Source organism: Urocitellus parryii, chromosome 3 (genome assembly GCF_045843805.1).
Source record: "Urocitellus parryii isolate mUroPar1 chromosome 3, mUroPar1.hap1, whole genome shotgun sequence".
Lineage (NCBI taxonomy): Eukaryota > Metazoa > Chordata > Mammalia > Rodentia > Sciuridae > Urocitellus > Urocitellus parryii.
In genome coordinates, this window is record NC_135533.1 from 144,700,167 (window position 1) to 144,903,728 (window position 203,562).

Consider the following 203,562-nt stretch of genomic DNA (forward strand, 5'->3'; position numbering starts at 1 on the left):
CAGCTCACAGGTGCTCTTATGAATAAGCCAATATTAATCAGGCACATGGCCTTCCCAGAAACCTCAGTGTTAGTTCCATTTTACATGTGAGAAACTGAGGCTCCAATATTCCTAGTACTTTACCCAGGAAAGCACAGAAGTGAGAGTTCAACCTGAATCTGTCTTCTTCCAAAGTCTTGTCTTTGAATCATTCCTTTGTACATAGAGACTGGATAGATGGGCTATGATCGCTTCAATTTGTAGGGCAATGTAGCTGTTATTACTACTCTGTGACCCCTTTAACCAGACACACCCCATGCCTACACCAGCTAAATGTGGAGACCAACCTGCGATCAGTGAGAAACCCAAACTCACTGCTTCTAAGCCTGCCTTTCTGAAATTATCATAAAAGATGAATGATTATCCCAATTCTTCATCCTTGTGATCTACAGCCTGTTCAACAAGACAAATCCACTCATCGCCCACTTGGATGTTGTATAAATGTTAAATTTCTCCAAAGGTTTCCCAATGCTCACTCTCAATTTCTGTGGTTATCTCTTCATGGCAAATAACAGAGTTCATGAAACAGCACAGCCTCTATCAATGTCATTGTTCACTCCTGGGTGGAGGTGGTATCTGTCTCCCACCCCGCCACACCCCTTCCCCATAGCCCTCGGCTCCTATCCAAGGACCCGCGTGGCTCTGGGAAATATAGCAGCATCCCTGGCTGCAGGCACAATTCATGTGGCCTGGGCGAAGCCAATCAGGGGATCCCATCCCTCTGACCTCAGCGATTGGTTCCACAACTAACATGTGACCTAAAATAGTCCAATTGGAGTGAATCTCAAGACATTTCCATAGCAATCAGGGAAAAGGATGCTCTGACCCTGAACTTGTGGTACAGGAGGGTGAGATCTGGTTCAGCTAATTCTGCGGCCATGAGGAAAGTTCCCCCAGAGGACAAGGACGCAGAGTTTGGTAGATGGGAACAAAGTGTTGAGAAATGAAGTCATAGCCCAGATCATGTCCTGAACTTCTGAACCCAACATGTCATAGCCTGCATGATCTCTGAACTCCATAGTATATCCCCCCGCTCCTTAAGCCAGTTTTGAGTTGGATTTTCTGTCAATAGCAACCCAAAGGGCCCCTTTTCTTCTTTGTCTGTATTTCTACAACAAGTACCTATGAAGTGCCTACCTGATGTCAAGTGCCGTGTTAGGTCTTGGGAGAGTGATTCTTGCAGAAGAAATTGTGAAATGAGTTCCATGAGGCTGAGAGCCTAATAGAGCCAGGCGCCCTCATCCATGTCATCCGGCTCACTTTCAAGCAGCTCCATGTCATTTCAAGATAATATTTAAAATACAGATGTTTTGAAATTTATTTCAAAACTGTTAACTCTGCCAGCAAAAATTTTTTTAAAAATACAGTGACTTTAAGGTTAGCTCTAGGGGGAGGGCCATGCTCCGTGTTTCCCACTATCTGCAGATTTCATAATCTTTGCCAATTTTTCATACTCTCTCTTCATTTTTATTTAATATGATTAAATTGGTTTACTTACTGAGTTTAAATTGTTTCGAGAGGAAACTTCTACAATGTCGCTAAAAATGGAAAACCAGCACTACTTTACATCATAGAATAAACACAATGAAATTATAAGATGTACTAAAATCTGGATATTGGGATTTGACCAAGACCATCATCAACCCTGGGGACTCTTCTCTTTCTTTCATGAAAGGGGGATTAGCCAAGCGCTGAAAAAGGTGTTAAAGACATGTTAGCACCAAAACTCAGACTTTCTCCTTGTATTTAGAAAGATTAAAAGAAAATTGAAAAAAGGAGCCAATTTCATTGTTATTTAATGCTGTCTTTGTGTCATTCTCTCCTCACTCTTGGAGAAATATTATTTGGGCCAAATTTCCTTTCAAAGTGAAGCGAATCCAAGCTTGAGAAGCAGGGGAGTGTCCTTGGGTTCTTGATTTCCAGCCTGCTCAGCTTCCCAATAGCCAATAACATTAGATTATTTTCATTGGATTTATTTTATGATTACTTTTTAATGAAGGCAAGTGACTCTGGTTTTTTATTTTTGAAATAATACAAAGTTTCCTTTTTAAAAAAGCTCTGTTTGACCTCCTCACTGTTGAGAGTAGCTTGAAACAAAGACCTGAAGACGCTGTGTGGTCATGTTGACAGCACCTCCCCCACCTCTGCCTCTTCCTCCACCACCTTCACCTTCACCTCCACTTCTACCACCCCCACCTCCACCACCTCCACTTCCCACACTTTCACCACCTTCACCACCAACACCACCTCCAATACCTCCACCACCTTTACCTCCATCACCTCCACCTTCCACACCTTCACTACCACCACCACCTGCAGCACCTTTTCCTTCACCACCTCCACCTCCCACACTTTTACCACCTTCACCTCCACCTCCACCACCTCTCCCATCAACACCACCTTCACCACCTTCACCACCTCCACCTCTACCACCTTCACCTTCACCTCAACCTCCACCACCTCCACCACCTCCATCTCCACCACCTCATCTCCACCACCTCATCTCTACCACCTCCACCTCCCACACTTTCACCACCTTCACCCCCAACACCACCTCCAACACCTCCACCACCTCCACCTCCCACACCTTCACTACCACCACCACCTGCTCCACCTTTTCTTTCACCACCACCTCCACCACCAACACCACCTCCAACACCTCCACCTCCCACACTTTTATCACCTTCACCATCAACACCACCTCCACCACCTTCACCTCCACCTCCACCTCCACCACTTTCACCACCTCCACCTCACCACCCCCACCTCTACCACCTTCACCTCCCACACTTTCACCACCTTCACCACCAACACCACCTCCAACACTTCCACCATCAATACCACCTCCACCACCTCCAACGTCTCTATCACCTCCACCACCTTCACCTCCCATCACCTTCATCTCCACCACCTCCAACTCCATCGCCTCTACCATCTTCACCTTCACCTCCACCTCCACCAACTCCACCTCCCACACTTTACCACTCCACCACCAACACCACCTCTACCACCTCCACCACCTTCACCTCCACCTCCACTGTCTCCACCACCAACACTACCTCTGCCACTCCACCACCTCTATCACCTCCACCACCACCTGCACCACCTTCACCACCTCCACCACCTTCACCACCTCCACCTCTACCGCCTTCACCTCTACTACTTCCACCTCCACCACCTTCATCTCCACCACCTCCACCACTTCCCACACCTCTACCACCTCCACGACCTCCACCCCCTCCACCTCCATCTCCAACTCCACCTTTACCTTTACCTCCACTTCCAATTCTACCTCCACTACCAACATCACCTCCACCCTCTCCACCACCTCTACCGCCTCCACCTCCACCTTCACCTCCACCTCCACCTCCAACACCTCCAACATCTCTACCACCTCCACCTATACCTACACCACCTCCACCTCTTCCACCACCTCTACCGCCTCCACCTCCACCTTCACCTCCACCTCCACCTCCAACACCTCCAACATCTCTACCACCTCCACCTATACCTACACCACCTCCACCTCTTCCACCACCACTACTATCTCTACCTCCTCCACCAGCTCCATCATCTCCACATTCACTTCCACCACCACCCGAGGCAGACCGAGGGGATTTATTTCTACCATCCCCTGCGGCCTCATGATGGAATTCTCTTCTATGCCCCATGATTTGGGTCCTCCTCTCCCCACGCCTAGAAGGATAAAATAGAAGACAGGATGCCAGAACTCCTCTGGAGCAGGATCTCTCCACCTTGGCACCATGTGGGACTGGACCATCCTTCATATGGTGTAGGGGAACCCTTTGCTTTGCAGAGTATTGAGCAGCATGCCTAGCTTTCACCCTCTAGGCACTATTAACACCACTCCAGTTGTACCAACCAGACGAGACTCCAGAATCTGTCAAATGTCCCCTGGGCACATAGGCTACCCCAGGTCAAGAGTCACAGTGTTGTTCATGATGAAAATGTCCCTATTCCAACCCTATTTAAAAACAGAGCATTCCTTTGCCATGAAAGCTGGAGTAATTAGAGGTCATATTTTTAAAGACCAGGATATTTTCTAAGAAAAATAGAAGTCATATCAGCTCCCCACCAGCCATAGAGTTCGCTCCCTCTACACAGTTCCTCCGTGCTCTCTCGGGCAAAGGAAGCTCAAGTGCTGGCACCTTCCATAGGCCCTACCCCTTGCCCACCCCGGGTCCTTTCTCAACACCACAGAGCACAGCTGATAGACGGAGCCTGCCCACGTGCATATTCCATTTTCCCAGAATCCCTTGCATCTTAACTTCAGAATTTTAAAAGTAGAGGCATTCCCATGTTTTAATTTGCCTTTTGGGGTCTGTGCATGGCAGTGGTGTTAACAACTAAGGGCTGTACCTGAGAAAGTTGAAATGGCTATCCATCCTTCTTAAAGAAATTGTTGATTTCAAAACTTCAGGTAACAAGAGAGAACATGAACAAATGCAGGGGGCTGTTGAGCTCTTGAGTTCTACCCGTCCGCTCCTTCATTCATGCCAGACCTTCTGGCTGGAAGAAGTAGGTCTGTGGACCCCACTCAGCGAATGGGGAATTACAATGAAATGCTCTTGTCCTGGTTGGGTTCCTCCAAAAACAAACTCTGAGACAAGGACTTGGATGCCAAGAGTTTATCTGAGATGATACCAAGAAGCTTGGTGGAGGCGTGGGGGACTGGGAAGGGGAAGAAGCACTAGCAATGCCAGGTACTGGCTGGGACCTGCTGTGGGGGATGGGGAATGGTCCTGTGGCAACTTCCAGGGGACAGGGCAGCATGTGCTCCCCAACTGTCCCTCTGAGAAGCAAGGAAAATGGGGAATTTTTCCACCTATTTCTATTCTTCGTTGGTTGAGGGACACTCCTGAGCTGTCACTTTTTGCATAAGCAGAGGGGTTACAACCACACTGCCATAGCCAGAAGAGAGATACCCTAAGGTTGAGAAGCACAGGAAGTTGTCACAGCGTACAGGAAGTTATCACAGTGTACAGGAAGCTGTCAGAGTGCCCAGGAAGTTGTCATAGTATACAGGAAGTTATCACAGTGTACAGGAAGCTGTCAGAGTGCCCAGGAAGTTGTCATAGTATACAGGAAGTTGTCAGAGTGTACAGGAAGCTGTCAGAGTGCACAGGAAGCTGTCATAGTGTACAGGAAGTTGTCATAGTATACAAGAAGTCATCAGGGATACAGGAAGTCCACAGAGCATATGAGAACTCTCTGCAGATAATTTAAGGGACAAGCCCAGGGGATGCAAGTCATGCACCAAGAGCACCTCCCAACGACACCTGCCTGAAGTAGGCACAGGAGCCTCCAAAGCCTGGAGATCAAGGAAGGCACCCACCACCCTAGCCCAGCCCGCACATCTCTGGAATTATCTTAACAGCTTCTTAATGGTTTTCCTGTCCCAATTTGTCCCCTCTCCAACTGGAAACCAGTGATCCTCCTAAAACACATAACTGATTATTTTATCCTTCCCCCTGAAAACTCCTCTGGCAAACCCCAATCTCTCCATGATCCTGTCCGTCTCGTCTCTGTGGACTCATTTCTCACACCTCCATGTCTTCTCCACTGAACTCCGACAAGTCCCCCAAACTCATTCCCAGAACAGTCCAAGGACAGGTCTGGAGAACACGGTCCAGCACCCTCCCTGCCCTCCGCGATGGCACTGAGCTCATGATGTGGCCTGTCAGGGTGGAGGGGTCCAGGGAGACCAAGATGGAAGCCAGAGAGTCCAACCCTGTGGGTGCCCAGGGCCCCGGGGAAGGAGCACGGGGCCTGGTCCACGGAGGGACATTCTGCCTTTCAGGATTCCCCCTCCTCACCTGGAGTTGCCAGGTCAGGGACGGACACCAGGCTCTAAAGGTCAGGAGGGGAGTCTCTCCTGAGGGTGTGACAGGCAGCCAGGGACCCTGGGGAGGAGGGACCGCAGGGGACACAACCAAGAAGGGACATCGGAGATGCATGGTTTCACCTGCGTCTCAGCCACCTGCCCAGCCCAGGTGACAGCCTCTCCAGCTGGGGTCTGGGGCTGGTCCAGGGGCTCTTCAGAGCTCAGCAAATGCGAAGACCTTCCGCTGACCAGCCCAGAGAGCCCCTGGGAAGCTCCAGGAGGCGGGGAGCCGAGGGGAGCGGAGGCATGAGGTGGCTGCCACTGATTATGCAGGATGCATTTTGTGTTTACGTGAAAAGATCTTGAGTAATCAGCGGTGATGAGCCAGAGGAGGGGAGAGGTGCCCGAGTCTGAGGATGTTATGATCCATTAAATGCCATCCCCCCCCAACGTCTGCGCAGGGGAATTTTAAGGTGGAACTGACTTTAATTTGGCAAAGAGAGTCTCAAGTGTTTTGTCCTTGATGCTCCAAAACGCATGCGTACCTGCCCGCCTGGCTTGTGTCACTAAGGGTAGATATTCCCGCTCGTTGTCACCCCCCATACTTTTATAGTGAGTTCTTTTAAAACTCTGCAAGTGATGAGCACTGGGTGCTTTATTTGGGGGGATTGAACTCAGGGGCACCCAGCCACTGAGCCACATCCCCAGCCTTATTTTGTATTTATTTAGAGACAGGGTCTCACTGAGTTGCTTAGGGCCTTGCTAAGTTGCTGAGGCTGGCCTTGAACTTGCAATTCTCCTGCCTCAGCCTCCCTGAGCTGCTGGATTGACAGGCGTGCACCACCGCACCCGGGGAAGAGGGCCGTTATTGACTCCACTTTCCAGGGAACTGAGTCTTAAAGAGGTGAAGCTAGTTGTCTAAGGTCATCCAGCAAGAAGTAGGGCTGGAGTCTGTCCCAGGGCTGTGCGTGGTGGGTCCTATGTCCTCTCCCCTCCACAGCCCATGTTCAACAATATTGAGAGGTTTGGAACCTTTAAGAGGTGACTAGGCAGCTAAGAGGAATGAGTGCAGTTCTTGTGGGACTGGATTGGTTACTGCAAGAGCTGTTTGCCACAAGGGGAGGCCACCCCCCTTGTGGTGACTCACGCACATCACCTGCGCACATTTCCGCTTCTCCACCATGTTAGGACACAGCATGAGACTCTTACCAGAGGCAGCTGCCTGATCTTGAACTTCCAGGATCCAGAACTGTCAGTTGAATAGAGTTTTTTTCCTTTATAAAGTACCTGCTCTCAAGCATTTTGTTATAGTATCGGGAGCTAAGCTAAGACAGCTGGTATGATTTTTATATATTCTTTTCCAAAGTCAGAAACAAGGCTGGGGAACTCAAACTTGCCACAGTCTCTGGAAATGGAAGCCGAGCTCAGAGCAAAGACTCAAAGGACCCAAGCTGGATGCTCCTTCCAAGTTCACTGTGAGCTGAGATTGGGCCAGAGGATAAACACAGCCTTCCAATCTCCTGCCACCTCTGCCTGTCAGTGGGATTGGCTAGGTCCTTGTTGCTAGTGGGAGAAGCTGGTATTCTGGGCAATAGCACAAAGTGGAGAGTATGTGCATTTTGGAGCCCAATAAGCTTTACTTGCAAGCTGTGTGTTATTCAACCTCTCTGAGCTCCAATTTTTACTTGTGTGAACGGAAGGTACTATTTACTCTGAATAATTAGTACAAGCTTCAATGTAGCACAAAGTGGGTGTTCATCAAAGATAAGCACCACAATGTTCCTTCTCCTCCCTAGGCTGAGGGCTAAAGTTCTTTTCTTCCTCATGGGGCACTATGTTCAGAATGGGTCCAGGGTTTAGAGCTTAGCATAGTCACACACATGATCCATTGTAAAAGCACAATGAATGGTAACACCTATAATAAGAGTTCTTCTAATTATTGCTGTTTAAAAATCTATCCTTGCTGGGCATGGTGGTGCACGCCTGTAATCCTGTAGCCGGGAGGCTAAGGCAGGAGGATTGCAAGTTTGAGGCCAGCCTCAGCAATTTAGCAAGGCCCTAGGCAACTTAGGGAGACCCTGTCTCAAAAATAAAAAGGGCTGGGGATGTAGCTCAGTGGTAAAGCCCCCCCTGGGTTCAATCCCCAGTAGCACCCCACCCTGCAAAAAAAAAAAATCTAACCCTGTCACCCAAATATAACCCTTGTTAACATTTTCCAATCTATCCTTGCAGATATGCAGAGTAGGAGAGCGATCATATTGCCCATGTTATTTTCCTTGCTTCTTCCACTTAACTTATATTGTGCACATTTTCCACGTCCATAAAAATCCATCTAAATCATTACTTTAAAAACCATAGAGTATTCTGGTGCATCCACACACCCAGACCCTTGCTGTTGGTTCAAATTGTTCCTGCCCTTTTCGAGAAGCCTGCGATAAACAGCAGAGCAGCTCAGCTTGTACCCAGCTTTCCTCATATTTCATCGAAGACACCGCTTTAATGCACAGAAAACAGGCATGTCATCATTCATGGATCTACTCATTTATTTAACCAATGTCCTCCTGCTGGATATTTTGATTACCTATCATTTCTAGCTCCTCTGAATAACAATATGAATGTCTGGATACCGCCTCTTCGCATCTTATCTGATTATTTCCCTGAGATAAATTCTTAAAAGGGGGAATGAATAGGATCAGAGGGAATTTATACTTTGGAGCCTTATAATGCACTTATCAAAATTGCCCCCCAGGAAGAACCTTACTCAATCACTGACAGTCATTCAACAAACATTTCCTTGGTTTGGAGGGTCTCCTCATCTCCTCTCTCCTTCTGAACAGCGGCAACGCAGTGAAGTCACTGGGATCCAGCTAGGTGTGTGTTGGAAGCCTGGCTCTGTCCCTCTCTTTCCTGTATCACCGTGGGTAGCGTCCCCACGTCCCTGAGGCTCTGCGGCTATCACCTCACCCACCTCCAGATTCATTGTGATGGTCCTAGATTGGAAAGACGATTGAGGGCTGAAAACATAGAAGGGACTTACTGCCGACACAAAGGGGGCTTCTCCTCTGCGTGGCTGGTGTGCGATTTGTGCGTGGGACTCCACGTTTGCTGTGACCTTTCCTTTCTCTTAGAATATTTGGAATCATCGCTGAGGTTCGGTAGGGAGGACGGAGAAGGAATAAGTCTCAGGATTCCTTGAACATTGAGATCACTACTGGGCCCTAGTGTCCGTCTCAAAGCCTGAAGTCTATTGTCGCTCCTGAGCAGATCATTCATCGCATCCCTTACCAGGCGTCTCCTCCACATCAGACACTGTGCTGAGTCCTGGGTGGCTTTGAGAAAGTGAGTTCACCTCTCTGAGCCTTTGTGCTGGAGATTGGGAATCATAAATGTGACCAATGAAACGAAAAGGAAAAGATCTTAAGAGAAAGACCTGGGTGAGTGGTTGAGAGGCGCTGGCAGACTTGAACCTGAGTAAGGCCCACGGCCACTCAGAGGATCCAGCAGCACTGCTTTGTTCAAACATGTAGTTGTGTGTGGTAGATGGGGATACCCATGAGGGGCACTCCAGATCTTTTAAAAGGAAGCACATCAGCCCTCCCAGAGTAAAACTTTAAAGCATATAAATAAGGTGGGGTCAGTAATTCATATCACACAGGCCTGTGCCTTCCTTCCTCTGCCCATGGCAGACATGACTAATCAAACACATTGATCTTTGGAGAACTCCTCAGTCAGGAATTCCAGCCAATGACACCCAACAGAAGGGGGTTCACGAAGGCCATGAAAACTAGCCAATCCCAGATGTAACGGATCAGAGCACAATTACCTTTAACCACTTTCTTTGGGCGTATTTCCTTCCTGCAGCCCTGAGCACACAATCCCCACTTCAAGACAATACTGTAGAAAGGCCATTTCCAGGCCCTCCCTCTCCTCCGCCAGGGAGTGTATCCAGTTTAAAGAGACACTGGCCTTCCTACCAGATGTTGGGCCTTAAGAGAAGTTGCTTAGCCTCTGTGTCTCAGTTTTCTCAACTTTAAAATGGGGCAATCAGCTGGGTGTGGTGGCCCACACCTGTCCTCCCAGCAGCTCAGGAGGCTGAGGCAGGAGGATCTCGAGTTCAAAGCCAGCCTCAGCAAAAGCGAGGCCCTCAGCAACTCGGTGAGACCCTGTCTCTAAATAAAATACCAAATAGGGCTGGGGATGGGGCTCAGGGGTCGAGTGCCCCTGAGTTCAATCCCAGGTACCCCCAAAAATGTTTTTATTGAATAAATAAAATGGGGCAAACATCAGCACCTCCTCATTTGGCGCATGAGAGTATTGGATGAGATAGGGGACGAGGTGACGTCCCAGCCAACGGGATCAGCTCCCTAAACTTTATTTATTAGCGATGATCATGAAGCCCGAACCATCAATAGGCCTCCTCCAGCATGATCTCAAGTGTGTCTTTTAAACAATCCTGTGAGGCAGGTTCCGTGCTGTTAACTTTTTAAAAAACTAATCGTTGATCGATTTGCACGAGCATCTGGCGTTTGTTGATCGAAAGCGTGTCGCGAGGAGTTGGTTGAGTTCCTGCGCCCACACCTTCTCCCCAGGCAGAACCCTCCAGGCGCCAGGAGGAAGGCTGTGCGTCAAATGTGACAACTGGATCTGACGGGACTTCAAGCAAGTGATGCAGAACTCACACAGCGGAGGCAAGATTCGAACCCGTGCTGTTGGGCTTCCGAGTGCCACCAGACTTCCTCTGGCCTTTCTGTTCCCCCCGATGCCCCTGCCACACACGGTCCATTAGAAAACAAAGATGTAAACCCCAGTAAACAAGCAAACAAACCAAAATGACATTTTGCTGCCAGTCTGTGCCAGGTCATGCCTTCAGCTTTCCTCCCCTGCTTTATTCCGTTGTTGATGTCCTTGGGATTTTCTCTTCCTGGTACTGGGGATTGAACTCGGGGTACCTGCGTGCTAGGTATACACTCTGCCACGGAGTTAGGGCCCCGGCTGCAGCTGAGTGTTGGTGTCCCCATTTTTCAGGAATCTCAGAGACTCTCTGAGAATTAAATAAAATAATGGCATTTGAGCAGCCCAGACTTAAAGTCCCCCCTACCTCTCACCAGGCGAGGGGACCTAAGTCAGTTAGGGCAACTTCATTGGAGATGAGAATGATGAGCTCCACCTCACCCCACCATCCCTCCTTCCTTCATTAAACATGTATTGGGCACCTAAAGCCAAGAACGGTGGTATGCACTTGGTATATACTAGATACCGAAATGGGCATCATCTCTGATCTCTAGAGAGCTTCTAGGCTGTTATACCAGCAGCTTGGGAGGCTGAGGCAGGAGGATCCCGAGTTCAAAGCCAGCCTCAGCAAAAGCGAGGCCCTAAGCAACTCAGTGAGACCTGTCTCTAAATAAAATACAAAATAGGGCTGGGGATGGGGCTCAGTGGTCGAGTGCCCCTGGGTTCAGTCCCTGTTACCCCCAGGAATTAAATGAGATTCTTTCTCTAGCACTCTTAGCACAGAGTCTGGCAAATAAAACATGCTCACTAAAAATTAGCATCGCCATTACCATTAATATGGCCCAGCCACGGTTTGAACCAAAGTTCTTTTCCATCCAAAATTCCTCTCCACAGAGATCAGGTTTTGTAAAGGGCTTGCATGAGATGGGATAAGGGGAGGGCTGGAGCTCTCTAGAAGACTCCAGATGCTTGATTTTTAATAAATACAGTAGCAGCCCACCTCGTTCCTTATACTCCCACAGCATTTTTAGATCTTCTCCTTCTCCTTCTCATCCCAGAACCAGCCTGATGTGCACGTCTTTGGATTTCCATAAACACAAGCCTCTCTGTGGGAATAAATTTAATCCTCCCTCGAATGTGGACCCCTCTGTGTTTGATTTGCCTGGAAAGGTGTGGAAACTACCCAGACACGGTGCTAATGGGATGTGACAGGGACTCTCCGCTCCTCCAGGCCTGGAAGGAAGAATGTTGATGATGAGGAGCTTTAATGAGCTTCCACCCACATTTCAATTATCCTAACAAGCTGCCGGAGGAAGTCCCGCTTGCCGCACTGCATTCTGGAAAGTTTTGACAAGCCCGGAGGAAACTAGCCAGCCTGAAACTGAGTGTGCCTGAGGAAGGAAGCAGTTGGCTTTGTCAGCCGCTGTTGGAGAGGGTCCCTCATTCCCTGTCCCAGAACATTTGTATTGGTCATCTATGACCACGATGATGCTGCTGCGTAACAAAACCTCCACGTGGACGTGTACACTACGCCTTTGAACTAGAAGTAGTTCCCCCCCACAAGAGCTTGCCTTCCTTCTCTCTGAAGTTTGTCATATTACATTGCATTCGTTATCTATTACTGAATAATTAATTTCCCTCCCCAAATGTAGTAATTTAAAACAATGGCATTTATTACTTCATGGTCTCTGTGGGTCAGGAATGAGGTGTGACTAACTAGGTCCTCTGGTGCAGGGTCCCTCACCAGGTTGCAGTCAAGGCATTGGTGGGGTTGTGATCTCAGCTGAAGGTGGGACTGGGGCAGGATCCTCTTCCAAGCCCACTCAAGTGGTTGTTGGAAAGTTCATTCCCTTGAGGGCTGCTGGCCCGAGGTCCTTGCTGTGTGGGCCTCTCCATTGAGTAGCTCACAGCATGAACTCCAGTTTCTTTGGAATGAGGAAAAGAGCCAGGGATAATGCCAGATAGAAGCTAGACTTTTAGAATCTAATCCTGGATGAGACAAACCATCCCATTTACTGTATCTTATTCATTAGAATCCAATCACGGTCCCGGGGAGGATTTCATAGGTGGTGGATTACAGGAGGAAGAGATCCTTAGACGATCATCATAGAATTTTGCCTCCCAGCATAAGAAAATATACTGATTTTATTAGAACAACCAGTGTCGTTAGCAAAAAACAACAACAAAAAAAACTTATAATAACTAGGTAGCTCTACAACGCCTATGGTGTAACAATCCCTACTCGTCTTACAAGGTGCACACCCTGTCAATCATATGCAGATGCTTAGGGAAGACACTTAACCTCTTTTTCAAGCATTTTCTTATGGAAGCTTTTGAAGACTTGCAGAAGTAGGGAAATAATTACCTAGACTAATAAGGGAAACACAGCCATTCCCGGTTCGTGTACACCCAGCCCTTTCTCCTAGCCATGAAGTTTTGTAAGGCATACGCAAGCTCAGCCCATCATTTCATCTTGGGTGATTTAGCATGAATCGCTACATATCATCTTTACCATTACACAATTCACAAAATCACTCCTTTAGCATTTGGACTTCTCCAATTATTTCAAAAATGTCTGTCTCTCTCTCTGTCTCTTTTTGTTTTGTTTTGTTTTGTTTGTTTGTTTTACACTTGGCTGGTTGAAAAGAAGCTCTAAGTCCAGACTGTTAACCATGACTTAAGAGCAAGATTGTAAGGATGGAGACGGAGCCACTCTGCGAGCACAGATGACTGCAGATGATTTTATTACCTAGGAGTGACTCGCGAGGTGAGGGACAGTGCTCAAGATTTCACCCAGGGGCGGGGAAGCGACGTGGAGAGGAGAAGGAGGCTGCTTCCTGCTTGTTCGCCACAGTGGCCGCCACACAGGGGTCATCTCTAATCCTCCCCACGGCCCTTTGGGGTTTGCCTTCCAATCCTCATTTTCACAGATGAGAAAATTTAGATACGGGAGAAGGAACTCGCCTGAGGTCACACAGCTATTTTTTGGATAGAGCTCATGACCCAGCTGGGTCTTTGCAACCTCCCCAGGGGCTCGGGAAGCCGCTGTAAGGGACACTGCCCTGGTTTCCAGGACATTAAGACTGTGTGGCTGCCTGTTGGCTTGGCGTTGGCAAGGAATGAACCAAGTGCGCGGCTGCTCTCTCTGTTTCCTTGTAGTTGGTACAGAAATGGGTATACAGCAGGTGCCTCATAAATGTAGCCCATAGAAAGCCTGTGTGGCCTGCTTCATCCCTGAGGCCACCACAGCACAGAATCCTGTCCTAGGAAACGACAATTCTGACAGCCAGTCTGAATCCTCCCTGGATCTTAAGTGGCTCCCAAAGGCTGCTACGGTGAAGGCTTGGTCCCCAGTTGGTGGCGCTGTTGGGTGGTGGGGAAAGTCACAGAATGGAGTCTGGTGGGAGGAATTTATGTCTTGCCCTTGAGGGTGAGATTGGGCCCCTTCCTCTCTCTCTCTCTCTGACTCTACGCAGCCGTGAGATGAGCGGATTTCCTCCTCTGTGGGCTCCCACCATGGTGCTCTGCCTCCCTTCAGGCCCAAAGGCCACAGGGTCAAGCAATTGTAGACTGAAACCTCAGTCTACAATTGACTTGAGCCCAAGCCAACCTTTCTTCCTTTTAAGTTGTTCATCTCCAGGCATTTTGTCATAGCAACTAAAAGCAGAAAAACACGCCCAGCCACCACCACCACTTTCATCTCCTTGACAATGGTGGCAACGGCGGAGGCGGCAGCAAACATCGAGGTGGGACAGATTCATGCCCACGCTGTAGGAACTTGCCTGACAATGTCCGATTTTCCTGGGATCTAGGTGCGGAGAAGAATCCGATAAGGGAGTTCCTGGCACTATTTTCTTGGATGGGGCCCTGATGGCCAAGTCAACTGCATTCTTTCATGTCATTAAGCCTCTTCAAGACCCATGACTTCTCTCTGAAACTATCCCTGCCTCCCACCCTCTCTCTCTGCCTGACAAGCTCCTGATCCGTCAGGGCTCCACATAAATCTCATCAGCTGGCTGAGGCTTTCTCTGTCTTTCTGCATGAAGTTCTATCTCCCTCCCACATGTACCTGTCACCTGTCCAATGAATCTTTCCCTTAGAACAATATGATGAATAAGGCAAAGACTGCATCTGCTAATACCAGGAACATAATAGGTGCTCAATAAATGATAATTCATTGAATTTTTTTTTTTAAAAAGCCATGTTAAAATTATACCTATTGATGTCTCAAAATCAATCACGGAGCACAGAAGTATTTGTTTCATGAAATATAGCAAAACTTGACATTTACTCCCTTCTTCCTGTTGTGTACCCCCACCACCCGCTCTGCTAAAATGCCCCGTCTTTATTTTGTAAGCTTCCTAAAATATCCAAATGCAGCCAGGGCCACGGCCCTGAATTCTCTGTTCTGACAAAGGTCTCTCTTCTATTCATCCCTTGGGCCCCTCTGTCTCTTGAATTTGCACTCCCCTAGATTCCAGAAAACAATGAAAGTCTGGAGACGGAGCTAAGCATCTTAGCCGTCAAAGATGGAGCAGGATTCTAAACTCCTAAAGGCATGCACTTGGGCCTGTTGGGTTCAGTGATTATTCTCATTGCTCCGGAGAGTACCTAGCGCACAGTCAGTACTCAGGCAAGATTCATAGTTGGAGTCTTGTCATTTTCTTTTTAAATTTCTATTTGTATGGATGCAGAAGAAAAATAAATAGCCAAAGGTGCTTCTGGAGATAAAGAGACCTCCTTATTTGGAGGTCTCTGATGGGACATTTGCGTGCAGAGACCAGTGGCCACACCGAATAGAACGGAGCCCCGGGTCATTCTCAGACTAGAAGAGCCACATGCTGCTGAATCAGCGAGAAACAGCACTGGGGACCCGGGCTAGGTGCAGTTCGGCAGTGGGGCCGCAACAGGGCTGACAATTTTCTTCTGTGTTTCGGCGTCCACCGAGAACGCCTCCCAGACATCGGCCACCATAGTGCCACCGAGCAGGCCCGGCAATTCATCTGCCTTCCCCAGGGAGTGGATTGCCATCCAATCCCGCACCTCTCCTGGTTGCTCTGTGGGCCCTCGTTAGAGGAAGTTAGGTGATGGAGGAGCCTGGGAACAATGAAATTCCTCTCAGTCAATTCCCAGCAGCGTGTCCAGGCTCTCTTGATGGGTACTCTGGCCGGGTGCACACAAGCTCCCGGATGTGCTTCCAAATTTTGACCCGGGGTTACAAATTCATCTCCCTCTAGCTGAGGATATGGATGGATAGGGAATCGAGGAAAGAAAACTTACAAAGGAGAACCATGATACTGACCAATCCTTAACTGGATGGAATCCAGATCCGGAATCCTAGAGTTCCGACAAATCTAGAAGAATGGAACTGGTCAAAGCCAATGGCCAGGAAGATATGATAGATCCAGCATGGAATCCAGGGAGATAACTGAGGCTAGGAGCTGGCAGTGAAGAAGAGCCCTCAGCAGATGCTTCAGAACCAAGGTCATGAGCATCGAGAGCCTGGTGCAGTAAGTGTCCTTTGGGGTGACAAGTGGCCACTTGGAGGATCATGCCTTATTGGCTGGAGACAATGATGGACAGCAGTGGGGCGAAGAGTGGTATGCAAGAGAGAGCAGTGTCAGGGAGTGACAGTCCCATCATGATTGACGGTCCAAGCCCTTCATCCGTAGGATCTTTCTTCTGCTTCCTCCTAGAGAGCGCAGGACACCTGTCCACAAGGAGATGGGGGTTGTACCCAGGACTCGAGGTGACTGAGTCCGTCTGGCTTTGTCTTCATCTGGGTTCTGCGAATAAGGGACCTGCAGACACGGATCTGAAGGGCAAGCAGTCAGTCTGGGGTGTCATGGGAGATAAGCGGGCCAATAAAGCAAGAAAGAGAAAGAAACCAAAAACCAAACTGCTCATCAAGCCAGTTACTGCAGTTATTTCCACTAGAAATATCCCCATGGAAATCCCGGGAAACCACGCAGAACCCACGCCTCTGCCTGACCCCAATTCAGGAGTGGGGATCCGGACATTTTATGTGCCTGTTCCCATAAGTCCTTGGCCGAGGGCTGTTCGGGCAGGTGCTGACCACTTGGTATTTCTGGTCAGCCTGGGGAAGATTGGCCTTCCTCATCTCCAAAGAAACCCCAGGCACAGGGACATCCATCCTGGCAACAGAGATCAGCCTTTTGGCACGGATGGGTGAGCCCTGAGGGAAGCCGACCCCTTTTACTGTCAGAGTTAACCATGAGACATGATGTCCCAGTTTGGGCCAAGAACAAAACAACGGAGTGCCAGGATCTTCCAACGTTTTAAAGTGGAATACAAGACTGGTTTCCTCTTGGCCTTGACCTCAGCCTGCGCCTTTCATCGAATTCCAGGGCAGTAGAGGGTTCAAGTTGAAGGGTGGACCAAGCAGAGAAATGGAAGGAGGACTTCTTCTGATAGTCGTGGGAGCCTTGCGACACCCTCATTTCCTCCCCCAGCCCCTTGGGGGAGAAAGGGGGTGTGTTCTCCTCCCTGAAGTCCAGGGAGGTGCTCAAAGATCTCCGTTTGTGTCCCCTAAAGAGAGGAGAACCCTATGGGCTAGGGTCTGACTCGTGGGCCAGCAGAGACCACGTTCCAAAGTCCACACACACTCTTCCAGAGGGAGTGGCCGTCTGCAGAGCCCCGCCCACAGCAGTTCCAGGGAAACGAGGACTCTGACGCCCCCGTCACTTCCCACCAGGCCCAGGGGTAGGGCGCCTGGCTGGCGGGGCAGCAGCATCACCCCTTACGTTTGGGGGAAATGATGCAAGGAGCTGACAGACCGTGCCCATTTCCCACTGCGGCTTCTGCCTGCGACCACTCTGAGCAGCAGAAGTCTGACCGCTGTCCTGGGCATATTGATCACTGAGCTAAGGTGGATTGCAAGATCACAGGTGCCCAAGACATTTTTTTCTACCTACAGACAAGAAGAGGATGGAAAGATTCTGTCCGACAATCATTCGGCATCCCGTGATGGCACAGTCGGGGAGCGGGGACAGAAGTCGCTTCATGGAAGGTATCGCCCAAGTCCTGCCCTTTCCAGATACAGGTTATTCAGAGACCGCGTCCAAAACTGGCATTGCATCTGGAAAGAGTCTAAAAGGCATTCCGTAAATGGTAGCTGCTCTGCAGGCGAGAGATGAAGCCAGAATTTCAGAGCCAAATCCCACTTGATGAATGTCCCTGGGCTGGACAGCACCTGGCCAGGGGGAGGAAGTGAATGGACTGAGAAGAGGGCCTGGCCCCAAGCAAAGCGAGAGGGTCCCCTCTGCCCCCCCCCCCGCCCCACTGCCATGGACCACGAACCCCAGGAAGTGTCCATTCGCTGCGCACACAGGGCGGGCTCTTGCTCGTTCCCTCCCGGCAGCCACAGGAGAGGGAGCCTTGCTCAGTATTCTTCCTGAAGCCAAATCTCAGGGTGGATTGGGGAGGACCGTGGGGTCAGGAGCCAGAGCTGTGGGCTCCTTGCATCAAAATGCAAAGAGAACTGTTCTCCCAGAGCTCAGAGCCCAGCCATGGTGCGGACACAGAGGGACTCCCACACCTTTAGGGTTTATAGAGATCTGATCAAGGGCCTCAGGCAGGTGCTAAACATCAGAACTACAGTAAGGGAATCTCTCGGTAACCTTTGCCTGCTCTACCTTCTTTCCTTACTGAAGAGCAATAGGCATGGGCTATTTTACTTATGCATGATCCACGGTTCTATGGAGAATGCTTTAACGGAGTTTGCTCCTTTTTCTGCAAGACACAGAGCTCCCCGAGGGAAGGAAACTGTGCCTCAACTTCTCTTTGAGTCCCTAGGACCTAACCCAGGGCCTGGATGCTATGATAGAAGAATTAGGGTTTGAATCTTTGATGTGTGACCTCTGGCCGGTCATTTGACCTCTCTGAGGTTTGGTTTCATCATCTGAAACATGGTGCTCATATCTACATCCACACTGGGAGAAGAACTATGTTTAATGTGCTTATTACAGTACCTGGCCACAGGAAAGAAAGTAATAATTGTCACCATCATCAACATCGCCATCGTCATCATCCGAGTTGGCATTTCCCATTGGTCTCCTCTCCTCACGGTTATGTTGAGACAGTTCGGGTTCTACAACTGAATTGACTACAAAAATGGCTTAACCCTTTATCCACCAAAGACACCTCCCTGTTTTGGGTGCAAATCCTGAGTCCCACCGTCTATAGACATTGTCAGAGCTGTACATACTTTTTCATTATTAGACAAGAAGATCCCCTTCTTGTTCCTCTGCCACCTCCTCCTGCTCTGGGTCTGTCCTAGTGGGTCCTGAAGGAAAGTAATCTTGCATGGCAGGTGAAATTGACACCTGAAATCAAATTTAGTTCCCGATTCCCAACGGGGCAAGCCTGGCCAGAGAAAAAAAGCCAGTTTCTTCCAAATCAGTTCTGTCCTCAGCAAGTCCTCCAAGCCTCAGAGGCTCCATCTGCACAATGGGTCACTAGAAGATGAATGAGTGACGGGAGGGCTCGGACCACCCATGTTCTCACTTGTACCAACCTCTGCTCTGCAGGGAGGGGCCCTGGGCCATGGGGGCTGCTGGCCAACAGTGTGCAGAGGCTGAATTTGACCCGATGGGCTTCAGTAGAGCAAAGCTGACTGACTGGAGACCCCTTCTGCAAATTCTGATCCAATACTCCATCTGGTGCGGCTGCAGGTTCAGTTGGGTTTTACCGTCTAACCGTTCCAGAGCTCAGTCAACTGCGGCTGGGGAGTAGGGGGAAGTGGAGGCTTTAGGGGGATGCAGGGACCTGCCACGGGATTCCTGAGGAGAGCGGTTAGGGATGAGGCTGGCAGGAGGCAGGAAGGACAGCAAAGGGGAAGAGACAGCTGCAGGAAGAGGTGGCTGAGGATTGTCACCAGGCCTCAGGGAGCAGGGGAAGGATTCAGAACCCAGAAAGGAATCGGACTCAGACAAGCGACCCGACTTGGAAAACTGGCATGGTCCCTACAGAAGGAAAAAGGAGAAGTGAGGAGGAATAACAGTGGCAGCCACTGTCACTCAGTGCTGTGCCAGGGGGCGTCATAGAGCATCCTCGCCACAGCCCAGAGGGTCGGTGTTGGGACCATCCTCCTTAGACAGAGCCGGGGATGGAGACCAGGGGGGTGACTTCACAGCACCCCCCACCGGCTCTCTCTCTGCGGGCTTTGAAGTCTCCATGCCTGTGCAGGAAACTTCCTGGGTGTTCCTAAGGGGGCTAGAGTCAGGTCAGGAGGCAGAGGAGAGGCACAGAATCTGAGGTGAAGGGGAAGAGGCAAACGGAGCCCCCCCCCCCAGCCAGAACCAGGAATGTCTGGGGGCCAGAAAAATGCTGAGCAGAGAACCCAGACACACCTGGAACTGGCCCCAAGGAAAACTCCCCTCCCCCCAGTCCACCTCCTGGCCAGTCCCTGTTGTCATAGCAACAGGAGGTGAAGGAGCAAGCTGGGGTTTTTCCAGAGTCCTTGGAAGAAGGGTACCAGCCACCGCGCCCCAAGGCCATCAGAAACAATCACAGAGGGTGTCCCTGGGGACAGGAAGGCATAGCCCGCCCTGAACTGAAGGTTCTCCTAAAACAATCCCAGGATCAACAACCAGCAGCGTTCATCCAGTGGTTTATTTAATAGGACGCTCAAGCGGAGTCACCCATTTCATTTTCACCCTATGAATTACGTAAGAAGACCATCCCCACTTAACCAGTACCAGATCTGAGGCTCCGAGGGGCGATGACACTTCCTAAGGACACAGAGCTTCCAAATGGCAGAGCCAAACCTGGAATCCAGGTTTGCTGGACTCCAAGGGCTGCACGCGATGCACCGTCCCCTCCCCCTCCAGCCCTGCTGCAAGAGCTCATCTCCCTCCTCTAGGGACAGGGTCCGCTGAGCAGCAGGGAGAGGAGCCTGGTGTCCCTACACTCACAAGCTGCGACCTTGGGTGGGTGCCCTCACCTACCAGAGCTGCAGTCCCCTCCCCTGTAGAATGGTGACAGGTCATAGAATTCTTGGGAGGATCCTGGATGCAGGAAGTGTGCCCATGGGGCCTTCTGCTCCCCTCTGAGGGGCCTTGTGGTCCTTTATTCTCCAGCTTCATTTCTCCTACAGGGCTGGTCACAGGACAGCCATTCAGTAAGGCTCCCTCTGAAAACACACGTGCGTGCCTGCACGGAAATACAGGGACACACAGGAAGCTCCTGCTTATCTCTGAGTTGTGGCCCTTTATCTCTCTCTTTGCTTATCTGCATTTGGGGACTTTCCTGTTAGGAGCATGCATTATGGGTGGCCCTAGGGAAAACACACCCTAATGACACTGCAGGTCACCTCTGGGAAAGGGGGGGGGGCAGAAGGATAGATAATTCTGGCAGGGGTGTGGGGGGAGTGTCTTAAAAATCTTCATATGATATACATCCTGACTTCTGTGTTTATTTTGCAATTTTTTATCTAGAGAAAAATCAGCCATGCGACTTGTTATGGCGGAAATACCTCCAGCAAGCCCAGAGCTTGCCTTCCAATCCTGGCGGAGCCGCTGAGTTACTTTTCTGAGCCTTGGTTTCTTCATCTGTAAAATGCAGATGCAAATGCTACCTTGGAGCACTTGTTTTAAGGATCAGAAACACGTGCAAAAGAAATCTCAGTATTTAATAAGTGATCAATAGTTTAAAGCAGTTATCAATAACTTATTTGGGGATATTTTTTCTGTAGGTTAATTTTGCATCAGCCAGTGCTTCCCGAAGAACAAGGATGAAAAATGAACCTTTGCCAAACACCTGATCAAAACTCTACATCTCGCCACAGTGAAAAAAAGACATCTGAAAATGTCAGATGTATTTAGTCCGGGTGTCGTGGTGGCACACACCTGTCATCCTAGCAGCTCAGGAGGCTGAGGCAGGAGGATCCCCGAGTTCAAAGCCAGCCTCAGCAATGATGAGTCACTAAGCAACTCAGGGAGACCCTGTCTCTAAATTCAAAATACAAAATAGGGCTGGGGAGGGGGCTCAGTGGTCAAGTGTCCCTGAGTTCAAGCCCCAGTACTAAGGGGAAAAAAAAGTAAGATATATTTAAAATAAAATATCTATTGATATCCTCTCACGCCAGACTTGATGCCTTTGAGTCCCTTAGACTCTACTTCTCACGACAGACGGACTAATTAGCCCATTTTCCATTGCTTGACAAAAAGGTCAGAAAAGAACCACTTAGAGGAAGAAATGTTTACTTTGCTTCCCAGTTTCAGAGGCTCAGTCCATGGTTGGCTGACTCCATAGCCCTGGGCCTGTGATGGGGAAGAGCATCATGGAGGAAGAAGGAAGCTGCTCAGGGAGCAGAGAGCTCTGCTCACCAGGGACAAAGTATAGGGCCCAAAGGCACAGCCCCCAGTGACCTGTTTCCTCCAGCCACACCCTACCTACTTACAGTTACCACCCAATCCACTAAAGTGGATTAATCCACTAAAGTGGATTAATCCACTAAGGTGGATTAACCAACTGATTGTTTGACAGCTCTCATCATCGAATCATTTTACCTCTGGATATTCATTGTGTTGTCTCACACCTGAGCTTCTGGGGGAGAGAACACATCTAAACCATGACACTGAACTCGGAGTTCTCCAAGAAGTCAAGAAAAATCTGGACGTTTATTTTCTTCTTGTACTAGCTGACCACAAAGCCCACCTCTGAAAGTAAAATACACGAAGACCCCTCCCCATCCCCCGAATCATGAGAAAGTGAGCTTTATTCCAGCTGCGTTTGTCGGCAGAGCCCGAGCTAATCTTCCCTCGGGTCTTCGGGAATTTGCTGGACTGTTGACCCGGCTGCCCTACACATGCTCACAAAATCCGTCTGCCAAAGCTCATGAGCCATTTAGGTTTCTGTGGTGCTCACCTGGGTCCTTTATTTTCTGGTGTCAATTTAAAGCATTTTCTCACCTCTGTAGGAATGCTTCCACGAGTTACAGCTTTAAAAAATAATAATTAAAAAAAAAAACAGTGAATCGCAATGGATTTTGTCACAAATTGCCTCAAATTAAAATGTTTGGTCTCATCTCTCATTTCATTTCCAAATGATGACTAGCAACTGCCAGTAGGATCTGTTAGAAAGGAGGCTGAGACTATTTTCAGGCAAAACAACAAAGTATCAAAAAATACCCTAACCAGCAGCTTGGGAGGCTGAGGCAGGAGGATGGCGAGTTCAAAGCCAGCCTCAGCAAAAGTGAGGCCCTAAGCACCTCAGTGAGACCCTGTCTCTAAATAAAATACAAAATAGGGCTGGGGATGGGGCTCAGTGGCCGAGTGCCCCTGGGTTAAATTGCTGGTAACCCTCCCAATCATAGCCTTGAAGAATTAAGGTTTTCTGCTAATGGATTGCTAATATTTGCTGGGGCATGAAATCAAAGGCTGTTGGCAATCTGACATCCCAAAATCTTACTAAGTACTTTTTTTCCTGCACGCCAAAGAAGCAAATTGGTATAAATGCCGCGTGGTGACATGTGACAGTGATGACAGCAATTGTGTATGGAGTATCACCACAAGCTGAGGTTTACAGACATCATATGCCTTATAGCAAGTCCCCAGTTACCAGGACAGTTTGGGCTGTGAGTATCCGAGAGCCAATTTACATAGCTTAAGCAAAAGGGGACTGTCTGGGCTTGTGTGATTGACAGGAGGATTGAGTTCACAGGAAGAGGAACCAGCACCGGTGACTGGCTCCGGCGACATCCTCTCTGTACTTGTCTGGGTCTGTGTTTGCCTGTTGACTACTTCCCTCCCACAACACAGAGGCCTTTCCCATTCCACCATGTTACTTTCCCCCAGCGTGTGTGCATCAGTGGCAGGGAAAACTCTGATTGGATGGTTTAGGTCACATGCCCATTCCTTGGACCAATCACAGTTTGTTGCAGATGGTTTGGCCAGAATCAGGTTACACTGTCATCCTTTGGGCCGAGGAATCTGTGTCTGCTGATAGAAGAAGGGTATTTAAAAAAAAAAAAAAGCTTAATAGGCAGAAGAAAACAGGGCCTAGCTCATGCTGCCCAAGGGCTTCAAGCTGAAAGATTGTGCTCTGCTCAGGAAGCCAGAGCCCCAGCTTTTTCTAATTCATCAACAGCCTTATGTGGGCCCTGAGCAAAAGCAAGAGCTACCTCAGGCCACAGCAAACCCTGGGAGATAGATAATGATCACTTCATCTTTAAGAGGAGAAAACCGAGCCCATAGATGTAGTCACTTACCCAAAGTTGGAATCAGCAAAGCCAGGATTCAAACCCAGGACTGACTAGCTCCCAGATCCTTGCTTTCCTCCTAATAACCCACTCAACCTTCTGGGAGAAGAGTGGGGCTCATCAGGGTCCTAACAGCACGAAGAAGCCAGACAACAGGACTGTTTGTGCTTCTTCCCACTGAAAACCCGGCGAATCCCACGGGAACAGACAATCCACTCCGGAAAGCTAAACCAAGCCCGAGACAAGACACTCCACAAAAACCCGTGTTTGCAAACAGCTTGAAAGTCATGGTGTTTCACTTAAAAAGGTAATTTCTTGCTTGGAACAGTGAGAAATTAGATGCAATCTGTTTTGATTTCTTCCCAATTTAGGACACGCTTTGGTGACCAATTTGAAGATGTGCCAGCATCCCTCTGTCTTGGGGACATGTTCGCTTGGTTTATGTCTCTGTTCATAAAGGACGTCTAAATCAGCTCACAGGCAAAGCAGCCCAGGATACATACAGCCAATGTGGGGACAGGCTGGAGCTGCCGCTTCCTGGCCATTATTATTCATAAGGATATAATGATATTAATAATCACCACTCACTGTCCTGGTGCTAAAGACATCGCGCCACACAGCCTGTTGGAAAGTCGGGGTGGATGGGCATCTCCCCTTGTAAGCATCTGGACATTTTTCCTGTCCAGGGACAATTCCCCCATTAAGAGGTTCTTGGTGGCAGCTGTCCTTGAAAGACCCTAGCCCAGTTAGCCCAGTTACCTAAGGCCAAGATATGAAATCAAGATACCGGGCTTGTCACAAACAGGCTCAGGCGCTGGATGTGCTTTCCATATAACCGGTTGAGAAAGGACAGAGCACCCACATCCTGAGGCATGAATGAATAAACAGGAACAGATAAGCAGGAACAGAAAGAATAGAATGCAGACCTGTGGTTTTTGGAATGCAGACCTGTACCCCCTAGGTGGCCTATATGCTAGATTTAAACAAACCAATAAGAAACCTGTTGCTTCCCGCGCGCGCGAAACCTGCCCCAAACCCTATAAAAATCTCTGTATCCCCAAGCCCGGTGTGCCAGTTCACCAAAGCTCCGGCTGAGGTTCTGCTGGACACCCGCAGGCGCCTGTGTCCCAATAAACCTAAACCTCTTGCTTTTGCAGCCAGTGTTTCGTGTGATTCTCCTTGGACAGGGAAACGGGGTTTTTTTTTCAAAATAACGGGGTGTCTTTCATCCTGACCTAGGAACAGCTCTGGAGGGGAGGTTGACCCGGATGTGAATGTCAGTTTCCCCATGTACCCAACAGTGACCCTCTGCAAGTTACTGAACCTCTGTCTGGGTGTCCACTCCCTCACCTGGACACTGCAGGAGGCCATTGTGACTGCCACGTGGAATTCTGGTGCACATTAAAGAAATCATGTGTGGATCGCACACGGAAACTACTGGATGCGTGCTAGCAGTTACATTTGCTGCTGTTCTGATTTGAGTTGGTTACCGCCTTTCTAGAGCATCACGCTATATGACCATCCAGTAGGATTCTGATTGCTTTGTCACCTCCCCATCCCCCAGAGCCGTGGTTGAGGGGAAATGGAAGAAGAGGGATCCTTCTGCCAGGGCATCCTTGCCACGGGGTGACTTCAAAAGCCAGGCATTTACTGGGTCTTTCTCTGTGTCTCAGGCAGCCCCCAAGTCCCCAGCACCACGCAGCGAGGGCTCAACCTGTGCTCATTGATCACGCTAATGACGATGGATTTCCTTTCTTTGCCACTTGATCACCAGCTGCCCAGGGTTTTATCACCATTTGCCAGGGCAGAGCCCGGCCACCCCCACCCCTGCCCCACAGCCTTTTCTTCTCACTCTGTGTCACCCAGAACACAGCCAATTAAAGAACACATTCATTGCTCTCCCCTCCGCCCCTTTAATTACAAAACAGCTCCGAGAGTTGAATAACAGAGAACAAAAGGCAGATTTATTTACCCCAGGACATAAACAAGATTATCAGAAATAAGCATTCAGAAGTCCTTAGCTCCTGGGAGAATTTTAATGCGCTGACCCCCCCGCTTCTGAGAAATCTTAGGTCTTTTCACATAATTATAAAATCCCCGGGAGCTTTGCCTGCCTGCGTTGTTGGCTGGCACACGTTAGCCCGCCTGGCCTTTGCTCTCATTGGCCCGTGATAAGCATCTCCATCCACCGGGGGCTTTCAACCAGGCTCTTTAGAGATGAAACAGGAAATCTCAACGAGAAATTCTCTTTTCCTGATGAAGTTTTCCTACCCTGTGCTTCCTGGAACTCGGAGGTGTGAAAACAGGAAGCATGACTGTGCTGAGCAGAACGTTTGGTCACCAAGCTCTTGACCCCACACCAAGCTGACATCATGCCAAAAAGGGAATCTATGGTAACTCGAAAGTCCACCGTTAATCCTAACTCCAAACAGCACCCGATTCAGGGCTCCAGTGAACCATGTCCCTGGGCTTAGCCTCCCCTGGACCTCTCTGGCTCAGCTTTCTCAGGGTTGGCTTCTCTCTGCTGGGAAAGATGGTCCCCAGGCCGCCTCAGCTCCCAGAACGGAATCTCATGGGATCAGCTTTGGTCATGTGCCCGTACCTCAGCCAATCACTGTGGAGAAGGAGATACACCCACTGGCTGCTGACCCAGGTCTAGCGACCAACACCTTGAGCTTGAGCTTCCACCCCTCAGCACGAGGAGAAAATAGGTATCTCTTACGTAAGGTATCCAGTCGCGGCACTTGGTCACAGCAGCCCAAGTGAATGAGTTCTGCATCCTGTGAGGACGACGTGTGGCCAAGAGTTCAGACCCCCTGAGAACCTTAAAGGGGCTCCCTCAAGTCTGACCCCCTGCCTTAAGAAAGCCACAGCTCTACCTGATTCTGAGGGCTTAGGCCACCAGGGTCACTACTGGTTTTAGGCTCCTGCATCCGCATGGCCACCCTCTGCCTTCCCAGCATGAAATCAGGTATGAAACTCAGCCCTTTCCACAACTGTCCCTTGTAAAAAGAATCTGCTTACCCAAGAAGTGCCTGTGTGGTTGGCTGAAGTCTGGGAGTGGGGAGAGGGGAGGATCCAACTGCAGGGGTTCATACAAAGCTTCAAAATCCAACAATAAGAATACATGTTTATTTCACTTAAAAAATATTTATTGAATTCTATCTTGTTCCAGGCATGAGAAGGCAAGTTTGGTCTCCTCTTACCCTCTCCGTTGCCTTTCCACCTTCTACCATGTGGGAATGCAGAAGATGCCACCACCATGATCCTGGACTTCCCAGGACTGTGAGCCAATAATCTTCTGTTCATTATAAAGTATCCAGGGTCAAGTATTTTGTTATAGCAACACAAAAAAGAGTGAGACAGATTAAGACAAGAACTATATCATCAGTTTTTCTGGGGTCTGGACTTCTCAGCCCCATAATGATGTAAGCCCATTTCTTTTCATTTATTGCATTACAACCCTGACTGATACAGAAGGCCATAGGGTACCATAACCTCCCTGATAATGGGGCTGAATTTTTCCCTGAATAAACTGGAAATTTCCTCTGGTCATGTCAGCACAAAAGGCTCAGCCCGTTCTTTGCTGCCACCTTGGGTGGCAAGGAGAGGCTCTGTCCTGAGCTGAGGGGAGGGGCTCTGGGCAGGGCAGCAGCAGCTGCAGGCAGAAGGCGAGGAGCTGAAGCAGAGAGCACAGCACCCCCCGGGGAACACGGGAGTGTGCGGTCCAGAGAACCGCAGCTGGCTGAAGTGACAAGGAAGATGGATGTGTGGAACACGCCACGTCCCCTCCTGAGGGAAACCCAGTGCTACAAAGGAAAAGGAAAACAGCGGGGAGGGGGAGAAGACAGGAAATGGGGGAGGGAGAGAAGTTTCTAGAAACTGAGTGAGGTTGACCCCGCTAATTTAGTCAAAGATTCGTCTAGACATCGCTGTGAGGTGCATCTTTAGATGAGATTAGTAATAAAATCTGTACACTTTAAGGAAAGCAGATAACCCTGCAAAATGTGGGTGGGCCTTAACCCATCAGTGGAAGGCCTGAAGAGAGATAAGTCCCGGTCTCCCCCAAAGAAGAGAGAGTTCCACCTGCCGTCGGCCTTCGGACTTGGATGGCAATGTCAACGCTTCTCCAGGCCTGGGATCCGCAGCCCACCCACACTCCCTGCAGAGTTGGGCTTGCCAGGCTCCATTATTACATGAGCCAATTCCTTAAAATAAATCTCCGTGTATATAGGCAGCACCCAGTATCCACAGAGGATCCGTTCCAAGACCCCTGCAGATACCAAAAGCCACACATGCTCAAGTCCCTTATATAAGATGGCATCGTATTTGCATAGAATTTCTTCCCATTCTCCCATCCACTTGAAATCAACTCTCGATGACTTCAAATGCTTGTTCAGTGGAGACGCTAGGTAAATAGTTGTTACACACTGTATTGTTCAGGGAATAAAGATTGGGGGGGGGGAGTCTGTACATGTTCAGTACAGATGCAATTTTTAAAAAATGTCTTCTATCCGTGGTGGGTAGAAATTATGGATGTCGAACTTACAGATATGGAGAGAGAGAGGAGAGGTTGTCCAGGGAAACAGAGCCTTCACAGACAGATGATAGATGGTTGACAGGTAGATGGATGACAGCCTACATAATAGAAAGGTAGCTGCAAATGTCCTGTAAGGAAAAGAATGACAATAATTACATTATTATTATCATTATTATTATTATTATTATTTATGTGGTTTCTCTGGGGATCACTGACTGATACACCACCTAAACTTAGTGGCTTAAAACAACGTCTTTTTATCAGATTTATGAATCCTGCAGCTCAGGGCTCAGACAAGGCATGGCAGGGACCACTCACCTTTGCTCTGTGGTACCCGGAATTTCAACTGGGAAGCCTAAAGCAGCCCAGGCTAAAAGGCTAGGGCTGGAGGCAGAAAATCCAGGTGGCTTTCCACTCACCTGTCGGAACCCGGGAGGGATAACTGGAGGACTGGGCTTTGCCCACTCGAAACTCCAGCACGAGGCCCACTGGCCTGGCCTTTCACGGTCCAGCCTTAGAAGCCAGATACTGTCATTTGCACCCCATTCTGGTGGGCCTGGATTCAAGGGAGGGGGCCGAGCCCGCTCCGTGGGAGGCGCCTTGTCAACCGGCTCAGGGACGGTGACACAGAGGGAAACCCGTTTCATTTTAACCCAGACTTTCTCAGGACGCCACTTAAGTACTATTATAGGTTGAAGCGTGTCCCCCCCACTTTGAATTCATGAAGTTTGGACCCCCACCACCTCTCTAGGTGGCTTTGCTTGGAATTAGGGAGGAGGCAGGTGGAAATGGCTGTATTAAGGTGAGGGAGGTCCCATGGGACCAGGTTGGGCCTTTCACCCAACGTGACTGCGTCCTCATAAAATGGGGGGATCCAGACACAGGGGAGACCACCATGGGAAGGCAAAGGAGGAAGCAGGGTTATTCTGTCCAATCAAGGAACTCCAGAGATGACCAGAAAACCACCAGGAGCCAGGCGAGAGGCCCAGAGCGGACTCTCCCCACCCCCACCCCATGGACGCCTTGACTCTGGCCTCCCCGACCATGTACTGAGTTACAGCAGCTCTGGCAAATCAATCAACTCCATTCGTTCCCTCCTTCAACCAAATTCAAGGTTCTGTCTTCTGACTCTCTGCAGAGCCCCCAGGCAGCCCAAGGAGGGGGCAAGGGCTCAAATTCACTCCAGGATCTAGAGAGAAGCAAGGGAGAGGGGAGCCACCTGAGTGATACCGAAGAAACTTTGCTAAAGTAAGCAAAGAGATGGTGTTCAATCCTGGCTCTAGTAAAAATTGGCTGTGTGACTTCGGGTAGGCCTCTGAACCTCTCTGGACTATAGTTTCCCCCTTTTGTGCAATCCAGATATCCTCAGGGACCTTCTTTCCTTTCAAGATGGAGACAAATTGATAGGACACCCTTTGTACAAATTGTAGACAATCCGGTGTTGGAAGATTTCTGCGAAGTTCAGGAGGGAGGTGTTATTTTGTTCTTAGTTCTGTTTAGGGATCATCTTGATGTCCCGCCCTGGATTCTAGTTTGCAAAGGGGCAGGTACAGGAGGAATTCAGCCTCTGTCTTAAGTCCCCACCACTCATATAAGGTATTTGTATGAATGGTCATGTCGTGGTCATGTTACCGCTGTTGACCGGTGACGAGTTCTTGCTCCCCGATGTTGAAGAATAACACCAAAGAAGCACGCCGAGGCAAGGTCAGAGTAGAAATTAGAAATTTATTAAAGGACAGAAGAAAAGACTTCTCCCGGAGGAAGAAGGGGACCCAAAAGGTGGAATCCAGTTAGCGGGCAATGTGTTCCCCTTTTTATAGGTTTGGTGAGGGAATGTAGGTGGGTTAGGGTTTGGGACAAAGGAGTAATCTGGTCAAGTTTGCTGTTCATTAACATTTCTTTGGGATGAGCTATCTCCAAATCTGTTGGGGGCTGTATCCTGGGCTTCATTAACATTTCTTTGGGATGGGCTGTCTTCGAATCCGTTGGGGGATGTTCATTAACATTTCTTCCAGGCCTAGGGCCTTTTCGGAACTTTATTAACACTCCATGAGTTGTCCTGTTTTCCCTGAGTCATTCCCAGCATGGCCTCCATTTTAGATTTCACTCGATATTAGACCCGATTTACCTAACTGCACTGACTACCTAACTTTAAATCTGGCTTCAGTCACAGACTGTGTTTGCTTACCCCCATCAATCTTCTTAGGTGAACCCAGTTTGGGGGGAACCATCCCTTCCTTTCCAGCTTCAATCAAAGTGGAGGTGGATGTGACCTGGTCTCTGGTGAACACGTGACCCAGTCCCAGCCAATCTCCGCCCCCCTGGCCACAATGATTGGATTGAGGATGGTCAATCCAATGAGACTGAGCGCGCATGCGTACTGGGTCTTTACAGGTTGGTGGTGGTATGGGGGTGGGGGGACTCTCCGGAATCCACACCTAAGAGCAAAGCTAATTTGGAGAAAAGAGCTGTGAGACACCAAGTGTCAAGGACTTTCATTATTGAAGGCCCTGGATCCAGCCAGGCCTGGTGTAGGCAGATTCATGAGTTCATGAACACTCCCAGCTCCTTTTTCCTTAATCCAATTTGAGGGGCGCTGCTCGCACTTGAAAGGGACCCATTTTAATCCTCGCTGAGCAGGTAGAGGAATGTGTAGCACAACTGTGCAAAAGACAGGCCTTCAACAGCAGGGGTTCTTGTTTGGAAAAGCCCTTGTTCTTTTTTTTTTTTTTTTTTTTTTAAAGAGAGAGTGAGAGAGGAGAGAGAGAGAGAGAGAATTTTTAATATTTATTTTTTAGTTCTCGGTGGACACAACATCTCTGTTGGTATGTGGTGCTGAGGATCGAACCAGGGCCGCACGCATGCCAGGTGAGCGAGCTACCGCTTGAGCCACATCCCCAGCCCCCTTGTTCTTCTGCTTCTGGCAAGTTCCGCCTGCCCCTCCTGCCATTTGTCTCTAGGGCCTGAATTCCAGGTTCCTGTTGACTCCTGCAGGGACAGGTTTGGCAACTCCCTCCCAAAAGGCCTTTAGGAAGGTATTTCCCTAAACAAAGACAATTCCCTCCCTCGGGGGAATTCTGTTAGCAGCTATTGAGAGAAGACATTTTCACTCCTCTGCATGTGTGATGAAGAGGCAGGACCAGACCCCCTCCTCCACTGCACCCAACAGCAGTTGGCCATACAACAAAGCCACGGAAACTGGGGCTTAGGAGCGTGTTTTTCAAAATGCAAAGTCAAAACCCATTAGTGGGCCTTAAAATCAATTTACTGGGTCATAACTGGCATCTTTTTTTTTAAATGAAAGAAAATAAAATACAAAATAATAGACTATATCATACATAATGGAGGTGAGTATTGGTTCATGAAACTTTTATTTAACTTATAAATATATATGTGCTGTATCTCCACTGTGCTGGATCACAGTTGAAAATGTGTTTCTCAGTGTGTGTTACGCTATAAAAACTTTGAAATCCAGTGGTGCAAATCAGCACTCACTAAAGGGAAAAATATTAGAAAGTTAAAAATTAATATATTTAACTTGTGTTTAAAAGAACAGAAAGGATCCGATCAGTATAAGTATAGATATAGGTGTAGACATATCTGAAAAATGTGGAATTATATATATCCCAAAAGAAACTGAATTATTATGCCTGGGCAGGGAAAATTATGGTATTTTTCATTTTCATGTGTATACTTTTTGTATTATCTAATTTTCAAAAAAGACATGTTTAACTTCTACAGGCAAAATCTTTTTAAACCATTTTTTTATTTTGAAAGGTAAGTATACTTCTGGAAACCTTCTAAGAAAAATACCTAAGAAGTATGCCCAAATATTAATAGTACCAATTGTATTAGTTTCTTTCCATTGCTGTGACAAAATACCGGAGGCTGAACACTTTATTTTAAAAAGAGGTTTATGTAGCTGGCCACATCGGAGGCGGAAAGTTCAAACAGCAGGGTACCATCTCTGGTGAGGGCCTGACCCACTTTGCCAACCTCACATCCTGCGTGGGGACACAGTCAGATTAAGTCAAGGGCCCAACCTGTTCCCATGGGACCTCCCTGACCTTAATACAACCATTTCCATTTGCCTCCACCGTTTTCCAACAGCAATGACTGGAACTTGTGCAACACACAGGGACAAGAGATTCTGGGTTCAGGCTTATTCTTTGACAGCAATGCACCCTTAGGGAAACTAACCAGGATCCTCCAAGAGCTGTCTTCATCTTCTCTGAGGGCAGGGACCTAACCACCTCAGCCTTGCACCTGAGAGACCAGAGCTCCAAGGCAGGAACACGGGGTTACCAACCACCTCCAAACCACAGCGTGGGTTTGTAAATAGTCTTTGATGCTCTCTCTGTTGTTGCTTGCTGACTCTCTGTTATTTTACAAGTTTCCCCATAACCAATGTAAAGGCAAGAGGCAAAACTGGGATTTAATTCCCTGATTCTTCAGTGGGAGCAAGAAATTTGCAAACAAAACTTGAAAAATCCAGAAAATAGAGTCCTGGGGAAGAAGGGCTGGGCGGAGCAGGGTGGGCAGGGGATGGGGGTCAGGCCAGTCTTTTGCATCGGGTCTTTCCGCCTGGGCGAGCTCCGACTTTGAGCTCCTGTCTGATGAAGGTATAGGTTTGAATGCAGCCATTGTATATTCCAAGTGTCACAGTCTTCAACATCTGTTTGAAAGAGCATAATTTATTGAGGAAGACGTGTCAACCCAAGCTCAGAGAAAGAGACAGTTTCTACCGAGTGCCAGAAGGCAGGTGATGGCTAGACAGGAAACGGGTGTGCCTCGGAGGGTGACCTTGATCAGGTGTCAGAGGACAAAGCCAGAGGCAGGAGGCAGCGAGAGTCCCTCCAAGGATGGTAAAAAGGAAATTTAAAAATCAGGCCGCCCCATCCAGTCCAGACAACAAGGAGACAGCAGAAATGTTGCCCTGCAGACCCCCGATGAGTTCCAAGTTCAAAACTGGAAGTTATAAAAAGAAATTAGAAGGGGGAAATAGGGACGGAGTGGAGAGAGAGAGGGGTGAAGGGCAACGAGTAGGCAACTGAATTCTTACCTGTTGCTTTTTCAGAAAAACAGGGACAAAATGTAGCTCGAGTTCATTGGGGGCAGAGCCACAAATATGAAGTCCCAGCCTCCCCACCTGGCCTCCGCACCTAGAATGCGCAGCCATCTGCGGAAGAACACGGTTGTGGCCAAGCTCTGCGCCTGGAGCAGAAGGCCACTTGATCTTCCTTGTCCTATTCAGATAAGAAAAGATCGTCATTTCTTTGCTCCCAGGTGCAAAACAAGGGAGGAAATTGGTGCTTATTTTACTTCTGTTTTGGGGGAGATATCGGGGATTGAGCTCAGGGGCACCCAACCACTGAGCCCCATCCCCAGCCCTATTTTGTATTTTATTGTGAGACAGGATCTCAGGGAGTTGCTTAGGGCCTCACCGTTGCTGAGGCTGGCTTTGAACTTGCCATCCTCCTGTCTCAGCCTCCCGAGCTGCTGGGGTTTACAGGCGTGCACCACGGCACCCCGCCTCTGACTTATTTTGATTTGTGAGTTTTTAAAATAATGTATACACGTGATGAGGAAAACATTCCAACAGTCCAAAGGCAACCAGTGTGAGGTAGGTTCCGTTCTCTGCTGGCTGGATTTCCATCACCCAGGAAGCAGCCTCCATCCCCATAGCACCCACCAGCCTCCAGTGTCCTCTGGGTTCTAAGTGGGTGGAGCCAGGGGAGGCACAGGCAGGTCATTGGAGGAGAAGAACAGGGCGTTATTCCCCGCCCCCATCTTCCTAAGGAGCTGCCTGGGACTGCCTGGACCTGGAGCCCTGCTTCTCCCCAGGAGGCCCCCCAACGGCCTCTTTCTCCTTCACAGGACCAGCCTCTGCTCTGTCCTGCAGTCCCATAGGATTAGGAACGGTCACAGCCTTGCTGAATCCACCCCTGGCTTACTCCACCTTCTCCCATCCCACTGCTCCATACCATTTACAAGGAAACCCTTCCTCCTCTCACTGTCTGGCTTTGAACCCGCCACCTCCCATCCCTATCCCTCCCCAGTGTGTTTCCTAACTGCAGGGAGACCACGGGCAGTTTCCTGTGTATCTTTCTAATCGCGAGTCCAAAGCCAGCCTCAGCAATTTAGCAAGGCCCTCAAGCAACTCAGTGAGACCCTGTCTCTAAGTAAAAAATTAAAAGGGGCTGGGGATGTGGCTCAGTGGTTAAGCACCCCTGGGTTCCATCCCCAGCACCAAAACCAGAAAGTGACATCTCTGTCCCGTCATACCAGTACCTATCGCCTGACCTCAATCTTACTTTGACAAGGGAGTAGTATTCTGTATCAGAATATAACAACTTATTTAACCAATTTCCTATTAATAGATATTAAGTTGCAAAGATAACCTACTTACTTATAACCTACCATGTGCCTGTCACCTTTTCACATGCCGTGTGTCATCTCATCCTCACACCCACCCTGTGGGATAGGTATTCACCTTGCATCTGTTTCTGAGAAGAGGAAAAGAGGTTTGGAGAAATGATGAGAGAGCTCAGGGATCTGTATGGAGCAAATGTGGGCACTGGATTTGAACCCAGCTCTGACTCCAAATCTCTTGGAATACTGGATCTTGGTACGAATCTGAAGATCTGGCCTCAATGACAAATGTTGACATCTGTTTTATTTTAATACCTTCAATACATCTTTAAAATGAACTTATTTATTGAAATGGAGCGCAAGAGGATACAAATCCTAAAGAACCACATCAAAGGCTCAGGACGGCGAAGGCACCCCAAGAGTCCCCCCTGTGATCTGGAGATTGACGTTATCAGTGCCACAAACCCTCGGGGGCTCCTCCCGGCTACCATTCCCCCCCCCCCACTTTCCCAAAGATAATCTCTTTTCTTGTTCTTCTTGAGCAAATGTGATGTTTTGGTGTCTATTGTGTGTATGCCTGTGTGAGCCCCTGCACCTCAGCCAAGGAAGAACACTAATCCCTGAGAGACAGGAAAGAACCCGGCAAGATGAGCCCCAGTTCAGGGGATGGAGAGGGTTTCCCAAATGGAGCACAGGAAAAGGGAAGGGCCATCTCTAGGCTGAGAAGAGGAAGATGAATGAGGCAAGGCGTTTAGAATATCAGAAAGCAGCCTAGAAAGATCGAGCCGGAGTGCAGAAGAGCTCAAGGGATTTTCTGAAGGTTCCATCTGGGTGCTGACCAGTGCACGGGTGTGAGGCAAGCAGCCGGGGCTGGGATGAAACCCTCTGAAAGAATTAGAGGGAGCACGTGCCTGTCATCCCAGCCACTCGGGAGGCTGAGGCAGGAGGAACACAAGTTTGAGGTCAATTTGGTCAACTGAGTGAGGCCCTGTCTCAAAAAATAATAATAATAAAAAGAGCTGGGGGTGTAAGCTCAGTGGTAGACCACTTGCCTAGCATCTGTGAGGCCCTATGTTCAATCCCAAGAATTGAAAAATAATCATAATAAAGAAATAGAGGGAACTATATTCACATCTCCCACTGGGGCAGTTTATTGCAACTTGACAGACTAGAACAGCTCAAAATTTACATGACATCCAGTCTGAGTACTCAGAAACGTTTATCTCAGCAGTCGGGCAAGATTAGCGCCAAATTAAGTCTGCCTAACCAGGCTTAAAAGCAAGACTTGCAGGGATAAAACTTAACTCTGTCTCAGAACAAAATTCATGAGCATTTCCAGTAGAAAACAAAAATAGCCCGCACCAACAAGGTAAAGGTCACAGTGTCTGATATTCAATCAAAAAAAAAAAATTAGGAGAATATGACCCCTTGGAAAATCAATCCACTGAAACTGACGCAGAGAGGAGAATTCGTAATAGACAGGGACCTTAAGATGGTTACAGAGTAGCTGTATGAAAGATTGATCATGTTACATAGAGATGCAGAAGTTTTTCAGAGATTCAAATTGCACCTCTTAAGATGAAAAATACACTGGATAGATTAATAAACATCAAAAAGAGAAAGATGAGTGAGCTTAATAACATAGAAATACATATTTTCTTGAATATATTTGTCACCACTATTTTTTTTAGTCTGTATCTTGGGTTTGCTTCTATTATCTCTTGTTTCTCTTGGTTTTTTGTTATCTGGACCTATTTCCTTGGGTCCTGGAATTTTGGATGGATTGTCAAATGCTGTGTGTGAAATATGTGTGATATATGGGACACAGATCCTATATATATATATATATATATATATATATATATATATATATATATATATATATATATATATATTTCAAAGTCCTGATTAGTATTATCACCTTTCAAATAAATACTTTGGATTTCTGACATCAACTACAGAAAGGAAGACTGCCTTAATCCAATCAGAGATTGAGCTGAATTAAAACTGGATTTTAGTCTTTGCCACAGTTGATCTGTTCTCCGTTTGGATAATTCTTAGAGTATAGCCCTGTTAGTGGATTCTAACTGGAAGGAAAAAAAAAATCAAGGGAGGAAGTGAGGGAGAGATGAAAGAGAGACTAGGCCCTTTCAGGGGACAAAGGACTTGGGAACTAATAATGATAGTTAGGGTTTATTTTGTGCCTACTTCATATTAGGTTCTGTACCTATCATATGTACTAACATGTTTATATCATAGATGGAGACAGATGTACGGGCAGACAGACAGATGGATAATCATGTCATTTAGCCTCACAGTGACCCTATAAATTGGATAGATATTTGATATTCATTTTTCATAACAAAGAAATTGAAGTTTATTTAAGAAAATTGCTCAAGGTCACATTGTTAATATTTGTGATTACAAACCAGGATTTGAACTCAGCTCTGTTTGGCTGAAATCTTTCCCCCTACTCAACTACCTGTCAGCTGGAAGCACTCCCCACCAGCCGAATACCGCTCTTGGGATTCTGCAGTCCAGGTGGCTGGCTCTTATGTGACAGTATATTTGTAAGAGCCAAACAGGATGTGGGGAGACTGGAAAAGGAAACGACTCTTTGGGTAGAAAAGAGTTAAACTCGCCAACTCTCTCCAATGCAGATTACAAAGTCTCAACACAAATTGTTTTAAGGAAGACAGTAAAACAACCACAGTCTCAACAGTTCCAAAATGGCACCCAGGGACTCATGGAAATGGAAGTTTTGGGATCATGCTCGCCTGGAGACAGGCACAACAGCAGATTTCATCAGCACTCAATCTCTCCTCACTCTGCTTCTCTCTGAGTGGGTCTGACTTTCTTCTCCTACAGAAAGACTTCTCCCTGTGGCACAAAAGAATGCCCTCGAACAGAGCAGAGTTCATATCCTTCTAGCTCCATGGCCTACATGGAAATTGCCTTTCCTTGAATGTTCAACAAAAACAGAACAAAACAGAAACAAAGCGAACAAACAAAATTCCAAGTAACAATTCTGATTGACCCAGTTTGGATGGCATCTATATTAGTCAGTGTTTCATTACTATAATGAAATGCCTGAGGCAGGGTATCCTTTGAAGGAAAAGAGGTTTATGTAGCTCACAGTTCTGGAGGTCCAAGGGCATGGCAAGGGCATCAGCTTGGCTTGGGTGGGGACCTCAAGGTTGATGGTACATAAATATGGGACCAAGAGATCAGAGCACAAGACAGGAAGCCAGAGAGTGATCAAGGTCAGGCTCACTTTTATAGAAATGTGAGAATTAACACAGATTCCATTAAAAACTACCATAATCTCTTCTGAGGGCAGTGCCCAGTGGCTGAAGGACCTCCACTAGGCTGGACCTCTTTAAGGTTCCTCTTCCTCAAGGTCCCCACACCGAGGACCATGAATGCTTCCAACACAGGAATTGGGCAGGGGAACCACACCCTAACCTATCGATGTCCTTCCCTCTGACCTAATCACTGTTATCAGAAGGAAATGGGGTTTTCAACTACCCAGGCTTGGGTGATAAGCTCACTCCTGTGACCCTCACAAGAATTCCATGAGTGAATTAAGGTGGGAACAGTTCCCCAGTGGAAGTGTGGCTGCTCCATAGGAAACAACAGATGTCCCCAGGCAAGGTCTTAGCTGTATGTCCTGGCACCAGGCCTCCACCATGAGCCCTGGTCACTAGCAGAAGTTGATCTCCAGACTCTACGGCAGCATTGTCCCTTCAAGATGCACCCAGCAGTAAAGTCAGGATGAGAATAAACTATCTTCTGTCTAACAACAAGGAACTGGTTAAACAAACTGTATAGAACCATACACTGGAACTCCCTTCTAGCAAACACTCGTTTTGAAACCACATTTTAAAATGCATTTATGATGGGCATATTGGCGCAGAACCTGTAATCCCAGCAGCTCGGGAGGCTGAGACAGGAGGATCATGAGTTCAAGGCCAGCTTCTGCAATTTAGGGAGGCTCTAAGCATCTCAGTGAGACCTTGTCTCTAAATAAAATGTAAAAAAGGGGGCTGGGGATATGGCTCAGTGTTTAAGCACCCCTGGGTTCAATCCCAGGTACCTAAATAAACAAATAAATACAGGCATCTATAAAAAAAACGGAAGATGTTTATACTTATTATGGGGGAAAAATAACCTACAAACAGGACAGGTGCCAGGGATCCCTACCCAACCCGTGTGTTACAGGAGAGCTTCACTTTTATTTAACTGAAAATTTGACGATGGCTAATTTTTAATTTTAGGCCACTGGCTCTGTAGAAATGTAGTCTTCCTAGGTTGTCCCAAACCTCCGGTAAAATCCTCCTCTGCACGGCCTCCGAGAAGTAGCATTTCGAGGGCGTTAATAACTTGGAATGGAGAGAAAAATGAAGCCACCGACAAGATTGGAGGAACATTGGTTCCTGGGGCAGCTGTCACCAATTACTACGAACTGCACCGATTCGAACAACAGGTTCTTACTGTCTCCGTTCTGGAACTGGAAGTCCAAAACCAAGGCTGAGCCCAAGCTCTCGGTGAAGGCTCCTGGGGAGGAGGCTCCTGCCTCCCCTCTTCCCAACTCCCCGGGTTCCCTGACTTGTAGGCCTGTGGGTCTGACCTCTCCCGCCATGCGCGTGTCTGTGTCTCCATCTCCCTCTCCTTGAAAGGACACAAGTCACTTCATCAGCGTCCACCGCCTTTGAACATAAAGCTCACCTGGCCATCTGCAAGGATCCCACTTCCAAACTAGAGGACATGCACAACTGCTGTCATTGAGAACTTGAGCATGACTTTCTCGAGACGATAACTCTACTGACCACCGCAGGAAGCAGGCCAGAGCATGTAAGCTCTAGGAAATGGAAGGGGGGTCCTTCCCAGCTGAAATGGGGGCCTGAGATGTCTTATTTGGAGGCTCAAGGTCAGGCTTCCTCCAGAAGGCTGGGGCGGTCCATCTCCTTGCAGGAGCTTGGGAATCTTCAGTTGTCTTACTGTCTGGACAGTGTGCGGAGGTAACTCCACGCTGTTCTGCTGAACTCAGCACGAACACGCGCGCGCGCACACACCCTGTGCAGTGAGAGAGCATTACAATAGTGTGACAGGGTGCTGAAATACATCCCTGAATTTGGGATTTAAAAAGAAATGCTTCCCAGACAATCTCCACCGCGAACCAATTGCTAACATCTAGAGCTTGCTTCCATTTCTTCCCTCGTAATATGGGATTCAGAGTTCCCCAGCTCCAGTCTGGCCCACCTCCTAGGGCACAGCAACGTGGCAGGGAAACACGGAGACACTGCCCTTGGAGGGGGCTTGGACCCCCATTCTAGTAGGTGAAATTCTCCAAGAGTATTCCCAGGGGGCTTGATTTTCTCCCCTGCTCCTGGACCAGTTGCAACAAAGTAGAAAAGAAAGAGGAAGAGACAAGATAACATTCTATGCTCTTCTTTTCTTTTGCAAAGATCCAAATTCTCTTTCCCCCTTGGATTGCATTTTGGAGAAGAGAGCAGAAGTGGTATATAGGGGCCCAGAGAACCCCTGGGGGTCAAGGTAGCATGCAGTAGTGAGCCTTCTTCATCCTAATGAAGTCCTAAAATCCACGGAGGTGGTGCAAATACATATTATCCAGTGGCATTTAGTCCTGGAAGCAATTCATCAATAGATTGCCAGCTACCAGGTGTCAAGGGACACCCCCCCACACACACATCCCTAGTTTTAGTCTTGCCCTGGGCCCCATCATTTGTAACTCAACTGCTGACATTTCCATAAAAATATCCAGAAGGGGTTCTCGGGCAGGCTAGATGCAATGCAGAAAAGCATATTAAAGATATTCAAAACCTGATGACTTTTTCCAATAGATTTTTAATGCCAAACATATGTATTACTGACGGAAACTCAAGTGTTTACCAGGTTTTGAGATTTCACTTCAGCTACCCAGCTGGCGTCTGACACATTCCCAAATCTTTCTTCCACTTGATCCGTCTATTTTTAATCCCTTCGGATGCTTCTCTTTCTGGCAAATTGGGAGGAGAGGGTGCCTGTTGCTCCACACCCCTCAGTTCACATTTTGCATAAATCAACCAGGAATTAAGAATTAAAGGATCACTTCCTATCTCAGTTGTCAAATATTTCACTGTTGGGGAATGTATTTGCATATCTGAAAACACGTTGGCCTCTCAGTGTTTGAGGGATGTGGAGAGTAAGAAGGGAAAAATTTAAAACATCCAGGAAAGCAAAACTGGGACTCGGTAGCCAAAGAGCCCTCAGGAATCTCACGGAAGAGTCTGGGAGAAACCCAGGTTCCAGGGAGACCCAGGCACACCTGTTAAATCCACAGGAACCATGACTCAAGGCAGCTCTGTGCTTGTGGGCTGAGCTAGGACCCACCACCCTCCAATTCGTATCTTGAGGTCTTAGCCCCTTCTACCTCAGAAGGTGACCCTACTTGAATCTGGGGTCTTTATGGAGGTGATTAAGTTAAAACAAGGTCACTAGGGTGGACCCTAATCTCTCTGACTTCTGTCTTTTTAAGAAACTTGGATGAAAACACACAGAGGGTAAACCTCAAAGGACACAGGGAGAAGGTGGCCATCTGCAACTTAAAGAGAGACACCTCAGGACAAACCAAGGCCGGGGAGTGCCTTGATCTCAGACTTCTAGTCCCCAAATGATGAGAAAGTAAATCTCTGTTGTTTAAGCCGCCTGGTCTCTAGTAGTTTGCAGAATCATCCTCCCTGACTAATACACTCAATTTCAGCAGCAGATGACATAAAATTCCTTCCATAGTATTCTATCATTATAAAGCTGATTTTGGGGGTGTTACTGTGACAAAAAGTGACAATTGTGCAAAAGCCAATGTGCTGGGCTGGGGCTCTGTGACAGAGCACTTGCCCAGCTCGTGTGAGGCGCAGGTTCAATCCTTAGCACTGCGTCAAAATAAACAAAGTTAAAAAAAAAATTTAAAGTCAATGTGCCATCGAGAGTGAAGGTGACAGTGTCCAAAAACTTGATTCCAAAGTTTGGGAAGTTGTGCAGTGTACACCAGGAACACCTGTCCCATTGGAAAGCAACTGTGGCTATTTAAGAATCAAATGCAAATACTGTTTTCTTTCCAGGAACGTGTTGTATTTTATCAAATGGCGACGACATCTTTAAGATCTAAATACGTACTCAGTTGCATGGGCCAAACTACTGAATAAGTGGGCTTCTCAAGATATTTCCTTTGGCTTAGAGATGCCATTAAAAGTTTATTGAGAAGCAAAAGGCACCATGAGCTAAGAAAGTTTAGGAACATCTGCTGCAGCCAGTGAGAGATTTCAAGGCAAAATGGTAGCAAAGAGTGCTTCTTGGGAACTGGGAAATGAGTGTTGAGGGGGAAGGGACCGGGTCCCAACCCCACCTGCTACCAATATGTTGTCAATGCCCACGGAAACTCAGCTGTAGGACCTACTTCACGTTGGCATGGGATCCAGTCATCACACAGACCCCAGCACCCAGAGGCAGCTGGTGCCATAGATTCTGGACCAGTCTGTGGAAGGCAGAGCGGAACCCCAGCAAGGATGCTTTGCAATTCACAGTGTCTGAACCCCATCAATGTCATTGTGTCCCCAACACACAGAAACAGCAGGGGTCTCTCCACCCTTCATGTCCAATAACCCCCTGAGGGACTCTGACCTTCCAATTTCTGCACCTCTGAGCTCTGCGAGGTGAGAGTCCAGTTCCCCCAAATGGTCTCATTTTTGCCAGGGGACAAAGCATGGCTCTTTCTGACTACAGCTATCGTTGCTACAGGGCACTTGGATGCTGTGTGTCTGGGGACTAGCAGGAGAGAAAAGGAGTGACCACTTGGTCAGGAAGATTTGACCCTGATTGACAGTTATGCAGTTGGTGGGGGGGGACAGGAAGGAATCCATGATGAACGTGTGTGATCCAGCTGTGTCCCCAGAACTCTCCCGCCCAACGTGAAGCAGAGAATGTCGCATGTGGCAACCTGAGACCAAAAGGAGAGTGGATTTACGGAAGGGCTCAGAATCCTCGGGAATGCAGACTGGATCGCACCACTCGCCAAGCCTCCAGGGCCTGCGGAGGCTGCCACGTCCCTCCAGGAGGGTCTGCAGGGAGCACGGCTGATGGGCAGGCGCTGCGTCTTTGAATCCATACTCTAGGCTTAGATTCCACGGGTCACGCATCCCACACCCAGACGCTCCCAGCCAACGAGTGGGCACCGTGGGGGCCTAGAGCCAGGCCGTTCCTGCCCCACGGGGGATTCGTCTAGCAGCCTACTTTGAATCAGGGCCTCCCCATCAGCCTGGCTGAGACTTTCTCAGAGCTGGATCATCATGTGTGATTCCTCCCTTCCAATCCCCCTTCCGTCCTCCCATCACCAGACTCTCCACGCCTATTCCTGCCCCTCCTCTTTGTATTATGCCCCCTAATACTCTTGCCTATTGTATTAGCCCATTTCCGTTGCTATAACAGAATACCTGAGGCTGAGGGACTTAGAAAGAAATGAAGTTTACTCGGCTCACAGACTCAGAATCTGGACGTCCAAACAGCATGGTGTGGGTTCTGCTGAGGGAACCCCCTGGCTGCATCACATTATGGCGAAGGCATCATGCAGGAGAGCATGGGTGAGGGAGAAATCGGATGTGAGATCTCTCACAAGAACCAACCAACGACCCACAAGAACTACATTAAATCCTTCTGAGGGCAGCACCTCAGTGACCTAATGACCTTCCACTAGACCCCGCCTCTTAAAGGGACAGCCACCCATTTACATTGCCACACTGAGGATCAAACTCTCAACACATGTGACTCTGGGGACGCACTCAAATCATATCCAAACGATAGCGCACATCTGGGGTCTTCTACTGAAGGAGCTCAATCAATCAAAATGTCCCTGTTAAGGTGTGTATGTGTGTGTGTGTGTGTGTTCATCCAGCAACTAGACTGGGAGGTGCCATGAGTCCCCAGGGTTGGGGGGCTATTCCTCATTAACAAGTTTTTCCCCCAAAGTACTAGGCTGATCTAGAAAATATTTAGTTCTTATGATCATAGCCTAGCAATAGCTATCATTTACCACGTCTTTATGATGTGTCAGGTACTGTGCGAAATGCTGTGTGTAGGTCACACCATTTTTACATATGTCATATTTTTTTTTTTTTATCTCCTTTCTGTAATGAGAAAACACAAGCTTTCAGAGGAGACATCATTTGGGCAAAGTCACGCAGCTGGTCATGGGCCATGTTGAGATTTAAACACCAGCTGAACTAGGACTCTATATTGTCTCCCAAGTTCTGTTTGGAAAGGATCTTAATTGTCATGTAGTCACCACCAAGTGATCACTGGGGCCTCTTCCACCCATCGAGAAGCCAGAGAGCCCTTGGTTGAATGCCACCGGTGCTGGGGAGCTCATTCCCTCCCTAGGGAACACACCCCTTAGTAGACAGAAGAAGGAAATAGCACCCACTGAGCCCTTTCTGCCAAACAAGCTCTGTACACTTGTCATTCTACTTGTTACTCCCAGGGGCAGGCATAAGATGGACCGGCCTGGCCATCCCTGTACATGGACTTCCTATCCGTAATAAAATGGAGGCTTGGAGAAGTGACTTGACCCAGTTCTTCTAACCAGTAAATGACAGGGTCAGAATTTGAGAAGCCTTCCTTCTTCCAGTTCTCACCTGGCTTTGGCAGGTGAGTAATAACAAAGGACATAGGAGCTGACCTTCCCTGAGCGCCTCCTCTGTGCCAGCCACGGTACTTTGCACAGAAGGTCCCATCTAGATTTCAACCTGGTCCTTCGAGGCTAGTGACCATGGAGGCTGCTCGGTGGCTACGTCAGGCTGACTCCAGAGCTCACGACTTTTAAAATGATGCTCTGCTGTACAGGTCTTCCTTCACATTGAGCCAAAGCCCTCTTCCCACGCCTTGGGCTCAGATGGAACTTGTTGAGTCCCTCTTTGCCAAGGCAGCCTGGGCTCAGAGCTGAACATTTCCCACTCTGTTTTCTCGCCCCCAGCCCCATCCTCTAAACACAGTTCTGTTCATCTGCATTGTTCTGAAAGCGCTTGCTGGTTGCTTAATGCTGTTCCCATAGAGGAAACAGAACCCGAACTTCCCATGAAAGAGGAGGTCAGATGCAGTCTCCCGACAATGGGGAGGAAATAATGACTTCCAGCCATCCACACCCGGAGCTGCAGAGTCGGGCATTTTGCATTCCGTGTGGAGTGTCATCTTTTGGGGAAGATAAGCCCATGATGATATCATAATCCTCAGCAGCTCAAGGTTTAGGCAGAAACCAGGAACTCAACTGATTCAGGGTAAAGTAATGCCAAGGATAAGGCATGCAAATAACAAATGTGCAATAATTTTTTTTTTACAGCCTGAGAACCTACCTCACAGGGTTATTGGGAGATTAATTGAATTAATGTATGTAAAGTGCTTAGTCCAGTACCTAGCACAGAGTAAGCAATTCATAAATATTGTTAGTATTAATATCTGCTATGAAATGAGCCCAGCACAGTCAGAATGCCTAATTCTTCCTAGAGGAAGGATGTCAGGAAATAATAGCAGCACCCTCAACCAAGACTTCTCATATGCTAAGCTTTTATATATATATTATCTACTTTAATCCTTAACAACCTATAGTAAATCTGTTATCCCTATTTCAAAGATATGGAAGCCAAGCTCTCTCTGTATATCGGGACCTTGCCCCAGGTCATGCAGATAAGTTGTTAAGAATTGGGGTTTTAGAATCAAACAGTTTTGATCTTGAATCCCAGCTCGGATCCATGCTGTGTGACCTTCAGCGTGTCACTTAATGTCTCTGTGCCTCAGTTTCTTAGTCTGTAAAACAGGGTAATATAACAGCTTCCTAGGTGGAATGCTGTGAGAAATTCTGTTGACATTGCAATATAAAACACTTAGAACAGGGTCTAGCACGTTCAGAGACAATTATTTCATAATACACACGTGTGTTTATATGTACGTGTGTGTGCGTGAATGTATACCTGTATAAGGGCTTTGAAGGATGAACACAAGCTTCTCAGGCAGGAAAAATGGGAGAATTAGGCATCCTGGGTTAAGAATTACCAAAGGCACCCGTTGTGCAACACACACACACACACACACACACACACACACACACACACGCGCGCGCGCGCGCGCGCGCGCACACACACACACACCAGCAAGGCACAAGGAACCACTCTGGGGTTAGTAGCAGGATGAAGCAAAGGTCAAAGGGAGGAGTCGTGTAGTATGGTGGAGGAAAAGAATCGGGATCCTTAGATCTAAGAGGGGAAAAGTAGACCTTAGAGAACGTGGCTCTCCAGCCAGCCACCTGCTCTGAGCCGGTGTGCAGCTGCCAGGAGTCGGCGACCCCGCCCCCTCCAGCCCCAGCCAATGAGGCGGCCCCGCCTGGCGTCCCGTTGCCCGGCAACCGAGGGGCCGCACCTGACTGTTGGTGGCTGCGCCTCGTACCCTGCCTGACCGCGGCTGGGCTGAGCCCCGCGCTGGGGCCACCTGGGTTCTCGGACTGTGGCGGCAGGATGGGGATTTTGTTGATAGAGTTTTATTTTCTTCACTTTATATTCTATTTTGCTTATCGGAGGGAAAGTGATACGCTTCTAAAGATGGGAGGAAGTTCATAAAAGTTGGTAACTTTCTGAAAAGTAAAGAATTCCACCTTAGCCTGATTTCGTCGCCTCGGGACTTCCTTATCCTGTTTGTGGGACACTCGGGTGACTTGTTTTCCCATTCCTCCTCGCACAGAAACCCTTCTGGGGGGGTTCTGTGTAGCTGGAACTTGGGAGTCAGGGAGGAATTTCTGGAACTCCTCGAAAAGTAGAAGATTCTGGAAAAGCCTGAGAGATTTCCAAGATGACCAAGGTGCCAGCCATCAAAAAGATTCAGAGTTCCCCCAGCTCGGGGGCCGTGTGGACCTGTTATGACTCAGACCCTCTGACGCAGGTAGGTCTCCCCGTTCTGTCCAAACCAAACATGTCTTTTAAAACAAAGAGAAGTAGGTGTTCGCCACAGACCCAGGAGGGAGGGGAGAAGGGAGAAGAGTCTTGGTGTGATTCAATTGTCCAGACACATCCCTGTCGCTATTCAATGGTTGGTTTCTCCCAGACGATGAAAACACGAGTCAGAACAGTTCACTGGGACATCCTATTAGCCAGTAATTCCAAAATGATGGAGTAAATTGGCAGTGACACCGTAGAACATCAGAAAAAAATTAAGATGAATGGTAGGCTTGCCGTCGCAGAACTGATTCCCAGAGATCCGCTGGGCTCGGGAGATGTGCTCATCCTCTCTCAGGGTTGAGGCTGCAGGGCGTCAAACTTGGGGGTTTGGAGGCTGGGCTTACTACTTGTTCTCTGGGTGACATTGGACAAGTTGCTGAACGTCCCTGAGCCTTTCTTTGCTCCTGTCTACAAAGAGGAAATAGCTGAAGAACTAAACACAATCAGATATGGAAATTGACTAGCGTGATGCTTATGCTTGCTCCTGTGTACATGGGGTTGTCAATTTGAGTGATAAAGAAAATTTGGCAAGGGTTTCTGTTTTGAAGTGATCGTAACTGGGTAGGCCAAATTTATAAGTTTGGAACCCTCAAGCCCCTACGTAGTCATGAATCAGCCACGTTAGGGAGAGGGGCGATGCTGGTCCACTCTGGTCTATCCACAGCGGCATGCACACTGTGGCTCAGAATCGTGGCCCAGGAAGGTCGGCCCGCAGGGAGTCACATAGGGGAGCTCACCAGTGCTTTGCACGTGGCCCCAAGTGTCCTCTAGCTGTTCTTCTTGGAAGATGGACACACCATTGTGCACTCCTCTTGCTCAGCCGTCTTGGTGAGATCCATCTGCAGGAGGCAGCTTTGCGAATCTCCTTTCATCTCTAAATGCTGCACAGAAGTGTGTTTGATCCAAAACGGCCCCCTTGGGGACTGAACTTCCCAGGACAGCCATCAGGGCAAGAGAGTGAAGAGCCAGTTGGGGGTTTCAGTAGCAGCCAGGAGATCAGAGCAGGGTCAGCTGACAGGAACAGGCTGGGTTTGCCCTGGATCTGCAACTTAGCATCCCCATGGCCTTGGACAAGTGACAGAACTTCTCTGCAAAATGGGGATACTGCAGTCCCTCTGCATGAGATTGCTGTAAGCATCCAGTGACTCAATGTAGGCCATCAGCCCTTAGGACAATTCCTGACCCAATAAGTGCTGCTAAGATTTTAATTGTACGGATACCCCGTTCATTCAGCAAAGATGCATTGAACCCCTGTTATGTGCTACAAACTCTCTTCCAAGAATCTCACTGCTGAGAGGGCATATGTTTGGGGTGGGGAGTGGAAGAGGGAAGAGGCAGGTGATTATAATGCAAGGTGAATAGTGATGAGGTAGGGAAATAGCCTAGGGTCTCATGGGAGCAAAGAAAAGGATAGCTAGCTCAAGACTCGTGAGGATTATGGAGGAAGATACTGAGGTCAGAATGGCACACAGACCCTCTGTCTTAGATCAGAAGGCCCTGATTAACCTAAGATGGGTTAACTAGAAAGGGACAAATCACAAGAAACCCTGTAGACAGCGGGTGGGTTGGTCATCTGGGGCAAGTAAAGCCAATGATAATGACAGTTGTGCCCTGGAGGATGATGGTTGGTAGGGAGCGGCCGTGGCTGACCTTGGCTTAGGTGCATGAGGTACATTCTGGAAGGCTTCCAGGAGAGATCTTTCTTGCTCCAGAGTTCCGCCCCCTCTCTATTTCACCATCCATTGGGCACCACAGGGGATATGGGGAGAAGCTGCAGGGCGTGATCCAGGAGTTTCCAGGTTTGTTTGGAGCAGAGGAAAAGTACCTAAAGAGTAAAAAAAAATGCCAGGCAGCCAGGTAGGTGTCCGCAGGGAGCACTCTAGGAGAGATCTGGCATCACAGAGGAGGAAGGTGTGGCTGCCCCACCCCCGCTGCATGGCCCTAGGGTCCAGGGCATTAGCTCCTATTGGGGGGGCAAGTCGTGGGGAAACCCTGAAGCCCTCTGAGTCTAGACCTTTCTCCTCCTCCTAACTAATGGGGGGCAGCCCTTAGAGGTCTTCTTGTGGTCCTGTGTTGGTGCTGTTGGGTTTTCTCCTCCCGGGCAGAAGACACATGAATATGCAAATCCTCCACTCGAAGGTCTTCGGTGGAAGAAACCTTCCAGCCTGCCCCGTGTTGTGCTCCCTAATCTGTTTAAGGAATCCCTTTGGGCTTTGTTTCCCACAGAAGCAAAAGACAAGTCTAATGGGATTAGCCACAGACCGGGTGGAGGGAGGAGCAGGCTGCTGTGTGTGTGTGTGTGTGTGTGTGTGTGTGTGTGTGTGTGTGGGGATGACTGTGAACCCACAATTTTCATCTTGGATAAAGCTAGGAAGGGGGTGGGGGAATGAAGAACACCTCTCCCACGTTCTAGAATGGGAATGCTATTGGCCAAAATCTAAAAAGGCATGGGATCCCTGAGGCAGGCTTGGTCTCGGAAACCGTGTCATTAAAATCCAGAGAGAAGGAAGCACTCCCTAATTTGGGCAGATCCTGCTCATCATATTCTAGCTGGGTAACTCAAAGTAGGGATTCTTCAGCAAACCATGTGGATCTGAACCCCAACTCTGCCGCTTACTGGGTCGCATGACCTCTGGCGGGTCAGCTTCGATTTCCTCCTCTGCAGGGCGGTGTACCATTTTAAGATGCATCTTGGTTATGTTCTATTGAGAGGATAAGATGTGTCCGGGTTTCAGAGATGTTAAAACATGGGTGGGGAGGCATGTGCATGTTAGAAGAGGTGAATTATAGCTTAGCCACCGTGACACGGTCCGTCCTTTAATCCTGTTAACAAGCTCCATGATGAAGCTGGTGTGGTCTTGCACCCGGGGAGACAGACGCTGGCAGAGCGCCAGGGTCTAGTTCTCTGCTGAGGAGTGAGTGGGCAGGGCTGGGGAGCAGGGGACAAAGCAGACAGAACCCCAGGTATGCAGAAGACACAGACCTGTGCGTCTTTTCTCCGCTCCCCCCAAATGACGAGGGAGCGTCTGCGCCAGGAGAATCTTGCTCTGCACCCAGCTGAGCCAACCCGAACCCCAAAAGGAGAATCCACACCTTTCAGAAAGACTTTCCCCAGCAAGTGGATGCCCAGCGCAAAACGAAAACGTGCAATGATTTTCTTCCCTGTCCAGGTGGAAGGAATTGCAGCCTAAAGAGAAGAAGGCTGGTCCCTGGGGAATGAGCCAGGGGTCTTTGTCAGAAGTGAGCCCCGAGCTGAGCTGCCTGACCTCTTTGCACTCTAACCATGGAGACCTCGCCGCCTGCCCTGCACTGAATCACTCACTGATTACCCTAAGAAAATAAAACCTCCAACAGCCACTTGAGATCGAATTCTGAAGAATCCCAAACTGGCTGGACCTGTTCTGAAGATGCACCTTACACCCCAACAATAGCAGTGGCTCCTTTTCTTTCTCCGGGGGCTCATCTGGCTGCATTGTTTTGCCAGCGGCAAAACTCAAAGGTCTATTTATTTCCTTTCCCTCTGTGGCCTAATGCTTGCCCTAGCGAATCTTGCTGTGTCTAATTGCAGGCCCATGTGACAGGCGGCTTCCGTCTGTGATAAATCAGGGTGCAGGCAAGAAGCCGTTCATCACCTCCCAGCACAGGAAGAGCGACAGACACTCTGTGTGCTGGCCCAGGCCCTTCTGCAAACAGGCAGCTGCTCAGGGAGGGAGGAGAGGGCAGAAACAGATCACGGACCCTGGCGGATGCGACTTAGAAACGCTGCCTTTGAAGTCACACAAATATGTGAGATGGTGCATGTGCAATACTGAGCCCAATCCCCAATATATGGTCGGTCCCCAGTAAGTAGTGATTGTGGTCATTATTACACTTGTGCTGTACCCCCTTGGAGCACGGCCACCACCATTCTGAAGACCCAGTCAACCAGCACAGGCTGAGTCCTCACATGACAGCGAGGCCATGTCCCAACTTGAGGGCAGAAAGGAAGAAGCAGGGGCCAGGAACCTAAATTGGGTTCCCTGCAGCAGAACGAGGTACCTTGCAGGAGAGAATGCCTGACCCATTTAGAAACCCCTGTTATGGAAAAGGGGACAGCCATGTTCACTAGTGCACTCAGGAGGTTAAGGTTATCTGGGAGGCTGAGGCCGGAGAATCGCACGTTCAAGGGCAGGCTGGCTGGGCAACTCAGCAAAACTTTGTCTTAAAAAAAAGTAATAATAAAAATAGAGCACCCAAACCTCAAAAACATAAATAAATAAAAATAAATAGGTGCATACCTAATCATATAAATAAATCAATAGAAAACTGGGTGCCCCTGAGCATGGTTTGGGTCCCTCAGATTTAAGTGCCAGCACATCCCCGTTATTCAAATTTGAATTCCATAGAAAACCAAAAGACAGGAAGCGTAAACGGAAATACAACGCAGCCATTAGAAAAATTTCTAGTTGCAGATAAGAGAAAAAACTGGAGAACACTGACATTAATGTGAATTCATCTTTCTCCTATAAGAGATCTGGAGGTAGAGGGTGCCGGTGTTGTTTCAAGAGCTCACTAATGTCAGGGCTGGAGGGTCTCTTCCTTCATGGTTACAAAGTGGCTTCCCCAGCATCACGTCCACCTTCTATAGAAAAGGAGAAAATTGGAGAGTAAGAGCTGCGTCTGTGTCTTTTACGAAGCAAGTAAAGCCTTTCCTCTTGTGTCTCATTTGCCAAAACAGTGTCGCAAGCCTTTTCTAGCTGCAAGAATGACTGAGAAAGGGTGCATCTCACATAGGGTAGAAATCCGGGGCGAGGGAGAGGTGGTAGCATTGGAGATGAATATTTGATGAACAAATGATTTCACAAAAATTCAAACCCTGGGGGTCCCAAACCACACACACTGATGAAGATGAACCCCAAGAAGAAAGACATCCCTATTTCCTACCCTGTGCAACGACTGATTGGGAATGTCAGGGACATTTGTCCACAGTGGTCCCATATAAAACCCACCAGAAGGTCGGGGGGATTCATTCAGCTAATGTTTACCGAGGTCCAAGCCTTCTTGTAGGTGTGGGGGGTACAGAAGGGCATGAAGGCACACTCAGGGGTCACCATTCTGGACCCTGGAAAACACAGAGGGCTGGAGGGATCCAGGTGGACCAGCCTTTGCACAACCAGAGAGGGAGACCCGCACCTCCTCCCAAGATGCTGCCTTCAGCTGCAAAACTCAAAGTCTGCAAGAATCCATGGGGGTGCAATGGCGAGCCGCACTCCCATGAAATCTGACAGAAGCCAATTAAACCTTTCTCGGGCTGAACACACCAATGTATTTTTCTCGGAGATCGTTCTGACAGCTAAATCCAGAAATCATGATCTCCAGTAATGGGACCCTTCTATCACGAGTTGGTGGCATCTTCGCTTCTACGTTCCTGTTCTCAAACTCTGCGGAGGACATTTCTTGCAGGGCTCAATCTTGATAGAAGGTTGTTTCTGCCCACCTTGGAATTTTATGCCATTGGTAGCTTTGACTCCAACACCAGCGTGTCTGGTGATCTCTCTGCAAGCCTGGAGGTGCCTCCGGGTTTCTGGATTTTGCTAAGAGGGAAGGCCACGTGGCGGGGATGGTCTCTGGGACAGGAGCAGGGCGGTCAGAGTTCCATAGTGCACTGCAGCTCAGCGGCAGGGAGACGGAGAATCCTCCCCATTGTAGACTGGTACGTGGTCAGGGGCATCTCCTGAAGTGTGTATATTGTCCCCCTCCACGTGACAGATGTTACGAAGGCACCAACAGAACCAACTCTGGCATCTTCTCCCAAGGAACCCACAGTTGTGATGGAGAGAATATTAATAAGGAGCTATGAAATGAGGAGGGCAAACGAAATGCACCAAAAAGAAAGAGCAGCCGGGCACAGTGGCCCACGCCTGTAGTCCCAGCGGGAGGCGGAGGCAGGAGGATCGCGGGTTCAAAGGCAGCCTCTGCGATTTAGTGAGGCCCTGAGCAACTCAGTGAGACCCTGTCTCTAAATAAAACACAAAATGGGGCTGAGGATGGGGCTCGGGGGTTGAGTGCCCCTGAGTTCAATCCTTGATACGCCCCCCTTAGATAAGGCAAAGAATGGGCAGTCATCCCTCAATGTCCCTAAGGGATCGATTCCACGACCCCCTATGGACACCACGCTCTGCTGATGTTCAGGTCCCACCTCAGAGTGGCACAGGATTCACACAGAACCTATGCACTTGAGGTGCTCTCTAGATGGTCTATATTCATCAACGCGACCTCAGAGCTCTGCGCACCGTTGTTAACCATCTTATTCAGGGGCTGATGACAAGAAAGAATTCTCTACATGTTCAGAACACGCTGAGCCCGTGGACGCAGAACCCACAGATCCAGAGAGCCAACTACTTTCAGGAGCTCAGAGGTGGGAACAAGTTCAGTCTCGGCAGGAGGCGTCCAGGGAAGCCGTGGGATCTGAATCTTGAAGGCTGGCTGGATACAGACGGGGTGGGAGGAGAGGCTGAGCCAAAGCTGGAACCCACCCTGGAGGTGGGGAGGGAGATGGAGAGGGAGCTATTCCCTTTCTCCTCCAAGGAACAAGTTCTTCCCGGGTACCTGGGAGGTGACAGGTGCATGCCCCCAACAGAGCCCAGCAGGTCAATCTTGTCATTCTTTCTCTCTATATATATATAAATAGATCTAGGCACACATTCAAAGTGGCCCACGTTTCCCTCCCAGAGAGCTGGCAGAGTAGGGCCGACTTTGCGCCTTTGCTTCCCGTCAAAGGGTCCAATAATTGCAAACGTCGAATGGGACTCTTCTTTCCAGAGGTGGGGTTTCAGCAAGGCACTAGGGACCCCATGGGCAGTTCTCTGCATGGATGGGAGGTAGGCGGCCTCCCGGGATGCGGTCCCTCCTGTGTGACAACCAAAGATGTCTCAAAAATTGCCCTCGGCAGGTCAAATTACCCCTGGCTGAGAGCCACCGGTGCAGGAGCCCTGAGGTCCTGAGTACCTGTCCCCATCTAAACAGGTGACGCTCTCCTGCACCCAGTGTGGGCCTCTGCTCTCCCCTCTCTGTCGCCCCTGGGGTCCAATCAGGTACCTGGGGGAGGTGTCCTGCCTCCCTCGTGAGGTGACCACCGCCTGGTCCCCAACACCATCGTCTCTTCTCTGGATGGTCCCGTCAGCCCTCCCAGCGCCCTCTACCGTCCCTCTGACTGTCTTCCTACCTTGTCCTTCCCTGGGTAGAAGCACTCCAGTGCCCTCCCCACCAGTGTCCCCAACATGAGAATCAGTGGGACTCACAAGGTTCTGCTCAGTCTGCCCCCAGCCAGGTCCTCCAGCCCCAGCCCTCCTCAGGGGCCCAACTGGGTTTTCCATAGACATTGAGCTTCATCTTCCTCGTCCTCCTGGGACTGGTACTCCCCCCCCACCCCAGTGTTAACTGTGGCTTCCTTAGCGAAGCCTTCCCTGAACACAGCCTCCCGAGCCACCTCACGTGCTTCCTGGAGCCTTGAAATTCGCCCTCACAATCGTCTTCCTTTGCAAACTGGAAGCTCCTTAAAAGGCAAGAAACATGTCAGCTTTTTTTTAGTGTTGCACAGTAGGGGTACAGTTAAGACTTGGGTGACTGGTTCCATCTCTAGGGTTGACTCGTCTCATAGGCAGTTCATTAGCATCAAAGCTTGGGACCTGAAAAGGAGCCTATGGTCCAGGTGGGACCTAGGAAGGGACTAGGTTAGAGCTCCCTCTCCATATCTCCTCAGAAATAGCCCAATCCTGATTGGTTTTCCATGGTAAGAGGTTCCTTGAGCTCCCAATGGTGACGGAGCAGGTATCGCCCTGGGTTAGGAGGCCTGGTTCCCAGATCTCCTACTACTTGACTGTTTACCTTTGGACAACCCACTTAACCTCTCTGATCTCTTCGTCTTCATCTGCAGAAGCAGGAAAGGCTCTCTGCACATTCCTGGGCTCTCTGGTTACCCCGTGACTCTCGAGAGCAAAGTCACAGCTGCCACTTTTCTGAGCATCTGTGCTCAGCATGTAGAACAGGTGCCATCTTAACCCTTGTCTGAAGAGATGACCACGGTGAGCTTGGGAGAGGTGGTCAAACCTCCCGGGGACAAGATCAGTGGTGTCGGCATTTGAATCTAGGACCCAACCTCTACGGGGAGCCTGAGTGAAGAAGACAAGCCTTGCAGGTCATGGTGACAAGGGACAGTAAGACCAGGATTTGTCCAAATGGGGCTTCTGGGGAGCAGTTTTTGAAGAACCTGTCACAAAAAATTCTGGCAGAAAAAGGGAAGTGCCGATGTTGGCTGTAGGCAATGCAAACAAGAAACGTGAGGGTGCCCGTGACCACAGACAAGGACATTTGCATTCACTTGAGCTCTTGCTAAAATATGCTATCGAGTTTCTGGCAGAGAAATACGGCGAGGAATGGGAGAGAGAGAACAGGGGTGGGGGGAGTCCTGTGTGCGGCTCAGACTCGTCGTTCTAAGTGATGCTCATTTCCGTGAAGATTTATAAACCGCTGCTAATTAGAGCCACCTTTCTAAGAAAAAGCATATTTGGATCCCGGGTCAATATGCTGCCAAGACCAAGCAAGATAACAGAGAGGATGTGAGGCCCGGCGCAGGAGGGATGAGGTTCTGGGCGAGCGAGGCCGAGATGTTGATCATCAAAGCAGCTTAATTGGCTTGAACAATTTGGGTAAATATCAAGTTAATAGATTCACCCTGAATCTAAGCTCTGACCCACTGATTTTTTTTTCTACCCCCCCCCCCCGAAAAAAAGGTAGTCTCTCCGGGCGCTTAGAAGCTGTGAATTAAATAACTCTCCCTCTCTCTCTCCCCCGTCTCCGCCGCCTATCATGACACCTGACGATATCTGCTAGTTGCTCCTCTGCTTCTTTTAGCTTAATTATTGCAACAATTTCATCTGTTTCAAAGGAGGAAAAAAGAAGCCAAGCGAGCCCTCCCACAAGGTCCCCAAGGGAAAGCAGCCTCCCAGCTCCCGTCCAGCCCCACAGCCTCCTGGTTCCTCGAGTGTCCGTTTCTCTGTCTGCCCTGCATGGTGACGGGCATCTGTCATTGTCATTGGGTCAATAGGTCACTAAACAAGATTTGGGGACTCGAGGGTCCAGGTGATGTCTGCAACCCAACGCCGGGGGTGGCGAGGACGTCCCCATCTGTGGATGACAGGACACGCAGACGTGGTTAGGGGTCTGGGGGTTTTCGGCACAAGGCCATTTCCTGAAGGCTCGGCTTTCCCAAGGAGGAGGAGGGCTTGGTCCCCAGAGCACGGGCATCCGGCCGATGGAGGGGGGTTTGGATAAAGGCTCTGGCTTCCTGCTCCAGCAGAGGCAGGACTTGGGCCAACCAGGAGACCAGGATCCGTCTCTTGGGTGGAGGTAGCAAAACAACGTAAACCAATAGATGGCCCCCCGCCCCAGGTCCAAGAAATTCCAAAAGTGGGGACCACTTACCTAGAACCGGAGAGTCCCAGAGAACCCCCCAAGGGCCCCTTTTATTGATCTCGCTGAGAGTTTGGAAGCTGTGCATTAAATAACTCCCTGTCCCAGCTCCAATCTCCTGGGTCTCTCCCTCTGCCCCCCCACCCCCGTCCGCAGCCCCTGTCCTGCCACCTCCCCACAGTGAGGTCACCAGAACCTTGGCCGCCCCTGGAGTCTGAGCAGTCGCGTCCGAGTCCGGCTCCGCCATTTCCCAGCTGTACGAGCTCGGGAGACTCACCTCTCTCCCTCCAGGACTCAGTTTCTTCATCTGCAAAATGGGGGTAACCAAGACCCCGACTTTTAGTGGCCTTGCAACCTGGGTAAGCAGGGTATCCCGGTCGAGACGGCTGGCCCGGCGTGACCTCGGTACTTCGATGTGGTCTGAGCACTTAGATTTTTTTTTTTTTCCTGTTGGTTGATTAAAAAAGCAAAACAGATGCTGACTTGGGTCCCGGCGCACATTCGTGGCTCATTTACAACAAGGCAGATAAGGAAGTTCCTGCTGTGGAGAAGCTGTCCTGAGTCTCTCTCGCTGTCTCCTCCCACAGTAACAGCCCCCGTCCTGCACCTGCTGGTACAACTGTGTCACCACCAGCAGCCATGAGCCCACTGGATTAATGATCGTGGATTCCTTCATGCCCAGCCACCTGCAGCGGCTGGAGGATCACGGGCCAGTCAAGGCTGCTGGAAGAAACGCAGCAAATATCTGTGGACTAAACCCGTCCTGCGTCCTTGTCAAGGCCCAGGCCTGTGACCCCCTGGGATCCACCAGCTCTGAACCACACGTATCCTATGGGAACAGCATCGCTCTGGATGGTTTTCGTAAAAGTTCCCCTGGTTCTTTTCTTCTAGGTTTTCTGGATGATTCCAGAATATTCTAGAAGTCCGTTCCCTTCTGAGACATCTCCTCCCAGACAACCTGAAGGTGAAATCCCTTCGAGTATCTGTGCTCACGAGCATCGGGTCGAGTTTCCCGTGGAGACTGTGCCCCTTAATTTATTATTGGAACAAGGGGACGCCGTTTGCTTCTTTCTCATTTCATTCATATTTATATCCATTTACCCATTAAGTTAGTTCATGCGAAATTTCATGTCTAGAATCTGTTACCTGCTCAAGCCATCTTTCTTTCTAGAAACTCTAAGAACTCCTGTCAGTCTTTCACCCGACTTCAGATCTTCCCCTCTAAAGTCTAGGACAGGACGTCCCCAGGAATCTTCTCAGTACAATTCCAACCCCCAGACACAGATCCCGTCAGTCCCTGAGCTCACAGTTCCCCTCCTTCCTGGCTCCTGGTCTGTTTTTCACTTTATTCCTGGGCCTACCCAGAGACTAAACCCCCGAGAAATTCCCATGAGATCCCCCCCAGAGGCTTCCCATCACCAAGGCCGGCAGAACTGCCCTTTCGTCCCCACAATGTCTTTCTTGCCTTGGGACCCTTTTTGAAATCTCTTTCATTTTCCTGAGTACCCTGAAGTCTTTTTCCACCAGTAGATTGTTTTTCTCCCTAATGACTTTATGCTCCCCCAAATGCTTTTAAAAAGTAATTTTATTATAATATGCACAGAGAACAGTGCACGGGTAGAATCATACAGGTTTATCAATTTTTGCACAGCCAGAAAAGACCCATGAAGCCTTTTCCACAAAACCAAGAGACAGGGCATCTCCTGAACCCCCAAACTCTCTCAGTCTCCCTGAGAGGTGACCCTATTACGTCACTGTAAATCATTTGGAATTTCCTCTTGTGAGTGCCTGTTTGAGTCTTCCTTTTTTAAAAAGTGTTTCGTCCTGTGTTATTGATTTGTGGGAGTTCTTTACATAGGGCAAGCACTTGTGCTTTGTCACGTGTGGGCACCTATCTTCCCCTGGGCCTTTCTGTTCTTTTTAAGGGTGCCTTTTGGGAGCAGAAAGTCTTAAATTTAAGAAAATCAAATGTATCGATGGTTTCTATCGTCGTTGGTGCTTTTTTTGGCATTTACTCCAGGATCGACAGACATAGTGATACCAATATTGCTGTAAACAGTTTTCTATCAATGTGCCCCCGAGTTTCCTCCCCTGATCCCTTCATCCTTTCCTGCGGGTCCCTGGTTCCATCTGGAACCAGCTTCAGAGTCCCCAGGTTTGCTGCAGCGTGCCTCGCAGTGCCGTGCCGTCGCTGGCGAGAAGTGCACCAGCGTGTGTGTCTGACCCTGTCCTTATTGGTTGCAAGCTTTGAAGGATATTCTTGTTGGACACAGAGCCATGGATGGGCAGGTCGGGGGTTTGCTGTTTGTTGGGCGCTCTCGGGCTTCCTTCCTCATCCCTGGCTTCTGTAATTTCTAAGCCCTCTGCATTTCCCCTCCAGAGCGTCTTCTTTTGCTCCCACGGCTCTCTAGTGTCTTTGAAAATAGGATGTTTGTGGTTTTACCCTTTTTAAAAAATTTTTCCTCTTTGTGATGATAACAATAGGCTTCTCTCTCTGCCAGATCCTACTCAGAAACTGGACCCACACCCTCCTTGTCAGGGACTCCAGGCTGGGACACGACACTTGGCTTCCCTTCTTCCTTCTCTGATTGGTTTTACCTTTTTGTTTTACTCATTTATTCTTTTGTGTGTCGGGGGTTGCCAGGCATTGAACTCAGGGGCACTCGACCCCTGAGCCCCCTCCCCAGCCCTATTTTGTATTTTATTTAGAGACAGGGTCTCCCTGAGTGGCTTAGGGCCTCGCTGTTGCTGAGGCTGGCTTTGAAGTCGCCATCCTCCTGCCTCAGCCTCCTGAGCCGAGTCTTTGTCATTCTTAACCAATTTTTGAGTCTGGTCATGTAATAAACGTGAATGCGCACACTAAGTCTACAGCTTAGAGGTTTGACCAGCATCCGTACCCACGAGCCACCAGCCCAGATGAAAGGCACAGGTGGGAGCAGGAGGCTCCCATGGTACCTGTCGTTTGAAGCACAAGGGGCACGGGCTGTCATGGGCTGTCACGGGCTCCAACAGCAGGAGGACCTAGGTTGGTCAGGGATTCTGAAAAAGCTCCCCAGAGAAGCTCTCCAGAGGAGGTGGAGGACGAAGGCCGGCTCAGGGTGTGGAGAAAACTCAGTGGACACGGGAGGCAGACGGAAATGAACCCATCGCTGAGCCTCCACCCTGGGGGGCGGGGGCAGGTCCTGGGATCCACGTTTCATTTAATCCCAGAACAACTGTGAGAAGTGCTTGAAGCAGAGGGCGAGTCTCTTGGACATGGATGACCGTCCCTGGTGACACCATCCGTGGTCACAGCAGGAGTCCAACCTGGCTCTGTCTGGCCCCCAAGGTCATGTTCAGCCCGGACCTGAGGCCCACCCTGACTAGCCCCACTGGAGGGAGATGGAAGGAACCGGGCAGACTGCAGAAAGGTCAACTCGTCCCTGGCACGTAGCAGACACCAGAAAAAGAAAGAAAGAAAGCATTTCTTGAAAAAGTAAACAAGCAAGAAAAGGAAGCACTGGACCGCGGCAGCCGCATTTCCTGGTTCACGCTGACTTCATCTCTTGAAAATAAGAACAAAGAGATGCATCACCCTCCTCCTCACAGGGTCCCCGTGCCGTGCCGTTCGAGTGGGGGTCTTCTTGTGCATTTGTTTTCTTGTTCTGCTGTGGTCAGAGGCAAGGGCCAAGAGAAAGTGGGATCAGAGAAAAGCCAAGGGGGTTTACAGAGCAAAGCGCAGAGGGATCCACCGTTAACCAGAGAGAGAGAGAGAGAGACAGAGAGATAGACAGAGAGACAGACAGACAGACAGAGAGCCGCCAGGGGTCTCGTGCGCAGCCCATCTGTGGGTCATTTGTCCTCTTGTACGTAGGGGTGTTGACCGGGAGAGGGGAGCGGAACCCCAGTGGAGGCTGGCCTCCATGGGAGGCACCTAACAGCCAGCAGAGACGGATCAGAGGCCGTGTCTCCCCAGGAAACTCAAAGTCCAGGCCACGGTCTCCTCGACGATGGAGATGCCATGTTGAAAAGACCCCGGGTTCCCGCCCGGAGTCCTGGGGTCTGCCTGAGGAGGGGCAGAAAGGGCTTCCTACGAAGCTGCTTTACGGAAACTCACGCACTTCATCCCCAACCCGCAGAGGGGCCGTGGTCTAGTCCTCACCTTAAAGAGGAGGAACCTGAGGACCGAGAAGCCCAGGGACTTGAGGGAGGGTGAGGGACCCGGAGGCCCCATTTCCTTCTGCCAGAGCCAGGACTGCGCTGCGTCTTGGACCCACACTTCCCAGGGGACGGGGACAGGGGAGCCTCAATATCAGGGATGGGGTGACCGACTCCCAGACTGAGGGTGGGGTGTCGGAGAAGCACCCCTTCCCTCTCAGAGAAAACTGCCCTGGGGCGACTCCAGGGAGGACCTGAGAGCCTCAGATCCCTGCGTCCCCCACCCCAGCTAATGGACGAGGAAACTGAGGGCCAGCTCAAGGGCAGTGGAACAAACACAGCCCCGACCGGTGGGATCAGGCCAGCCACCCCAGGTGGCACCTCCGCGACCACAATGCCAGTGACAGAAAAGGCTTCGTGGCCCTCGCTGGGGTCCAGCCTCGTTCCTGGCGCTTCCAAAGGGACTGGCGCCTCTGGCCTCCGAACGGCCCTAAGGGGACGCCCTGACGTCCCTCCCTATTTCCCAGATGAGGAATTGGAAGGCGGAGGTCCTTCTTGTCCCTTCAGTCCCTCAGGGTTCCCGTCCTGCACGGTGATCCCGCATCCTGTAGCCCTGGGCCCCCCAAACTCGGCATCGGAGGGACCCCCACCTGCTCCTTGGACAAGGTGAGATGAGGAGTCAGTCAACCTTGGTGCTCGTGTTCCTGAGCCACGCCGGCTGAGCCGGGTCTCAGTCTGGGCTCTGAAACTGACCACGGCGAAGGCCGCCCATCTCTGGGAACATCAGAGGCTCCAGATGGGCCTGATTTATATCTCCATAAAACTGTCCCCAAATTATTATTATTTTTTTTTTTAAATTGAGCTCTGGAGCAAGAATCCCTGGGTTCGAGCCCCAGACCTGTCACTTTGTAGCCTCACGCCCTATAAAGTCTAGAGACCCCGGGGCTGGCTGGGCGGGACAGTAAATGATAATGACATGCTTCCATCAGTATGGCCAAGACATGGGGACAGCCGCTGACCCTTTGCAAGATTCCGTGGAGGTCCAGAGTGCCGCTGGAGAGGGACAGGGATGCCCAGCAGGGACACTGGACTTGGACTTACCTCTCAGTCAAGAATGACACCTTTGGACTTCTGAGTTCAGCCTGTGGCCACCAGATGCCCCTCCTGCAGTGGCAGTAGGGACAGCAGACCCTCCCACCCTTCCCTGACCTGTTTTTCAGGAGACATAATCAACACGAGTTCACCAACGTGGCCTGCGTGGGTTTCCATGGAGACCCCTGCTGTAGATGAGCACTTAGTGGGTGGAGCGGCTCTTCGTGGGTCCAGGCCCTCGGCCACTTACTGGCCCTTTTATTTCTCATACCCCCAATTTAATGGGCACTCTGATGTCCCCTCCTCTGCAGTGATCTGACCATTCTGCAGGTTTCCCCCCTTTCTTCCCCCTTGCCTTTGAGTTTTCCCAGTTAATATCCCAAGAGAAGGGGAGAGATGGGGGAGACCTCCTGTTCTCTGGGTGCAGAGGAAGAGCCGTGGAGAGACGCTGACCATGCTGACCACGTGGCGAGGGCAGAGCTGGGGATTCCAAAGATTTAAAAAAAATAAAATAAAAAACAGGCAAGTTTGTTCTTGAAGCTGAAAACCACAGAAGCACACACCCTTCTATGGGGCCTTGCTCGCCTCCACTGGGGGGCGGGGTGGGCGCTCAACCCAGGCTGAGAAGTCTCCATATTTGGAGAGAGAGAAACTTGCAGTGGAGATTTGAAAATGCAAAGCACAGAGGCTCATCTCCAGGCAGGTTTCTCTTTCAAGCCAGAAAAGGGTAAAAATTGTAAGCGGAGGGCTGATATATGGCCGTCCCAGGGGGACGAGAAGCTCTCTAGTGTTGTGGGGTTGAAAGACACTTGGGCCTCATTGCATTCCTTAAATCCGTGTGGCAGGAGGGATTCGGAGGGCTGCGGGAGTTTAAAGTCAGAGTCCTCGAAAGCTGACATAAACTCCCTAGGAATCAGCCTTGCCAGAGAAAGAGTGATGCGCCGTGCTTCAGAGTATGGACTTACTCACTGGCTGTGCAACCACCGGCAAGTTACTCCACCTCTCTGAGCCCTCAGGATCCCTACGTGTAAATCAAGAACAATAATGGTAGCTACCTGGTGGAGTTGCCATGAGGATAAATGGGTTGGCGGGTGGAGGCAGCATCTGGCATGTGGTAACTATCCCCGGGTGATAATTGCGATTGTCCCCTGCCTTTGTCTCTGAGCACAAGGCCTGAGATGGACTAAGTGCCCAGTTATTGGTTGTCAAAAGGATGGGCGTGGCGACGTGGGGGTTCAGAGGCCTTTCAAGGGCATCAGGACATGTGTCAGTCACCCAGATTTTTTGTGTGTCTGATCCCTTTTCCTGAAAGCAGGGATTTCAAATTTAAATGTCTTCAAGGCCCAGGGAGGAGACAAATGAGGAAAGTCAGCCAGGGAGTGGGGACACCAGGCTCCACCTCCAGGTGCCCTCAGAAACAGGGGTCCCTCAACCTGTCCCAGCCCACCTGACACCAGCCCCACCTGAGATTCAGTCCTCCACACCCCCCTACCCCACCCCCCAGCACGCAGACCATTCCAAACAACACAATCAATTCTTAAAGTTCAGTGTCTCTCCAACCCACGGAATCCATAATGAATTAAGGAAAGTGCACCAGACATCATCACGCACTGCTGTTAAGTTCTGTGCAAAAAGAAATGCCAAATGTCAGGCAGCCGGCCGGCGCCCCGGTGCGCTGTGGCCTCTGGGAGCTCGGCTTAACTTGTCATGGTAATGAATGGCCCTGCGCGCTCAGGCTTGGGACTGGATCCCGAGAATGATCAGGTCGGGCTGGGAAAAGAAGCACCTCGCAAGGTGACACCATGTACCCCGTTTACAAGGCAGCGATCCCAGGCACACAGTGGACAGGGCGAGAGGGTCCCTTCCCACACAGCTCCTGCAAACTGCATGGGGGGGCGGGGAGCCGGGAAATCTATTCGCAGAGGTCACGCGGGTGGAGCGAGTCAGCTGTCCCAGCCCATCTCTCTGGCATCCTGCCATGAGCCCAGGCCTTGCAGGAGATGCATCTGCTCAGTAAAAACAACCTCTCCCTATCAGGCAGTTTGGTGTAAAATGTGGGACCCTTTTTGTTCATCAACAAGGGCCCTGGAACCTTTATGTCTCTGCCGTGGGACACCTGGTCTCTCCTTAGCGGATTCCATGCTTCAAGCATCTCACGTTTTCTTCACTGAGCAGCCATTGCTGGGGGACCCATTCCTCCTATAGGAGAAGGAGATCACAAAGCTGTGGTTACATCAGCGAAATAGATCCATGAGACTGTTGTGGGGCAGGTGGCTCAGAAAACACACCAAGTCCCAGGTTTGTCCAAATTGCAGAGTCTTTATTTAGCCGGCCAACCCGGGAAGCTCCCTGCAGGACCCATAACTGTCTCTGCAAGGAACAGCCCCGAGCCTGAGCATTTTAGGATGTTTAAAGGCAAAAACCACATCCAGGTTGGTGTAGCTGCAAGCAAGGCAAAAACCACATCCAGGTTGGTGTAGCTGCAAGCAAGCAGGCACAGGAGCTGGATGGGCAGCCAGCAAGAGACAGTGCCAGGGGTACGTTGGTGTTTCCCACAGGACTTCCCAGGTTGGGCCAGCAGCAAGCAAGAAGGGAAGTGGGTCAAAATGACCCTTAGTTCAGTACAAGTTAGAGAATGGCTACTAACGTCTGGACCATCCACCTCTGACAAGGTCCATTGCCCAAGAAAAATGGAAACCAGAGAGAACCACTGTCTAAGCACTGCTATTTTGTGTGGCCAAGTATGTTATGAGAGGTAACTGTTAATGGGTCCAGAGGCGGGGCTTTCCCACGGGAGAAGCATGTCTTACATGATATGGAGTCTCAGGGTAAAATGGAGTCTGTTTGGTCATTGCCCATAGAGCCTGGCCCATAACAGGGACGATTAGAAAGCACGGGACCCCAGAGTAATGCCCGTGTCCCCTCTGGGGGAAAGGGAAGGCAGAGCAGAAATCTAGAGAATTCCAGGGATTTGTCTAAGGAGCCTAAATCTCAAATTTAGTTCCCAGCCTATTTCCAGAGCTTAGATGGAGAAGTGGCTCAATGAATAGTGGTGGGATAGATGGATGGATGCATGGATGGATGGATGGATGGATGGCCCATTGCCTTTCATTTGTCAGGAAAAACAACCACCTTTATAGTCGGAGCAGGATCCGAATCCCAGATCTACCACTGACAGGCTGTAAAATCTTGGACCAGACGCTTTGCTCTCCCAAGCCTGAGGACTTCCCACCATCCTTGGGGCCTGGCCTCGGAGACGCTCCTCAACCATTGTTTAGAGTTTCTAAAATAAATCCAGCATCCGTGCAGTTCTCTGCGCAGCTTGGCTTTCTAGCCCCAGAGCTGTTATTTCTTCAGGATTTGGTGTCTCTCCAAACCTCCAGAAAGACACTGCCTTGGAATTCCTCTGCACAACGCGGCCAGGAATCCCCCGCCCTGTCTCTGGAAAAATAGCAAGAGTTGCAGCCTCCATCCTTTATTAAAAGGGCTTCTGCTGAGTCCCCGTGATGACCCCAGCCAGGACCCTCCCAACCTGGTGAGCCTCAGGTGGAAGGTGGCATCAGGACACAGGGGTCAGTCAGCCAGGGGGCAGCGGAGCCTGAGTCTCTTAAGAGTTTGGGGGTTGGATTAGGCCGACCTGGGCTCCCCCCAGCTAGTGGGAGGAATGGACTCCTCCACTTGAGAGCTTTGCCACTTCACCTCTCTTGTTCTCCTGGGTAAAGTGGGGCCATCGTGTCAACCTCAAAGGTGACAAGGCTGTGAGGTTTGGAGCTGGTGCTTAGGACTGAGAGAGCTAGGAGCCACCCTCTCATAGCCATGGGTCCAGGGTCCTGGAGAAGCAAAGATCAAGACTGAGACCCTCATAGGACAATTTCTTAGAGATTTGATCGACATCTGGAGAGTCAGGCAGAACCTTGGTCTGAACCTTCTAGAAAGCACTCCTGTCTTCAGACGTCCACCAAGGAATTTTCACTCTGAGATGCAAACGGGTGGAGGGGCCCTGCTTTCATCAGCTTGGCCTTGTGGTGACCAAAAGACCTGGTAAGAGCAACTTAGAGGAGGGAACGTTTACTGTGGCCCATGGTTTCAGAAGTTCAGTCCGTGGTGGGCCGACGCGAGGGTTCCACCCACCTGGGACAAGACAGAAACCCCACATGGTGAAGGCGTTCTTGCACCCACTGTCTGACAGGGTCACAGCGTGGGGGACCCTGCAGTAGGGCCACACCATCTGGAAACCGGAGCCATGGGGAATGTTAAGAGTTCTGCTGATGATGCTCATGATGTGGATAACAGGGCACATGTCAATCAATAATAGAAGTAGGTAAGGCCTGAGACGGCAGGGAAATTCCCAGAATGAGACTAAGGATACAATGAGGACGTGCCCCGAGCTGTGTCTCAACATATCTCAGGATACAAACCATAGTGTTATTCCTCAAGCCTGAGCAATGAGAAATGTTTCTCCACGGTTAACAATGTGCACTAAGCCTCCCCTTAACCCCGCCGTTCCAAGGCCACGACCTTAGAACATACACTCCCCCACCAACAGACCCTCCTTTGCCTTACACAGGAATTCATGATGAAATCGGCAAATACACAGTGACTATTAATGGCAAACGGGTGGAGGTGCAGAGCCCGCCCTTTAGTTAAAGAATACAAAGACGCAAGACTTGGTGTACTTGGACCAAGGATCAGGGAAACTCTTTAAGAAAGCAGTTAAAGAGGTCATATGGAAAAAAAAAGGAAATGACCTTGGAAATTAAAAGTAGAATTAAGTTAACATAGATATATTTTAGAGGCGCTTCAGAGTAGAAGGCTTTTTAAGGAATAGACTTTCACTATTTTAAGTGCGTTTTACTGGGATTTTTAGTTTAGAAGAAAGAAAGCTTACCAATAATCATAGGTATGCTTTAAAGTTAAAGGTTAATGAAATAATTACAGGTACGCCTGAAAGTTAAAAGTGAATAATAGGTCTGGAGACAGGGAGTCGAGCTGCGTCGCCTAGCACCTGGTGATTGAGGTGAAAATGTAAAAGCTTAATCACGATTGGCCAAGATCATAGGAAAATGTTTGGAACAATGTACTCAGTATCTTAGGGAATCCATACATGTCAGAAAAGATCGTCACTCTTGAAAATCATGTTAATCAAAGAAGTTTCGGGTTTTGAGGCTATGCATTAACTACCTGAAGAAACACCTGTAGAAAAGGTGTATCTATAAATAAAGGCCCCTCCAGGGGCAGCAGATCTTCTCTGGAGGCTGCATAGAACTTGCAACCTGTATGTCCTGTCTCTTCTTTCGCTGACGCCACTCCTCCTTCAGGACCCCTGGGGTTGGACCCTGGCACCCAAAGACACAGGTGTTGCTCCAGCCACCTACCTGCTCCAGCCACATGCTACCTGCCAACAGTCCCACATCAATTGATCCACCAATGGGGTTACAGCATCTCATAACCCAATCTTTTCACTTCTTGCTTCAGCCGTAAACAGGATCCTCCTTAGTGGTGCCCCCCCAGGATGACTTCAAAGGGACGGCCACTGTTAATTGCTCACTGTGTGTTGATTTCACTGGTGCATTAGGAGACCTCTGATGAGCACTTTCATGTTGTGGACTTTGTTGCTCAAGAAGAAACTAAAATAGACACTAGAGGGTTTTATTGTTGTTGTTTAATGTTAATGTAAAGAAAAATATTAATAGTAAAAGATGTGCCCGAGGGTCACAATAGATGGTGACTAGGGAGGGATTGAATTGTGGGAAAATTGGAATCGGGAAGGAAATGTCATAGACTTAAGTGGCAGAGTGGGTTGTGAACTCTTTACACAGTGTTGAAAGGCAGGCAAGGTGGCTGACCTTGACCTACCCCTGAAGCCACTTTAACTCCCTGGTACTATATGCGGAACTTGGGGTACTCCTCCAATTAAATGCCTAGGACCTAGTGTTTGCTCAATAAACAATTGCTACTCCTATTATGAAGTTCAAGAGGAGGCAATTGTAGTTGACTGAGCTGCAGGAAAGCTGGGTTCCAATCCTGCTGAATCCCACCTGCAGCTGTGTTACTCTGAGCAAATTCCTTAACCTCTCTGAGCCTCCGTTTCCTCATCTGCAGTTGGGGATTTTCTTATCGCAGTTAAAGGACCGTCAGGAGAAGCCCAGTCACTTACTTACTCATGCCTATTTGTGTGGAATCCTGAGCCTGGCGTTATAGTGAGCAGTTTCAGGCAAAGAAGAACAGAATGGTGCGCTGGAAACCACGCTGATGGGGGTTCCCACTCCAGCTCTCCCACCAACAAATCTGCAAATGTTGACAAGGGGTTTCCCCACTGCGTTCCCATAGTCCTCTCTCAAAGCCCCAGTGTGGGGTGGCCCCTTTCCCACCACCGTGGCGGAGAGGGACACGTGGGTGATTGGCCACCTCTGTACCTTTCATCCGTCATCCTGACAGCCTGGGTGTGCCTGGAAAATGAACTCAGGATTCCCAAGGAACTTCCGCCCGTTCTCTTTCTCCCTCTCTCCTTTGAGGCAATCAAGATTTCTCCGAAGGAAACACGAAAGGAACCCCATCCTTCTTCCTGCCAAAGATGGGTGGTTTTGCACAGGAAGGGCCGGGAGGGGTGTGCACAGCAAGGGCCCATCAATGCGGAGGTCAGACACACTAACTTCACTAACTTCGGGGTTCCAAGAGCTCTGGATTCTAATCCTGGCTCTGCCGCTTTCTGGCCGTGACACTTTCATCCGGCCACTTTAAAAAATCCCAACGTCTCCCCTTCCTCGTTTGGACGATAACACAGATGCTACTGGGTCATCCTGAGGATTAAATTTGCTAAATGTTAAATCTACCGTGTTCACCGACTCCTTGGGGCGGCCACAGAGAAACAAGGTGCGATGCTATCAGCACCCCCATTTTGCAGATGAGAAAACTGAGGCCCAGGGCAGTTAACCAGCTTGGCCAATTCGGAGGTGGAAACGTTATGAAAATACGGAGTGTGAATACAGAGATCTTTGCAGTCTGGGCAGGAAGGGGATTGGTGGGGTCTAGGGACAACGTCTCTTAAGAACGTGCCCAGTGAGGTGCTGATACATGTTTAAGAACCAGTTTTCTGGGGTTTGTCAATTGCTGTAGCAGGGATAGAAATTCCTGCTGCTGATTTTAGGCTCCCAGTGGCTGAACAAAAAGTCAAGAAGGAAATACATGCCTGGCTCGAGTCCCTAGGTGGTGGCTTTTTTACAGCCCCCTGTGTTTGATTTGGTCACCCAACATAATGGGGTGTGGGTCCATGAGTGGTGGGGGGACAGTGTCCTTCCTTGACGCCAAGGGCTGCCTTCCCAGGACAAAGACAGACCGTCCCTAGGACAGCCAGGAATGGAGGTGCCGAGGGGAGCGGCTCAGATGGCATAGAAATTTCATGGGCTTCTGGTGCAGGCAGGATGCACATTGGGGGCTCCACCCATAGGGCCCTGGAGCCAGCTTTCAAAATGAACGAGGCCCCCAGCTCCTTCCCCCACGATCTCCCCTTCTCATCTGAGCTCTAGGTGCGAAGTCTGACAGATGTAAAGCCACCTAATTAACTAGCCTATCGCCTCTTTAAAATACTTCCTCTCCTTCAGGGAAAAGAGCAGAGAGGTAATCAGCAGGAAAGGTCACGTTAAACCAAGAAATGTGACTGTGGGAAGTGGGGCCCCACGCCTCCCCCCGTCTGGATTCTCTCTGTTTCATTAACAACCAAGAAAACATGGCCACCTTCAGGGCCCCCCACTTCTGACACCACAGTGAAGCCAGCAAGAGATCTGTCAGGGATCACCCTGCGCCAGCTAGAGAGGCCCAGCAGGGGGCGCCGCCAGCCCTCCACGAGGACCTTTCTAGGAGGAAGGAGGACGGCGAGGACCCTCCAGCTCAGCTCCGGGGAGCTCCAGCGTCAAGACCGCCCTCTTAGGAATCCCAGGTCGGGCAGAAATGCCCTGGGACAGCACAGTGCTTAGCCATTGGCTGGGCTGTCCAGGGAGCCAGTGTCCCACACCCCAGTGCCGCAGGGGGCCGTCACCTGACCGCAATCTTTTGCAGGAATGAGAGCAGGTCCCCAGCACCCATCCGACTGCAGAGCCTGTGCTCTCCTGATGGGTGGCAGAGTAGAAGCTGTTGGCCCCTCCGTCACTCGTAGCTTGGCATAAGCACACAGAAGGGACTTCTGCCTGCTGGTTCGTTGGGTCTGCTCTGGATCCTCCCCTAGATCCCTGTCCCTCACCAGTTTGCCCTGGGTATCTCCCCCCCCCCCCACAGTGGGGCCACCTCCCAGGAATCATCTCGATTTTGGGGAGTGGGGTCACTTCCCCACTGCAGAATTTCCCATTGCCTTGACTGACTGGCCCCTCAAAAATCTGGGAAACTCAAACAACCACTTCTGTTTCCTTTTGCCCAAATAATAACATAAACAGGTCTGTCTTGTAAACAGTTACAAGGTGACAGCATTAAGAACTGAAAGCATCTTTGACCCTCACCCCAAACCCATGCTCACCCTGGAAGAAGGTGCCGTTAACTGTTTAGCAAGACTCCTTCATCTCCCTACCTTTCTGCGAAACAAATAAATGGGAAAGCTCGCAACCCAACCCAGGATCGTTTGGTTCCAAAGTCTCTCCATCTTATCTCTACACATTTTCTCCTACGCTACAAGTAACTACTCCGTGAATACAGCCTCTTACAGACTTTGCCAAAGAGCATAAAAGAAGTGCTTGAGACCTGCCAGCACTGTGCAAGGTCCCTCCATGAATCTTACAACAACCCTTTCAACCGCTATCAGACCATTTCCCAGACGCAGGCTCGGGAATGAGCCACCGAGATGGAGCTGGAATCCAGACCTGTTCATGCTGTTAATGGACATGGCGCCCGCCTCCCAGGACATAGCTGGCATTGGCTCTCCCTCCAACAAGCGGCAAGTGCGCTGCTGAGATTGATTTCCTTTGCCAAACTCCCCAAGGCATGAGCCTAGATAACACTCCAGGCAAAGCCCTCTGCACAGGCCAGAGGTTGGCACAGGTTGGTCAGGACAGCCAGCAGTGGCCGGCTGGACACACTCGGGACACCAGACCCGCTATGGAGTCCTCCCTGGGTGCACAGCGGGCAGACCACAAATTGAAGATGGAGGTGACAGTCGATGCTCGGCCCAGAGCCAGCGCATTCTGGTAGGTGTGAGACCAGGAGCAAGATCATTCAAGGACCAGCTTTACCCAGCCATCTCCACCTGTTCTAGAAACCCCCAGCTCAGCCTGGCTCCGTAGGACCAGACAGGGGCCGATTCCAGCATTGAAAACAGGAGGGAAAAAATATACGCATGCACACGTGCACACACACATGCACACACATGCACCAAGAGGTTGTGTCAAACTTTTACTGAGAAGCTAAAAATATCTGTTGTTGCGGATGGATGGCCACAGATCATGAAACGTGTATGCCGACATGATGGCCCTGTGTAAAATCGCCCCAAGCGAGTGTCCTCTAAGCCACTCACAATTAAACCTAAGTGACGATATATAGAGCACCATTTTTCAGGTGGATGGAGGACACTTAATGCTTTGTGGCCTGGGCACCCAGGAGGTGGCAGGAGAGGCGGGATGGACGGCAGATCAGCCAGGGTTGGCATCTGGAGCCATTGGCAGCCCTACTGCCATCGGCCAGTGTTGTCTGGGGACCCACAGGGCCCCTAATACTGCTCTGATCTTTGCTGGGTTCCGTGAGCAAAGGGGGAGCGCATCCCGGTACGCAGAGATAAGTGAGCGCCTTGCTACCTCCTCATCAGGAGTCTGTGAATCTAACCGCGTCATGCTTGCACACAGTGGGGACCTCCGTGAAAGCCTATTCAGCCACGGTGCTTCCTTGAAAGTCCTGAGATCTGATGAGGGTGTCATTGTCATGGAATGCCCAGTGACTCACCAGCCTGGAGATGCCAACCGTAATCGACTTGTGGGTGATGCTCAACCTTGAAAGTTGGTGACGACTTTGAACTGACCCAGGAAAGCGACTAGAGCAGGTAGCCCTTGCTCCTTGATCTGAAAGGGAAGCAGGCAGGTGCCCAGACACCCTGCAAGTATACAAAGCCAAGCTCCAGCTGAGAATGTGCTACTGCAGGCGACACGCAGCTGAGAATCCAAAGCCCAGCTCCAGGGGTCCCTGTGGTGTTTGTAAGATGTATCCCTGTCTCTACCTCTGAAATAGGCATAAATAGAATGATCTGGAGTGGGACTGCAAACCTTCACACACACAGTCTCTAGGAGATAGCTAAGAGTTACAGGAGGCTCTCTGCTGATTTTCCAGTATCACCTCTTAATCCTTGCACGCCAGTTTGATTTGATATCCTTAACAGGACAACCACAGTTGAATGGGACCAGGCCCAGGCAGGGGATGACTCCCACTGCCTCCCAAGAGCCTGCCTGATTCATCTCTTCCCGACTCTGCATTCTGTGACATCCAGTTGGCACAGTGAAATCAACTGTGGCGGGAATATTTACACCAGGGGAATTGGCAATCACTGTAAATCAGGGTCTGTCTCCTCCTCTGGAAAGCAGGTTGTTAAATATTTATCACCGTTTACTGGCTGAAAAACTCATATCAAGGAAGTATAATAAATCGGGCATTGTGGCACACGCCTGTCATCCCAGCAGCTCAGGAGGAGAAGGCAGGAGGATCTCAAGTTCAAAGCCAGCCTCAGCAACTTAACAAGGCCCTGAGCAACTCTGTGAAACCTTGTCTTTACATAAAAATATTTTAAAAGGGCCGGAGTTGTTGCTCAATGGTTAAGTGACCCTGGGTTCAATCCCTGGTGAAGAAAGAGAGAGAGAGAGAGAGAGAGAGAGAGAGAGAGAGAGAGAAGAAGAAGAAGAAGAAGAAGAAGAAGAGGAGGAGGAGGAGGAGGAGGAGGAGGAGGAGGAGGAGGAGGAGGAGGAGGAGGAGGAGGAGGAGGAGGAGAAGAGGAGAGGAGAGGGAAAGAGAAAGAGAAAGAAAGAAAGAGAGAAAGAAAGAAAGAAAGAAAGAAAGAAAGAAAGAAAGAAAGAAAGAAAGAAAGAAAGAAAGAAGGAAAATGTGTGGTTGTAAAATCTCCACATGGAAGGGATTTTAGACTTCTCTTACCCAGTCTAACTTGGTGCTGGAATTCTCCCAGGGGACACGGGGTCTGGCACCAAGGAGCAGTGGTGTGGTCTTCTTGCGGTTTCCATCCCTTCTAGAGACGAGAAGAGGAGATGTCACTCATTCCAGGTCACCTGGCCGGTGAGCCGCAGAGCCTGAATACCAAATTGAAGCAGTGAGCACCCTCGGAGTCGGGGCTCTCCACCCATGATGGGGGTTTCTCATCTCAAACCTTCAGAACTTCAACGGGAAGTTGAAGCAGGCGACAGGGGAAGGGACCCCACTAAGCAGAGACGCTTTGAGGAAGAGCCTTGCTTTCTGAAGTCAGATTATGCAGAGTAGGTTGGCTCTGTGTGGCCAGGACCCTTTTGGGTGATCTTTTCATCTTTATCATTAGTAAGACAGAGAAATAGAGGGAGACAGACAGACAGACAGAGAGCATGACCCTCATCCAGGCAAATTCACCCCTCTCTCCTCCCTCAGCAAACACAGAGCCCACTTCCAGGTCCTCCAGCTTCAGTTCTCCTCTTGTCAATATTCAGTGATTAGGAGGCTGTTTAAGCCTGTGGACGAGTTTGACGGCCGTCTGTAGCGTTTCGTCACAGGGCAGAGATATATCTTCCAGCCCCTTTCCAACATTTTACCCTTGTGGCAGACATTGCCAGATGACCCACCAGTTCCAGGGAGTGGGTGGGGACCCTTTCTGCCCTCTGTGGACATCCCATCGAGTCTTGCCAGTATGAAGAGGGAGATCGTGGAGAAGAGAGTGCGGAGAACTCAGGAGCATTTAACAGGTGCAGGAGTGGAGGGAAAAATGTTCCCAGCATGGGGAACAGCACGTGTGAAGGTCCTGAGAAATGAGGTGGCGAGGGAAGCTCAAGCTGGTCCCTACAAGGCTGGGCAGGGAGTGAGCAGACAGCGTGACACAGAGCCAAGAGAAATGAGGTCTGAGGTGTAAATTCTGGCTGAATCACCAAGTCTTTGAGACCCATTTTGAATTCTGACCTTGGTCTTCACTGCAAGGAGAAGACAGCAGTGATGGGGTCACATTCGTGCTTCTCCAGAAATATCAGGCCACTGAGCTGTGACTGTCCCCCACCACAGCAGCTAAAGTTGCAGTGGGGCTGAGACGCTGTCATAGATAACCGCTAAGTAACACTTCCTAGATACTTACCACTTACCAGACACAGGAAGGCGCTGAGGCTTAAAGAAATTAAATATCTTATCAAAGGCCACAGATCTGGAATTGGTTGGAGGAGTCGAGATTTAAATCCAGATCTGCTTTTGCCACTTGAGCATCTCTTTCTGGAAGTTTCTGGAAGTTTCTGGAAGTTGCCGGAAGATCTACATACCACATAATCCCACCCTCCAGGTCATAGATGACTGGCCCAGATTTCCTCATCTGGGAATGTGGATTTGGGTCCCTGAGCAATGGACCCAGGCAGCTGTAATGTATGGAGGGAAAGGTCCAATCATCTCTGGGGGGACCGCCATTTTGGCACGGCCATGATGGTTGTGTAAGGGAATAGAAGGATCCAGGAGAGAGAGCGGAAGGAAGAATTAAGAAGCAGGTATGCAGAAAACAGCAGATCTGGGCAGCCAGGCCCTTTGGGAGAGCCCCAGAGACCAAGCCAGGAGCTGAGCCTTCCTGTCATTGGATTCCAGGAGATTCCATGCATCTCTTCGGTGCATTGGAGAAATGCGTTTCCCTTCCTGCCAAACACAGGTCACTGAGCGGAATTTTTTGTCCCTCTGTCGACTGCCATGTAAGACAGCTCGAGGAGAAATTAATCCTCGGAGTCAGTGTCAGCCCTGCTGACAGCAGATCAAGGCTGAAAGACAAATTGCTCATTACAGTTCAGGGAGCCGGAGCAGGGAGAAGAGAGCTGCGTCATCCCAGTGAGCTCCAAGTGGCTCCCACTAGGGACTAACTTTGCAAGGGACCCGTCCTGGCTCCTGCCTTCCTGCAAGGTTTCAGAGGGGACTGCCCGGCTGACTCTAGGAGAGCAGTCCGTCTGAACCTCCCTCAGGGCCCCTTATGGACCATATTTGTCACCTTGTCACCGGCATGCCCAAGCCTAATGCTCTGGAAAAGCTGTCTGTGTACATCACCTGTCACCTGCCTGTTCTGGGTCACTGTAGTAACCCTCAGTGACCACAGGACTGACAGCACAGCAAAGGTCCTTGAACAATGAGAAATCACACAATCCCCACTCTGGCCCCCTGCCTTGCATCTCTGTCACTCGCCTCTGATTTTTTTTTTTTTTTTTTTTGCTTTGTGACATTTGGACTGCTCGGTCTGGGGTGAGCTGCACCCCATCTCCTCACCTGAACATGGAAGAGGGGCTGATAGCCGGCCCACCAAGCCCTGGCTTCATCCTCTTAAAGGAAGGGTGGCTTTCACTAATTTGCATACACGTGCTGATTGGCTCAGCGAGGTCCTTATCCGTCTGAGCTACTGGATCTTATGTGCCTATTGTCCATCCCCCCAAGTAGAATGTGAGGTCCGCAAGGGCAGAGAAAATGCTGGAATTATTCCACTTGCCTCCCCAGGTCCCTCACCGCTCTTATTCTCTCTGTCTCATGCCCCAGGAGATGACAAATGGGTGGCTGTCCTGTTTATGATTGGAAGGGCCACCAGGAGATCAAAGGACATTGGCTTGGTGGGTGTGATTCTCTGCCAGGGGCTGTCACATAGCTTCTGTCTACAGCTCCCCTCTTGGTCACTGCTCCCTTGCTTTGTCCCCTTTAAGCTCCAGAGCGCAATGTCTGCCTGCTTTGCTCTTCTTGGGGTGGCGTAGTATCCCTTGGTCCACCTTACACCCTGCCCACACCTTTGTAAATAGTCCTGGGGTCCACCTCTCCTCAGATCCCCAATCTGAGTGCTCCTGACTCGTCACTATATCCCCTGCGCCCAGAAGGATGTCCAGAACAGAGTGACCACCTGCCCAATGAACGGAGAAAGGAATGAATGAGTGAATGAATGAATGAATGAATAAGTGTCGACTTAGGGGAACAGGCCTGGATGGTCCAGGGCCTTGCCAAAGATGCCCCGGGTTCCTCCTGGCCCAGCCCTGAGCTCGGCTGGAGGAGCCTGAGCAGGAGACCTGTCCCTCCCACCTCGTCTCTCCGTGCTCAGCAGCCTTCAAACCTCCCTGTTCTCAACCACTTATTTCAGACGACAATTAGACCCTGTCTGAAAAATTTTGCTTCTGTCCCTCGCGGGAGAGGAGAAAATGAAGCGGTGCCCTCAGAAGAGCATCCCTTTTTATTTCCTGGGAGTGGGGATTTTTTTTTTTTTTTTTTTTTCTGGCCGTTCTCCTTTTCTTTACACCCATCCTCCAGACCCAGCCTCCCGAACGCGTGCGGTGCTGACCCGCCGCCCAGGACCACTTCCACTTAGACACAGCAGGAGGCGCTCACCGGCACCCCGAGCTGTTCCTTGTGGGGAGCCACCGCGCAGCCCCACCCAAGGGCTTCTTCAGGGGCAGCAGCTTGAGGGCCATTGGACATAATGACCAGGTGGCTGCGTTCCAGTCCTGGAGATGGCACAGCATTTTCCCTCCAGGGCTTTGCAAGAAATGACACTGTCAGAGCAAACAATGATTTAATGGCCACGAGACAGGAGACCTGAGTCTCATGGTACCCAGCGCAGGAAAACGTAGGAGACAACCGGAAGGCAATTATGACCCAGTCCGTGCCTACCGAGCTGTCATTACCAGCCGAGCATCTGTTCCAAGAAGCTGCTCTCCTTTGGAAGGTCAGGTTCATACGGTGCCAAGCCTTTGGGAGAGAAAGGCTGAGGCTGGGAGACTCAGGGTGGATGGATGTTTCTATGGAGAATTCTCCAGAATCATGGGCAGTGGGCCCCACCCACCCGCCTCCCTTCCCTTTCCCCTTCCCCTTTCCTTCCTTCTCTCTCCCTCTCATCAATTCAATTCTCTCTCTCTTTCTCTCTCTCTCTCTCTCTGTAATGACACAGTTCTCCCACTTTCCAAACCCAGTTCCAACAAAAGCTTTTGTTTATGCAGACCAGGGAAAGTGGCCCAGCCTACTTGACAAGTGGCTTTTGATTAGAAACACTGAACTCTACTCAAGTAATTGTGCTACACACAAGAAAAACATTTGAGGGCCCGAGGAGAAGCTCCTCTTTGTTCCCAGGAGACGTGAAATCGTGATTTAAGGGAAGGAGAGAGAGAGAGAGAGAAAAAATAGACCTCTGTCTTGCAAGGTTTGAACAAAACTTACATCTGTGCCTTCCAGTTTTGCTAGATTTTTCTATAATGAGCAGGTGGGATATTTTCTGAACATTTGTATGACAAAAATCATAAATTCACCCATTTTTATCGTTAAAAGTACAAGCTCTGTGCATTAAAAAAAAAAAAAAAAAAGAAAAAGAAATGCCTGTCTTAACTGGCTCTGCCTGTCCGTCTCCCGTGGCCAGAGGTCAATACTTTTCATGTGTATGATGTAGCCCCTCCCAAACCGGTTTTCATACAGATGATGCTTGTATATGAATCTTTACACACTTTATTTTTATAACAATTCTCTTTTTCATAAAAGGGTTCCTACTGCATGCATTTATCTCACAGGTTTTTAAAACTTAAGACCTTTGTCTTAGAAATTTTTTTTGCATCGGAATCAGTACATAAAGATTTACCCAATTGTCATGAGTGGCCTGGAGTTCAGTGGTTTTACTGAATTTTTACCACAATTTCTTCACTAAATCCCCCCAATGTCCATGAAAGTTCCTCTTAAGGCCTCACAACTACATGCAAGAGTGAAATATCTGTGTGTGTCGCCTATTTGGACACATGACCTCATACTTCTATAAGGAAGAGATAATTCATTATATCCATTAAGATACTTCAGGTTGCAAATCGAGGAAGACCCGAGGGGCTAGACCATAGGGCTTTGTTCTCCCATTTTCCTGAGAGGTCTGGAGGTGGGGGTTTTCCAAAGATGATTCATTTGATGGCTTGATGCCATCAAGGATGGACCTGGGCCCTTTCTTTCCATCTCTCTGGTCTGCCCTTCTCAGTGAGGTGGGAATGCGTCCCCAGCGGACCCACCAGAGCTGGAGATGTTCTAGGTGATGTGTGCAGACACAGCCCTTCAGCTTTCCCTGGGTCCCGTTGGCCAGCATTGGGCCAGCATTGGGCTACACTGCCACTGGCAAAGGTGACAGAATGGGCATCTGATTGGCATGGACAAATCCCGATTCCCCCTTTGGGTCTTGGAAGAAGGAAGGGAGGGGAAATGGATTTTATTAATCAAAGTACCCACCAGATAATCTGCACCAATTTCAGCCTACAAATGGTAGCCAAGTACCAACTACGGTACCTCTTCCTCCTCCCTGAATCAGATATTTAAAACCTTAAGCACGTGATAGGCAAAGAAGGCATTTCCTTTTTTTTTTTTTTTGCACTGACCTTATTACAACTGAGACTGAGGATCATCTATGTATTTATTGCCAATCTGCATTTTCTCTCCTGGGAATTAGATATTTGTTGTCCTTTGTTTTATTTTCCACTGAATAGTTTGCTGAGTTCTTATTGATTTGTAAAAGTTGTATATCTGTATCCTGGAAACACATATAATCGAGACATTTTAAAAAGGTTCTTAAGAATAGAGAACACTCAAATTACCCGTCTTTGTTTTTACGGAGATTCTCAAGTGCTTCTAGGGCATAGGAGAACATCTATTTCTTGGAGAAGGTTATGGCGACCTGCTGTCTAAACTATGTGCTTCAGAGCACAAATTCCTTCCCAGGTGTTAAAATGCAGTTGGGGGACACCACAGAAAACCTCCTCTTTCAGAATGCCCACAGTGCACAGAGAGCAGAGGGACCAGCCCTGTTTCATCAGGACCACTTCCCCTCTGTGTGCCCTCAGGCCTACATGACACCTCTCTGAGCCTTGCCTCACTCACTATTAAACAGTCCTTTCTGGGCTTTTAAGGGGGCATAGCAGCTGCAGCCCCTTGGCTCTTCCCATGCCCATGCACACCTGTGGCTTCCCACAGTAACCCCTGTTGGCTCTCTGCCTGTAATCTGGGGCATTCCAGAAGGATCTAGAAGGTAGTATTCTTAGGGGCGGCCTTTCACGGTAGCATATGGGTTACCTCACTTTTGCAACAACTCTCGAGACATATTCTATACCAGGAGTTGACAAAACACAACCCACCAGCCAAATTTGGCCCCCCACTTGTTTTTATAAATAAAGTTTTATTGGAACACAGCCACATTCGTTTGTTTATGTATTGTCGATGGCTGCTTCCAGGGGCAGATTAGGCTGACCCAGACTGTCTGGCCTGCAAAGCCTGAAGGAGCTACCAGGTGGCCCCGTTGTATCAAGTCTGCTGAGCCCCTGCTCAACATGGTCCTCCAGTGGCCCCAGAAAGGCTGAGCCCAAGTCACCTAGAGAGGGTACACACTTGCTCTTTCACATTCTCTTCTCCTGTCTGGATCCCCTCCCCTCGTCCCCTAGAGCCACCCCCCACCATATGCTACCTGTGCCCATAAAGCCCTAATGTCCTGGGCAGGTTTGGGGAAGAAGATATGGCAGGAGCAGGGCTGAGGGCCAAGGCATCTCCAAGGCTAGCCCTCCACCTCCCACCCCTTCCACAAGTCACAGCCACCAACGCACAAGTGCGAGCACATGCAGACCCAGCGAGCTCAGCCTTCCTCTTGGGCGGTGGCTTTGCCCACGTTGTCATGACTGGTTGGGGACTTGCAAACTTCATTTGAACATGCAGGTGGAAGATGAAGGTGCCTTTCTCTCCTCTGCACCTAGAACACCCCGACTCCCGACTGCTGCATCCAGAGGGATCGTGTCATCTTCCTGTGACTTTGCCTATTTTATTTTTTTTAAATATTTTTAATATTTATTTTTTAGTTCTCGGCGGACACAACATCTTTGTTGGTATGTGGTGCTGAGGATCGAACCCGGGCCGCACGCATGCCAGGCGAGCGCGCTACCGCTTGAGCCACATCCCCAGCCCCAAATTTGACTTTTTAAAAAAATAAAATGTGAAGGGAAGGCAGGGCTCTAGGTTGCTGAGCTCACTCAAATTCCAGAAGCATCAGAAAATGAGCTGTCACTCAAATGTCTCTGGAGTGACTCTGAGCTAAGCCTCGTGGGACCAGGATCCCTGTCATCACTGTCTACACCTGTTGTGACTCACATTTCCAGTATGCATGCATAAATGTATATACACAAGTAGATACGTGTGTGTGTGTGTGTGTGTGCGCGTGTGCACGCGCCTTACCTTCTCTTAAATGCCTTCTGCATCTGGGTGCTTTCAGGATTTCCAGAAGATACTCGGAGCTGTGAATCCTGAGGACTTTGGCCCTAGCCACCAGGCCACAGCCCAATGCCTCAGGCCTAGATTCAGTGTTTGAGTTTGGTCTCCAGCTTCCGACTGGTCTGAACTGGAATGCGGCCTCCCACACTTCACAGCTGTGTGACTTGGCAAGTCCCAGGCCACAGTTTCGACCACAGTGTGACGAGTGGCACACTGAAGAGTGTGCTTAAAGTGCCTGCTGCAGGGTGGGGCACACAGCAAGCGTCACTAGTCAAAAGCCACTGTCACTGGTGTGGTTATTATTGTCATTGTTGGTCTCCTCCATAGGGAAAGCGAAGAGAATGTTGAGGTGGAGGTGGAAAGGGCTTTTCTTTGTTAGAATAAGCGAAGGTCCAGTGCCTTTTACTTCCTTCTGAGCCATCAGGAAATTCGAGGCCTGGGTTTCCGCCTTCTAGAGCCTTCTGCCCTGGGCCCTGTGACCTACCCGTGGGCTGCCTGGTACAAGGGAGACTCGAGACTCCTGTCACCGCACCACACAACTGTGTGCAAAGTATTGCAAAGGACAGAGGCCACATCTCAGGAGAGGGTCCTGTGAAATCTGTGATGGCAAGACCAGCCAGCCCCGGTCCTCTGGGTTGTAGGAAACACAATCCTTTCCAGAGACCCAAAGAGAGACCTGATCCTAGAGACAAGGAGGTGCCATGGAGCTCAGTGGTAGATGCAATGTGGCTTCCCAAAGGAGTGGTCCCAGGACCTAGGACATCATTGGTCTCCACCCATCTCTTCATCTCTCCAAACATCCACCCCCCACCGACAAGCAGATGTGGAAGAAGGGGCCACTCACAGAGACCCCACTTCTCCTAGGACCACCTTCTGATGAACTGTCTCCAACTGTCTCCAACTACTCTCTTCACCTTGGTTTCGAACCGAGGTGGACATTTAACCCCAGCTGAGCCAATCTGATTCTCCCCTGAGACTTTGGAATCGAGGCTGATTTTTCTCACCTGTAGAATGACACCAGGTGTGTAGCTCAGCAGTAGAACACACCTTAGCACGCCTGAGGCCCGGGCCTCCATCCCCGGTGCTACCAAAAAAAAAAAAAAAAAAAATGGTGATGATAATAACAGTAACATTTACCCTGCAAGACATGGTAGGGATTGAATGAGAGACTCTATGCCAAGTTCTTCCCCAATGCAAGGTATATAATGAGCACTCGGTAAAATATAACCGTTATTGTCATCGTTATTCCTAACACCAAGCCCCTTAGCACCTACCTCAGAGGAGTGCTCAGTCAATACTGATGGGACGGATGGATGAATGGATGTCGGGAGGTGGGGGGGAATGGCCGTGCTGTTGGATGCTCAGGTTCAATAGCCCATGGACCCAATGTGTGTGCACAATTTCTCTCTGGAAGGCACTCCACCTTGCCCCCTAAACAAAAGCAATAGCACACCCCCAACCCAGGATCTCATGCTTTTGAGGTTCCATATAAAGAGTTTTTGAGGGTTGCCAGGTGCTCGAGCAACATTTTACAGGTCATTAAATCTCTAGTTAGACAAACTCAATCATGTGTACTCGTTAAAATGAGATTTGGCCCATTTCGAAGATGAGGCTCGTAGCGTCGAAAATACAGTTCAAGTTCAAGTTTGCCTTTGGAAGGGAGGAGGTGGGGGAGGGAAATGATCTCACAACAGCACCGAAGAGTCTCGCCGCTCATTTCTCATTTTATATTTCCTGCAGTCATTCTCTCTTCTGAATTGTCTCAATTTGGGGGGGGTGTTCACCTACACCACACACAGGCTCAAAAAGGCACATCCTGGAGATTTGTACCTGCACCGAGTGGGGGAGCATGTTTCTATATTTTTAAAACTGTCGCTGCAATCAGTGGCTCCTGAAACGTACGTCGCACAAACGCAGACATGATTAATCATCTCACCTTGGGAGAGGAGGTCACGGGGAAAGTTTTGCAAATGGAGTTTTCTCCCAGGGCTGTTAGGAACGAGCCTTCAAAGTGGACAGGTTTCAAGAGGAGAGAAATATCACCAGTCCGCAGCTTCCTGATTTTTGTGTGATATTTTCAGCCAAGGGACCCAGCAAGAAAATACGGATTCATTTAATGGGACTCCCCTCAGAGGTAAAGACAGGATGACAGAAGGTCAGATGGCCTTTTCTGGCCCCAAAGCTACACCGAAGCCACCAGGCATTAATGAGCACCTTCAGGAAGTGAGCGCTCACACACACACCTTCCCTGGTCTTGTGAAACGGTATTTAACGGCTTCCAGCATCTTCAACATTTTCGAGCCCCAAGATCCTGGAACAATGGTCCCCTATTTATAGGTTCCCCCAGAAAATATGCATTGAACTAATAATATTCCTGCTAGATAAAAAGTGACAGATTACATTCTCAGCTTGCTACCCTGCCAGGAAATCCAGGAACACCACATCTCATCATTACCACCGCGCTGCAAGGCAGAGGTTGCCATGAGCACCTTCACCCTCGAAGAGATGAAAATACTGAGGCTCAGAGAGGATCAAGGACATGTCCAAGGTCACTCCGCCAGGAAGTAAAAGATTGCAGATTTGAAACCTATGTCTGTCTGGCCCTAAAAATCCACATTCTTACCTCTCGTCTCCCCTCCCAGTTCCCTCCAGATCTTTCTGCTGGCCATGAAGCAGAGGTAATTTCATGGCACGAGGGATCTAGTTGCTTACCACCTGTGTGCCATAGGGTAAGCCATGCAGGGACCGATGGTACTTTGTAGTTCCTGCAAAGTACTGAAAAGACCTGTAACTGCTCCCAGGTGTCCCCAAGTGCACAGCAGCTCTCTCTGATTGCATCCTGAATGGGCAGGCTTCTGGACACTGAAGGAGCAGCCATTCTCACAGGTGACCAAGGCATTACATGCATGACCTCTTGGAGAGCTGCTCTCTCCAAAACCAGGGAAATTGAGTACCTTGGTCATTCAATGTCCTCATCATTCAATGTCCTGCTGTTGCCCTTCGTCAGTGGTACGTTCCACCGAGTCATTTAGTCCACCAACACTTACTGAGCCCTTGCAGAAATAAGACCACCCCTGATCTCAAGATCTCACACCTAAATAGGAACAGATGCTTAAAACAAATAACTTCAGGCATGGGTTCAGGGCTCCAAGAAGAGAGGCTTGACCAATATGTTGTGGGAAACAAGAGAGGCATGACTAAGCTCTGGGGGTGGGGGGAGAATTGGAAAGTTTTTATAATAGTGATGATATTTAAGTTGGGTTTTGAAGACTGAGTAGGAGTTTTCCAAGATAAAGAAAGGAAGGAAGGATGAATATCACCTGCAGGAGACAGAATGTGCTTCCAGGAGCCCCATGTGTTTCAGAATTATTCAGAGTGAATGCAGAACAGAGTGTGTGAGTTGTCTGCTCAACACCAGCAGATGGAAAGTCAGGAAAGACTCTGTAGAACCACCTGAGGAATTGAGAATTTGTTTTGAGGTCAATGGGGAGCCATTGAAGGGCTTTGAGTGAGAGCATGGGGAGCCATTGAAGGGCTTTGAGTGAGAGCATGGGGAGCCATTGAAGGGCTTTGAGTGAGAGCATGGTCGTCAGGTTCACTCCATAGAAAGATGGTGTATTTGGTTTCATGCTTCCATAACCAATTATCACGAGCTGGATGGTTTGACACCAGGGAATTTTATTCTGTCACTGTTCAGGAGGTGAGAAGTCCTGAGCCAGGGTGTTGGCAGGGTCTGTTCTTTTGAAGGCTCTGACGGAGAGTCTCCCAGCTCCTGGAGACACGTCACCATTCTCCATTGTCACCCAGGACTCTCCTTACTATGTACCGTTTTTTCCTTAATCACTGGATTTAGGTCCTACCCTGATCCACTATGAACTGAACTGATAACATCCACGAAGACCCTCTTTCCACATAAGGTCCCATGCTGAGATCCCAAGTGGATATGAACTGGGGTGACGTGGGCTTGGTGTGACCCACTGCACTAAGAAGAGGCCCAAGTGTCACTGGGAACCCAGGAGACCAGCCCCGTGGAGAGGGAATGGGTGGAGGATGTGGCATTGGGGAAGGATTGCAGCCTCATACCAAGGACCTCCTGGTGGCCTTTTTTCCCCAGAAGAATGAGATCATGACACAAGGAATCCATCATTTGAAGGGACCTTAAAGACCCAATTGCATAGCCAGACTCAGTAGTGCAGGCCTGTAATCCCAGTGACTCAGGAGGCTGAGGCAGGAGGATCTCAAATTCGAGGCCAGCCTCAGCGACTTAGCAAGACCTTGTCTCTAAAGAAAAAGGGCCGAGGATGTTGCTCAGTGGGGAGAAAAACCAATCACTCCCTTTCTCCCCATTTACTGATGAAAGCGATCGCAGACATTGTTAAACAGTGGAAGTCGTTTTTCGTAACCACACTGTCTTGATGATCCCGTCAGAGCTTGAAGATTGTTTTAATGCATGTGGACCCCCTTCGAGTCAGGTTTAGCGTAGGCAGAGACTTTAAGAGCTGAGGATTTTATTGGCAGAGCTCATAACTGTCTTAATAGCCAACATTTATTAAGCACACTCTAAATGGCGGGTACCATGTGAGCTGCCTTGAATTCATTATCTCTAATTCTCACATCTCTAAAAAGAAAGGCACTGCTACCAACATCTCCATTTTATGGGTGAGGACATTGATACTTCATGAGGTTAAAACTTGCCCTGGGTCTCACAGTGATGGAGGTAAACTGGAATCCAGGGCCCTGGGATGCCCAAGGAGGTTTCTCAAACCAACCAACCAAAAACATTCTACAAGCCAGTCACGGTGGCCCACGCCTGTCATCCCAGCAGCTCGGGAGGCTGAGGCAGGAGGATTGCAAGTTCCAAGCCAGCCTCCGCAACCTAGCCTAAGCAACTCGGCAAGACCCTGTCTCAAAACAAAAAGCAAAAAAGGGTTGGGGATGTGGCTCAGTGGTTAAGCATCCCTGGGATCAATCCCAAGTACTAGAAAGAAGAGGAAAAAAAAATACATAGGTACGAATGTTTGACCAATTCAAGTGGCCCCCCCGTGAATCTTATTCCCGAAGAAGGAGTCTCTTGCGGCCCTGGCTTGGGTGAAAGAACCAGCTCTCGAAGGCAGATGACAAATTGGGGTCATCCCCCCTGAGGGTGGGGTGCCGAGAAGGAGATGGGCACAGGACCCAGATGGGCGCCCTCCTGTCCAACAAGGGACCTGGGACACAACCTCATTAACCCCCTCCTCCTGCCAACGTCTCCCTGTCCCTCCCATCTGCTCAAAAGAAACCTTGTTCTCTCCGGGGATTAAGGGACCTTTTCAATTCCAGCTCATTCAGAATGAAGTTCCTTGGGACAAGTGGCCAACTTCTTTTTTTCTTTGCGCCCGACACGCCAAGCCAGCTGTTCAACCAGAAAGCTCTGCAACCCAGCCTGTCCTGGCAGACCTCATCTGGTGTCTGCTGGAGGGCACCCCGCTCTTCTTAAGCACTTACATCCCCCCCTTTTAATGATAATTACACTTCAAAGGGAATCTGGTGCTTGTAGGAACCAAGATCAAAGTCTGGAGAGGGGGGTCATGCTCCCTAACTCCCCCCCCCCCATGGGGCTCTGAAGACGAGGGGCAGGTTGGGGTGACGTCATCGGCCTGAATAACCTGGGTCCTCCCTCCCCCCACCCTGTGATCCTCTGCTTTTTTTTTTTTTTGGTACAGGGGATTGAACCCAGGGATGCTTAACCACTGAGCCACAGCTCCAGCCCTTTTTGCTTGGTGCCTCTCAGTTGCTGAGGCTGGCTTTGAACTCGCGATCCTCCTGCCTCAGCCTCCCGAGTTGCTGGGGTGACAGGCCAATGCCACTGTACCCAGCTCTGCCTCTGCATTTGATGGCTGCCGTGGGGCACCCAGCTCCGCCAGCTGGTCTTTGTAATACGTTCCTGTGGTCGGCAGTCTGAGGATGGAGCAGCCTGGGCCCACCCTAAAATACATCTTGACACCCTAAAACCTAGTGTGTCCCTGGATTTAGGTCACTTTCCCGGCATCCTCTTGCCATCAGTATCCCCCACTCAGTGTGCTCCATTTTTTCATCAAAAAACACTACTGGGCGGAGGGTCCCTCAAGTCACTGCAGCCTGTGCATAAATTAATCTACAAGTTGCTTTTCATTGGTCAAAGCCACAGGAGGGTATTTGGCATCCAGGTGGGAGTGTGTGTGTGGGGGGTGGATGTGTAATCAATGGAGAAGAGTAAATATTTAGGCATAACTAGAAAAGGAAAGAAAACGAGAAACCTAAGGTCACCTAGATAGTAGCCCAGGTTGTATAATGTCAAATGTCTTTTCAGTTGACCATACTGCCTGAATGGCTTTTTCCCCCAGTACCCACTGTGACTCTCCAGCTACTTTGGGCTATATATTTAGGGAAGACCCCATCTCATCTCCTACCTCCAAGAGATTAAGGATGCCATCCATTTATCCACTGTTTACCCACCTGTGTGTCTATCTATCCATCCACCTACCATCCACCCATCAATCCATCCTCCCACCCACCTATCTACCATCTATCCACCCACCCATCTACCCATCCATCCATCCACCAACCTATCTATCCATCCATTTGCCCATCCACCAATCTATCCATCTATCTATCCATCTACCATCCATCCATCCATCCTCCCATCCATCCATCCATCCTCCCATCCATTCATCCACCCACCCATCCACCTATCCATTCACCCACCCACCCATTCATCCATCCACCTACCCATCCATCCATCCACCCACCCATCCATCTATCCACCCATCCATCCACCCACCTATCCACCCATCCATCCACCCACCTATCCACCCATCCATCTACCCACGCATCCACCCACCTTCCCATCCATCCACCCATTCAACCACCCATCCACCCAACCATCCATCCATCCATCCCATCCACTCACCCATCCATCCATCTATCCACCCACCCATCCACCCACCTTCCCATCCATCCACCCATCCATCCACCCAAGCATCCAAGCATCCATCCATCCATCCTTCTCTTTATCGAGGATGTATCCAGTGCTTGCTGTCTGTCAAACCCTCGGCTCCAGGCTGGGGATGCACTGGAGGAAAAGATGCAATATTACGCCCGCAGGAGCTCAGATCTAGAGGAAGGGAGGACCCCACAATCTTGGCATCTCCACCCACATTCACAGTGTGTAGGCATCGAGGTCATTCTACTAACACCCTGAAGTCCAGTTCTGGTGGGTTTCTAAGGTGTTGATGGATGACACCAAAGGCCCAGCCTCCTTTTATTTGATTCAGATGGATTTATATACCTTTGGAAGGTTGAGGTTCCGTTTTTAACATCAGCAAAGCAATTCAAGATCCTCAGTAATGGGGATTATAAAAATATTCAGCTATCACGATTCTCTGTTTATGGAGCATCAAAGTGCACAGCACATTATAAAACTTCTAATTAATCCTCGTAATGCTCTGGTGTCATGAGCAAAGGACGGCTAATAACCCTGTTTTACCGATGGGACCAATGGACCAACGGCCACTGTAATTCAGCTACTGGCCTGCGGTCATATGGCAGATCACCTGCATTTTATACCTTCATTAACAGCGCGGCTTATTAATTACAACAATTACGTTAACAAGTAGCATTTATCGGGAGCCCCCATAAACCCAGCTCTGTCCTGAGAAGCTTACACATTAGCCGATTGAACCTCTGTCACAACCACATGAAGAAGATCCTGTGATCATCTCTCCATCGCACACTGGAAACCAAAACTCAGAGCAGCATCGTATCTGCCAGAGACCTGGCCGGTGACCTCGAATCTATGTGACTCCAAATCTTGTCCCCTCCTTTTGCCTTCTTGTGCCTGTCCAGGGGTACATTGGGAAGCACAGCTCCACATGTTCTTGTCCCATCTCCCTGCTTAGCTGGGGGTCCTTAGCAATGCTCTCCAGCTTCTCTGAGTCTTGGGTTACCCATCAGTTGGCAAAGCAGGGAGAGGGAAGACTTTGGAGCCAAAGTATAGTTTGGATTTAAACCTCCTGTGAATTGAATGTGTCCCCCAGATTTCACACATTGGAACCAATCTCCCCCAAAGTCTTACATTAATGGAGGCAGGAGGTAATGAGGTTTAGAAGAGATCATGGGGTGGGGCTGGGGGTGTAGCTCAGTGGTTGAGCGCTTGCCTAGCCGGCGAGTGGCCCTGGGTACATTAACCTCTCTGGGTCTCTCTTCTTTAATCTGTAAGATGGAGATTACAACAATTCTATTCCACAAAACAAGTTGCAAAGAGAGTTAATACATGGTAAATAATGATGGGGGTGTTGGGAAACCTCTCAACTCTGATGGTCTCAGAGTTTTTTGTTTGTTTTGAATTTTGGTGGCACCCAGAATTGAAACCAGAGGGTGTTTACCACCGATCTACATCCCCAGCCACTTTTACTTTTATTATAAGATGGGGTCTCCCTAATAGCTCAGGCTGGCCTTGAACTCTCGATCCTCCTGCCGAAGCCTCCCAAGTTGCTGGGATCACAGGAGTGCCCCACCGCGCCCAGCTCAGATAATTCCCAAATGAAAGGTGCATGGTGTGTTTTGGTTTCACCCCAGGGAAATAGTATGACTCTCCTGGGGAGTCGTTTGGGGCCATCCAGACAAAATATCTGCGATGTGCTAACGAAATCATGGTCAAGATCCCTTCAGCTGCAAAATGATAGAAAAAAACAATTCAAAGTGCTTTAAGAACAAGAGAAAAGTGAATTGTCTAAGGTTAACAAAGAGTCCATAGGTAAACCAAGACTGGGGAATAATTATGTCCAAGTGTTCAAACATCTTTTTTTTTGGCCAGGGGGGGGGAGTATTTCTCTTCTTTATATCCTTTCATCTGTGTTCTTTATTCTAAAAAAAAAAAAAATTACCAAAACGGCGGCCAAGAGGTCCAGGTGGACGTGCTTCCATGGAGCAACCCCAGCAGAAGGAGCGCCGCTCTCTCTCTGCAGCTCCAGCAGATGTCCTGGGACTGAATGCCTTTGTCCTTCCTTCTATTTTTTCTTTTAATGTTTGTATTACTGCCCTATAATTATCCATAATAGTGGGATTCATTATGACATATTCATATATACATACATAACCTAATTTACTCCAATTCATTCCCAGGGTTCCCCTTTCCCTCCTCCCCTCCCTCCCCCCGATTCCCCTTCCTCTCGTCTTCTGGTCTTTTATTTATTTACATGCATATCTTCTTCATTGCTGCATTATAATTATACATAAATGCGGGCTTCATTGCAGTGCCTTCACACATGTATATAGCACCATGTGGTCAACTCGATTCCCGAGTGCGTCCCCTTCCCCTGCCCGTTTCTCCATCCCCAGCCCCACCATCCTCCTCCTGGGGACCTCAGTTGCAAGTCCTCACTGTGGCCGGAGAGGTGGCACATTCCCACTGGCCATACCTGAGTCGTGTGTCCACCCGCTCCTGGACTGGGGTAGCGAGAGGAGACCCTGCCCACCACCCTGTCCCAGGCAGTTGGCTGCCAGGCCCATGGTAGGGGGAGACCACTGCAACCCCCCTGCCAATCCTCAGATCCCGTGGGCTTGAATCCAACAGCATAATCGTTTTGGTTTGTGTCACTTAGCTACAAATTGGTGTCCCATCCCCAATCAGGCCATCAACACCACCTTTGCACGACATCCTGACTCTGTTCTCATCTTCAGAATTTGGCCCTCCTGCTTCTCCATCATCACCACCCCCGCACCCCCCAGCTGCCACGGCATTGCATGCTGCATTCCCACAGCCTCTTGGAGTGCCAAGTTCTCGCTCAGCTCCAGGTCCTCGCGCATTCCCTCCACTTGGCACACCACGGCCTCCCTCTTCTTGTATGTATTTATCTAGTTTCTCAGTTGACAGAGGGAAAAGTGTCTATAGGGGTGGCGTCTAGGGTGACATTTGGACATAGGCACCCATGGGGTGATGATTGGAGAGAGCTGATTGGCATCTCCATCGTCGCCTCACCTGCTCCTGGTGGCTGGTCCATCAGCTTAGGCTGGGAAGTCCCTTCCTTTATCCCTGCAGCCCCTCCTCCCCTGCTGGGTCAGAAGTCCCCGGAGGAGCCTGCTTCCTCCTCAGCCCTCATGACTCTGCCTCATCTTCTGCCTTCCCCCAGGAGATGCCAAGAGGGGAAGCTCTGGGGAGGGTGTGTATTTCCTAGCTCTGGGCAGGGACCCAAGGAGAGGGCTCAGGAAGTCTTTTCTGAGAGAAAGACTATCAATGTCGTTGGCAGCAAGGACGATTTGTTGAAGTTCAAGGTTAGGAAAGCAAGGAACCCGGCACAAGTGTGAGAGGAAAGCCAGAAGACCCCAGCCCACTATCAGTACCCCCAAGAGTGATGGAGATGAGTAAGTCTGCAAGAGGCGAGGCAGAATGGGCCACCATGCTTAAATCTCAGCTCCAGATAAGACCCCCCAACCCAGCCCCCAAACCATGGAAAGATCTAGAAGGTACATCCAGCAGGGCTCCTTTGTGTCAAAGACCCTCACTGCCTCCTCCCCCAAAGCAGGCACATCCAAGATGGTTTTAAAGAAATCTCTGCAGTTCCTCCTAAAAGCTTGTGCTCCACAAACAAGAATGCTCCCCCCCCCGCGCCCCGCCCCCATGGCTCTGGATTCACCTTGGTCTAATTTGCATGGTGAACCTGCTTCCTCCGATTTGCCCCAGGAAGGCATGAAAATGAGCATTTGATACCATCAAAGGCGTCTGCTTTGAAGGGCTCGCCTTGGCTCGGGCTTTCACATCTGAAAATAATAAGCAAGTTGTTGCTGCAAACTGCAGTCCTCTTCCAGCCTGGGCTCCCCGCCCCCCCAGGAACTGTGTTTGCTAACTCGAGAGAAGGCAGGCGCTTTGCTTTTCAAACAAGCCTGCACCCCAATTAGTTTCTCAGCAACTTGATACTCATTGGTGGCGACTGTGGTTTCTCGCCTTGTTATTGATTTGGTCAGAAGTAATTAAGGAGATAATTCTTACTCAATTACATTTCCCTGAATTTCCTGAGGTTGCTAACTCTGCTCCCCGGCTGTATTTTCTTTTCCAAATTAATTTTGTCTTGACTCTGAAATGAGGATGGATATTACGGGGCTTGTTGTGCTTGTTGATGTTTTTTTTTTTTTTTTGTCATTGGAGCAAAGTGGGGCTCTGTATTTGCATTCCAACGAGGGCTCTCAAACGCTTCTAATTTTTAGAAAATCAATGTAAAATATACTGAGGTTTCATTTAAATCAACAACAACAACAAAATAGCAGGAAAATCTCCTACTAAGAAATAAGGGGCCCTGGTCCTCACCCTCAGTGCTGTCACCCAGAACGGCCAATTCTGACAGCTATTTCTTCCAATGATCCATGATTGGACTTTTACCTGTATTTCTCTTATGCATTTAAGACATTAATGACTTTCAGCTACAAAAGATGTGGCTCTGTCTCCTTTAATTCCTACCCCACCTCCCACTTCTAATTCCTCTGCTTTCCATACTCTATAACTTATTTTTCCTTGATACATAAAATTGTTACTGTAGCACTGTTTGTTACTAGTCGCTTAGAAAAGCATGCTACACTTGCGTTTCTGGCCCTCTTACTCTGAGGAAGTACATCTACAGCCCTCTTGGCATTTTTAACTTACTTTTTTGGGGGGCAGGGGTACTGGGGATTGAACTCAGGGGCACTTGACCCCTGAGCCCCATCCCCAGCCCTATTTTGTATTTTATTTACAGACAGAGTCTCACTGAGTTGCTTAGGGCCTCGCTGTTGCTGAGGCTGGCTTCGAACTGGAGATCCTCCTGCCTCAGCCTCCCGAGCCCCTGGGATCACAGGCGTGGGCCATCACTTTTACTATTGCTCTTACATGGTCCAGATTGACAGCAGTTTCACTCTGCTCCACGTTCCTAATCTGATTTTCCAGGCTTCCTTTGTCTTTGATTTGGGTCTAAAAGTTGAAAATCAACCAACAGTATGGTTTTGTTTGCCTCCATTCATCCGCTCGAAGGGTACATGACTGCCAAGAAACCACTCTTTGCTTGGCACTGTGCCTCCGACCAAAGACGCAATGTGACAGGGTCACCCTCTGCTGCACACTGCAAGGCTAGAATCCAGAGAGGGGAGAAGGAAACACACTTTACAACCTGAAAAGAACAGCCACTTAAATCAGTGGTTTTGAATATGATGTTTATAATATGATTATAAAACAGAATAAAGAGGTAAGCCAAACGTAACCCTCACCCCCCCCCCCCCCACACACAAGGTTTAAATGGAAGCTGCTTAGTTTTCTTTTTGCTTCGTGAATACAAACAGAATCTTGACACCCAAACCTAGGCCCATTTGACATCCTCTGGAACCTCAGGCCGTAGCCAGAGCACCCAGAGGGTGCAGCATATCCGGGCTGGGGGACGGCGACAGGCATCACAGTCCCAATCTGAGTTTGTGCTTCTAAAGCTCCTTCATCAAGAGCAAGTCTTTGTGACATTCAGTGTCCTGAGCACACTGGCTAGAAATTTCCCTTGGAGAACAGCTGGGGATGAGCATCTGCTCACCATGAGAGGTGCCAGATCCGTCACTACGATGCCAGTCGGGCCAGCTCAGAGCATCAAAGACACCTCAGGAGCCACAGAGGGGGACATTCAGACTGCCCCGGGTCATGAATATCCCACCCAAGAAGTAGAACTCGACAACCTTGAAGCCTCATGGCCAAGTTCACTAAGAAGATCAAAATGATCAGATGCAATATCTATTCAAATATGCACACTCGCCTACAGACCAATTTAAAAAGCCCTGGATTATTCTTCCACTTACCTTGCAAACCATCCAGTATTTTCACCACCACCGGGTCCATTTGCCTGGTTGGAGCTTTTCCCATTCACTCAGCCCCTCTGTGCCCTGGTGGTTTTTCCTTAGACCTGTCAAATGGCCAGTTAAGGACATGAATTTCTTGTGGCTCTTCTCCAACATAACACTTTGCAGAAGTCAGAGCTGGGATTTGAACCCAGGTCTGCTTCCCTAAGTGCGTACTTTGCAATACTGCCATCTGCTGTCCCCCCACGGTAGCTCGGGTATGGAATGACCTTGTCGGCAACCAAGTTCACATCCAGGCCAATGGACACCCTCAAAAGCACCCACAATTTTTCCTCCGCCATGGTTGAGACGGTTATGGTCAAAGAAGTTCTATGAAACCTGTGATGAGACCCTAAAGAGAAATTAAGTGGGTTTCTGTAACCCGGATCACCAGCTGTTTCCTGGAGAGAGTTCATTCCCCACGGACTGCATTTGAGTTCTGTTTTGGTGTGTTAACAGATTACTCCAGAGTGTCGCAGCTTAAGACAACAAACATTTATCATCTCCCAGTTTCTCTGCTTGGCTGGGGGGGGCCTCTGGCTCAGAGTATCACAACCGAGGGACAACCAAGATATGGTCACTGGGACTCTTGCTATCTCAAGGCTCAGCTGGGGGAAGGGGTCACTTCCAAGGTCACTCACATGGCTATCAATGGGGCAGGTAGCAGGTGCTCCTGAGCTATAGTAAAGACATTAGTTCCTTGCTGCATGAGCCTCTCCCAAAGGGTGGTTCATAACCTGGAAGCCAGCTTTCCCCAGAGTAAGAGCAGGTGCCCAAGCCAGAGGCCATGGTCATCCCGTCACCTAATCTCAGAAGTGACACTGTATTGTGTTAGCATATTCTATTCATGAGAAGTGAGTTACTGGGTCCTACCCACCTTCCAGGGGAGGGGATCCCACAAGGGCATGAGGGTGAGGATCACTGGGGACCTACCTGGCTTCTAATCATCCACAAGCTGAGTACCTGCCGCCCCGGGGGGTCTCCAGGAGACAAAAAAGCCCAACACACCTTCCACAACTGTGTGGCTTGGTCCTGGCACAATTCGGACCAGATACAGCTTTGTGGAGGGAAAAGAAAGACGTTGTGAGGAGTTTAGGAGACTTGTTGGCATCTACCCACTAGGCACAGCCACTACCAGGTTGTGACAACAAACAGGATCACCTTGGGAAGTTGCCTTGGATTGTCTACTAAGGTCCTCTCGGTCACGTGGTAGAGGAGGGGTGCATTTTGTTTGTCAAGGGCATTTTGTTTGTCCTTGAAAATAATCTACGGCTAAAAATTCACCCACAAAGAAGCCTATTTCATGCTTCCAAACCTGGGCTCAGAAGACTTCTCGCGAAAGCCAGACGGTGAACATGTTAGTCTTCGCAGGACTTTGTATCTCTGTTCCAGTTAAGCCATCTCTGTCCCTGTGGTACAAAAGCAGCCATAGACAGTGTTCACCGGGATGGGCAGTGTTGGTGTGCCAATAAAACTTTATTTACAAAAACAAGCAGGCTTTTCTGTATCTTCTTCTGGATACTCTGTTGCTCCATGGACCTTGGTTCCCTGAATTGGTCCTTGGCCTAATCTTAGTTTTTTTTTTTTTTCTCATTCCCTCCCTCTCTCTCTCTTCTTCAGAGTTAATTCAGCATTTTATACATTAATCTCCAATGGCACCCTCTTCTCAAAGTCCTGATCCATGACTAACAGCCACCCACTCTTGTTCCCAGCTCCAAGGACCCCAGAGCTTGATGCCGTCTTGCCCCTTGTCCCTCGTCCCCCTTGACATTCTGACAGTCCTCAAGATATATTAGTTACAGGGAGGGGAATTAGCATAGGAGCCATACTGTCATTTGTGTATTCATGTGAAAACAGAAGGTCTGTGGTTGGAAAGGTGCACACATACATGTGTACATGCGTGTGTACGCGTGTGTGCATGTGTGTGCATGTGTGTGCACATGTGCATGTGTGTGTGCACATGCACGTGGGCGTATTTAAAACCTCTCTGGAAGAATACACAAGAACCTGGTAATGCTCGACCTCTCCAGGCAGGAAAAATGAATGATTTGAAGACAAGGTAGATGTAACACTTTTTAGCTACATGCCCTTGGGTCTGTTTTAAAACTATTTGAAAATATTGCTTATTCAAGGGGGGGGGGCGCAAAAAACAAATTAATAGGAAAAAAAATAAAATGAAACTCAGTGCTCCATCTTCAAGTCTCAGCTGGGCCACTCGCCCTAGACTGATTTTGCTAAAGTGGCCTCTCACGGCTTCTCAGCAGCACTAGAGTTTCAGGCATGCTCTGTCCTGCTCGGGGACATCAGAAGAACCCACCCCACCCCTCCCCCACCCCACCCTACTTACTCCCCGTCCCAGCCATTCAGAGCTCCTGTGGGTCCCTCTGTCTGGAACACCTGTAGGGAGGAGAAAGCCATGCCCCTCAGGAGGATCTCGGCTCACAAGCCCCTAACAAAAGACACGTAAACACGGGGAAAGGGTAACAGGTTTATGTCAGCCAAGTTTTATGTAGCTCTGTTCGATGCCTAGACCCCACCCCAGATGATATCCCCCACCCTGGACCTCGAGCTCCTCAGGAAAAGGACTGCGTTCTGTCCAGCGTTGTACCTGCAGCCAGCTTTAACTCCTATGAGGTATTTCAAACCTCTGAGCTGCTCTTGGCACCCACAGAGCCCCCCAGTGTGGTCCATGGAAGGTGGCCTTGAAGGGCATGCTGGGGACATCGGGGAACTGTTTGTTGTCAGAGTATCCGAGAACTCACAGCCAAGCAGCCCTGGCATCACACTAAGGCTCATGCCAAAGGTCCAAGCCCCAGGCAGCTCTTCTGCATCTGGGCTCTTTTCTCTTTCCCCAGTTTTCAGCTCAGCTCTGCTCCGCCTTCTCCTGTGAAAATGAAGTTAAATGTCATTATCCAGCTTCGAGCCGTGGCACACCGGTAATCCTGCGGCTCAGGAGGCTGAGGCAGGAGGATCGCGAGTTCAAAGCCAGCCTCAGCAATTGAGTGAGGCGCTCAGCAATTCAATGAGACCCTGTCTGTAAATAAAATACAAAAAAAAAAAAAAAAAAGAGCAGGGGAGGTGGCTCGGTAGTTGAGCACCCTTGAATTCAATCCCCTGTACCAAAAAAATGGGGGAGCCTCCAACAGGAGGCTGAGTTCACTCCACTGTTGCAGAGATGCCCACGTCACCCACTTCCAGGGAGAGAGAGAAGACGGACGGAAGCCCAGGGGGACTTAGCCCCAACACACACACTTCTCCAAAGGACATTGATGGCTTGAAAGAAGATGCTCTTGGGTCACTCCTCGTTTCTCTTGTCTAGAATGAATTGACAAAAAATGTTTCATTTCCAAGAAGCCAAGTCAACCATGGTGTGTAAGAAGACATGGAGATCCCTAGGCAACCAGACTGGCTGAACTTCTGATTCTGCCTCTCTCTAGCTCTGTGACCCCAGGCAAGCTGTTAACTTCTCCGGGACTCGGGGCTCTGAATCATAAAACAGCAAAAAGAATTATTACGCCTCTCACCTATTCTCACCTCAGTGGGAAAAGCAGGAAAAGGGCCCCAGAGAGGAACCACGGATGGTGTGTGGTCATTGATGCTGCTGTTCCCTCCTTGGTCCGGGGTAGGCATTGCCAGTCAATCACAGAAATTTCTTGTGATGGGATTGGATCACAGGGAGCTCCAGATGGATTTAATTGCTGAACAGAACTCTGGTTGGCAGGACTCACAATACAGAACAGAGCGGTTGTCACATCCGGGGTCCTCCAAGCTTCTCCAGGACTTTTTGAAAGTCAGCCCCTAGCCCATCACACATTCCCATTGGCGACTGGTGCTTGGCAGCTGGACCCCTGGCCCCTCATATCTAGTCTTTCAAAGAGCTTATGAGATTAATGTATTTGATTAATTTTTTTGAACTAGGTGGATAACACATTCGCTGCTGGCAATGCCAGCTCCGTCCCAAGGCTGATGGGGGCTCATTGATGCTGGCAGCCAATTTCCATTTCAATCAAGTGGGAGAGGAGGAAGGCAGAGAAAAGATGGAAAGAGACATTGATTGAAAGCCGTGGCATCTAGCGCCACCTACTGTTCTATCACTGTATTGCTACCATGGCTGACCATCTGGGAGTCCTTGATAGCCTTAATCTGCCCTTAATGAGTTTATTTGGAAACATTTTCATCATCTCATTCTAGTTAGAGTTTTCATTTGTGGTTTATGGTTCAATATGTAAAATCTGCAGATATTCATGATCTGTAGATCCTTGGCATGCTCGGTTCACCCATCAAACTGCACCAAGCATTGGCTCCAAGCTCCTGGGTGGAAGACCAGGCAGATGCTTAGTGAGGCTGAAAGGCAGTGACTTTCCTGGGTCCTCACGGGCGGTGGGACATGGAGCTGGGACTCTGACTCCACATCCTGTTCTCCCCCTGCCTCTGTCGCTTGTCTATCTCTGCTTGCCCTGGGCCACCTGGGGACGGGGCTCACACATATCAAAGCCTTCAGAGCACAGTTCCTGCTCCCATTTAGGTGACGTGAACTAAATGCATGGTGTGGGTTCTACTGAAGGGTGCGTGGAAGAGATGGAGCCGACAGTCATGTGGCACCCCGTGCAGGGAAAACCAATAAATCACCCTTTAAGCCGAATGTGGTGGTGCATGCCCATCATCCCTGCGGCTCGGGAGGCTGAGGCAGGAGGATCGCCAGTTCAAAGCCAGCCTCAGCAACTAAGTGAGGCCCTAAGCAATTCAGTGAGCCCCTGTCTCTTTAAATAAAATACAACATAGGGCTGGGGATGGGACTCAGTGGTCAAGTGCCCCTAAGTTCAATCCCTGGTACCCGCCCCCCGCCTCCCAAATCATCCTATAAAAGCCTGTGACTTTTTTTTTTCTGTATGTCAACCCCTCCTCTTCACCCCTGCTCCAAGACCTGCTTCTGTCCCCCAGAATCTATCCCTGGAGTCTTCCTTCTCTCAGCTTTTCCAGGTTCTTTCTCGCCTTCATCTTCCTTCTCTGCCAAACAACCGCCCTTCTTACAAAAAGGGGAATTTAAGAAACAAATCATGGAAAACTGTCTCCCTCCAGCATGAAGGACTGCAAGGCCTTGCATTTTCAAAGCTGCTTAATGGCTGAGGACCCCACTGGAAACGCAGGGAGACCGGGTTCCCCCTGGCTCTAACAGCTCACCAGCTGGGTGACTGACAGACAGCCGGCTGCGTCGCTTTGAACGACTTCCTCTGCTTCCACTTCCCCTTCTGTAAAGTGGTTTTTAATAACTGTCTTATTAGGTCACTGGGAAAAGGCAGTTTTCCTGATGGCACAAAATGCTGAGCCTTGCTCTGACACGTGGCAGTTCCTCCATCATTTGTTAATGTAGGTGATGTGAACACTTCCCCTTCTCAAGAACCACCCCACCCCCCAAAATGATCTTAGGCTAAAGTGTGTGAATGCTGTATCTCTCCAGCACTGTGCTTTGTCCAACCTGCACATCCTTATATGATGGCCAGCCAGGCTCAGAGGGTCAAGGAATGCAAACCAGCAAAGAGCTAAAGGATGAATCGAAGCTAACAAGTTGAAGGGAAAGGAGTTACACAAGAGCATGTGGGAAAGAAAGGACAGCAGGCGCAAAGGCCCTGTGGTTGGAAGGAGCATGGCACATACAAGACTGTAGCAGTCAGGACCTGGGAGTAGAGCACTGAAGGCAGGAGGCAGGTCACAGAGCTGTGTAGTTCCTAGGATTTGGGACTTTTAAAACAATAAGGACCATTTTTTTAAAGTGTGCTGGGCAAGGGAATGGGACCAGGTGTGCATTTGGGAAGGATTACCTGTGTGGACAATGGCCCAAGGGAACAAGAGCTGGGGGGGGGGGGGGACAGCCATTGGCAGATTGTGTCTGCTCTCCAGGTGGGGTCCATGGCAGCAATGTGGCAATGTCACTGGAGGGATGGTGGGGACGTAGGGGATAAAGTCGACAGGACAGGGGTCAGGAAAGCTTTTAAGTTTTATTTTACTTTTGATTGACACATAACCACCCGGCAGACCTCTTCCGCGAAGGACCAGGGGTGAGCGCTCTGCAGGCTGCGGGGCCTCTAGCGTAGTCATAGCAGGAGGCTGGGCAGGGACACAGCCCAGGCAGGGCCGTGGCTGCGCTCCAGGGAAACATCAGGTGACAGAAGCCATCGAGGCCACCGAGGGCCGACCCCTGGATGAGATGAGCACTGGGCAGGGGCACAGGGGGATCAGGTTGCTGAGCTTCGCTTCCCGTCCCTGTGACCGCAACAGGGACTCCACCTCTGGGCCCCTGGGTTTCCCTCCTGGCCAAAGAGGCCTAAGGTGCCTCCGAGGATCAGCTCCGGGATTAAGTGCAGGGATGTGACCAGGACACCTGCCTGGGGACACACAGAGCTTCGTCCACACACACACACCAGGGATAAATAACTACCCACCCGGGCCTGGCTTCAGGGCCACGTGGTACCTGTGTGGCCCGTGATGGGGGTGCAGGGCACAGCCAGGGGATCCAGACCCCGCCATCATAGAGGCACCTGGTCCCTGTGTCATTGCTAACTGACCTGCAGGGTTAAGCCTGGAGATGGCGATCCGCCCCCCTCCCCCACCCACTCAACAACAGAGCATGCTCAGAGCCAGGCCCCGCACCAGGAGCTGGACCTCAGAAGCTTTCTGTCCAGGGACCCTGGCTCCTTGTTGTCCACCCCCTTCGGCCCCCCACAGGGCCCCTGCTGCTAGTCCCCCCTAAATTCTCAGCTGAGGACTGGCTCATCTCCCTGGCCACAGCCCCCTGCCCACCCCTCCCTGTCTTTCCCAATCCTCCCCCCAACGTCCTTTTTCCTGGGTCCGTAAGATGGGTGGCGGGAGGGAGGGTGAATCAGATATGGATACATCCCGCCTGGGGTGAATAGATCCTTTAAAAGAGCTCCACAGAACAGTTGATGTTTCGTTTGAAGGTTTGATGTGGATGAAGTCACTAGTCCCGGGTATCCCTGCGGAGCTAGGTACCCACCTTAAATCCTTAGGACCAAGGAATAAAATAAGGTACCAACTCGCCTCCTTAAAACCATAGGAGCTTAAATACCAGTGTGCACACCAAGGAGGCGTGTGTGTGTGTGTGTGTGTGTGTGTGTGTGTGTGTGTGTGTGTGTGTGTTCTGGCCGGGAAGCCCCTGGTCCACTCTCCACAGGCTCCACAGTGAGCCTGGAGGTGGCTAAGGTGTCCCTGTCCCTCCCCTCTGTCTCCAGGCTCCCTGCTCTGACCTCTGCTAGCTGCATCAGCCTGGGCACATATGACAGGAATTTCGTTTCCTTCTTCATCTGATGCTCAGAATTTGATTGTATTTTAGGGAATCGCAAAGATGAGTCCTGAACACACATTCATAAAACACGAAGAACAGATATTTAGAAGACCCGGCTTTCCGGCTGTGACCTTCAATAAAGCATTCTGATTTCCTGCCGTATAAAATTCCTGATGAGGAAATCTCACAAAATTCTGTAGATGAACTTGGTAGCATCTGTCAATCAACAGCCAGCAACTGCCGTCCCTTAGTTAGTGAGAGCCCACGATGCAAAACAGGGCAGAAGACCAGGAGCAGGGGCGCACGCCTGTCATCCCAGCGACTCGAGAGGCTGAGGCAGGAGGATCACAAACTCAAGGCCAGCCTCAGCAATTTAGGAAGGAACTAAGCCATTAGCAAGACTCTGTCTCCAAATAAAAAATAAATAAATAAAAAGGGCTGGGGGTATGGCCGTGGTTAAGCATGCCCAGGGGTTGAATCCCCAGTCCAAAAAAAAAACAAGAACAGGGCAGAGGTGGGGGAGCAGAACAGGGCAGCTGTGAAGAGCACACGCTGTGATGCACTTGCACTTGATCCAGCGTAGACTTGGCCCCTCCATAGCACGTCACTGTCACTTTCCTGAGCCTCCTCTTGCTCCCCCTGTGAAACGGGAGCCCTGGTGTAACGAGGACTGAAGGAATCGGGGACTTCATGGAAGAGTGCACTTGGGACAGGACGTGGCCCAGAGGTGAACAATGTCATGGCTTCAGCATTGGCTCTGTTTCCTAGATGGCCTTTGTGCACCCAGGCTGGGCGTCGTGACAGGGCGTCAGAGGCTATGTGCCCAGAGGGTGATGGACGGGGTTACGCCTGAGCTTTATCTTCTCCTGATTGGTTTTTTGTTTTGTTTTGTTTTGTTTTGCATAATTTTCCGGTTTTCCACAACATGGATCTGTGGCGTCTTTTTGTGGGTGTTGCTGGGCGCGGGGACACGTTAGTCGATGTCGTTCAGAGGTGTAAGGACCCAGGGAGTGGGGAGGACCCAGGGCAGGTAGGTTTTGGTGGAAGAGGAGGTGGCCTACAGAGACCTGGGACACAGAGTCCTTTCTAGAGAAAGAAACAGGGAGGGGTCAGAGGGTCAGGGTACCAAAAACCTGGCGGCTACAGCTTGGATCTGGAATGTCTCCCAAAGTCTTGGTCCCCGGGTTCTTGGTGCTGTTGGGAGTTGGTGGACGCTTTCAGAGCCGGATCTAGGGGCAGGTCTCCAGGTCACCGGGGGAGCACCCTCAAAGGGGATTCCGAGAACCTGCCCTCTTCCTCCAACCCTCTTCCACTTTTCTGCCAACAAGTTGAGCGCCTGCCACCACCTCCACCATGAAGTGTCACCTCACCACAGGTCCAGACCCAATGGGCCGGTGGGTCATCGACTGAAGTGTCTTGAGTCTAAGCTAAGACAAACCTTTTATCTTTATAATTTGATTATCTCAGGTATAATATGTTCTAGTAATGAAAAGTCAACTCACACCAGGGTTTTTGATCATGATTTTGAGAGACAGAGTAATCACAACTCTGAATGTGCACATCAACGGTGGAACCTCAGGCTCTGGATCAAAAGATCAGGAGCAGCCAGTTACCATCGGTGAAGGGGGACTTCACCAAATGAAAGGAAGAACCAGTTTGATAGCCCCAAAGTGGCCTGGGGCTGAGGCCCCCCTATCTGTTGGCTTGTAGGTTCTGGTTTCCATTCCCTGCACCCACAGAGGACTGGGGTCCTTGCAAACTGCCCGTTCCCCGGGTGACCTTGTCGGAGGGTTCAAGTAAGTTCAGGCGCTAGGAGGGACCAGCGGGAAATTGGGAGTGGGAGGAAAACGAAGCTGGTACATCTCTAGCGCTCTCCTGTTCAGCTGCAGAGCAGCGGGAAATCCAGCTGAATTCCCTGTCCCCCTGTGAGTCCCTCCAGCCCTGAAGGTGGTCCTGGCTGCCTTCCCAGCTCATCCCCCACTGGCTGCCCAGATCGTCCAGCGCCTTGGTAACTGCTCCCCGGTATTACATCCCCTCTATTAGGCTGCCCGGCCTGAGCGTCCACTCCCTGCCCAGACCCTGCCCCATCCCATGTGTTAAAAACCCACTAACTGAGGTCTCAATTCCGGGTTCTTAGACTCCATTTAAATCCGCATTAAACACTTCTATTTTGCCTGCGTTGAGAGAATGAGTCAAAATTGCTGTACAAACACACACCAAAAAAAACCACAACACTATTATCTTATTAGAATTAATATATGTAAATTGTAGAAAGATTAAGAAAAGAATAACCAAAAATAATTATTTGATGACTTATAACTCCGATGTCCCATGATGGTGACATCCCTGTTAATGAGGCCTGGTGTTCCCTTCCAGCTCATTCCATGGCTGCCTGCACGCTGTGCCCCCACTCACCACGGTGGAGCACCCTTTGTGGGAGACGACAGACGCTTCCAGGCGTTCCCAGAGGTCTTAGGAATATAGATCTCAGGGCTCTCCACGATCTAATTCCTCGACACTGGAGAGCATATGTATTTTCACTCGAGGTTTTATGCCTTTACTGTCTTTCCACATCAATAAATAAACAGGGACAGCCATGCTAAGCGGTGACAGCCCAGCTCAGATGCTCCTGGGGCCGCGGTGGGGACGGGCCATGATTCATCCCCCGCCCCCCGCCCCCAGCGCCCTGGCTGGGCGATCTGGTGTCTTCTCACCGTGACTTACACTGCTGTGGTGGGCAGCCTCCGGAGGATCTCCTCATCCTGGCGACGTGATTTCCTTGGATAGAAGCAGAATTATTGGGGCACGGGGGCATGTCCGGTCATGCATGGCTTAATGGTGGGGCCACGTTTGCAGAAATGCAGGGGGAGGGGGTGATTGGGGTGTTGTGCAAACACCAGAGGGTGCCCTGACCCTGATGGAGATGGTCGAGTGTGCCACACACCCAGGCTCTGTGCGTGTACGTGTGTGTGTGTGTGACAGAGAGAGATAGCCTGTTGTTCTTAGGGCTGTGGACAAAACCATCAACCAAACACAAGAGAAAATGACGCAAAGAAGAGGCGGTGGCCAGCGCAGCCCAGCACACTGCCTTACAGTGAACGTTCGTCTGTGTGATTAGTCCACAGTCTCTTTTAACTTTAGTCCTGCAGGGAAGAAGGGTGACAAGGGAAGGCTACCTCAGTTCCAGATATTTTGGTCTCGCTATGGCCGATGCCATGGCTTTCACGGTGGAATGTTCTAGAACGAGGATCATCTGATTCTGATCTCTCCTCAGGGGTGGAGGGAGGTGAAGAAGGACTCCTTAATATGGTTCCTGGTCTCCACCTGTCTTGGCACTCCCAAGGAGGGAGGGACACATTTCAGATAGAAATCTTGCAGTTTTAGGTAACAGATGACCCAATTCACACCCATGTAAATAATAATAAAAGAAGCATTCAGGAAAAGTCAAGGTTCTAGTGAAGCTTTATTATTTGAACAAGCCAATGGGAATGACGCTCTTCTGTGCCTTTCACCTCATCTTGTTAGCTTGTGGTTGGCTCTCCTCATGGGCACAAAAGAGCTGCCAGCAACTCCCAAGGCATGTCTGCTTTCCTATTCATAGTCAAGTGGGGAAAGAGAACATCTCTGCCTGTGGTTCCTGGAAGACCTAGAAATTTTGGTTCCAGAGAGTCCCTGGGAGATCTCTGCTGGCATCTCTTTTGCTCAAACTGGGTCACATGACCAGTCCTGAACCAGACACTGCTGCTATCTGACTTCAGTCATTCAGGGCCAACCCTGCTGCTGGTGCCATCAGTGACTCCCTAAGATGCAAGGGCTGAGTCAAAGGGGGCAAAAAGCTTGGGCAGGAAATGGGTATCAAGATGGAGCAGAAGGGATTCTGGGTGTCTGAGGACAGCAAATGTCCTTCATGTGAGAGTGTGAGAAAGTTCTGCAGATACTCTACCCACCTGTCCCTCAGGATGAACATTGTCAACTTTCAGTCCAAGGGGTTGGAACCTTCTGGAGTGTTAGGATGGACATTACCTGCAATCCGTTGCTAAAAACAGCTAAAGAGCTGAATTTTGTAAATGATTTCATGGTTTCATTATTTAATTGAGCTTATCTGAGGCTATCCCACATACATTGGGGCTTCCAAATACAGATGCTCCTCAACTTACCACGGGGTCACATCCCAATAAACTCATCATACGTTGACCTGTCATCAATCAAAAGCACATTTAAGGCACCTCACCTGCCAAACATGCCTCCCTTAAGCACACTCAGGACGCTTACGTTGGCCTATGGTTGGGTGAAATCATTTAGCACAAAGACTACCTTACAGTACAATGTTGACCAAGTCATATTATATATGGGCTGTTGTACTGAAAGATTAAAAAAGAAAGAAAGAAACAAGAATAATTATCTGGATTACACTTTGGCACCGTGCTTAAGTTGAGAAATCTTAAGTCCAACCATCATTAAGTCGGGAAGCATATGTACTTTTCTGAAGTAGACAAGTAGTAGCTGCAGTTGCAGATACTCTGGGGAAATTCCATAGATTCTGCACCCTTTGTCTGAGCCGCCTTGGGTGGGCTGTGTCCTTTCACGTCTTTGGTATATGTATATCCACATAGATCACTTTTTCAAAAAACGAAAAACAGATCCATGCTACACCTGTTACTTGGTAGCAGGTCTTCTCACTCCAAGAACCCGAACATCACTTGATGGTTGTGTTACCGTTACATTTAATTGCTGCATGTATTCTGTTGTTCAGATGCACCATAGCTATCTGACCTGTCTTCTGTCTACTTCTGCAGTATAAGTGGTTTCCAAGAGTTTGCTATTACAAGCAGCATGATGATGATGAACAACTTTGTTGATGAACCTTGGTGCCCATTCAGGAATATCCTCTTAGGACATTTGACAGGGAACGTTAGATCTAAGGGCATGCTCACTTCTGAATAATTTGGTATGCACAGGTGAATGGTCCTCCCAAAAAGTTATCCCAACTTATTCTCCCCACTGGATTTATTTGAGTCCCTATTTTCCCATAATTTCTTAGTATTTATTTTTATTTAAAACAATGTGTAGGAATTAATTTCAAGGCAGGATAAACCAGATAATATTCTGGTTCATGTTTCTCTAAACTGGTATCTGAGAAGAGTGATCATTTTATTAAAATATAGTTAATTTTAATTTCTTTTTGTTGACCTGGTATCAACTTAGGATTGATAAAGTTTTGTATTGTGAGGTTTCCTCCATGTTTAGTTATGACCAATGAATAGAGAAAAGGGAAAGAAAAGTCCATGAACAATGTGTGGATAATTCACTCCTAAAATCCTGCTATGGGGGAAAGAGAGGGGGGAGGGTACATTGTCATCTTTTCAACGACCAGATTCATCTCTTTAAATTAGCTGCCAGTCGACACCAACAATTATTTTCAATGTTCAATTCTTTGCTTTTCCCTAAGTGTAAGGCTGGTAAGTCAGTTCCATTTAGTATCAAATACTTGCTATGAGTCCAGAATTTTGCATTTTATTGAATCCTTACTACAAGGTAGAAATTATTCCTCCCATTCTACTGAAGAAAACGAGGTCCCCAGAGGTTGAGTAATCTGTCCCAACTTCACATAACTGGTCAGTGGGCAAAATCAAAATCAGAGCTTAGGTCCACTGTGTCCAAAGTCTTTTCTATGTCCACTATGCCTCAAGGAGCTTCTTGGCATAGAGACAGACTTTGTGCTGCCCAGCACCCATCCAGTCTGGCCAGGCATTGCTGTGATTTGGATCTGGAACATTCCCCAAAGGCTGATGAAGACTTGTGTGCTAAAGGCTTGGTCCTCAGGTGACAGTATTGGGGAGAGTGGAGCCTTTAGGAGGTGGAGCCTGGTGAGAGGTCTTTAGGTCATTGGGGGCGTGGCTTCAATGGGAATTGTGGGCGCCCTGCTCTTTCCTTTCTCTGTTTTTTGCTTCCTGCAATGAGGTGAGCAGATTTGCTCTACCGCATGCACCCTTTATGAGGAGCTTTCTCACTGCAGGCCCAAAGCAGAGGGGTCAACCCATCTGGGACCTGAACCTCCAAGACCATGAGCCAAAGTAAACCTTTTCTCTTTCTAGTTTGATCATCTCAGAGTGTTTGTTATAGTAATGGAGAGCTGACAAACACAGACAGCTCAGGGGAACAGCTGTGCCTCTGTCCCCGGCTGCATTTGGATCAGTTGTATCAACACCCCCTTTTCTCTCACTTCTTATTGTCCCATCAGGTTCCGGGCAAATCAATGAAGAACATCAAGTACATGAACAAGGAAATAATAAACATCAAAAAGGACCTCATGCGAAGCCGGTGAGTGAGTCTGTAGGGAAAGACCCACAGACCGCCTGTCAGGATGAGCCTGCTGTGGGGGAGGGGAAACCTGAGTTCTGAGGTGACACTAAGTTCCCTGCTTCTGCTGGCAGGTGGGGTGCGTGCAGGCTGCAGGCCTCGCCAATTCCCTTTCAGGTTCTTGTCTCACGGATTTGAAGATTAAAATTCACAGACAAGAACGAAAGGGAAGAGTGAACCCAGTAGGATTTGTTTAAACGAGAAGAGAGAAACGTCTTGCAAGGTGGGAGGGGACCTCATAGTGTTACAGGGGGAGGGGGTCTTCCAAGAAACTGAGGCAGGATGAAGACACCCACATTCAGACACGTCGCTCAGTGACAGGCACGAGTTTATTGAAGGGACAGCAAAAGGGAAAGGGGACACTCTCAAGGGAGAGAGTGGGTCCTCTCAGACAGCAGAGGGCCAATGTGCCCCTCCTACACCCTAGTTTTATTTGGGGATAAGTTTCCAGAGAGTCTCGCCCAGGTCCACCTCTTGACTTTTGACTGACAGCAGGATGACATCAGACTTTCAAATCCCCACTGCCATGACAACTCTAGGTCCCCTTGGCCCTCGGTGACCAGTTCCCGTCGGATCCCTCACCATACCTTCTTGCAGAGTTTATGGGTGGGAGGAATCATCCTTACCTTCCTGAGTTCCAGGATCCAGTCTTGAAAAGGGTCACCAAGGTCTCCCGCTTCAGGGTAACTTGGGTTTTCACATCGATGTCATTTGGGGCCCTGGTGTCTCTTGCAGATAACAGGTAGCTTGACGAAGAGTGGGACGTATCCCGTTCATGGAAGCCAGGCAGGGCTGCAGGAAAATTGCTTTCTTGGAAATGCAGGGGTCAGCATGGGGGGTCGGCACCGTGGGCCTATTTCATAGAATCATTCCCTAAACCTCGTGGTCTGTTCCCACCACTCATGTCTGCCTGACCGCTGTCAGAGGGAGGTGCCAGTGAGTCCTTGCTGAGTCCCCTCATTCCTCCATGGTCAGCCGAAGATTGACAGGAGGGTCAGCAGTCAGCAGCAGAGGACAGGAGCCCTGACCCACTGTGCCCTTCAGGGAGCATCTGCACTAGATGTGCCTCCACAGCCTCCCTTGGTCAGTCTCCTGCCCAGAGCCCCCTCTGCTCTCCATCCGGATGGGAATCCAGCTCAAGAGAGTCCTCACGCGCTCCAGAAATCTTCCCTTGGTGCAACAGGTAATAGCAGAGAGTCAGATGGACTCGGCATCCATCGCCGACCCTGCCACCTGCCAGTGGGTGACACTGGAGGAGTTATCTCGCCTGCCCGTTTCCCTGTCTGCAAAATGAAAATAAAACAGGTCGTTGCGAGGCTCGAGTGGGACCCTTCCTGTGTCTCTGAGCTCCCTTCTCCAGCTCGCTCCTCACTCCTTCCCTCCCTGGCTGTGTCAGCAAAAGAGATCCAGGAAAATAGGTCATTCATCTCCAAGTGGTGAGATGGGGGTGTTTTTCTTTCTGAACCCTTAACTCTTTCCCGAGAGCCGGAACATTCCAAAGTGGGATCACCAAATGGGGCTTTTGGCAGAGCCATTCCAGGCAGAGTAGGAGCTGGAGACTTGGCACTCAGCACCGTGAGGTGCGCTAGGACTGGTGACGTAGGCCATGGGGAAGGTCAGCGCCTCCTAGTTATCTCCCACTCGAGCTGGACCAGATCGAGGAGCACAGGGAGCCCTTCCCTCTGTCACCTCCATCATCTCCGAGTTCCCCCTCCCCACAGCCATCTCCACCTTCCTCTGACGGAACTGATTCAGCCCAAGAAGGGACATGGGGTGGGGGGCAGGGAGAAGGAACAGGGTGAAAGGGATCAGGGGAACGGGTTACGGAGAGAATCCCAGAAAGTGATGTTCCCTCTGACTGCAAGAAGGGAGGCTCTGTCAGCTCTTCAAATGTCCCTGGACAGTCACCGTCCAGTGGAAACAGAGTGTGAGCCGTGTATGTCATTTTGAGTTTTTGACCCGTCACACTAAAAAGGGTTAAAAAAAAAAAACAGGTGGAAGCAATTCTAATACTAAATTTTATTTAACCTGAAATGTCCAAAATATTATGATTCAACATGTGATCAATATAAAATGGTATTGAATGAGATGTTTTTCATTCTGTTTCTGGTACATGATAAAAAGGGATGAAATGTTTGAAAAATAATAAATGATAGAAAGCCCATGGTGTAGCAGGGTGCTGTGGTATACACCTGTAACCCCAGCGGCTCGGGAGTCTGAGGTGGGAGGATCATGAGTTCAAAGCCAGCCTCAGCAACTCAGCAAAGCCCCTAAGCCACTCAGAGAGACCCTGTCTCTAAATAAAATATTATAAAGAGCTGGGGATGGGCATGCTCAGCGGTTAAGCGTCCCCGGGTTCAATCTCCAGTACCAAAAAAATAAAAATAAATAAAAAGGAAAGAACAAAGAAAAGAAAATCCGTGGTGTACTTCATACTTGGGAGCACATATTAATTTGGACCAGCCACAATTCAAGTGTCTAATAGTTGTTGTGGACTCAATTGTACCCGCTTGCCCTGGAAAAAAATTCATATATTGAAGTCCTTGCCCCCAAAGTGACTCTAGCTGGAGCTAGGGCCATGGGAGAGGTGTTTAAGGTAAAATGAGGTCGTAGGGGTGGGGCCCTAATCCAGTCTGACTAGTGTCTTGGGAGACATCAGAGATGTGTGCAGGGAGAAGGTCATGTTGGAGGACACAGCCAAGAAGAGAGCCCTCGGGAGAGACCAACCCTCAATCTTGAACTTCCAACCTCCAGGACTGTGAGAAAGGCTCTGTGGCCTTCTGTTAGAGCAGCCCCAGAGGTCTAACAATAGGACAGTCAGCTCTGAGACCACCCTGCAGACCACACCCCCCGTACGATTACCACTTTGGTTCTCACCAGCCAAATGTCATCAGCCCAGAGACCCATCGACGAAGGCGAATCAGAATCTCCAGAGCCCAACAAGGGAGGGTCATCGGCCCACTCCAGCCACCACTGCTAATGACATCCCTGCTGATAGCCCCTGGATCTCCAAGTCCTGCCTGCGGCTCAGGAAGCGGAGGCAGGAGGATCACAAGTTCAAAGCCAGCCTCCCTGGTGGGAAAAGGCTGGGGATGTGGCTCCTGGATTCGATCCCTGGTCCCAGCAAAATAAATGATATCAATATGTAATTAAATAAATCATACAAGAAAATACAGATAACAGACCCTAGAACCATCCCCTCCCGGCTATTCTGTAGGCTTTACTGTGGTCTAGGTTCTTGAGGCTTCTTTCTGATGGTGGCAGAAGGTGTGCAGTGGACACCCTACAAGAGGAGCACCCCAGCAGGTCTCCTCCCAGCTCTGGGCTCACCGATGCCACGTTGGAGCTTGAAATCAATCCCCACAGGAATATTTATGCAATGGAAATCAGCAAGCACTGCAAATCTAGACTCAACAACCGGTCCCCAGGAGCTGGTTGTTGCCCATCCACCAGCACACCACTGAGTTTCCCGCTAACCCCGGAGACCTGAGCGGCTTGATGCAAAGGTTGTGCAGACCTCGGCATTTCCGCCACCTTTCAGTTGGGGAGCGGAGTCTTTGACTCCTGCCAGACACATTTATCATGGCTCTGGACAAGCTAGAATTTAACATCCTCATCAGACAGGCTTAGCCCGTCCAATGGCTGGACTCAAAGGATAAACCAGGAAAGGGCCAGAAAGAAAAACCTACCACCAAGAAACCAAGAAATGACAATGAATCATTCCACCTGGCCATGCTCCTGGATCCCACCCACATTTTTTTTCCAAGACTAAATATATTTCTTTAACTGAAAGAGAACTCCTAATATGAGACCAACTATTATAAAAAAATAAAATTAATATCTTTTGCTGGTGCAAGGCATTTTAGACACAAAACTACACAAAGTATGCTTTTTAAAAAAGTGCATACAGATCTTAAATGATATTAAACCAGAAAGACCCAAATTTAATGAGGCAGTGGTTCTTTAAAATTATTTGTTATTGGTTCTTTTTAGTTATACATGACAGTAAAGTCCATTGGGATCTAATCACACAAGCATGGAATAGATCTTGTTCTAATGAGGACCCCAGTCTTGTGGATGTGCACATAGTGAGGTTCACTGTCCACCTGCATTTAAGGGGGCAGCAATTCCCCTTCAGAAGGAAAGGTCCTGCTTTCCGGGGACAGTCTCCTCACGGAGAGGTGGACTCCCTCCCCACCCCGCCTGTGGGCCCATCTCCCGGGGTTCAATGAGGCGAATTTTTAGGAAAGAAGATGCTGCCTTTTTCACTCCCTGTTCTTTAAAATCTGTGCTACCTCCTAATAAAGTCCAGCCCACCTGGAGCCAAACACCCTGACCGTCTTTGGATTTTTACTTAATACTCCAGCCCCCTTAGAATTCAATTGCACCATCCCGGGCTTCACGGCCAATTGAACATGGTGCTAAAAAGAACGGAACACTAGCTGCTTCCCTCCTTGCCTGTCCCTGCACCTCCCAGATGTGGGGTGGCACTAAGCTGCACGTTCTGCACGCCCCCAAACAAGCAAAATGTGGGACCCGAGCCGTGATTTACCCATAGCAAAGTTTAGTTAGCCACAGGCATGCGAATTTTCCACCCCCTGACCTCCCCAGCGCAGACCCCGGCAGGGTGCAGGATAGGCAAGTGTTTTGGAGACCTGAGACTTGGCTTCCTAGCTGCATCTGGTAGACAGCCCAAGGAAAGTGATTAGGTGGGATTTTTTGGGAAAAGGAAGAAGCTATTCATTTTTTAATTCCAGTTAGGCGTTTCTTGGCTGTGGCTTGGATGCATGACCTCCTAGTTCCCCCAGGTGGCGCTATTGGGCGGTGGTGGAAACTTCAGCGGGTGGAGGGGCGAGGATTGGGAGGTATTTAGGTTATTGGGGGTGTGCCCTCAAAGGGACTGTGGGACCCTAGTCTCTTCCTCTTGCTGTTTTTTTTTTTTTTTTTTTTTTGCTTCCTGGTTCATAAGCTGAGCAGCTTTGCTCTACCAGATACTCATATACCCCAGCCATGATGTGCTGCTTCACCAGAGTCCTGAAGAAAGTTCTAGAACCTCCGACACCAAGAGCCAAACTAAATCTTAATCTTTACAAGTCAGTGCCTTGGGTCCTTCATGATCGTGAGAGAATGACGACTGAGACATTCTTGGTGTCTCCTTCGCCCTCTGTGCTCATTCACCTTTTTTAACAAATATTTTATCTACTGTGAAGTACCATCAGGTGCCCAGCAGACATTGCTGTAAGTACTGGAAACTCAGCAATGAATGAGACAGACGAGATTCCTGTCCTGAGCAAGTAAGAGATGATGATGATGATGATGAGGAGGAGGAGGAGGAGGAGGAGGTTTATAATGGGGTGAAGACACAGAACCAGTTAGCAGGTAAAACCCTCCCCAGGATCTGGGGTCTGGAAGGATTAAAACAGGTGATCTATCAGTCATGGTGACAGGGTGGTGACAGGTGACAGCTGCTACTTCAGCCAGAGTGGGCCAGAGAAGAAAGGATTATAAAGAAGACCCTGGGCCTGAGCCCTGAATAGTGAGAGAGGATCATTCACCCAAAGGTGTAGTGGGCAGAGAACAGCGGGAGAAAGGGGGTACCAACGTGGGAACAAGCTGGATCGTGTAAGTAACAGAAGCCAGGCCCATCAGGCTGGCGCAGGGTGAGGTGGGAGAGAGGCCTGAGACAAGGTGGGAGCACTGGGCAAGGCTGGGCCAGGCACAGCCCTGCAAGCTGACACGACACGTCTGGTTTTTAGTCCAGGAGCAACGAGCAACAAGGTTCTCATCTCTAAGAGGAAGACATGGACTGAGTATTAAAGAACACTCTATCCACTGCCCAGAGACCAGCTGAAAGTCTGTGGGGAGAGGGGACACGGGCTCAGATCAGGGACATGGCAGCGGATTGGGGACAAGAGGACAGAGGCCAGGATTTCTCTGGAGGTAGAGCTACCAGACTGGCTATTGGATTGGACGTGGGAACTGAGGAAAAGGCAGAGCCCAGGGGCTACAATGACGAGTTCTCACCCATGGACTGGGTCACGTCCACTCTCGCTCCTGGTCCTGAGCAAGTGTGTATTCATGGGATTAATTATTTTCTTCTCCATACCGAGAATTTAGTTAAAAATAAGGATGAAGGCTTGTCTGTTAACAGGAAAGTGAGCAAGGGGGCTGCTTGATACACACACACACGAGCAGGATAAATCAAAAGATGAGGCGCTGAGATACCTGGTCCATTGCTTCAAGTCCTGCAGGTGAGGCTGCTGACCTCTGCCTTTTCCACTGCCCTTCAAGCAGGAGTGTCCATTCTGACGTATGAGTGACTGGCCTGTGGTCAGAAGGAGGAGCTATGAATGTCGCCCAACAGCAGAACCAACCTGTCCCGTGAGTCCCCAGGGTCCCGCTCGGTGCACCGTCCAGACTAAAGATGGAAGCATGGATTCCACTTTGCAGTGGGAAGAGCTTCCAAGTCACATTGCAAAAGGTTGGAGACTTGGGGCCATTTTTCAATCGACCACAGTCGTGTCGCTAAGTTTGAGCTGGCTCTGAGACCTGACCCAGTATCAGATGGTAATCTGTATACGTCAGAGTCTCTCTCTTAGGAATTGGGTGAGTCGGCCTTGTGTTGCTGTGACCAAAACACCTGACGAGAACAACTTCGAGGAGGAAAATTTTATTTGGGGATCACGTTTTCAGAGGTTCAGCCCACGGTCGGCCAACTCCATTGCTTTGAGCCTGAAGTGAAGCAGAAAATCCTGGTGGAAGGACCTGGTGCAGGAAAGCTGCTTAACTCATGAGAGCCAGGAACAGAGAGAGAGAGAGGAGAGGGGGCCAGGGACAGGACAGTCTCCAAAGGCAAGCCCCCAGTGACCCACCTTCCCAGCCACACCCCCATCTGCCTACAACTACCACCCAGTGGTAACTGTATTCAAATCATTCAAGTCTATTCAAAGCATTCACTCCTCAAATGGATTAATCCACTTATGAGGTTAGTGTGCTCACAATCCAATCTTTTCCCTCCTGGACACTGCTACATTGACTAACACATGGGATCTCGGGGGGGCGGGGGACATTTTTAGATACAAAGCACAAACCACTGTCGTGAGGTAGCAGCCAGACTAGAACCTGCAAAGCTAAGAGGCCAGAGCGATCATGGTGAGCTGAGTGGAAGCCAGCAGCACAGGAGAGCAATGACCGTGGGTACACAGACACCACGCATGGAAGAGGGATGAGAAGACACCAAAACAGATCCAGCCCAAGAGAAGAAAGTCCTCGAGTAATGCCAACACCCAACCAAAAGACTGTCAAATTCCTGCCCCTGAGGATCTTCCAGAGGAAATCTCCAGTCCCTCTGTCTGTGAAGTGTCTGATCTTGGAATTCCACGAGCTCTGTCACATCCTGGGTCACCCCCACGTGTCCTCTTTCACAAATCCCTCTTGGGTAGGTAGCTTGCTAACCAAGGAGCCTGGTTAAAATGACTTCCGGGCTCATAAAGGACAGAGAAATCAAGGAGAATTATAACACTTGTACACCTCACCCCAAATCTTGAACTATTTTATGGGCTAATGGTGTTTACAAATGTTAAGGGTGTTTCCTTTGAAATATGGTTTGTGTCTGGGATGGTAGATGGAGTGAGCTTCTCCCGACTATTTTTGAAACAAGGGGAGATGAAACTCATCACTGTATTGAGACAATCGGATTCAGGATAACAGATACGTGGCTCACGTACCTTCCCTCCTCTCTCCTCTGCTCCTGGCAGACATGACTAATGGATCACAGCATTCTTTCCCTTCACACCCAGATTTGGTCTCCACATCTTCTCAGGCCAGCACTCCAAGCCAGCTACCACCAGGAATCAGAATTGTGACATAGGATTGAACTTGTTTGTCATCTCTAGATGAGAAGACTCCAGAGGAAACTTTGACATCTACAACAGCATCCTATTAACTCAAATTGAGGGTTAAAGTCTACGAGACCAGCAGAAGGAAGGGATAACCCCCAAATCTCTTTATGGATGAGGCTGAATTATAGTCCACGAATTTAAATAGTTGGGGGAAAAAAATCATCGTTGACCTCAGACATTCACGGATTGCTCTCTATGGAGAACATCTTCTGCAACTCATCGTTCAACACCCCCAGACTCACCATATCCACAGCCTGTAGCCTGGAACTTCATCTAGAAAGTCACTCCTGATTCTTCCCATTGCTGCTTCTGCCAGACTTGAGCCCTTGTCTTTAAGCCCCAGAATTTTTGAAGATGAGGGATTTGTGTGCTGGTCGATACTTTGGATGCAGGCATAGCCAAGGCTTCTGAATTGCACTTTCTGAATCATTCAAAGAAGGACCCAAGTCACATCTCCCCACGCCCTGCAGCCAGCAAATGGCCATTAATGAGTCCCCTGTATGTTCCAACAGGACCACCATTCGGCCCCATGTCGTCAGCCCAGAACTAATAAACAGAACCACACACCTGGGGGTAGGACACAGTTGCCCCTGCCCGATGAAAACTTGGCTCAGTTAATTACATTTCTTATCATCCTGGATGTGACCCACAGGCTCTTTCCATTTCTTCCCTTTTCTGGTTTCTTTGTGTATCTTTGATTCCTCTAGTTAACCACAGTTTGAGGAAAGTTTTCTTCTCTCCTTTTCTAATGCCACTCTCCACTGAGAGTAAATATCTATTTGATTCCTGTCCTTGTGGCTAGGGCTGACTCAGAGGGCCCCACATTAAAAAACCATAACAATAACTTGACCAGAAAACCTTCTTTTCAAATGGAAGGTCCAAATATCTTGAGCCCTTGAACTTTTGGTGGCATACGTGTTCATACAGAACTTTGTTTTCCGAAATGCCTTCCCAGATGGCAAGCGGCGTGCTCAGATTTATGCCCAGGCTTGGAGGGTTCACGCGCAAGGTAGTGGGAAACCTGTTAGCTTTGGAGTCAGCTGTGAGTTCGAATCCAGCTCTACCAGTACTGGCAAATCTATCCACTTGTCTAGACCTGAGTTGTTTTTTTTTTTTATTTTTATCAAGGGTGCAGGGCGGAGGGATGGCGAGATCTATCTCATGTTGTCATTGGGATGTGGGAGAACAGATACGAGTGGAGATTTAGAGTAGATCAATAAAAAGTGGTCGCTTTTGTTTGTATACCTGTTACCATGAGAATATCTGAAAATACAGACGTCAACCAAGAGCATGAGCTTTGGAGATAAGGAGACTCACCCCTGTCTCTTCTCGGCTGCGTGACCTCAGGCTGATCAGTTTGCCTCTCTGAACCTTTCAGTTTCTCCTCTTGGGAGAGGATCTGTGCCCCTTTTTTCTCCCCCTTGGGATCTATTATCCAAAACTGGGGAAAGAAAAAGACACTTTGATTCATTCACATCCCTTCTTTACCAGTGAGAGATTCCTAATCCTCTTCAGCCAGCAAGCAAATGTCAGGAGGTAAAATACTGATAATAAATGGCCATTATTACTCTTTGATCATTTTTTAAAATAGCATTTGAACAATGGCGACCGAGCAGAGAGAGCTCACGATTTAAGACAGGTCATCTTACCCAGAGTTTCCCTGCGTGTGTTGAGCAGGGTGCCCAACCTGCAAAATGCAGAATCATGTTCTGCTGTCACATGTTGGAGATGTGCTGCGACCTGGATTCCTGACTCAGAGATTCCCGGGGCAAGATGTTTGTTTTTTTTTTTTTTTTTGCTTTGACAGTGCTGGGGATCCAATCCGTGGCCCGTGCATACCAGGGAAGTGTCTCCGCACAGCAAGAATGTAAAGCTTTCTAAAATCCTGTAGCAAAGAGTCCTGCTTCAATGCACATAGCCCAGCGTCCCCTAATTGTAAACCGTGGGCTTCCTTTTCCAGCCATATGGTGCACTAGGCGTCTTAAATGGCTCTTCCACAGAGGAGAAAAATGAAAATCTGGATATTTATTAACCCATCAATGTGGGTGTAAGACGGGTTGTGAGATGGGTTCCCAGGGAAACAAAGTCTCAGGTGGAGGTTGTGTGCTGGGGGCTCACTGGGCTGTACTCAGGGTCAGCCCCCGGGGAGGGAGTGGGAATGTGGGGCAGAGGAGGAGCTAATCCCTCATGCAGCCACAGAGAGGTCCTGGTCAATCCCAAGGGCGCTCTGTAGCTAGGCTTGCCCTTCAGAGATGTCCCCCCACTGGCCCCAGAGGGTCACCGCTCTGTACCCAAGCAGGTCCTTGGAAGGGACTCCTCCGGGAGCAGGTAGCAGTCTCCCTGGACAGAGCTTGGGTCTGGGAGGGGCACTCAGACGAGGCAACGGCACTTCCGTCGACCACCCGCTTTGCCTCTGGCATCCGCTTGCTTTGTGCAGCAAGTTCACCCCTTTGGGGAGCTGATCTTCCAGGATTCCCACTGATTTCTTTTCCTGGAGACGCTTGCTGGGGATGATCAGTGGCTCCATATGGACCGTCCTCCGCACTGCAGCGCGGTTCATGCAAAGGATGAACTTGAGATGTTGTCACGGCCAAGGCACCCACTCCCCGCCGGGGATCCCATCTCACTTGACCACTGTTGGGCGTGGTAGCAATGGCTCTGCTCGCGGGTCTGGGGCCATCAGCACGCCACCTCCCACCAGAAGCTGGACCCGTGGGATGCCTCCCAGTGTTACCTGGCTCTTGGACGGGGGAAACCAGTCTTTATATGCAGCGTATGCTAGTTTCTGTGGTGTAAATATCCCCACTGGGGCCAATTCCAAGCCGCCAACATGGCGGTGGCACTGAGGAGGGGGTGGGGAAGAGACAGGCTCAGTTGGCTCTCGCTGGCCATTACACTGGCTGGGGTCCTCACTGCCAGTTGGACGGTGGCTCTTCAGCTCCCAAGTCCCCTTTAGAGTCTGCATGTGAGGACTGCTCCTGCCCCCACGGCTGTAGGTCAGTTTCCCCAGAAAACAAACCATCAAGATGGGCAGGTGCATGCAGGTTGCTCATTGGCTAAAGCTCTTGGGAGCCACACCTGGAAGTGGGTACAGGAGCAGGAAGGGGCGGAGGGAGGAGCAGTCACAGAGGTAGTTCAGGTGCTCCCGTGGCTTGCTGCAGAGCCTTTGGGGACATCCCAATGGGAGCAAGAGGACGAGTCTTTTGTTCCCTTATAGGAACTCATTATGGGATGCAGGCTTCCCTGACAAAAGAGGCTCGCCCCTTTATTGAGTCTGCTCCCTGAATCTGAGGGGAGTTTCTGAGCTGGAGAAGTACTCAACCCTGAGCCCTGAGCAGGCAGCGGCACCTCGGGAAGTGCAGGCGTCCATCTGGAAGGGGCAGAGTAACCAAAGCTCAAAGAGCAAGAGACAATGGGGGGAGGGAAATGGAAGTTATTTGACCACTGGAATTTTTATTCTCATTTCACTCTGATTGCCTTGTCCGAGACTGGCGCGTGTGTGGTGTGAGTCTCCGAGTTGGAAGGTGCGTGCACTCCGAGGTCTTTGCTTCTTGTTCCTCTATTTCCCTGTGGTGTAGGGTTTTGCAGTTGGGGTTGGTTATCCGAATGCTGTCCAGGCCTGCGCTAGACTGGAGGATCACTAAGAACGGGGCCAAATCTGCCTTTGCTTCCTGATACATTGCAAGTGTCTTGCACCATGTCTAGACACACTTGGCTCTTAGTAAGTACCCGTTGAAGGAATGAATGAGTGCTGCAGAATTCTTTTCACATTTTTTTTTTTTTTTTTTTTTAGGAATCTGGATGAAGGGAGAGAAGGGAAAGGAGATGACTAGCTGTGAACTGGAAAAAGCCAGGTGGCCAGGCTGACTCACAAAGAACCTGGCTCAGTTCAGCAAGCATAAGCAGGGCTAATTATTCGTAAGCTTATGCAGGCTTTGAGCCACGGTGGGTGACTGGGTTCAAAATCCAGCTCCTCCGCTGACAACCTATGTGGTGACAAACAGGATGCCTAATTTCTCGAATTGCCCAGGTAGAGATTGTAAAAATATTTTCTCCATCGCTTAGGGCCACTGTGAGGATTGAGTTTGTACATGCAAAGCACTTAGGGCAAGGTCTGACACTTAGTAAGTGCTCATTAAACAGCACTTGTGTGAATCATATCATCCACATTCCCGGAGTGACTGTAACTCGTTTTCGATACGATCAAGATCTCTTGAATTTCTCCCTGTCGCCAGTCAAGGGGCCACAGGCAGAGCTCCACGTCACATCCAGTATGCCACTTCTGAATCTCTTCCTGTTGGGGTTGTTACACAAGCCGTTGCTCTAACGGATGTAGCCAGAGGCCATACAACAAAGCCCTAGTCCTGTACTTTGAGTGGACTCTGAAACTGATGGACTCTGCCAGAGTTTGAATCTTGAGTGTCCCCCAAAGGCCCAAGTCTTGAAGGCTTGGTCCCCAGTCTGTGCTGCTATTGGGGAACAGAAGAACTTTCAGGAGGTAGGGCCTATTTAGGGGATTTGGTCATCGAGGTCACATCCTTGAAGAGGATAATGGAACCTTGGCCCCTTCTTTTGCTCTCTGCTCCCTAGTCCCTATGAGGTGAGCATTTCTCCTCTGCCATGTACTCCTTCCACATTGCCCTGCCTAGCAATAGAATCCATTGACTATGGACAGAAACTTCTGAAAGCATGAGCCAAAATAAACCTTTCCTCCTTTCAAATTGACTGCCTCAAGTATTTTGTAACAGTAAAGGAAAGCTGACTAGCATAATCTCTGGAATGTTCTTGAACTTTTCATGGAGATAAAACATCACACAGGAAATCACACACAGGGACATCTTTAGAGTTAGTTCAGCATATGCTTTAGTTCCTTGGGATAGATTCCGAAGATATGTAGCTTAAGGGTCTCGATCCTTAACCCGGGTCCTCTAGACAGTCACAGTGCTTCAATTGCCGAAAAGTAGTTAATTCATAGATATTTGAAACAAAATGAGTTTTTCTCCTAAAAGATGGTGGGGGATAGCACGAAACATGGTCTAAGACTCTATTCCAAAAGGGCATGGTTTCACTTCAAAGTAAAATAACATTATATCAAAAAGCAGAAAACCTACAAGTACACCAGGTCAGCCTGAGAATACCTGTGTGGTGCTCAGTCACCCTGGATGACAGACAGGAAATCATCCTGCAGCCCGCTGTGAGAGAAGCGACACCGCTGTCACTCATCCACCCCACCACCCGCCTGAGTGCAGAGTGATAATAGCAATAAAAGAGCCGGCAGCTTCAACCCTGTTATTCCAAAATTAATGCTTATAAATATATTTCAACAGGTATTCATTTCCTCCCGACTCTATTCCAAAAGGGCATAAGAGGAAGAATTATTTTTAAAACCAACCTCCCAATCACCTACCCCTCACTGGATCCAGTGTATTGAATCAATGGTCTAAGAGGTCAAAATTACTTCAGATAAGACTTTATGCCCTTTCCACTTCAGCATAGTCATTACCAACAGGGAGACAGTCTGTAGCAGTCAAAATGAAAACGAACTATGCATGAACGAAGCCCTCCCCCCACCCCTCGGAATTTCCTGGCAATGTTCACTTGAGCCAAGACAAAGTCACCCTCCAACCAGGATGTCCCTTTTGTTCCCAGGATTCTTTATGTAAAGTCATTGTCTTACTTAGTAACCTCCTAGGCTCAGCATTCCCTTGAATGCCAGTGTGTTTGACATCTTCCCATCACTCTAACAAAACACCTGAGATCATCAACTTAAAGACACAAAAGGTTTATGTTGGCTCAGATATTGGCCTCATTACTGTGATGTGGGAGCATCGGCAGAGGAAGCTGCTCATCCCAAGAAGCCAAGAGGATAGCATCCCAACCCCCCCCCCCCCGCCCCATGACCTAAGACCTCCCTCCAGGCTCCAACTTCTTACTGTTTCTACCAGTTCCCAGCAGCACCCTGCTGGGACCTAAGCTTTTCACACATGAGCCTTTGGTGAACATTCCATATCCAAACTCTAGCATCCTGCATGTCCATAGCTGATTGTTTGGATGAGCCTATCACCTGTGTCTGTGACCATTCACCTTTCTCAACCCTGATAGGCTTTGACCACTTCTTTGCCTGGGTCATCTCTGCAATATTACCTGACATTCTGCCGTCAAGGTTTCACTTCAAAGTAAAATAACATTATATTAAAAAGCAAAAATACCTACAAGTACACCAGGTCAGCCTGAGAATACCTGTGTGGTGCTCAGTCACCCTGGATGACAGACAGGAAATCATCCTGCAGCCCGCTGTGAGAGAAGCGACACCGCTGTCACTCATCCACCCCACCACCGGCCTGAGTGCAGAGTGATAATAACAATAAAAGAGCCGGCAGCTTCAACCCTGTTATTCCAAAATTAATGCTTATAAATATATTTCAACAGGTATTCATTTCCTCCCGACTCTATTCCAAAAGGGCATAAGAGGAAGAATTATTTTTAAAACCAACTTCCCAATCACCTGCCCCTCGCTTGATCCAGTGTATCGACAGCCAGTCTAAATTTGGCAGGGCTTTTGGAACCTGCCTGAATCCTGGCTCTACCACTTGCTAGCTGTCTGAATATGGGCAAGTTACCTGATCTCTCTGGGCCTCACTGTCCCCATCTATAAAGTGGAAATAAGAACAGGACCTACCTCACTGGATTGTTGTGAATTAAATGAATTGAGATGTGTGTGCCCGACGCAGAGAGGTGTCAATGTTAACCACACAGGCACTACCAGAGCAGCCAGTACCTTTGATGACCACAGCTCATACTGCACTCCAGGTGCCTGGCCATGTCGCTGAGACTTTTATCACTTGTGCAGTGATCCAGCTCAATGGTCTCCTTCCTGTCTGATTGGAAAATCAGCTACCAGGGAGCATACAGCCGAGGTGCTTAGGTATTTTAGTTTGTTCTTTTCCTAGAGAGATGATGAAGTGGATACTTTTCGGACGCTGTTTTCCAGATAACCCCACTGGAAGGCATTTAGAATACAGGCGCCACAGGAAGTGTTGGCTCCTGACATTACTAATATTCTTATTGCTGATACTTTTCAACAGCATAAATCAGTGGGATGAGAAGAGGCTACCTATTTTCCTTCCTGCATACTCACGGTCCTATCATGGGGGGTTGGAGCAATTACATCATAAGAGGTGTCTTTTTCCAGATAGCCATATGAGCTGTCCCCGTGAATTATGCACAAGAAGTCTAGTGTCTCTCCCTAGGAGCTTCACCTTCCCCCTGGATTGCCTAGGAACCAGAGGGGAGAAATTTGGTACTTAAGGGTCCTTTACTGTCATTGCTTCTTACAACCAATAGGTGTCGCTACTTAAAGCCCCTGGGGTCTTAAAGAACATGAGGGCCCTTCTTCCCTGACATCTCGCTGATCCTGATCTAAACTCATAGGGCTTGGGTAGACACCTCTTACCCCTAAGACTACCTGCATAAGGGAGGTGATCTTTAGGGGCTCCAGGAAGCTCCAGCCCCACTCCATCATCTAAGAGAAGCTGCCCTAACATGGAACCAAAGAGGTTTTCTGGCTCTTGCTGAAATGAAGAGCACATTTTTTTTTCTTCTGTTGAGGTTCCAGATATATTTCATAAAACATTTTAATAGATGTACCCATGGATGTGCAAGGAGATGTTTCCCCAAAGTCAAAATACCCTCAATCTACCTTACCAAATGGATTTAGAGGACCCCTTAGAAATTGGCCTGAACTTTATCTGCCCCAAATTTCCTATGAAAAAAAAAAAAAAAAGAAAAAGAAAGAGAGAAAGAAAATGCAGAACAAAATCAGCAAGAATGCCCAGAGAAGCACTTTCCTGCCCTGAGCTTAAAAAAAAAAATGCAAGACAGCCAAATCAAGCAGCTTGGAAAGCGTCGAGAATGATGCTTCAGCAAGTTCCCGAGGTTGCATCTGAGGCAGGCAGAGTCTGGGGGGTCAGGAAATTCTGACTGTCTTAGTGCCTTCTGTGTCAGGCCCAGGGGGTCCCATTTAAAGAAAGTGCATGGCTCCCGACTCTCCAGCACAGTGGATGATGTGTTTCGCTCCAGGACTCATTCAGGGTCGAAAACAAAACAAAAAACCAAGAGAGTCCTCGTAGAATGTGGGTGCCAACTTAAAGAACACCACTAGAACAGGTTTTGCAAGAGAGTCTTCAAATCAGAAAAGCCTATGTAGGAGTCCTTTAAATAAAGGCCTATGGAAATGACGGATGAAAGAGGAATTGATCTCTATTGCTGCCCTGAGACAGCTCAAAATGCACCTCCCAGTGAAAAGCAGCCCCTGGATCCCAAGAATTCCTTCTGTGTGTGTGTGGAGGGGGGCTCATTGATCTTTTACCTGTATGGTCCCCTGTAAGTTTTTTGGGTTCGCACCCTTTGGAGGCTTTTGGTCTAGAAAAAAAAAAAAAAAGAATAGAAACAAGAAGGTAGACGGGATTGGAGCCATAGGAGGAGAGATCCATGTCTCAGGCAGAGAAAGCGACCCGCACAGGAGCAGTCAGGAAAGGCCCTTTTTACTACATTCCTGCCCTGAGCCAGGCACTGGGCTAGGAATTGAAGCAAGGCCATCGCAAATGTGAGAGGAAGATGAGGAAAGTAGCTTAACCCTGCACATCAGGCACTTAAGAGAACCTTCCACGAACCCTGCTCAGCAGACCCATGCCGAATGAGCAAGAACTGGCCATGGTCCTGGGCATCTCCCAGGATCCCTAGGAGTGGACCAAGTGGGAAGGACAAGAAGTGGCAGGTAACCACAGGTAACCACCTGTGTCCCGGAGGTTGACAGAGCCGTCTCACACTGACAGGAGGCAAAGTCAAACTTGTGATTCCGAGGGGAAGCCTTGGACGATGCCCCTCCCCTCAACTGCATCGCACCTCACACCCCTGCCTGCCACGCCCCCCTGCGCAGGCGCCTAATGGAAAAAGCAGTGCAAATTCCTAAGGAGACAATAGTCTTGCTGTCAGTCAAGCAGAACTCAGGCCCAATAATTGCAGGCTGGTGGTCTTGCACTCTCTTCCACTGTCTCTCGTGAAATCATGAGCCAGGAGTGCTTTGGAAATTGTCTGTGTGGCCTGGTAAAAAGCCTGTCTCCCTGCTAATGCTTTGGTTTAAGTCTATACTGGCAAATCCAAGAAGAACAATCCCTTCGGTTCCATTTAGTTATTAAGCACAATAGGTGATAATGGGTATTGCATGGTGTGTGTGTGTGTGTGTGTGTACACTAGTCTATTCAGAACTGGTCTGCTTCTACCTGCAATGTCACGCCTCTGCTTGCTCATGGCAGGTAACTACCTGGATGCCGACAGGTGACCCAGAGGTAGTGGTGACAAAAGTGGTTTTTGGATCTAAAGTAGTTGAGCTCCTAGAAGCAGAGATACAGAGACACTGGGCTCAGGGCTTTCATATTGCAAGAATACGACCTAGAGATCTGATTTACAGCACGGGGGACTGCAGGTCGCCACATGGTGCTGTGAACTTGAAATCTGCTTGGTGGGTGCATCCTAAGTGTTCTCACCACCAAGTTTAAAAAGGGAAGCATGTGCAGTGACGGTCACATGAGGACATGCTAATCATCTTGATCATGGTGATTATTTCACAGTGTGTACATATATTAAATCACCAAGCTGTACGTCATCAATATATACAATTAGAACACACAAAAAAAGGAGAGAGACCCCAGGATCCAGACAGACCAGAGTCCAAATCCCGGCATTGCCACGTCCCCATTCCGTGCTGTTAGAAAAGTGGCTTCAATACTGTGAGCCTCCATCTCCTGTCCTTGAAATGACAGGACCTGCCTGGCAGGGCCATCATAGGGATTAAATGAGACAACACAGGTGGCATCAGGGACCTGGCAGACACGCAGAGTGTCCACTCTAAGAAATGGCTGTCGTTAGAATGATTTACCAAGCCCAAGCCCTCCCCAGGGTTCTTACCCTTGTGGATACTGAGCTTCTTCTCTACCCCCCCCCCCACCAAACCATCGTTTGCTTCTAAATATGATGGGGTAAAAAGACCAGATCAGGAGAGCGGAGGGGTGGGGAGCAGGAAGAGGCACATTAGGCTCCTGAACAAAGCAGGCTTGGCCATGTTCCATTTCCAGTGAAGTTCAGAGCTTCACGTCTCAGTTGCCTGGAAACCAGAGCTGTGGTGAGCTTATGCTGCCTCCCAGAGATGCCCCTAATTGGGATGCATATAGAACTGTTTGTTGACACGCCACAGGTTTTTAGTCTTCTTCCAGAAGAGATTCAGCCCTCTTGTACAAATGCTGACTCGCATTAATTAAAGAGTAAGCCCCGAGCCAAGACACCCGTTCCCCATAGAGAACCAGCTGGGCCGGGGGGTTGGGGGTCCGGGGGTGGGGTGTGTGATGTCTTGGCCTTGGTGGGCATCCTCTGACAAAATAACCGTTTTAGGTTGCTGTCACTGTGTTTGCATTTCAGGATGCTCCCAAGGTCTCAGGTGACTTTGGAGAGCAGGATGCTGCATATAAGAAGGTGTGTGTGTGTGTGTGTGTGTGTGTGTGTGTGTGTGTGAGAGAGAGAGAGAGAGAGAGAGAGAGAGAGAGAGAGAGAGAGAGAACAGTGAGGTCACAAAAGCTTGCAAAACCCATGCGATCCTACGATCAATCAAAGCACAACACGTGCTTGGTGTGTCACCCAATACTAAATGCTGGATACTGCATTCCCCTTGGGAATTTAAATACCACTTGTAGTCCTGCGACATAAGGGAGGTCAGAAACTGTATCGGGAGCGAAAGAAATAACTTTTCTGAGAGGCACAGAGGGGAGCTGTTTCATTTGATCAGATCTTGCAGAACACAGCTAAATTCTAGTTCCCAGGTGGGGGAAAAAAAAAAAAAGAACGCCAGTATTTCAAAGGCATTCATTTATCTCTATCCTGTTTGCATCACATACGTTTCTATAACCGGCTCCATCCAAAGAGAATATGAACTGGCCACATACCAGAAATTTAAAAAAAAGAAAATAGGCGTGTATTTAATTAGGGTTTTAAATCCGAGAATTCCACATTGCTTCACTATTCATGCGATATCATTTTTGGTTTTTGAGCGATCCCTAGGAGGTAGTCACCCTACCAGGTTCTGGGACAGGGGAAGAGATTTCCAAATTGCGCCCCCTTCTCCTGGAGCACGGTCTGGGGGCGGGGTTGCGAGGCGGGAGGGCGTGGCCAGGCTGCAGTTCCATCCGCGGTCCATAGGGGCGCAGTCCGGGGTGCCCAGCCCAGCCCAGCCCCGGAGGGAGGCGGTAACTTCTGTTGAGCAACAGGGTGGGGTTCCTACCTGAGCAAGTTCTGAAGGGTGAGTAGGAATCAGAAAAAGAAGGGAGTCTGTTTCAGCAGGGGGATCAATTGAAAGAGAGGGGTGATCCAGGAGAGGGGCGAGAACAGCTGGATTTTAGGGCACAGCAGCCTGGGAAGGAGCCCTGAGATAGAGCAAGGGCCAGCCAGCCTGGAAGGAGGGAGGTCATCCAAGGGCCTGAAATGACCAAGCCGTGCCATCTTCACACGACATGCCTCTTCCCGTTTTGGAAGATAACCCTGGTGCAAGGCAGAAAACCCAAATATCAGGGGTGCTGGGCTTAGAGGCAAAAGCAACGGTGGTCATTCCTTTGCCAAGATTTTGGAATTCCAGACCCCCAGCTGAAAGTGCCCTGTGTTTCAGTTTCCCCGAGTGACACTTGAGGTGGCAGAGGGTCTAGGAGTAAGCACATTGAACTGGGAATCCGGAGACACTCCAGAGACACTCCACCACCACCCTGGTGGTCCTGGGTCTGCCTCTAACTTGCCATGTGGCACCTCTTCTCTCTGGACCTGTTTCCTCATCTGTAAAATGGGGTCTCTGGGGCTTTGCCCAAAGGTCTTTTCATTTCCAAAATGCTCCATCGAGCCTCTGCCCGGGTCAGAATAACAAGTTCCAAGGCCAAACTGTGGACATCAGGAGTGGAGGGCTCCAGCCCCAAATGGCAGTGACAACATAAAGTCTTGGACGGTGAAGGCCAGTTCTTCCCGGTTTCTGCATCTTTCCCCAACTTCAAACAGCACCTTGTGCATAGTGAGTGCTCTATAAAGATGATCCGGAAGGAAGAAATTAATCCCATTCAAAATGAGGCGGAATCCATGGGAATGGGATTGGCCAGTAGTGAAGAGATTTGGAATAGTTACCTACCGACAGTAGATTTGTGAATCATGAGAGCTATTGCTGGGAGATATTGGTGTCTAACTTTAGAGATAGATGAGAATGTATCTGACCTTCAACAGGACACCAAATCATCAACATAGCCCTTTGTTCTCCAATGAATCAACTGGTTATTTTTATAATTGATGATCAAAAGGTCCCAACTACATGCTCAATAAATGGGGAAAGAGATGGGAATGATAAATATGGGATGATATCTACCTCCAAGGACTTTAACAATGTCTAGAGATCCGTTTGGCCAAAATCGGGATGCCACTTTGCATAGAGATACAAATTTGGGGCATCTTAATGTCCCTCGTCACCTACTCACCCGGGTATGTGCTCCCCATTGATGGGAGGGTATGCTTACCAACGGTGGCCCTGTGATGAGGTGATTAGGACAAACCCCACTTCTACATAAAGCAGATTGGAATATTTGGTTGAGAATTTCATTTCATGTTCACGTGAAAGTTTTTTAAAACCTTTCCAAACTGCTATTTCCTCAGTTTTTTTGTGTGTGTGTTTCATGACAAGTCAGACATGGTTTTGCAAAACAGCTGAGGGAGATGGGCTCAGGCCTGGGGACCAATCCAAGAGCCATCTGCACCCAGCCAGGGGACCCTGCATAAGTCACTGAAACTCAGGGTGAAATGAAGCCAACAATACTACCAATATCTGCCTCAGAGGGAGGGTTGTTTTAAGAAGTTAAAGAGATTAGTAACTGGAAACACTTTTCCACAGTTACTGGTACATGGTTATTCATGTTCGGGTTGTGAACTTATGTTGGTGCTGATGGTGGTGGTGATGGGGGTGGTCATGGTGGTGGTGATAGTGGTCATGGTGTGGTGGTGGTGGTGACAGTGGTTATGATGGTGGCATGGTGGTGATGATGGTGATGGTGGTCATGGTGAAGGTGATGATGATGGTGATGGTGGTGGTGATGATGGTAATGATGATGGTGATGGTGATGGTGATGATGGTGATGATGCTGATGGTGATGATGATGGTAGTCATGGTGGTGATGATGATGGTGGTCATGGTGGTGATGATGATGGTGATGGTGGTGGTGATGATGGTGATGGTGGTGGTGATGATGGTGGTCATGGTGATGGTGATGATGGTGATGATGATGATGATGATGATGGTAATGATGTTGATGATGATGATAATGGTGATGATGATGGTGGTCATGGTGGTGGTGATGATGGTGATGGTGGTGGTGATTATGGTGGTAGAAAATAGTGGTGGTAATGGTTATTTACTCCTACTCAGTAGAACAGAGCAGTTAATTATTCTGCCTATATCACAGAGCAAGCCAAAGTTGGAATCCCAACTTTGGGATAACGAACATTAATGAGCGTCACACTTGAGCCTAAACCCATAGGTTTAATTGTCATTCACGGCGATCAGCAAGGTCTTCCTCTGAAACATCTTCCAGTTTTGTGATGCGAGTTTGTTCCATCTTTCCATCTTTTCCTCCTTTTCCTTTTTATTATTTTTCCTCCTCCTTCTTCATTTTCTTTAGTGAAAATCTGAGATGGAGAGTAAACAAAAGAAGAACCCAGGAACAACAACAACAACAACAACAACAACAAAAAAAAACCCTTAAAGTAATTTGGAAAGCTCTGCCGTGACTTCTTCAGCAGAGCGGAGGCCACCTCCTGGCCCGTTATCTTGATAAATTTCATTACTTCCATGGTAACTAGCGTTTCTCCCACCACCTCCGCATGGCAGACTCGAAGTCCTCAGGAATCACTTCCTAATGCCATTTACTAAGTCCCCAAATACCTGCGGCCTAATTAGACTGCTCCCGCTGTCACCCTCAGCAGAGAAACTCCTAAGCCCCTGTCTCTTGAACCAAGTGGCACTTCCCAGAAGCCCACGGGGCCCACAGCCACACCACCCAGAAGCCCACGGGGCCCACAGCCACACCACCCAGAAGCCCATGGGGCCCGCAGCCACACCACCGCCCGGGCTGTGCACAGGAGAGCGTTGTGACAGCGGCCACTCACCGCAGTGACCCTGAGGAAGAAGAACGTGAGAGTCGTCACCGGAGGGGGAACATCCGCAGGCACCGACCCATCGACTCTCCTATATGGTGAAGGCGCCAGCCTCCCAGGACGGTTCTCCATTCATCCCAATTCGACAGGTGAGGAAAATGCCTCCCAGAGGGTGAGGTGACTCACCAAAGGTCACCGACATGGAGTGACGAGGAAATAATGACCTAGGTAAACTGCAACAGGCCGTTTCCAAACCAGTGCACTTTCCTCACACAGTGCTTTGGCACCAGGCCGCCTGGTGTACAGTCAGATCCACCAGTTACCACCCTGCCATGGGTCTACTGGACCTCCTGGACCCTCAGGCTCCTCATCCGCAAAATGGGGATAACAGAATACAGCCAGTTTGGGGGAGGGTTCAATGAGACCAGACTGGAGCAGACAGCTCAGGCTCTCACCCAAGCCATCGCCTCCTGCAGACAGTGCCTGTCCGTCTCTTAACTGCAACCACATCCCTCCCTTTCAGCCCTCGTTCCTGAAGGTTCAGATCCTCCTGCTCTCTATTTACTGGCTGCCCCAGGAAGACCCCCTAGACCTCTCTGCCTAGTTCTCTGGGCAGAGTCTCTGTGCTTCTAAGTTTCCCTCCCTCTTCCAATTATCCAAACCAACCTCCCCCCCCCCCCGCCCCAATACCTTCTCCTGGTTCACGGCCAGTGATTTAGCCAAGGATGATGACATTTGAAATCATGGCAGTTCCGCCAAGAGGAGAGAAAGAGACTGTCACTCAGGACTGTATTCTGCTGCAGAGTAGCTGAGCCGTGAATCTCCATGGTTTCTACAAGGTAAAGAATATGATCCCTCACATAAAAGAAGTTTATGTTCTGGAAGGAGGGGATCCAGTATGAGTATGGTGGCTTCGTGGTATGCCGTACACAGCTTCCTTCTATGCTTTAATCCCACTACCCTTGGTATTTGCTTCCATCCTCAAGGATTCCTCCTCACAAAATGGCTGCTGGGGCAGCAACCATCACATCCAAACTTCAAGCAGCAGGAAGAAGGAAGGGGAACAGAGGCCAGAGGGCATATGCATTATAGCTGTGTTAACTTCCTTCAAAGAATCTTCCCAGAAGCCCTTCCCAAAGACTTCCCCTTGTGCCTCGTTTGGTCAGTTTTTAAAAATCTAAGCCTATTGATGTTCAAGGTAATGTGGTCACTAAGGAAGCTAGAGAAATGGATATTTGGTGGCATTTCTGCCGTGGGGAGCAACAGAGAGAGGTGGGAAAGGAAAACCGACAGGCGCTGGTCATCTCTTTGCCAGGCACCGACTTTAAGGCGTGAGCTCCCAAGTAGGAATCTGCAGGTAAGTAAGCCCTCGGCCTACAGCATGGTGAGCGCAGGGAGGGAGGGAACCCCAGGATGGGGCGATGTGGGTGCACTTGACCTATCCTGGGGCGTGGGGGCAGGGCATTGCATGTGGCTTGGGAAGGAGAGAGACCAGCCAGGGAACTACTTATGATGTCGGACCCTGGGATCTTCTGACCGGACATGGATAGAAATGGAACCGAGTCAGGCGAGGGATCAGGCAGGCAAATCTGTACTGGGGCTTCCGCGTGGGAAGAGTCGCTGCTCCTACAGGAAGCCCTCAGGCTAGCCCCGTGGATGGAAGAAGGGGGCTTGTTCTGTTGGTCACTTGCAGGGGTGGGGATGTTGATTGACACTTGAGTGTTTTGCCCGGTGCAAAGAGAAGTCCCTGCAGATGCTCAAGAGAAAGCACACGGGGCACACTGGTTGAGGGTGGCACACCTTGGAGTCCTCCGTCAGGCCCTGAGCTGAGACCCGGAGTGCATCTGTCCTCTTGGGCTCCTTGGCAGAAATCACGGGGCTTCTGTTGGGTCTGAGCAGGACGCGCTCAGGTGCTTTGCAGACCACTGTTGCCGTGGAAGAAGGCACAGCCCAGGGCATGTCCTGGGCCAGTGCAAGGACACTGTGTTGGTCCCTGTGGAGGTCCCTGTGGAGGTCGCTTAGGGGAAGGGAGACAGCAAATGGTCGTTCCTGGCTAGGGCCGTGACCAAAGGAAGCAAGCCGAGTGATATTCAGGAAAGAGAGTTGACATCGCGTCGTGATCCATGAGTGAACTGGCTATGGAGAGGGTACAGGGACCTGAATCGACTATTCATTCTGCAGGTGAACCCATTGGGCCTGGCCACTCCAGAATGATTTCTGAACAGTGCCCTTGCGCTGGCCCAGGACATGCCCTGGGCTGTGCCTTCTTCCAAGTCCACAGTGGTCTGCAAAGCACCTGAGCGCGTCCTGCTCAGACCCAACAGAAGCCCCGTGATTTCTGCCAAGGAGCCCAAGAGGACCTCCTCTCCACTGAGAGTCAAGTTTTTGGTGGCTCCGTGGCAGTCCCAGTGACATCTCTCTTCCCTCTGACCGAGGATCCAGAGGAACCCTTGGCTGTGGGCTGAGTCTCTGGGGAGGGAGAGCAAGCCATCCATCGGGAACTCTAGTGAGAGGGAAATCCTGACTCAGCCCATCTCCCATAGCTGGACATCACAATTAGCAGACGCCCCGAGGATGGGAAAGAGACTTTCCGACGTGATTTAATAAGAAATGTGGTTGCAATGAGCGCTCGGAATATGTTTGCGATCAATTTGCTGTATACACAATATGCTAGCAGGGCCGTCTTTTGTGTATGCAGTTGACCTTTATCTCTGGCAATCTTGTCCCATAAAGAAGAGTGAAATCCTTCATTGCAAATCATTAGCACTGGGGAAATGGCTTTAATTTGCATGCTGACAAAGATATTAACTCGGGTGGGTGGGTGGGGTGGGGGGGCGATAATACAACACGTCCCTTTGTCTGAAAGGCAGTTCAAAATCCGTGTTGTGACTACCGTTGACTGAAGTTCAATTACTGTAATAAATGTATTCCAAATTTCATCTCAATTGCATTTGCATTTTAATGAATGATTCTCACCTTCTTGTCAATTTGGCAGCCAAGCTAGATTTATTAAGTTATTGTATAAACAAGGGCCTTCTAATGCGGGGATTTAAATGCAAACTATTTGCTGGGGTGCATTATTAATTTGCCTCTATGGCTTCCCCGGAAAATTCAAGAGTTTAAAGATGAGACTTTAGGACCCCCCTTCCATCATGTCCCCCTCCCCTCCCCACACCCCAGCTCTGAAATCGATATGTGTGGGTGGGCTGAGGAAGCGAGATGCCAGCCGGCCAGATGAAGTGGGCTCTCCAGGGCTCCAGCCTCGACACCCTGGGGCTGCGCTGATTTATCTGCTATTATTAGAAAAAAGAGCAGAATTTGTTAAGTGGAAAGTTCCCACGGAGGCAATTCCCTTCTGCGGGCGCAGGACGTCCCTGACATCAGATCGGCGGGAGTTTGTTCGTCTTGGTGTCATCTGCCCTGCCCTGCCCGTCCAGGCACTCCTGGCTTATGGCCCTGTATTTCTTGTAGGTTGAGACGGAGGCTGGGCATGGACAGCAGCTGGATACCAAGCCATAGCACCAGTAGAAGTTTTCTTTTTTTTTTTTTAAGTACATTAGGGCTGTCAGTCGTTAACAAAGTGATTTTCGGTGGTTAATCCCATTCCCCTACCATGTAAAAAAGGTCCTGTGATGGCAGATTCCTGGGACCCCAATAGACCTCCAGGAGCCGAATCCTTTGCAATCACACAAGAGTCTTTATTGCAAGCTCGAGCCTGGATCCCAGGGAGTGAGCCCCGGTCCTTTGTTCAGTGAGATTTTATAGGTTTTGGGGGATACTCTGTGCGTCACTACATCACACAGCAAATCATTCCGCACCGCAGGAAAGTCAAACAACAGCTCTTAACATTGATTAGCACATTCACTGGCGGGAACAAGTTGGGTAGGGGTGACTGGTTAGTACAAGAGGGGGATTCGTTTGAACTGATTGGTTTAGGCCACGAGAGGGGTACATGCTGAACTACATGGTTTTCCAACACGTTATCAACCCCCATAAACTACTGGGGGGTCATCTGCATTCCAGGTATTCTCCCTGTCTCATGCTGATTGGAGGTTGCTAGGGGGTTGCTATGGGTCCCCACCTAGCCTGACTGAGTCAGGGACACCTGGCGCCACAGACCTCTCCTGTTATTTACAGACAAACCACTCAGCAGGGTGGGGATGTGCCTAGGAGTGCTCTGTGGTTCCAAGGACAAGGTTCACGCCCTCTTCCTTAGGACAGGCCTGGAGGTAGAAGCTGGTTTCTCAAAAATGGAGTCACATCAGTTTCTCAGTCCCATGTGGGTTCCTGTCACCCACCGCATCCCGACTGCCCGGGATACTGCAGCTTCTTAGAAGGACCGTCTATTTGAGGTGATGTTCCTTTAGGTCCCTTGGGCGAGAGGCTGATGCAGGCAGTAGGAGACCTATTGTAAGCTGAGGGCCTGCCGCACAGGAATGAGAACAGCCTAAAGAACTTTCGAGATGGATTGGTAGCGGGCATGTCACAAAATTTTATTTCCAACTTGTATGTAGCCCCTAGGATCAGGACTCTCATGAAAGGAGACAAGTGGGAGGTTTTCTGTTTGGAGAGAGTTCTTAGGAGCCGGGAAGAAGATGGCTAGACCAGGGTATGCAAGTCCAACTTCCAAGGGGACCTGTGCCACAGGGGGACCCTGTGAAAATGCAGCCTCCGCCTCGGGAGATCTGGGTTGGGCCCAGAATTCTGTGAGTCTAACCAGCTTCTGGGCGATGCTGTTGGAGCTGGGCCTCACTTTGAGGAGCCAGGAATAGAGAGCATCACTTAAGGCGGGGGTGGCTGGTTACAAGTCAATACCCTTGTTACAAGTCGGTGAACCAGCCACGGGGTAAATCCAACACCCCCAAAGGACTCTTCATCTCAATATCAAAACATGGCTCATAGCTTTCATCCAACAAGCCACATGCATCTCAAAAGACGCTATTTATTGCTTTAGGCTCTGAGTTCTACTGTAAGCCACCTTTTCTCTGGTCTGAGGCAATTTCTTTCTTTTTAATTTCTTTTTTGAATACTTTTATCAAGCCTTAAGAAGCATATTTTTTTTTTCGTGTTTCAACACCTCTGAACTTGGAATGCCATGTATCATCATGTGGGGAGGGGTGGGGGCTGGGGGGGCAAGCACTTTACCACTGAGTTCTACCCCCGGCCCTTTGTGAATTTTATTTTGAGACAGGGTCTCACCAAGTTGCTGAGGCTGGCCTCAAACCTGCGATCCTTCTCCCTGGGTCTCCGGAGGGCTGGGATTACAGGCGTGAGCTACTGTGCCTGGCCAATGGTCAGCAAGTAGACAGTAATAAAAGCAGTCCCCAGTGAAGCAGGCCCTAGGTGGCAGGCAGTGTACTAAGCTGTCCCATTTAATGAGCCCAACATCCCATTTGAAGATGAAGAGGTAGGGCCCCGAGTGGTTTAAAGCTACAGGGAAACCAAGATGAGCCCGGAGGCCATCATGTTGAGTGAACTAAGCCAGGCACAGAAAGACAAACGCCGCCTGTCCTCAGACACGCAGGAGCTGGGAAACGGGGATCTCATAGCAGTAGAGCACTCAGCAGAGGTGGGAAAGGAGAGAGGGCACCTGGGGAGAGGTTGGCTGTCGGGGACGGGGGCGCATGGAGCAGGAGGGATAACTGCTCAGGCCCCGTGGCGCACTGGGGTAACAGGTTGACAATCATCACTGAAATCATTCAGAACAGCTAGGAGAAGGGTTTGCTCCCTGCACCAAGAAATGAGAACCGTTCCAGGGGATGCCTGTGTCCATCCCATTTCACATTGTACACATGTACCGAGATGTCACCTTGTCCCCCATAAAGGTATCCCACTGTTATGGGTCAATGGAAAAATAAAATTCTGTTTAAAAAGCCCCCGTGCCCCAGAGAGGGACAAAGCAAAGATCCAGAGGCTGTCCAAAGCCATACCACGGAGGACACAGCCCTGGAGTCCCGAGGTGCTCGGGAGTGGAGCGCAGACTCGGCTGAGCCTCCGCAGTCTCTTTATTGTCACAGTGAGTGTCCTTCACTGGCAGGCTCACGCAGACTCCCAAACAGAGAACATATGTCCCTTAAAAATGAACACCCCCACCACCACCACCAGGCGTTAGTTAAGAAAAAGTTGCACCAGGAGAGGAAACTTTGCATGTGTGATCTGCGCAGTTAATCACCCTTGTCCCCACCGCCCCTCCCCGCGCAGTCAGTCAGGGGAGTCTTACTTTGGTGCAAAACAGTGAGCCGAGGCCCCGGGTGAGTGGATTTAAAGGCAAAAACTTCTCTTCCCTGCAAATAATTCCCTTTGCACAAATAGCCTGGTAATCAGCAATAATGAGGAAGAAAACGCAGGAAACACACAGGGAATTAAATGGAAATTTGCTCAAATATTAAGCATTTTTAAACAGGCCTCCGCGGTACCAGGGGAGCACTCCCGAGCTTGCTGATTGAACAGCTCACAGTTTGAAGTTCTCAGAATAGACTGGTGTGTCTGACGCGAGGGCCCAGACCCTCCCCTCACGCCTGTTCATCTGTCACGGAGGCTCTGGGAGTCTGGCGGCCCGGGGCTGAAGAGGGGTTGAAAACCTGCTGGTTAGATTCCTGGAATCATCCATCACCCACCCGCCCCCCATCCCTGTCTCTGGAGTTCATTGATAAGATGAGCATTCTGCACTCATTTGCATCTAGGCTTTATTGGATTTACTTTTCACAGTGTTCTCCCTGCACAGATCCTAGAGAAGAATCTCTTTCCAGGTTCAGCACCAGGAATACCTCTGATTTTTAAAACATCCTAGAGCTATTAGGAATCACATCAGGATTAGTATTTCCCTCTTTGCATTGGCCACTAGGATGCTCAGGGCCAAGTCTGTGCATCAGCATGAGTTTTGATGCCTGTTGTACCTGACTTTTTTTAATCTTGTTTTTCCTGTCTTCTGTCCTTCTTTTAAAATTTTTCTGCCTCCAATTCTTTGTGGAATAAGGACACAAATAAGTAAGGCCAAAACAATGTCTTACCAACATCTTAATTACTATTAAAAAAAAAAAAAACTTGGAGTGGAGAGGTGAAGGCTGAATGCTTTGAGGAGGTGTTCATCTTCTTAGTGTTGGTGCCTAGAACAGGTCTTGACTTTCAGCAAGGGCCCCGCCCGGAATCTGACACATTATAAATGCCTGGTCCAGGGCCTGACACACAGCGAGTGTCCGAATGATATTCAAGTCCCTTTTATTTACTGTGTTGTGAAACAGCCACCTGGCACTGATTCAGAGATCGCTGCAGTAAGGATGCTGTGAACCCTCAGGTTCAAAGACAGTGAAAAAGAAATCAGCCTGATCCATAAATGTAGGACTGGATAATTAATCCTGCAGATGAGTTTGCTGAGAGTATCACAGACCAACAGGAATTCACTGTTCCCCAGTTTGGAAAACTGAAAGTCCAAGATCAAGGTGTCGCGAGAGTCGGCTCTTTTGGAGGGCTGTGAGAATCAGTCCCAGGTCCCTCCTCTTGATTCCGGTGTATGGCACCCTTGCAAGGGACTCTTGGCCTGTAGAAATCTCACCCACCCCCACCCCATGTCTCTGTCCCCCTCTTAGGGTGCCCTCCCTGTCAGTCTCCACATTTCTCTTTTCCATAAGGACACCAGCGTGACCTCATCCTGACCAATCACTCCTGCAGCCCCCTCTTTCCAAATAAGCCCCCATTCTGAGACGATGCAGTTCAGACTTCAGACTAGCAAACAACGCGGGCCACCGTTCAGAAGGCAGCGGGTCCCGGCTTCTGCAGGGGGACACAGAGGCTCTGGTCTAATCACTCAGGGAAACCAGAGCCCAGAGCCCGCTGCGCTGGCTGGGTCTGTGGCCCGGGCCCAGAACACCCCCTGTGGTCACAGGCCACCATCACACATGACAGGTGTTTTCCACTCCCGTCCTGCACTCTGCCCCGTGATGGTGCCTCGTCTCGGAACCTGACAGGCCTCCGTGACAGCTTTCCACTCCAGCAGAGAATGAGGACAGCGGCAAGGAAGATCTGGTAGCCCCTGACACCTGCCAGTCACGGACACGCCACCCGAGTGGCTGGGGACCCACGGAGCCTTCAAGGTCATCGAAAGGGAAGGACCCACCAGATTGGCCACACAGAGCAGCCCCCTGGCATCCCACCCCCCGGCAGGGTGTCCAGCAGGCTCTACAGGGAGCCTCTGCCTGGGTCAGACCCCGGCCGGGCTCCTCTCCAGCCTCGGTTTCCTCGTCTGCAAGTGGAAATTACAACAGCGGCACCTAGTTTGCAGAGCCACCATGAGGATGAATAAGATCACACAGGCGTCCAGAAGTGGGGAGGTCGCCCCACGGGGTTCGGGGAGATGGGAGAACAGCACTAGGGTCTGCCACACCCCGCCGTAGCCCAGTTCACAGAGGCTGAATCTGCTGCACCTCAGAAGGACATTGGAAGCCATGAGAGGGCTCGTGGAAGTCCAGCGGCAGGGAGGGGCCTCCCCGGCTCTGCTCCAAGAATCCTCACCATGAGGACAGTGGAGTGAGTCCCTAGAGATGAGCTTCTCCATTAAAATGGTAAAATCCATTGCTTCCTAGAGGAGGAGTCCAGGTGTTGGGAAGCAAAAACTAAAACCAATGTTTTGGTAGCACAAGGTGTATTCTGTGGCATCACATGACATTTTATTCAATGAAAAGTATTTTTTTTTTCCTTATAAAAATCGTGGTTGCTCAGGGCCTTTGCACTTGCTACTTGGAACATTCCTCCTCCAGGTGTCTGCCTGGCTTGGTCCCTCACCTCCTTCACGTCTCTCCTCAAACATATCTTCTCACCGAGGCTTTCACTGGCCACCTCTTTGAAGTTGCACCGACACCCCAGTGGCAGAGGTCCTTGGCAGTCACCCTGCTCACTGTCCAGCTTTCTGTCCGCGCCCCCCAACAGCTGTTACCCTATTGTGTATATTTTACTTTTTTGTTTTGAATCTGCCTCCACCCCAGGGAATATGACCTTCACTAGGGCAGGAATTTTGCGGCTGCGTTGTTTATCACCATATCCTCAGTGCCAAGGGTAGTACCTGGTTCATACTAGATGCTCAATAAACAGTCGAGTTCACTGGACAGCTGGTAATGATGCAGCTTTTTAGCCAAACCCACAAATCCAAAGTTGGATGTCCATCAGCGTGAGAAGACTCTGCCTCCATTTCCTGAGGCGTGACGGCGGACAGCTTTCACCCCCCCTCCCCCTCCCCTTTTGTCCTGTATCTGGGCATTTAAAACCTTCCTGAGAGTCTTCCGTGTGTCCCCAGAAAACCTTGTCCTGTGAGTCGGGGCCCCTCAGACCCTGTGGGTGCATGCACAGTGTCTGTCTTGACCTCTGGGCCAATCACAGACTGAATATCTATCCCCCCTCCCCTGATACCAGGGGTTGAACCCGAGGGTGGGTGACCACTGAGCCACATCCCAGCCCTTTTTTAATATTTCATTTAAACACAGGGTCTCCCTGAGTTGCTTAGGGCCTCACTAAATTGCTGAGGCTGGCTTTGAACTCACAATCCTCCTGCCCCAGCCTCCTGAGCCGCTGGGATGCCAGGCAGGCGCCACCTGCTTGGCTTACTTCAGGTCTCTGAGAAGCAGCTCACAAGGAGAACCCCATCCGCCCCGCCTCCCAGCTTCTCTCTGCATTTGCTACTGTTTGCCTTGTTTGGAGAAAGTCCTCCTTTGTGAAATGGGGAGGTTACACATGGTGACAGTTCTGTCTTTACCAAGTTCCTTTGCATCCTCCAGACACTCACTGATTCCTGGATTCTGGAGCCTGAAAGCAACACAGAAGCAAGCTCGTGTTTCACACTGAATTCCACAACACAGCAACCGCTGGCCTCCCTGAACCTAAAAGTCAAACAAAGCACCTACAACCGGCAATTAGGGGCTAAATCTGTCTCTAAATACAGGATCCCGTTGCTGTCAGAGGCTGCCCGTTCATTTAACTTACGCACAATTTTACACAAGAGAAAACCGAGAGATCATTTTGCTGTGACAAGAACCCGAGCCAATCCTTGCCTGAAACTGGCTGGTGGAGATGGACAGGTGACACGCAGCACAGACGTCCAGAAAATTCTACGTGAGCTGAGAAGCAGGGTCTGAAGTCAGCAAAAGATCAGCAGTGACCTCCCGGTGACACTGGGAAGAAGCTCAAATGCTGCGTTTTATGGAATCTAAGCCACCATGGACTCAAAGTCACGCCATCAAACACACAATGGTACCAGTGAAATTCATGTGGTGCTCTTCGCGCTTAGAGGCTATATTTTGGAAGCATGTCTTGTCTCGTGCTTTAAAAAAAAAGGAAGGGAGTGCTCTTTCATTTGCCTTGACAATTTTCTTATATATGACTCTTGTGACCACATAAAACCAGACCTGTAGGTGGAATGCATTGGATAAGGTATTCCTCAAACTTCTTCCCATGCAAAACCCAGCCCTTCTGCACACTCTTGAGCCCAGAGTCAACAAGGGACCTGGCAACAATGTATTCAGCAGAGCTCTGGCTGAGCTTGGGCAAGGTGCTGGGTTGGATCCCCAGCACTGTGAGAAGAAAAAGGCGGGGGATGTCCCTCCACTACTGTCCCTAGGTTTTTTGTCTCAGCCCCTGACCCCCACTCTGAAGGTTTTTCCATTTTGTAAGCCTGTGTCAAGGTCTTCCTCTGACTTAGGCTCCTGCTTTGTTGGCTACCATCTCAAGGACTGAGCTGTGCAGACAGGGTACCAGGAGGGACAAGTGAGTTGGGACACACAGAGGTGACCGCAGCCAAGATAGCGGCAGCAATTGTCAAAAGGTGATTGGAAGACAGGGGCTCATCGGAGAGAGGTGGGTGGCTGAATCAGAGAGTAAGGTCACTGCAGTCGTAATGACAGAGACACCCGTTCAGGAAGAATTGATTATGGAACCTCACAGGATGTTGGGGTGTCGTTACCAGCTTAGAAATCTGTCAGCAAAAGCTCTGTCAGATGTCGGCGGCTTCCTGGCAGCCCCCAAATCCAGGCTCACTTAAGAAATGAAGGCTGTCACCTTGCCACTCCCCTGCTCTCCCGGGCTCCAGCTTCTTAAAGATATTTGTGATTGGCTTCCCTCACTTAGCATGATATTCTCAACTCCACCCATGTACTGGCAAATACCGTGATTTCGTTCTTCTTTAAGGCTGAGTAATATTCCATTGTGTATCTCTACACCACAGTTTCTTTATCCATTCACCCATTGAAGGGCACCTAGGTTGGTTCCATGGTTTAGCTATTGTGAGTTGAGCTGCTATAAACATTGATGTGGCTGCGTCCCTGTAGTATGCTGATGTTAAGTCCCTTGGGTATAGACCAAGGAGAGGGATAGCTGGGTCAAAGGAGTTGGAGACTAGCATGCTAAGCAAAATAAGCCAATCCCCAAAAACCAAAGCCAGATGTTTTCTCTGAGATGCAGGTGCTAATCCACAGTAAGGGGGGCACTAGGGAAGAGTAGGGTTACCTTAGAGTAGGTAGAGGGGAGTGAAGGGAGGGGACATGCGGATAGGAAGGACAGTAGAAGGAAACAGGCATTATGACCCTATGTATATATATGACAGCAGGACTGATGTGACTCTACAGCATGTACCATCAGAAAACGGAGAAATGATACCCCATCTAGGTATGATGTATCAAATTGCATAAATGCATTCTACTACCAAGTATATAACTAATTAAAACAAATTTTAAAAGATTAAAAAAGAAGAAAAGAAAGGTATTGGTGGTTCCCTGACCAGGCCATCTAAAGATCCATCTCTTGGCCATTAGCCCTCCTGATCTGTCCACTGGTGTGACATTTTCTTGGTGGCACTCCTACTAAGCCCAAATGTCACCTTCTCCAGGAAGCCTCCAGTGATTTCCCTGGGTTCCTGTAGCCCTGAGGTAATTCAGGTATAAAGTGTACCTCTGTGGGTGTTCTTTCTCTATTATACGGGGAACTCTCTGGGGACCAATGCCTTATTCCTTTGTGTAGTCCCAGCCCCCTGCACTGGAACCTGGAATTGGTGTCCAGCCAAGAACAGCCAGAGAAATGAATGAGTGAGGAGTCAGCGCTCAGCTACCCCCTGTACACTACGATTGGGAAAATGTCGGCAGAGCGTCCATGCTGGCTCCCAGCATCTCCCCCGTGGTCCTTTACAGGAGCCCCCTGCTAAGGAAATGCCCCTAGGAACACCCCAACTCCTCCTAGCAATAAGCAGGGGTCGGTTCATCAGAGCCCGGCCGTGACAGCCGACTGAGAACTTCCGCATCGAAACTGGGCGCAGAGAGAGACTCGGAGGGAGGACAAGGCTACTCTCAAAGCGGGAAAGAAAATATCCCTGTCTCCGGGAGGAAGTTTCCACCTACCTCGTTTCCAATTTGCCTGAATTAGCTGGTCCCCCACCCCAGGACTGTCATCACTGACTGCACAGGTCTGTCTCCCCCACTGGCCATGAACTCCAGACACCCCGTGTATCTTAAACAGTCATCCCAGCCTCTAGCACACATGGGTTGTTTATTAGAAATTTGGAGAATAACAAATGAAACTGAATTTCAGAACCAACATTTATATCCAGGAAATATAGTAGTGACTTTTGGGTTTTGGTTCCCCTCCCCTCCTCCCTACCCCAGTGCTAGGAATCAAACCCAGGGCCTCAGGCACACTAGGCAAGCGCTCTGTCACTCAGATCAGATACATCCCCTTAGCTACAGGGGTCTCACTGAGTTGCCGAGGCTGGCCTCCAACTTGCGATCCTCCTGCCTCAGCCTCCTGAGTAGCTGGGATCGAAGGTGTGCCCTCTGCCGGTGGCCATCAAGGAAAAGCCCCTCTTCACCCTCTCCCATGCACCATGGTGTCTAATCCTGTGGCCTGCAGATGGTCACACTGATTTCGTGGCACCTAGCAGGGTGCCTGGCACACAGCAGCCACTCCATATCTGAATTGCAGATATTCAACTTCTCTCCTCCTCTCCGTCTCTCTCTCTCCCCCCCCCCCCGTCTGTCTGTCTGCGTCTGTTTCCCTCTTTCTCCTCCGTCTCTCCCTCCCGTGTCTCTGCAGCTCCCTGATCCAGGCGGTGAAGATGGGCCGAGGCTACTTCACCATCCTGAGGGAGGAGAGCAGCTTGAAGAAGGAGCAGCTGCAACTCCAGAAGCTGGAGGAGGAAGAGAGAGAGAAATTCCAGCCGGCCAAGAAGGTCTCCGAGATCCACTTAGGGGACTCGTTGTTGGTGTAAGTGGACAGGGAGCTGCGGGGCTGATGGGGATCCCCTCCCCCCTGCCCCAGGGCGCCATCCGGCCTTCTGGTCTACTGGGGAGTATCTCCTCCCACAAACACCTGCCCCACGAAACAGGATTCCCTGGCCCTACTCTAGCCCTGCAGGTGAGACTTAGAGGTGTCAATCATTCCCCCAGGCCATCGGTTAGAAAGCAGCCTGATGCCCACACTCCGTGGCACCCAAATCCACGGGCTGCACCAACCGTCCTGGACAACATTCTGAGACACTGAGCTTGTGTGGACCCCAGGAGATCTACAGCAGGGACAGGGCAGAGGTGCCAGAGTGGGCAGAGAGGAAACACGCCCTAGAGATGGCCTGTGGCTGCGTCCAGTACCCCGTGGCCACAGCCGTCCCAACCCTGGCTACCTATAGGCTACCCGGAGGGGTCTGCAAGACACCAGTGCCCGGGGTTGGTTACACGGCCTGCCTCTCTTGTTTTTAAAATACAGTTAAAAAGGTCTATTTTAAAGTTCTCCTACTTGTTGAAGTTCCCTTGGGAAATGCCAAAGGGGAGCCATGGTTAAGCCCCATTGTGCCAGGGGCCGCCTTCAGGAATCCAAAAGGCCAGGGCGTTAGCTCAAGAGGACACGGGAGCAGACACCCCCTTTGCAAAAATTCTGTTTTCCAGACGGTTAAAGAGCTAGGCATGTGCACTTCCTAAAAACTTTTCAGCAGACTCCTATGCGAGCTCTGTCTGGCTTTTTTTGCTTAAGACAGTGGGTCTGAGGTTCAGGGTGGTTGGTGGCGGCAGGCAGAGAGGCTCAGAGACTGCTTACTGGATACGGGGTCTCCTTTGGTGGCCATGAAAAAGGTTGGGGACCAGAGACAGTGGTTCCTCGACGTCGTGGATGCGTGTGATAAATGCGACAGAAACCAAGCATGGCTCCAAGTTCTCTTCTCCAGTTTGGCTCCAAACATCTCTACTTCACGGTCAGCCGTCTGCCACTTTTAAGATTTTTTTTTTTTCTATTTTGTCCAGCGATTTTGTTTTGTTTTGTTTTTGTCTAAATAGGCTGACATGTGCGCCTTCATTTATTGACTCGTGTATTTTTTTTTCTAAGACAGAAAAACTATGTCTGGCTGACAGTCCCTCATCTGTGCCACTTAAGGAGTGGCCACGCCAGGAAGGAACCTCTGTCCCTGGAGCAGGGGGCATCTGGATGAATCTGATACATTCAATCCACAGGAAGAGCAAATCGATTCAACTGGGAGGGAGACCTCCAGAAGACAGGCCAGGGGTGTAGCCCACCGGGAGAAGAAAGAAGAGGGAGGAGACAGGCATATCTCAGATGTGCGGGAGGCTTTGCCTCAAGGTGTGAAATGCGAACCCATGTCCACGTCCCTTGGGAATCTTGAGTAAGACGGTTCCCTGGGTGCACCAAATTGTGGAGCAGGTTCAAAGCCCGTTTGGAGCAGGCAAGAGAGGCTGTCTGGATGCAGATCTACCCTCTTTGCACCACCAACCACTGCGTGTTGCAGGACCACTGTGCGCACAAGCCCTCTGGGGGCACACGGAGGTACCCAGAGCATGAAGAGCGCCCCTACTCCACCCTCAACCACAGCAAAGTGCCTGGGGGGGAACATGCCGAAGTGCCTTAAGTACACCCAGCCCCTCAAGGAGAGGACGTAAAAAGGAAATCTAGAGGGGGAAAAATGGCCAGGAAGCCCTTCCATACTGGACAGAAGCTTGCTGAGTGACACAAAGCACGATTAGAAGCTCCATCAATGTCCGCACAGGCCCACCAGAGGGCCCTGGAGCCAGCACATCTGCTTGGGATGGTCCAGGTTGGAGAAGGGGACTGCAACTCTGTTACCTTTTCAAAAAATATCTGTTTAATTTTTTGATTGACACCTAATAATCGTACACGCACGTGGGGCATGGGGTGACGTCTCCATGCACAACGAGCACCACTTGCAAGGGTCAGGGTGACCGGCCAATGCATCCCTTCACATATGGATCGTTTCTCTGTGTCAGGAAACATTCAAAACTCGCTTTAGCTCGGCTCAGATGGACAAGTAACTGCTGTCAACCGCAGTTACCCCACCATGCAAAAGAATTAGACGCACCCCGTACACCCCACGGTGTCTTGTGCCAGGCGTTAGAAAGGCGACATGCAAAGTCAGAACCATTCCAGTGTCCTCGCCAGACCCTGAAGGGGTGTGTGGTGCAGAGAAGGCCACTCGATGGGCCCAGAGTTCCCCATTTTCCCCAGAGGGGTCCCCAGAGCTCAGCAGAAATGCTGCCCTTCAGCCTGAGCCCAGGGCTCTCTACAGTCTGTGACTCCTGGTGACGGAGCCAGCTGGCCGGCTCTCCCTGGAAGGATCTAGAAGGAATCAACTCGAGGCTCTTTCTTCCAGGAGTCGAGCTCAGAGGAACAGGCCAGGCAGCTCCAGACAGGGGCAGGAGCCCGTCTGCTAAAGAGGCTCCCCGCCTGTTTAAGTGGTTGCTCGTCTGGACGGAGTGTTTAATCCGCGGTCACAGAACACAGTTCTCCCTTCTCCCATCCGTGTTTCAGCGAGCGAGACACGGTGTATTTAAAGTTTAATAAGTTTAAATATGCATGAGATGGCTTGTCTCGTAGACATGGGTCTGGTTATATCTTATTTTATTAAAATAAAATTGCAAGCCATTAAGGCACAGTAGCCATCAAATGCCAGAGGGGGGACCTGTTATAAAATGGGATTAGAAGGTGGCCTGCACCAAGACAGGGTGAGGAGCACAAACCCTGGAGCCAGTCGGGACTTGAATTCGAGTCCTTACTTCTGCCGTACAACTGTTCAACTTCGGACAAACACCTGTCCCTCTCTGAGCCTCCTTTTTTTCCTTTGCAAATATGAATGGTACCAAATGTCCCAGCTTGTTAGGAGGATTACATGAAGTGGTACTTAGCACAGGGCCCAGCTTCTAAGACACCCTTGGTGTAATTATCACCTATTAATTATGCAATAAAGTGAATTTGATCTCCCTGGGCCTCAATTACCTCAAATCCTCCCACCTGTGCCTCAAGACCTTAAATTCCAGGAAGGCTGTAGGAAGTACCCCACATTTAAAAAGCTGTGTTTCTATAAATAGGATTCCAAGCACAACAGTATCCAAAAAACACCAGCATTCATTTGGGAAGACTGTTTTTCTTTTTTTTTAAACCAAGCATTTGATCTCGCACCTCATGAAAGCAAAAGGGATTATTTTCGGTGTCCCCTCAGGATGTAAGACCAGAGAATAAGTTCTTTTTTAGACAAAAGTTTTTAAGTCTGACAAAGTACGCAGGGAATAAAGAAAATCAAGCCTGTTCCGGAAGGTTCTTGTCTTCCAGCATTATTTCCCAACGCGTGCAATGACCTCATTTTTTTTCAGCCTCAGATTCTGCTGAAATGGTGGGAGGGGGAAAGATGAGTGGAATTTGTTCTATGATTGTCATTTACAAAGACCAAAACCAGAGATTAAGGAGTACAAACACGGGGTTAATTTCTACATATTCTAATCCACCGGGAGACCAGGATGAGCCGGGAAGATGGGGCAAGTTAACGTGTTTGCTTGTAGGTTTTTCTTTCTTCAGCTTCAGGATTGAATAATCAATAAAAGAGGAAATAGGGGGAAACCCACATTTTGGTCCTTTTCGTTAACTCTGTGACCCAGGATTAATCTCGAATTCCAGGAGGACAGGCAGCTCCTCACTTGGGTGCCAGTCTCACCTCCCCTAGCCCCTTCTGTCACCGTAACACCCTCAATGGCTAATGCTTCTCAACAGAAAAAGACGGAAGTTGCCCTCTCCACGGCCTCCTGCTTTCCTACTCACCATATGCCCTCTACCACAGGATCTTTGCACATGCTGTTTCCTCCACATAGAAGGCCTTTCCCTCCTCCATCTGCCTAGTTGATTCCCATTCAACCTTCAGATTGAAGCTCAGTCTTTACTCTGATGCCCGTGACGGTTGCCATGCACAGTCGTTCCAAAACGTATTAACTCAAGACCACAAACTCTTCTTTCACAAATCTGCAGTTGGAGGGGCAGGACCGTCTCCATTCCAAACAGCAAGGCAGGAGCTGGGGAAGCTCAAAGGATCCATTTCCAAAACTGCTCACTCTCCTGGGTGGCTGGGAGCTGGGAGCTGAGAGCCGAGTCCCTCTCCCTCTGGGCCTCTTCGCAGGCTGCCAGCTTCCTCCCAGTATGGTGGCTGGACTCTAGGAGCAAGCCTCCCAGGACACGCAGAGGAGAGCCGGCCAGCGCCTGGGGCCTGGCATGACGTCACTTCTGACACGTGCTATGGGGTCAGCCAGTCTAAGGATCCCGATCCACGGGGGAAGTAGATGTCGTCCCCTCTGTCACTTGCAAGAGTATCGAGGAATTGGGGAACGTGTCCTAAAATCATCAAGACCCTCTCAGCCTCAAGGAAGAATTCCCAGCTTCCTCCTCAGTCAAATTCCCTATTTTCAGCTGTCAAAGCACATGGATCCCCAGGGTGGGTTTGGCGGTGCCTGTCTACCCCGCCGGGGCCGGTCTCATTCATTGCTACATCCGCTGTCCCCAGCACAAAGAAGATGGCCACTAACGTTTGGGTAGAAGTGAGCGGATCCAGGAACCATCAACTGTTTCATGTGAGAGGTCCTTGGACGGTGGCTCAGAAGCCACAGGGCCTTCCAGGACAGGGTGGGTGTTTATCCTGGTGATTCTCTTTGCTCCACAAGGGTGGGGAGTTTTCGGCCATGTGTCCTCAAACTTCTCCTCTGACCTTGACCCCATTCCTGGGGCTGGTATTGTTGCCTGGTGCGTAATAGTTCCTGGTCATATAAGAGAAGGAGGTGTCCAAAGCTGCTACTCACGGTTCTCTCTCTGCTTTTCCTCCAGCCTCTACGAGGATGAGAAGAAGTCGGGGACCAGCATCATCTTCCGCCCGTTCACCCCCACGCGCAGCTGCCTCTTCCTGCCCTCGCTGCCCGAGGCTCACGTGTAAGCAGCCTCACCCGGCTCCCTGGCCTCGCCATCGGAAATGACCGGGGCACTGGCGTGGGGGGAACCCTTGAGCTACTCATTCCCTTGTCCTCTTGAAAGGGACATGGAGCTTGCCGCTGGCAAACCTATCTGGCATGAAAAATACCAGAAAGCAAGCCGGGCGAGGTGGCTCACACCTGTCATCCCAGCTGCCCTCGGGAGGCTGAGGCAGGAGGATCGCAAGTTCAGAGCCAGCCTCAGCAAAAGCGAGGCCCTCAGCAACTCAGGGAGACCCTGTCTGTGAATAAAATGCAGAATAGGGCTGGGGAAGGGGCTCAGTGGTCGAGTGCCCCTGAGGCTGGCCAGCCCTGCAAAAGGGTACTCTTGCTTTCTAACACCAGGACCTCCCTGTCCCCTGTGTGTCCCCAGAGAGTCACCAGTCCAAACTCTCCTTTTGCACTGGCTGCTCGTTTCAACAGGCAGTGCTTTGGCACGGAGGTAGCCTCCTCTGGCTTGAGGGAAGGGTCCCTCCACCTTGGCACTGCCCACACCTGGGGACCTAGAATTCTTGGTCATGAGAGTCTGGCAGGTCACTGTAGGATGGCTAGTCGCCTCCGTGGCCTCTACGCACTAGATGCCGGGAGTTCTACTTCCCCAGCCTGTGACGACCAGAAACGTCTCGGGACAGCCAGAAGTCCCCGTGGGAGGGACATGACCGGCTCCCCTCCACCCCACCTTGAGAACGACTGTCGGAAGCTAGTGAGTTGGTTTAAGAACTTTAGTGCGACAGATTTATGTGTTAGACCTCCATGACACTTCCGGCATTATTGGCCACTACTGACCACTCTCTAGGCGTTCATACCTCATTCAAAACTCGTAGCACCCCATGGGATGGGTGTCTTATCATCCCCACTCTAAAGAGGAGAAAGCAGAAGCTCAGAGAGGTCTGTTCACCTGCCCAGGCTCACACAGCTCAGGGTCTCCCTGTACTGGGGCTCGGAGCCAGCAGGTCTGGCCTGAGAGCCCGGGTTCTCGTCACCACATGCTTCACAGAAAGAGTGTCCCTAGGCCTGGCCTTGGAGGTGCTCATGGTATATTTGGAGAGCCAAGTCCACTGCCCATGTAGAGTCAAATAATGCGAGAGTGAGATCATAGGACAGATGGCAGACGGGTCAACGGTTAGCAAGAGCACTTACTGACCTCGTGGGCAGACGTGCAAACGTCACCCACACCATGGTCACCCTGGTCACCACCATCAGCGTAGATTGGCCACATCCTCATCCCTGTCTAACAGTCGGGCCTGTGATGAGCCCCACCCCACCCCACTCTCCTCCTACGTCCCTCGGATTGATTTTACCTTTGGTTTCATTTTCTGTTCTTCTTGGGTGCTAGGGATTGGACCCCGGGTGCTTTACCATTGAGCCACATCCCCAGCCCCAGTTTTGATTTTTGAGACAGGATCTTGCTGAGTCCCTTAGGGCCTCCATAAGTTGCTGAGGCTGGCCTCAAACTTGCAGTCCTCCTGTCTCAGCCTCCCGAGTCACTGGGATTGCTGGCCTGCGCCACCAGACCCCGCCTGACCGGCTTCTCTCTAGACCCAATCATTCAGGGTCATCCAACTGGCAGCCGAAGCCGGATGCTCTTAAAACATCTCCTTCCAGCAAGAGGCCTGGTAGTCTCTCCTAATGTCCCTCGGAAACACTTGGGCTGTCCCTGCGTCTCTCGTGGACAAGCCCTCTGAAGACAGTGAGATGTCCCTTGTGTCTGGGGATATCGAGGGATATCTGGGAAAGTACCTGATCCCCCCCAGCACCCCCATACACTCTATTCCTTTGGTCTGACCACACCAAAGCTTACATCAGCTATGAAATGACTAGAGGTAGCTTCTGGCCCTTCTTTCTTCAATGCCAGTTGGGGAAAGTGAAACAGAGAGGGCCCAGAACTTGCCAAAGGTTGCACAGCAGGAATCTTGATCCTGTCGCTCCTCAGTCGGCTCTTTACACCAGGTGAATCAGAGATGTTATCATGAACGGCATCCCAGTGGAAGTCGTTACTGTTACACTCTTCAAGGGCCAGACAGTAAATAACCTTGTACTTTGTAGACCAGAGGGGGCTGTGGGTTCTAGGATCCCCGGGCTGGGCAGGACTCTGTGGTCTGTAGGTCTGTGGACTGGAGGGTCCAAAACACAAGTAGTTCTACTAGAGCGAGGACCCAAAGGGTAGGGACAGGGGGACCCATTGAAGACATGGGGATGCTTTAGAAAGTCCTTGGAGAGAGCCTAACCCAGGCCCGGAGCAATCAAGGAGGGCTTCCTGGTGGAGCTGAAGCCCCGTCACTGAAAGGCAGAGAAGATAAACCTGCACCAGGAGCGGAGAACAGGGCTCCGTGTCACCTTCTCCCTTGAGGTTCCTCCTCCTCCAAGGACGCCGGCCAGACCCACTTTGTTTTAACTGAGTGGCCTCTTCAAAGGCCCGGCCTCCAAGTACCATCCCAGCCGGGGGTACTGGGGTGAGGGCTTCCACATACAAACATGGGGGGCCACGGTGGAGCCCTGACGGGTGGTTTAGGGGGCTCTAAGGTGTTCAGCAGGGGAAGGTGGGGATCAGGTCTGCCCCCGCGCCTGTCCCCTGCAGAAGGGACTCAGCTCACGGGCCCACATCGCCATCAGCCCCGTGACCAAGCAGACCCACGTCCACCATGAGCCCTGCCCACCCACTGCCCACCACTGTGTTGTTCTTGGAGCTTTGGTCCTGGAGGGATGCAGTCTCAGGAAAGAGCAATAATACGGCTGGGTCCTGGAGGCCTCTGCTCTATGGGTGGGAGGGGAAGTCAGTGGTGGAAGGTGAGGACCGCTCACCAGGACTCCAAGAGAGACACAGGCAGCGTGCTAACCCTTCCCGACCGCCACCGCGGCTTCCCCGGAGGAGAGTGAGGCCTCCGTGAGAGGCAGGGCTCAGGCCCGGGGGAGCACAGTAACCCGGAGTGATCAGACCGATCCTTTCTACTCCCAGCTGTGTGACCTCAGGTAACTCACTTCACCTCTCTGAGCCTCAGTTTCCCCTTCTCCAAAACAGTAATGGATCATCACTCATACCTCCGCAGATCTGGGGAGAGATAAATGATGTGGGGAAAAGTAGCTGGCTCATTGTAGATGTTTGATATGACATGCCCCCCCCCCCACCATCAGAAAAGGACCGATTTTTAAATAGTGCTTTAGTGACGTTTTCAAATATCACGCTCAGTGTGCTTTTCAATATCAAGCTGCCTCTTCAGACAAAGGACGCCCACACTTAAGGACTTCCCTGGGTGCCCCTGTGGATTAAGAAGAAAAAAGTAGTGACTACACTAGTTCCTTGTTTTCCAGGCTACCTGTCACCCAACTCACTTATTGTCCTTTGTTAAACAACCAGGGGCCTGGTAATTAATTCCCTCAGGTCCCTCCTTTGCCAGAGTCGAGACTCCAACTTCGGACCCCTCCCCCAGTCTCCCCGCACCACACACACCACACACTAACCCCCGCTGCTGGCCCAGGATCACCTGGCTTCCAATCATGGCTCTGCCCTCTACTGGCCCAGTGACAGGCACACCTTCCTAACCTCTCTGAGTCACAGATTCCCAGAATGGGGCCGATGACAGGATGTGTGCCCAATCCACATGCCCCAGGCCTGTAATCCCAGCGATTCAGGAGGCTGAGGCAGGAGGCTGGCAAGTTGGAGACCAGCCTCAGCATCTGAGCAAGGCCCTGAGCAACTTAGAGAGACCCTGTCTCCAAATAGAAAATAAAATGGGCTGGGGAGGTGGCCTGGTGGTAAAGCGCCCCTCTGGGTTCAATCACCAGTACCAAAAAAAACCATGCTTTTCCCCATGAAGATTGTCATAACAGGATCCCCCTGTGTCCCCTCCCCGTGTCTTGGCAGAGAGCCCCTGTTCCGCCAGCTCTGCGCCCTGCACTGGCTTTTGGAGTCCCTGACCATCGACCACACCCACCACACCATGAAGTCGGTGACCACCTGCTGGAATTTCAAGTAGGCATCCGCGCCTCCACCCCGCCCTGCGCTAGCTCCGGCCTGGGCAGCGGGAAGGGCTGCCCTTCGCTCCTCCCTCCCGTGCGTCCTTCCCGGTGACCGGGTGACCAGGTTGCTTTAGGGGCTCCCTATGTTCTGAGGGATCCAACAGGGCGGGGCAGAGGCAGCTCACACAGACCCAGTCGGGTGCATCCCCTTGCAGCCTAGCGACATCACAGGGGTGGCTTGAAATCAGCCGGTCACAGAGGGAGAATTGACACCACAGAAATTGGCAGATCCTCAGCCGGACTGCTCTCCAGCCCTCCCGGGGGACGGTGTCTCCTCCTGACCATTTTTAGTTTTTCTCTCTTTCTTCTTCTCCCTCCTGCTCCGGGTCCCTTTTCTTCTTCCCTGGTCTCCCTGTTCTTGATCTGCTCCTGCATCTCAAGGAGTTGCTTGGTCTGGCTGCGACACTGTCTTTTCCATGTGTTCTGGGCGCTCTTTCACCACTTGGACCCAAGCCTGTCTGGACTTGAGATGCAGCTCCCTGGGGCAGCTGGGGTTTGCCCAGGCAGAAGCTTCCAGAACACTTTGTCCAGGCCAAGAAAAGGGTCAGGAGCATCACCTCCAGGGGACAGGGGTCATGCCCAAGCTTTGAGGCCACGGTAGAAAGAATCACACGGGGCGTGCAAGGTGGAACAGGAAATAGGAACCAACGAGGCTCATTCTTTAAGAAATCAAATTGTCTGTAAAAAAAAAAATGGGACCCAAAATAATAATAAGGAACCCAGTCTTGAGGAACAGGATTTGCACTGTGAAAACCACAGGCTGAGTCTAATAAACCCCGTCCCCAGTGCTGAGGGTCCTCTCCTCCACCTCCATGGGCCCAGGCACCTCTCGAAGCCCTGCCTCCCCAACAAGTTCAGTTTTCTTCTCTTCCAAATATTGAGTCCTCACTAACTCCTTCTTCAAAGGACATTGACCACCGTCCCTCCTAGTCCCCCAGTTTACCTCTTGCACCAGGACCCGGATCAACTAGCCTCAAATACAATCACAAATGTAAATTCTGCATCTATCCACATATGAGTAACTCTTGTAATCTCTTTTTTTTTTGATATAGGGTCTTACAAACTATTTTTAAGTAGTAATAGTTTACTTTTTTCTTTTTAACATCAGAATCCCTGTAATGTAAACCAGATTGTTCTGAAGGGACCCTCTTCCGGAAGGAAGAGATTTAAGAGCTGAGAGACCCGGGGCCCCACTCCCATGCTGGCCCCTCAGTTATTTACAAAATAACTTTATGATTCCCAGAATTTGCTTGAAACCCACAGCCTCCAAACATTCATCATGCATTATTCATTTTTCTTTAAAACCAAACTGTCCAAGTTATGAGTGAATGCAATTTACTAGAAATTTTTCAAAAAAAAATTTATAAGCATATAAAGTATAAAAGCTTTTATTCCCTCCTTAGAGAAAAACTCCTTTTAAAGGTGTAAGGTGTACCATTCCAAATCTCTTTTAATACCTTCTTCACCTTATAAAAATACACACATACTTTTTTTTTTTTTTTTTTTGGGTACAGGGGACTGAACCCAGGGACACTCTACCACTGAGCTCCATCCCCAGACCTTTTTACTTTGTATTTTGAGACAGGGTCTCACCATGTGGCAGAGGCTGGCCTCAACTTGCAAACTTCCTCCTGCCTTAGCCTCCCTAGTCACTGGGATTATTACAGGCTTGCACCCCCGTGCCTGGCTCACAGATATTTTTGATGGAAAATGGTTTAAAATATTATTCTCGACCTCATTCCCCGCCCTCACCTTTTACGGGGACTCATGATGGCACCTACCCATCTTCCGCATTCTGCTCATATTGAAAGGCACACACACTGGGGCATTCTGTGGTGTGGATGGAACATAATTCAGATAAGCACATCTTTACTGACCGTGTACACGGAGGCTATTCTCAAATTTTTGACATTCCAAGTGGCACTTCATGGAACATTCTTGCACATGTCTTTCGTGCCCTGTTGTGAATATTTCTTTTGATTGGATTCTGAGAAATGGGAATCGCTAGGTCAAAGCAACACGTACATTTTTTTTCCCACCGTTGATTGCTTAGATTCTAGGAAAAAAGCCCCTGAGCCCGGGGACTACTCATTGCATGTCACCTCCCCAACCCAGCCACCAACAGCAACCTTGCCTCCGACGTGTGCACACCCACCCTCCCTCACAGAGGGAAGAGCATCCTGTAGGATGTGGACGGAGGAGAGAGAAAGGGCCATCTTTATTTTCTTTAATTGCTTTTTTTTAAAAAAATGTGCTCAGAATGTAACAAAAAAAAATTGTTGATGGCAGTAAAAAGACATATTGGTCTCATTGAGTATCGAATGTTCTACCGTGATTGATAAGGGCAGGGGTCTAAGGCTGCCCAGCTCTCTAAAAGCAGAATCGGAATAATTCAGACAGTCCCAAGAGAATACTGCAGTTCAAGAGGTTGCCTCTGGCAGGGAGAGTGTCTTGGTGGGGGTCTTGTTTTTCTCTAGTAGACCATTTCCTCCTGGTAGGGACCTTTGACCCGGGGCCTGGGATATGATGGTAAATGCTTAACAGGCAGTTTTTCCGGGGCTGGAGAGACGTGGTTTGTAGTAAGGCCAATGTCCCTGGTGTCAATCCCCCGCCGAGGCTGATTTCAAGATGGCCAACATGATGATGTCACTGGGCTTGGGGTCGGGAAGAGTTGCACCTGGGGTTTTCGGCCATCCAGAGGAGCCAATTCCAGGACCCCAGGGTCTGTTTAAATGACAGCTCTGGGGGACAAGAATTCCTGGTTATGGATGCCTTTGGGACTTCAGGCTAGAAAAGAAACTTCTGAGCAGAATTTTAGCAGCAGATGAGATCCGTGGTCACTGGGTCACTGGGCAGACACACAAGGCCCACCAAAGAATCTAACTCCAAAGAGAAACACCTCAGGAAACGACCCCAAGAAGAAACCCCAGGTCCCCAGTTCTGGTGAATGCTCATCCGAATTTCCATCAGCCGAGAGCCAGCCTAGACCCTGCCCCTGCCAGCCCCCGGGGATTTTCTGAATCCATCCCTGGTGACCCGTGGCTCCCAGAGCATCATGACATCTGCATACCAAGCCCCTCTCTTTATGGATTTTATAGCAGGCATGTGGGGGTGCTTCAATACCTCCGCGTGGGTGGGGCACACACAGCGAGATTTGACCAAGGGGCAGCTGGATTGCCTCGAGAGGTACCATCAGCATTCACAGCACGAGGATCTCACGTCTGGATGGATTGATGGCTGGTCAAGAGAACGGGCAGACAACAAATTTTAGGATTAGCTGCACCTGAGTCTCTGTTTTACTTAGGGGGGGGAACTTCTCAATTCCCAATTTCCTCCTACAGCAATTCAAACATAGCACCACATCCCAGCACCCTGATCAATCCTACTGCTCTTAGGAGAGTTTATTTCTATTGCTCAGACGATAGGGTTCAGACCAAGAAGAGAAACTAGCCTTCGATACTGTGACAATTATCCTTCTGCAAGCGGTACGAACCTCTTTTTAGACAAAGTCACACCTGGTTTTTTTGTGTGAAGGTCCCTAAGTCTTTCCGTCCTTGGGGCCAACTGTGTTTCAGAATTCTGACTTTTTTTTTTTCTAGTTTAAAAAGGAAGTATGAGGTTTCTACCAAGGAGGCCCAAGGCGGCACAGACGTGAGTCTGCAGGAAACAAAAAGTGAATATTTATCCTAAGTTCCTAAATAAAGGGCAGCTCCTTTCAGGTCTCATTTTGCTGCCAAATAAGTTATTAAAATCTTGTTATTCAATCCCTTGGGGGGTGGTTTGAAATAGAGGTTTTAGACCTGAATTGACGGTATTCTTATTAGAGAATATCTTGGCTGGGCTCAGTAGTACACACCTGTCATCCCAGGGGCTCTGAGGCTGGAGGATCGTGAGCTCAAAGCCAGCCTCAGCAACTCAGCAGGGCTCTAAGCAACTCAGGGAGACCCTGTCTCCAAGTAGAACATGAAAAGGGCTGGGGATGTGGCTCTGTGGTTAAGCATCCCTGGGTTCCATCCCTGGTACCCCCCCCACAAAAAAAAGACTATCTTTCCAAGGGCTAAGCCTGTGCAGAACTTTCTGTAGAAGCAGATGAGCAAACATGGCAGTGCCCTCTCCCCATCTTTCCTGCCGTCTTCCCTAGTCACCTTGGGGAAAAGCAGGGGAGACCTAGCAAAAGAAGGGAGAGAATCCAGAATCACCAGTTTACCCTCCAGGTGGGGGACAGCACACAGAGCTGTCCCCACAGACCTGTGCTGTCCCCTGGAGCCAAGGAAGCAGCTCAGTCTCATTGCCTCCGACTGCCCCCGACAGATCCCTCTACCCTCTGCACCCACTCTTCACTGGGGGTTTGGGGGACAGGTGAGTGGAATCCTGGTTACTGTAGCTTCTTCTGGATTTTTAAATATGATGATGTACGTGTTTGTTGCTCTGCTGTCTCCAAAACATTTCCATGCACTCTGAGTTCAAAGCTCTTCACACTGTGCGGCTGGGGAGCCAGTTGGCATAAAGATTCTGATCCAGCAGGTTGGGGCCTGACAACCTGCATTCTAGCAAACTCTCGGCAATCCTAACTTTTATGGAAGGAGTCTAGGCACGAAGAATACCTCCTTCCTTGTAAAAATACAGATGGCTCAAAAGGAACCCACACTTTGGTGGCTCAACACGAACCCCTAAATCCATCCACTATTTATAACGGAAATAGCCGGAGCTCGGAACCGGGCACTGCTCTGACTCTATGACCCCTCATCTGAGCCCTGTTCCACCCGGCCAGTGCAAACCCCGAGGCCCAGAGGACGGGAGTCACCTTCTGCAAGCGGCAGAGCTAGCCCAAGACAAGTCAGGATCTGAACCCAGCTGGAGAGCGTGGGTGCTCAACCGCTCGACCATCATTTCCAGTGTCTGTAGCCGAAGCCCAAAGTCTCCTGTTAATTTAGAGAATCATCTGGTGCCCTCCCTCAAGGAAAAAAAAAAAAACAGATTATCTCTACAAAGTGGTACATTAAAAAGGGACCCACTTATCAAGATGATCTAAGTATCATTTTCTTTCCTAAAAGAGCTGAAAGTATCATTCTGCACATGCGGCTTTGCCACTCCGGGCTTCCTGTTTAACACAGGAGGAGCATCCCTTCGCACCTGCACCTCTGGAGCTGATGGGTATAAGAATATACAGAAATATGTTCACCGATTCTCCAAGGAGGAAAAAAAAAGTTTTTCCAAAATTTTTGCTTTCATGCAACAGGGCAGCCTCCTTGACCAGCGCACCCAATGGCACTTCTTACTGAAATGGCTTCTATTTAAAGGGGCCTGCGCTTGGTCCTGTAGCCCCACCCCCACCCCCACCCAAGAATACGTCACTGTCCTCCAGCTCTGCCTTTTGCTGGTGGCACACTGCTGGGAAGGCTGCAGCGCAGATAACAGCCCACGTCCTGCTCTCAGGAGCTTCCCCCTGGAGAAGGGGGGGGACAACAGATAATCAACATGTCACAGTCAAGATAATTTGAGATAGCTCTAAGTGAGGGAATGAATGGGTGATGGGGTAGAGTGGCAGGGCCTGGGGCTGTGCTTTGAAGTTGGGAAGGCTGGCTCAGGAAGTGACAGGTGCGGGAGTTCTTGATTTCCCCTGCTCCCCGCTTTGTGCGGCTGCAATCCCCTCACCGTCCGCTCTGGTACCCCAGCCGACATCGGGGAGTGGGAGCAGGCTGATCAGATGGTCTCATCCCTCCTGAGGCAGGGCGGGGCCGCCTGGCCTTGGGGATCCCAAGAGATCCGCCCCTGCCCACCCCCAGGTACAGAATCCGCGGTTCCTGCCCTCAGCCCCGGACAGGTGGACGCGGCCTAGACCACGACTTTCCACCCCCGAGGCACAGGTTTTCAGCCCCAGGGTGAGTCAGAAAGTGAGAGTGGAGTGGTGGAGACGATGGCTGGTAGCCACTGTCAACAGACATCTTCAAATGACGGCCAGGGACAAGACGTGCTCTGTGTCAAGACGTGCCCTGGGTGGACACCATTAAAAGAGAGGAGACCGTTCTCAACGCCCTCTTCCCTGGATTTCTGGCCAACGGGATCCCCCAGAAACCTTCCAAAGGGGGAAATAAAGGTCTGAAAATCACGGCTACTTCTCCCCCATAGAGCTGCCCGGGGCCTCGTCCCCACCATCGGCTCCTCCTGAAAGTCACAGTAAAATCTCTGATGCAGCCAGGCACAATGGCGCACGCCTGTCATCCCAGTGGCTCTCGGGAGGCTGAAGCAGGAGGATCGTGAGTTCAAAGCCAGCCTCCGCAAAAGCAAGGCCCTAAGCAACTCCGTGAGACCCTTGTCGCTAAATAAAACACAAAATAGGGCTGAAGGTGTGGTGGTGAAGGGCCCCCAAGTTCAATCCCTGGTACCCCCCCCCCCAAAAAAAAAACACATCTCTTCTGTGAAAAGCACACCATGGCTGTGGGTAGGCGAACTGTACCTGGTTCTCTGGACAAGGCACCCACTGGCTCTTAACGAGCCCCACTTCTTTTCCTCTGCACAGCAATCATTTGTATAGCTCATATTATCTCCCCATTTTACAGACGAGGCTCAGAGAGGCTACAGAACTTCCCACAGAGTCGTGCGTTCAGGAAGCAGTGGGCAGCGGGGGCTGGAACAGTGGGTTTCCCCACTGAGATCACCCTCTTCTGGTTCTGATGCTCAGGGGGACTGGCCCGGGTCTCACAGATGGGACATTGGGAGCATCCATGAGGGGATCCTGATTAAACTGCAGTAACATGCAACCCCCACATCTCAGCAGCTTCATGCCACAGAAGCTCCTTTCTTGCTGCCCGGACTCGACCCGCTCTCTGCTCATTACAGCCAGGCGGGGGACGGGGCTGCAGAAGCGCCATCTCAGCACAAGCTCCCGCCATCTGACTCCAGGACGGCCTGGAAAGCCCCCGCCCTAGCCTCCCCTCTCTCACTCGCTGGCTCATGCTCATGTATTCTTGAACAAAGCAAGTCACCCCTGACTTGAGGGAGCAGGGAAGCGGGTGGACTGCACTAATGATCTGGCCACCAGGCCCCTGGGGGAGGACCTGCAGCTGGCCCTGCCCTTCCCCACGAGGTGTGCGGTGGCCATCGCTACCCCCCCCCCCACCCCGTGGCTTTGTCCTGTCCTCCCACCTATCGATCTCCCCGTTTGGTTTATTTGCTACTGAAAATGAAACATCAGAGAGACCGATTCTGTCCAACCAGGGCTTTTCGGTGTCGGTGGCTTTGCCGTGCCAGGGCTCCGGGGTGCGTTTGAAGGTCTGCGGGAGACTCGCTGCGTTTTTTTTAGCTCATTTAACGTGGCCCCTTGAAGTGGCCATAGATTTCAGGTCGTCTGGGAAGTCCGCATTGGCGGAAAACTTCCCTCTTCCCGATTGGGCCTGAACCTTTCAGGTTTTTTGAAAGCCTGGCTGGGGCCAGATTTAATTCTGAAAGGGGAAGGGGGTTGCTTTTGAACTTGAAGAAAAAAAGCGGGCAACTCAACGGGGGTCTCCGGAGCAAAGAGAAAAGCAGAAGGCCCTGTGGTCTTGAAAGAAGATCTCCGGCGCAGAAGCAGGGGCTCCCCGTGGGTGCGCCTCAAATCGGACTTCAGAAGCGCCCCGAGCTCCAGTATTGTTTCTAGGACTGAAGGACCCCCGTTCTTCCTCTGGCTGGATTTTAAATATTCCCTAATTTGATTACTCTGGGCAGGGGTGGGGAGAGCTGGCAGAACCCACTTAAATGAGCTTCTCTGTTAATCATTCAGGGGGCTCTGTACCGTGTCATCAAACCCAACGTCTTACACAAAGCTTGGAGACCCAAACTCACCCCCGTCCTCCCCAGCCTGACTTCTTGTGCCGGGGCCGGTGTGCATTTCGTGTCCCGCGGTGGTGAGCTGGTTATCTGTCCCACAGGTCAGTGCTGGTGAGGACGGGACGGTCCCCTTAAGAGTCCTTGATGGTGCTACTCAGGTCCCCCATGCCTGGGGAAGCCAGTCTTACGTTGGGTTTATCTTGATCACCTTTTGCCTCTGGAGATCTGGGCACTGGGACCCGCCACCGCACTGGGAAGCCCCCACCCCCCCATAAGCCCAGACCCCTGTGAGCATGCGTATCTGCTCACCTCCTCACGTCCCCCAGGCCCTGCTCCACGTTAGAAGAAAGCCAGACAAAGGGCAAAAGGATCCCAGGCCTCTAGAACCCTTTCTGCAGAGAAAAAGGAATGAGAGAGAGAGAGAGAGGAGAGAGAGGTGGGGGTGGGAGGATGGCTGATGGATGGGCCAATCAACCAATCTACAGACTCGCAAGAGATCAGACCCTGCGACTCCCCCCTCCTTGCCTCTCAATAGAGACCCCCTGCCCCGTCACCACAAGCCCAAAGTCTAAGGAGACTCCGAACCAGCGTTCCCTTAACTTATTTGGCAGCAAAATCTGACCTGAACCAAATTGATGAGGTGCCACAACCTGATGCTATTTAAAGTCTTCATTGAACTGATATAAATATCCATGCATTTTGTTAAAGAAATAGGAACATGTTTGATTATTGCCGAGACCCCATTAGAGGGGTCATGGTCACACACAACAGAGGCAGCATATTTTCTTCCAAAAATGTCCGAATTATAAGAATTTGGCAGGAAAATAGCTCTTCGGGTCTCAGGTAAGGGTTTACAGGCACGTTACCAACGGGGCCTGCCGGGGCTTCAGTCTCCTGCCCAGGGAGTGATCAGCCAGGCTCGGTGCCCCTTAATCCAGGCCACTTGGGAAGCTGAGACGGGAGGATCACAAGTTCAAGGCCAGCCTCCTTGGTAAAGTGACACTGGGTTAAGTCCCCAGTACCATCACCATCACCACCAACACAACACCAATAATAATACAAAATTGCAACATAAACTTAGGTACAGGGTCCTTGGAGAAGGCACCCCTAGAGGGAGGGTCCCTGAAGCTGTGTAAATCTGCATCTGGGTGAGCACGGAAGCCCCCCCCCCCGAGTTTTGTTTTCTCATCTGCAAAATGGGACCATAATGACAGCATCACAGGATCTCGGCGACTGAGGAGATTCTGCAAGGACACAGAAACATCGTGAAAATAGCCTCCAACAGAACTTGGGCTTCAATAAGTCTTAAACCAGTGATTGTCCCTGTGCAAACCCCTCCCCCGGCTCCCCCAGCCCCATCGGGTGAGATTCTCTGTGTTGCTCCAAAGTGCTCCTGATGCAGGGCCCTGAAGTCCTAGAACATGCAAAACATTCACAAAGGAACATACTTCCCACTTCCTCTGAGACGTGTCCTGGAGTCCCAGAGCACACAGCTGTGAGACCCACACAAAGACAGCCCGCCTCCCTCAGCCCGGGCCAGGGGCAGGGGTCCCTCCCGGCCTCGAGGTTGCAAAGACTCAGCTGCAGAGCATCAGGGCAGGGGTGGGGGTGGGGATCTTATCCCAGGCCAGCCACCATCCACCCCCTGGTTCTTACATTTCAAAAAAAAAAAAAAAGAAAAGAAAAGAAAACTTGTAATAAACAAAGTCTGTGCAAACGGAGAACTCATTAAGCTGTTTCTCACTCAGGGACCCGGGGGGAAGCAAGAGCTCGATAAAAAAAGTCAATAAGGACAAGTCCATGGCCCAGAGGTGGGAGCACTTCGTCGCCACACCAAAGGTAACCAGCTGCGGGCCGCCCTCCCGGTAGCCACCAGCCCCCGGCCTGGGCAGGGACGGATTTTGCCCATCTTTTCTCTAATGCAAACTTTTTTTTTTTTTTTCTTGTTGGCTTTTGGAGTGAAGGGAAGAGACCACAGGCTGTTGGATGGTTCTTATAAATTTTAATTAAAATGGTTATCTGGGGATTATAGGAAAAATGACATTGGGCTGGACGCTGCTTGAGAGGGGGTGCTGAGCGGCTGTTCAATAAGATGTCACCAGAAGGAAATGGACTCATCTCACTCCACCTCCTAAATCAATAACCCTCTCTCTCTCTCTCTCTCTCTCCTGAGTGCTCCAACAGACAAGATTCCCTACAAATTAGAATGTGTGCTCACTGTTAAGAAAATATCTCAACCCCAAGCTACTCCTCACCCCCAAACTCCCGGGTTCGTCCACTAGATAAACAAGCCTCCCCACACTGCCCGAGGCAGGAGGCGATATTTCAGGAAGTGAAGACTCTATTGTCGGCTGAGCCTGTCTGTCCCTCACCCACAAAATGGACACAGTGCTGGTCCCTGCCTACCTCACAGTCGTGGTGAAGAACGCCATCTGCAAAACTCACTTTGAAACTGCAGAAAGGCTGAGCCTGCTTAGCAATTTTTAGAGGCCGTTTTTCCATCAATGTACTCATAAGGAGGCCAGTTCTCTGCTAAGGAAGTTCTTTACTTGAATTATCCAACTCTGCCTTCTTAATAACCCCACGGGACACTATTCTTATCCTCTGGTGGGAGAGGAGGAAGTTGGAGTTCAGAGAGGTTAAGTAGCTTGCATGAGGTCACACAGCTGGGTGGCGGCAGAGGCAGGAGTTCATCTTGGGTCTGTCCATGTATTAAACCTTGAGCTCTTCCACTGTACGTTCCCCTCCACAGACCATTTGCACCATTTTCCCTGCTCTTTTTGTCAGACCGCTCCTAGATCTGAGAAGCAAGAGCCTTTGTCTCTATCTCAGAAAGTTGCTATGGAGATATTGTGCACATCCGTCTCCAGAGATGCACAGACAGAGCAGCAGGAGCTGCAAACCCTGACAAATGTCCTTCAGGAATATTCACAACTAGAACTGGAGGAGGGGGAGTGAACTGCTAGAGCCGAACTCTGACAAAATTAAATTCCCCAGCAAGCCTGTGTGGGGTCCCACCCCGGACCGAAGTGGGGTCCACTCTGGAGGCGTGAGAGCACTGAACGGGATGAAGGACACCTGGTTCAGTCGCGGTGACTCCATTCACTATGCGACCTCGTCCCCTCTCCTGATCTCAGTTTCTCTGCCAATCAAGGACGGAGCATTTGGAAATCCCACGGCCCTTGATATCTTTCTGGAACCATGAAGACCTTGACAGGGCCCCAGCTGTGTTCCAAAGGGCCAAGAAAATTGTGCAGATGGAAGAATCAGCCCGGGGGGGGGGACACAGTAGGGAGGGGTGAGGTCTGTGGCTTCTCTTTAGCCAAGAAAGCTAAAGAAAAGCCCCTCTGCTCAGCACCAGCTCGTTTTGTCACATGAGAATAAAAACTCAGGCCTGTCTTTTCCAAGAGGAAAAAAAAAATCTTAGGTTTTTTTATGTAAAAATCTCCTAATGTATAAAATCCAGGCTGATTAAATATGTCTCCCTGGGAGCCACAGTTTGCAACCCCTGCTTCTTAGAAAGTCTAAGGAACCATTCAGGGATTCTGCTACCAAAAAGTCAGCCCCTACTGATGTGGTTACCATTGCTTCTAGAAGCATTTGGGGATGGAAGTCAACTCAGGGGAAGTCCGTTCCATAAAGGGCAAGCAAGGCGCTGAAGCCGCCTGTCACATCTCCCCCCACCCCCACCCCACATTTTTATTTTTCCGCCACTCTCAGTGAATCAGAAGTGTCAGCCCTTCGCTTTGGACTTTCCTGGCTGGGGTGGTTAATGGAATTTTAATTACTGGCAACTTGGAGGAGCACAAGATGAAATCCTAGCTCGGAGAAGATGCACACAAAACTGTGGCTAGGGAAGGCCCTCCTGAGGTCCTCCCAGTTCCACCTCTGAACATTTTGTAAGTGCCTTGGGCTCTCGGTTCAGGGCTCACTGCAAGGTTCCAAGATGCCCCTGCGACCGACCGTCTGTCCAGGCTCCAAATCTGACATTGAGAAGAAGAGTCCGGTTTCCAGCCCCAAGAATCTGTACTGTGGCCGAGAGAACAGAGGCAACCTGTGTGTGTGCCACCCCTGAGCTCTGACATCATCTCTCCCCTGGGTGGCCGGCAGGAGAGGGGCTGTCCAAAGTCAGGACAGAGGGAGCCTCGTTCCCAGCTCCTAATTAATCAAAGGAGAGAACTCGCCAGCTCTTGGTATTTGCTTTGACTTTTATCACAGGCGTTTTGCAACCCCTTGGAGGTCTGGCTAAGCCCAGTTCAAACTCCGATCCTCCCCCCAGTCTGTCACATCCTGAAGCATGCTGCCATTTGGGTAGAATGCCACTGAAGAGCCAAGCCCAGGAAGAGCTCACACGATAGCCTTCCCCCCACCTTCTTCTCCCCCTTCCTCCACTTTCTCCTTCCCCTGTGCAACCAAGAAATCCCTCCCCTCTTCAACGGCAGGGAAGTTCCACCCACATTCAGGGCCCCTTGAGGCAGCCAATCAAAATACGGCTCCTCCAGAGATTCAGGAGGCCCGGGCAGGAGGATCACAAGTTCGAGGCCAGTCTCAGCAACTTAGCGACACCCCATGTCAAAACAAAAAATGAAAAGGACTGGGGAGGGGGCTCAGTGGCCAAGCACCCCTGGGTTCAATCCCGGCACAACTGTGTGTGTGTGTGTGTGTGTGTCTTCTGATCACATCATGGACTCCTGAAATGAACCTGCTGAACACAATTCTCTCCACCCTCTTCTGTGTGCTCTTCTGCCCCCTCTCTCCTTCCTGTCTTCTTCCCTGGGCAACTTTGTGCTTCCTCTAAAGAAATCATTTGTCTGACCCTCCCCCCCCCCACACACACACAGCTTTCATTTAAAATGTTCTCAAATAAAATCATCTTTATCAATTGGGTGTAAATTGTCACCCCACCTGTGGTGAGCTTTTCCTCTGGAGTTGTAGAGGGCCTACTCTTCCCCACCAAAAAACCTAGGAGACAACTTTTTTGTTGGTTTGGTGCACTAGGGATTGAACCCAGGGGCGTTTTACCCCTGAGCCACATCCTCAGCCGTTTATTTTGAGACAGAGTCTCTATCAGTTGCTGAGGCTGACCTTGAACATGTGAGCCTCCTACTTCAGCCTCCCAAGTCCCTGGGACTGCAGGCGTACATCACCTGGCATTTTAGACGCCATAAAGAATCCTCACCGTAGGATCAAGGGCACTTTCAATGCCACTGAAAAGGCCTTTCAATGAATTTTTAAGCAATCAGCTTTGGTGTTGACCTCACCTGTGTTTGAACCCTGGCTCTGCTGCTTGCTAGCTGTGTGACCTTGGGAAAGTTAAGAAGACTCTCTGAAACTTGGATCATGCGTGTCAAGAGGACATGACCTCAGAGAGTACTTTTGGAGGGACTCCAATAATGTGCATACATGTGCACACACACACACACACACACATACACACACTCGTAACCCGTTCTCTATGACTCCTTCCCTTCCCCTCACAAGCTTCTCTGTCTGCCTCTTGATCCCTTCAATGCCTTCCCACCCCTCATGGCTTTTCTCCCCCAAGAACACCACCCACCAGACATACCTGCCTCCCCCGCTCCACCTCCTAAACACCAGGCCCAGAAAGTTCTCAGCTTCTTTGGAGAACACCAGTGAACACAAATCTTCACCCTCGGGTTCCCTTCTGGGCATCGACTTGGTGAGCAAATTGGAGGCTATTGGAGGCCAAAACCAAGATGTAGCTAAAGACGTTGGACCTATCTTCCTTTTACCGGTTAAAAGTCAACTCCAACAGTCACGACAAAAGAAAAGTTGAAAACTGTCCTGGGCTGGTGGCGGGTGGTGCCACACACCTGTCATCCCAGCGGCTTGGGAGGCTGAGGCAGGAGGATCGCGAGTTCAGAGCCAGCCTCAGCCTGGGCAACTATGTGTGGCCCTGTGTCCAAATTATAAAATAAAAAGGGCTGGGGCTGGGGCTCGGTGGTTAAGCACCCTTGGGTTCAATCCCTGGTACCAAAAACAAAAACCAAACCAAACAAAAACCCACCCTGTTCTGGTCCTTGGCAACAGCCTTGGAATCCACAGCAGGCTTCCTGGGGTGAAGATGGGGACCCTGGGGACCTCGTTCAATAGCACAGATTTTGTCACATTTGCTTCCGTTGCTTCTTTTAAATTATCCTGATTTGTGGCCCCAGGTCCCTCCAGACCCAGCGGGTGTCTCCCGAGGTGCAGGAGGAGGCAGAGGCCCGGGGTGCGGGAGGGTGTCCCCTCCTCCCGTCCCCCCTTTCTTCTTCCCTCTCCCTCTCTGAACTCACCTCCTCCTCTCCTCCCTTCAGACCAAGAAATTCAAAATCCCCGTCATCCGGGCCGTGAGCCGCAGGCTGAGCCGCCGGGGCTCCACCGTCAGCCTGTCGCGCACCAGCGGTGCGTCCTCCCCGCAGAGCAGCATGGTGTCCGTGAACCCCGGCTCCGACGAGCCCCCGAGCGTGGCCACCCAGGTGACCGGCAGCAGAGACGTCGAGGACAACGAGTCCTCTTCCACCAAGCCTGACGAGGAGCCCCTGCACCTCAGTAAGTCCCACCCAAGATCCCACCACCCGGCCTCGACGTGACCATGTCCTTAGGAGCCCGCCCGCTCCACCTCCCCTCGGTCAGCACAGGCACAGGGGTCCCCCAGCCCCATGCGGCTCCTTTGGGCCCCTTTCCTTTCCCCAGGGGGGTGAAGTAACTCCCCGCATGCCCCTAAGGAGACACCCCAGCTCCTCACTGTATCTTTTGAATTTAAAAAGTTTAGTTCAGCCCGGCACCCGCCTGTCACCCCAGAGGCTCAGGAGGCTGAGGCAGGAGGATCTCGAGTCCAAAGCCAGCCTCAGCCACAGCGAGGCCCTAAGCAACTCAGTGAGACCCTGTCTCTTAATAAAGTACCAAATAGGCCCCACAGCCACCAGGGAGCCACACATTTACTGTCTGGCCCAACAGATTTGTCTTCTGAGAGATTTCCCTCCCCCTGGAACAAGACTTCTCAGTGTTGGTCACAAATAAGGGGACACAGGCACGTTGGTGGAAAACCCACTGAAAGCTTTGGGCTCAAGAAGAAAATTCAAACACACACACACACACACACACACACACACACACACCATTTTTCACACCATTTGTGGGTGGGGAGCCTCAGATCTCAGCCAGACAGAATTGTGACTGGAAGTCGGGGCAGGAAGGAGGACCGGCTTCTGCAAAATTATTGACTCGGGTGCACAGGACAGCCCCCTGCCTGTCCCCTTAGTGGGTTCCCTGCTGAGCCCTGCTAGGCCTGTCCCCTTCACACCTCTGCAGCGCCCGGCCTCACGGAGGTTGGTTAGGAGGTCCAGGGAGGCCAAGAGTCTGTGCAGGGCCCTGAGGGGTCACAGCAGGAAGTGGGCAGTGGGCAGGCTCAGAGTCATAACTGCCTGTCAGAAGGATCCCGCCACCTGCCCCTGGTCACCAGGGGGCCACGAAAAGGCTCGGAGACCTGGAAAGCTGTTCTCTGCACACAAGTTATTAGCTGAGCTGGGGAGAAGCCAAGCCAAGCCTTCCGCAGATGGGTGATCCTTTGGCGGGTCTCGAACCTTCTTTCCCGAGCACCTACTAGGTGCAGGGAACTGAGGTGTGGTGCATTTTCGAAGTTACAGTCCGTTTCACAGATAATAAACCAGAAATCACTAATAGCCAGGCCATGTCAGAGAACGAGGGCTCAGAAGGTGATAAAACAACTAGGCGTTGAAATGGAGCCGGCTGGAGTGAGGTTCATTTTGCCACGAGGTGGAGAAAGGCTTGGCTCGGCTCTGGCCTTTGAGTTGGGCAGGGACCCAGGGGCCAGAGCGCGCAGGGCCTCTGTAGCGCCAAGACTTCAGAATTATTTCCAATACCCCAGGGAGTGTCCAGGCGACTGGGAGGAAGGAGAAAGGGGACCTGGTTTGCTGGTCAAGGTGTCTGGGTGGCCGTCGGTGTCCCGTCCAGGCCCTTGTGTCTCTGACACCAGAAGCTCTGCTCTTAACTAGGAGGAGCAGAGAAGCGCCCAGCTTCAGGCCGCGGTTCAGAACTTGCACACGTTCCTCGTGGGCGCAGCTTGAGCGCGGAAGGCAGGACCCTGGGGGAGGCGGGAGGCTCTCCTGGCCCCAGAGAGGCCACCCCGGATCCCTCCTGAGTTTGAACTCAGGAAATCTGGCCCTACGTCCCACATGATCTCTGTGCTTTCCCCAAGTTTCTAGGGAAAAAAAATGGTAAGAAATAGAACAAAGTCCAAAGCAGCCCGGCTTTTCTTACATAACATGCATCCTTCATTTTTTTTTTAATTGCTGATCCCTGAAGCCAACTGAGGTTGGGGCCCCTGGTCCAGACTTATCCCCTGTCACCTGGAGGGTAGTGACACCTTCCTAACTAGTCTCCCTGCTTCTTGTCCTTCCTAATGTCTCTCCATGTGGAGCCACAGCGACACTGACACAGCAGAGCTCAGCATCGTAACAGGACTCAGGAAACCCCAGACCCAGGATGAGCTCAGCTCTTCCCACCTTAAACGGGTCGGTCCAATCTCACCAAGAGACTTTCTCCTTCTAAAACAGCCCGTGTGCTTGGGTGACTCCCTCTACTTGGGACTCCCTTTTACCCTGACTCTGCGAAGCTTTCCTTGCCTCCCTGTACTCCCTCTTTTCAGGTCTCTCAGTGTTTTCATCTTGGCTTCTTACTGGGAACCTAATTTATAACTGCATCTCACTGAATCAGACAGGAACTTTTTTTCGGCCAATATAAAAGACCTGAAGGATGGTTATTTTTTCTTACCAATTAGAGAAGACCAGTCCAGGGCTGGGAAGGTGACTTCCAAAGGCTCATCAGGGAATCCTACTTTCTTGCATCTTTCTACTCTGCCACCTTCAACATCACTTCATGATCCAAAATGGCTGCTAGAACTCCAGCCATCACACCCTCCTTTCTAGGCTTGAAGCAAAAGGAAGCAGACAAAATATTGTTCGAGCAACCTTTTCAGAAGCTCTATGCTACCCTTCTACTAAAGTCTCACTGTGCAAAACTTAAGTCATAGGGCCACACCCAATTGCAGATGATTAGGAAAAAAATATGCTAGTAAATGTGTCTTGTCACCATAGTTCTATTACTAAGGAATAAAGGGGGAAGGAGGGTGAGATCCCTGAAGGCACAGATATCTTATTTACCTGCAGCTGGGACACAGTGGGTGCAGAACGGGCTGAGAAATGCCTTTCCATCAGGGACCTACTTCTAGGAGGGAAAGACCTTCTTACTTCACCGTCCTCCCTCTCTCCATTTACATCTTAACCTGCCCCCTGTTTGTCACAGCCTTTGATAAAAGGAGATTAATTTCCCAGCCTCTCGTTGCCTTCCAAAACCTCCTCCAGTTGATTCTGCATTCATGAATTCTCTTCTGAGAGACGCACCATTTGGCCAAGGTCTCATTTCCGGGGCCAGCTGCATAATGAAGTCTTGGTGGATGCAAATCACTGAGACAGAGGGTGGTGGCCTCTCTGTGGACTGATCCTTTCCCCAAATCAATGGCAGGGCAATTCCCAGGAAACCAAAGCCCAGGCCATTGCTCCTGCCGGCCTGGAAAGCAGGGGAGAAACTCACTTAGAACAGCAACTCGAAATGTGGGTCCTCTGTTATCTAAGGTTCTGCTTTGAATCAGGCCACGTAGCAAAAAGACCTCCCTTATTTTCACGTCTGTCATCCCATGACTCAGGAGGCCGAGGCAGGAGGATCTCAAGTTCAAAGCCAGCCTCAGCAACTCAGCGAGACCCTGTCTCTCAATAAAATACAAAAAGGGCTGGGGATGGGGGCTCCGTGGGTGAGCACCGCTGGGTTCAATTCCCAGTACCAAAAAAAGAAAAAAGAAAGGGATTCAGTAACTCCAGGGTGTGATTCTTAGACAGGTTGGAAAAGGGAGGACGAATTCCTCCTCTCTGAGTGGATGACTGGAGCCTGCTGAATGGCATTGCCACAGGTCACAGAATCCCCACAGCCTGGGTACTGAGAAGCCAGAAGGTTTCTGTGTGTGCAAACATCCACCCCAGGACCCCCTTCCTCGCCTCGGGGAAGCGCCACTTTGAAGCATCTGCACCCTTCCAAACCAGCCCTCTCCCGGGCAGCCTTGAGGAGTCCCGGGATCCGCTCTGTCTCCCCGTTTCCATCCAGGGCTGCAAACACAGGGGGCTTCATTTGATCAGCACCAGAGATGTTCAGGGGGCAGGAAAACCCCCGAGTGCATTGAGCATGGAGCTTAGCATGTGACCTCCTAAGAGCGTGTGCTATGTGCCAGGTCACCGGGGGCATTTACTGTATCCACCCACCCGAGGCTTTGGCGGAGGGAAGGGGAGCAGGCAGTTTTTGCTGCTGGGTCCCCAAGAGAAGGGAAGAAAGGAGGTGACACTCCCTCACTAATGGACACACCCTGAGGATTCCGGGATGTGGTGGGAACATGACAAGACCAAAACCAAGGTCAGATCCAGTGGAAATGGAATCACCTCCCGGTGCCATGGCACAGGCCTACAATCCCAGCAGCTGAGGGAGGCCGAGGCAGGAGGATGGCGAGTTCAAAGCCAGCCTCAGCAACTTAGGTCCTAAACAACTCAGTGAGTCCCTGTCTCTAAATAAAATATGAAAAAGGACCCCCTCATTCCAAGCCCCTCTTCCCTTCTCCTTGTCCATAAATCTGGAGAGAAATTCAGGAAGAGGCTACCACCCAAGAGCAGCCTCACGCGCTGGGGTGTTTCAGCACCGAGGACAGCCGCCACCCGGAGGACAAGGAAGCCCTCAAGCCCAAGGCTCTGCGTCCTGCAGGTCCCATGCCCCGGAGAGGTCCTGGGGGAGGGGCGAGGGATTTGCAAAATGTGCATCCGTGTAACACGCGACTCACTCCCCCATTTCCATTTTTTTGCAAAAGACATCGCTGCCTTGATCCACATTTCCCGTTTTTAACTTTTGCAAACGTCAGGGGATCTGTCTCTGGGTTGTCACCACAAACACCACAGCCTGGTGCCTGAGATGACAGAATGTATGGCCTCAAAGCCATGGTGGATGGACGTCCAGCATCAAGGTGGCAGAAGGGCCATGCGTGCTCTAAAACATACGGGGGGGGGGGGCCTCGCCTCGTCTGCCTTCTGGCGGTCGCCGGGAGTCCTTGGCTTGTAGCTGCACCACTCGGCTCTCTGCCCATCATCAAGTGGCCATCTGGCCATCTTCCCTCCGAGCTTGTCCCCCTCCTTTTTTTCTTAAATTTTTATTGTTGGTCGTTCAAAACATTACATAGGTCTTGATATATCATATTTCACACTTTGATTCAAGTGGGTTATGAACTCCCATTTTTACCCCGTATACAGATTGCAGCATCACTTCGGTTACACATCCACTGATTTACCCCCTCCTTTTCTTATGAGAACACTCGTTTTATTGGATAAAGTGTCCACCGTACTCCTCATTAGACCTACAGTAGCTCTATTTCTAAATAAAGTCACTCTCTGACGTACCAGGGATCGGGTCTAACCATGTCTTTTGTGAGTCACACTCAAGCCACAAATGTCAGGTGTGAAGAAATACCTCTGCACCCGTAAACGTCAACAGTATCAAGCATGGAAATGAAAGTCGGGTTCCACGGTGAGGAGTTGGGGGGAGCCCAGGGAGCTGAAGGGCACACGCCTGTCTAAGGCCACAGTAACGTGGGCAGGAAGGAGGGCAACACGGCCCCCCTCGGGGGTGTCTCCCAGGGAGGCTGCAGGTCCGGATTCTTCTGGGAAGCCTGCTGGTTTTAAAAGGTCTGCATGCCTCTCCAATCAGATTAGGAGCATTTGTGAGCAGGGTTGAGCCTGTGAATCAGCAGTTTGGAAAATGGAGGCCAGGAGAGATGGGAGAGGGTTTGTTCTCAGGATTAGAAACAGTTCTCTGGGTTGCAGTAGAGTCCAAGGTGAGCAGAGGAGATAAAGAGCAAGCCGGATCCCCCAAGGCCTCCGGGGCTCTCTGGAGTCAGGGTGCTGGAAGGAAAACGGAGGGGCACTGATGGAGGGGCACTGATGGAGGGGCACTGATGGAGGGCACTGATGGGTTTTAAGCCAGGGGGAGGCCACGTGGTCGGGCCCCTGCCACCTCTCCTGGACCCCAGTGGGATCTCTCCAGCTCTCTGGGGACTGGGCCCTACCGCGCACACTTCTGTCCCCAGGGTGTCCCCCCCGCATCTAAGGGTCACCTCTCATGTTCCCATCAGATTTGCAAAAGCTCCTGGAGATGGTTCGAGAAGACTCCCGGAGGACCGTGCTGATGGAGAACGAGATGCAGAGGAAAGCCCCCAGGTACGTCCTCCCGCCTCCTGGGGCAGGGTCAGCCCCGCAGTCACCACATCCGCTCAGCTCTGAACTTGGTCCGTGGGGCTCGCCGCCCTGAATCCTCACAACCGCCCTCCCAGGGAGGTGCCCCCGTCTTGACTTTCTACGGAAACAGGCTCAGACAGGCTAAGTGACGTGGCGTGTTCCAGGTCACGCAGCCAGTGCACCGTCAGGTCACGGCTCAAACACCACCCTGGTCCCTGCTCTGCCTGTTGGGAATCCTGTGGCCTGACGTCCACTCTGCTCATGAATATTTATGAGTCTGCAAAGACCATGAGAAGTGTCCAGGGTGGAGAGCCACCTGTAACCCCAGCTGCCCTGAGGCAGGAAGGATTGCAAGTTCAAGGCCTCTCTGGGAAACAGAAAGAGGTCCCCATCTCAAAAGAAAAGATAGAAAGGGCCAGGGGTGTGGCTCGGTGGTGGAGCACGCGTCTGGCCCAGGTGAGGCCCTGGGTTCCATCTTGGGTGCCCTCATCCCAAGGGCTCTGACCTTGTTCCAAGAGCAACGGGGACCCTTTGAAGTGTCAAGCGGCTCATACACCAGGCTCCAACCTGAGCTGGTGTCCCTGTCCCTCGGGTGGAAAGCGGCTCTCTGGGACCTCTGACCTCCAAAGTCCTCCGAGAGGAGGCAGGCGGGAGCCAGAGACCCGGCTCAAATGCAGATCCCTCTGCGCGAGCAAATTACTTCCTGAGAATAAATGAGGCAGGAGAAGAGGTTCATCATCGCCTTCAGCCTGCTGGGATGCCGGCGATGACTTATTGGTTATTGTTATTACCATAATTACAGCTCGCCCAGCGCTCGCACCAGCCCGCCCCGCCTCTGCCGCCCATGATGTATCTGTCTGCTGCAGCCTGAACCCGCTCTGGGGACTCCGGAAGGTGGCCCTAGAGGCACTCAGAGCCCAGGTTGGCCTATAAGGCCCTGAGGCTGCTGTCCCTGATTGGCCAGCCACAGAGACAGACAATCACAGTGAACAGCAGCTCAGCAAGGCTGCTCTTCCTGAGAGCTCACAGCATGAGCACTGGGCTCGGAGTTAGGCTGATAAGAATCCCAACCCTGGTGGCCCTTAGACATGTCACTTAGGCTTTTCCTAAAACTTCCAACTCCTCATCTATAAAATGAGATCATAGAGCATGGAAGCATTGACTTTACCACCAAATATTCTAGGGACCCTCTCCCCACCACCATTTCCTTGCTGTGTGATGTTGGGCAAGTTGCTTGACCTCTCAGATCAGATTCCAATTCTGTCAAAGGAAACTCTTTAGCAACTGATCCCAAAGGGCTGGGGTGAGAACGACATGATGTTATTCCTGTAAAGTATTATGAATGCTATGTAAATAGTGTCTGCTCCCGGGAGTCACTCAAAGCAAAGAGTCAGCTCGTGCATTTTATTTAACGTCTAAGCTTAGACCTGGCAGATAGTCAGCGCTCAATCAATGACAATTGGTAGGGGAGGAGGGATGGATGTTACTTGTATTTCCTACCTCGTGCTCTGTGGAGTCTTTGCTGCACCTTGCTGAGGCGGGTCCCTTAGCTGTCACCAACGCCCCATCTCACCGATGGAGAGGAACAGCCTCAAGTGACTTCCTGAAGATCCACAAGGACAGAATCGCACTCGAGCCTGGTTCTCAGGGGACCCATCACGTGGCCTCTGCATTCAGTGTAATGATGAGATAACCATGGTTACGGGGCGAGCACCTGTTGAAATTCCCCTTCCTCATTAATACCCCTCCCGCCCGACTCGGTACCGACAGCGGAGATGAGTCTCCAGCACAGAGCCGCGGGGGGCCGGCAAGGAAGCCACCCTTCTCGGGGCCGTCCCTTTGGAATCTCGATTTTTGTCTTTCTTGCTTCATGCACCGAATCTGCTCCCATCCAGGTTGACAGAGAATCCTGGGGTTTTGAGGGACCCCAGAAGCCAGCCTTGAGCAGCCTCTGGCTTCAAGGCTGGACTGTCCCCCAGACATGGAAGAAGACAGTGTTTCTTTCACATTCTCTAACGGTGTTTCCCAAGTATGTCTGGGGAGCAGAGTCATTTGGGGGGAGTTTGTGGGAAAACACAAATGTCTAGACCTGGGTGTCCCAGACTCTCCAAAGGCAGCCTCGGGCGTGTCAAGGGGACGCTGTCACAGGATGCTGGGAATGCTACAGGGCCGTGCGTGCGTGCGTGTGTGTGTGTGTGTGTGTGCACGCTCGTGAGAGAGAGAGATTTTAGGGGTGTGTGTGTGTCGTTTTAAATGCAGCCTCTGGGGCCCACCCCCAGGACAGTGGATCCAAGTCTCTGGAAACGTGGCCCAGGGTGTCGGCAGGCTCTGCGGTGAGTCCTCTGCAGGTGGCCCTGAAGGTCCCCCCTCTGCGGGGACCCCGGTCCCCCCACGGGTGCCCAAGGAGCCTCCGTGTTCAGGGCCTCACTAAAGACGCTCTTGCTTTGCAGCCTCTTGTCGGTGCTCAGGCAGACCAAGAGCGACTCTGCCTTCAGGGAGGGGCAGGCCACCCACAAGTCCAGGTAGGAGGGCTGCAGCCCCCAGCAGCGGGGCTCGAGGCGCCTGGGTTACGGGAGCCACGGCAGAGCTGCCCCTCTGCCAGGCCAAGGGGTGGTGAGGGGCCCGGGTCCCTTCTGGTGACCTCACTGGGAGCGAGCCCCTCCACTGGGGGCTCAGGGTGTGTATCTGGGTGGTTCTCCCCAGCAACCGCATCCCGTCAAGTTACAAGCTTCAGCTGAAATCAGGAAGGTGTGGGGCAGGACGACCCCACGGCTCTTTTTAAGAACATTTTTTAAATACACGACAGCAGAATGCATTACAGTTCTTATTACCCACGATTTTTCACATCTTGGGTTGTATACAAAGTATGTTCACATCCATTCGTGTCTTCATACCTGCACTTTGGATAATGATGTCCATCCCATTCCACCATCATTTCTAACCCCCTTGCCCCTCCCTTCCCTCCCACCCCTCTGCCCTATCTAGAGTTTATCTATTCCTCCCATGCTCCCCCTCCCCACCCCACTATGCATCACCCTCCTTATATCAGAGAAAACATTCAGCATTTGGTTTTTTGGGGATTGGCTAACTTAGCATTATCTTCTCCAACTCCACCCATTTACCTGCAAATGCCATGATTTTATTCTCTTTTATTGCTGAGTGATATTCCATTGTGTATATGTAACACATTTTTTAATCCATTCATCTATTGAAGGGCATCTAGGTTGGCTCCACAGTTTGGCTATTGTGAATTGTGCTGCAATAAATATTGGTATGGATGTGTCCCTGAAGTGTGCTGATTTTCAGTCCTTTGGGTATAGACCGAGGAGAGGGATAGCTGGGTCAAATGGTGGTTCCATTCCCAGATTTCCAAGGAATCTCCCTACTGCTTTCCAGATTGGCTGCACCATTTTGCAGTCCCACCAGCAGTGTATGAGTGTGCCTTTTCCCCCACATCCTCGCCAACACTTATTGTAGTTTGTCTTCATAATAGTTGCCATTCTGACTGGAGTGAGATGAAATCTTAGTTTTGATTTTCATTTCTCCAATTGCTAGCGATGATGAACATTTTTTTCATATATTTGTTGAGTGATTGTATATCATCTTCTGAGAAGTGTCTATTCAGGTCCTCGGCCCATTTATTGGTTGCGTACCCCTCTTTTTTAAAGATAAATTTTGTAGCCGGGTACAGCACCACACACCTGCCATCCCAGCAGCTAGGGATGAGGCAGGAGGATCACGAGTTCAAAGCCAGCCTCAGCAACTTAGGGAAGCGCTAAACAATTCAGAGAGACCCTGTCTCTAAATAAAACACAAAATAGGGCTGGGGAAGTGGCTCAGTGGTCAAGTCCCTGGTACCCCCCGCCAAAGGTAAATTTTGTTCTGCATGTTTGAGGTTTCCAACCTGATGTGATGAGACACCTATAGATGGACCTGGAGGACTCACACTAAGTGAGACACCCTCGCCTCTTTACTGGGGTGACTCATGACGGGGTGTGGAGGTCTTCCCAGCTCATGTATTCCTTTAGAAACTGTTCTAAGATCCTCTCCATGTGCCAGGAACCCAGTAGGTATTGGAGCTTCAGTAGCAAATGAAACAAATGTTCTCTGTCCTCCTAGATCTCACTGTGTGGACATTTTGGGGGCCGTGGATCCTTGATAGTCTGAGGAAGCCTACACATTCCTTTCCAGACAATGTCTAGGATGCAGATTTATAAACACATCCTATAAATGACAAAGAATCACTGAGATTTCTGTAGTCACATAGATCACTGTATTGCAACCCAAGTTGGCACACAGTAATCTCTGAGCTTCTTTAGCAACGCATTATATAATAAGATGGAACAGCAGGTCTAATAACCACCGTGATTTTGGGTTCTTGTTGAGTGTAAATGATTCTTCAAAATATTTCCCGCGATATACAAACGCCTGTGGTTTCCATTTCAGTTCAAGGCTAGTTAAAATACACATGAAGTTTTTTGTTTTTTTTTTCCCAAACCTGCATTCACGGGCCCCTTAAATTCCGTTCAGGCTTAACAATTGTAGTTTCATAGGGGTGTTGAGCATGCCTCAAATAACCCCATAGTTAGCTATAAATCATGCATGACTCAAATTGTTGCCAAGGAAAAGCAGACAGGATGGGGAGGGGCCCAACCAAGACTGAGCTTAACGTTTCAGCAGAGACCTGAAGAACAGAGAATTGGCTCCTCTGCGAGGTGGGAGTTGGGGATGGTGTTCTAGCAAGGGCATAGCATGTGCAAAGGGCCAGAGGCAGAAGGACCTCAAAGGCACTGTGCAAAGATCAGAGTGGCTGAAACTCAAGGAGGAGACAGAGACGGGCACACAAGACTTTATTGTTTCCCTCTGTTTATCACCAACTAGCTACACCACTGATCTCACCTCCCTCCTTCTCTCTGAGTCACTGTCAACACTCTGGAAAGACAGCCATCTACGGGAAGAAGGTTAGGGCCAACATAGTTCTCCAAGGGACCTATCTGCAGGGCGGGGGCAGAGGAATCCAGCTCACAGGCCTCTGGATATTGTTAGGGAAGCCCTGCTTCCTGTCCAGGTGGGGTAAGGGTTTGTCCACTGTCGGCCAGGCCCCAGACCTCTAGATCCCGTCCCATGGGCTCCTGGAAAAATCAGTAAAGACCAGGACCTTTGCTATGGGGAGGGATCTGAGAGCCAGCCAGGTCTGCTGGCCTGAAGAAGTTCCAAAGCAAGGTCAGAAAGAAAATCAGACATTCTTAACGCCTAGAAGCACACAGATAGAGTGGTCGAGGCAGCTGGCCGAGTTTATGGAAAACAATGAAGGGGAGTAAAGAAGGCGCTAGACCTCGGCGCTCAGGCCTGAGCAGGGCCCGGCATGCCCCCTAGGGAACCTGCCCAAGTGGCAGGGGGGTGCCGTTGGGGCTCACATAGGCAGGCCAGGCCGTGAGGACAGTCCTCACGGGTGAGGACATGGAGGGGCTGGGCTCTGAACTCAGCCCTGTCTGCCTCCGAAGCAGAGTGGCCCTGGCACCGTGCAGAAGCAGAGGGCAAGGTTGGACCCAGAGTCCAGGCATGCAGGCCTTGCTCCGGAACCTAAACCAGGGAGGACTGGGGCAGGTGGGCAAGGAGCCCCGGGGCATCCAGGGCAGGGGGTGGGCAGGAGCGAAGGCCTGTTGTTCTGGAGCCTCCACCACCCCCTGGCCTGGATCCTGGGGGCTGGCAGGAGCCAGGCGAACCCGCTCCTTGTGACAAGCAGACTCGGGGCCACTTGAAACCATGCCTTGGTGTTTCAGTGAGAGATCGAGCTCGACCAGCGGGGAAAGCCACACCCAGATAGTCCAGAAGAAGGCGAAAGGGTGAGTCAGGGGGCAGGGGGCAGACTGACTGCGGTGGCCACTCCCTCTGCCTCCCCCAGGGAGATCCAAACCAGACAGACTCCCTGAAGTCACCGGCAGCACCGAAGGACCAGGGGATCCCCCAGGTCAAAGGGCTCCTAGGGAGGCTGAGCCTGAATCCCACAGCTTTTCAAGTCCCTTGACATGGTCTGGGAGCTAGTGACCAGTTGTCTCAGTTTCAGGCTCATTTAACAAGTCCCCAAACACCAGCTCAATGCTGTTGAGGAGCCCAATCCTTCCTAGGTCCAGCGGGAGGCCGAGGGAGGCCCTGGGTGAAGGCGGAAAGCCAGGTGGGCGCAGGGAATCCCCACTCCAGACACCTGGGGAGGCAGGGAGGGGACAGCAGGAGCCCTGGGCCCTATCCGCCAAGCCCTTCTTCTGTGCGCCCACAGCCGGGCCCCCCGCGACATCGCCCTGTGCAAAAGCGGGCTCTGCAGCAGCATGAGGGCCAGGTTCTACAGCGTGGCCCAGGAGGCCGGCTTCTGCCTGCAGGACAAGATGGAGATCTTCATGAAGTAAGGGCGTCACGCCACCTGCCCACCCGAGGGGCATCTGCCCGGTACCTGTGTGCCCACCAGGGGACAGGTACCGGGGCCACAGCCCAGTCCCAGAAAGATGCATCCCCGCCTCTCAGGGAGTCAATGGTCTCCTGGAAAAAAAAAAATTGGGTGGAAATTAAATAACTGCGCCTATGAATAGAGCTGAACATGCTCCAATCGCTCCATATGGGAAGAAAGCAGGGCGCCATGTCAGGGGAGGGGGAGAGAGGGGAGGGAGGAGGGAGAGAGAGCGGGTGAGAGAGTGAGAAGGAGGAGGAGGAGGAGAGAGAGACCTGATTTAGGTTGGGTGATCCAGGGAGTCCTCTCTAAGGAGGTGACCGTAGCATACCCACTGCAGGATGAGGCCCGGGTGGCATCAGGCCAGGGCGCAGGAAAGGCGCTCACGAGGTTCCAAGAAGGGGCTGGGGAACTTGAGTACGGAGTCGGGCAGCAAGGGCTGTGCACCCCGCAGAGCCAGGAAGGCTGTCGCTGGAACTTGATCTCAGGTTGCCAGGGGCCGCTGCAGTCTCCTCTGGAAATGTTAAGTCCAGTAGCTGCCCTCCTTCCTAGCCTGCCCCCACCCCCCGCCTGCGATGACCCTCTGTCACACGGACTGAGGGCTGCCAGGTGACCCTGTGCTCTCTCGTCCATTCAGAACTGATCAAACGATGCTCTGGGCTGGGGGTTTAGAGAAGGCTGACCCCGGATACGACCTTCTGGCAGCTCCTGGTCTTGGGGGGACACAGATGAGTAGATAAGAAGCCGCTGCACAGGGCTCTGAGCCAGGAGCTCAGCCAGGCAGAGGGCCAAGGGGACGCAGGACAGGGAGGCCCTTCCTGATCTGGGACAGCCATCAGAACTGTCTTTCTGGAGGGAACAACGTTTTCTGTTTAATAAAAACAGATCATTCCAGGGTACTGCCTGGGTCAGAATATTCCAGAGAACCATGGGCCAGTCGTGGGCATAAGAGATCTGTATTTGTATACTGTTTGCCCCTCATGAAAAACCTACAGGGCAAGGGGGTAGCTATTAGACCACTTTATAGATGATAGAAGTGACATCAGAAATATCTCTTGTCAAAGGTGATCCCCCAAGTGCCTAAATAGTAAAGGTAAAATTCAGACCCTGAATTGGAAAATGAACTGGAAAGAGAGTTCCAATTAAAAGCCACAGCAAAATCCCAGAGGTGAGGAAGAAGGGCACAGTCAGGCAGGGAACGGCCAACAATCAGGTGTGGCTGGGGCTTGGGATGCTTGCAAGGCAATCAGAGAGCATGACAGAGGCCAGATCATAAGAGGCTTTACCAGCCCACCCATGGAGGTTGAACTCCATCTCAGAGACTTTGATCGTGAGCCAAAGCATAAAGTTCTAGGAGAGAAGGAATGAGAAGGAGGGTGAAGATGCTGGAAAATGTTGTAGGGGCCGAGGAATAACTGGAGCTTGGAAAGCCAAGTCATTCTAAGCGATTTATTCTGAGTAAAATGGAAGCCACCGAGCATTGTATACAAAGAATTGAGGCGGTTATATTTATAATACAAATTGACCTTGGAGAAGTAGAACAGGCACAAAATGCTAAGGGGAGCAGCAGAGAGATGAACCCAAATGAGTTAACACCTGGAATGAGTCAGACATGGAGCTCAATCCCCTACACATGTGGTTGAATCTTCACGTCTGAGTCCTAGGGACCATCCTCAGCCCCATTTTACAGATGAGAAACCCGTGTGCGCGCAATCAGAAGCAGGAAGGGGACGGGGATGGGGACCGGAGCCAAGGAAGAGGCCAGTTCAGCAAGAAAAGGCATTTCAGGACCTTGGAGAGAGCCACGCCGTTTTGCAGCGATTCTGCCCCCAGTGCTGAATCGGAGCAAATTGTATCCCATGTTTAGAATTATGTCAAAATGAATCCCAACCTTACGTATGACTAGAACGCATAAATAATTTTTTTTTAAAAAAGAGAGAGGAGTCGTGAGGGTTATGAAAGGCCTCAGCCAGATGCCATGGCACACAGCTGTCATCCCAGCAGCTCAGGAGGCTGAGGCAGGAGGATCGTGAGTTCAAAGCCAGCCTCAGCAAAAGCGAGGCCCTAAGCAACTCAGTGAGCCCCTGTCTCTAAATAAAATACAAGATAGGGCTGGGGAGGGGGCTCAGGGGTCGAGTGCCCTGGGTAGGACCGTCACAGGAGGAAGGCTCTGATGCTTCTCCCCCTTTCTCATACCCGTAGGCGCCAGGAAGAGAGGGGACTCCAGAAGTTCAATTCTTTTGGCCGTGCCTCCACTTTTCAAAAGGACATGTCCAAGATGCGACATCAGATCTCCTTGGTCAAAGGAGACGCACAAGAAATTGCAGACCATTGGTAAAAATCCCCAGGACCAGATGAGAGGGTCCGGAGGGGCCGGGGCTGTGAGTGCAAGGTCAAGGCCGATGGGGTCTCTTCCAAGGTGCGGAGAAAAGCATCGCCACCCCTAAACTGTCACTGGCCACCGATAAGGTGGCACCCAAAGAGGTTAATTCCAGAGAGCACGAGTCAGAACCCATCAGTTTCTGGACCACGGGGAAGACCACCTGCTGTGTCCTCTGGTCTTACCTTCTGATGGCCCAGGGGAGGGGCAGGTGAAACACCCCAACCTAAATCCAGTCTACAGACTTTGAGGTCTATGCAGTTGTCCCCAAATAATTTAAAACCTTAAGGACACAAACCCAGATAGGAGTGTCCTAGGAACCCTGTGCCCCTGTGCTGGGTGAGGATAAGTGACCAGAAGTAAACTAGGTATGGTGGTGCACACCTGTCATCCCAGCAGCTCAGGAGGCCGAGGCAGGAGGATCTCGAGTTCAAAGCCAGCCTCAGCCAAAGCGAGGCCCTAAGCAACTCAGTGAGCCCCTGTCTCTAAATAAAATACAAAGTAGGGCTGGGGATGGGGCTCAGGGGTCGAGTGCCCCTGGTTCAATCCCGCTGACCAAAAAAAAGTAACCAGAAGCTACATGGTGGGTTTTGGAGTCTTATTGAACTTCGGTGGGGACTGCTGTGTACTCATGGTCTGTGTACTTCAAAATAACTAGGAGAGACAAGGCTGGGTGCTGTCAGTGTGAGGTGATGGATATGTTAAATATGTTTTTGGGGTCATCACACATTGTACACACCACGTACTGGAATGTCCCACTGTACCCCATAGATAGGTCTGATTATTATGTGATGAATAAAAAGCAAAATGAAAGGTTTAAGAAAGGAAATACACACCAGACTGGGGATGCAGCTCAGTGGTAGAGAACAGACGTAGCATGTGCAAGGCCCGGGGTAGATCCCCAGCACAAGGAAAGGAGGGAGGAAGGAAGATCAACAGCCCTCCCCTCAAAAAAAAAAAAAAAAGCATTATGAATTAACTGACTACTGGATTGAAAGATCCACCCTACTCTGGTTTAATGAATTATTTTATTCCTACCCCCAAATCCTTAAGGGTACCTACTAACCCCATTTCACAGACAGGGAAACTGAGACTCAGAGAGGGCAATTATTTTACTCAAGGTCACACAGCTAGTAAGAGGTAAATTTAAGGTGTAAATCCTTATCTGGCCCCAGTCTGTATGCTCATTTGCAATTCAGAATTTGAGTCCGATGAACTGGGATATCGTGAACCCCCACGAAGATCGAAGAGTAAAATGAGAAAGTCCGAAGATGTACCCGGAATTCCTCCCCTGATTTAATACGGCAGATCAGGAGCTTACAAAGCAGGTCCCTGAGATCTCAGCAGAGTTCTGGGGCCTTCCACAGTGCCTCACGCTCCTGGGGGATGATGCATATTTACACATAATGGCACGTGTTTATGCGTTTATTCCCGTCTCCTGGTGTAGAATGAAATCTCCATGAGCACAGGAACTTTGAGTATGGGAAGCATGCGTTTCTCCCAGTAGGGGTGCTCGGTAATTACAACCAGAAAGACTTACTCAGTGCCTTATCTCAGCACCGGGCTCCCCGGGTTGCCGTGGATCTGATTTTTCTCTCACTGTGGTGGGCACTTCCCTCCCCCGTTAGGATGCCCAAAGTTTCCAACATTAGCAGAGGTGGCTGGATCCCACGGTGGCAGGATCGGCATTGATTTCTCACCGCGATGCCTAGATGTGAGTCTGTCTGTGGCTCTCTGTTTCCGTTCCCCACATCTCCCCCAGGAGTGGAGGGGCAGGTTAGACCCGGGTAGGCGGGAGCCTGCCACTCCCTCCCTCTCATGCTCATCATCATCTCGAAGGTGAGCACCTCCCGATCCTGGGACTCATGATGTGTCCACACCCGCCCTGGGCTGATTAACTCTCAGGAGAGCAGCTTCAGAATCCTTCAGATTTCCAATCTCCCCCTCCTGTCTTCTAGTTTTCCTGCTTGATTTAAAAAAAAAAAAAAAACAATCTGAACTCAAACGCATCCCTTGAAACCATGTCCTTCGCCATTTTCTAATGGAACACGAGTTGCGTTCCAGCTTCTCCCAACCCTGAGGACCAGCACTCCTCCTGATTCGTGGGCCCTTAACATTTAGGATGGATCCAAGGTCCTCAGACCGAGTCTCACCTTGCCCTGGGGACACTCTGCGAGTGACAGAAGTGGTGGAGGAGAAGCCACGGGGCCCAGATCCCCCTGTCCCCCGGTGCCCCCCTAACGGGCCCTGTCCTCTGGAATTGAAGGTACTTTGACCTGTTGTCCAAACTCCCTGAGGATCTGAAGAGCTTCCGCCCCGCCAAGAAGATCCTGGCCAAACTGCAGAAGTTTGGGGAGAACCTGGACCTCAGGATCCGGCCCCACGTCCTCCTGAAGGTGCTACAGGAGCTGAGAATCTGGGAACTGTGCTCCCCAGACGTCGCTGTGGCTATTGAGGTAACCCCTGTCCCCTTCCCCCTCCCGATGCCGCGGTTGCCTTCATTCCGCCATCTGTCAACCCGAAGGCGTTTATTATAAGTGTCGGGGACACAGGGAGCAAGAGACACGAAGACCCCTGCCTCCCAGGAGCCTATGTCCCCTAGAATTACCACATGACCTTGGTTGTCGGTCCCCGACTCCAAGGGACATTAGATTCTACATCAGCGGGGTCCCCTGGAACCTGAGAGGCTTCGAGGACAATCGTCGTAAGAAGCAACTCCAAATCCTGCCACTGCAGGTGTGGTCCCTGGGCTTCCCCTGGGGAGGAGGGGAGAATCTCAGGCCACCGTCTCAGAAGTCACATCTCAGGGGGCAGAGGGTGTCACCTACCAAGAAAAGTCTGAGAGCTGAGGTCTAGAGTAAATTAGCGGCACCCACCTTAACCAGGACCACGGGGGAAGGTGACTTTCCAGCTGAGACCTGAACAATGAGAAGACAGCACCCTGTAGAGAAGGGGAAAGGGCAGACCAGGAAGAAGGGACACCCTGTGTCAAGGCCACCAAACAGGACCCGGCTTGACTCGGAGGGATTCCTGACCCTGCATGGCGGTCGCCGAGGTGTCCAGGAGGGGCATGGTTCCCAGGGTCCTGGTCAGCCCTGCCTTCGGATGACCTGGGTGTGTGTCTGTGTCGAGGGCCAAGGCCAGGTGTCCGGAGTCCCCTCCCCACACCCTGCGAGGCTCTTCCAAGAAAGACTCTGGCAGGCAAGGCCGGAACCACCGGGAGGGCGTGACGGTCCCCCTCCTACCCGCCAGTCCTGAGCCACCTTCTGCCTGCCAGCTTGAGGGGTGCCTGGGAGAGGTGATCCAAGTGGTCCAGAGCCCTGGCTAACAAAACTCGGCATGCTCCCTCCCCAGCGCGGATCTGGGGGCTCTGCATCTAGAGTCCATCTCAAACACGACATTTTGTGTGTCCTCAACTCTTTCCTGGAAAGCAAGCCCCAAACTGTCACCAATTCTCAAAGAGATCTAGGAACCAAAAAAATATATATATAGATAGATATATATAGATATAGATATAGTATGAGAGCGAGTGACTTTTAAAATGATGCGAAGAAGTAGACAAGAAAGGGAGAGGCACGTTATCCGGGTTTTCCTGCCCTCCTCCAATCTCCTTGGGTCAAAAGTAACAAAGGGGGCTTAAAATTATCCTGCTGAGCGAGGAGACTGGAGAGAAGGGCCCTCTTCCCCAAAAGATCCGCGCAGCCCCCTGCTCCAGGCGTTATGAATGCATGAAGAGTTCAGGGTGTCCTGGGGCCAGGCGTCTGGGTGACAGATCTTCTGGGATCCTTGCGGGGAGGCAGGGAGGCAGGGGAGGGGAGGTTCTAGCTTTCAAACCAAATCCTGAGGTTGCCACTGTATTTGACCCACAGTTTGTGCGAGAACACATCGTCCACATGCCTCAGGAAGACTACATCAGCTGGCTGCAGAGCCGGGTCAACCTACCCCTCAGGCCGCAGAACGCCATAATGGAGTCTAGGCCTGCAGTGACCAACGGTCCCAGTGTCTGAGGCCAAGCCCAAGCCATGTCCCTACCTCCCTAGAACTTGGCGCTAGCTTCCTCCTGCCCTCACGGGTGCTTGTTCAGACGCAGTAAGATCATCGGATGACTGGCCTCCGACACCCTTCTAGAGTGAGATTCCCACCCCAGCCCCCGGCCCCCACCTCCAGTCTGATTCTATCGACTTCTTCTCCAGATTCCTTCCCTGCTATTCCTTGTCCACAAATTTGGGATAATAAAATTGACCTGGGTCTCTGATGTCTGAATGGGAAAGCGTTGGAGCTGTGGGATTTGGGTACAGTGACCACTTATTGAGCTGCTGTTATGTAACAGGCCCCACGATAGTGCTCGGCCTAGAGGATATCATTGGAATCTCACAATAATTTGGTTAAGTAGGAACCCAATTCACAACATTGGGATTAGAATGTATTTCTCAACATTATATATACCGTCTTGAATGAATGGATGGATAAATGAATGGAAGGAAGGAAGGATGGATGGATGGATGGATAAGTGGATGGATGGATGGATGGATAAGTGGATGGATAGATGGATGGATAAGTGGATAGATGGATGGATAAGTGGACGGATGGATGAATGGATGGATAGTGGGCAGATGAAGGGTGGATGGACAGATGGATGGATGGACTGAGCATTCCCCAACAAGGCAAAGGTATGCAAGAATATCTTAGCCATAAGCATAGTCATCTATTTTCTAGTGGTCTTGGTTGCAGTTCAAAGCTTATTTTTCAAGCTCATCTCACAACGTAGCGGGGCTCATTGCCTTTTAACCTCTTTCTCATCTTGGTCTGTGCTCGCCCACCTTCTCAATAAGTTACAGGAACCGTAGGCCTTTTAACTCTCTCAGTGATGGCAGAGCCAAATAATCAACCAAACAACTGGCCTTGGTCTGCAGTTGTCACGGTGATCAGAGCATTGGTGGAGTCTGGCCTTCGACCTCTCCCCTGGACAATGGTCAAGCGGGGAGAACTGGAGAGACACCTCGTGCCAGCCACATCTCGCTCCCCCACTCACCTGCTCGGTCACATACTCGTTCATTATGGACATTTACCAAGAGCCCAGGAGGCACCCACCAAGTTCGAGGCGCAGCAATGAACAAGGCAGACACAACCCCACTCTCGTGGCGTTTCCATGGAGAAAGACAAGTCAACAAAATGTGCAGATGGGTCACCTACATGACGCACCTCCCCACGGAGCTGCCCTGTGTCTAAGAGAACATCTTGAGGAGCTATTTGCTGTGTAAAGAGTTGGGAGAGTCCATAAGGTTAGGCAGGTCAAGGAGGGAAGGATGTTCCAGGTGAGGGGAGAGAATGGCAAAGTCCTCGCAGCTAAGAGACACGGGAGTTGTTAGTGGAGGAACTCAACCCAGTCCTGCTAGACGACATTCCAGATCAGAAACACAGGACAGAGGAAGATGAGGAGGAGAGGAAGGAAAGAAAGGTATAAAGAGAATAAGAGGAGGTAGGTTTGAAGCATATGAAGTTGGAGATGCCCGGGGGACCACTGGGTGGAGGGCTGCACAGGAAACTTGACCTCAAGCACCCCCCTCAAGATGGCTAAGGTAAGAAGTGAGAGGAGCGGCCAAGGGAGGAGAGGGAGAGAGGCCCTTGAGGACAGAGTCCCATTTACTGGAAGGCCACCCTGTTCCGGACATAACGTTTGACACAGGTGATCACATGCCACTCCCATAACCCTTCAAGGCCGGGCTCTTGTATTTTAATTTTTAACTGATATAGAAAAACGTAAAAATCAGAGCCAGGCACAGTGGCGCACACCTGTGATCCCAGCAACTCGGGAGGCTGAGGCAGGAGGATCTCAAGTTCCGGGCCAGCCTCAGCAACTTAGCAAGAACCGGTCCCAAAATAAAAAATGAATAAAAAGCTGAGGATGTAGCTCTGTGGTAAAATACCTCTGAGTCCAATCCCCAGGACCGCAAAAAGAAAGAAAGGAAGGAAGAAAGGGGTATCATGATGTTTTTATACGTGTACGCATTGTAAAATGTTCTGATCAGGGAAAACACATCTATCTCCTCGAATATTATCACTTTCTGGCAAAAAAAAAAAAAAAAAGCAAAACCCTTCCTTCTAGATTTCTGGAATACACAGTGTGGAACGGTATCTAGGGTCACCCTACCATGCGACAGCACAGCAGAGCTTCTTCCCCCTATCTTAGTACCTACCCATCTATCAACCCTACCCCAGCCCTCCCTCCCCCCACGTCCAGCTTGGCTGTGAATCCCCTACAGTTCCCGGCTACCCCCGGGCCCCAGCTCTTGCTGCTATAATACAAGGAGGTCATGAAAGTTATCGTGCCTTTGGAATCGTGCCCAAGGAGTGGCTCTAGCAGGGTGGCTTTCGGACATTGCATTAACTCACGTTTGGACTGCTTCCAGTTCTCACCGTGTCTTCCCAACTCATGTTCACAGTATCTCTCCGAGGTGGGCGCTAAGGTAATCCCCATTTTGTAATTAAGCCTATTGAGCCTTAAGGTTGTTTGCTGGCAGCCACATACAGGTAGGTGGCAGAGACCCCTCTAGAATGAGGTCTGTCTGTCCAGGACACAAGATTTACTCCACCCTCTTGCATGGCACTTTCTGAGCCTCTTGCTCAGAGCTGTAGCTCCATCTAGTGGCCGCTATTGGTATTTCTTCCCCTCAGTGCCCTTCAGTAAAATGCGACTACCCTGACAGAAACAGAAGGCAATTGTTAGCAACAGCAAGACCTGCTCTGCTTGGACAAGAAGCATTTATTCAAGCAAAGGAAATTACAAATATCTGGGGGACTAGATGGTGACCACACATCAGCTACCATTTCTCAGGCTCAAAGAGTCACAGGGAGAAATATTTTTTGCCAGGAGTCTCTTCTTTAGAATTCTAATTGAACACCTACTATATGCCAGGCCAGGTCTGTATTAGACTCCCCAGGAGTCTGTTCTCCTGCTCTGTGCCTTGTGTATCTTTCCAGGGATGTTCTGTTCACGGGCAAACAAAAGCTTCTTAAATTAATTAGCTAATTGATTTAAAGCATCTGTTATGTACTGACTGTATGCCAGGTACTGCTCTGAATAATTTGCATGTCAATCTTGGTTTAACTTCACCACAACCCTATAAAATAGGTAATATTCTGATCCCTGTGGTGTAGCAGAGGAAACTGGGGGTACAGAAAAGTCGAGAAACCTAAGCTGTTACATGTAGGGTAATGTCGGGTAAAAATTTAACGCATAAAATGTTCTGAGCGCCTCGTTAGTTCATTCACTAGCAGAGTCCTTGTAACCGGCATTACTCTGTGAAATCAGCATGACTCTACAAAGCCAAAGCTCAAATCCTGGTCATCTTGAGGTTTTGCAAAACGACTTCCTACTTGGCTGCCTCTCTGCTTATTAGATGCTTTGTCCTGGAGGTTCAAATTGACCGTGTTGGTGGGGCTCAGAGTCATAACTTTAGTGATAATACATTTCAAAAGCCATTTACATCTTTTGAAGGATAAGTATATCCATTAGCACCACGAGAGCATCAGAGCAATCCTCTGAGACGGGACGAAGCCGATAGATCTGACACGCCCAGGAAATTGAGACCTGAACTTGGTCCTCCGACTCTGGAGCTTTCTCTATCACACTAGGCTGGGAGGCCAAAGAACCCAACCCAGGGACTCTACCAAAGCACCCTGGGAGGACAAAGCTCCCTGAGTTTTCATCTCAGAATAGCTTCCCCCTCCCCTGACACACAGAGAGTTGTTTTAATCTGTCTCTCTAATTAGCTGGAGGCTCCAGGAGACAGGTAGCTACCTTATTTACCAATGCACTACCAGCACCTATCCCAAGGCTCCTGGAATCAACTGGACGGATGGATGAAAAGATGGATGGATGGACGGACAGATGGACAGATGGTTGATTAAATTGATGAGTATATGAATGAATGGATGTGTGTGTACATGGAAGGATGGAGGGATGGTTGGACAAATGAGTAAATGAAGGAATGGATGGTTGGTTGAATGGATGAGTGTATGAATAAGTGGATGTATAAGTAGATGGGGGATGGAGGGATGGAAGGATGGGTAAATAGATAAATGAATGGATGGGTGGGTGGATGGATGGGTGGACAGATGGTTGGTTGAACTGATGAGTATATGAATGATTGTATGTGGGTGTAGATGGAGGATGGAGGGATGGAAGGATGGATGGAGGGAGGGAGGGATAGATGGATGGGTGGATCAACGGATGGATGGATAGATAAATGGATGGAAGGATAGATGGATGGGTGACTCTAAGAGAAACCAAGAGGAGTCATTGTCAAGGTCATTGGCCTCATCGAGATTCCCCAGATTCCCACTGCCTTCTGGGAAATAGAGATATCCATGAAGATGGTATAGATATCAGATTGTCCCTTCTGGCGGGGATCAATGGTATAAGAAATAAGACCACAGCCCCGTGTCCTTAAGCAAAACCAGCACAGACAGTTCTCCCAGTGACCCACCAGGTCAGTGAGCACAGAGCCAAAGGGTTCCTTTTCCCCTTGGACTTCTCAAAGTAGAAGGTCTGCTCTCAGAACATCCCAGTTAGGTCTCCCATCCCTTGCCTTAAGCCAACCAATGCACCCGCCCTTATCTCAAGCCACTCTCCACGTTGGGATGCCCTTTGAGACGACACCCATTACTGCTGGTGCCACCCGTCAGCCGTCTCTCACTCTTCCTTGGCTGGCAGTCCTCACGTTGTCCAAGTGTCCGCTCCTTCCTGTGGGGACCAAGGGAGATCTTGACGGGTCTAATTCCATATGGAAATCACATCTCCCATGCCAGGATTGGCCCTGCGTCATGACCTTGGGAACAGTCCCGAGTTGATGCTGATGAGGTGACCCACAGAGAGGCCCAAGATTTAGTTTCGTGTCAGGGTCGGTCCCACCCAGAAGATCAACCGCGTGACTAAGGTCAAGTCAGGTGGGAGAGACCCATTCATCCTGTCCTTGGGGGAGAGGAGAAAGACGGGAGGTCAAGTTTAGACCCGTGGCCAATGAACCCATCAAGGTCATAATGAAGACTTTGTAATAATGAAGGGGAAAAAATAAAAGCCCCACCAGTTTGGTGATCACACACCAATCTGCTTGCTGGGACCTTGACACATTCTGAAAATCCGGACACTTCAGGTTTGGCATGCTCCCAGACCAGATCCCATCCAAACTCTTAATTTGGATGATTTTGATTTGTGCCCTTCCTAAGAAAAGTAATCATGGGTGTGGTGGTTCTGCTGAGTTACGTGAGTTGTTCTAGTGAGTTGGGAATCTGAGGAGCTAGTGGGAATGTGCTAGAATCCTAGGCCAAAGACCGGACTCAGAGGATGTGAAAAGTCCAGCCACTTGCCCCCTAAAACCAAACAGAAGAGGTGATGGTGAAAAGTAGGACAGGAACTTGAATCGGTGCCACTGCAGCCAGGAAGACAAGGGATCCCGTCCTCAGCCTGTCTTCCAGGGACTGACAATGACTTTGAGGTTTTTTGGGTAGAAAGAGTCATGAGGGCCAGGGTTGAGGGAGGCTTCTCACAGCTGCCAATGCAGGTGATCTTGATCAGGTGTGGTCTGTCCGTCATCGCCTCAGGACGGGTCAGGTATGTCCTTGTCCAGGTTCAGCCAGGTGCTGTCGCCTAAGGAGATACCTTGGACTTATCTCAAGATGTTTATCAGGTCAGATCTGGTTCCTGGGTTCCAAGGTGGCCCTGAGCAAAAGAGACACCTGCAAAATGGAGGCAGAGATGTCAAGTCTTTCATCGGCTTTCAGCCACCATTGGACATGGCAGGCAGGAGCAAATGCTCTAAGTCCTTGTTGCAGGAGTCCCTGAACTGTAGCCAGCTGGTCAGAAGTCTAGGTGGCCGGGGGACATCTGACCCTGTGGCGAGTGCCTTGAAGACATCCTTCGGGGGCACTGCGCTCTTAACCTTGAGAGTTGACCTAGCCCTGGGTAGTGAGCATCACCATGGCTTTGCAAGAAGAAAACTGTAATCCAGATAAAGTAACACAGACCCCCAACCCGATGACTGAGCCTCTGGCCAAAAGAAGCCCCGATTCAAAGGTGCAAAACAGCCCGTTTGTATCTGCCCTCTTCTTTCAGAAGCAACCTCACTCCCACCCCAACTCTCATTCCCTGTGGATTCCAACCCCAGGCGTGGTTATGTGACCGAGACCTGGTCAGTCCAAATGGTTCACTCCACATAATCCAATCAAACTCAACCCCTGAACCTCTAACAGGGCTGGAAGAGAGAATAGGGAGTGTTCTCTCTTGCTGACTGTAAGATAAAACATACGGAGGGATTTGGGGGAGTCATCACACAGAGACCCAACCAGCAGAGAGAGAAAACCAAAGCTGATCCACACAGCCAGAAAGAGGTCAAGTCTTGATGACATCCCCTGAGCAGCAGGACCCAGCCAGAACTTTGAACCGTTCCGTTATGGGAGCTAACCAATTCTCTCTTCTGCTTAGGCCAGATTCCAGGTGATCTCCTTCCTTGGCAATAAGATGCCTGATTAATGCAAAGGAGAAAGCCAAAAGATCTGTGTGTGAGCCCAGCTAAGTTCCAGATGCCTCTGAGGAAAGCCCCCTTCCTCTAACAGATCTGGGGAGACAGCAGGGGAGAGAGTCCCCAATAATAGACGGTGCAGGTAAAGCAAAGAGGAAATCCTGAATTAAACTCACAACATCCATCAGGAGAAAAGGGACAGGCTAAGAATGCAGATGTTTTATCACTCAGTTATGCAGCAGGTGTGAAAGTGCCAATTTGGATTTAAAAGAGCATGAAACCAAGGCAAGGGGTGGGGATTGTTATCAGAGCCAACCCTTATGTATCTGCCTCTGTGGAACCAGGGGCTGGATAAGTGAATTTCCTAGCTCAGTGGTCTCCAAAGTAGGGGGTGGTGCGCCAGTCGGCCCATTAGGGAGCAGAAGAAAATATTGGAACGTATATTTACTGCTATCCTCGTGGAAGGGTGCTTTAGACTTTATTGGTAGTTTAGCTGCAGACTGACTCTGACACCCTATTTGGTCTATACCGAGAACGGCACCATCTGCCGGGTATCCGTCAAAGAAGGAAATCCAAGGGGAAAGGAGAGTTTTTTCCTTCGATATGAAGGTAGGATGGTTTAGAGATGTGGCGTCCCTCAGAAGCTTATGTGTAAGGCAGTGCCAGAATTTTCAGAGGTGAAAGGATTCCATTTTGAGAGGTATGAATTCATCAGTGGATTAATCCACTGGTACATCTTAACTGGGCAGTAACAGTAGGCAGGTAGGGTGTGTGGACAAAGTAGGTCACTGGAGGTGTGCGATTGAGGTTTATATATGTTGTCCCTGGTGAGCTGAGCTCCTCTGCTTCCTGGATTTTATATCCTGAGCTGCTTTCCTCCACCCCATCCTTCCGCCATGATGTCTGCCTCACCTTGGACCCAGAGCTATGGCGTCAGCCAACCGTGGGCTGAACCTCATGAAGTCAGGAGTCAAAAATAACCTTTTCCTCCTCTCATTGCTCTGGTTGGGTCTTTTGGTCACAGTGACAAAAAAAAAAAAAAAGCTAACTAAAAGTGAAGGGGATAAGGAGGTCATTCTTGTCTTCTCCTCTTGAGTCTGGCTTCCCATAAATAGGTCTTACTTCCTCCATCTACAGCGCCTCGCCTTTAAATCTCCTGCCATGTTTATTACAGAGTGTCCTGCATGTCTGTGAAATCAGCATTGCCCTCTGCACCCCGGCAATGCAGCCAGATGCCGTGGTGCTCCATGGCCATTGCTCTCTGCACCCCCAGGATGCATGACTTACCTTGGTACTCAGTGCCCCGGATGTGCTTTTCTAATGCTCTCTCCTTCCTCTCCTGGGGTCTCTAGGGTATCTCCTAGAAAAAACTGATGCTGCAAAGAGAAGCAATATGCTAAACTTGTTCAAGAGAAAGCTGCAAAACTTTACACAAAATTTCATACACACACACACACACACACACACACACACACACGCAAGCATGCACACACACACATATCTCCAACTGAAATTGGGACACAAAACAGCAACTTCCATGTTCCAAAAAAAAAATGCAAGTCACTTTTCAGGACACAGGCACAGCACCCTAGGACCTGACTCAGAGGACCCCGAGAGCCTGGAGGAACCCAAGTCTCCAACAAGCCTAGCAGAACCTCGAAGAATGAGAAAAGCGCCTTCGGGACCTAGAATCAAAGTCAGAGCTGTGGTCAACAGTGCAGGATGGACCCGAATAGTCAGAACAGCCATTCAGAGGCCGTGTCCCCTTACCCCGGGCCACTGAGATTCCTTTGCCACTGGGACATGGGGAAGACGGATCTGAGCATGCCTCCTGGGACAACAGGGTTTGGGTGTTGGGACTTGGATTCTGTTTTTTCTTTTTTTGCAGTGCTGGGGTGTAACCCACGGCTGTGGCATGCTAAGCAGGGGCTCTACCACTGAGCTGCCTGCCCACCTCACTACTCCCAGTGCACTGGCCACATTCCCCAGGGCTGAGGCCACAGAAGGTCCAACAGTCAAGTTCCTTCATTCTTCCCATAGATTGGCTCTTCTGATCACATTCTGATTGTCTCCCCCACAGTGTTGATAACAGAGAGGGTTGAGGTGTCAGGGGACTCAGAGAAGCAGAGAATCCACCCCAAAACCATTTTTACTTGGGGGTAACACTGAGACACCACCACCCAGCCTTGATTAAGCAGCAGCTGCGTCTCACTGCAAGCAGCCCCAGCTGGGGAGAGAACGGAAAACAACACACAAAAACAATAAATGTGATGCTTGTTTTTTTCCTCTTTATATGAGCTCGTAAGAGGATTCCATTACACATGCAGCAACTCGAGGGCGTTGGAAATGTGGTCTCATTGACAAACATTTTATTTATACTTTTATTATTTCGTGAACCACTGGTTGCCTTAAAGCAGGATCCATTATCCTCCTTCTCTCTTCTTCAAGTTAATATTGTTTTGTGTTTCCAGAAAACTCACCAGTGAAGAGTAGTAGCAGGAAAGCCGAATGAGCTCTTCAGATGGTAACAGATTCAGTCCTCTTCTCTTCCACAGCCTCAGTTTCCCCATCTGTAAAACGAGAGAGCTTGATTATAAGGCCTCCAAACCTACATTTCTACCAAGACCAAGAAAGTCATACAAATCAATGAAGGGATCGGGTAGAGTATCATGTGTCTCGGGTTTGACAGGCATTGGGCAAACAAGGTACTAGAGACAAAGGGATAGATAAGCCATCGTCCCTGCCCTGGTGAAGCACTTGGCCTTGTGAGGTAAGCAAGCACATACAAATGCATTAATCACCTTTCCATTGCTATAATGAAATACTTGAGCTAATCGAGTTATAGAGATGAAAGGTTTACCTCCCAGTTTTGAAGGTTCAGTCCATGATGGATCATTGCTTTGGGGCCCGTGGTGAGACAGCACATCATGGTGGGGAGCACACGGTGGGGCAGAGCTGCTCACCCATAGCACCATCCAATATGGCAGCCTCATTAGATGCATGTGGCTACCGAGCACCTGCAATATGGCCAGGGTACATTGAAATGTGCTCTAAGTACAAAGCACACAGGGGACATTGAGCACCAAGTATGAAGAAGGGAAAATGTAGACTATCTCATTTCATACTGATGACATGTTAATATGTTAAAATTAATTTCTCCTTCTTTTTACTTTTTAAATGGGACCAGGAGAGAATTCTGAATCCCATATGGGGGCTCACATCATAATCCCATCAGAGCTGAGTTAGAGGGCCTGAGATTGAAGGAAGATCAATGAGGAGACATCGAAATGTCAGGAAAGCCCATGAGGTTCTGAACCACGCAGTGAGATGAAAACAGAATCAGAGGGAGACAGATGCAGGGCTTTGTTGTAGGGCCTAAGGATTCAAATTCTAGCTCTGACACTTACCAGCTGTGTGACCTTAGGCGAGTCACTTAACCCTTCTGCTGTGCCTGCGTTTCCTCATCTGTACCTGGTGGATAGTAGTAGTACCTGCTTCATAGACATATTGTGAGTTAACTAAATGAGTTTGGTCATTGATTCCCGTACTTGACTGCCAACTTGATTCACCTGGGGAGATTGGAAACTCCAAGTACACAGAGATTCTGATTTCATTGGTGCAGGGTGACCTGAGCATCAGGGCTTTTAATTACCCAGGTGACCGATGAGCAAAGTTTTGAACCAAGGAGTTAGGATCGATGCAGCACCTGGCATGGGTAACCGGAATGTGTTTGCTATGATTCTACTTTATTTAAAATGCACAATGGACAGCCTACTATGTGCTACTAAGTGCCACTGCAGAGACAGGACAGCTTCTGAATGAGCTCACGGCGCTCACAGTGACCGTTTCACCATGTCCTCCCCAGTGAGTACACATGGGCCGACTGGAGATGGAGCTCTGAGCTGGCAGCTCCTTCAGCAATTCCAACTTTTTGAAACCTCGCTGGTGAAATGATACAGCCCGTTTCCCTAAAATACTTAATTCCAACAGCAAGGCTTTAGTATTTGGCCATATGCAAAAAGAATGTCATTCAGCCCTGGAGCCCTGCACGGGATGTCTCCCAGCTGGAGCCGATGGGAATGCCCAGATCTCCCCCAGGCTGCAGGGAGAGCCCCTCACCCCAGGGAGAAGGGCTCTTCTCAAAAGACAAAGGTAAATCAATAAAATCACAAGCACAGGCCCAGGTGTGGAGGACACGTTGATGGGAACGTGAATTAGCACATCCGTTATGGAAAACAGTATGGAAGTTCCTCAAAACTTGAACATTGAACTACCCTGCCATCTGGAAATCTGGCTACACGGTGCACATCCAAGAGGAACATGCCAAGGACAGATCTGCGCGGGGGTGTTGACGGCAGTACTGTTCAAACCAGCCAAGGTGTGGCTCCTGTGTGACAGGCATTGGGCAAACAAGGTACTAGAGGCACTGTGCCCACCAAGGGAGGAGTAATGAAGACGAGGTGGGAAGTATGCACCACCGAATGCTCTCCAGGACTTCAGAAAGGGGAGAGCTTATAGCTGAGGTAACATGGATGAACCTGAGACGTATTAAATGAGGTAAGCCACGCCCAGAAAGACACACACCAAGTATCAGTATCTTACTCATCACAAGGCACAGTAGTGCACACCTATAATCCCAGCTATCTGGGAGCCTGAGGCAGGAGAATGACAAGTTTGAGGCTAGCCTGAGCAACTTAGCAAGACCCTGTCTCAAAATAAAAAGGCTGGGGCTGTAGCTCAGGGGTAGAGCACTCACCGAGCATGTGTAAGACCCTGGGTTCCATCCCCAGCACCACATACATACAAATCAAGAGGCTGATCTCACAGCAGCAGAGTGGTTGCCAGAATCTGGGGAAGGGAGAGAAAGAGAAAATGGAGAGAAATCGATCAACAGACGAATCTACACTTCGAGAGGAGGAGTGAGTTCTGGTGTCCTACTGAGTGATAGGGTGACTACAGTCAACCCTATTATACTGTATAGATAGTTCAAAACAACTAGAAAAGAAGATTTTTTGATGTCCTCACCACAAAGAAATGATACATTTTCGAGGTGATGGGTAGGCAATTCGAGGTAATTGATCATTACCTGATGAATAAATATATTGAAACATCCCACGGTACTCCAAAAATATGTCTAATGACTACGTGTCGACTAAAAACAAAATAAAACTTAAATATAAAAATATCGTTTAAAACTGATAACCATTGTTAGCGTGCATTGAGCATTTATTATGTGCCAGGCACTATGGGAAGTGCTTTATATGCATCACAGTTTTTAAGATGCGTGACACCTCTGTGAGGAAAGGGTCATTATCAACCATTCACCATGAGGAAACTGAGGAGGCTCAGAGCAGGGCAGGAATTTGATTGCAAGGGACAGCGCCTCAGTCCAAAGTAAATCGAGGGGAACTTGTCTCAAGGAATACAGAGAAGGGTTGAAACGTCAAACTACACACGTCCATCGATGGATGTTTGATGCGTCTGATACCGGGAGCCCTTTCTCTCTGTCCCCACCCTTCTCTCTGAAGCCACATGAAGCCACATGCTATTCTGCGCGCATCCGCTTCTAACACCGATGGCAATGCGACTTCTGGTCTCCTCCTCTGTTCTGGTTTCAAAGAAAGAATTCCAGGGGAAAATCCTGATTGGCCCAGCTTGGGTCCTAGGTCCACCTTGGACCCATGAACACTAACCAAGCAGGAAAGACCACGTAGGAACAGGGCAGCTCACTCAGGTCACATGGGTGGGAGGCAGAGAATGGGGGGAGGGAGGATTTCCCAAAAGCAGAATGACACCTTTCTATGGTTTAGATCTGAAGTGTTCCCTCCAAAAGCTCTGGGTTCAGATATGAGAAGATTGGATTACGAGGGCTCTGAGCTCATCTGTGGATTAATCCATTTGATGGATTCATAATTTGATTAGACTACTAGGTGGCAACGGTAGGCAGATGGGGCATGGCTGGAGGAAGTAGGTCACTGGGGACTTTATCTGTCCCTGGCCCCTTCCTGTCTGTTTCTCGCTCCCATGAGACAAGGAGCTCTCCTCCACCATGTCCTTCCACCTCCCTGGCCTCCAAATTGCTTTTCCTCCTCTAAATTGCTCTTGTCAGATGTTTTGGCCACGGCCCCAAAAAGCAGACTCACATCCATGTGTTCCCAAAAGAAAAGAAAAATACCTTCTCGTAGTCCACTCCTCCCAAAATGGGCAGTAGCAGGGCTTCTAATCCGACAGGAATATTACTGCTGCTGATGGTTAGGCCGCTCGGAAGCTCCTTAGAGAATCTGAGGTTCAGACCACGTGTGCCGTTGCAGGTTCCGTGAACATGACTGGCATTTTTATGGTAGAGTGATGGGATATTCCAGGCTGGCACACAGTATGGGCTCAATGAATATCTATTGAATGCAAGGTCCCTGTACCCAAAAAGTCCCTGCCTTGTAGGTGACTGAGGGTGAGAAACAATCCAAAAGGAACACAGACTCTGAATGCTCAAATGAGAGATCACATTGGTTCATGCATACATGGGGGAATGATAGGATAGGAAAGCCATCGAGGGGAGGAGCTGCCCTTTGAGATGAGCCTTGAAAACAGAATGAGACTTCAGCAAGCAGAAATGTAAAAATAATGTGTATCACGGGACCAGGTCTGGAGGGCAGGATGGACAAGCCATACCACATTCGGGAGTTTCAAAAGTGGGTCAAATCTACGTAGCACAATATTTGCCATCTTAACCATTTGTAAGTGCACAATTCAGTAGCATTAACTATATCGTTATTTTAATTATATTATAATCATCATCACTACCTAGTCCCAAACCTCTTCTATCACCCCAAAAAGAAACTCTGTGCCTCCTAAGCTACAATTCCACATTCCCCAGGAACATGGTGACCTCTAATCTACTCTCTGCCTTCATTAATCTGCCTCATCAATATATTTCATATCAGTGGAAATATGCAGTATTTATTCTTTTGTGTCCACCTGGTATCACTTAACATAACGTTTTCAAGGTTCATTTATGTTGGAGCATGTACCAGAACTTTGTTTGTTTGGCTATTTGATATTGTATACTATTCCATACTATGTATCCCGTATTTTGCTTACAGATTCACATGTAGAATAACTTCGGCAATTGTAAATAATGCTTCAATGAACGAGCAAGTTGTGAACAAGTTCCTGGATGATGACTTGGATCTGGAATGGCTCCCCAGAGCTCCTGTGTTAAAAACATGGTCCCCTGTGCCGTAGGCTTCAGAAATGGGATTTTCAAGACAATGATTGGATCATAAGGATGCTGCGCTCACCAGTGGGTTAATCCATTTTGATAGCTGAATGAACTATGGAAGGTCAGACTTAGTTGGAGGAAGTAAGTCACTTGGGACATGTCCCCAGAAGCGTCCCCCAAGCCCTTCCTGGGCCTCCATAATTTTTGCCCTGCCACACCCTTCCGCCATGATGTTCTGTCTCACCTCAGGGTCAGAGCCGTGGAGACAACCAACCATGCACTGTACCTTTGAAACCATGAGCCCAATTTTTATTCTTTCTGTGTCCACCTGATGTCCTTTAACGTAATGTTTTCAAGGTTCAACTTTTCCTCTCTAAGTTGTTTTTATCAGTTATTTTAATCACAGCAGTGAAAGGTTGGCTAACACACCTGGTTTTCGATTCCTTTGGTCACGTACCTAAGGAATGTAATTTCTAGATCCTGTAACAATTCTATGGTTAGCTTTTTGAGGAACTACCATATCATTTCCCAAAGCAGCTGCACCATTTTTTTTTTCAATTCCACCAGCGATGTGCAAATGTCCCAGTTTCTCTGCATCCGACAACACGTTATGCTCTGTTACTTCTACTGCGACAGAATACAACATGGGATGGTCTTTAATAGCCATTCTAGGAAGTGTGAAAGCGGTATCTCGTTGTGGTTTTTATTTGCATTTCCCTAGTAACTAAAGACGTTGAGCATCTTTATAGATTCTTATTCAAGCCATCCAGCTTCCCTGGTGCACAAACCCTCAGTGATAAAGCTGTTTTCTCGCATAAGCAATAGGGAGCCAATGATAGTTTGGAAGCAGAAGAGGGACATGATCGAAAAAAATATATAACCTTGATGGAACAGTACAGGATGGAGCCTAGGAAGAAATTAAGAAGATATTTCCATGGTCCAGGTGAAGGGCCATGCAAACTTGAGCAAGTAGGTGGGAAGGACAAGAGATGCTTCAACACACTGGAAGCCACCTGTGCACAGTCTTCAGAGACTGTTTCCATAAGGATGCAACAGCCCCCCTCCCCCGTGACAAATTGCTCTGCATCCCTAAAAGTAACGATGCCTGTGAATAAATCATGAAGCAGAAAGATGTTCACAATATGTTAAGTGAAAAGCCATAAGGTTATGGCCCAGAACCTACATCGAGATCCTGTTTTTCAACAGATGATATGTAGTTAGATCAGAGTGGAGACAGAAGGACAGATACAGAGTGGGGGGAGAGACCCTAAAAACCACAGACCTGAAAAATGTGAATAACGACCATCTCTTGCTAAACTAAACTCCCCCTGAATTACTCGTGAGTTCTGTTTTATTTTCTTCCTTGCCCTTACCATGATCTGAAGTCAGATACTTGGCTACTTGGTCAAGTCTCTAATTCATTGATTCATCCATTTATAAATTCCAGGAAGGAGGGTGTCTGTTCTGGTCTCCTTCTATTCCCAGGACCTAGCACCTCGCCATGGGAGATTTTCCATAGATTTTTTTTTTTTTAAGATTTTTCTCAATGGTGGGATACAGCTTTTTTCTTACCTATTTCTGAAATGGGTACAATGAATTCATGACTTGTATCATAAGAAAAAATAATAAACAGACGTTGTTCCCACCACCGCCACCCATGTCCCCACCACTTCCCACAATGCTATGGTTCTTTGGGGTAGAGCTGTTGGCCCCAGAAGGACCTCTAAGCCAGAGGCCAACACCGGACACCACTAGGACAGCATCAAAGTGCTCTTCGCATCCTGCGAACCGACCCAATGCCTCTCCTGCCCTCCTCCTCCAGCTTCCTGGGTATCCACTTGCCCGGCTTGTGCCTGCTCAGCACAGGATGGTGTCATTAACACCGCCACGTCCCCAGAGCCCCAGATTCCCAGAATAACCTTCCCCGGGCAGGGTTCCGGGAAGAGGAGGTCAGCCACGGGTTTCCTCGCTACTCATGTCCCTCGTCCCTAGTCCTGGGCACTGTGGAGACCATTTTTGGCTGACCCTGGAGAAGGATACCAGGCTGTGGGCATGGAAGGGCAGAAGCAAAGCCAAGTAGCCAACTCGAGATGTGCCCGCAGTTTCGGACTTTGGCACCTGGCTCTTCGGTCTAGCATTTCTGAACCCAAGACCAACCGCCCCTGGGTCTGAATCCCTATGAGATAAAGTCCCAGACTTGGGCCCCTAACCATAAAGTGCTGATGTTGTAAAATAACTTAATATTCTAGAGTAATTTAGGATAAATTTATTATAGGTGGTAAATATATTTCACTCCTGGGGCTGGGGTTGTGGCTCAGCCGTAGAGCGCTTGCCTCACACGTGTGAGGAACTGGGTTCGATCCTCTGCACCACATAAAAATAAATAAACAAAATAAAGGTTTTGTGACCATCTACAACTTGAAAAATATTTTTAAATATGTATTTTTAAAATATAAAAAAATATATATATATACTTCACTCCTGGATGTGCTACAAAGAGAAAAAGCACATACATTACAGACTACATATATGCTACATCGATTTATACAGATTACTGTTTTACCTTTATTTGCATGTTGATGTGTCTATAGAGAGAGAGGACATTCCATCATTCATTGTTTTATCTGCTGTAAAACTGGGCCCTGATATTTTATACCATCTTGTAGGCTCAAAGTGGGGGACAAACACAGGATTTAAAGTCACCCACTTTTTTGGGGGGTGCTTTTTGGATAGAAATTGAGTTCCTCATAGGAGCTTGTGGGAAAGAGGCAGAGGGCAAGCTCTATTTGGTTTGGAGAGAACCACTCTTAGAAGGCCTTTGATTTCAACAAAAGAGAAGCAAAGTCCTCTTATGAAAAAGTCCTCAGTGAAGGCAGAAATGTATCTCCAAAGAAAGAAAGGTTCTCCTTCTCTCTGGAACAAAGTGGGGGTGGAGGGCCTCAGCCCGGACTGGGGAAGAGATGGTCAAGGGTAGCACTGACAGGGGAAGCCCGCTGCCCCACAGTGCGGTGGCAGGAGGGGAAGGCTCACCAGTTTGGGTGCCCACAGCATGTCACATGAGCTCTGGGAACCATGAAGTCCAGGAATCAGGGTCCGGGTATCATATGCACCTTGGGGCATCCAGATCCAGACTTGGGGCTAAAGCCATGAAAGATGTCCAGCAGAGAACTTGAGAGCAGGAGCCCAGAGGAATACCCTTGGAACAGAGGAAGGGGACATGGAAACGCTCCTTAGGGAGCCCCAGAAATACCCAGGCTGTGGGGGTGAGGGGAGGCTGGTGCAAACAAGACGGCAATTCCATTCAATCAACTTGCAAGAGGTCTCGAACCCTCAGAACGCCAAGATTAATGAAGGTGATCCATGGAAGCTAAAGAATTCCAGGACAGCTGGGTTCCGAGGAACTCAGCAGAACTATCAGGTCTTCATCCGGAACCAGAAAGACAATGGGGAGAAAGATGACCAGATCTTGAACCTCTCAAATGCAACAGTCAACAGAAGGTCCTAGTGAGTTACAATAGAGGTGACAGTCTAGTAAGAGAATCGGTTTTAATCTCAAAAAAAAAAAAAAATAGTATCTGCTAACTTTTTCTGTAAAAGGCCAGATACATATTTGAGGCTTTGAGGCCTCTGTTGTAACCACATAATGTTGTCATTGTAGCTCAAAACCAGTCACAGGTAACACAGAAACAAATAGGTATTCTGCATTCCAACAAAGATTTTTGGATACTAACATTTGCATTTCAAAGAGTTTCCACTTGGCAAAGAATATTACTCTTTTTTTTTCAACTGCTTAAAAATGGAAAAACCATTCTTAGTTCATGGATCACACAAAAACAGGTGACTAGCTAGACCAGAGTATGGTTTGGCTAGTCCTGGCTGATGACAATGACAATAAAAACCTGTGGTTTTGAGCACTTGCAAGGGACCCAATGCTACACTAAGTATACGTTGCTATAATGATTTTCAATGTATGATTCAGCTTTCCAGTGGGTTTTCTTGAATGGGAAAGATAGAAGGAGCCGCAGCTAATTTTCCGAGAATTGAGCCTAACTGTGGACGGGCTCCCGTTGTGAACAGCACCTGCTAGTCTGTCTCTTTGGAAGGCAAGCGTTGAAGCAGCTTCTCTAGCCACCCCTCTGCAAACCCACCAAATGCCCAGCAAGAAGGGATCATTGAGTCTATTGTCACCACTTGATAAAAGACTGTCTTTTATCAAGACACAAAAAAATGCATCCAAAACAGCAGACCCCCCTGCCACCTCTCCTGGCCCCATTTATCTTGACTTCCCCCAGCCTCCAGTGACTATCCAACTTCAGGTCACACATGGGCAAAAGAGGTGGTAGAAAACCGGGTGACTTTAGCTCACCAGAGCATCTTGCCCCCCAACGCATCTTTTGGCCAGGAGAAGAGGAAAATTTAACAGGCATCTGGGAAGGAGGCGCTGCCCGGTTTATTGATGGGAAACCGTTTGCCAGAGTAAGAGCTCTTTGGGGACTTTTGAAGATTTTGGCAAGCCCCGGTCCCAAAGGCTGCCGTGCGCTAAGTAAGAACTCCTGGGCCTCTGAAAATGGAATGTCTAGAAGGTTACCGCCCCAGAAACCTATTAAGCGAACAGCGTGTGATGTTCTCCATCCAAGGAAGGGAACCATTAGGTCTACCTCTGGGAAAAGTCACCACCCAGCTCTGTCACATCTGCTATTCCAACTCAGGGTCAGTGACATGGCCAAAACGTGTTCACCACAATGAGATATCATCAAATTTATGGTGTTGAGGACAAACAGAAGGGAACACAGTTAATATTTAATGTAATGATTGCAATTTTCTAAAATTGATTTTTTTTTTAAAAAAAAATGGCATGGAGCTACTGTAGGTTAAGAAGCCCCATGAAGCGAGGGATGGTGGTGCACATCTATAATCTCAGCTACTTGGGAGGCTGAGGTAGGAGAATTGCAATTTCAAAGCCAGCCTCTGCAACTTAGCAAGATCCTATATCAGACAAATTTTTAAAAGAAAAAGGTCTGGGGATGTGGCTCAGTGGTAGAGTCTTCCTGGGTTCAGACCCCAATACTGGGGAAAAGAAAAAAAAAAGAGGAGGAAGAGAAAGAGATAACCAACAAATCCTAACTAGAATAAATAAAAAATCTTATTATACACATCATAATGAAGTTACGAATAATAAAACAAAGATCTGAAAGGCAGCCAGAAAGAAGAGATGTGTCATTTATAAAGAAATAACCAGTAAACAAACTGCACAAGTATTACCAGTAACCTTGAAAACCAGCCGAGAATGAAATCATATTTATAAAATATGAGGCAAAAATAACTGTCATACTAGTATTATATACTCAGTAAAACCATCTTTCAAGAATATGGGCCACATAAAGACATTTTCCAAAAAGCAAAAACCAGAATCACTTATTACTCACAGACCTTTCTGATACAACCTCTAAAAGATGTATTTCAAAAGGAAGAAAAATGATCCCATAAAGAAAACCTGAAATATAAGAACAATATCAAAGACATTGGTAAGCAGGTAAATATAAACATACCTGTTTTAAAAACATAATCATAATAACTTATTTGTGAGTATAAAATAGACTTAAACATTGGAAGTTATATTTCAAGAGTTCTATTGCACTTCTGAGCTCAGTGATGCACGCCTGTAATCCTAGTGACTCAGGGGGCTAAGGCGGGAGGATCACAAATTTCAGGCCAGCCTCAGCAACTTAGTGGAACTCTGTCTTAAAAAAATAAAAAGGGCTGGTGGTATGTCTCAGTGGTAAAGTGCCTCTGGGTTCAACTCTCAGTACCCCCCCCAAAAAAATATAAATGGATTAATCTCATTAATTAAAAGATAATGATAGCCAGGGACTGCAGCACATGCCTGTTATCCCAGCAGCTCGGGAGGCTGAGGCAGAAGGATCTTGAGTTCAAAGTCAGCCTCAGCAAAAGCGAGGCGCTAAGCAACTCAATGAGACCTTATCTCTAAATAAAATACAAAATAGGACTGGGGATGGGGCTCAGTGTCTAATGCCCCTGAATTCAATTACTG

The 203,562-nt window shown here is 49.8% G+C and overlaps 1 protein-coding gene across 1 annotated transcript; it reads left to right on the forward strand.

Moving 5' to 3' along the window:
• The first annotated feature begins 46,635 nt into the window (after window positions 1-46,635).
• On the forward strand, window positions 46,636-183,778 carry Ccdc60 (coiled-coil domain containing 60). The gene is made up of 14 exons (XM_026403432.2): window positions 46,636-46,725; window positions 106,274-106,353; window positions 141,579-141,749; window positions 146,643-146,744; window positions 150,645-150,752; window positions 160,354-160,444; window positions 164,923-165,157; window positions 170,847-170,931; window positions 173,400-173,471; window positions 176,733-176,795; window positions 177,227-177,349; window positions 179,594-179,725; window positions 182,038-182,227; window positions 183,641-183,778. Exons 1-14 carry the CDS (start codon window positions 46,636-46,638, stop codon window positions 183,776-183,778), a joined length of 1,680 nt encoding a protein of 559 aa, XP_026259217.2.
• The last annotated feature ends 19,784 nt before the right edge of the window (window positions 183,779-203,562 follow it).

What these genes read in the sequence shown, in the direction of transcription:
- Ccdc60 (XM_026403432.2), top strand. Translation starts at nt 46,636, where the DNA reads ATGACCAAGGTGCCAGCCATCAAAAAGATTCAGAGTTCCCCCAGCTCG. An exon ending in ACCACCTGCTGGAATTTCAA is followed by an intron (nt 150,753 to 160,353) that starts GTAGGCATCCGC and finishes TTTCTCACTCAG; the next exon opens with GGACCCGGGGGGAAGCAAGA. An exon ending in ACTTCGTCGCCACACCAAAG is followed by an intron (nt 160,445 to 164,922) that starts GTAACCAGCTGC and finishes TCCTCCCTTCAG; the next exon opens with ACCAAGAAATTCAAAATCCC.